General features: G+C 34.8%; 1 protein-coding gene across 2 annotated transcripts; it reads right to left on the bottom strand.

Moving 5' to 3' along the window:
* Positions 1-82,885: 82,885 nt before the first annotated feature.
* Positions 82,886-201,509, bottom strand: LOC149549185 (receptor homology region, transmembrane domain- and RING domain-containing protein 5-like). 2 transcript variants are annotated; one of them, XM_089792596.1, is made up of 6 exons: positions 201,094-201,493; positions 200,699-200,878; positions 187,412-187,639; positions 170,642-171,043; positions 163,096-163,212; positions 82,886-83,594 (listed from the first exon to the last, which is right to left on the bottom strand). In XM_089792596.1, exons 2-6 carry the CDS (start codon positions 200,841-200,843, stop codon positions 83,104-83,106), a joined length of 1,383 nt encoding a protein of 460 aa, XP_089648722.1. In that variant the 5' UTR covers positions 200,844-200,878; positions 201,094-201,493; the 3' UTR covers positions 82,886-83,103. The 2 variants fall into 2 exon arrangements, with proteins under 2 accessions (XP_089648722.1, XP_089648723.1); XM_089792597.1 differs by lacking the exon at positions 163,096-163,212 and having other exon boundaries at positions 201,094-201,509.
* Positions 201,510-288,358: the final 86,849 nt, after the last annotated feature.

A 288,358-nucleotide genomic window follows, 5' to 3' on the forward strand; every position in this document is an offset into this window, starting at 1 on the left:
AGGTAGTTGGTTGATCTTCTACTTTTTTCTCTAGTGGTTGTGTGTTGGATCCCTAGTCTCTGGTTTTCAATATTGTTGGTTTCTAGTGGATGGTGTTTGTTGGTTCAATCTAGTTGGTTTGGTTCTTGGTGGATGGTACATGATGGTTGTGTTGGTTCCTTGCCACTAGTTGCTTGTTTCTTTGGGTAGCTTGGTTTGTCTTTTTGTCTTTAGTGGCTTTGACTAGGTTTGTTGGTTTTGTGTCCCAACCTAGTTATTATTTATAGTTTTTTCTAGTTAGTAGTTGCTGGTTATGGTTATGCATTATAGCGTCACTTCTCGTGACCTTATGTTTATGTCTATGGACTTAGTGTTAATTTTTCTATAAGGGACATTTCTTTTTTCTCACAAAGTGTAATAATACACTTTAAAATGTTCGATTATATTATTTATATATTTTTCCTATACCTAATTTACAAAAACTATACCTTCATTTGTTTTGGAATATAACTAAAATAGAAGACAAAATTTAAAGTGCATAGTATTTGAATGGATTCAAAATTCAAACTTATTTATTTTGTATTATTTTGAAACAATTTGTGTTGTTATGGACAATATTGATTACAAATTAGAAAGCTTATCAAATATAAATTGTGAGCATAAGCTTTTGGAGCTTCATCAAATATTTCTTTGTGCATTCTTCAAAACTAAATATAACTATTATTTATATTTTGAACCAATTATAAAAATCTAATTGTACATTTTTTTTAAAGATAGTAAAATTCATACCAACTTATTAGATATTTAGGGAGAAATAAATAAGTTGGAAAAATAATTGAATTATTTTCAACAATAACCAATGTCAAGGATTATATTAATTATCTATTAAATAAATGCCATGGAATGACTTAGTGCCTTCTTTTAGTTTACTTTTTATTTCTAAATTGAATTATAATTGAATTGTATATTTATTATAAGCTATATAAGTATACAATTTTTAATTTATTATTATAAAAATTTAATTATAATATAATAATATTTTTATAATTAAAAAATTAAAATATAAACTTATTTTGATAAGTTAGTTGCAATGATAGTTATATGAATAGAAATAATTTAAAATTTAGCAAAATTAAATATATAATTATACTATTTAAATTTTGTAATAAATATTAACTAGCACTTGCACCTTTGAAAGGTGCAAGGGTTAAGCAGATAGTCTTTCATACTTTTGATAATGTTTTTGAATAGTTATTCACAAACTCTCCTTGTCTACTTCCCTACCCCCATCTTTATATCTCTCTTACTTACAAATACTATCTCTCTTTTGTCTTACCTTTCTTTACCATCCTTTCCTATGTACCTATATCCTTTTTCTTTTATTTCTCTTTGATTTATTTTATGCATGTCCTCTATATATCTATTAATCCACTATCCATCAATCACTTTATATTTCTTTATCATTCTCCATCTCTCTTTATCTGGACCCTCCTCTCCACTTCTCTCCTTTTTGTCTCTCCCTTCATAACCATCCTCTACTTTGATAGTTGATTATGATCTATCTATCTATACTCTCCCTCCCTCCCTATATTTCTTTATCTATTTTTATATCACCATACATATTTTTACCTACCTATTCCTCTTATTTCTTTATATTATTCATCTTACTCACTCACCCCACCCCCTCACTCTCCCCTCATCTCTCATTATAATTAGTTAGGCCTCTAATTATCGTTTCCTATACAAAATCGATAACCTAGCTATTTGAAATAAATTGTCTCTATGTCATAATCTCTATTTGTTCCTCTCCATCTTTCTTTATATTTAGATATCTCTTTATTTTTATATCATATGTCCCTCTCTAATTTGCACATTCTCAAGCTATCTACCTCCCTATCCTTTCATTTATATATTTTTATATGCAAATACATTCATTTCTTCATCTCTATCTCTATCTTATCTTGCCCTTTTCTTTACCATTCACTTCTCACTATCTATATTTTATTTTATTTCTATTTTTCTATAATCTTCTATATATATCTATCTATATACTATCAATAACCTCAAATTTTTTAGTTTAAACTCTTCATCTCCTCACTCTTCTCTCTCTCTACATCTCTTCCTTCATCCTACATACACTATTTTTCCTCCCTATGTTTAATCAATGCCAAAATTTTCAACTCTATATCTATTTTAAATCTTCATAATATTCATCTTATTCACTTCCACTAGTCTCTCTCCCCTTATCCCACCTTATATCTACCCATCCCTCTAATTATCATCTCGTGTATGAAATGGACAACATAGTCTTATATATATATATATATATATATATATATATATATATATATATATATATATGTGTGTGTGTGTGTGTGTGTGTGTGTGTGTGTGTGTGTGTGTGTGTGTGTGTGTGTGTGTCTCTCTCTCTCTCTCTCTCTCTCTCTCTCTCTCTCTCTCTCTCTCTCTCACACACACACACACACACACATCATGAATTTCATCATGTAAAGTATTTTCAATAAAACTTCTCAAAAATTTATCTATAATTAAAGGTTGATTTATAAGTATAGTCAATGAAATAGAAATGGATGTTCTAAAACATGCTATGACTCATAATGTATTTGATTAGGGATTGATTGTTTTGAATTTTAAATTTATCATCTTTAAAATATTATTCATTAATATTCATACATATAAAATTTTAATAGGGTAAAAGCACAAACCTGTGTCACCCTTTTATAAAGGAAAAGACTAACAAAAGTATAACTATCCAACTTCAATGACATAAAACTAGTACTTTCATTTAGAATTTGAAAATAATTTAAACTAATCAAATGCGCAAAAATAGAAGAATTTTAGGATTATTATTTTTAATTATTATTTGGAATAATAATTGATATATTTTTTTAATTTTTAATAATGGCTTTTTAGTTGCTGAAAATTTATCACAGTGAGGGGTCTAGTTCCCACCACAAAACTATATGAAAATTAGCCCTTTTCCCTTTGATTTTAGATTATGTCATAGATTACATATATAGATAAACCAATAAAAAATAAAAATTGGCTTTTGACATATATTTTCTCTTTTATAGTAAGTCAAAGTTTAACTCACCTCAAATTGATAGTTTTCATCTCCTACCACCTTTTTAAAGACAAAACTATTCTAACCAAAAGAAAATTTATACATTTTGGAAGAGGACTCTCTCTTCTAGAACTTCATTTTTATTTTTTTTAATGATAAGATTTGCATTTTTTTCCTTTCTTAAAATCAACATCTTCTCAAGTGTTAAAATATGTGCTTGTATTTTTTAATTACAATATACTATATCTAAGTAAAACACTATAAACTGTATGTGAGAATATTCTTGACTTTGAGCTCTATAAAATGGTGTTGATATGTTATTAGAAAAATATCATTAAAAAGAGTAAGAGTTATTGAAACACCAATTTTCTGAAATAATTTTATTTCTTTAGTAATTGGACAAAAACTAGTATAAAAAATGGATTTAATAGACATTTCGGAATGTAAAAATGTGAAAAAATATATAATTTAGATAGAATGAGTTTATCTAGATCATATGTTTGAACAAAATTGATTTTTAAATAAAAATAATCAAATTTAGTCATTCTCATAGGTTAGCTTGAAAGGCGACACAACTTTGTACTTTAACCCAATAGTGACTTTTTTTTGCAAAAAAATTACTTTGTTTCATTCACAAGTACTAAAATATAAAATATATTATAAAGAGATTAACTAAAAAGTTACATAAAAAGACAAGTTAGTAGATTTACCTATATTTTTAACAATGGATATGACTATATTTGAATACTCGTATTATGTTATTGATGTTTTAATAATTAATGATGATATGTTGCACTCTAATATTTAGTTTGAATAGTATGGTGATATCTAGGATAAGGATTTTCCTAAAGTTGTGCCTTAAATTCTATATTAATAGTTATAATTAGCCACCAAAAATCAATGTAAATCATGAATTAAGAAATATATAATAATAAATGAACAACAATAATAATTTGAACAACCAAAAAAAAATAGAACCGTCTTAGTTAATAGTGATAAGATACACACAGGTTTGCCATAATTGTGTCCTATTAAAATTTGAATGCATTGATTGTAACTGCACAGTGTTAGTCTTTGCATTCCTTACAATCTAAAAATTACAAAGTAAGATCATTTTTAATTTTATTTTTGTGCTTTCTATTCAATTTGTAGTTTTATGTTACATGCGACCTTTCATTGAATTTCATTTTTAAATCATTTTTGAAAAATTTGTGTGTGTTTGGAGATTGGGGGTCTTAGAAGAAAGGCCTGGACCTGACCACCAAGGGCATCAAAGTTCTTGAAAGCACAGGTTCCTTTAATTTAAGAAAGACTTGGCAATGTTTTACAACTGTACGGTGCTTGTTCAATGTTCATGTTAATAAAATAATACATAGGAATGTATTTCATTGGTTTCATTAATTATAATAAGGAATGACTGCAGATTCTTAAGAGTTTAACATCCAGCAGTGGCTTGGTATTAGACATTAAAATATAAGAAACTATTTTTTTCATTTACTATGATTAGAAAGAACTATGTAATGTATGTCATCTTCTCACTTTTCTTGAAAATAGAGAAAGTATGATTAGTTGAAGGTGCAGGAATCTAAGATTACTTTTCTTGAACAAGTATTAATCTTTCAATTTCATATGTTGATCTAAATCTTTTAAAGGGGAGACCATTATACATCATCTTTGAAAATGATGCAAATTCTAATTCATTTTTTATTTATAAACATATTATTACCAAATGTTTAGGATATAAACTCACAAGGTTAATACCAAAAGCAAGGCACAATATTAATACCAATAATATCAGTTATTGTTAAAGTCAATATACCAGTCCAAGCTATAGTTTTATGAAGACAAATCAATGTAAACAGTTTCGTGGTATCAAGTATTGGTTATAGAACCGATTCTATTATGTTTATTTTTCTTCAAGTATTTTGTCAAGACATCTATTATAGATTGTATAGATGGGAAATAGATGTTAAGCATACAACCCTAGTTTGGGAAATATTTGAATAATTTTTTATTATTGTTTATATTAGAATCTCAACCAAGAATCTGAAATGATAAAATTTGTTCAAAATTTTATGTTATGGTTTAAATTCATTGGCTATCATAGTGATTCCATGTGTTTATCCAATGTCTAACTTCAACAATTGTGTTAAGAAGTTGGCGTTGCATGTGCTAAAAATCAATTGACATTGGTTCTTGTTAAGCCAAATTCAATAAGGGCCCATTTCGTTGCAGGCATAGGAATTGGGAATTAGAAGAGAAATTTTGAATGGGAATGGAAATGGGGAATGAGAATAGGAAATTACAATCCAATTCCATTTATCACTTGTTTGGTTGCACAAACTTGAATTGAAGATTGAAGGTTCGAACCCCATCAAATTTTATGGATTAAAAAGGAAAAACATAATTTATAGAGAGTTTCATCTTCTCACACATTTATTTTTAACAAATTCATGGCCTTTGGAAAATGAATTTGAAGAAAAAAAAGTAAAGCAGGTAAATCCAAATCCCCACATCGAGTGATCGAATCGCATTGCTGAGCGATTTGTTGGCCACTATGTGCTAGTCTTCTATGAGTAGAATCCAAGGAATATATATATATATATATATATATATATATATATATATATATATATATATATATATATATATATATATATATATATATATATATATATATCATCAATTTGGAAATGGCCATTATTTTTCATTTTGGGAAGCTCCAACAGGAAGTTATAATGAAGTGGATTTGAAAACATTTTCAAATAAGAAAAATTCAAAATGGGAATGGGAATAGCAATTCCAATTACAAATATTTTGGAGAATGGACAAATGCTCATTTTGAAACAAAATGGGAATACGTATTCATATTCCCAATTCTAATTTGGTGCACCAAACAGAGAATTAAAAATGAATTCTAATTTTCTATTCATATTCTAATTGTATTCCAACAACCAAATGGACCCTAATGGGTTTGATCTTTTGTATGAGAAATTGAATAATTATTTTTGCATTCCTAGATTGCTAATAGTTTATAGAAACTCAAAGTACAATTTTATTATAGTTATTGGCTACATGTTTATTTATTTATTTAAATTATTCTCAAATTTCCTAATTGTATGGTATTGGAAATGAAATATTGGCTATTTTCTTGTGAGATTGAAAATTGAATGATAAGTACAATTTGATATTTGGGAAGCTAAAAAATGTTGCAACCAAAGTACTTTCATATTTTAATATTTTAGTTTTAAAAGCAGTTCAAATTTGGTTATCCTAAATTTGACTTAACCTTGTGAATTTGGTTTTTCTACTTCAAATGGAGAGTGTACAAAGAGTACTTGATTGGTATTTGAATAAACGATAAATATTGATAATATTATGATTGTTTGTACCAAAAGAGAGTAGGGTTCAAAATGGTAAAACTGATCAAAATGATAAAAAATCTTGTTTGACTCTATTATGTAATTGAAATCGACTGTTACTAAATCAATTATGCTAAGTGAGAGGTGAAGTACATAAGGTAAATAATATTTTTTTAAGAAATTTGTCATGGTAATTCATATACTCTCACAAAGAAATAAAGAAAGGAAAGAAAATACAAATAATCATACAAAAATAATTAGTGTACTTTTATTGATATTCTATTTGATAAAATTTATGATAAAATTTTTAATGGAAAAATATTGATTTTTAATACATATTTTTATACAGTTCATTAAAATTCATAAACTAGAATTTATCAAATTAGGTAATTTCTTTATAGTAGTTTTAAATTATTTTAAAGTTAAAGATATTTTAAAAATAATAATATTTGTTTTCCTTTTAAATAATGAATAATGTTAAAATATTTTTCAACAAATAATTAAATTATTTTACCATTTTTTTACATTTTAATAGGAAATAATAAAGAAATGGAGTAAAAATAGTAGAAAATATATTTTAGCATCCTCATTTGAAAAAAAGTACCCCATTCAAATTTACAATTTTTTTTTTTGTATTTTTAGTTTTCCTTGAATAATTTACATTAAGAACAAAAAAAATAAAAATGTTGTTCTTCTAAAATTGTAAACCTAAGCCAAATTAGATCCTCACACTAAAAGTAAATACAACTAAATCCTCAACCAAACATAACCCTAATTTTAATTATGAGGAAGAATTTTAGCACTAAGAATAATGCAAATAGTCTTGAGACAAAGAAATACTAGGAGTATAATTAAGGCTAATAATAAATAAATCTAATGTAATTAAGAGTATTAGACAGAGTAATTATAGGGCACATGTGAGAGATAGGATGAAAATATATAGGAAAATTGTGTGTGTGTGTGTGTGTGTGTGTGTGTGTGTGTGTGTGTGTGTGTGTGTGTGTGAGAGAGAGAGAGAGAGCGTAATTAGTGCTTAGAGTAGACAACCATGGTGATGATGTCTAAGAGAGAGTGATCTAATGTGAATAGGGTGAGATACATGAGGTATAAATAAGAAATGTGAGAGATGAGGTTGAGAAATATATTGTGAAAGAAGCGATTGAGAGACACAAGGTTGAGTAATAAGGGAGGGAGGGAGAGAGAGAGAGAGAGAGAGAGAGAGAGAGAGAGAGAGAGAGAGAGAGAGATAAATATTAATGAATAGAATAATTACAACTCAAATAGATAAATTATGTGTGAGAGAGAGAGGGGATAATTAGGGCTTGAAATAAGTAAATTGTGTGTGTGTGTGTGTGTGTGTGTGTGTGAGAGAGAGAGAGAGTAGGCAGAAATTAAAATGGGAAGGCTATAAAAATGAGCAAGAGTGAGAATAGGGAGAATGAGTAAGATGAGATAGAGATCAAGGTGGATAATTGGGATTTTAACGTCGTGACTTGGTGGACACAATAACAAAACCACCTTTTCACCACTATAGAAAATGTTGAACCTTTTTCTAAAAATTAAGTTCAATAGTTAATAAAAGTTAAATTAATTGACATAAAATGTGTTGTGGTGTCACTACTACTAGCTTATATATATATTCTATAATATATAAGGAATATAAGAGTTCTTGAGGCTTTAATTTCATAATTGATGATTAATAGAGGTTGGAGGTGTTAAAAGTGGACAAATGTTAATAGAGAGAGGGTGGAGGGTGGGGAAGATGAGATAGAGCTTTAAAATAAGGATAATTAGGGCTTGGAATAGATAGGCATGTTGATTGGATAAGGAAAAGAGGGGAGGACATGAGGTAGAGAAAGAAGGTGTGTGTGTGTGTGTGTGTGTGTGTGTGTGTGTGTGTGTGTGCGTACGCGCGCGCGCGCATGTACGCGCATGAGAGATAGAGAGGGGGGGGGGATGATGGATGATATTATGAGAAAGAAGAGAGAGTTAAAGAGTAATTAGGGGGAGAGAGATGTTAATAGATATTTAGTAGGGAGGAGAGACTGTGTGGGGGTATGGGGTGAAGGGGAGAAACGTAGAAGGGAGAAGGAGAGGGATGAGGAAGCGAGATATATAGGGAAGGGGAAAAGAGGTGAAAAAGGAAATTTAAAATGATGGTAATTAGGGCTTAGAACTGATAGGCACGGTGATTGGGAAAGGAAGAGAGGTAGAGATTGGAGGTATTTAAACGGGACAATTGTTTGTGTGTGTGTGTGTGTGTGTGTGTGTATGTGTGTGTGTGTGTGTGTGAGAGAGAGAGAGAGAGAGAATGGTAAAAGATAAGAGGTATCAATATATAGTAAGTAATGGGATCATATAATTAGAGGCAGGGAGAGAGAGAGAATGAAAGAATAAGGGAAGAAATGAGGAAAATAGTAAGAGGGGTGATGAGGAAAGATATCTAGTGAAGAGGGAAACAAGGTAATTAGGGCATCAAATAGATTAGAGAGAGAGAGAGAGAGAGTAGGCAAAAATTAAAATGGGAAGGCTACAAAAATGAGCAAGAGTGAGAATAGGGAGAATGAGAAAGATGAGATAGAGATCAAGGTGGATAATTGGGATTTTAATCTAGTGACTTGGTGGGTACAACAACAAAACCACTATTTCACCACCGCACAAAATGTTGAACCTTTTTCTAAAAATTAAGTTCAATAGTTAATAAATTAATTAATTGATTGACATAAAATGTGTTGTGGTATCACTGCTACTAGCTTATATATATTCTATAATATATACAAGGAATATAAGAGTTCTTGAGGCATTAATTTTGTTACCATATCCTTTTCTCAATGTGCATAGTTACCACCCAAGTGTCATTTTGTAACTTGAAGTTGAAGTTGAAGCCCGATTTTCTTTAAGTTCAAGTTTAGCTTCACTCTTTCCTTTTTGTCTCTGCAAAGTGTCCTCCCCGTCAACCCAAGTCCACTTTTTGAAGTTGAAGTTGAAGCAGAACTTAATTCAAACTTTGACTTCAACTTTGACTTTGAGATTTTTTTGACATGTGCTTATTTTCTTGCAAAAAGTGCATAGCAAGATTATAAACTCATCTTTATGAGCCAATGGAATGGGTCCCACATTAAGATGATATCGAAGATGTAAAAGGAAATAATTATGGTAAATATGAGAAATCATGCTAAAGTATGGTTACTTTATTGAAAAAGGTGGCATGTAGATTTTGTGACATCATGAAAGGCCGAATTGCATGTGGATTTGATGGGTATTAGCTGCAAATTTCATTACAAGTCTTGTCAAAGTAAAGGTGGTACATTTGTAATAGATTTTTTGCCTACTCATATCTATTCTTGGGTTTTTGAGAAATCACTCCCCATAATTACCCCCTTGTTCTATATGACTGCTCATTTAATCATTTTGAGCTCTCGACGCCGACTAGTAAGCAAGGAAGGTGGAAGTCTAAACTCAACCAAAAATTGTAAGTGCATTATCTCCCACTTTGTCATTTCTTTGCCTAGCTTTCATTTGAAGTATTTTTGGTTTAGTTTTGTAAATATCTATCTTTCAAATTGAACCATGACACTCTTCCACCCCAAAATGCCTAAGCTTGTAAAATCTTTCCTTTTGAGCTCCCTTCCTAAATTCAAGATAATTTCATGGTAAATAAAAACCTAAGGGATGTAATTGAGTGGACAAGAGATGTTCAATCTGGTCCCATACATCAGAAGTTAGCCAGTAATGGTTTGTTAGAAGCTGTTGCCTTCCCACTAGCTATCAAATGCCCAGAACTAGTTTTTGAGTGCACAAATCACTACGACCCTAACACTAGATGCATAAAGAAAGTTTCAGGGGAAATATTAGTGAGAATATGCAGGACCATTTTTAGTTCAACCCTAAGAATCCCTCATAAAGAACTCTGTGAACCATGGACCTTTGAGGAATCTAAACATCTATATCATGGCAAAAAGAAAGATTATGACTCCATTGTGGCTCAAACCTGGTTGTTGAGGCCAACTGACAGAGGTTGAAGATTTCCTAAGCCATTGACAATTGAGAATTTCATTAAAGAAATAGTAGAAATTGTGTTACTCTTGAATAGGGTCAAAGGAAATGATCATGTCCTTCATTGGAAAAGTCAGATGTGTCTTTTCATTCTAAAGATTATTGAAGGTGAAAAGCTTATTGACTAGGAAGATTTAATAGCTAAGAATTTACATAGAGGCCTCATAGTAGTAGGTATTTCTTTATGTATTCCTTCCTAGTCTATATTTTAGTAGCATCCAAAGAATGGGAGGGACTTCCACTTATGCCCTGGACAAAGGAGATGACTATCTACCAATACTACAAAGACCTTCATACAACTAAATCTTGCAAGGAATTCAGGAGGGTTAATGATGTCTTTCATGGGAGATTAGTTTTTGAGCTCCAAGGTCATGAAAATCACAGGCTATCAAAGGAATCCATGAAGGCTATTAAAGTTTATGGCTATTTTTATAGTCAATTCCCTAAATTGAAATATCTCAGAATTGGGGGTTTTTCTGGTGAACCACTTAAATTTCCACATTACTATCTAAACAATATTGTTTTATTAGAGATATTTAGGCATCTCATTTATGTGTTTGACTCCTCTAAAAGTACAAATAAGTTAGTCTCATTCTTGTTCCCTATTGAAATTGGTCACTACAAGTGTTCAAACTACAAATAGGCCAAGTTAGCATAGCCTACATTGTCACATTTATGCCTCAAACCATATACTCCCATAAAAGAGTTTGATTATGTAGGATTTGCTAGGGATAATTTTAGGCATGCATCTTCATTAACCCATGTTCCTCATTTGGAAGATTATTGGGCAAATTGTCTCGATGAATTTGAAGTTAGAAAGAGATTATGATCTAGATTGACAACTAATCAGATCAATATATTTAAGGTAGATCTCAATACCCACAACATAAATAAAGATGAAGTTGAAGAGGATTGAACCATTCTATGTTGAAAAAATTGAATGCATACCTATCCCTAAGCTCCACTGGACTAAGAGGGAAGAAGATGACCTAATGTCCCATACTTCACAGGTGTTGAAAAGAACTAAAAAATGGTTGAAATTAAAGGATGTTGAATCAACCACTCTCAAAGTCCTAGATAAATACTTGAGAGCTAAGCACAAAAAACTACAGCCCAAACCTAAGGCCATCTCTAACCTTGATGTTGTTGACTCTATTAAAGGTTCTCCTAAATCTGAAGCTAAAGTTGAAGTTGAAGTCACTCCCAAGCCACTTCAAGTTCAAGTTAAAGAAGAGGTCCCAAAGTTCAAAAGGGTAACTCATTCCAGCACTAAAATGGCAACACCGAACAAAGAAAAGGGGATATTCACAGTTGACCTAGATCCTACCAAAGAAAAGGCAAGTTTGAAGTAGTCTCCCCTTTCCACCATGGCTGATAATACCCTAGATCTTCATAAGTCTTATGAAAACACTAGTTCTCAATCTGATGCCTTGGCCTTAGCAAAAATTTCTCCTATGGTAGGTAAAGAATCTACTACTCCCAAGTGGCTGGAAACTTCTATTGAGAAGAATAGGAGTTTAGTACCAATATCCATGCCTATGGATGACTTGGTCAACAAATGCCTAGGAAAGCCTTCAAAAACTAAAAGGGCCAAAACTGAGTCTAAGTTGAACTTTGATAAAAAATTGAGATACTAGACAACTTAAATAGCCAAGCCACTAGAAGGTAGTTCCCATAAGAACCTCACTCCTTAGGACTATCAAGTATCAAAGATTGACCTTGGAAAGGGGAGTCGTGTTGTTGACATGAAGATTTTTGAGGTTTCAAACAAGAAGATAGCAGATAAGTTTTGGAAAGATGCACAAGACAAGTAGGAAATGAAAGAGGCAATGAGAAGCATGGCACAATATATCAATGCCATCCTGCATCCAAAACCCAAACCTCTAAATGAGATGTCAGCAATGGTGGATGTATCCTCTTCAACCAATCAAAAATTTCTTGACAATCTACAAAAGTGCAAAGTTGTTGCAAAAACATTTGAAGAATGGTTTCAGTTTGTCCTCAAAGAAACTAAGCAACAGATTAGACTTTTGGACAAGGCTTTGAAGGAGACCACTATCATAATTAAAAAGGTGGAGTCTAGAAATGAAGGTTTTGAAAAGGAGAAAAATAATTGGGTGAAGGTGGTGCTTTGGATTTAAGAAATTTAGGGATTTGGTTAGCAAAAATTCCAAACTAAATGCCCTATTGCCAGCCTTGATGAGAAAACCTTACATGTGATTAAGGATTGCATTGAATGGAGGAATAAGGTATTGGCCTAAGAAGTCACCAAAATCAAAGAAATCTTGGATAGCCTCAGGCTTGTGGATGAAATCATTCAAGCTGATTTGAAATGGTTCAGTAAAAATTGTGTAGGAAAAGAGAGTGACTTTGTTGCCCCTGTGGAAGAACTGCTAAGTGAAATCCAAGGAAATTTCCAAAAGATCCAAGACAAAAAGACACCATGTAGGTAGGATTTCTTTGATGTTTCTCATACTGAGGCTATGCTAATAATCAATTTGAAGCATTTGGAGATGCACACAGAGAAGATGATAGAACTAAAGAGAGAGAAAGAAATATGGAAATAGAGGTTTTCATATATCGACTTACCCTATCCATCCATTATCTCTGCATTTTCAACCATATATGAGATATGGAAAGCCACAAGGATTACAGCCAATGCAAAAAATTCCTCCTAATGTGTCACATGATTGATGGATAGTTGTTTTCTTTCCTATTTTATTTTTTGATGTTTTTCAGTTAACATGGTTGTGTTAACATATGGACAATTTACCTCTAGTGGGGTAATTTTGGATAACTATCTAGCCCTATGCCTATATATATGTAATAGATGATGTTTGATAGGGTTAACCTCTCCATAGACTAAAGCAAAAATACTTTTGTTTTGATACTCTGCACTTTTAAATTTTGAAATAGAACATTTTGAATTTGCAGCAATTGAAGTAAAGTTCTATAATTTTATTTTACTAAAACTTTTTGAAGCAAATACTATTGTTTTCTTTGTGGTGATATATATTCTTGAGAATGTGTGTTATATTTTGAAGTTAAGTTGTAATTTCTCCATTCTTTTGGAATTATCTATTTTGAATCTCAAAAGCTATGGGAGGTTAAATCTTTGTTGTTTTAACATTGTGCTTTTATCTTAAGATTCAATCATGTATACATTTCTATTGGGGTATTTGGAAAGAGAAGAATAACTAAATTTTCAGAGACAAGGAATCCCCTGAGTTTGTCATTGCTATGAAAATTAAAGGATTAACGAAGGAGAACTTTGCCACCACAAAGGAAGGAAATATTGAAGATGGTGGGAATAACAAACAAAGGAAATTAGATAGGGAAAGGAAAAGACAAGAGGCCAAATGGTTTTTCCCCCCTGAATATTTGTAGAAGGCCAATTTTGATGGGGCTACTAAAGGGAACCCAGGCCTTGCTGGCAGCGGAGGCATCATTAAAAACAACTATGGTGGAGGAGTGGTGGCTTTTTCCTTCCTGCTCAGACATCAAACAAACCATTACACTGAAGCTAATGTTGCTAGTCACATTGTTAAACTGGCCTTGGGTTCTGGGATAGAGAACCTGTGGCTGGAGGGGGACTCATTAAACATCATAAATTATCTCAATGATTACTCTACACATTCTTGGACCATTGCGAATATGATTGAGGAATTAAAGTCTAACCTAGGCAAGTTCAACAAGACCTATATCAGCTACGTGTATAGGGAGGCCAACTCAGCAACTGACTAGTTTGCTAACGAAGCAGTCGTCAATAATGTAGAGATGACATGACATGGCAATGACATCTTTATGGTAGCAATGAATAATTTAATCCTACAAGATCACATCCAGGGAAGTACTAGAAAAATCCAAATTTAATAATGGGAAGATTTGCTAGATTGCACATCGGAGTGGGGGTTAATAAAAATCATACGAAACTCTTTTCAAAACATAATAGCATGTATGCATGGCATGCTTTAAGGGTTGTTTTGAATACTACCATTAATTCTAGTTATATAGTTTGAAGGAGGCTGAGGTCTGTAAGCATTTTGTGAGTAAGTGGGGTAAGTATTTTGTGAGCAAAAGGGGGCATATTGTATCAGAGGAAACCATGGTGGGGGAGAGAAGTGAGAGGGAGCCATTGGGAGAGGTAGAGAACTAGAAGGATAAATTGAAGGTTTCACATAAATTGGAAAAGGGTAGAATCACTAGATTCTTGGAGAAGCTCCATGGATTTGATGTGGGGATCACCAAGATTATAGTGTATTCCTAGAAAAATGGGAGAGTCAAAATTGATAGGGTCACCCACTATGTCAATGCAGAATTGATAGCTAGGTTGCAAAAATCCCTCTAGAAGGGAGTAATTTTTTAGAGATAAGAAAATGTCAACAAAAGTTGTCAAAGTTTTTGCAAAGGAAAAAAAGGAGCTGAATAAGCTCATCAATGTGGAGATGTATTATGAGATGGAATCAATTAAAAAGATATGGAGGTATGTTCTTAGGATTATCATTGAATATATCTCACTGGACCCTACATTTGATAGGATAAGAATGCATCATTTTGTCTTGCTTAATCACTTTAGGCATGGTATCAAAATTTCTTTTCCTTTTTATCTTTTCACCTCCATGAGCAAGGGTATTGAGGGTTTCAAGAGGAAACCAACCACTAACCCAACTCTCCACGAGGGACTACTCCTCCTAGTTTAAGAGTATCTGAAGTCTCAAACTAGGGGAAAATCCCTTGTGATACTAGGTGTGCATCAGAGGAAATGGGGAGCTTAGACTTTGAGGATGTGCAAAGCATAAAATCAAAAGAAGAGGGCATTGTTTCCTCTAAACCCAAGGAAGAAAGGAAACCCTCTACCCGCATTCCCTGTAGAAAGAGCCCTAGAGGTCTACCCTCCATCCCCCCTAATCTTGAGCCTCAGGAGGAGGAGGATAATGATGATGACAAGGATACTAACTCGAAGGAAGATGAGAAGGGGGAGGAGGATGAGAAGGAGGAGAAGAAGGGGAGGGAAAGTGAAAAGGAGGAGGAAGATTCAGCAGACATGTCAAGGAATCCAAAGAAAAGGAAAGTAAATGAGGCTTTTGAAACCAAAGACCAAATTCCTAAGATTCCAGCCCTGGCCCCACTTCCTCCTCATTTGTTTCAAGAAAAGAGAGTGGGGAGGTGATAATTAAAAATAGGAGGAGGTCTTGGAGGAATTTTAATTTGAATACAGCCAAATTGGGGATTGTCAGGGAGCCATTGAATATTCAAGTGATAGAGGACATTGATGGAAAAACCCACTATGATGATCTCATTGATCCTGGTCTGGTTGTGATCTCGAATAATGTGAGGGAAACTGGGCTTAACCTATTGAATAAAACTAAGAACAACATGATAGAAAACTTTCAATCTATCAAATGGTTATTCCATGAAATTGAAGAACTTAAGGGGAGAAGAAGCTAGGAAGGAAACCAAAATATCGGTTGCGAATAGGGGTGCAATGAAGAGGATAGAAGCCAGGATGGAAGCAAAAAAATCTTCAATGTCTAAGAACATAGGGCAGACCAGGAGGATAGAATCACCAAGGTTGAACAAAAAGTCCAAAGGATGGAGTTCTTTCATCGAAACTTGGCAAATCAAGTGATCAGTGCCACTTTGAATACTCTAAATGAGAACATTAACAGTCTGGGTGAATGATTAATTAGTTTGGATTTGGCAGGGATAAGATGGAGAAGACTAGCCTGGAAATTGGGTAGGCAGAGGATGATCTAAATGAAACTAAGGACCAGGTGGAGGCTCAAAACTAGGACCAGGAGATGTGGACAATAGGAAGACCAATGAATCTGCAGAGACCCTACAGGTATTTGATAGAGAGAATTGATAGGTAGTGCTTTTTTGTTGTCTCATACGTTCCTTGTGTAGCTGGTTTTTTCTTATTCTAGTGTAGCTGGTCTTTTGTTTCCTAGCTACATGCCTATTGTTTAGGGTTGGCTTTTGCTAAGCAGTTTCATTGATGCTGAACTTTTCTGAATATTTCTATATTTGATATGTTGTAAAAACTCTTGGGTTTCAGGATCCCTGTAAAACCTATTTTACTTAATAATAAAAAATTCAATCATGTATATGATATTGATTATTAAGATTAAGTGGTTTTTCAGCATCAACATTTATCTTGTATTTGTGAGATAATTTTGAACTTTTAAGTATTTTCAGTAAAATACTTCTCAAGAAGATTTTCCCTCGATAAGAGGAAGAATGACTATCCTTTCATAAAGGTTAGCTACACCTTGATTAATATTGAGTAAATATTTAAAACAGAGAATTCCTTATCAATAAATAGGAATTGAATTTGTTAGTTTGTATTTTTCTCCCTTGTTCCAATCTGCCAAATATCTTGGGAAAAACTGTTCACTAAAAAATTTCATAATAGATGATTAATAGAGGTAAGAGCCAATTAAAGGGGGGAAATGTTAATAAGAAAGGGGAGAGAGAGAGAGAGAGAGAGAGAGAGCTTTAAAATAAGGATAATTAGGGCTTGGAATAGATAGGCATGCTAATTGGATTAGGAAAAGAGGGGAGGAAATGGGGTAGAGAAACAAGGTATTTATTGTGGAAAATTTTAATGGGGGAAGTGTGTGTGCGCATGAATGTCTGTGTATGTGTGTATAAACACACACATGAGAGAATGAGAGAGAGAGAAAGAGAGAGATTATGAGAAAGAAGAGAGAGTCAAAGAGAGTAATTAGGGGGAGAGAGATGCTAATAGATATTTAGTAGGGAGGAGAGATCATGTGGGGGCATGGACTAAAAGGGAGAAATGTAGAAGGGAGAGGAAGATATATGGGGAAGGGAAAAGAGGTGAAATAGAAATTTAAAATGACAGTAATTAGGTCTTTGAATAGATAGGCATGGTGATTGGGAAAGGAAGAGAGGGGAGAACAAGAGGTAGAAATTAGAGTTATTTAAAGGGGATGAATGTTAATGTGTGTGTGTGTGTGTGTGTATGAGAGGGATGATGAGGAAAGATATCTAGTGAAGAATGAAACAAGTTAATTAGGGCATAAAATTAGAGAGAGAGAGAGAGAGAGAGAGAGGGAGGGAGGGAGGGAGGGAGGGAGGGATAACTAGGGCATGAATACATATAGACAAGTTGGAGCAGGGAGTGTGGAGGGAGGGGGACATGTGTGATAGAGTGGGAAATATGGGGAGAGAATAAGACATACAAGGAAGAGTCAGAGTGTAAATAGAGGGAAATTGATGTGGAGAGGGTATGATAACTTCTATGCTTGGCTTATTTAAAGCATCCATTAAATCCAAATTGAACTCTAACCTTAACAATAAATATATATAATAATTAAATCTTAATCTTGACCATAATATTGAGTCAAACTAAACCCAATTCACTCTACAATGCAGAAATCAAACTAGTCTTAAGTACTAAAATGAAACCTTTCTCTAGACTTTATTAATTATTACGCATAATCCTAAACTAAACTATTGAATACTAACACTAATAAGACAAAAAATAAAATTATACCAATAAACAAAATTATAACTTATTCATAAATCATATAAATCCTAACTATCTAGAAAACCTATTAGTCATGGACCAAATTTAGTAAGACTCCCTAAAATTAAATAAATTCAAAATCTAGCAACCCAATCAAACCCTAATTTTGAACATTATTCAACATAGTCCTAAATGAAGATAACTTAAAATCATAACTATAGATGCCCATTTTCATAATTGAATATAAAGATGAATTATAACCTAATCATATCCATCAACCCATATATAACATAAAAAATAACATACTCTACCCTAACTATAAACTAAATTTTATCATAAGTTTTATTGATTGAGAGATAGATGTTATATAATATAATTAAATTGTAAAATTTAATTCTTGGACTCACTCATCCCGATGCTACTATATATATATATATATATATATATAGTTTAATTACATGCAACTTGAAAAAAATTGTACTACATTTTCCTTAGATGCCTACAACAACATTGTGTATGGTTGAACTATTGATTATTGCAATGATTTTTTTTTTTTTTATTACATGTAACCTTTCAGATTCTATAAAATGAAGTGTCATTTTGTAATTATCTATATTTATTCATTTTGATTTTATTTTCCCCAAACTCTCGACATCTTTGTTTTTTTTTCATAGACTTAATGTTAGAACTTTATAGATTAATATTGTTTCATTAATATTAATATTATTTCATTAATTTGATTAATTAAAATAAAGATCCTTTCATATATGTTTTGGAAAGTCAAATAATTTGGTTTTGAACATATTTGAAATGTAGAGATTGTAAAATAATTGTACATTTTATTTAATATATACTTACTATAGATTCAAGTTATATAATATAAATAAATGTAATTAATTTTAGATCTAATTTTGGTTAAAATACTTTAAAATTTGTAGAAACTATACAAGTACTAGATATATTAAATATACAACCATTAAAAATGATATAAAATTATTTAAAGTTAGTTTTACGTACCAATCTATTGAACAAAAAATACATTCATTTGACTGCTTCTCAATAGAGTTTTATGTATCAATCTATTGAACAAAAAATACATTCATTTGATTGATTCTCAATAGCTCACCATAACAGACAAATTTAATTAATTTAAAAAGAAAATTATTTTCTTGTTTGAATTAATGAGTACTAATTGTTACATATTTAAACAATTTTCTGTTTGAATTAATGAGTAGTAAACATACTATAGATTCAAGATCATATAATATAAATAAATGTAATTAATTTAAGATCCAATTTTGTTTAAAATACTAAAAAAATTGTAGAAACTATACAAGTACTAGATATATTAAACATACAACCATTAAAAATGATATAAAATTATTTAAAGTTAGTTTTATGTACCAATCTATTGAACAAAAAATACATTCATTTGATTGATTCTTAATAGCTCCCCATAACAAACAAATTTGATTAATTCAAAAAGAAAATTGTTTTCTTGTTTGGATTAATGAGTACTAATTATTACATATTTAAACAAAAGTGTAAGTATACTAAATACGCACTTGTTTTCTCTCTCTAGATATCTATATTTGTTTGTTTATATTTCACTCTTCCACATATGCCTTTGTTGTCTATTGTGATATGAAAGCTTTTATGGATAAAAATAAGAGAAATTCATTATTTACCATGATTTCTCATTATTTACCAAATTCATTAGACCATATTTTACAAGATCACAAAGACCATATTTTGTGAGTACTAGTTTACAAGATCAAGTCATCTAAGACAATAAGTATTTATAGGTTGTAAGAATAGTTAAATAATATATCCCTATAATTGTTATTTTCTATATACAATAAACAACTAGGTTATTTGAAATCAATAATTTAAAATTAGTCTTTATCTCATTATCTCTATTTTTCATTTCTATCTTATTGTATATTTATATCTCTCTCAAATTATGTATGTATGTATGTATGTATATATGTATGTATGTATACATACATACATATGTGTGTGTGTGTGTATGTATATATATACACACATATATATACATATACATATATACATATATGTATATGTATGCCTAAAATGTGGGCACACTTCTATCAGTCATTATATTCAAGATTTCTCAAAAATGAGGTCTCGAATGGCGACTCATAGCTCCCTATTCATGGGTTGTACAAGTTTGTAATAGAGGCCCTCAGTTTGACCTAGTTTGTGCCCATGCAAGTACACCACGAAACAAGAGATTCAATGATCTAATATGCATGCAAATGGAAATGAAAAACTAATCTAAATGATAACAATGCAAAACAATGCAAGAAATGAAATCTAATCTATGAAAAGAAATAACAATGCAGATCTAATCTATGAAAGTAAGATCTAATCTATCAATGCAAGATCTAAGCTAACATGAAAATCAAAGTATGGATCATGATGATGGAAGCCATGCATGCAAGAGAGAATGAGACAAGAAGATAGAAGTTCTCCACAAAAGTTTTAATATTCAAAACTCCTTCTTCAAAAATCACTCTCCAAACCTGCAACATAACAATAGCATAATAATGGTTGTCTCCAAAATGAGGAGAGGACTCTCCCTTATAAAGAAGATTGGACGATCTAGATTGAGAGGAAAAAATTTAATCAAGGGTGGAGAAATAATGATCCATGTGAACCAAAGATCCACCAATGAGAAAAGTGGAGTGGTTGAGAAGAAAGTGGAGAAAGGATGAAGATAAGTCCCATATTAAGTGTAGATAAAAGATTTATTTAATTTTTTATTTGGTTTAACTCCTTTTTCATCAAAAAGAGATTTAAGTGGGATATTTTATTTAATTAAAAGGGAGCAAGTTCTTTTAATTAAATAGGAAATATTTAATCAAATTAAAAGAAGGGTTTTTCTCTTAATTAATTAAATGTAGATGAATTATTTAATTAAAAGAGAGGTTTTTTAAAAATTAAATGGAGACTTATTTTATTTAATTAAAAGAGAGCAAGTTCTTTTAATTAAATAGGAATTATTTAATTAAATTAAAAGAGAGATTTTTTTTAATTAAATAGGGACTTATTTTATTTAATTAAAAGAGAGCAAGTTTTTTTAATTAAATAAGAAATATTTAATTAAATTAAAAGAGAGGTTTTTCTCTTAATTAATTAAATGTGGATGAACTATTTAACTAAATAAGACTTAGGATAAAATGATCAACCTTAGAAATAAAACAAATTGAATTTGATCAAGGAAATTGATTTGAATTGATTTAATAAAATATTACACACCATTGATTTAGGCAATTTGATAAATTGATAAATTGAATAATGGGGGCCCATAGTCTAGGCGACCATTTTAGGGTGCATACAGTATATACATATATCCTTCTATCTTAATAATAAATTAATTAAGAAATAAAATGCAATATGTTAAATTGAAAATATCAGTACATAACATTTGATGGCATTGATTCTATAATGATTAAAATTATTAGAAAATAAAGCTATATTTTTTTATAAAAAATAATTTAAGAAGGTGTTGAAGCTACTTCAACTTGTGTTGCAATTTGATCCCATAATAGGATAGCTCGGTCTTCTTACTCTATCAATAATATCATTTTATTACATAGAAGTTACTATTTGCATTTCTATGACAAGAACTTGTACTTGTCCTTTCCAACTCCATCTCTTATTCTACATTATTCCCATTAGTTTCTTTTAATTATACTAATTTTCTACCACTTATTTCATGCCTAAAATACACACACCACTTACCCTCTAGATATCCGTGTCACACATTTTGTTTTGTTTGTGAGATTTGGTAGCAAAATGTCCCTTCTTAGGTGTTTCAAAGTAGAAACATTGAAAGTTGAACTCTCTTTGTTGTTTGGTTGCCTCTATTCTCAAAAATTATTACTCATTTTGTAGTGTCATAAGTTATTATTATGGTATCATGAAAAACCTATTCTTCAGAGTATTCCAAGAAGATTTGACAATCACAATCTGGAACTTTGTAGAAGATAGAAATTTCCAACTCTCAATTATGAGAAATCACACAATACTCATTAATAAAATGCAAACACGAATATGATATTAAAAAACTTTATTAACTTGCCCATGCCTCTAAAAGTCTAAATAAAAACATTGAATACATAAAAAATAATTATTACACCTTTGTGCTTATAAATTTCTCAATAATGATTAAAATATTAAACTTAATAATAAAAAGGCGTAAACATTGTATGGAGTCTCCAAAAAATCAAATCATTAAACTTCTTATTTTTTTGACACAAAACTTTACAACCTCAATCAAAAGAAATAGAGTTATACTACAAACTACTCTACATGCCAAAAGAAAAAAATACATTACTACAAGCTATAAAATAATATAGATTGCATATTTTAAAAATCTCAATATTAAAAATTAGCCATCCTATGAATTCATATATTTTAAATATAAAATATATATTCATACATTAGCATAATCATTATGCTAATCCTGAAGCTTAAGTCCAAATAACTTTCTAAATTAATTGAATAATACTTTCAAAGAAAAAAGTTGGAAGAAATTTTTTTTTGCCTCAAGTCCAGAGCTAATGTTAATTTAGCATAATTTAGACACAAGACTGATCACTCCCCTCTTTGTTCCAGAAGGCAGGGACTCAAGCTCTATAGATCCCTTGTTTGACCTCTTCTACTAGAATGATTATAACATAGGTATGGTTTTTTTAATCTAAATAATATCATATAAATGTCCCTAAATTCAAGGCTACCATGGATTTTTCTAGAATTTTCTTCATCATCTTCATATTGTGTGATTGAAAACAACAAAAAAATTGAAAAACAAATTATTGTGTTTTCATGAATGTGGAAAAAATTAAGTTTGACACTTTTTTTTGTCTTTGGTAGGTGAGATTGAAATCCAAATGAGAGGAAAAACATTTTGCAATAAGAGAAAAGGGAATCAATCTTATTCATTTGATTAGTTAGAGAGATCAGAGAAGAGCAATGTAGAGTGTAGAGAAAAGAATATCAGAAAATCAAAGTAGAAGAAAAATATTTAGAACACAAATCAATGTTTGTAGTAGCACATGTTGAATCTCCTTTTCATTTTATAAGTTCATATTGATTTGTCATGTGAAGTAGTGATTGGAAGTCAAATGCTCCAAGATTTTGTGATAGTTTAACCTAGCTGAATAGAAAGAAAGAAAGCAAGCATACAAATCCTTGTTGTCTCCTCTCTATTCTTCATTGCATGGTACTTTGTATTTAAGAAGTTCATATTTTAAAGTTTTATCATTATTCTCTCTATATTTTAATGGTCAAAATGTTCAAACATTATGTCTATTAATAGATCACTCTACTTGTCAAAGACATGTTGTTTTTACCAAGTCCACCAAGTCTCTATCTGCAGTCTTTACCGAGTTCATTCATCTCTTGTTAACTGAGCTCACTCAACATCCTCTATGCCAAGCTCACTCAGCATCTATACTATCCAACTCACTCAGTATACTTTGTGTCAAGTTTTCCTTTGCTACCAAGCTCACTCAACTTCTTTGTGTGTTGGCACCATCTCCCTGTCACTCGACACCCTTGTGTGTCGAGCAAAACTCTCACTCGACACCTATAGTTGACAAGAAAATTTTTTGGAGTTTGTGATTTATTTTTCACATCATTTTGTTTATGAGATTTGGTAGGAAAATCTCCCTTCGTAGGTGTTTCAAAGCAAAAACAGTAATTGTTGAACTCTCTTTTTTGTTTGGTTCCTCTATTCTTAGGAATTATTACTCATTTTTTAGTGTCACACTATTATTGTCATATCATGGAAAACCTATTCTTGAGAGTATTCTAGGAAGATTTGACAGTCAAACACGCTTATTCCTTCACACAATCCAATTGTAGGAAAGCAGCATAAAATGCAACCTGGAAAATCATGAAAGATAGAAGTTTAACAAAATACAAACACAAATATGATAAAAAAAATGCAATTACAATGCATACAACAACAATATGCATATGTTACTAATGTTATTAATCCACATCTAAATAAAAACATTGAAAACATAAAAAAATATTATTACACCTTTATGCTTATAAATTTCTCAATAATGATCAAAACATTAAACTTAATAATAATAAAGTGGTGCACATTGTTTGGAGTCTCCAAATAATGAAAACATTAAACTTCTTATCTTTCTTCAGAGAAATCATTGAAGTTAACAACTTATCAAAACTTCCAATAGTTTTTGAATTTTTATTTGGACTTTACAACCTCAATCAAAAGAAATAGTGTCATATCACAAACTACTCTAAATGTCCAAAAAAATACATTGCTACAAGCTATATATTTTAGATTACATATTTTAATAAATCTCAATATTAAAAATTAACCATCCTATGAATTCATATATTTTATATATATTCATAGATTAGCATAATCATTATGCTAATCCTAAAACTTAAGTGCCACTAACTTTCTAAATTAATTGAACAATACTTTCAAAGAACGAAGTTGTAAGAAAAAACAAATTCACCTTTAGTCCAGAGCCACTTTTTGTAAATTCTATTTGAGAAAAGTCTTTTTCTTTTCAGCCATTTGGTGCATTTTTTTTTCTCAAAAGACTACTTGGGTCTAAATTAGGGAGTGGGCTCTACTTTTCAAAGTCCAAAAGGAAATATTATTAGCAAAGCATGTTCCAAATACTTGAGAATTCTAACTTGGTAAGTTTTTGTTGTTGTCGATTTGATTGCCTGAGACCAACTTTTTTTTCACGTGATTGCGAAATTGCCATGTTTTAATATGTACTCATTAACTCTCAATCGTATTTCCTAGATGAGTCAATACAGATATTATTAGCAGAATATACAAGGATTCCAAATCAAGTTTTCATTTTCAAGAGAAAAATATTGAGATGTATGATTTTTTAAAAGGTATCTTGTTAAATAGTTTAATTCTTGTTTTGAAAGAATAAGGGTTTGATTAACATTAACTTTGGAAAGTGAGTTCTGTTAACATTAACTTTGGAAAGTGAATTCTGTTTTTACATGTATCAATAATGTGATAAGAAATGGATCAATAGTTTCACAAGTCTTTATTTTTTCTTATGAAACTTTTCTATCTATGTTACAACTCATAAAAAAGAAATTTTTTTCGAAACTTGCTTCTTGGAGGATTTATAGTTTTAGCTAAAATTGAATTTCATTCAATAAAATTATGAAATTTGATCAAGTTTGTCTACAAACAAACATGATTATAATTTCAAGTTATCTTTGCAAACTGTGAGGCTAATGTCTTTACTAGCATTATCATTTATTCCCTTTGTTAGTTATCTCAAATCATTCAGTGACTATTCAACTTTCAATTCTGACCAATGCTAGTTTTCTCTTTTCTACATTTGTGCAATGTGAAATAGAAATGACTTTGTTTCAATGCATTATAATAATATATAATGTATATATAGTAATAGTCTTACTCAAACCCCAAAAGCTTTATTATATTCTGGTTTATATATTTGGAAAACATTAATTTATGCATCGTGAAGTTTATCTGAACAATTTCTGTATCTAGTGGTTAGATTTCATCATGTATGATAACAATGCAAATATGATTTTGTTGAATAATTTTTAGAATGATTTTAAAGCTAAATATCTTTTGATAAATAGTTTGAAATTTCATCTTTTGATTTTTTGTCCGTAAAATCAGAAATATCTCAAAATTATCTCTTTTGTTTTATGTGGTAATTTCCAACCTTTTTTTTAAAGATTATAACATTATAATTGCCATAGATTTAAAATTTTGCTTGGACGTGCTTCTAGATTCAATTTTATATATATGCTTGTTAAGTTTTTCTTTTGTCAATATGTTGGTTCTATAAAATAATTTTGATAGTATCATCTACTAATTTAATAGAATTTGATTAAATGCTTATTGTGTGTTTACAATTTTATTACAGTACATTTCAATCATACAAAACATATTCTTGAAAGTTATTCCACTTCTCACAAAGGACAAGGACTAAAGCTTGAACATAGATCTTGTTATTTTTGAAAACTTGATTAGCATGTGAAAAAAAAATCTTAAGTTTGTTTCTTCTCTAATTACATTTTTCAATATTCATTTAGACTTAAGCACAAAAAGTCATATCAATGTTTATAAGAAAGGGTTCCACTGTCACAATCATTTATGGCTACAAAATTTTCAATATTTTTGAAGCCCATATTGAAAATATTTTGTAAAAAGACTCCTAGTTGTATTCTTCCAATCATCATTGTCATCAAATGTTGTCTCTTCTAACGATTATTCATTTTATCCCCAAATTCCTTCCTAATGGCCTTCTAGAATCACTATTCATTTACATTAACATTTCCACAATATGTTTTCCTATAAATATGTTTATCAATATTCGAATTATTTTATTAAATTCCTCCTTTTCATCACTTATCAAACCTTCAACCAATTTCCCACGATAGTTACAAAACAGTCTAGCCTATCACCATGCTTGAAAAACATTTGCAAACATGTTTATCAATATTTGAATTATTTTATTAAATTCCTCCTTTTCATCACTTATCAAACCTTCCACAAATTTCCTACGATAGTTATGAAATGGTCTAGCCTATCACTATGCTTGAAAAAAATTTGCTTCGTTTATCCAACTTGATGAAAGTGCTACATCAGCTCATAAGATCTTTCTCTTCTTCTATTTTATTACTAGCTATTAGCTCTTTCCATGCTTTCTTGCTTTGTTGTTCTACAAAATCTTCTATTTGCTCATCAAGTTATTTGAATGGTATTTTTTTATTTCTTTGCATGCATATTTTTTGTATCAATTCTTTGACTCTTAAACTTGAGCCTAACTCACTTTTAATTTATGTCCAAGATAAAAAATAATAATTAATTTGCATCCTTAACTCTAGGTCTAACCTTATAAATAATTATCCAAAATATTTTGTATGAGTCTTTTGATTGGTTCTTGTGGAGAAGACTAACTCTTGCCTCTCTACTCAAAAACTCTCAATAGGTTTAAGTGCACATTTGATATAAATATATTGAAAGTCCAATACTTTTCACAACTCTTTAAAGGTGAGCTCTTTATAGCATCTAGTCTCATTTTCCACAAGAAGCACCCTCAAAATCTTCAATTACGCATATCCCTAAATTTTATATTTCTTATTTTTTGTGATATTTGTAATAGCATAGTTTTATAGATTAGACTTGAATAATTAAAGGTAATCAATTAGCTTCACAATTTTATTTAGGTTTAGATTATTCAAGTGTACCTTGATCTTATTACTTTATCAATTATTTTATTTCATTACTTATTTATCTTGTAATTTTTTCTTCTAAATTTATAGCTCTTAGAGATAAATAAAATCAAATTTATCCCTTCAAACAATCAGGGGTGAACAAAGACCAAACAATAAGAACACAAAGATAAAATAGATGTTAATCTTCTAGTCAAATGTCAAAACCAAGTTCTTTTTTTTTATGTTTTCAAAAATTTTATGAGCAAAAGAAACATGAATACTCTAAATTGTATTCTAACAAGGGAAAAACTAAAGATCAACTTCTAATTCTCTTCCTTGCATGTGTGTTAAACACTTGAAAAAGTACATATGTTAGTATATGATGACCTATGCAAGAGCATATGAATGAAGACATAGAGTAGACACATTAATGCATGAAGGCACAATGCAAACATGAGATAGAGACATGAATGCATGAAGGCACAAAGAAGACACGAGAAAAACACATTAATGCATGAAGACATGATGTGACACATAGTATACATGTTGAAACTTTGTGAGATTCCTTTTTACAATTTGAAATAAGAAAAGATTAAGGAAATGTTTCACCAACTTTGACTATAAATGTCACACTCCTTTCCCCTATCTAGAAATCAAAAGTTGAAGATGTGTCTTTTAGCAACTTTCCTTTAGCTAGTACTACAATAGGGTGCCCTAGTAGCTCCCCCTCATTGTAGACTTTCTCTCACGTGCCTAATTCTATAGTGGATGGTAAATTTACTATTGCTCAAGTTTGGACACAGTCTACGTGGGTCTCCCTCAGATCTTTAACCATATTGGGATTCTCTTGCCCCAACGTGAGCAACTTACCCACTCGGTATGTTCTTAATTCTATATTGGATGGTATATGTGTTGTTTCTTAATTTTTTCATCTATTTTTTACTATTCACTTTATATGTGTTTTTTTTTAGATGATTATTTATTAGTATATGATAAATTAAATAAATAAATAATATTTATTTAGTTTATTGAAAGAATTAAATTAAATTTTACTTAAATTTAAAAAATTAATTTAATTTATGCACATTAAATTATCGTTTCAAAAAATAGTAAAAACCTATCGGTTGATCATTGCAAGCACAAAAGCTTGGAACTGTTAGTATAATATGTTTTGAATTTTTATTTTATATAATAGAAAAAATATGTTTAGATTAAAATAATTTTATACATGGTCAATCTTTTAGTTATAAAAATTAAATAATATTCTATATAAAATATTAAAATATAAATAATTTAATATATTAAATTTAAATAAATAATCTAGTTTGAATGTATATTCTAATTAACTTTGATAACATCATTTATAATGAAAATGATCAAATTACAATATATATTTTTTGACTTAAACAAATCTATATTTAAAAAAAACACTCAACATTCTTTACATAAACTTAATAAAATATAAATATACTTAGAGTATATGTTCTTTTTATGAGAAATTTATTTCTTCTCATTTTTCAAGGGAACACCCATTTTACAATTTTCAAACTTACTTAATGACCTGGCGTATTGGCTGATGTGATGGGAATTATAGGAGGTTATCAATCATGAAATAAAAGTATGATTCATATAGGATATGGGCATTTGTAAATGCATCCACATACATACAATTTAGTTTGGCTTTTAGCCATCGCCATGTTTTTGCAAAGGTTCTTGGTTTGTGATTAGGACAACATAATTGGTTAATTTGTGTACATCAAACCATTATCAATGGGAAACTCTTTTGTATGTAAGGATTAGATAGCTATGTTGGCTTGTGGAAGGGTGTAGAGGTGTGTTGGTGGATACTCAAGTATCAAAATATTAGTTAGCTATGTTGGCTTGTGGAAGGGTGTAGAGGTGTGTTGGTGGATACCCAAGTATCAAAATATCTTATAAAGGTTGGATAGGATCTACTTGATTTTGTCTTGATCAGTCAAATGAATAAGATTAATGCTTACATGTTTTTGATTGTTAAGATGTGGTTATGGGAAAGGCCTAACTAATTGGTTATTTATCAAAGGAATATGTGAAGGGTATGACCTTGAAATATAAGGAAGGTATAATTATGCACTTAATATATTGTTAGGCTTGGAAATGCTTGATGGATAGAAGGGCATTAGAATTATACAATTATAGTGGAAAAAAATGTTAATAATGTCGTTAAAACTATGAACTTGAACAAGAATATGTTGAAAGAGATTGATTGTATCAACATGATCGTTGGTTATTGATGGGTTTTGTTAGATGCTTTGTGTTATTGCTAGGAGGAATTCAATTGAGAAGGCTCTAGTTGTTCTTGTTCCTATATCGTGTTAAATTGGAGGCACTCCAATTTAATGAAGGTTTAGCACCCATTTAATGTGACTTTATCATTTATTTGCATTTATCCTCTATTTTCCTCCATTAAAATAATTCATTTCATCTCATTAGACCTTTTATTAATTTAGAATTAATATAAATGGGTTGAACCTTTATTTTTCTTAAATATTGTGTTCTCGTTTATTTATTAATTTAACTTCATATTTAAAATTGGTCCTATATCTTAGATAATATTTTGTCTCCACTATAAATTAATATCATGTGTCTCATCTTATTTTATAAATTGAGGTAGGCTTTATTAATTCAAATTAATAATCATTAATTTGCTCCCCTAAGAAATTTCATTCAGTGCTCCACTTTAAGATGGGTCTCACCTCATTTTAAAGTTGAAGGCATTTGGCACTTTGAGATCTCTATAAAAGGGAGCCTTATTATTTTATTTTCACATAATGCATTCACAACATCAAGCATTTACAAAATCAAGCGCTCATGCTCAAGAACTCAAGCCTTCAAGTCTTCAAGCATTCTTCAAGCAATTCCTCTGTTGAAGATCAAGGATTCAAGAAATTGTAGGATCCATCTTCAAGATCTCCTTCAATCATTCAAGATCATTTGTTGCATCTTCTACATCCATTCATCTTCATATTCTTGATAAAGATCAATTGGTGAAATACGCACATTGCATTCAATTCAAGAGATCCTAGAATTGTAAGGTGAATTCGTACATTTATTTTACATTTCTCCAATTTAATTATTTTAATTCAAGGTTAATTCCTAAACTATGGTTTGACCAAGGCAAACCCCCCATCAACAAACAAAATTCATTTTTATTGCAGGTTGCAAATCTAAGTACCATTTTTTACTTTCATTAGAACTTTGAAATTATAATCACCATAGTACATAATCAATCAAGGGCTTAGTGCACCCCTAATGCTCCATGTTTGGCCTTGATTAGCACAGGTCTCTCCTAAAGACCCTAGTTCACCCCTAATAGACTCTAGGTCGACCCTGACTGATTTAGGTCAACCCGACTGATCCATTTCAACCCTATCATTTTCACCCTGATTAGGGAGGTCTCCACCGACATCTTGCTAAAAGATTTATAAGTTTTTTCTATAGCACAATTTTAAATCCAAAATACAAGAATCAACCCTTTCATAGGTTGTTTGATATCTCATTTTTCAAGTTTTTCACAAGGTATATCATTTTCCCTCTTTTATTTCAATACACTTCATCGTTGCTTTATATATCTTAGTTCTACATTGCAAAATCTACTTAATTGCTCTTCATAGCTCTTGTTACATTAGGGTTTCAAGGGCTTTAATTTTCTTTCTCCAACCCTATAACCATTAGATTTTTTTTTTGCATTAGTGCTCATCTATCACTTAGTTGGCACTAATCTTCCTAGATCTAGTTAGCTTAGAGATGGAATTGAAAGGATCAATCCCCTTAACTCCCTCTTTGAGTTGTGTAAGCAAGATTTGTGATGAACTTAGGGTTTTATATTCTTGATTCACATTCCCCCTATATATCTTTGGTGAACTCAACTTGTGCCCTCTTTCTTATTGGAGTTCTATGCTTGTGTGTTCATCTTTCTTTCGTGAAACCAACTTGTGCCCTCTTTCTTATTGTAGTTCGATCCTTTTGTGTTATTGTGTGTTCTTCTTTATTTGGTGAACCCAACACATGACATTTCCACTTTTTATTTTGGAGTGAGACCATTGCATGTTATTCATCTTTCTTTGGAGTGAGATTATTGCATTCTCTTCTTACATTTTAGAGTTGATTTTTCTATCTTGTGGAATTAGATTTCTTTATCTCTTCTGGCTATATTTTCTTAGTTTCCTATTGCATTGCATGTTTAGATTTAGTTTGAAAACATTTCCTTCATATTGCAAAAGTTGTTAGTGCATTTTTCCACCATTCCTCTATCCCATTTTCCGTTAAAAAAAAATCCTCCTTTAAAATATGTTTTCCCTAAAAGGAATTTTTTTTGCATATTTGATGTCACCTTCTCTTCTTTTATGTTCTCTCCTACAAAAATATTAGTGCAAGAAGATGATCTTAACATTTCCCTTAATGCTCTTTCTCTTTGTGAGGAGCTAGTAAGGATTAATCTTAACTTTTCTCCTAATATAGACCTTATCTAGAGTGATGTTTTTGGTAAGGATAATTCTCTACCTTCTTTTAGTTACTCTCCTTTTTCTTCTATGGTGTGATTTCTTAGTCAAGATACTATTCCCATTGATGATTCTCCTATTTGGGATGAACCCTTGGATGCTGACATTGATTATTCACTTTCTCATGAGAGAACCTTAGTTTATAAGGACACCATCATAGATGACATTTAATTTCAACATGACAAGATTGATATTTTAGAACAAGATTAAGACATTATACATTCTTTTTTCCATGTGATCCTACCTTCATTTGATGCTCCTAGTAAAGAAAAATCATAATGGAAATCCACAATCCCTATTCTATGGACTCCTTAGGAAAAGAAGATCATGGTTATCTCCTTAATGTTCTCCCTTCTAGTGATGAATCTATGGAGATGCAAAATCTTAATAAAGTTAACATTTCTCAATCCATCCTAAGTGTTGAAGGTTGCCCTCTTCTCACTGTTATAGGTTGTCCTCCTCTAATTGTTAAGGGAAAATCTAGTGACCTTATGGATTCTCAATAAGTGTCACACACATGTCATACAAGGAATAACCCTCAACCTACTAGTCTTCCATCCTCTCAACCTTTTATTCCTCCTCCACCTCATCTTTCTCAAAATCATGGGTTGGATTATGATTTAGTATTTCAATTATGTAATACCCTCCCCAAAATTTCTCTTTGGGAACTTCTTTGAACATCACTTGCATATCATCAATCCCTGAAAAAATATTATCCAATATCTCTATTCCACCTCCTAATCAAGATAACATCAATGTCATTTTACAATGCATGCATACTACCCTTGTCTCACCTCCAATTATGTTTACTCATGAGGATTTTCCTTCTAAAGATATCAATATCTCCATGACCCTCTTATGGTTGTTGTGTTTATTAATAAAATTACTATACAAAGAACTTTGATTGATAATGAATCTAGTTTTGTAGTATAGATATGTTAAAGGCTACGAGTGTTGATCTTCTAATATTCATCCATATGACACTTCTATTCAAGGATTTGATAAAAAACACTTTGGATTTTATAACACTATGTGTAAGTTGGTCATCAAATATTGGATACACTTATAAATGTTATGCTTGGACCTCCCAATTATAACCTTCTCTTAGTAAAACTGTGGTTGCATTCTATGCATGTTGTTACTTCTACGCATCATCACGAGGTTAAGTTTGTTTATAACAATCTCATGTATACCCTTCATGTTGATGATGTGCCTAATCCTTTTTTAAATGTGGACTACACTCGGGTTTCTCCTCCTACATAGGAAGTATAGAAACCTAAACCTAAGGAAGACCCTTCTTCTTCTGCTCTGTCTGAAGATCATTGGGGTATACTAGATGTTAATCAAACTTTTATTGGAGAGTATAGAGTTAACGGTAATTTTGTTCATGATAAACAGTCTCAAGAACCCATTTATCATCTTTTACTAATCAAGAACTCATTTTTCCTACGCTTCTTTATGCTAAAATGATTACCAGACCTAAACGTAGAAATAAACATACTCAAAAACTTATGAATCTTCTATTTTGCATGTATCATCCTTTTCGTGATCACTCTACTAATGATTGTCAAGACTTATGTTACATGAGTTAGTGACTTATTAATAATAAGGTTATTTACATATCTCCTTGTAATGAGATCTATGTTAATCCACATTTCTTTAAATGACATTTAGGTCCCTATTATGTTGTTCTATGCCATGTAACATTGTTAGCATTTCTCTTGGAGGCTCATTGTCACACATGGTCCACTTTGTCAGTAGAATAATAGGTCCTCTTTTTCTTTGTTCCTACACCTGGATGAAAAAGGAAACATTATCCATATTTTTCAATCTTTCAATGATCCATTATTTCCTTTGGTTGAGTGTTATTTGTTTATCATGTCACATCCAAACTTATATTTTTAGCAAGTGGGTTTTCATTGTAGATAGATCACTTAACCTTGGAGAATCATAATAGTGTGATATCATTTTCAAGGATTTACTTTTTTATTTCTTGCATGGTGTCTCACTACACTTTACCCTTCCATGACCTCATAGAAGTTGTGACCTCTTTGGTTATAACTAGGTGTTTCTTTTGAATACTATCCAAATGCTAAAATCGCTTTGTCATTTCTATTTATTTCCTTAATATGTTAAAATAAGAAATTATTTTTCTATCTAAAGGTGAAGCATACATGGTCCCCTTATATCTACATGTCTTGGATTTGGTTGACTAGTATGATAAACATACTTGTTAGAACATTTGATCTATCCTTGTGCATTCTCCAATCCATCTCATGGAGTAGTAAATACATATTTTGAGTATTTCTTAGGATACTTTATCCTTATGGGTTTGGTATCATTCCTACATTTTTCTCAAATATATGCATTGCTACTTCATCCCTCCTTTTTGCACATCTTTTCCCTTTTATGGATTAGGAATAATCCTAAAGCATGGATTCTTTGTAGGAAGATAGCATCCTTCAGACTGGGTCTCTCACTCCATTGCACATACATATGCTAAATCTCATATATGGCTAACATGTAACAATTTTCTAAGTCCCATGCATGGGTAACATAGTCTTACAAGACCTTTTCATGGTGATACGAAGAGAAATGATCAGTGGATGGACCCTCTAATGGTTTGACTAGTGGGTAACCACCTTGTTAGACTATTCAATACCATCTTTTCCAACATCTCTTTATAAATCTTATTTCTAGATTGCACCTCTACTTAGTTTCTCTTCATAGCTCTTGTTATATTTGGGTTTCAAGGACTTTTGTATCCTTTCTCCAACCCTATAACCATTAGATCTTTGTTTGTATTAGTTCTCCTTTTATCACTCAGTTCGCACTAATCTTCTTGAATATAATTAACTCAGAGTTGGAATTGAAAGGATAAATCTCCTTAACTCCCTCTTTGAGTTGAGTAAGTAGGATTTGTGATGAATTTAGTGATTTATATCCTTGATTCATATTCCCCCCTATACATGATCCCCTTATTTTCATATTTCTTGGATTAATTGACTAACATGGTACACACACTTGCTAGACTAATTGACCTATCCTTGGGCATTCCCCAATCATCCTCATGGAATATTAATTAAGCATTCTGAGAATTTCTTAGGATACTTTAGCCTTGTGGGCTTGTTATGCTTCCTAAGATATCCTCAAATCTATGCATTTCTACTTCATCCCTCCTTTTCACAAATATATTCCCTTTACGGATTAGGCATAATCCTAAAGCATGGATTTTTGTGAGAAAAGAATATCTTTGACACTAGGTCTCTCTCTCTCTCTCTCATTTACACACACAAATGTTAAATCTCATATATGGGTAACACATAACAATTTTCTAAGTCCCATACGTGGGTAGTGCAGTCTTACAAGACCATGCCATGTTGATACGAAGAATGTTGATCTATGAAAGGACCCTTTGATGGGTTGACTGGCGACTTACCATCCTAATAGAATATTCAATTCCATCTTTTTTTGCAACTCATTTTATTGATTCATAGTAGGGTGAGCACTCTACTAGGTGAGATAATCACTCCCCTTCTCTTTGCTTCTTTTTAGTCTGTGATTTCTTTCTTGTTATGATCTTGGAGTTACCAAGGGCTTAATCCCTTTGGGGCTTGGATGATTTTTGATCTCCTTGATCATAATGAGATTATCTCATGTCTTGTACTCTACCTTACCAAGAGTTTGGATCGACTCCATACTCTCGCTACAGTGGGAGCTCAATTTACCATCTTAAATTAGAAGCACTCCAACTTTATGAAGGTTTAGCACCCATTTAATTTGATTCTATCATTATTTTTATTTTTATCCTTTATTTTCCTTCATTTAAATAATTCGCATCTCACTGGACATTTTATTAATTTAGAATTAAATTAAATGGGTTGGACATTTATTTTTCTTAAATATTATGTTCTTATTAATTAATTAATTTAAATTAGTATTTAAAAACTATCCTTTCTTAGATAATATTTTAGCTCCCTATAAATTAATATTATGTCTCCTTGTATTTTATAAATTGGGGTAGAGCTTATTAATTTAAATTGATAGTCCTTGATTTAATCCCCTAAGAAATCTCATTTATTGCTCTACTTTAAGATATGTCTCACCTCATTTTAAAGTTCAAGGCATAGACCACTTTAAGATCTCTATAAAAGGGAGCCTTCTCATTTAATTTCCACACCATGCATTCACAACATCATGCATTCACATCATCAAGCATTTAAAAGATCAAGAATTTATGCTCAAGCATTCAAGCCTTCAAGCCTTCAACCATTCTTGAAGAAATTCCTCCATTGAAGATCAAGGATTCAAGCATTCAAACAATTGTGGGATCCATCTTCAAGTCTTCCTTCAATCCATTCAATATCATTTGTTGCTTCTAAATTTACTCATCCTCATCTTCTTGATCCAAATTAATTGGTGAACTAAGCACATTGCATTTGATTCAAGAAATCCTACTATTGTAAGGTGAATTTGTACATTTATTTTACAATACTGCAATTCAATTATTTCAATTCAAGGTTAATTCATAAATAAGGGTTTGACCAAGGTCAATCCCTATGAACAAATAAAAACCATTTTTATTGTCTATTGTTGATCTTGGATTGACGAACATGTTGTAAATCTGAGTAGCCTTTTTAGATTTTGTTGAAACTACGAAATCAAAATTATTGTTGCGCATAGTCAATCAGGGGCACAGTGCAATCCTAATGCTCCTAGTTCGATCCTAATTGGTGTAGTTTGCCCCTAATTGGCTCCAAGTCGACCTTGATTTCTCCAGGTGGACCCTTACTGATCTATTTTGACCATGATTGGGGAGGTCACCCTTGACACCTTGTGAAACGATTTCTAGGTTCTATCCATAGCATAATTTTTAGTCCAAAATGTGGGAATTAACCCTTTGATAACCTATTTTTCACAAGGTATATCATTGGCTTTAGGTTGACCCTAATTAGGGAGGTCACCCTTGACATCTTGTTGAAATATTTCTGAGTTTTGTCCTTAGTGCCATTTTTAGTCCAAAATGCAGGAATCTGCCCTTTCAGAGGTTGTTTAAAAGCCCATTTTTTAGGGTTTTCACAAGTTATATCATTTTCCCTCTTTAATTTTAATAGAATTTATTATTTCTTTATAAATCTTAGTCCTATATTGCAAATCTACTTAGTTTCTCTTCATAGCTCTTGTTACATTAGGGTTTTAAGGACTTTTTTATCCTTTCTCCAACCCTATAACCTTTTGATTTGTGTCTACATTAGTGCTCCTTTATTGCTCGGTTGGCACCAATCTTCCTAGATCTAGTTACCTTAGGTTTGGAATTAAAAGGATCAATCTCCTTAACTCTCTCTTTGAGTTGTGTAAATAGGATTTGTTATGAACTTAGATTTTTATATCCTTGATTCACATTTCCCCCTATACATATTTGGTGAACTCACTAATACATTATAAGTCATTTTTTGAACTTTTATTTTGACCAAGCCCTTAATTGGCTTGTTAAATAATTTTGTTTTTGTTTTTATGCCTGAGTTGGTCAAAATTTTGACCAAATCAAGTTCATAATCAGAAAAAGAAAAAAATCTCCATCATTTTCTTATTTGGCCAGAGGAGGTTGGATGTAGTTTGTGCGCGAGAGCCATTTGAGGTAAGAGCATTTTGCATCGATTCGTTTTCATTTAGGTTTTATTTCTAGATCTACTCCATCAATACTTTAAATCATTTTTTTCTTGTTTTAATGCACTACTATGACATGTAGAAGGGATTCCATATTTCTTTGAAAATAAGGTGTTTGATCCTTTCTCAGTTAATAAATGAGTAGTGGAAGAGCCATCAATCTAGTCCCATCAATCTCTCTTCCCTCTAATTCCTTTCAAAGATTGAGCCTGCATGATAAAATATGGAAGAGCCACATATTGTGTTGCTCATGTATATGAAATCTTGAGCTAGAGCTTACCTAGGCTATGAGTCCTGGTATATATGTTTACACAGCCAATACATAGATGATCAAATTTTCTATCCTTCACCTATCACAACAGCTATTTTACTCCCACATTAACTTCTATGATCCACAAGCCAATTGCTCTGTCTATTCCATCCAACCAGTTTATCTATTTGGAAATATTACTTAATTTTCTTTAATAGCATCCATTCATCATAGGTGTTGTCATTATGATTACCAACCAGAAATGGCTTCATGACCGATGTATTACCAACTTTAGTCACATAATCATATCATTTGACTGAGTCATCACTTGACATCAACAAGAACTAATTGACATTTAATGCATTATGCCATGCAAGGGCACATCAACTGTTGCACCCATAAGAAAAAGATTTAAAAATATTTGTAGTACAGTTTAAACTTTGTCAAGTAGATGAGTTGATTTCTAAGTTGGATTGAGAAAATAATTTCTCTATAATTAACTTAAGATTCAACAAACATCAAAATAAATGTAGTATAGTATGAGGATACATAACAAAAAAAACATTAAATCAATACTGACAATTAGTTCTAGGAATTTTTGGTCATGCATATGAGCCTAATAAACTTTGAGTGATGATTATTAGACCAAAGAATATAATAACAACTCCAAGATACTTCAAAATAGGAGAGCTTGGATCACTTTTCTATGTTGAGGAAGTCATGGGATGAAAACAGCATGTGGTGGAAGATGATTCTTTAAAAATAGGAGAGTCTAGATCACTTTTACATTTATAGACACTGAGAGTCGTACATGTGGTGGAAGATTATTAGGTGGAGGTTGATTTCAAGGAAAGGAGGGCATGGGAATCCAATCTTGTGGTTACTAAGTCCAATGATAAGATACTCTATTTGGTGTAGTCCACATACTTTCTTATCTAAGCATTTTGTATGTGAGATTCAAGAGGATACTAGATCCTTAGGCCTCTTTGATGTAGGGTCATCTTAGGTTGTGTCTTTGTATCCTTAGGAGGTTGATTTCAATGTGAGGCCTTAATTCAATCTAGTAGGTATGAAGTTAATTGATAAGTTGGCTATTCTATTGGTTTAGCTTACGCAAGAATTTTGTATGTGGAATTAGAGAGAATCATACATTTCTAGGCTTATGTTTATTCTATTTCTTGTATTCTTTGTAAGAATGAGGAAAAATAATATTTTGTAATATGAGACTAGTAGAGATAGATTAACATCTTGCCATGGAGTTCCCAATGTATAATGACATATATACTAGTTATAAAGACATTTTGAAAATAAGAAATTTAAGTTATTATTTGAGCGAAGAAAGAAACAAACCTATTAATCAAAATTCACTGTCAAAGGGAAAATATAAAGAGGAGGTTACAAATTATTTAAGGCTATGTTGTCATGTTTTGGAGGTGTGTGCTATTTTGGGTCCCACAAGTTGCTTCAACCACGTGGATGATATTGAAATCTTTCATTCATTTAAAGTAGATTACCTAGCTATCTTTTGTGTTTATGTTCTTGTATTCATGGAGGTTGATTTCAATGTGAGGAGGATAGCTACAACAATTTAATTTAGTGGGTACTAAGTTTAATGATAGGTTGGCTATACTATTGGTGTAGCTTACATTATCTCTTATGTATATGGAACTCAAGAGGATGTTACATCTCTTGGTCTCTGTTATTTAGTTCTTGTATTGTTTCTAACAAAGAGAAAAGATAGTATGTCTATTTTTCAATATGGGAGTGGTAGAGATAGAGTGAGATCTTGTCATGGAGTACCCAATGTATAATGACATATATATGAGTTACAAAGACATATTAAAAACAAACAATTTAGGCTCTTGTCTAAGGGAAAAAGTTGGAGAAAACAACAAAGCTATTGATCAAAACTCATTTTTGAATAGTAGATCTAAAGAGGAGGTTACAAATTATATTGAGGCTTCCGTGCCATGTTTTGGAGGTGTGTGCTATTTTGGGTCCCATAGGTTGCTTCAACCTCGTGGACAATATTGAAATATTTTAATCATTAATTTAAGTAGATTACCTAGTTGTCTTTTTGGTTTAGTGTTCACTAAATTTTGGATTGGAGTAGTCTCTCTTGTGCATGTTTGGGAATTTGAATAATTTATAATATTGGGATAAAAGTTAATGGTTGTGATATTTGAAATATTGTTGTGTTTATTTCAACAAATTTCTTTTTTATGTTTGTAATTTATTTTTCAGCATAGAAGTTTGTTCAATATATTATGCCAATATTTAAGCCTTGTTGGCATGCCTTTCTTAGGAGAGGGAGAAGTTTGTGCCAACACCAAGCTCCATGACATTCTCCATGAAAGTTTTCCCCTGCCATTGCCTTTGCCTCCATCACTAATTTTCTTCAATGAATTGGTTCTTTCACAAGAGTTTATTATAAGCAAAGGGAGAACAAATACAATATATATATGACATCATGCCATGTCATGTCAATATAATAAAAAGATAAAACACATCCACTTCACAAGTAAGTCAAATAAAGTAGAAAGTAAATGTTATTTTCATAACTTGATTGAAAACAATGACCACTAACATGTGTCATCATTTTTGAAAAGAGAGATTATTAAAGGGAAAGGGAACAAATGCAATGGATATATTACAACATTTCACATAAATTGAAGAAAATTTCTTGAATGATGAGATATATCCAGATCACATGATCAAGTAAATCAAGAAATCAAAGATTATTTGCATTAAAAATATTGACTATCAACATGACTTATTATGGATACATCACATCATCTCACATTTCTTCATATTGAACATAGAAATTACATTCAAAACTAACAATTTCAATGTTGTTTGAAATAATCATCTACTACCAACATGTGTCATCAATAGTTGATTATAAGCAAAGATGAACACATATAATAGACATATCATATCATATGACATGAATTAAAGGAAAAAAACTTGAATGATGAAACATATCTATATAACATGATCAAGTGAATCAAACAAGTCAAAGATTACTAGCATTACAATTTGATTTCAAAATCATCGTGGCAGCAATATCAATCAAATTGATAAGGAAATTTTAGCTATAATTGTCTATTTTCTTTTGAAGATCACAATCATATTGATAAGGAATTATTCTAATATGAGATTTTCATGAGCATAACCCCTCTTCAAAGATTTTGTTATAAACCAATATGTCTGACATAAAATGTCTTTTCAAGTTTGTTTAATGAGATTTTGTCTTGTTACTTCACATGGAATATTTTTATGATCAAATACTGTTGTGAGAGGGTGTGTTTCAAGATTTTTAAAAAATATTGTGATTTTCCTTCTTGGTCATTTATGATGCAAATTTATACAATAGAGATTCTTCCTAATCTAAAATTCAAATGTGGATTAAAGTGTTGATGCACTATCAACTCAAACTTCTACTCTTCCTTCTTCAAGATTCCTAATTCACTTCTTGGTTCCTACTTTTCTCCAAGGAACTATGAGTCTCGATATGCTAACCCAAGACTTAAGGTATTCTATATTGGTTTAAAAGAAGAATTTTATAGTTGTTTCAATCACCCAACCTTCCATCTAAAGGTTGACTGCCTACATATCAGATTTGTGACCTAAGCCTACTTGTAGACTAAGTCTCTCCTAGTGACTTCTCTCCAACAAAGGATGAGATTATGGTTTCAAGGCTTCTTCGGATGGACTTGGAAAGTTCAGATACAATCCTTACTTTTCCCCAAACAACAATAAGTAGTTTCACTCTAGCAATACAAGCAACTACAAACAACACTCTAACCTAGGTGATTAAATTAGGCTAGGGCTTGCTAGAACTGCCTCCATTTAGTGCATAAAATTGATCTATTGGTTTGGTGACCTCCTACAGACCAAGAATTAATTGTTCCATCTATAAAATCTAACCCAAAATCTTCCCTTGTTGATTACTTGCTCAAACAACACATTCTAAGGCTAAATACATAGTCATATTTAGCATAGGGCATCAAGTTTGAAGTGGCTAATGGGTTCTTCCTGTCTTGAGCCTTTGAAGTATCAAAATTCATCCTACCTACTTTTATTTCACCAAAGGGCATCAATTTCCAATTATGAAATTGCAAATTATGGCCATTTCTTGGCTTCAAATTCTTGAAATGAGGGTTTTAGACCCACAGTCAAAACATTTGCTATAACTACCTCCAAACTCAATCAAATTCAACCAAATCAATTGGAAATGAAAGGTAACATAGGAATCCAAATTCACATGTGCATCATCTATCCATACCAATCTGTACAGAGTCCTACAAAACAAATTTTCTCCATAAAATATTTCTTTCCCTTCATAAAATATTTGATTCTTTCGTACAACTTGGTGATCAGTTATGAAATGAACACAATGAGTCTTGAATATGTTAGTCCAATCAATTAAAACCAAATTTTGATGGTTATGAATGTTGGGAGGCCAAAAAGACATTTTTTATAGCTCTTCCAAAATTGCATTTTTGTATATTTGCAATTTCTTGCCAAATATGATAACTTCTTGCATTTTTATCCTAATGGACACCAATTGATCCCAATCCTTTAGAAATGGTAGAAAATGCATTTCTAAGGTGAAACAAACATTTTTTCCATTATTGAACACCAAAACACTCAAAAACCTAGAAAACTCAATCTAGTGGACTAAGGATTCTCTTGGCTTATAAAGTGACCACAGAGAACCTTGACCACACAAAATGGATGGTGTTAACACATCACATCCTTATTACATCACAAAAAAATAAAACCAAAACTCTTCAAGAAGGATAGGCCTCGGCATCTTGCACCATTTTTCTTTTTTATACTTATTTCCTTACATATCCATAATATGTTTAACATATTTGAAACTATTTTTGGGAGGTAAATTTGTTAAATTTGGTTTCCAATGATTGTAACATTAGAACATTGTGTCTTACTTTTGTTTGGAAGAATTGGCATGATGTTTGGAAAAAAATGTGGAAATTATATCTATAATTATTAAAATATCATTTCAAAGAAAAGTTTAAGATAATAATATTTTGTGTGTCATATAGTTCCTATATTTGGAGGACATCGAAAGCTAATAAAAAATTTATTTTTGGGTTTACAATCTTATTAATATATACTACTTTTGGGCATGCAACGAGTTAACAATAGATTTTACAATATATTATAGTGCATGTCATTTTCTAATTTAACATACACACACTTTATAATATTTGATAGGTAAATGGTAGTCTTCATTAGGTGTTTTAGTGATGAAGTTTAGAAACTAGTGAAATAAAAAATATTTAAGAATTTACATCTTCAAGAAGAATTAAGAATGAAATGACACAAAGGAGGATATTAACAAATACCATTGTAAGTAGAGAATTTTTCATTGATTATAATATGGATGAATTTGAGCGAGGTGACCAAATTTTTCTTTCAAAACCATATGTGCAGATATAAACATTAAGTACAACATATCCAATATTTTTGTAAATATACACATTAATTAGACTAATTTTTCTTTCAAAACCATATGTGCGAATATAAACATTAAGTACAACATGTCTAATTTTTTTGTAGATATACATATTAATTACACCATTTTTTTCTTTCAAAACAATATGCGCAGATATAAACATTAAGTACAACATGTCCAATATTTTTGCATATATATTTTCCTATGAAGAAAGACCATGCTTGGCAATATGAACGTAGAACAAAATAATGAGAGAATTGCTAGATTGTGATCTTAGTTCCAAAGAAAATTTGATAAATGTAATTTTCCTTGCAAAAAATCTCAGGGCTTAAAGAATCAAAGAATTATAATCACAACCCCCTAAATTCATTGTAGGAAACATGGTCACATTGAAGAGGGCCATAATTCTCATCAATTGGTGAATGTGGATTTCCAACTAGAGGAACATGGAGGTATGAATATCTAAGCTAAGGGTAATGCTCCCATGGTAGAAGATGATAATGTGCCAAAGGACATGATTGAATAAGATGGTATTGGTGCAGTTGATCAAGATGATCACAATAATAGTACTAGCGCATCTAATGATGATGATGAAGATTGTCTCGATATACCTATACTTGAAAAGGCATACGAGCCCCTATACCAAGGCTCCCAAACAACTCTTCTTTCTGCTATAGTTTTATAAATGAACTTGAAGGTTATGAATGGTCTATCCAATGTAGCAATAACATATGTCATTTTTGTCATCTTCAATTTTAGCATACAATTACTATTCATTATATTAGCAATTCATATTTGTTTTTGTAGGTTGATAGGTGATTGTTTTTTACCACCATCAAAAATTATGCCTCATTCATACCAAGAATTATCTACCATTATGAATCAAATTGGAATGAAGTATCAGACAATACATGCATATCGCAATTATCACATTTTCTATCATAAACAACATGAATTTGTAATAGAATATCTTGATTGTCATATTAGTAGATATCGATCAAATCAAATAACAAAAAAGGTACCTCACAAGGTTCTTTGATACATTCTCATTATTGCAAATCTTGAACGATTATTTAAGTGCACTAGCTTGACACAATTTATGGATTACCATGCACACAATAGAAGTCAAGATGACATTATGTGAATTCTTGTGAATGGTTATGCATTTAAAGACATAAAAAAAGCATGGTCACATTTTAAAGAAGAACCTCATAATCTCAAGCTTTCATTGGTAGTGACGATGTCAATCCATTTGACGATATGAGATCTGTTTACTCAATGTGGCTTGATTTTATTATTAAAAATAATATTCTTTGGATGTCCATAAAGAGGAGCACATAATGTTGTCAATGATTGTACCAAGTATTTTTTTCATTTAATAGCTATCTAAATTAATTTATAAACAGTGCATCAAAATGGTCATAATAATTATCTAATGTTTATGTTCATTCAATTACTAGATAAGTACCAAGTCAAAGATATGAACGTGTATATTGAGCCCCTTATTGACGAGTTGTTGAAGTTATGGAATGGGGTCACTATGTATGACATGTTTAGACCAATAAGACAAAGACAATTTCAATTCCATGCAATGCTTGTATGGACAATACATGATGCCCCCAAGCTAAATCATTTTTGTGGTATGTTATATCGTTAAGGTTGCATTTTTTTGTCTTTTATAGTGCTTACACATTATTGTTGTATGTTAAAATTGCACATGATAATTGTACATGATCTTTTACGTCTTTAGACAAAGGGAAAATTTGCATGGACAGTTTGTGGTCCAAATATGAAATATTGTCATTCAAGAAGTTTAGGAAAGTAAGTGTTCGATGAGTTTAAGAAATTTCTTCACAATAATCATAAGTAATAATTATTGAAAAATATTTTTTTAATAAAAAAGAAGAGACAACATCAAGGCCATGAAGAATGAAACCTTATCTATGGAAGTTGGAATACAATCAACTAAATCGTCAAGGTAACGTCCAATTTGTGGTCCAAAGTTTGAAATTAATATTTTGATATTCTTTTATTTAGTAATGATGTAATTGATGCTCTTGAAAGTCATCAAGGCATCAATGACCAACTTCCTAGAGGAATAAAAACTTATCCTACTCAATTTAGTACGTTACCGTACTACAAGGATCTCCCAATCGTGCATTTTTTTGATGCTATGCATATTGGAAAGAATATAGCAGAAACACTATGGAAAATATTGGATGGAAGGTGTGACAGAGAAAAATTTTCCAAAATTTGTAATTGCATTCATGAATCCAATCATGCACTAAAATTTTTTGTTGAATCAAATAGCAATTGAGACCTCATAAATACAAGTGTCCTTCGTTGGTTATTAATAGAGCAGCAAAGAGATGCATTAAAAGAAGTCATAAAAGAAAATTCTGCAGAATTTGCTGCAAATATAAGTGGTCTTGTATCAAAGAAAGGTGATATGGAGCCAGGGTTGAAAACACATGATTGGCATACCTTCGTCAAAGTAAGTCATGTTCTCTATTTACAATATATTTATAAAATTGTATGTACTTTTTATTATATTATTTCATAATATATTAAAAATATCATTTTTTAATTATTGTAGTATGTCCTATCTCTGTCCCTCCCACACCAATTTGACAAGTATTAAACAAGTTATATATGATCTTGAAAAATATATGAGGTTAGAAGTGTTATTTCTTAGATTTGTTATACATATATTATATTTATGACTTGTTTTACTTTTTATGTAATTTATTGTATATTTTTATCTAAAATCTCATTTATATGTTCTTGCATGTTGAATCTCTTTTAGGTGGTTATCATCTAAAAGAATTGATAAAAATATATATATATATAATATTGGAAGAGAAAAATTCCACAGCTTATGTATGAAATACAAAAATATCTACCTTCAACTTTTTTCAATGTTGAAGAACACTACCTCATACATCAAGTTGAGGAGATTGAATTGTGTGGACATGTACAAACTAAATCAATGTAGATGGTTGAGAGGCACTTGAAATTTATGAAGGGCTTGGTTTGACAAAGAGAACATCCTGAGGGTTTTATGGTAGAGGGATATATGGTATACTAGACCATGATGTACATTAGTGAATATTTTCTCAAGTTTGCATCAAAGATTCATATAGATTGCATTTGGGATCCCAACTCCATTAACAGATTTGAAGGGGAGTACTTGATGGGGAAAGGTAGATTGAGAAAATGAGAGGCAATTATAAGATGTTATTGTAGCTAATTAATTCTTATCTATCATTAATATAAGTTTTTGCTAACTGGTCTAGTTGTTTTCTTTATAGTTAGTCATGAGTGAGATGCACTACATTTGTATATTGCAAACAATATTGATTGGACGATGGTATGGATTCAACAGTCTCAAAAAAATGGTTACTCATTAGCATGGGACAATGGTGCATTATTGGTTAAAGAAGCTCATCATAATGGAGATCCCAATGTTACACAAATGGTACTTGATCTAGCATATGATGTGAGATAGAAAGGTACATATAAGATTATTAATGATGAGCCATAAGTTTAATATCAAGTCATGGATTGATGCAAATAATCTTGACATGTTTGAATAGTTTCATATCAAACATCATAAAGCTATGTACTATGATGGTCATAAAATTTTCATAAAAAAGTTAATCAAAACAAAGAAAACTTGTGATTCTGGGATAAGTGTAGTCTTCAAGGTCACCAATATTTCATCTAGAAATGACATACATCCTCAACAATCTAAAAATCAATACTATGACATTTTGGATGGTATCCTTGAATGGAACTTTAATTCATTCAAATTATTTCTATTTATTGTCAAATAGAACAGGCTATGGTTGAATCAAAATGATCCCCATAGGAGTGTTATTGAACATGATAGTAGATTTACAATGAGTAATACAAGGTCATTTGACCCATTTGGATATGAGCCCTATGTTCTTCCAAGCCAATGTGAGAAAGTGCTTTACTTTGGCATTTGACATAAATTGGGTTGGTTATTTATTGTTAGACATGATCCAAGAGGAAGATTGGTAAAGTATAATGTGATGAAAGAAGAAGATACTGAAGAATCAGAAGACAAAGTAAATGATGATCACAAACGAATGTTACACAATGATGAAGAAGAAGAAGAAGATGATGATTCTCATGATGCTAATAATGATGGTGATGGTGATGACAATCATGGTCATGGTGATGATCAAGGCGATGATGGTCATGATGATGATGGTCATGATAATGGTGATGAAGATAATGATGATAGCAATGAAGATAGTGGTGGTGACAATGATGATCAAAGTGACAAGTATGATGATGGTGATGGTGGTGATGATGATGATGATGACATGGATGAAGATGATGATCAATGAAATGTATGTCGACGTATGATCAATTTCAAGTATGATGGAGTGATTTATTCATACAAATTTATTTGACTTGTATGTTTTTATAATTAAGTTATTATGTGTTGAACTCTACTGTCATGGAGTATATACAATGATATTGCATAGCTACCACACGTAAAGTAGAGGTAAGGAATTAAAAAATATACAATGATTTCAATGAATGCATCATGTAAATTTTGTCTTCTACATAATTTGTAGCATATATATCATGTAATTTTTGGCTAACTTAAGATAAATGTTTTACATATGCAAGCTATTTAACGCCTTTGACTAAGATCATGCACTGTGACATGGATTGACAGGTATAAGTCCATACACCTTATAGATACAATTTTTTATTTGCATATCTTCTCTTTACCATCAACATCAACTTTAGTCCTAGTATGTCTCTCATTTTATGGGTTGCAGGTATCACCAAATAGGTATTTGTCTGAAGTGTCTTCCTCGAGGAAAATACAGGAATAGAAGATAAAAATGAGACATCAAGTAGGTCTAAAATAGGGAGATCGGCTAGAGGTCAAAAGATTAGAAGAAAATTCAATAAACGAATGCATTTTTTCTTGTTGAGCGAGGGTCATGTTCTTATGATAATGAGAGTGAAGGCAATAGGAAGGTTCACTTAAGGTACACACATCTTCAAAAAGAATGGGTACCCAAGTAACTACGTCCAGTTAACACTAATTTTTTTGTTAACGAAAGGATATATCACATAGCTACATCTTGATTACATGGTTTGGGCCTATTTTCCATGGATGGCATAAAGGTCAGTTATAATGAAGTTGGTGAATAGATGGAGTATGTAGGACCTTGTTACAATTACAATAATTGGATGTAGATTGTGCAATATAAAAAAAGTACGCGTAGGTATACATTGTCACCAAATTATATACAATGCAAAGAAATGATAAAACTAAAAGTCTCGCTATGTATATTGATGGAAGGCCAAAAGCAATAGGGAATATTATAGGATTTATAAATAGTTCTCAACTTGTGTCAACTAATAAGTGGTTGAATTGTATATTTGAGGCATGCAAGGGAAATCACATTTTTGTATGTGTGATAAAAATCAATAAGTGCACGGGAAGAGCTTCTAATACATTACAATTTGAATCGTGTAGATACAAAAAATTCTCTATCATGGGACTGGTAAGTATAACATTTAAACCAATTGCCTCCAATTAATATTCACTCCAATATACAATCTACTATTTTATTAATAAATTTTTTTGGTAAGTTTATTACTTTCATTTCATTTTTGACTGCTAAGAATTACTAATCTTTGTCATAGGGTGACATAGATCCACCACAAGACATAGGCGGGGATGTTATTCACATGCCTTCATCAAAGGTAAATCTTAATTAGTGCAATTCTACAAATTATATAGAAATAAATGTCATATTATTATGTTCTTTTCTTTATGGATTTGGAGTTGTTTTGATGCAATTTTACTGATATTGATCTCACAACTTGATACTTATTGATAGGGAAAAGTGCAAATGAGAGCAAATCAAATGTGATCTAAAATTGAGGCATCATTTTTAGATGACATTGCATGTAGTGCTAACCTCTTCTTCATGGCTAGTCAGGTTATAAAAAATATAGTAATGAAATTCTTAACCTTGTCCTCAAACGAAACAAAACGGAGGAGGTAGATTCATTTAAAGTTGAATTGATATGTAGAGTCAATTCTTTGAAGGTAAGTAGTAACTAATCTTAAGCAATAATAAAATTTCAAAAGATTTTTATATTTTATACTATCTTATGGATCATGATCTAAAATATTATGTGTTCTTCTTATAGGATTTTGTGACACCTATGAGACCGTGTGGTCAATATGGTGAGGGTTGTAGTGCACAACCTTCATGTAAGTATCCTTAAACCTTTAACCATTCATTTACCTTTGGGATGCTTCTAACTAGTATCCCATTTGATCTTTATCCATTAAAAATTTATTTGCTAACAATGTATTCTTCATCTCATGATGAAGTGTGGACGCCTCCTTTGGTCACCACTTCGATATTGCCAACTACATTGTCAGTAACAAGGAGCTTGCATACATCTTCTATAGCAAGTACAACTGGTAAAACCTTGTTTTTCTATATTTTTTTATGTGCTAATCATGCATTATTATTATTTTTGGGTGGATTTTATACTCATGGACCTATTTTGTGCACTAATAGATACACCTATAGTTGATAGAAGAATAGAGACCACCACTAGTGAAGCTCAACCATTTCTTGGATCAGCATGTGTTACTAGTACCAGTTCATTTGCGAGGTCATTATTGTTGAACAAGAAAATTATGTTTCTGTTAAAATTACCAAAGCTTCCAGGTGCTTTACAATTGTTATTATTTATAGTGTTATTGTAGTTTACTTATACATAACTCATTTTGAACTAATAATCCCATGATGTTTTTGTAGAAAATGACTTTTTCTATGATACTCTTTTTGAAATGACATTGAAGATATTTGGACCCACCATACATAAAAGGTACGTAGTTTCGTATCATTGTTACAATATTTTTCTTTTCTTCCATTTACTATACTATATTAAAGTTATTGATCTAACAAATTTATTTTTTCAAAAAAGGTAGACTAAATAGGGTCCTTAATTTAAAAAATCAACTCATTACATTTTTTGAGGACCTCTTTGGAAAAAACACTTTTGACAGTGCCCTAATTTTTAAAAGAGCATCCAATCATATAAAGACTATGAGGGACCAATATAGAAGGGCTCTAAAGGTTAACCCAAAGTACAAGCATCCTCCTATGATTCCACCAATGGAGTGGAATGAAATAATAGAATATTCAAAAGAGAAAAGGCAACCGGATAAAGGAAGTTAACTAGAAGAGGGTAAAAGAAGGTCTTTCATGATAGTGTTAAATCAATGTAATCATGCACTAATTAGTGATCTTTGTAAATATATAGTCTTACATATTTAAAACTTTTATAGACTATAAGACACATCAAAAGCTACACAAGTGAGAGTAGAAAAGTTTGGCCAACACAAACTTGGCTCTGGTGGATATATGAAACTTCACTCTCAACTTGTAAGTAGTAGCAATTGAATTTCATATTTTAAAAAATTATATAATGTTGCAAATAATTTTGTTTAATCAAATCATACATGTAAAACTCACGTTATCAAGCAAAAAATATAGGGCATGAAAATCAATGTAGATCCCATGGATGAAGATAAAAAAATTGCCTTGAAGGAAGTCTAAAGTTGTGGTTGCACACCTATGCCAAGAATCTAAAAGCCATACCCAAGAAACTAGTGCACCAGATGAGACACATGTAAATTGGTCAAATGAAAAGTAAATCAAATTGAATAGTTGAGGAATTTCATTTTTGGTGTTAGTTTCCAACATAAATTGAGTATTTTATTTTATATATCAAACAATGATAACAATGTGCATGACATTTCACTATAGCCTTCAAATCCTATCGCAGAACCTATGCATGATGAAGGCCATGATGTGTGTCATAGTGGTGGAGGTATTAATTTCCTATTGGAAATTATTTACGTAATTATGAATAGAATTTAAAATCCTCAATTGCAATTTTCCATGTAACCTTTTTTTGAATATTTTAGAGCATGTTGAACATCATGGAATGAGTGGAGCATGTTCAAAGTGTTCATCATGTTGACATGGAGGCCAATCAAAATGTTATTGTATATTATGTGGAATTGTCAGGTAAGAAAAATGCATGTTATGTTCTACTGTTTAATTAAATACTTGTAACAGTAAAAAAGAAAAAGAGTATGCCAATTTAACCCAATTACTTGTTATTGCAACAAAGCCCCCTTTAGTGCACTTGCACCAGCCTCATACTCCTCAAAACAGGAGGAGGCATCATAATTTGACATTATATGTGCCATAAGAGAAGGAGAGTGACAAAGATATTGATGCTCCTATCAGCGTTTTCATTAAGAAAGCTAAGAAAAACAAAAAGAAGAAATTATTTTTTTAAAATGCTCTTTGATAAACCTTGTTTGATAAACTTTGTTGGATAATGAAAGAAAGTTATTTTAAGTAATTATCTATGAATATTGTGTATTAATATTGGTTTTTATTTCATGTTAATGAATATTGTTATGTGTTAGTGAAGTCTTGATTAGTATTGTGTATTAATGAATTTTATATCATATTAACGAATGTTATGTGATTGTATTGATTAAATGTTATATTTCATAAATGGATGAATGAATGAATGAAGTATATAATTAGATGTTAATGGGGAATTTAGATTTATGTTAGGGGGAGGGGGGGTGATTCCAGATGAGCTTCCACCTTCACATGGTTGGCCTTGTTAAGTAGATAATATTAAAGTATTCTCAAAACCAAGTGAAGCTCAAACTAAAATACCTTCATTAATTGATCAAATTTGATTCATTGTAGGTCTAGAATGATGGGATGATACTCTATGGTATAGGTATGAACAAAAAAGTGTTGAGTAAAATAAAAGAGACAAGAACCTAACTACTATGTGAAAATTCACATTGTAATTGTGACAATAAAATAGATAGGGTGGATTGTCTTTATTGGAATATGACTATATCCATTCTCTTCAAGATGTATGTCCAACTCTTAATAGATATGAAATATACTCAATCATGTATAATTGAGAACAAATAAATGCAAATTTTACATTTAGAAATTTGAAGGGCTAGGTGCTACATATTCTGACAATATAGAAATAATAATGACCAAAAATGTTTTTCATGCTAAACTTAAAAGGGGATTTTCCAGCCTCTTTAATTATGGAATATAAGATTTGCACAATATTCTTCTTGTCTCATATTTGTATTTTTTTACCTTACATAGGTTAAAACTTTGCAATAGCATGCCCATTTATCATAAACCTTTGCAAGATACAAGTTATCTTCTAATATCTAGATAAAAATTTCTTGAGAAAAAGAATGATTTGATCATGTTAAGTCCACATGCTTAATATATTAATTGTAGATTGAAAATGAGTATCAAATTGATGAATTCTATTATGGAGAATCTGGAAAATCATATGTCAAATGGGCAACATCTATGGTTGTTGGATAAAATACAAGTGTCCCTTGGGTAATGTTCAATTAGGAAAACGCTCCTGATTCAAGTGCAAAACTTGATCAAGATACATAATAGATTGCAAAAGAGAAAGCTCCTTGTGTCATATTTATAGATGATTTTGATACAATTGGAACCTGACATTTTGATAGGTACTAGGATTTTTAATTTTCATTCTCGTTGGTAAGATCACAATGGTAAATAGTCTAAATAGTAAAATTGTATTTGGTTTAAAGCTTAAATATTTCAAGGGATTTTCTTATTGTGTATTAGTTTGAAACATTTAAAAATAAATATACCTTATCATTGGTATCACTATTTTTATGTTTATCACTTAGATGTAAACTTTGTTTGACATTAATGAGAGATATGACAATTCTCTGATGTTACATTATACTCACTTGTATATGTTATAATTCTTTATCTATAGTATGCATTTATTACCTTTACCCATAGATAGTAAACATTTGGTGATATTGCTATAATCTCCATCTTCATTAGAAAGCTCTAAATGTGTAAGCAAATATGCTTGATGCAAAGCCCTCCACTATCTTCTTAAGGTGACCAACTCAACTCGAGCATTCAACAAGCAACTTGGAATCCACTCAAGGAGTTAACCTCACTCAAGAATCTAGTAGAGTTCCCTGATTATGTAAGTCACTCCCACAAACATACTACTCAAATTCACTTCCTTGTTTCCTTGTTACAATGCCTTCTAGCACCAACTGCATCCTAGGTCACCTAATGCACCTAGTGCCTCCACCATGCCAAAAATTCAACTAGACTTCATACCTTGATTCCAATACCATAGATCATCTCAACATGGTCTATTTACCATGTTCCAACTTTCCATTCACTCCAATCTGCTCAAGTTTCACCCTTACTCTTCTTTAGCCTCTAGGCCTGTCTAGTAGCCCTTCACACCCTGAAATCAACAAATCTCTCACAAACTCTCCAAACAACCTAGAAAGGTTTTTACATTGTCTAATACACTTTGAAAATTTACTCAATTCATCTCAATCCTAGATCTTCATCATTTTACTAGTGAAGACTTCCATCACCCTCTAGTTCTTCTCCTAGGCCTAATCAGCCCTCTCCTAACAAAGCAACCCCTATATCCACTTGTCTCTAGGACTCCACAACCTTAAATAGTATTGGTAAAGGATAAAAGGACACAAATTTTCAACTTAGTTTATCCATACTCATCCATCTACACTCCCATTCAATAAACCCTCACCTTTTGGGCTAGAAACCAAGGGTTTTGGAGAAATTGCTCTTCCTTGTAACTCACAACCACACTATAGGTTCTAACACCTTCCCCTACATTAAAAAACACACATAATACATAAAATACATCTAAGGAGTCTCTTACCAAACCACAATTAACATAGAGGTGGGAGTGCCCTTACATATTAAGGGGTTTCAACCTTTAACCACTAATTGTGCATATAATGACAGTCACTGTCCCCGAATATAAGTCTAGTTCCTATATGTTAATAGAACTCTAAACAATGAAATAATTACATAAAATTGTAAACAAAGAACAAGGAAACTTTTTTATATCATTACCCAATCACAATCACATTTTTTCAATCATTCAAAATTATTGGTTTTTTCAACTGTACCCACGAATAGTATACTCTAGAATTGTAGAGAAATTAGATTTTATTCATCAAAACTATTACAAACTCGATCACTTTCATCTCCACAATACTCTCTCCCTTTTTCTTCTTGTGAATCCCCCTAAAACAACCCTTCTTTTCTCAATAACCTGACATAGCCTTTAACCAACTTCTCTAACTGCCCCTAAACAATCTTAACCGACCGTTAATAACATAAACAATTAATTTGTTGTCAAGTTGACAATGAAAGTTTTCAACTCGACAACAAAACATAAAAACCCAATCTAAATACTTCTAAAAGGTTTAATGAAAACCTTTAAAACCAAACTAATCCTATAACCCTTACTACTAACCCCATCCAAGCCCTTGTTTGGCTTATATTGCCAATATAGACAATATACAAATTATTTCACTCTTAGTGCTTTTAAAATCATTTAAAGGCTTTGAAGGCCTTATTAAATCATTATAGACCCTTATAGGTCATCTTCCCAATCCCCTAACCTAGGATCAATCCTCAATCCATTCCTAGTAACCCCTAGATACATTTTATGCTTAATAATGCCTTTAAGGCTTACAATCAAGATTGGATTACAATAGGATCAATACATGATCCAAATAACATTCCCTGTCCATGCTTGGTATTATTACAAGTTTTAATGACCTTTGAAGGCCATTTTTCTTCCACTCCTCCCAAGGATCCACCAATGACCCTAGTGCACTCCATGGCTCCTACCTTTGACCTTGGTGCTCCTGCATCAATGTTGTTTTGTCACTTTCGTTGCACACATTCTTATCCTTAGTAGCTTCATGCATAATCATATAATCATCTTGAAGCTCTGTAACATATTTCTTGTTGTCCAAGATAACCTCTCCAATCTTTCTGCATTAATCTCCTCCATATTCAAGAAAGCTTTTAGCTTATCATATTGTTTGATTACACTACTGACCATCTCATAATCGGCTGTAGAAATATGATGTTCTTTCTTCACAAAGGCTAACAACATAGATAAAAGGCATTGAGAAATAAAATTGTATTAATAAAAATATTAAGACCATAATCATTTCCACACAAGAAGATATAGTTTCTTAATGATCCTTATTGTAGTAGCTATGAGACTTTTGAAAGATTGAAGAATGATATCATAGTCCAAATCAATCATGAGAACACATATTCTAGCCCTAGACATCAACTTTAAAATCTTCATTCTCTTACCATAAGAAAGGGTTCTAGGATCACCTAAACCATGAAAAGTGCCAGTGATTAGTTGGAGAGTCTCCCTCTTTATGTCATCTTTGTAGGGTACTTGAAGAGTTAGGGTCCTCATAATTTAACTGAGGCAAGTGGTGACTACAAGTCTCACATATCCATTGGCATGTCTTGTCATCTAGAATTGGGCTATGCAACCAAAGGTTTCCTTTGTTGCACACTTCAACAACTCAAAATCTAATTGGTCCAATTTTTGTCCAACACATTTTATTTCCGCCAACTGTCTAACAAGGACATCCTTAGACTAATTTTAGAAATTAGAGTTGCCACCCCAAATCATAAAGCATTCCACAAACTCTTACAACTTTCAATGGAGGCTCAAAATCAATACTTCTGAATGACTTTTTGAATTGTCTCCCAAAGGACTCTTTTCCTTGTTGGCCATCATCTAAAGACTAATGGACTAACACTAAAACAAACTCACACAGTCATGGGTTTACAAGCTCTGGTAACTTTGTAATAAGCTATCATATTTAACTACCCAAATTTTTTGCACTTTGAGAATTTTTATTCTTTTCCTACTCAAATGTTTTTAGCTCTTATGCACTCTAAGGATTTTTGTTTTCAAATAGTTTGTTGATTATAGGACCTTTGAGATTAGTTTATGAAATGACCAATTTTAAAAGGTATTGTATGAAAAGTCTCTTTTGGTATTCATGGGAAAGAACATCATAATAATTGAAACCAATAATTGATTTTTTGAAACATAGAGATCAAAGATGTTCAATAGTATCAGATGTTTAGCAAAATACTTATTTTGAGAATACATAAATGGAGTAGTTTTCTTTTGACCTCAATGGAGATAATACAAAGCTTCAACCATATGCTAGTTAAATTTTTAAATAAATATTAACTCACATGTTAAGAATAGCACTAAGCTCTTTCCCTGATTGAAGGGATGCATGATTAATATCTTCCTCAATTTGAATCTTTAGCAAAACCAATGCCTTATGCAAAGGGTCCTCATGCCCAATGAATTTTCGCACACCAATTCCAAAGATCAAGATTGTGTCCAAGAAATTTAACAACCATTGATGCTTTCTAGAAGAAAGGTGTTGTGCCCAAGAAAGAAAAAAGGCAAGGAATATCTCTAATCAAGAATAGAGTTAATGACTTCTTTCTATCTTGGTACACCTATAACAACAAGTTCTAGCATCAAATAAAGTCTTCAATGATTCCTACATTCTTTTTGCTATTTAATTTCCTTCATATCACTCATCCACATAATTTACCAACTTTAATGTCCTCCCTCATAACCATTAATCAAATTTTCAATGCACAAAGAGCAACATGAAACATCACATCTAGTGAGCAATGACAAAGATTTTCTTAATCAATCTTCACCTTTCTAATTTGAAAGGAAATGGTTAGCACTGAGTCTAAAGGTTTCATGTATCTAATAAGAGAATAAATTGATTTCCTTAATGAATTTTCATATTTCTAAGGATGCCAAACAATGAGCCCGAAAGCTTCACGTTTGAAATTGAAGTTGGCAATAAATCCACACTAAGGAGTAAAACTTTCACTCAGGATAAAGAAGCATTCACCAAAAAATTATGAGCATGTGCAACTTGATGAAATCACTTGCTCAAATAGCACATTCAAAGACCTTCAAGATCAATGAGGTCTTAGATTCCCAAGGTATACCAAATGCCCTAACCCAAATTTTGAGGGTTTGCTATGGTTTGGCAGCAATCTAGAATGGTTAGAAGAAAATTTGTTATTTCTCCCTCACTAGAGACCTTCAACACATATTCTTTCACCCATAGCATCTTCACTCTATTATTTCTCCATCCATGACACTCATTCCATTCAAAACAATTTAGCCTCGCAAAAAACTACCTTCCTTGTTTCAATTTCTAGCTGAGAACAACCTAGTCTCGCCTATGGCTTCCAAGGAAAAGGTTTGGCCATGTGCTTCCAGCTCTATCCTTCCTATAACACAAATTAAAATGTGTGTACTATAATTTCTCAATCCTTCAAAGAATTCAAACATGGGGAATGCTAGTAGACACCATTTTGTAATGTTTGCCCTAGTACTAGCCAGCAAACAGGCAGATTAAAAAAACATTTATTGCAATCACAAACAGATTATTAGGACCTTCAAAAAAAAGAAAAAATAACGTAATTAATTTGAAAAAACCAATTCTGAACACCAAAAGACCATATGTGTCACATTGCTATCAAATCCATTCCATTTACTCAAAATTGTCAACACTTTTCATGAATTCATTTGCATATTTACTCCCAAAAACTTGCAACCTCTACAATGGTGACTTAGAGGGATTTAAAAACTCATTCTCCAACTAAATAAACCAACTCATACTCTTTGGTAACCTCATTGTTCCTTCTAATCACTTTTTTAATTTCTTGCACAAGAAAATTGAAAAATTACAAAATTGTCAATGTGCAATTTTTGCAAAATTGACATTTTTTGCATTTTTACACTTTAAAATTTATGAGGCTAAACATCATGACTCCAAATTAACTGTGGAAGTTATTTAGACCATTTTTAGGCCATTTCCATTCCTAACTACCTTACTACACTAAACTAGCCCTCTAAGAAAACTTTTAGTACTTTTGGCCCTAATTGACAACATTTTGCCAATGCAACATTTTGACACCAAGTTGCCTATAATGCATTACATTATTTTTTTACATGCGTCAGGACCCCCAAACTAGTGACCTCATTACTTCTAAGTCTTTCCAATACTCTTATTTTCTTTCTAACCACCTATCATAGGTGCTCCTACACCACTCAATTAATTATCGAAACCTTCTTGTGATTACGTTATTCTTGAAGAAGAGTTGAAGTGAATCTCTAGCAAATTGTTGGGCCTTTTCAAAGGAATAAATACAAAGAAGAGAATCCCAAGGTAGAGATCTTATTCCATGGTGCATGTCTTTTGATTCCTCAAAAAGAGGTAGTAGCAATTTAATTCTTCTTACTAAAGTTAGAGCAATTCTTCTTCTAGGTTTTCTTGTAATGATCAATCTGAACTATTTCACTTACCAATTTTATCAATGATTGGCATTGATGATGAGGAGGAAGTGGAAAAGTTGGTGGTGATATAGAAGGGATATCTTGATCTTGAAGCATGTTCACATTGAAATTGTGATTTGTAAATGTTGATGTCGCATATGTTGATAGAGAAGAAGAATGAGAGGAATCTGCCATTCAAGGTTGATCAACTATCTTCCAAAAATATACTCATTTTTATTGATTCGTTGATAATCCAAAATGTTCCAACTCCTTGCAAACCTTTACCTCTTTCATATGATAATATTGTTAAAGTGCATGATTTATATAGAACTTGGAAAACCTTACCACTTGGTATCAGGCTCAAATCAAATGGATTAAGCACATTTGTGTAATGATATGGGAAGTCAAGTTTATGGCTCAATAGCTCACTTGGATAGTCAACATTATGAGTGTATTTATAATGTTTTCAAATTCTAATTGACTTAATAATATTGGGACAATGTTTTGGTATATAATGTATGACATTACATTCAATTTGATTGTTAGGAACAAATATAGTCCAATTTTCCCTATTTTCCAAAACTTTGTAGACATTAATCTAGTTACATTTACTATTCCTATTAATGTTATGTTAACTTATACATGCTTGACCAGCTTCATGAATCTAAGGATTAATCATTTGATTGAGCTAACTATTCGATCTACATGATTGTTAAAGAAGGATGTGCACTTCAAATGGAGAGGTGAATGTTAGGGAGATGTTGATTCCATCAAGAAAAACTTGCTAATCCTTCCATGTTGAAGCACACTATGTAAGATAGGCCCATTATGTTTTCAACATTGCACAATGCTTTAGCAAAGTTATTAGCTTAGTATGATGACAAGGAAAAATAAAGTTTATTATTATATTAGTCATGTTCTTGTTGAGTATTACTCTGCCATGGAAAAGAAATGTCTTGTTATAGTTGTCACAACATAAAAGTTGGTGCACCACCTTCAACATACAAAAACTTGAGTCCTCACTAAGAACAATTTACTTATGATTTATTTTCCAAAGCTAATATTTGAGGTAGATTAACAAAGTGGTTGATTTGTCTTTTTGGGTGCAACCTCAAGTTTGCAGCATAGAAGTCATTCAAGGGATTACTGATTAATTAAAGAAGCTCCCTCACCTAAAACATTTCCCACATTCAATTTTTTTTTTATTGAGAACTTTCTCACAATCAATTGTGACCCTATTTAGGATATGTATTTCAATGGATGAAGGTGTCAAACTAGTTCTGGAGCAGGTGTTATCTCAATCTTGCCTAAAGGAAAACTAGTTCCTTGTTCCTTTTGTCTTGATTTTTATAAACATATGTGGGTGTGAGGGAGCTAAGAATCAATACGATAAGGTTAAATCACATGCCTAATGCGCATGATTTTCTTTAACATCCATACCTAATATATTTGGTAAGTTTTTATTTGTGGTACTCATGGTGTATGTAGCAATCGAGATTGTGGTATAGGTGGACCAACATGCTACAACCCAAACATATATTTTCTCCCTCTCCATGGTCTAGATGTAGGGAATGAGACACCTTGATAGATGGGAACCTCATCCATCTGTAGCCACTTGTAGTGCCACTATGGTCATCAAAAATTACCACATTAATAGAATCTGGTGCCATCCTTAATTACTCAAGCAACCACAAGTAGAGATGTCCTTTATCATCCACTAACCTACCATAACCTTACAGATGCATGACTCATAGATGTCAGCTACCAAGGGTTTATCTATCGTACAGTGTTCCTCACATATGAGAGTATATAGGATTTGATAGATGTTTATTAATTTAATGGCCAACTCCCAACATCTCCCAATTAGGAGATGGAACGACATCATACTAGAATCTCATCTCTCTATAAGTGTCATCAATATAGGTATGTGAAATCTCGTCTCAAGGTGGTGGTAGACCCACCAAAGATCTGAAGATAAGTATCCAAACTAATCACTGACTAGGTTTTCGTGAGTAATTACTTTGGATATTTATCTTTAGGTAAAAAAAGTTAACAAACCATGTTGGTCAAAATTTCAAAAAAACTTGGCAGAAGTTTTGACCAAGTTTAATCGAACTTTCAACCAAAGAATCAACCAAGATGTTATCATGGGTTTGGCATCCCGGTCAATTAAAGGATCACCATTGGTCAAACTTTTAACCAAAGCATCAACCAGGATGTCATTGTGGGTTTGGCATCCTGGTTGATGCTTTGGTCAAAATGTATGGTCGATCGAGGGTCAGCATTGGTCAAAATTTTGACCAAAGCATCGACAAAGATGTCGTCGTGGGTTTGGCATCGTAGTCGATGCTTTGGTCAAAATTTTTGACGGACATTCATACAAACAAGGGAGGCCATTTTCAACCAAATTTTATGTCAAAATTTTGTTGTTGACAAGGATTGGTTGAAGTTTCAATGAGGAAAATAGTGACAAAACAATTTGTAGATAATTTGGCAAACATGAGTAGAAAATTCAACAATTTTTTATCAAAAAATGAGGCCAATTCTACTATTGACTCGACTTGTTCCCTCTTTCTTACTAGAGCTAGATCCTTGTGTGTTCATCTTCCTTTGGTGAACCTGAATTGTGTTCTCTTTCTTATTGGAGTTAGACCCTTGTGTGTTATTATGTGTTTATCTTTCTTTGGTGAAAATGACTTCTACTCTCTTTCTTATTGTAGTTTGGTCCTTGGGTGTTATTGTGTGTTCATCTTTCTTTGGATAACACAAGACACAATATTTCCATTATTAATTTTGGGGTGAGACCACTGTATGTTATTCATCTTTATTTGGAGTGACATTATTTCATTCTCTTCTTACATTTTGGAGTTAGAATTTCTATCTTGTTGAATTAGAATGCTTTATCTCTTCTTGCTATATTCACTTATTTTCCTTTTGCATTGCATGTTAAGATTTAGCCTAAAAGCATTTCCTTCATGTTACAAAAGTTGTTTAGTGAATTTTTCCACCATTCCTCTATCCCCTTACCATAAAACAACATCCTCCTTTGAATGTCTCCCCTAAAAGTAATCCATTTTGTGTATGTGATGTCGCCTTATCTTCTCTTACATTCTCTCCTGTAGAAATATTAGTGCAAAAAGATGATCTTAACCTTTCCCTTAATATTCTTTCTCTTTGTGAAGAACAATTAAGGATTGATGTTAACCTTTCTCCTAATATTAACTTTAACCATAATGATTTATTTGGTAAGGATAATTCTCTATATTCTTTAAATTACTCTCTTTTTTCTTCTATGGTTTTCTTTCTTTGTCAAGATACTCTTCTCGTTGATGATTCTCCTATTTAGGATGAACCCTTAGATTATGGCATTGATTATTCACTTCCTCTTGAGAGAACCTTGTTTATAAGGATGCCATTATATATGAAATTTCACTTCAATATGACAAACTTGATATTTTAGAACAAGATGAAGACATTATACATTATTTTCTCCATGTGACCCTACCTTCATTTGATGCTCCTAGTAAAGAAAAACCATTAATGGAAATCCACAATCCCTATTCTATGGATTCCTTAGGAAAAGAGGATAATGGTTATCTCCTTAATGTTCTCCCTTCTAGTGATGAATCTATGGAGATGCAAACTCTTAATTAAGTTAATGTTTTTCAACCCATCCTTAGTGTTAAAGGTTTCCCTCTTCTCATTGTTAAAGGTTGTCCTCCACTAACTATTAAGGGAAATTATAGTGACCCTTTAGATTCTTAAGAAGTTTCTCACACCTATCACACAAGGAATAATTCTCAACCTACTACTCTTCCACACTCTCAACCCGTTATTCCTCCTCCACCTCATCTTTCTCAATCATGGGTTGTATTATGATTTAGTATTTCAAATATGTAATACCCTTACCAAGATTTATCTTTGGGAACTTCTTTGAACATCTCTAGCATATCATGAATCCTTGAAAAAAGATTTATCCAATATCTCTATTTCATCTCCTAATAAAGATAACATCAATGCCTTTTTACAAAGCATGCATACTACCCTTGTCTCACTGCCAATTATGTTTACTCATGAGGATTTTCCTTCTAAAAATATTCAAGATTGCCATGACCCTCTAATGGTTATCGTGTTTGTTAATAAAAGTAGTATATGAAGAACTTTGATTGATATTAACACTAGTTTGAATTTGTGTAGTATAGATATGTTAAAGGTTATGGGTGTTGATCTTTCTACTATTCAACCAAATGACACTTATATTTGAGAATTTGATAAAAAACACTTTGGGTATTACAATGCTACATGTGAAAGTTGGTAATCATATATTTGATACTCTTATACATGTTATAGTTGAAGCTCCCAATTAACCTTCTCTTAGGAAGACCTTGGTTTCACTCTATATATTTTGTTTCTTCTACACTTTATCACAAGGTTAGGTTTGTTTATAAGAATCTTATGTATACCCTACATGTTGATGATGTGCCTAATCCTTGTTTAAGTGTAGACTATACTCAGATTTCTCCTCCTACATGTGAAGTGAAGAAACCCAAACCTAAAGAAGACCCTTCTTCTGCTCTATCTAAAGATGATTGAGGTACATTAGCTTTTAATCAAACTTTACTTGGAGAGAATAGAGTTAATGGTCTTTCATTCATTATAAATCAATCTACTCCTCTCTTTAATAATGTATTTTCTACTTCTAGTCATGAGGATCCTATCGAACTTGGTATACCCTTAGGCGATGGGGGGCATAAACATTCTTTTAACATCATTTTTGCTCATACATTAGGATTTGTGCCACAAATTAATTCTTTTTTCGCATCCTCTCATTTATCACTACTACATTTGGACTTGAATTATGATGGCAAGCCATTGCAATTTCGACAGCCTTCTGTCGCCTAACCGAAAAAACCACGAATTGGCTCTCATCGGATGGGCATTAGACTTTTGTTGTCACAAATTATGATAGCAAGGGCATCCATAGCAAATGTGATGGATTAAATTATCGTAACTTGGAAGGAGGAGGGGGCACAAGTTCCTGTTGAAGATGTCGCAATTGGGATGGTAATCCATTGTAATTATGATGTCTTAAGCTTCTAGTCTACCATTGTAGTTGCAACGTCCATGTGATAGCTACATTGTGGATGTGACATTGATCCATTAGAACTATTCATCATAATTGCAATGGTTTTACAAAAGTTGTTTTGTGCAAGTGATATCTAGTCATCAAAATATGTCGTCACAATTGTGATGATTGGCCGAATTAGTAAAAAAATATTGCTTGTAAATTGAAGTCTATCAGGCTCAAGAGAGAGATTCATGAGTCAATTTGAACCCTATTTTTTGATCATAAGTGCGTCACTCTTGTATGACCATTAAATAATGAGAAGGATCTCCAACGACTTGATCAGATTCTGGTAAGACATATCTTCTAAGTCTAGATTTTATTTTCTTTGGATGATCATGTTCCAATTAGATTCTTTTATATTATGAGAGTGGCAATCTAGCAATAGTTTTTGTAAAGTATTGGTAATTAACTATGCCTTTTTCCCATAGCTGGACAAACTCTGCCCATAATGAACAATATCAGATAATCATTGTGTTCATTTCACTCCAAGACTTATGTAGATAACAATAAAATAATAAAATACCTAGAACAATCATTTCTAACATAATGTTCTCCCTCTTTATTGACATCCATGGAGAAAGGTTATTGTTGATAACAAAAACAAGCCCCACCAAGTAAATAGATCTCATCTCTCCAAATGGATTGACATCGTCAGTTATTCTTTAAAGTTTGGCCACTTTTCCTCTATGTCCATAAATTTTGAACCATCTACAGGCATTCAAATAATATCATCTTGACTTCTATTGTTTGCATGGTAATCCATAAATTGAGCCAAGCTACAACACCTAAATAATCATTTAAGACGTGGAATAATGGGGATATAACGAAGGACATTACAAGGTACCTTTTTGGTCCCTTGATCATCTCGAAATCTATTCATATGGTATTTGGGGCAATTTTTTGCATTTTTATGTTCTTTATGATATAACATGATCTTCAGGACAAGCATCTATTGCTTGATGCTCCATTCCAATATGTTTCATAGTGGCACATAATTCTCGGTATGATCGAGGGAGAACATTTGATGGTGGTAAAAAATAGTCACCTATCAATCTACAACAAAAAATATAAGTCATTAGTATAAACAATCGTAATGGTACATATTTCACCTTTTATAGACTATAATGACGTATATGGAAAACCTTAGCATACATGAAATTTTTATGTTGGATAAACCATTCATAACCTTCAAACTCATCAACAATAATACAACAGAGAGAAGACTTCAAATGTGTCTTCTAGCGCATGATCGTCATCTTTCATGGGATCATGATCTTCTCCTTCAATACTCAAACCTCCATGTTCCTCCATATTCACACCTCCATGTTCCTTTGAGATATGGTGGTCCATATCACATACTAGCCTAGGGAGATTGACCTATACAAAATGATGAAAATCAAACCCATGTTTTGTGGTTCATATGTATATTAATTGCGAAAAAAATATAACAAACAACTTATCAATGGATGATAATCAAACCCCCCTTCAATGTGACCATTCTCCCTACAATGTCTCTTAGATGTTTTGATTTTAATTATTCTTGTCTTTAAGTGGTTACAACTCTTGCAAGGACAATAACATTTGTCATCACCTTCTCGTTGAAAGTTAGACAACAATCTAGCAATTGTCTCTCTATTTTGATCAAATTCCCTTGTATTATCTGATATGGTCCTTCTTCATGGGAATAACTCATTCTTGTACCCTTATTGAGTTGGTTGTACTTGATGTTTATATCTGCACATATGGTTTTGAAAGAAAAAATTGGTGTAATTAATGTGTATATTTACAAAATATTGTAAATATTGTACTTAATGTTTATATCTGCACCTATGGTTTTGAAAGAAAATTTTTGTGTAATTAATATGTATATCTGCAAAAATATTGAACATATTTTATTTAATGTTTATATCTACACATATGGTTTTGAAAGAAAAAATTGGTGTAATTAATGTGTATATCTACAAAAATATTGGACATGTTGTACTTAATGTTTAGATATGCTCGCATGGTTTTGAAAGAAAAATTCTTTGTAATTAATATGTATATCTAAAATAATATTGGACATGTTGTACATAATGTTTATATTTGCACATATGGTTTTTAAAGAAAAATTTAGTGTAATTAATGTGTATATCTGCAAAAATATTAGACATGTTGTACTTAATGTTTATATCTACACATATGGTTTAGAAAGAAAATTTTGGTGTAATTAATGTGTATATCTGTAAAAATATTGGCCATGGTGTACTTAATATTTATATCTACACATATGGTTTTGAAAGAAAAATTTAGTCTAATTAATGTGTATATCTCCAAAAATATCTTCACATGTACTTAATGTTTATATCAGCACATATGGTTTTGAAATAAAAATTTGGTCACCTCACTCGAATTCCCCATTATTCCTTTTCAACATCTTTCCTTTGCATTTCATCCCTATTCATCACATTTCTCACCCAATGATCGACCCATCTCACCCCTATAAATATGCTCCATTTATATCTCCATCTACCGCATCAACACAACTCTCATTTCATATTGATTACTTATTTGGACTATCTTTCTCCCATTGATAAGTTTTGATAATGGCAGAGAATTAATTATCTTAGTTGTTGATGAGAACCAATAGACATTATTATCTATCTTATGGACATAAGGAGAAGAAATGAGTGCAATGAAGGAAATGTCATGATTTGTGTTTCATTCATGCCTCTTCATTTTGATTTTGTTCAAGGGAAACCTGTCAATGTTAATAGAAAATAACAATGCATTTTCTAAGAGTTTACAATTGTTCAACAAAGTTAATGTTTTACAAGAAAATATACTTGAAGAAATGTTAGCTGAGAAGCAAGAACATGGTATTGATTTCCCTCTTTAATTTTGATGTAGACACCATGACAATAATCTCATATTTTACTGGCCTGTCATAGTAAAATATTGGGCATCCTACACAACTTTTGTACACTTTGTGTCTTCAATTGCATTATTAAAACATTCATGAAAAAGGAAAAAGATACGTATCATTTCTCTCATTAGGTACATCATAGACACCATGACAATGATTTCATATTTTACTAGCCTTCCATATTAAAATATTGGGCATCCTACACAACTTTTGTACACTTTGCATCTTCAATTGCTTTATTAAAACATTCATGAAAAAGGCCAGCTAAATCCACCTATGTGCATGCCACAAGAATCTTGTCTCTCCTCTCATTGAAATCATAAGACCCAAGATCTACAATACAATATATAATATATGCAACTCTTCAAGGGTATGGAAAAAAAAATATCAGTTGAGGTTTCTATTTTATACGGGCTTGTATTGGTAGATCTAGATAAATCAATTCCTTCAATTGGGTTTTTTAATGCTTCAATTGGTTTTCTTGGGTTTGAATCCAAAACATGTATAATAGGTAAGACATGTGATTCATACTTGGATTGTAGCCTAAGGTGGTGGAGCTAACAAATGCCTTTATATATATATATATAGATTTGTTGTATTTTGTTGACATTTGACACGGTTTGTCCAATGCTAGGAAGAAGGATAATATGTGCCACCAAACTAGGTCAATGTCTATCCAAATCATTCAATTTTGTTGGCAATTAAACTTGAAATTTAGAATGTGAGCATCAAAGATTTCTCATATGTTCAAAACTCAAATCAAATGGATGTTGGTAGTTTGTACTAACAAACATGGGTAGTTCAATTCCATTCACACACATCATGTTGGTTAAAAATTGATATTGGTGTTTGTATCCAATTAACATTCTCACAAGCTTTTTAATTGATTTTGTTGTCTAAAAACCCATTTGCCTCCCTTTGTTGAATTTTCTTGAATATGATTAAAGAATAACCCCCCCACGCATATAAATGTACAATTATATACCACTAAATGATTTCTTGTGCCTGTAAAGAGTTGTGTTACATATGTTAGATTTGTCATTATAGAAAATCAATTGTAATGGGAACTCACATGTATTCTAATGTATATTTCCTTATATGCACAATTGGTCAATGTTGTACCTTACAGAAGATATAAATTTATAGGTACAATTACTCAATGTTGTACTACACTAGATAAGATGTTCTCTATTATGCATAATGTTCATCTTTCCCATTGCTTATAATGTTCAAAAAGACCCTTAACTCTAACTACGTTTGTTCACATTCATCATCATTAAGAGAACTACCTCCATGTTATTAGAAAATATCTCAAAATAAACATTAATCAACAAGCTTGTGATAGAGATGAGAATGGACAAAATGAAACCCATGTTATAATTAATGAAAAGTTGTTTGCTTACAATGTTCTTTGTTAATATCCTTCTTTGTGCCACTTCATTCTTAATTCTTCTTGACGATGAAAAATCTTTAATATTTCATATTTCACTAATTTCTAAACTTCATCACTAAAACACCTAATGAAGACTATTGTTTACCTACCAAATATTAAAACATGGGAATAGCTTTAATTATGCTTCCCAACCAAAGAATCCTATTAGACAGAAACTCTAAATGTGTCATGTATAGCCCTAGACAGCATGACACATGGTTGGTGAGGATAAGGAAATTAGCTTGAAACATGATATCAGGGATCCACAAGGAGACACAGATATTGGGACAAATTAACATCACTGAATTATGTTGCCCCAGTGATTTCAAGGATAATAAACATTAGAGTTGTACTCCAAATTATTGGAATATCTCCACATATCATGAAATGAAAAATTTAGTGGAGGACATGTGCCTTCACTAATAGGAACCAACTAGTAATGCTTGTGAATCCCCAACTATTATCATTTCTTGAATATATTATAAATTATGTTTGTTGCTTCTTTAGAAGTAGAGAGCAATATTTTTTTTCTCTATTTGGGTTTGGGGTTGTATTACCAATCTGATCCAAATTACCCATTTGGTTTCACCTAAAAGATATTTAATCTTCCACTATTTGCTACCAAAACTAGACTACTCAATCCAATAAAAAATCATTTTTATGTATTGGTTGGTTAGGGAAGATCAACATAAACACATTTAATGGGCACCCAATCAATGTGTTGGGATGGAAGAGGTCCATCTCTTCAATATGTAGGATGAATCTAATTATGTTTCATGGACTAAATTCATATACAAGATTTATCTTGAGCCCACTAGTCTCTACTTCACCTGGTATTAACTTGCATCCACAATTCCATCCTGGAAACACCTAATTACAAATTAGGATATTTAATCAAACCCTTTAAAAGGCCATATATGTCATGACTTATTATATATGGATTATGTTCCCTATTAGTTCTACTATATCAAGGTTTCTACTCTTGTTGCAGATGATATGTGGAGACATTAACATCAACATCTTGATTGCACAACTAACTTCTAAACCATTTCACCTCAATTTAGTATTTCCCTTTATAACAAATAGAGTTGAGAAAAAACAAGAGCTATTCTAAATGCAATGTGGCTAAATTTTTTCATTTATTCATCCAATGATTCTAATTTATGTCGAGATTAGACAAGAAAGAAATTAGCTAATGTTGGTGGAACAATTGTTCTGATTTATGTGATAAATATTTATTAGAGGTTTTTCAGGGAAAACACACTAAACAACTCAAATCAAATCGACATCATGTTGGATCGTATAGATTTTAAGGAAGTATTCAAGCATTTAAAGATCATAGTTAATAGTGAAGCACGCATGTAGGAGAAAATTCCAAGTTGTAGAGCTAAGGGAAAGCTACACAAATATTCCACTCAAGGCTTAGATTATTCACAGAAAAGGAAGAAATAAGAAGACCCCACTCAAATTTCCATGGCCCCATAAAATCATGTAACTATCAGGACCATAATTCCTGATAAGTTATAGTTGAAAAAATCTAATATTCACTTATTTTATGGTTCATTGGTTTCTAGTTTCTCTATTGTATAAAATTTCTACATCAAAACCTACCTCAAAACAACATCCTAAAAGTAGGCCTACCTCAAATCCTCACCACTTGTCTCTATTTCTCTTAAAACCCCCAAAAACCCAACTTAATGACGATACAGAGAAAAATCTAATAAAAGCCCTAATGAAACATGACAAAATCTAATAAAAACTATTTGAAAGGCAAAGTTTAGAAAACTAATGCAAGGCATCACAGTTGAACATTGCACAATCTGTTGCTAGGGCATCAGAGTTGATTTGACAAGCAACTTAAACAAAGAAATAATAACAAAAAATCCACATATTGAACAACAGTGATTACCTAGAAGAGTATTTCTAGATGGCATAAATGAAGACAGTTAAGCACTTACAGTAGTTGTAGATTCACTTGGTTTAATAATGACTAATTACAAATCAAGTTCATGTTTCTATGACATAATGTTTTATTTACTTTTTAATTTTACTCTCTTTGCTTGTGTGCCCACAGATTTTGATATCTTGCTTTGTGAAAACTACAGATTCTAGTGTTTCCATTTCAACTTCAAGGCTTACATTGGAAGAAAATACACCACTAGGTGTTTCTTTGAATGGACCAAAGATTAACTCTTTTAGAAGGAAAAGAAAATAGCATTTACATACCTCTTCTCCCTTTGAAGAAAATTGTGGAGCTACAAGGGCACGACAGCAAAATGCACCAATTACAAGGGCACAACAACATTCAGAGCTCTCCACTCTTGTTTGGAGCTCTCCGCCTCTTTTGCGCACAACTCCACAACTGATCAAAAAAAAGGGAGAATGATATCATGTTTTTGTTATAATCATGTCGACGTTGCAATTATGAAACCAGCGTCGGTATTACAACAACATCGGGGACAATTGCCAAAAAAATATGAAAATCACCCACAAATTACATTGTCATTGCAATTTGACTCCACATGTTCTAGTGTATCATCTTCTGCTAATCAAGAACTCATTTTTCCTATGTTTCTTCGTGCTAACATAATTACTAGACCTAAACGTAGAAAGAAACATAGTAAAAAACCTATGAATCTTCCACTTTGTTTGTATCATCATGTTCATGATCATTCTAATAATGATTGCCAAGCTTTACATTGCAAGATTTAGTGACTTATTAATAATAAGGTCATTCACATATCTCTTTATAATGATATCTATGTTAATCCACATTTCTTTAAATGACATTTAGGTCCCTATTATGTTGTCCTGTGTCATTTAACATTGTTAGCCTCTCTCTTGGGGGCTCATTGTCATACATCGTCCACTTTGTGAGTAGCATAATAGGTCCTTTTTTTCTTTGTTCCTACACCTTGGGGGAAAAAGAAACATTATCCATATTTTTTAATCTTTCAAGGATCCACTATTTTCTTTGGTTTAGTGTTAATCGTTTATCATGTCACATCCAATCTTATATTATTAGCAAGTGGGTTTTCATGGTAGATAGATCAATTAACCTTGGAGAATCATAATAGTTTCATATCCTTTTCAAGGATTTTTCTTTTCTTTTCTTACATGGTGTCTCACTAGACTCTACCCTTCCATGGCCTCACAAGAGTTGTGACCTCTTTGGTTTGAACTAGGTTTTTCTTGTGAATACTATCCAGATGTTAAAATTGCTTTATCCTTCTTATTTATTTCCTTAAGATGTTAAAATAAGAAATTATTTTCCCATCTTAAGGAGGGCATACATGGTCCCCTTATTTCTATATTTCTTGGATTTGGTTGACTAGCATGATAAACATGCTTGCTAGATCACTTGACATATCCTTGTGCTTTCTCCAATCATTCTCATGGAATAGTAAATACAAATTCTGAGTATTTCTTAGGGTGCATTAGCCTTGTGGATTTGGTATGCTTCCTAAGTTATCCTCAAATCTATGCATTTCTACTTCATCCTTCCTTTTTGCACATCTTTTCCCTTTATAGATTAAGAAAAATCCTAAAGCATGGATTCTTTCTCGAAAGAGAGCATTATTGACATTGGGTCTCTGTCTCCTTTGTACACACATATGTTAAATATCATATATGGGTAATGCATAACAATTTTCTAAGTCCTATACATGGGTAACACAGTCTTACAAGACCATGCCACGGTGATATGAAGAACGTTTATCTATGGATAGACCCTCTGATGGGTTGACTAGTGGGTTACCACCCTTTTAGACTATTTAACACCATCTTTTGTAGCATATCTTTCAATGGTTCACAGTAGGGTGGGAACTCTACTAGGTGACATAATCACTCCCCTTCTCTCTCTACTTCTTTTCAGTTAGTGATTTCTTTATTATTATGGTCTTGGAGTTATCAAGGGCTTAATCACTTGGGTTCTTGGGTGACTCTTGGTCTCCTTGATCATAATATATTATCTCATGTCTTTTGCTCTACTTTACCAAGAGTTTGCATTGAGTTCATACTCTTGCTAAAGTGGGGGCTAAATGTAACATATTAAATTAAAAGCACTCCAGTTTAATGAAGGTTTAACACCCGTTAAGTGTGATTTTATCATTTATTTGTATTTACCCTCTATTTTCCTTCATTTAAATAAGTCTTTTCATCTCATTGGACCTTTTATTAATTTAGAATTAATATAAATGGGTTGAACCTTTATTTTTCTTAAATATCATGTCGTCATTTATTAATTAATTTAAATTAATATTTGAAATTGGTCCTATCTTAGATTATATTTCATCTCCCCTATAAACTAATATTATGTGTCTCCTCTTATTTTATAATTGGGGAAGATCTTTATTAATTCCAATTAATAATCCTTAAGTTAATCCCCTAAGAAATTTCATTTATCACTCCACTTTAAGATGGGTCTCACCTCATTTGAAAGTTCGAGGCATTGACCACTTTGAGATTTCTATAAAAGGGATCATTCTCATTTCATTTTCACATCATGCATTCACAACATCAAGCATTCACTAGATCAAGCACTCATGCTCAAGCACTCTAGCCTTCAATGATGCAGAGCCACACCTTGGAAAGCTCAGGAGGAATACTCACTCAATTGAGTTACTTCAAGGGGCACGACATCAATCATTCAAGATCGAACTTGAACCAAACTCAAGATTGGATTAATCAGAATATATAAATCTCCATAGTTTATCTTCACCCGCGCACCAAGATCTTTAACCCGGAATGTCCTCAAAGAAAATATATTTGCACTTTGACAAGAGAGACCAAGATTGAATTGCTGCCAAACTCCATAGTCGATTACCTATATCTTTTCTAAGGCAAAAATTGAAACTTTCTCTATTACCCAAATTCGAATGCCTCTCTTACATAGCCAAACGGCTTATTTAAAACTAACTCTCCTTTTCTAATAAAAGGATGAGAAACATTTTTTCGTCTTCTATCCAAGAAAAGGATAAGAATCTGAAACTGCCTACTACCTATTATTGGAATCTGACAATCATGTAGTAGGCCAAATTTTAAATATCCACCTTTTTTTCGTCTTCTATCCAAGAAAAGGATAAGAATCTGAAACTGCCTACTACCTATTATTGGAATCTGACAATCATTATCTATGAATTAAAACTATTCCAATTTAAAAAACCTATACCTGGTCCTAGGTGGCTATATCTGAAGAGCTTATCGAACTGCTACTCTAGGTATGCCACCACATGTAGGACGTTATTACAAACTTCAGAAACTAAAAGCATTAAAACATAACATTAAATTTCCTATTACATTTTCAACAATGTTGCCTCCTATAGTGTTTCTCTTCTCTGCCACTGCAGCATACTCCCCTGTAGAATGAATCTCAAGTCCTCTTGAGATGATGTGTTGTAGAAAGGAATCTCATTCTTCTTTCGAACTTTCCAATTTCTTTGAACTAGGATGAGCATATCTACAAGAAAAACAAAAATAATATCCAACTTCTCCACAGTGTAGCTTTGATTCTTTAATGCTGTAAATGTCACAGAAAAGTCTCCAGCATGATTCACTATACATGAAATCTGCATCCCTGCATAAACATTATTAGAAGAAAACATATCATCAGCATTAAGATTATTTGAGTTCTCTTTTTGAATATGAGCTTCCTTATACACCATGTAATGTCCATCATATCTATCTTCATCAATAGTAACCATAAACTTATCTGCTTCTTGACTATCAACCAATTTCACATCTTGAATCTTAAGAATCGTATTTATCTCTTCTTCCTTCATTAAACATTTATCATCATCTTGATCTTCTGTAGTAATCTCACTTTCAAATATCTCTTTCTTATTACAACTTTGCTCAAGAACAATAACAGTATTGCACTCTTTCCTTTCTTCTTCAAGCTGAGCTTCCGTACTACCGCCATGCCTTTTCCATTCTCCCACAATGGCTACAATTTTTTCCCATAAATCAGATTCTTCTTTAGAACTTGCTGTTACACATTCCTTAGCTTCATCTTCATGCCATTCCTCTTGACATTTTTCTTCATTATGCATATTTAAGGCTTCATCAGTTGCCTCCAAAATCTTTTCCATAGGAGTACCTTCCAGCATTGTACTCTTCTGTATTTTCAAAGGACATGTTACTGTTCCAACCACAGATTGGTTGCATTCAAATCCAATAGGGCTTGTCTTGTTACTGCTCTCGTCAAGAGATACTTGCTACACTTCTTGTTGCTGCACTTTGTGTTCTTGTTGCACTTCTTACAACTTAGCTTTATTCTCTTTCAACTTAGCGTCATTCTCCTCAAGTCTCCTTCTTAAATTGTTTATCTCCTCTTCTATCTTGCTTAGCTCTTCTCTTTGTTTTCTCCTTTCTTCTTTCTCTCTTTTCTTCTTTTCCTCTATCTCCTTCTGTTTAGAATCATTTCTTTGTCGATACCTTCTAAAAAGATACAATAAAGTTACTTCTTCTTGTCCCATCATTCCTCAACTAGGTTATTTTCTTCTTATCTAGTCTCCTGGACTTCTTCTCAAACTATTTCTCTCAATCTTTCACAATCACACAAACATATACACAACTACTTTTTCCCAAACCTTTTGTTGAGCTCTGATACCAAAAATGATGCAGAGCCACACCTTGGAAAGCTCAGGAGGAATACTCACCCAACTGAGTTACTTCAAGGGGCACGACATCAATCATTTGGGATCGAACTCGAACCAAACTCAAGATTGGATTAATCAGAATATATAAATCTCCATAGTTTATCTTCACCCGCACACCAAGATCTTTAACCCGGAATGTCCTCAAAGAAAATATATTTGCACTTTGACAAGAGAGACCAAGATCGAATTGATGCCAAACTCCATAGTCTATTATCTATATCTTTTCTAAGGCAAAAACTGAAACTTTCTCTATTACCCAAATTCGAATGCCTCTCTTACATAGCCAACCGGCTTATTTAAAACTGACTCTCCTTTTCTAATAAAAGGATGAGAAACGTTTTTTCATCTTCTATCCAAGAAAATGGTAAGAATCCAAAACTGCCTACTACCTATTATTAGAATTTGACAATCATTATCTACGAATTAAAACTATTCTAATTTTAAAAACCTATACCTGGTCCTAGGTGGCTATATCTGGAGAGCTTATCAAACTACTACTCTAGGTATGCCACCACATGTAGGACGTTATTACAAACTTCAAAAACTAAAAGCATTTAAAACATAACATTAAATTTCCTATTACATTTTCAACAATGTTGCCTCCTATAGTGTTTCTCTTCTCTGCCACACCTTGGAAAACTCAGGAGGAATCAGTCACTCAACTGAGTTGCTTCAAGGGGCATCTACAACCTTCAGGATCACACACTAAAATCAGATTCAATTAAACAAAAATTTGTAAATAAAATTCTCCAAAATATCTTCTTGCTGCCTCCGGATAGACCTGCACTCAGACATGAATAACTTTCGAACCATAAAAGATTTACTCAATCCAACTAGTGATCTTTTGCGTAACTAGGTTTCAAACAACATATAAAAATTTGAGAGAAATCCAATGGTTCAAACTTGAGATATTGACCCCGCATCAGAGTACATTTTTCTGCAAAACATTGTTTCTTGTTGTCTCTAGATAGACCCGTGAACAGACATGTATAACTTTTGAACCAGACATAATTTTCTCAATCCAACCATTGATATTTTGCATAACTAGGTTTCAAACAACATATAAAAATTTGAGAGAAATCCAACAGTTCAAAAGTGAGATATTGACCCCGCATTAGAGTACATTTTTCTGCAAAACATTGCTTCTTGCTGTCTCTAGATAGACCTTTGAACAGACATGTATAACTTTTGAACCAGATCAAAACTCTTCGATCCCTTTGGTGAAGATGGGCGTAATTAGGCCTATAATAACATATCCAAAGCTCATGAAAATCCAACAGTGCATTTGGGAGATATTACCCATGCACTGAGACTAATTTTCTGCAAACATACCGAATTCGACCCAAAACTAAAACTTTTTAATCTTCTGCAAACTATCAACTTGTTTCCAGTGAGAAGATAAGAAAAATTCATTCAAAACTCAGACCATCGAAAACTTACACAAAGACAAAATAAATAAAAACATTCCATATCTCTCCAAATTCAATTCGTGTCTTACATAGCCGACTGGCTCACATTTTAAAACTGACTTTCTTTTCCTAATTAAAGGATGTGAAACGTTTTCTTCTTATTTAGAAAAGAAGAATGTCTTCTATCTAAGAAAAGGATAAGAATCCGAAACTGCCTACTACCTATTATTGGAATCTGACAATCATTATCTACGAATTAAAACTATTCTAATTTAAAAAACCTATGCCAGGTCCTAGGTGGCTATATCTGGAGAGCTTATCGAACTGCTACTCTAGGTATGCCACCACATGTAGGACGTTATTACAAACTTCAAAAACTAAAAGCATTTAAAATATAACATTAAATTTCCTATTACATTTTCAATAATGTTGCCTCCTATAGTGTTTCTCTTCTCTGCCACTGCAGCATTCAAGTCTTTAAGCATTCAAGTATTCAAGCATTCTTCAAGCAATTCCTCCATTGAAGATCAAGGACTCAAGAATTCAAGCAATTGTGGGAGCCATATTCAAGATCTTCTTCAATCCATTCAAGATCCTTTGTTACATCCTCTACACCCATTCATCTACATCTTCTTGATCCAAATCAATTGGTGAAGTAAGCTCATTGAATTCAATTCAAGAGATTGTAAGATGAATTTGTACATTTAATGTAATTGCAGGTTGCGGATCTTGGATCGATGAAAAGGTTGTAGATCTGAGTATCTTTTTCAACTTTCGTTGGAACTGCGAAATTTGAATCAATGTTGCACACTATCATTCAGGAGTGCTATTCACTCGCCATGCTCCAAGTTCATCCCTAATTGTTGGAGTTTTCCCCTAAACACTCTAATTCACCTATGATTGGCCTAGGTCGGCCCTAATTGATCCATTTTGACCCTACCATTTCAACCCTTATTAGGGAGTTCACTCCCGACTTCTCACCAAATGATTTTTGAGTTTTTTCTGGAGCACAATTTTTAGTCCATAATGGAGGAAGTAGCCCTGTTAGAGGTCATTTGATAGCTCATTTTCCAAGTTTTTCACAAGGTATATCATTTTTCCTCTTTCATTTCAATACACTTTATCATTTCTTTATAAATCTTAGTTCTACATTGCACATCTACTTAATTTCTCTTCATAGCTCTTGTTGCATTAGGGTTTCAAGGACTTTTATATCCTTTCTCCAACCCTATAACCATTAGATATTTATTTGCATTAGCTCTCCTTTATCACTCAATAGGCACTAATCTTCCTATATCTAATTATCGTAGAGTTGGAATTGAAAGGATCAATCTCCTTAACTCCCTCTTTGAGTTGTGTAAGCATTCTTTGTGATGAATTTAGGGTTTTATATCCTTGATTCACATTTCTCCCTATACATGGTCCCCTTATTTCCATATATCTTGGATTAATTGTCTAACATGGTGCACATACTTGCTAGACCATTTGACTTATCCTTGGACAGTCTCCAGTCACTCTCATGGAGTAGTAAATACGGATTCTAAGTATTTCTTAAGGTACTTTAGCCTTATGGCTTGGTATGCTTCCTAAGTTATCCTCAAATCTATGCATTGCTACTTCATCCCTCCTTTTCGCAAATATTTTCCCTTTACATATTAGACATAATCCTAAAGCATGGATTTTTTGTGGGAAGAGTGCATCCTTGATACTAGGTCTTTGTCTCTCTATTGCAAACACATATGGTAAATCTCATCTATAGGTAACACATAACAATTCACTAAGTCTTGTATGTGGGTAGCGCAGTCTTATAGGACCATGCCATGTTGATACAAAGAATGTTGATCTATGGATGGACCCTCTTATGGGTTGACTAGAGAATTGCCACCCCGTTAGACTATTCAACACCATTTTTGCAGCAACTCTTTCAGTGATTCATAGTAGGTTGAGCACTCTACTAGGCAAGATAATCACTCCCCTTCTCTCTCTTCTTTTTTCAGTCAGTGATTTATTTCTTAGTATGATCTTGGAGTTACCAAGGGTTTAATCCCTTGGGAGCTTGGATGATTCTTGGTCTCCTTGATTGTAATAAGATTATCTCATGTCTTGTGCTTTACTTTACCAAGAGTTTGGATCGAGTCCATACTCTCACTAAAGTGGGAGCTAAACGTACCATCTTAAATTGGAAGAACTCTAATTTAATGACGGTTTACCACCCATTTGATGTGATTCTATCATTATTTTTGTTTTTATCCTTTATTTTCCTTCATTTAAATAATTCATTTCATCTCATTGGACCTTTTATTAATTTAGAATTACTATAAATGGGTCAGACCTTTACTTTTGTTAAATATCATGTCCTTATTTATTAATTAATTAAAATTAATATTTAAAAATTGTCCTATCCTAGATAATATTTTATCTCCCCTATAAATTAATATTACGTCTCCTCTTATTTTACAAATTGGGGTAGGCCTTTATTGATTCAAATTAATAATCCTTAATTTTCTCCCCTAAGAAATGTCATTTATTGCTCCACTTTTAGATATGTCTCGCCTCATTTTAAAGTTCAAGGCATTGGCCACTTTGAGATCTCTATAAAAGGGAGCCTTCTCATTTCAATTTCAGATCATGCATTCACAACATCATAGATTCACATCATCATAGATTCACATCATCAAGCATTCAAAAGAGCAAGCACTCACACTCAAGCACTCAAGCCTTCAAGTCTTCAAACATTCTTCAAGCAATTCCTCCATTAAAGATCAAGGACTCAAGCATTCAATCAATTGTGGGACCCATCTTCAAGATTCTTTCAATTCATTTGAGATCCATTGTTGCATCTTTTACATCCATTCATCTTCATCTTCTTGATCCAAATTAATTGGTCAAGTAAGCACATTGCATTTGATTCAAGAGATCCTACTATTGTAAGGTGAATTCGTACATTTGCTTTACAATAGTGTAATTTACTTATTTCAATTCAAGGTTGATTCCTAAATTGGGGTTTGACCAAGGCCACATCAACAAAAATAAACTATTTTTATTCCAAGTTGTGGATCACGAATTGATGAACAGATTGTAGATATGATTACCCTTTTCGGCTTTCGTTGGAGCTACCAAATTAGAATTAGTGTTGCACACAGTCAATCATGGGCGTAGTGCACCCTTGATGCTCCCAGCTAAGCCCTGATTGGCACAATTCACCCCTAAAGACCCTAGTTTACCCCTGATTGACTCCGGGTCAACCCTGATTGACTCCGGGTCAACCCTGATTGCTCCAAGTTGGCCTTGATCGATCCACTCTGACCATGTTTAGGTAGGTCACCCCTGACATCTCATCGAACAATTTCTAGGTTTTATCTATAGCACAATTTTTAGTCCAAAATGTTGGAATCAACCTTTTCAGATGTTATTTGATAGCCTACTTTTCACAAGGTATATCATTTTCCCTCTTTTATTTCAATACATTATATCATCGCTTTATATATCTTAGTTCTGCATTGCACATCTACTTAGTTTCTCTTCATAGCCCTTGTTGCATTATGGTTTCAAGGACTTTTTTATCCTTTCTCCAACCATATAACCATTAGATCTGTGTTTGCATTAGTGTTCCTTTATCACTCAGTTGGCACCAATTTTCCTAGATGTAGTTATCTTAGAGTTGGAATTAAAAGGATCAATCTCTTTAACTCCCTCTTTGAGTTAAGTAGAATTTGTGAGAAACTTAGGGTTTTAGATCGTTGATTCACATTTCACCCTATATAGTTCCAACCTCTCCTCATGTTCTTCTCTAACAGGCTCCCCTAGACATGTAGCCACCTAATTTGGCTTAGGATTGATTTGAGCATTTATTTGATGATGATTTCCATACATGTACTATATTAGTCGTTAGTGCCTCTACCCTATGACCTAAGTAGTGGGCTAAGATAGTTGACAATCTTCATGATGATGAGTTCATTATTGGTATAACTGCTCAAAAAAAAAGAGCAAACCAAGTCAACTATTTTTTCTCGCATGGCAACATTCATAATGTGTATGAACCTCTGATATACACATAGGCAAAAGGAGTACCTGAGTGGGAAGAAGCTATGCAAATTGAGCATCATAGCCTATTGAAAAATAACACGGGTTATGTTTGATCTTCACTCAGCAAACAAATCTATCGTATGCAAATGGATTTACAAAGTTGAACACAATGCCAATGGTAATTTAAATAAGTATGATGTTCGTCTTGTTGCCAAATGATTTTCTTAGCGAGAAGGAATTGACTATGAAGAGAGCTTTGCACCCACTACAAAAATGAGCACCATCAAGTTACTCCTTGTCATAACAACTTGGTGTGACTAGAAGGTCCATCAAATAAATGTGAAAAGTGCATTCCTAAATGGTGAGTTACATGAAGTCGTGTACATGATGCAACCTCTTAGGTTCAAGGTTGTTGATAAAGAACACCAGGTACTCGAACTAGTAAAAGCATCTATCACCTGAAACAGGCTCCTCAGGCATGTTACATGAAAATTGATAAGTATGTCACAAAGGAGCCATTTTAACTCAAACTTGTACCTACTAGCAATGATATCATCATTCTATTTGTATATGTTGATGATTTGATTATCTCTAGTAGTTCTAAATCATTAATTCAAGGAATCAAACATAATCTTTGTCAATGTTTTGACATGGCTGACATTGGACTTCTTCATTACTACCTAACTGTCGAGGATTGGTAGTAGTGACATTGCATCTTCATCTCTCAATCTAAATGCACAAGCTTCGCTCAACAAATCCAGAATGCAGGTTTACAAACCTACATCTATACCTATTAATTATGGTCTCAACTTATCAGTCAAATTCGATCCTTTTGTTGAAAATGAATTTGCCTTCAAACAACTAGTGGGCAATTTGATATATCTCACCACCACTAGGCTTGATCTCAACTTTGCAATGAGATATATATCTTGCGTCTCCTACTTCACATCATTGGGATGCACCAAAATGCATATTGCACTATGTCAAGGCCACTCTTGTTTTGGTCTTCTTTATGGACGTACCACAAACATCTAACATATCAATTACATAGATTCATATTGGAGAGGCTCAATTGATGACAAAAAGTCTACTTCTACATATGTCTACAATTTGGGCATAGGGGCTATTATTTGGACCATTAAGAAGCAACAAGTTGTATCTCTTTCTTCAACAAAAGTTTAGTATAGGGGAACAATCAAAACACATTGTGAGGCAATTTAGCTTTGAAAGATACCTTTTGACATTCATGTGCCTCAGGCAAGCCCTTCACCCTTCTTTTGTGACAAACAAGGGGTCCTCAAATCCAATCTTCCATGAGCATACTAAGCATAGACATTCTCAATTATTTTATCCTCCATTGATTGAATATAAATCATGGATTTGCAATTTGTTCATAGTGCTGACCAAACTATTGATAATCTCACAAAGTCCCTAGTTCCAAAGAAGTTCATCAAATTTCGAGTACATCTTCATGTCGTTGACAAGTTGACCAAGAAGGGAGGAGGGTATTAAATTAATATCTCCATATTTCTTTTATTTATTTTCTAAGAGTCCCTTCTAGATTCTCTAAGTATTTTCGTATAATAAATTCTTTCTATTATTTGTATTTTTTTAAGGAACATCTTGCTTGTAATCTCTACAAGAACAACTTGTTCTTTGTTAATAATCATTTAATCATTTTACTAATTACCTCATGTAATAGGCCTTCATAAACCTCCTCTTGTTTTTTGATTTTCTTGCCCATATACAAACTCAATAAATCATGCAATTTTTCCACTCAAATCAATTTATGATACTTGTATGGGATCATGTGATACGATCCAAAACATTTACTCAAGAACAGTTTTACCACAATTTATACAAAACAATAATTAACTGTGGAAACATTATATTCTTAATTTGAAGGAATTGTCATCCTAAAGTAGAGAACAAGAATGTTCGAACAAATAAGGGAGCTAAAGCATAGCATGAAAGGTTGACATCTCTTCTCAAGGCTGCTCAAAAGCGTCTCTCAATATAATGACGTAAATAATTTTTTGCAGCACTAAAAAATCATTTTGAGTACATTTGAATCTCCACTCATATTCCTTTTTTTTCTAAATAACAAATTTCCAATTATCATTTCTACTAAAACACATCAAAGTTTCAACAGTTATTTGCCTTTCCCATTGTATTCTCATATTCCTGAACAAATCCAGATATTAGACCCTTTGTATAAACAAGACGAACTGAAAGCATGTGGCTGCAATTGACTTTAATTATACGTTTCAAAATAAAATTAACTTCCTCGCTCTGTGTAACAGAAAACAAATTTGTCTCTCTGACATTGCACTTAGGACGGGTCATAAATGTAAAACTGCTATATTAAGCTATGAACACCGTTTTGTTATTGTTAAGACAATGAGTCCGTTTGCTGAAATAATGGTTGAATTATGTTTCCTGATTCTGTTTTGCTCTGAACCCTGCACGCCCTCCCCCAACCGACCAATTTTTCCCTTTTTTGAAATCAATATTTGCAGTTTGCTAATAACCTATATGCTGATTTCTCAAATTATGAGGGGTTTTCCATTGTAACTTCGCTAAGATTGTGATATATCTTTTTTTGGATGTCCCTGATAAAAAGGGCAGCCCATCCCATGGTAAAATCCCTTGTGAGTAGCACTTAAGTTCTGATGCACGTTTGTAATGAAATAAAACTTGTCATAATGCCTCAGTTCATAAAGAATAAAAAACCATCATAACAAGAAAGCTATATAAACAATAGATACTTATAGATGCAGTCCCCTGATGGGGTCTTGTAGTCACGCTCCTCTTCTAAAAGTGGGATTTTATTTCAGAAAGCCATACATCACAAATCTTACTAAAGCAATTTATACAGGCAAGCAAAATTGAGAATTAACTAGAGAGAAAAAGGTATATATACATGCTATCAAAATGGACAATAAGAAAGGTAGGACATAATGGATCTCCCATATGGATGTCTGTGCCTCTATCTTTAGATGCAATTCACCCACGGAAAGCCTACTACACTCAACATATATCACTTCCCTGGCTTACAGAGTTCAAGGCATCCGAATCATCTGAAGAGGATGTATTATTAGGCGCAATGCTGTAATTTTTGTTTCTCAAGTTCATACCATTAGTATCTGTAGACCACTGATGTGACATAGTTCTTGATTGGTGCAAAACTTCTGTATTTGACATGTGAGAAATATTGTCCGGGCCATCCGAATCTTGAATAAACATATATGAGGCTGCTTGACTTTGATTAGGGGTCAGCGAATATGCTGTTGGGTAAAGAGGTGCACTTCTGGTATGTGTGAGTGTGTCTATAGAAACGGTTGTTTGTATTGGTATAGATGATGATTCAGTCATAAGTCGTGGTCTTGAAACAGAAGATAAAAGTGGTGTATGCTCTGATGGAGGACAAACTGAACTTGTTGAATGTGTATCCTGTTTGCAGATTGGGCAGAATGCCCTGCGAGTAGTGAGCCACTTATCCACACACAATGCATGGAAATCTGCACAGTCCAAAAACAACCAATGAAACAGTTCAGATTAGCGAGCTTCAAAATAATATGCTAATAAACCTGCATACACAATGCAACATATGTGTGTCTTGCAAGCCCTTAGTATTTCTGTTTCTTTTTGTATGCAAAAGAAAAATGACAACTGGTTGGAAAGGAAAAGAAAGAGAAACAGTTGTGTACCATGTAGCTGCGTCAAAGCATAAAGTAGTTTGAAATAATGCAAATATTGAAGAAAATATAATAGATGAAACATTTTATTATTCTTAAGACAAAATAAAAGACAATACAATGAAGTTATGAAAAAATAGTATAAAGATGTCTGATCAGTGTCAGAGCACCGAGAGACAACAGTTTATGGTGAAGAAAAACAGTAGAAGCAATAATTTTGAGATAGATCGTTCGGGAGGTATGCAAGTTGGGCTAAAGACCACAACCAGATCATTGTCAAGAATCACTGTGCTCAGTGTCTAGTCGTGTGGTACAGACAGGTAGCTCCCTGTGTGGATGACAAAAGTTTATACTGAGGCATGGTCTAAGCTTAAAACTTAAAACATCATGCACATCTACTTCATGTTCACTTCTGTCATATGTTTGATAGTGATAATTTTCTATTAACTTTACTGCTTATCTTCAAAAACTAAATACCAATAATCATGAGATAAGATCTTATACAATTTTTTGTTACATATCAAATTAAAATTCTGCACTCATTCATTGTACTTTGCTTCTAATAGCTTCATTTTCCAACAAAGTTTGGTAATGTTTAATGGTAAATGCATGCCCTTTAAAAATATTCATAAATATGGCTGACCAGTGCAGTAAGCAACAACAAATATGTTCCTAAAAGTATCACCAATGCAAACTCCCTACTTAATCACACAAAAAAGATAGGATTTAGTTAGTTATTAAAGTGAAAACTAAAACTAATTCAGCATATAAGTAATTACCGTGTAGCAGGAAAACAAGCTTAACAAATCAGAATTAAATCATCTAGTTAGTTGATTAAAATGTGAAAAACTAATTCAGCATACAAAGAATTACAATATAGCAGGAAAACAAGCTAAACAAGTCAGAATTGGATCTCTGAAAGCTTGGTAAACAAAAGCTGATCCTAAAACAAAATAATATATAGAGGATTGTGCTGTCCTCAGTTCCATTCTAAGGGCAAAGATATCTAGTAACGCTAAAGTCTAAAAACTATGTTCCACAGAGCTTATATGATTGAGACGACTGGGGATAGAAGAGCATGTTTCTCCTATAGCTGAGACAGGAGGCCTTTTTCACAGGACAGCAGACAATAATTACTTGAATGTTCATGCATATGCATGTGTGTATATTATGGATATGGATATATGCAGATAAATATATGTATATATTTATGTCTATTTAATATTTATATATATGGCAGGATGCATTTCAGGCACAGCTAGGACAGGACGCCTTTTTCAGAGAGCAACTGATAGCAAAGAGTAATTACCATATGTATCTGCGTGTGTGTGTGAGGGGGGAAGGGAGGAGAGGGCAGGAGCATTTCTCGCACAGCTGAGATGGGAGGCCCTTTTTAGGGGACAGTAGACACAAACTAATTGTGTGTGAGTGTGTGATACATACATGTCCATATAGACAAACATACATGCGTGTGTTTATGTGTATATCTATGTATATGTAAAGTCAGAAGGTTCAAATTCAAATTTGTGTTCAGCAACGGTAAATCTCGGATGAAGTTTGGCGAGTAAAATTGCAAAAAATCACAGATTAAATTCAACTGAGATAACTTTATTTTTAAATATAACTTATAAATTCATAAAAATTAACAGTACAATGTTAAATTTGAATACATTATAATAGATTTGAGAACGTTATAATATAATTATAATGTTTTATTACCCTTCAAACAAAATGCAGCAACCACTGAAAACCAACAAAGACAGCTTGAAGGTGAAAACTTTATTTTACTCACTTTTGTTTGTCAAATGAAGCAAGAGAAGTGAATGGCCTGTGCTTCAAGGTAAAATTTTGTTGCATATACTCTTTTCTTCAAAGAAAAACATTGAAAAATGTGCTTTTGTCTCTATTTTTTTGGAAAGCCTGTGGGTTTATGTAAGGTTTCCAAAGTTTGGCCAAGGTTCACCCAACATCTATATCAGGTGGAGTAGGCAAAATTTCACAGTTGTAGTCAGCTAAATAACAAAATTGGACCCTGAGGGTGGACGTGTAGAGGACTAGTATGTGGCCACAAGAGCAGCTGAAGCACCCAAACATCAAGAGAAAATCAGTCCAATGAGGTCCAAAGCACAGGACCTGTACTAGATGAGAAAGATGGTGATTCCACCAGAGAGTCCAAATTTCAATAAGCAAGAACTCCCAAAGTTCATATGAAATGGGTTGGAGGAACCGATAAGGCCCTGCAAGATGTACAAACCTATATGGGTAGCAAGCAGTCAAGAGGACAGAGACTATTCCCCATGAGTATTCCCAGAAATGCTAAGGAGAAGAGCCATTTGTTGATTTCCAAAGCTTGATGATGAATCCAGAGAATCTTGGGAAGATTGAGAAAGACATTCGAGGCTAAGTTTGAATAGTTCAGAGATGACAAGAAGATTGTAGCAAAAATTTATATCACTAAACAAGGGAAGAATGAGAATGCACAACTTTACAATCATGTGCTCAAGGTGTTACTGGTCAAGTTGGAGAATCAGCACAAGTGATGACCTAAAGAAAAAGTTGTCCATCAAGGGATTTATTCCCTCATTACGACAGAAAAAAGTGATACCTTTGTCATCATATGCCAATGCATGTAACCAGGCCATAGAAATTAAGAGTGAATCCAAACCATCTTCTCAAGGAAAAAGGAAGACAGGCAACGATGAGAATACTGAGGATAGCAGTGACAAAGAATCAAGGACTTTCCAAGCCCTGTGGCAAGACATGATGTGTATGATGAAGGAATTAAAGGCCGAGAAGGAAAGTTGTAAGAAACTAGAGAATTATAGTGCACCAGCTACTAAGTAGGTCACATAAAAACAAATTGCCCAAAGAAACTATTATGCGACATCTTACATTGGGACATTCCATCAAGGAATGCCAGTACAATCTTCAGACAAGAAGTGCAGATGTGCTCTTCACTCAAGGTTAGCAATCAACTCCACTAAGAAGAAGAATATAGGAGAACACCAAATGTGGACAAATGATCCAATGTCAAGACTGGGTAATCACAAAGGCATCGACTTCCCAAACAAGAAAGGTATCACTATGTTGGCAGTGGAGAATCGGAATGAGAAGATCCTGGCAAGTGGCAATTCCCAAATTACGATCAAAGAAGGGAGTGTTCCCCAGATCCTTGTATGGAGAAGAAAAGAATTCAAGAAACCAAAGCCAACATGGAATGGGCAATGGTGAATGAGAGAACCTTCAACAAAGTCACAAGTACTTCATTGCATTCAGACCTATAAAATACAACAATCAAAAGTAGCAATCACCAACATAGTCAGTGCAAACCAATGCAACCAACAAGAAGGCCCAATAATGTAACCATAGTTGGAATGAGCTACTAATTCCATGCTATTGACAGTAAGCATTCAGAGAAAGCTGGCTACTGTTGAGATGTGAATAGTGGGGAAAAACTTGTCTAACACCATCAATCTAGGAGACATGGGATGAGATGTCAAAACTCAGAAAGTTCTATTGGTCGGGTTGCGGTGGCCAATGCACATTGATGCCCAGGAATGATTAGTAGGTTGTGGCAATTGCCGAAGAACATGCAAACCTCTCAAGTAAGATTATATGCAAACAAAGGAACTCTTTGAGAGGTGGGGTTTGGATTTTATCGATCCACCTACAATCAATCAACTAGACTTATGCCAATACATAGAGGTAGGAATGGAGTATCTAATAAAACAGGCTGACACAAGAACAGTACTAAACAACACGGTTATGAGTACGGCGAGATTCATCTATAAGCAAATTGTCACAAAGTACAGTTTTCCAAATCAAATTACAAGTGATAGGGAGTACATTTCATCAATCATGTGATTAGGTTGATCACGACAAAGTTCTAGATATTTCATAACTTGGCAAGTATGTACTACCCGAGGGAGGATAAATAATTGAACAAGGTATTGTTATTAGTTATTCATAAATCATGTGGCATCGAAGAGGTTCTCTGGGATTAGAAATCACCAACCATACTATGGGCCTATCGTACAACATACAAAGTTACAACAAGGCATACACCCTTCCACTTGATGTATAGTAAGGGAGCACTCGCCCTTATCGAGTATATCATACCAAGCTTGTGAATAGCAGTAGAGAATAGACTAACGAACACAGAGAATCTGAACAAACTGGATGAACAATGAGTGCTTACACAGTGGGCAACAGAGAATATCTAATGACAAAGGAAGTATAGACCTCCAAAAAATGAACTTCAGGCTGGGGCAATTAGTTCTAAAATATAAAAGTCCTAAGGAGATTGTCAAATAAGTTCAAAGTGTGAAGATTCTGTCCCAATTAAAGTTTGAGAAATTTGTGATAAGAAAGCCATCAAACTAGAGAATTTGTACAACACCCTAGTAAAATAAAGTATTAATGAAATGAATTAAAGTTCAAACTGTAATAGAATGACATAACGCACCAATCTAACAGTCAGTGTGGGTCTGTGAGTGTGCATGTGCAGGCATGTGCGTGTGTGCGCGTGTGCACGTGTGTGTGGGTGCACGTGGGTGCATGTGCACGTGCTTGTGTGCGTATAGGTGTGTGCGTAGGTGCGCATTTGCATGTGTGTGTGCATGTGGGTGTGAGTGTGAGCGTGTGGTCGTGTGTGCATGTGTGTGTGGTGTGTGTGTGTGTGTGTTTGTGTGTGCAAGTGCATTAGTGCATGCACGTGTGTCCGTGGTGTGGTATGCGTGTTTGAGTGCATGCGTTGTGTGTGCGCATGTGTGTACGTGTGTGAAATGGGCACCCTGGTTATAACTTCGTGAAAGACTTTGCAAGAAAGCTCTGATACCACTGTAATGGGCACCCCTAGATGTCCCAAAAAACTAAACCAATTTGCTAAAAGGAATTTTGTCAAACAGTTTGCATTCAACCTCTTATTTCTCTGTTTAATGTTTTAAACCCCTTATAACTCCGGAAATCAAACGTTTATTTGTTTGTTGTGTTTTGTGCATGGAATTGGTATCATACAACATAAACAAGAAAGAAACTACAATAATATGCAAAGTGGAAATGAACTGCTGCTAATAAAATGTTATTTTCAGAATTCATAAAACCAAATATATGGCAGATTTATCAACTCACTAATTACTTCAGCAGTATTGACATAATACTCCAGCCCATGCTTTCGAACTTGCTGCTACAGTGCTTTGTCCTTCAATCAGTCCACTACCTTCGTAATATCATTCCCTCAAAGCGGCATAAGCGTCGGAAAAGTAGTGAAGAAGATATGAGCAAAATACCAAATCTGCCTGTAGCTGGAAATGCAACTAAATTGCCTAATAATGAAGCCAATAACAAAGAATTCCAAAGGCCAAACCCCAAGGGAATGACGTCTAGAATGTTACAAGAGAGGATAGACGTCCTCAAATGCCAAGAACGGAGCTGCAACTCACACACCAATTTCTTCTCATATTCAACCTAGCTAATGAAGCCACAAATGCTTCTTTTTATTCTATTTCCAAGGGTTCGCTCAACTCATATGGGCAATGTGGGATAAAAGATGTGTAGTATATAAAACATATATTAAAATACCCCTTGTGTCTCCCTTGGGTACACATATCCATAAAATAAATATTAAAGTAACAGTTTAATATTTTACAATTAAATTAGATGTTACTTTAATAAAACTTCAGGCATTAAAATGTATTAGCAATCGGACTCCAAATAATGCGAGTGATAGCTCATCGAAAAGCTCTCACCGAGGAGTATCAAATCCAATCACCAAAATTGACCTGCACTGTGTCCTGCTGACTTACTAAAAATAGTAAGTATGCCTGAAATTGAGTAAATCAACTTCGTTTTGGCCCAAACTGGAAATGACTAGGCCAAAACACTCCAAGATCCCATTAAACCCTTCGTTAGCTCTCGGGACCATGTAGAACAAGGCTAACGCACACACACTTGGTCAACTGCTAAAATGGGGACATTACAGTCCGCCCCCCTTGAAATTGCTTGTCCTCAAGCAATCTCAGTCTAGCCTGCTGAATAACCTGCTCACTCTCCCATGTAGAATCTTCCTCCGGCAGGTCTCTCCATCTGACCAAATACTCCTTCACTATCCTGTTTCTACGCTTCCTCTCTCTAGTGTCCAGAATAGCCTCGGGTACTAACACAAGCTTCCCCTCCTCATCCAAAGGGGGTAAATCTGCAGAAGGCACTACATTCTGACCAATGGCTTTCTTAAGCCTAGACACATGAAACACATTGTGCACTCGATTGCCCTCTGGAAGCTCAAGCTCATAGGCGACTTTGCCCACTTTGCGAATCACCCTGTAGGGACCATAAAATCTAAGTTTCAACTTTTCAGCTCCGCTCTTCTTGAGCGATGACTGTCTATATGGTTGTAACCTCAAGTAAACCATATCCCCCACCTCGAAGCTACGCTATATTCGATGCTGATCAGCATACAATTTCTGTTGATTCTGGGCCTGTTGTATATTCTCTTTGAGCACTTTCAAGATGTCCTGAGTATCTTGCAATAAGTTTTTGGCTTTGGGCACTCTACTGTCTCCCAAAACTAAATCCATGAAGCTAGATGCTTCATAACCATAGAGTGCCATGAAAGGAGTCATCTTGATGGACATATGATAAGTGGTGTTATAACAATACTCTCCCATATGCAACCATCTGATCCAAGCCTTTTGTTGTGCAGTTACATAGTTCCTCAAATATCCTTCCACCAATTTATTCACAATCTCTGTTTGCCCATCTGTTTGTGGATGATAACTAGTGCTAGGTGTAAAATCTGTACCACACAACCTAAACAACTCTTGCCAAAAAACACTCATAAACTTACTATCCTAGTCGCTGACAATGAATCTGGGCAGCCCATGTAACCTGAATATCTCTCTAAAGAAAAGATTTGCCACCTGTGTTGCTGTGTAAGTGGACGAAATAGCAAAGAAGTGAGCAAACTTTGTCAAGCGGTCCACCACCACATAGATGCAATCTCTTCCCTGCACTCGTGGTAAACCAGTGATGAAGTCTATCGAAATACTTTCCCATTTCCTATCAGGAATGGGCAAGGGCTGTAATAAACCTACAGGAAATGTGTGCTCTCCCTTATTCTGTTGACAAACCACACACTCCCTGACATACCTCTGAGCATCATCCTTGAGCCCTTTCCATGAAAACCACTCTTGGATCTATCTGTAGGTCTTGAAGACCCTCGGATGTCCAGTTGTGGGTGCATCATGAAATGCCTTCAGTATCACCTCTCTCAAATGTCATGACAGAATCAAATAAACCCTGTCCTGAACTCTGATCAATCCATCTATCACCTCATAGTGATCATCCTGTATGGTACCTGAAATCAATCCAGAAGTCCAAGCATCTCCGACATACTTTGCTATAATCCGATCTCTCCAATCTCCTGAAATCTCTGCCAGAGCACATAAGTGAGGTCTCCGAGATAAGGCATCAGCCACCACATTTTTCTTACCTTTGACAAACTCTATGTCAAAGTCATAAGCTTGCAATTTAGTCACCCATTTTTGTTGCCGGTCATTAAGATCATGCTGGCTCATGAAGTATTTAATACTGTTGTGATCAGTCTTGATCACAAAACGTCCACCTCCCAAATATGATCGAAATTTGGCCAATGCATGCATTATGGCCAACATCTCCCGGTCATAGACAGAATAACTCTTCTCAACTCCCTGGAGCTTCCTACTCTCGAATGCAATGGGATGCTTCTCCTGCATCAATACTGCTCCAATCCCATCACCTGATGCATCACAATGAAGCTCAAAAGGCTTCGTGAAATCCGATAGAGCTAGAACTGGACATGAAGACATTACCTGCTTGAAATGCTCAAAACACCTTTGTGCTGCCCCTGTCCACACGAAGGCTCCTTTCCTGGTAAGATTTGTCAAGGGTGTAGCAATCTGTGAGAATCCCTTGACAAACCTCCTATAAAAACCACATAAACCAAAGAATCCCTTAAGCTGTGTAAGTTTGGTGGGAGTAGGCCACTCTACAATAGCTCTAATCTTTTCGGGATCAACTCGAACGCCATCTGCACTAATGATATGCCCAAGGTAAAGGAGCTCAGTCATGCCAAACTCACATTTAGATTCCTTGGCATACAATGACTCTCTCTCCAGAATAGATAACACCTCCTCCAAATGATGTAAGTGCTCCTCCCAAGTCTTATTGAAGACCAAGATGTCATCAAAGAAGATCAAGACAAATCTCCTCAGCTGCTTCCTGAATACCTGGTTCATACAACTTTGAAATGTAGCGGGTGCATTGGTTAGACCAAATGGCATAACCATGAACTCAAAGTGGCCATAGTGACATCGGAACGCTGTTTTCTCAATGTCCTTTGCTCTCATCCTGATCTGATGGTATCCGGATCGCAAATCAATTTTGGTGAAGAAGCATGCCCCATGCAACTCATCAATCAGCTCATCAATCCTAGGAATGGGATACCTTTTTTTAATTGTTTTCTTATTCAGTGCCCTGTAATTGATGCACATGCGCATCGTCTCATCCTTCTTCTTTACCAATACTACTGCTGAAGCAAAGGGGCTCTTACTGGGCCTGATATGCCCCATCTCCAACAAATCCTTAATCGCCTTCTCTATCTCATCCTTGTGTTTCTTAGGATGACGATAGGGAGTAATCATAATTGGTTTGGCTCCCTCCTCGAGCTCAATAACATGTTCCATCCCTCTGTCAGGAGGAACCCCATGAGGAATATCGCTAAATACTTTAGCGTGTCTATCAAGTATCTTCTGAATATCTGGTGGATGACTCTTTTCTTGTGGCTCTGGTGAAGTTGGCATAATGTAGCACTCTGCCGCCCACTCTATGTCATCATGACGAAAAAGTCTCTGCATTCTCCTCAAGGACACTACTCTACAACCTCCATCTGAAAGACCTCTAAGTACCACAATTCTGCCCTTATGCTGGAATCTCATCTCCAATTTCGCTAGGTTGAGTGTGAACTCCACTAGTGAAGCCATCCATGTCATGCCGAGGATGACATCATAATCTCCCATGTCCACAACATAGAACTCATCCTTCAACTCGTAGCCATCTCCAAACCTGATGTGAAGATTAGATATCTTCCGAGTGCATAATAATTTATCACCATTAGCCACCATGACTCTAAACCCATCATGCTCCTCTGTCTGTAACCCTCTCCTGGCTACCAACTGTGCATCTATGAAGTTATGTGTAGCCCTAGTGTCAATAAGAGATATCACTTTCTGCCCCTGGATAGTACCCCTGACCTTAAATGTAATTGCCTTTTGGGCCCCTGTCAAGCGTGCCAACGATCTATCATCCTTAGGAATGTTGCTCTCCTCTATAGTGTTACCCTCATCTAAATCGGAGTGCTGATCCTCCCCCTCTAACTCTGAATCTTCTGCTGAAAAATACTCCATTTGATTTGCCTTAGCCTTGAGAGAACATTTATGAGATAAGTCCCAAGGCTCTCTACAATGGAAGCACAGTTTCTTCTTTCGAAGTTCATTCAAGGTTTCATTGTCTAGTCCTTTTGATCCTTCTTTGGGTTTGCTATACTCTTTCTGAAACGGTTTTTTGTCTTTGTCCTTGCGGTAGGAAGAATCTGTTAAATGGTTTTTTCCTTTGTATACCGAAGGGGCTAAATCTCGTGCCTTTTTAGTTGCTTCAGCTAAGGTGAGTGGATCATGTCCCTTCACCCAACCTCGTAATGGATCAGCAAGACCATCACAAAATAACACCACCAATCTCCTAGGAGAGATATCAGTAACAAGTACAGACAAGCGCTGAAACTCGGCAATGTAAGCATCCACAAAACCTGACTGTTTTAACTGTGCTAGTTCCTTGAAATGTACCTCGGGATCCCTAGTGTCAAATCTCTCAATGAATGTTTCGGTGAATTCCTCATAGGATGTAATCTGATTATGCCCCAAAGTCCCCATGCCATGATGCCACCATTCATGTGCAACGCCATCCAAGTGCATAGCCGCATACTTGATAGCCTCCTCCTCAGGCATAGGATTTAGCTGCAAGTATATATCTACCTTCTGCACCCAAGCTCGTGCAGTCATCTTCCCTAAAGCATCATAATAAGGTAAGGAAAGTTTTCTAACTTTTTTTCTCAGCTCAAAGTTTTGATTCCTCCCTCCTGCTCTAGGCATGTGTCTCATCCTCAAGTCCATATAATCTCTGAGGGAAATATCCGCCTGAAACTCCGGTCCACTAGCCTCCCAGTCCCTCCTGAATTGATCTTGTAACTCGGTAATCTGCGGTTCGTTTATTGGTTGAACCAGATCTCTGGGTGGGAAGGTGGGTAGAAGAGGTCTCGAGCTCGCAGTTCGCACTGGGCGTGCAACATGTCTAAAGTTATCAGCCTCATTCCCATTGTTGCCGTGTCCATTATTACCATTAATGTTATTCTCAGGACCATTGTTGTTGCCTTGGCCTCCATGGTTATTGTTTCCCCCATTGTTATTGTTTCCCTCATTGTTATTGTTTCTGTTGCTGGCATCACCTTCATTAATATTGACACCCATCTGTCTAGCCATGAGCTGCAACATCATGTCCATTCGCCTATTTTGCTCCTGCTGCATACGCTGCCCCTGCTCTAATGTATCCAGTAATTGTCTGAACATTACGTCCCCCTGATCTGGACCGGCATTCCCGCCTCCGCCTTATCCTGTATTCCTGTCATCTCGATCACCCATATTGTTGTCCTGATCAAAGAATATCTCCTCTGTGTCTGTATGGCTGGATTCAATGTCCCCTTGCACGGATGTACTAGACTGTTTGCTTTGCAAGTCTGAAATCCTATTTTGTCTTGCTCTGATATCGCGAAAATTATAAGGACCCTGTCGCATGCTCAAACATAAATGCTTTGCCTGTGTTCTTTTTATTTCTGATTTTAGTGTTTTGACATTTCGTCAAACACTTTTCCCTCTATCCGGCTGTTCCAAATTCCCTATAAGACCTCCACAGGATGGCAGGACTTATAGCTCTGATACCACTGAAATGGGCACCCTGGTTATAACTTCGTGAAAGACTTTGCAAGAAAGCTCTGATACCACTGAAATGGGCACCCTGGTTATAACTTCGTGAAAGACTTTGCAAGAAAGCTCTGATACCACTGTAATGGGCACCCCTGGATGTCCCAAAAAACTAAACCAATTTGCTGAAAGGAATTTTGTCAAACAGTTTGCATTCAACCTCTTATTTCTCCGTTTAATGTTTTAAACCCCTTATAACTCCGGAAATCAAACATTTATTTGTTTGTTGTGTTTTGTGCATGGAATTGGTATCATACAACATAAACAAGAAAAAAACTACAATAATATGCAAAGTGGAAATGAACTGCTGCTAATAAAATGTTATTTTCAGAATTCATAAAACCAAATACATGGCAGATTTATCAACTCACTAATTACTTCAGCAGTATTGACATAATACTCCAGCCCATGCTTTCGAACTTGCTGCTACAGTGCTTTGTCCTTCAATCAGTCCACTACCTTCGTAATATCATTCCCTCAAAGCGGCATAAGCATCGAAAAAGTAGTGAAGAAGATATGAGCAAAATACCAAATCTGCCTGTAGCTGGAAATGCAACTAAATTGCCTGATAATGAAGCCAATAACAAAGAATTCCAAAGGCCAAACCCCAAGGGAATGACCTCTAGAATGTTACAAGAGAGGATAGACGTCCTCAAATGCCAAGAACGGAGCTGCAACTCACACACCAATTTCTTCTCATATTCAACATGGCTAATGAGGCCACAAATGCTTCCTTTTATTCTATTTCCAAGGGTTCGCTCAACTCATATGGGCAATGTGGGATAAAAGATGTTTAGTATATAAAACATATATTAAAATACCCCTTATGTCTCCCTTGGGTACACATCCCCATAAAATAAATATTAAAATAACACATTAATATTTTACAGTTAAATTAGACGTTACTTTAATAAAACTTCAGGCATTAAAATGTATTAGCAATCGGACTCCGATTAATGCGAGTGATAGCTCATCGGAAAGCTCTCACCGAGGAGTATCAAATCCAATCACCAAAATTGACCTACACTGTGTCCTGTTGACTTACTAAAAATAGTAAGTATGCCTGAAACTGAGTAAATCAACTTCGTTTTGGCCCAAACTGGAAATGACTAGGCCAAAACACTCCAGGATCCCATTAAACCCTTCGTTAGCCCTCAGTACCATGTAGAACAAGGCTAACGCACACACACTTGGTCAACTGCTAAAATGGGGACATTACAGTGTGTGTGTATGCGCACGTGCATGTGCGCATGGGTGTGTGGGTGTGCATGTGTGGGTATGTGTGTGCGTGCGTGCGAGCGAGTGCGTGATGCATGCGTTCTGTGTGCGCATGTGTGTGCGCGCGCATGTGTGTGTGTGCGCGTGTGTGCATGCGGGTGTGTGCACATGTGCAAGTGGGTGTGTGGGTGTGCATGAGTGGGTATGTTTGTGAATGCGTGCATGTGAGTGTGCGTGCATGTGCGTGTGCAAGAGTGCATGCATGTGCGCCTGTGTGTATTATGCAATCTAGTGATCTTAAAATGCTATACAAACTATATATAATGGGGGGAAGTAATATGACAAGGATGGCCGCGTGAAGGAGGGAAGGCAAGAAGCTTGGGAGTTATAGGTAAGGCTGGAATAAGTAGGAAAGAGCCTTGTTTCAAACAAGAGAATATTTTGGAGAACTGAGAATGAGTTTTTGCAAGTAAACAAGGTAGCCCGACTTATGCAGGAGGCAGAGTCTCGTCTAGTTAAAATACTATCTTTGACATTGAAACTATATGCACAGGTTAGCCATTTCTTAGCAATCATGTGCGTTAACTATAGAGGAAGGAAAGTTTGGTGGACAGTTACTAGTATGAAGATTGAAGAACGCACAGAGTTAGAAATCGTGTGTTGGCCAAGCACTGGGAAACTACAGAAGTCTTAGTGAAGAGGCCCTAACCAATCAAAAAAACAGTGATGGGACAAGTGGGAAGGAGTCTCTGACACTTGTTCCTAAGTTTAGTTTCATAACATCATTCAAGTGGAAAACAGAGGTAGTTGGAGGATGAACGTCGAGAATCTATGGCATTAAGAAATGATGTCATCCTATGCTTTAATGGATCAATATCATTCCCTCAAGAAATATAATAGTCTACGATAGGTGTGAAATTGTGCTTTATTTTTATGTTATTTTACCATTTCCTAGCCTTTCCTAAATACCTTCATGCCAATGATTATTAAAGAAATAGAGTACATTTGATAAAGTTTGCAAGGATAGAGAATAATTCTTGAAGCGCCATAATTGTGCAAAAAGTGACATAAATCTGATTGGCTGTGCTACAGGAGAAAGGATGGAAGGGAAACCAACCAGCAAGGTACAGTCTTGAAGATCATGAGAAGCTAGCATATCACAAGATGGGGTGTAGATAGTGTTTGTTATTAATTAACAAATGTTGCTTTGAAACTATGGCCTACGGCCAAGACGTTATGCTAAAATATTGCATCTGTTTTATTGTCAAGTGTTTATGGCCTGCGGCCAAAACAAAATATATGTTTATCTAAGTTTAGTTGTGTTTATCTAAGTTTAGTTGAGTGGCCAGTGGCCATAACAACTTAGTTTCAGTAGTTAAACCAATATACGTGTGTGTGTTGAAAGGACAAGATATATGAAGATACCTGAACTTTATTAAATCATTTTCTCTTAGTTTAAGAACGTATCCATTTGGCAGACTTATTCAGCTGTAGTAACTGTGTTTTAATTCTCTGCTCACCATGAGAACCAGAGGAAGATCCCCCCTCTTTGGAATCCTGGTGAGGTGGTTTTTATTTGTTTGTGGTTTTGTTTTGGTGTAAACGAGTAGTGTATTATTCTGTTCTTGTTTTGATATTGAATTCAGCCTTAATTGTGAAAAAAGGATTTTGATTCAAGACTAGATGTTAAACATTTTAGTTTGGTACCAATGTTTGTGATGGGAGAAACAGAATTCATGTAATTCTTCTCTTATGATTTTAAAACGAATTCTGATCATTTAGTTTCAATCCAAGCCTAAACATTATCCATAATGTGGAACCTCTGACATTCCATCTTCATTCTCTTTCCCATCTATCATTCTCGTTCCTGCCTTTTGTCGTAGCAGAAATCAAACTTACTGTTGCGTTTCATTTTCTACAGTGGTATCAGAGCCTTGATAAGTTCTTCAGTGACGGGGTGTTACACATCCATCAATGCATCATTATTATCTTTGAAGGAACAGATCAAATCCTAACTTGGACCAGCAACCAAAGATTGAACAATCTACCTTTCAAACAAGTGCAATGGACAAGTATGCTCATAATATTGGTGGAATTGAAAATGTTCTAGGGGAGTTGATGAGGACTCAAAGGGAGATGACAAATAAGTTGATGCAATCTCAACAACAAATGACTCAAATGCTTTCTCAATCAGTGCAGCTGAACAGTAACAGGGGGAAAAATGGAAACAATGGGAATCAAGTGCAAGGAAACAATGGACATAATGGCAATACTAAAAACAAGTAAACAATGGGAATCGGGGACAGAGTTTAATGACGAATGGACATGAACAGCAAGGAGTTTTTGGCTCTACAGTCCATTCAAGACCATTAATGTCTACATTTTGCAATACCAACAACCTACCAACTGAGAATGAGCAAACTGATCAAGAATTTCATAGATAGGCTTGGACTGATTGGCAAGCATTAGGAGCAGATTTTCAAGATGAAATGCCTTTTCTGAATTACATAGCTTTTAGGGAAAGGAGTAGACCGCAAAGGGGAAATGGTGGAAGATTTCACAATCAGGAATTGTAGCAAAGAGTTGGCAAGATAACCATTCCCTTATTTGATGGTTCCAGAAAAATTACAGCACGGTCATGGGTACAAAAATTAGAGACTTTCTTCCAGCTAAAACCTATGGCAGAAGTTGAGGCTATAAAATATGCAACCTTGCACCTGGAAGGTAGTGCTCATGGATGGTGGTATCATGGATTGATTACCTTAGGCCATGATCAGATTGTGTCCTATGTAGAACTCACGGAAAAGCTCATAGACCGTTTTGATAGGACAAATCCAGAACTAAATTTCAAAGGGCTGGCCCAGAAGAAGCAACAGGGAATTGTAGAAAGTTTCATTTCAGATTTCCAAAAGCTTTCAGTTTCAGTAATGGATATCACAGCAAGGAGGCGAGCAGTGCTTTTCATAGATGAGTTAATTGAACCCTTGAGAGGTTGGGTTACAGCTATAAACCCAACAAGTTTGCAGGATACTATAAAAAGAGCAAGGGAAATAGAAGCATCAACTTCAAAGAGTAAGTTTTCAGATCCCCTAGAAACCTCCATTACAAGAAGGAAAAAGATAAAAATATACTTGCATAAAGATTATGATTAGTTCAAAGGTGCAGACCAGATTACATGATGAGCAACTAAACGACCTTAAAAAGAAGAAATTATGTTTACAATGTAAGGAACCTTGGTATCCAATCCATAAATGTTTTGTGTAGGCTAAAGCAAAGTGGTTAGAGTATTTTACATCCACTGAATCAAGTTCTGAAAATTCACAACAGCAGGCTGAATACGACACTAGTGAAAGAGACTCCTCTTCAAAAGAGTCAGAAAAAGAACATGGAAAGGAGAGTCACATGGCACAGTTAACCAGCCTGCAGAAAATTGGTTCTTTCAAAGTTAGAAGTGTGTTGTGTGGACAGCAAATAATCACATTTATAGACACTGGTGCAACACACCATTTTATAGATGAAGGGATTGTAGCAAGAAGGGGGTTAAGGACTGAAGAATGCAAAGGATTTAAATTAATTAGTTGTTCATGGTTTTACGCTCGCATGTACACAAAAGATACCAAACTTATGCATTCAATTAGGGGAGTATGAATTGAAGGATGACTTCTATGTGGTTAGCATTGTCGACACTGATGCAGTGCTTGGCATCCAATGACTTTGTTCACGTGGCGAATTTAGGATGAATTTGCAAACAATGGAAATGAATCCCGAAACCATAGATTGGAAATCCAAAAGCTTGTCAATTCTCCAATAGGATTCCACAATCAGTTCTGGCCAACGAATGGGAATGACTTCAATTCCCCTACACTTTAGGCTCTGCTACACCCAGGTGGGTAGACCTTCACCTCAAATGCTAATTGCTTGGTTCAAGGCTTTTCTATAGCGAACATGTTTGTAAGGAAGTTAAAGATTTTCCGACTTCAAATATAAATCCAGTACTTCAATGATAACAAGACCAGTGCTTTAGCTTATTCGGGCAACAGAGTCAACTAAAATGAAGATTATAACGTACAACTTTATAACGTTCTATGCACTTATATTGTCAACAATTTAATAATCAAGATGCAATGGATCAAATATATATGCAATCTTAAATTAGTCCAGATTGCACTTTAACTCCCAAGGTCGAGGAGATAGACTGGACACAGATTCGGAAACAATTAAATATTTCACAATATTTGCGATGATCGAGTTTCAAATGTCATAGATGACCTCATCCACTTATCTAACATAAATTGTTTACAGAATTTTTTTTTTAAATGATTATAGAGGGCGAAACAACTGCAGTTTAAATCTCCATGCCTCCAATAAAAATAAACAAAATAGGACCTTTTATTTATTATTAAAATAAAATATTTGAATCCATATTACAAAGTCATATTGAAATTCCTTATCCCTCCGTACAAGTAAATGTGAAATACCTTTTCTTGTCTGTCAAATATCTCTTTTCCGAATGTGTCTTGTGATGTCTTTTTTCACAAATGGAATATCTCTTACTTATACATGATATCGTGACCTTTTAAAAAGTCACGTTTCTTTGTTTAATAATCATTAGCCATCCAAAGTATAATACAAAATGCATTATTTTGGTTTACAGATACAATAGACAGTGCTTTCCATAAATATTTATCACTTCCTTAATGTTTGTATTAATTGATGACATTTGAATCTTTATTTGATGGGGATATCGTTTGAAAATCAACTTTATACTATTAATTCGTGTCATACCATATTCCTCCAATCCTTTGAAACAGACGGCTTCACCAAATGAAGAATTATTTTGTCGTGGCTAATATGACAAGCTTTCAATTCTGATTTTTCGTGTCAATATCCTCTGCCGCCATTGGTGTTTTTATTTAATGCGCTCCCTGTCCTCCGTTACCTTGTGAATGCCATTTACATATATCGTATCCATTGGTGTTTTGTTAACACTATCAGGAGTCTGAAACGTGATTGTTATGAGAAACTTGTGACCATCGCATACAAGCAAGAATATTCACTGGAAGATTTCTTTCTTCCTTCCTGGCTTGGAATAAACTTTCTGAGTCTTTCATAATTTGTAAGTGCCTTCCACATGCTCTGTTCTTCTACATCGATCACCATCTCCGCTCACTTTGATTGCAACTCTCTATTCTCGATGTGGAAGAAAATAGACTTCTGGTTCAATGCTATTTATTTCCTCCGTTCAGGCTTTCACGTTGCCTTAATATTTCTTTTCCACTGGATTCACAAATACGGATGTGTTGTTTTGATTGCTGTATCATCATCATACCGTTCATCGTAGTTTGCCATGAGTATTATATTATCACTGGAGATTTTATATTGCCATATTTGTCTTTGCGGTATATTTGTCTCACATCCCTGCCATACATATGCACAGATATCTACGTGGTGGTCACTTGTTTCCATCCATGGACAACCTCTTGGGCGTTTTTGATTTATCATTGCATATTTAGGCTCATCGTTGTGTCACAAATAATTATTAGATCGGTTTCTATACCTCCAATACTCTCTCACTGCTGCTAGCTGTCTTCTAATATATAGTATATATGGATTAAACTTTCAAAATTCATGACGACACTCCAGGCACGGGCAGATACCTCTCGATTAAGTTTTTTGGTGCATTATGTGTGTTGGCTGTATGTTATCCTTCAACATCTGATGCTCTTCCTATTATGTTCTGAGATATATCTTGTTCTATTGCTTGGCTATCATTGGCATTTGCGGGAAATGGCTATAACAGCTACACTAGAAACTTGTGAATAGGATCTCACTCCAGTTGAAGAAGAACTCAACAGAGATGGATCAGGTATCCCCCGCTTTAGCATATCAACTGTTATCTTAAGTCTCTAGAGACTGATATCATGAAGACCCTCCGTAACCAGCAAAATTACATGGCAGACTGATGCAAGGAAAACACAAAGCTAGAACCTGTATGGCCATCAACTCGTGCGCCAATTTGGCTGATGAACAATCTCTGCCCAAATGAGAGATGGTAGAAGATCCATCAGGCCTCCATCTACATCTTCTCAATCAGAAGTGTTAGGTTATTATTAAGATCTTCTCAGCCATTCTGAAGAGATTGTAAATGAGTTAAAATGTCATCATCAAAAGCGTAATTCAAGCCCTTGAAAGTTCCAACAGACAAATGTTCTGGATAGAGCCTTTTATTCTGGTCTACATCTCAAAAGTAAATATTGATTCTGTACTTGAAAAATATCTGCAGGTTTGTAGAAAAATTAACATAAAGCTTCTACTTTTTGAGGATTTATCTGTGTCTGTTTTTACATTCAATGGGGCTTGAAAACCTTTTCATATGGCTTACTTTTTATCTGCTTCAGACATATCTGCTTGACAATCCTGGCAAAGTATTCTTGGATGTATGGATATTTGGGCACAATATTGGTGATCTCAATGGTACAATATTACTGCTATAGATGTTCTTTCATCTCCTTTCAGTAACCTTTATTCCTTTACCAACACTAGCTTTCCATATTTGCTCACACTTCATTGTTGAAAATGGAGACTCAAAAAATTAGAAGCTCCATCACATGGGAAGAAAGTGCTCCTTAGGGATATGACAAATTGTAATCCAAAAGCAGTGTCCTTTGAAAGAATGGAAAGAACAATGAAGCACAATCAAGTGGAGTGGGCAGTTGGGTGTGTCATCAAACCAACTAATTTGGGACAGAAAAAGAGCAATTTTCAGCCTGAGATCAAGCTGTTGTTGGATAAGACAGCAAGGTCTTTAGTAACATTCCACATGGTATCACACCGGAAAGGGGTATTGTAAAAATCCTTACATTGATAATGTTTTCAAGCTTGGTGTATGGAAAAGAAATGCTGCTTAGATGTGGATGCTCATATAATACCACAATGGCTAGAAATTCTCTATTACAGATATTTCTCCTGTAGATGTAGAAATACGTCAGTTTCTGGCAATAAACAGAATCTTTTTATTAAAGTTCTGGGCAATCACGGGATTGACAATTGATAGGAGTAAATTGAACAACCAACCATGGCTAGATCTCGATCTAAATAATAATTAAACTAAACCACAGTTTTACCCTACAATTTTGGCGCCATTGTCAGGGAAAGATATTAAAGGCACAAAATCATAGTAAGTTAGGAACAGTGTGCCTTAGTGAAAGCTTGAACAACTATTGACCTTGTTTGAGCTGGTACCTCAGGTTTACCCTGCAATAATTCATTTAGGTGCATGAATAGACCTAGAGTTGTTAGCAAATGGTTGGAGGGTTATTTGTGGAACTATGTTTCAGGGCAGCAGAAAGCATCGATGAAATGGTTGCATTTGAGTGATTCCCTTGAGAAGTAGAGTTGAGAAGCTTAAGACAAGGTTTTATGAGCCTTATTGTGTTGTTAGGCAGATTGGATAAGTAGCTTATAAGTTGGAACTTCCTACAGGCAGCAAGATACAGAATGTGTTTCATGGGCCCCAGCTCAAGAAAGCAATAGGGCATAATGTAATTCCATCCGCAGTATTGCCACCACTAGATGATGAAGGAAAGTTGATTCTAATTCTGGAGGCTATCATCGAGACCAGGAGGAGTTTTCTGACGAAGCGGGTGATCAAGGAATATTTGGTGAAATGGAAAGACTTAACTGTTGAAGATACAACCTGGGAGAATGAACAGATTTGACCACATCCAACACTGAAATTGCTTGGGGATGAGCAATTTTGGGGACAAAGGATTGTAATGTCCCCTCCTGTAACATTGGTTGACCAATTTCAAGCTCCTAGGGTGAGGAGGAAGCAATTCCCTCTTCCAACGAAGATCAATCTGGATGAGGATCTCCCTAAATCCTAGGTGTTAGAGGTGAAACATTCTTGGGTACTTGTTGTGGATGCTAGGTGCAATGGAAAATGAGTTGTTATCAAGAACCTCAAAGCAATTATTTGGGTTTCTCCCTTCCTCTTTCGGAACTAAGGTCGGCATCCAAGGCTAAATGACAATCTCCACAGCAGTTTGATAGGGAGGAGTCTTCCTGTGAGTCCCTTCTAGTCAACTGATGGAATGGCAACGACACTTTATGGTCCTTGTTAGGCTTTTCTTAGGACGTTGTTGGTTTTGTGGATATGCTTGTGGTTACAAAGACTCATGATAGCCCAATCTGCCCTCTCCTACGCTTCTCAAGTTATCATTGGTTTTCAATCTTCAGAGATGAGGTTGGGTCTTCTAATGGGGTCAGGGGTTTCAAGGGTTGCTTGATTAGTCAAAGGCTGCTTTTTCAGTGTGACATCAGTGGTTCATGTCAATAACTTGTCCAAGTTTATGTGGATCCATATCAGACGTCCTACGCCTTAGCATCATGACATCTTTACTGTGGCTTGCTACTTTCAATCGTCCTCTTCTTTTGCAGTGCACTATTTAGAGAGTGGTGACCCTTATTTTGACCTCCAAAAGCATATCATCATGTTTTCGGCTTTGGGTGACATCATTATTCTGGGTGGCTTTAATGCATGGAACAAAGACCTACAAACTCCTCTTCATGACCGCAAATCTGATTCGATTTGCATGATCGTATTAGATCTTGGATCCCTAGATTTATAGTGCTCCTTGGAGGACAGCCAAGGACCCCTCACTAAATAAAGATGTCATCTTCATTAGTTATGTGGGTCCTTGGACTTGGTGATCCTGAATGGGCTTCCTTGCTTTCCCTACTCAAGCCTTTTCACTTGTTGACCTCACTGTGGCAGGGCGAGTGTTGTGGATTATGCTCTCTTGTACTTCCCTCATCCCCTCCATTAGTTTCTTCTCCTCGTCTTGTCTCCTCCTAGCCAACCACACTCTCTTCAACCTTACCCTCAGGGTCTTCCCCCCCTTCCCTCAACCCCTACGTCCCCTCCCACCTTCTAGTGACAACTCCCCCCACTTGCACCTCCTTCTGCTTCACTAAGAATGAATGCTACCTCTTTGTCCACCGCCTTAGGTGGTTCCTCCCCCAGGATTATTTCGTTGATGTTGGGGATGCTCCCTCCATGTTTGCCTTGCTCATGGCCACATCGTGGGACTCTATCACAAGAAGCAATTGTTCATCACTTCTCAGTGTAGACCCCTTTGTGCCTCTCTCCTACAGTCTCAAAAACACTTCTAGTATACATTTTCCCCCAATGTCTCCCCTCGCTCCGCCCTAGGTCATAAATCTCTCATCTTCCACATCTCCAATCTTCATGAGATCCCTAATCAAGCCCCCTATCCACCTCACCCCCCTCCTCACTACCACCTTTTCACGGTCTCCAATATCTATGAGGCAATTAGATGCATGAGTATTAGTAGGGTTGTTGATGATGAAGGATTCTAACTAGACCTTTTCAAGCTTAGAATCACTATTGTGGGTTTCATTCTCCCTTTGCTCTTCGACAGGTGGTGTGTATTAATTTTCCCGACTCTTGGTTGCAACACATCATCTATCTAATCCATAAGACTGAGTCAATCTCTGACCCCAGTAACTACAGGAGTATCATGATCGAGCATACATTTGCAAGACTCTATGCCACTGTGTTGAACAATATCTTATCTAAGGAGCTTAATCGGCAATATTGTTGGGCTAGGGGCAGATTGGTTTCTATACAGACTTTCATACCATGGACCATATTTTGACTCTACGGACTATCATTGAGGAGGCTAGTCACCAATCGGCAAAAGTCTATTGTCACTTTGTAGATTTTCACAAAGCTTTTGATTCAGTTCTAAGGATGGCCCTCTTCCAAAGACTTAGGGACATTGGGATTCTGGAGCATATTCTGACAGCTATTATGAGGTTATGCCTAGTCTTGGGCAGGTTGAGGACCCCACAGGGATTTTTGGATCCTATTCAAAGTACCATTAGTGTCAAGAAGGTATGCCCTCTCTCCCCTACTAAATTCGACATCTACATGGATGAGCTTGAGACTTTCCTCGAGGATGTCTCGCTCTCAGGTGATGATTGCTATTTACACCAAGTCCTGATCTCTATTTTACTTTTCCTCAATGACGTTCTTCTGCCTTCTTCTCCAGACGGCCTTCAATGTTTGCTTGATGACTTGGCTTCCTTTTATGACTTGTATCATCTAGATGTCAACCTAGGTAAGATCGGGATTATGGTTTTCAACTGTTTGAAGACATCTCATCTCCATTTCTCCTACGTATGGGTTTATTGATGAGTTTGAAAGTCGAGGAGATTGGGAGTAACGTTTGATTGTTGGTTGCAACACGACATGCCAAAGGTTGTCTACTAGTGTGCTACTTTTGAATATTTATTCTAGAGTCGTGTTGGAGAGAAGTATCTTGATTGGTTGTTGATGAATTAAGTGTCATGATCGGCTATTATTGATAAGGTGCTCAACTATCAAACTTGAAGGTTAGGAGATTTAGTGTAGCTACATTCTCATTATAGTTAGTCAAATTCGTATTGTACCTATTGCAAGATTGAAAGCAATTTTATTTCTATAGACTAAATTCTGATACTATAATGTAATAACCTTTGGAATACTTCTACAGATGTGTGCAAAAAGCTTTGGGAATTAATTGGTTAGTGTTCAAATTATGATTTTTGGTTACCTCCACTTGCATTTTATTTCTTGTTCAATATATATGTAAAGATTGAAAAATTATAAAGGAAAAAGAACTAAGAGGGTGACATTCTACAGCATCCTTGGAGGCATTTTATTTCGCACTCCCGGTGCTTTCATACATCTCAACCTCAACGATGTTGGATTTTTCACTCAGTGTATATTTTTCACTCTCAATGACTTATTATCTTCCATTCTTGTCAATCTCATTCTTATAGAGGATAACCATAGGAACATCATAAATTCAACAAAGAACTCTCAACAAAGGCATTTTGCAATGTATGGCAACATGTTGGACACATTCTACAATCTATTGAATCTTTCATAAAACAACTCACTTCATTTCACATTTACAACCACTTTTTAACAGTGTACAACCCTCAAACCTGGTATAATGGCAAGAGCTCGACATTATACAGCGTTGTCCTTGTTGCATCATACAACTCCCTCTTCTAGATATCATACAGCTTGTAGAGGACAAAATTATACAGCTTGTCACTCCTCTCATATGGCATTACCAAAATGCTTCGTATCATATCATTGTACCACAATTCCCTTATGATCAAGTACAACATTTGACTAGTGAAATATTACGCTACCTAATTTGTTGAAATATAAAACATCTGACAAGTGGATTCAAACAACATCCAACTCTCAGGAAGGTTCCATTTGACCCAACTGAATAACAATCCATCTTCAAAAGATGGTAGAGTACAACCTTGGCAACCTCTCGTACGACATTGGAGAAAACTTAACTATGCAACTACATCCATACCAAGATGTACACATTGTTCTTATATCACTTTTTGATGCAGGAGCATCCAGAGGTATAAGGGCAATCCTGTGTCACCCAAAAAAATGTACTTAGACTTAGTTTCTATTTCATGTGTTTTCATTTTTGGACACCCATTTGGGTCAAATAAAGGTTCCAACTCTCACAGTTCCACTATCAGTGTGCTAGTAAATCCCGAAAAAATAGGAGTATGTAATTGGGCCATCATTTTGGTAAACTAGAAGGTGTGAATTGGCCAAATGAATGTAATTGTGATTTAGAGCATTCCAGAAAAAGAATCAAGTCAAAAGGCCCCACGATTTGAAAGTTATTGCAGTTTTTCGGGTTTTGGAGACCTCCTAAGAATGCTTCAAAGTCAGGTTAGGGGCATTAAATGACCTCGAAAAGGGCCAAAAAATGGGGGACGAGCAAAGCTTGTCCATAGGGCTATAGAGCGCTTCAAGAGCTTTCCGGAAATGTAAACGATTCGTCAATCGGAGCTACGGTTCAAAAGTTATGCCTCGCGGAAGTTCGGTTACCGTTTCTGGATTCTTCTAGATTTGCACCGACTTCTAACGCAACTTCTGGAACCTTCTATTTGGTCGGTGGATGCCTACTAGCACTTTCTAGAATGTATTCCTAGTCCTTAACCCTCCGGGGTCTATTTAAGGAGATTCCTGGCATTGTAAAAAGTAGTTCGGAGTGGAGTTTGAGAGGAGGTACTGAAAGGAGAAATTATCTCCACATTTATGCTATTGTAAACCCTTAGGGCATGTTTTGAAGTTTATTTTCACTATACTGAATGTACTAGCTTATTTTTCAATTAATACAATTTCCCTTTTTTTTTTGTGTCCATTCTGTTCTTGGGTTGTGTCCCCATCAAGTGGTATCAGAGCCAGTTTTCCTGAGTGTGTAGACAAAGCGCCGACTGTGAGGCAGTTTGCACCAGGACTATGTGGTTGTGGGTTCGAGTTAGAAGATGCCTCCATGAAGAGAGCGTGGCGGAAGGGCCAGAGCTATTAATCTTGAGGAGGTTAGAGCCCTCCAAAGGCAGGTACAGGCATTGCAAGAGGAGCTCCGTAGAGGAGCAAATGTTGCCACAGGTGACGACAGTGAGGATGACAATGAAAAAAAAGGAATGGGACCAAAAGGGGAATTTGAAGGAGAAGTTCTGAATCATGCAGAGGAAAGGCTTTTTAGGGCCATTACTAAGTTTGGGAAAAGACCTACAATTGAAGTGGGTGTATTTTCAGGAAATCTGAAACCAGATGAGTTGATCGATTGGATCAATGAACTGGAAGAATACTTTGAGTATGAGGATATCAGGGACCCAGATAGGGTTAAGTTTGCAAAGGCCAAACTGAAAGGCCATGCCAAAATCTGGTGGCAAGAGGTTCAATTGGAAAGAAACAGAAGAGGAAAGGAGAAGATCACAAGATGGGATCGCATGGTGGACAAATTGAAGAAGCAGTTCATTCCTGTGGACTACGAGCTTGATTTGTTTAAGAAGATGCATGGGTTAAAGCAAGCAGGAAGATCAATCCAAGAATATACAGATGAATTTTACCGACTCTTGATTAGAGCGAGGCATGCAGAAGCAAATAAGGAGAAGGTTGCTCGTTATATCAGTGGGTTGCGACCTAGCATCCAGGAGGAATTAAGTCTGGTAAGAATGACCAGTGTTGAAGAGGCATACCAGTTTGCCCTACGAGTTGAAGAGAAGCTAGGAAGACAAAGAGGGCACGGTCAAGGAGGAAGGGGAAGCGGTAGATCATCTGGAGGCCGCAATGAAACCCAAAAGAAAAATGAAGATGTGGGTACTAGCAGGAACCAGAGGAATGAGGGTTTCAACCGCTCCCATGATCAAGACTTTGGAAATCAGAGAGGAAGAGGTAGAGGACGTGGACAAGGAAGAGGGGGCTTTCGTGGTACCTGTTTCCATTGCAATGAAGAAGGTCATCGTGCCTTTGAATGCCCTCAACGACAAGGAAGGACAGATAGGAGAGCTGAGGGCCAAGCTAGGGTTGCTCATGTGGATGAAGATGCACAATCATCACATTCAAAGGATGCAGAAAGAGGAGAGACCTTGGTAAATGAAAGAGTCCTACTAAGTGGTGAGATTGAACCAGGACAACGGACGAGTTTGTTCCGTACCAGATGCAAGTGTGAGGATAAATGTTGTGACGTGATCATTGATGGTGGTAGCACTGATAACTTGGTATCAAAAGAGATGGTCTCTAAGCTGAAGCTCAAGAGGGAGAAACATCCCCAGCCCTATCGGATTGCTTGAGTAAAAGATGATCATAAGGTCCTGGTAAGTGAACAATGTTTAGTGAAATTCAAAATTGGGAGTTACTATGATGAAGTTCTCTGTGATGTTATTCCGATGGATGTTTGCCATCTATTGTTGGGTAGACCATGGCAGTTTGATAGACATGCAATACATGATGGACATGCAAACACATACTCTCTTACAAAGGATGGAGTTCGCCACAAATTGAAGCCCATGAAAAAGGAAGGTGAAAAGGTATGTAGCAGTGCTAGGATTTGTCTTGTTGATGAAAGGAAGTTTTTAGATGGCATGAAACATCAGCATATGTGCTATGCTTTGATTCCTAGGAAAGATAAAGAAGGTAGTAGTGAAATACCACTTGAAGTTTCAGATTTACTAGGGGAATTTGGAGATATTATCTCTAATAATGTTCCAGATGGATTGCCACCAATAAGGCAAATCAGTCATCAGATAGATCTGATTCCAGGAGCTAGTTTGCCTAACAAGGCTGCTCACAGGATGACTCCTACTGAAACAGAGGAGCTAAATAGACAGGTTCAAGAGCTGTTGAGGAAGGGCTTGATTCGAGAGAGCCTGAGTCCATGTGCAGTACCTGCAGTACTCGCACCAAAGAAGGATGGAGAGTGGAGGATGTGTACAGATTCTCGAGCTATAAATAGGATAACCATCAAGTACCGGTTTCCTTTGCCAAGGATGGATGATCTTATGGACTGCTTGAGTGGAGCTCAGTATTTCACAAAGATAGATCTCAAGAGTGGCTATCATCAGATACGGATTCGAGAAGGAGATGAGTGGAAAACAGCCTTCAAGACCAAGGAGGGTCTTTATGAGTGGTTAGTCACGCCTTTTGGATTGACGAACGCCCCAAGCACCTTCATGCGGCTCATGAATGAGGTACTTAAGAAGTTCTTGGAAAAATTTGTTATTGTCTATTTGGATGATATTTTAATTTTCAGCAAAACTTTGGAAGAACATTTACTACATATTCGTAGTGTCCTTGAAAGGCTAAGGGAAGAGAAACTGTTAATTAATCTGAAGAAGTGTATCTTTGCAAAAAAGGAGTTAGTCTATTTGGGGTTTGTTATATCACCCAAAGGTCTCAAAATGGATCCGGAGAAGGTAAAAGCCATCTTGGAATGGCCTACTCCAAGGTCTGCTACTGAGGTAAGATCATTTCATGGTCTGGTTAGTTTTTACAGGAAGTTTATTAAGAATTTCAGTGTCATATGTGCACCCCTAACTGATACAATAAGAGGGGATAGAAAAGAGTTCAAATGGACTGCAGCAGCTGCGAGAAGTTTTGAATTGCTGAAGAAGGTAACAGAACAACCTGTGTTGGCACTTCCAGATTTTAGAAAGGTTTTCCAGGTGGATTGTGATGCCAGTGGCAGCGCTATTGGGGCTGTATTAAGCCAAGAAGGTAAGCCTATTGCATATTTTAGTGAAAAATCGAATGATGCAAAGAAGAAGTATTCTGTTTATGATCAAGAATTCTATGCAATAGTTCAAGCCTTAAAGAAATGGAGGCATTATTTATTGCCAAAGGAATTTGTTTTGTATACTGATCATCAGGCATTACAGTACCTAAATAGCCAAGGTAAATTGAATCAGAGGCATATGAAGTGGGTAGAGTTCCTGCAGAGTTATACATTTGTGTTGAAGCATAGAAGTGGAAAATCTAACAGGGTTGCAGAGGCACTAAGTAGGAGACAGTTGTTGCTTATAGTAATGCAGGTTGAAGTAGTTGGGTTTGATGAACTCAAGAATTTGTACCCTGAGGATCCTGATTTTGCTGAAGCATGGAAAGCTTGTAAAGAACCTGTTGCTGTAGATAGAACCAAGTGGTTAGACTATTTGATTAAGGATGGCATGTTGTTCAAAGGTAGTCAATTGTGCATTCCAAGGAGTTCCATGAGGGAAAATCTGATTAAGGAGAAACACAGTGGAGGGATGGCAGGACATTTTGGTCGAGATAAGACCATTGCCATTCTTAGAGAACATTATTTTTGGCCTCAAATTTCACAGGATGTGAAGAAGTTTGTACAGAGTTGCCAAGTTTGTCAAGTTACCAAGGGGTTTAGTCACAATACTGGCCTATATCAGCCATTGCCTGTTCCATCAAGGCCATGGGAGGACATAAGCATGGATTTTATTCTTGGATTGCCAAGGACACAAAGGGGTAATGACTCAGTATTCGTGGTGGTTGATAGGTTCTCCAAAATGGCACATCTCATTCCATGCCACAAAACTCACGATGCTGTCCATATTGCAGACTTGTTTTTCAAAGAGGTGGTAAGACTACATGGTCTTCCAAGGAGCATAGTTTCTGGCAGAGATACTAAATTTGTGGGGTATTTCTGGAGGATATTGTGGAAAAAGTTAAGAACCGACTTGAAATTCAGTTCCACGCATCACCCACAAACTGATGGCCAAACAGAAGTGGTAAACAGAAGTCTGGGCAATTTGTTGAGATGTTTAGTTGGGGATAAGCCCAAGGGATGGGATTTGATTCTACCACAAGCAGAGTTTGCTTACAATAACTCTATAAATAGGAGTACTGGAAAATCACCATTCCAAATTGTATATGGGAATAGCCCAATGACTGCACCAGAATTGAGGAAGATAGAGCAAGGGGAGAGGACAAGTGTTGAAGCGGAAGAATTTGCTGAACATATCAAGCATCTACATGAGGAGGTTCAGGCACACATTACCAAGATGAATCAAGAGTATAAAGCTAGGGCTGATCAAAGGAGAAGACATAAGGAATTCCAAGTAGGGGATCTAGTCATGGTGCACTTACGAAAAGAAAGATTTCCAGCCGGTACTTACAACAAGCTGAAAATGAAGAAATTTGGCCCCTGCAAAGTTTTGAAGAAACATGACTCAGGAAATGCATATGAGGTGGAGCTGCCAGATGGTATTCACATTTCTCCCATTTTCAACATTGCAGATTTAACAGAGTATCATGATGATGGTGCAAATGAGGAGCTGGTGTTAGAGCCATGTCCAATTCCTGCTTCTAAGAAGGAGGAGATAGAAGACATTCTAGATCATCGTGTGGGTAGGAGTACCAGAAACAGGCAGTATGAAGAGTATTTGGTCAAATGGAAAGGACGACCGATCAAGGACTCAACTTGGATTTCAACAGCTGAGGTTTCCCATTTGGGATTTCCTCTACCATTCATAAAGTGACAGGGTCACTTTTCAATCTACCCTGGGTGTCTGATGCAAGAGCATCCAGAGGTATAAGGGCAATCCTGTGTACCCAAAAAAATGTACTTAGACTTAGTTTCTGTTTCATGTGTTTTCATTTTTTGACACCCATTTGGGTCAAATAAAGGTTCCAACTCTCACAGTTCCACTATCAGTGTGCTAGTAAATCTCGAAAAAATAAGAGTATGTAATTGGGCCATCATTTTGGTAAACTAGAAGGTGTGAATTGGCCAGATGAATGTAATTGTGATTTAGAGCATTCCAGAAAAAGAATCAGGTCAAAAGGCCCCACGGTTTGAAAGTTATTGCAGTTTTTCGGGTTTTGGAGACCTCCTAAGAATGCTTCAAAGTCAGGTTAGGGGCATTAAGTGACCTCGAAAAGGGCTAAAAAATGGGGGACGAACAAAGTTTGTTCATAGGGCTATAGAGCGCTTCGAGAGCTTTCCGAAAATGTAAACGGTTCGTCAATCGAAGCTACGGTTCAAAAGTGATGACTCCCGGAAGTTTGGTTACCGTTTTTGGATTCTTCTAGATTTGCACCGACTTCTAACGCAGCGTCTGGAACCTTCTATTTGGTCGGTGGATGCCTACTAGCACTTTCTAGAATGTATTCCTAGTCCTTAACCCTCCGAGGTCTATTTAAGGAGATTCCTGGCATTGTAAAAATTAGTTCGGAGTGGAGTTTGAGAGGAGGTACTGAAAGGAGAAATTATCTCCACATTTATGCTATTGTAAGCCCTTAGGGCATGTTTTGAAGTTTATTTTCTCTGTACTGAATGTACTAGCTTATTTTTTAGTTAATACAATTTCCCTTTTTCTGTTGTGTCCATTCTGTTCTTGGGTTGTGTCCCCATCACTTTTACATCAATTTATGTATCCAATCTTATGTGAAATCATCTAGTAGTACGCCTTTGTCAAGGTTTATGGTGATTAAGTTGCAATTAGCCGTATGCAAACAAGGTACATTCTTCGTACATTGTTAGAGTATGACCCCATTGGCAGAGACCAAGGCACACCCTCCTAAGCATTCTTGGGAGCTGATAAAGGTTACCATAATTGCTTTCTCAAGAGTGTTCTATTTAAGACTAGTTAAGTTTTGTTGTTAGTGTGAATTACAATAAAGGCAAGCCTTAGCAGGGGGAAGAGATCAACACCATTCAAACCCCATATTGCACTAAAGAAGATAGAAAGAAACGGTAGTATTTCTTCCCACAGAATTACCTAGGAGAGTCTCAATGGCAATGAGTCACACTTGGTGAAAGCACACAGACAATAATCATGCACTGAAAGGAGCTTGAATATAAAATGACAATAAACTCTATTCAATAACTATCCTTTATATGACAGAGAGATCGAATTAATTCAGGCTGCAATTCCTTGTAATAAAATCAGAATGTTGAACATCAAAATACAGGTATCGTTCATGCCCTACAATAAACAATTTGAAGATTGTTTTAAGTATGTGTTCGTGTCTATTTATTTGCAGGGTTTTAGTTTGATAATATACACCAACATGGAGTCAAGTCCTCAATGGGAAGTGACTCCGTCGTGAAGTCACGTCCCATCAGGAAAATGACTCCCATGATTAGCTTTTATTCTTAGCCAAAACAAACAAATCAACCAAAACATTTATTTAGTCAATTGCATGCTTACTCGGTCAATCAGAATATGTAATTAGACAATCAGTATTTCTTATTATTATGGTATAGTAAGTTTGAATATAATATTTTAGTAATATATATCTATATATATATATATATATATCGCCCCAAAATTTTGGGGACCCCCTTTTTTTTCGATTGCTTTGGCAATTTTCGGTCCAGAGGTTTCAAATTTGAAAATTTCACACCTTGGCACCTTTAGGACAAATGTGGGAGAGGGTTAGATTTTTTTTTTTTTCAACTTGATTTTCCAGAGCCATCAATTCCATCCCTAGGCCAAATAATTTTCTAAGTTAAATTCAACTTGGCAGGATAAAATTGTGAATTTTGAACTTAGATGTTTTCTTTTGAAAATTTGGATATAAATGTGTAAATTTAAAAAAAAATTCAAAAGAAAAATTTTGCTAGGCTTAAGTTTTGGAAAATCTCAAAAATTTTCTTTGGTGAAAATTTTAATTTTATTGAAAAGAGGCTAAATTGCAGAAAATCGATTTTTGGTTCTAGATGCAATTTTATTTTATTTTTATTTTAGCTTGACAAAATCGATTTGGAGAGAAATTGCATAAAAATTGGTTTCAATAGATTAAAGTTGCCTTGAAAACTTTTTGCCTTTAATGAAATTGGTAATTTAATATTGAAAAAATGGCTTTAGGTTAGCCAAAATCCAAATTTAATGACGTATTAATTACTAAACCCTCATTAAATGGAAATATTTAACACCCTCAAGGTATTATTTAATTTCTTTTTCCAATTTAGAACTAATTGGCAATTTAGAAAGTTAATTTTCATCATGGCAAAATTAATTTTTATTAAGTATTTAATTGTGGGCCATAATTTTGCATTAATTATTTGTTTTCCTTTCTCCCAGAGTCCAAGAAGAAAGTTGGGTATAAGAGGAGGCCTCTCTCCCATTTCTTCCTCACTTCTCACTTCTCCTTCTCAAGGTGTTGATGATTTTGCAAGAGCAGATCTGCACTCTTTTTGCTTGGCGAATTTTGTGGAGGGCGAAATTTGTGGGAGCCAAAATTTGTGGAAGATAAAATTCTGATTTTTTCAAGAGGCTGCAATTTTTGCCCTAGGTTGGGTAATTTTATTTGGAGGTGAATTGCATGATAAATTTCTGATTTGCAAAGGGATTTGAAATTCTTGAAAGTCATATCCTCGGTTCCAAAAAGTTGCTGTAAGATTATTGGTTAAGGTGAATTTTCATCATCTAGAGTTGCAAGGGGTCCTTAAGCTGACATCCTTCTTTCATTCTAGTCTAAGGATTGCTCCTCTTCGTTCTTCTTGCCTTCTGGTCCACCACTCTACCATCCTGTAATAGGGCGACGAGCATGGAGGATGTTAGTGCAAGTAAGAATCCCAAGCGGGCAAACACTAAGAAAGACAAAGAGGATATGATGCCCAAAACTCCCTTCTTCTCGAAAATGAAGAGAATAACCGACACCAATATCGCTACAGTGGACATGATACGGATGAAGGATAGACTAAAGGAAGGGCAATCCCCCTTGGCTATAGGTAGAGGTAATTTCAAATCATCTAGAGTTGCAAGGGGTCCTTAAGTTGGCATCCTTCTTTCGTTCTACTCTAAGGATTGCTCCTCTTGGTTCTTCTTGCCTTCTGGTCCACCACTCTACCATCCCGTAATAGGGCGACGAGCATGGAGGATGGTAGTGCAAGTAAGAATCCCAAGCGGACAAGACTAAGAAAGACAAAGAGGATATGATGCCCAAAACTCCCTTCTTCTCAAAAAATGAGGCGACTAACCAATACCAATGGCAGTACCATAAAAGGATATACAAAAGGCAGTTGCACATCACAACCCCAAGTGTCGACACTTCCATTTCAACCATGATGAGCAACATTGAGGTGACACTTGATTTTGAGAATATCAGAGAAGAGGATATCAATGAAACAGATTTTGGATCAAGGTTGGATGAGTTGGGGAAGGTTGCTATCAAGAAGAAGCATTTGGGCACCCTTTCCTCTCTCAATGCTTTTGCTGGATTTGAGAAAGAATATGAGAAGGATCACGAAAGGATACTACAAGCAGCAAGTGGCATGGCGAAGTCAGCGGAACTCAAGGCGAAGCACACACCTTGTCCTCTTATGGAAGAAGTTAACGAAAGGCTAGCTAAGTTCATTGCCTTAGCTAAGAAGATGAAAGAAAAGGGAAGATTTATATTAGAAGATCATTTGATGTAAGCCCAAGTGGCAATTTCCCTTTCTTCTAGAATAGGACAAGTGTCTATTTCTAATTGGCCACCATTTTGGTGTCTTCTCATTGGTTGCCACTTTTTGCACTTTTTTCATTGGTCCATTGATGAGGTGGCAGCTTCTCATTGGCCGATGGGGTGGCAACCCTAATTAGGGTTTTGAGGATCCAATCCGGATCGTTGATCTTGTTTTGGTCTCCACCGTTCGTTGTATTTCTGGCCCCTATAAAAGGCCATTTGCTCTCATTTGTAAAGGGGTTGGAGAAATTGTTGCGAAGATAATACCAAAATTGCTCTCTTTTTCATTGTTGCGATTTGCATGTTGATTAAGAACATTGGGTGTTATTGCATGTTTTCTACTTCCACTTAATTAGATTTCCTTTCAAGTTGTTAAAGTTGGTTTCATTTCAAGTTGCTAAGTAGGAGTGAAGTAGATGGATAGTTGTATGGTAGCATTGGTAAATGTTTGATAGGGATCAATACTAGACCACTAGCATCCTAGTGGTTGGTTGGGAAGCTTTGTGTGGTACGCTAGTTTATTATTCCTTTGAATCATTGCACCTGTGGAAGTGAGGCCGCTGGTCAGCTCTCATTAGGTTCAATCCTCGTCCATTTGCTAACCTTCCATTCATAGGAGTAGGAGTAGAATAGTAAGTAGTTGGGTTATCGAAGCTTAGAGAAGCAAGTTAGAGGAGTAAGTTAAGTATTAGAACACATCCATTCACCTTCCACAACCATCGCTTTCCCATCAACATCATCACTGGCAGACACATCCTCCATCACCACCACCATCAATATTATCTGCCTCCGCACATTTCACAAACCGAGTCATCATCTCCATCATTCCACCAAAGTCCAAGTCATCCTCGAATGAATAGCGTAAGGCCGCCTACGTGATTACCAGCAAATCACATCAATAAAACTAAGCGAGTATCCAATGGTGTAAGGAACATTGGAGCTATTGCTTATGTCTTCATGAGTAATAACTTTTCAAGAGAGGAGTTGCATGTTTGATATCCCATATTGAATATTCAAATCCTAATATGTTATGTAAGTGATTAAAAACTCGCATCAACACATTCTAATATATTAAACACTCATAATAATAATATAATATATTAAAAATAAATTAAAAAATTGATTGGTAAGAGGCCAAAGCCAAGATTAATTATTACGTGTTGTGATTAATTATTATTATTATTTATTAAGTGCGAGTAGATTCAAAATCAAGACCTCTTCAATAAGAGGCTCACAATTTGTCGTTGTGTTGTAGGCTCTTGCCTATAATATATTGAAAAATTATTATCATATATTACACAAATATATTTATATTTTCAATAATATTCTATCCTGATTGAACTAACACATTAATACTCCCTCTTAGTTTAGAAGGATAAACACATATGTATAATAGAACACCATTGGTAATATTTAGAAATAACATATCTAGGAAATCTTTGATCAAAAGATTTCCAGTATATGATATCATATAAGTATTGGCCTATCAAAATATCAACACATGATATTCACCAATTAGTATTTGATATCATATTTGGTAACATGTGGATTGGTTTATCAGAACATCAATCAAATGATATTCGCCAAGTACCCTAAGTAATGGCCTATTAGAACATCAACTAAATGATAGTCACCAAGTACTCAATGCGGTAATGGCCTATCAAAATATCAAGGCAAGATATTCACCAAGTACCTATCATATATCTATACAAACAACTTATAGACTGTAAATTTAATGACATCTAACACTTAGTTGTTTGATTTACACGATAAAGCCTTTCATGATCTATTTCAACATTCACAAAAAATATATATATTATTGACTTTCCCAGATCACAGCAAATGTAATATCACCGCCATATTGTTTTTGGTATGTACTTTTCAAATGGCAACCATCTCTCTAATATAGGATGAAGTACAGATAGACATATCCCTTCACAAGACATGTCTATTCATTAGGATGTAATTAATATAATGACAAATAAATGTCTCATATATATATATATATGCACTATAGTTTATTCAAATAAAACTACCAATTATTAACACTCACTCTTAGCTAGAGAGGATAAATAAGATTCATACACAATATGAATAACATATTACCTCAACTTAAATAAGGGTTTCTAGAATGTCAATTCATTTGACTTCTCGGTTTATTGAATGCCAACTCAATTCATTTGACATTTGAAATTCAACTCATTTGACTTTCTAGTTTCTTGAATGTCAACTCATTTGACATCTAAATCTCGACTCATTTGACATCTGATCAATGCTACAAACATCAACACTCCCTCTTAGCAAGGGAAGATAAAATGGTATAATCATATTACATATCTTCTAATCACATAACACATGATATGAAGTATCATCTAACATTTAGTACTTAGTTTTACATATCACCTAACACGTGACATGAGGAATCACCTAATACATGATACCTAATTTTACATATCACCTAACACGTGATACCCAATTTTACATATTACCTAACTCGTGATATGAAGGAATCACCTAGCACATGATACCTAGTTTCAGATATCATCTCAATATGATATCAGAGATATGATCTGACCAAGAATATCAAGTCTCATGATATTCACCATAACTCAAAATTGCTCAAAGATAATGTGCACTTACCATAGAACATTCATAATCTATTTTGATCAGTTTCAGCCATCACACGATGTCTATCATAATCTAGAAGGTCGTGATCTATTTAAGGAACTGAATCCACCATGCTAGAAATCATCTATCATGATTTGTTTCAGCCATCACACGATGTCTATCATGATAGAAGATTAAGTTATTGTAAGATTGTCATCTTCCAATAACATCAACAAATACAAGTGATCATCACTTGGAAGTCATGAAACTCCCTCTCAATCACTATGATCGAGATTGTCACAAGTTGATCGAACCCATCTGTTCCCTCTGAAGCTCAAGTTCATCGAAATTTTTACCTCTTTTAAGATGCCAAACTCCCTCTAAATCAGAATTCCATATGCTTTTGTCCTTGTGTTTCAAATATTTCCTTTCATAAGGTGAGCCCATATAGAAAATATAATGCATGAATCAATTTTCATCCTTCATGAATATTTATCGCTTTGACTCTACCATCCGCTGACTGGATATATGGTCTGTGTTTCTTATTGTATCTCCAACCCATAAGGTTGTTGACTGCAGCGATATAAACCTCCTAAATTGGAAGAGAGTGCTGACTGCATTCTCTAAGTCTGTCCTATGCCCATGATAGTCCCCCCTATAACCAATAACATATTCGGATTCCAATTGCTTCCTTTCATTTATCCATTTCCTTCATAATATTTATGTTGACTTATCAATAGAGACTTTTACTGATGTTAGAACCTTGCTATGAATTTAGTCTTTAACAACTACTATAATATCTTGAACTCCCCCTCGATATCATGATGATAAGAATACTAATCAAAATATTTATATGCCATGGACTTCACAATGTACCTTGCTTAAGTGGTGGACTTCGCAATGTAGCTTGCTTAAGTGGTGGGGCACCATTTATACATGGCAAATGAGATACCCCTCCCTTGTATATATTATTTCTCAAACCTTATTTTCTATCCCTTTGTCTAGCTGCCCGTTGACATGATTGGTGGATGGTTTTTCCTTTGTCTGAATCGGTGCTATACCTTCCATTTAATATCCCGTTTACATTAGTGGTGGTTCCCATGTGGTATCTGCATTGCCCATTTACTATCCATATTTAATCTCCTTGTATATATCCGCACTCCTCTTGGTACGTGTTATCTATGGATATCGCTGATGGATGCTTCCCATGCAAATATTCATCATGTGAGGAATCCATGCCACCTTTAAATCTGCGACCTTTTGTCTTTGTAGACTTACCATTAATCAGTTATCCTAATTTCTATTCAGCTTGATCTTCCATATTATGGTTTATGAACTTGACCTATTCTCCATTCAGTATCATAAATCTGTCTTAGATCGATGTCTATCATATGACTGTCACCGTCAGCACTAAGACCAAGGTTCAGTGATTAAATCTGTCCCATCAAAGTCTTTAATTGATTTGTTACTGCTTGATAAGTATATATGGTACAATGCCCAGTGATTAATATTCATTCATTTGGTAATTTATATGTCCCAGTGCTGATTTTGCTAACTCTAATATATATGGAATCACCACAGTATTATCTGAAGTAATGTTTTCATGTTAACTACTTCTATAAACAGGATAACCAATATCGTCTGCTATCATCAATCTATAAGAATATCCTGTGAGGATTACTGTTCGATCTCTGGGCAATCTGCAACCCGGGTATGATCTTCCTCTTTTTCTATACATTTGATTCCCTACCGTTTTGTGTGGTGGCTCTGGTGCTTTCTTATTCTTCATTTTGAGTCTGGCTTGTTTCTCAAATATTTTCTTAAAGCTACCCAGAAAATTACAATCTCTTGTCATTTTTTTTCTTCTTTTCTACATTTGCAGCCTGGCTCTGATATCATGTTGAGTTTCCCAGATCACTGCAAATGTAATAGCACTGCCATAATGTTTTTGGTATGTACTTTTCAAATGGCAGCCATCTCTCTAATATAGGATGAAGTATGGAAAGACATGGCTCTTCACCGGACATGTCTATTCATTAGTATGTAACTAATATATTGACAAATAAATATCTCATATATTTAATATATTAATATAAATATTACGTCTCACACTTATACATACATACATACATACATATATATATTCGCACTATAGTTTATCCAACTAAAGCTAACAATTATTAACATATATCATGATTTAAGTTATTGTGAGATTGTCACCTTCCAATAACTTCTACAAGTACAAGTGAAGATCATTTGAAAGTCGTCACTTTCTTATGATGTACACAGGTTTCATAAATTCATAACATTTATAATATATAATGTACAATAATCAAATGATTCTAAGATATTTTCTCAGAAATTACAATCATACCAAGTTCCTTCTGAAAGTGTTCCACTTTTGTCTTAGCAAGTGGTTTCGTAAGAATGTATGCAATTTGATTCTCTGTATTGATATATTCCAACTCAATCACATTCTTCTCAACCATGTCTTGTATGTAGTGATATAGTATCTCAATATGTTTTGACTTGTAATGAAATATTGGATTTAGCGAGTGTTTGATGCAGCTATGCTTATCACAATAGATAGTTGTGGGTGCTAGTGACTTTCCAAACAATCCAACTATAAGCTTCCTCAACCATACAGCTTCTCGAGCTCCTATAGATGCTGCTATATATTCTGCTTCAGTGGAACTCTGAGCTACTAATGATTGTTTTTTGTTGAACCATGATATCATTGTTGATCCCAATGTAAAACACCATCCTCAAGTACTCTTCCGATCTAAAGAGTTTCCTGCCCAGTCAGAGTCTGTATAACCAGATAGACTTAGTTCAGCATTTGTGTAACTTAAGCCATATTCAATTGTTCCACGAAGATATTTGAGAATGTGCTTTGCCACCACTAAATGAACTTGTTTGGGTTCACACATGAACTGACTTAGTGCATTTACAACATAACAGATGTCTAGTCCTGTATTCACTAAATACATTAAGGACCCAATAATTTGTTGGTAGAGAGTAGGATTGGCATTTCTAGAATCTTTAGCTGCTTCTTTTAGTTTATGTAGATTTGTTTCTATAAGAGTCTTTATAGGTTTGCTTTCAATCATTCCAAATCGTTTTAGTATATCCAATGTATACTTCCCTTGATTTAGAATGATCTCATTAGCATGTTTCCATACTTCTAGTCCTAAAAAATAGTGTAGTAATCTTAGATCCTTCATATCAAATTCGGATGCTAGATCTTGTTTACATTTGGCAATTAGATGATCTTCTCCTGTAATCAATAGATCATCCACATTTAGTACCGGAATCAACATATCCCATTGTTGTATTTTGACATATAGGTTAGGGTCTGCATCCTTTTTAGAGAAACCAAGTTTGGTTAAGTAATGTTAAATTCCCTCATACCAAGCTCAGGGAGCTTATTTTAGCCCATACAATGCCTTCTTTATTTACATAAATATGATTCCTTATTACGTACCACAAATCCTTCACAGTGCTCAAGGTAAACTTCTTCTATTACTCCATTCAAAAAAGCATGACATCCATTTGATGAATTTTCCATCCTTTAGAGGCAGTATTAGCTATTGCAATTCTAACAGAGGTATGTCTGGCAACTTGAGCAAAAGTTTCTTCATAGTTGATTCCTTCCTTTTGAGACAGACCTAGCTTTGTGTTTGTCAATACTTTCGTCCGATGCATGTTTGATTTCAAATAACCATTTGGAGGTTACGACTAATCTACCTTTGGGTCTACGAACAATATCCCAAACATCATTCTTGACAATTGAGATATATTCCTCCGTCAAGGCATCTTTCCAGGTTTGTTGTTTCATGGCTTTTCTACATTTGAAGGTTCAAAACTTGAGAGTTCACTCATGAGTGCAATAAAGGTAGAAAGTATGTTTGGTCGTTTTCTTTCTCTAATAGACCTAGTAGGAGCTGTAATGTTTTCTTCGATTAGCTTTCTGGCCCATAGAGGTCTCTTCTAATTTTCTTTAGATATGTATGCCATATCCATAGGTTCTAAAGAGTTATCTTCTTCTATTTGATTCTCCCTTTGAATCTCAGGAATTGGTTCTTCTTGGGTTTCTTCATTATTAGACTCATTTTCAGCTTTCAATCTTTTGTACATAGTATCTTCATCAATATTGCATCTCAACTCAATTCGGTATTTCTTTGTCCAAGGATGAATATACGATAAGCTTTAGAAGTTTCAATGTATCCTACAAAAAATTCTCTTTTCCCTGCAGGTTCTAGTTTAGTTCTTGTCTCTTTAGGAATGTGAATATAAGCAAGGCACCCAAATATTCTTAGATGACTAAGATTAGGTTTCTTTCCAAAAAAATGCTTCTTCAGGGGTTTTATTTTCAAGATGTGAGTGTGGACATCTATTCTGAATAAAACAGCAGTGTAGAGGCTTCACCCCAAAGGTAAGTTTCTAAGTTTTGATCATGTAGCATGGCTTTAGCAGCTTCGACAATAGTTCTATTCTTTCTTTTTGCTACCCCATTTTATTGGGAATGTAAGGAACTAAAAACTCCCTTTTGATCCCAACACTTTTGCAATAATTAAGAAAGATCTCCAAAGTATATTCCTTACCATTATCAGTTCTTAAAATTTTAGTTTACTTTCTGAATTCTTTAAACTTTGTCAAAATTTCTTCAGGCCGTTAACATTTTACAAAATATATCCATTGTTTTTTGGAGAGGTCGTCAACAAAAATGATGTAGTATAAGTATCCTCCTAAGGAAGGGACAGATATTGACCCGCATAAGTCAGAGTGGACAAGCTCTAGTACTTCTTTGGTTTTGCATTCACTGTTATGAAATGTGGTTTTAATGTTCTTCCCTAAACAACCTTTGCAGGTTCCTTCATGATTGGGTTGGAGTTTGGGTAACCCTGTTACCATTTTCTCTAAAGAGAGCAATCCTTGAAAATGAAGATGCCCTAGTCTCATGCCAGATTTCATTTTCTTTGATTGAATCATGAATTGGTGTTGTAGATGAGCATGACTTTAGTTTGTATATACATCCATGTCCAAAACCAATTGTGTGAGCATTTTTTATATTTGAGTTCTTAGGCTAAGTTAAGACTTTTCCCACTTTTCCCTCCATAAACATGACCATATATCCTTCATCTTCAAGTGCTGATATAGAGACCAAATTTCTCTTTATGCCAAGTACATACAGTACTTTAGTGAGTTCAATTGAGATTCTTGATTTAAGATTGATAGTACATGTTCCAATGCCTTTTACTATATAGCTAGTGTCATCTCCAATGGTTAGATCAACAACATAGTCTTCCTTGATTGAGTTTAATTGTTCTTTGAACCCAATAATGTGTCCTGATGCTCCACTACCAATAACCCAAGTATTTGATCTGTTTGATACTTCACTAGATAGAGCTGAATGAAGGCATTATTTTCTGAGCTTTCATTAGAGTTGCAGACTTTGGCAAATGAAGCTTGTTGCTTGAACCTATCAAGACATTTAGATGTTGGATGACCATACTTATAGCATCTGAAGCATTGCATTTTGGAGTAGTCTACCTGTTTCCTTTTCCTTTGAATTTTTGTTTCTTCTTTCTTTTATTTACTTGTGTTGAATCATCTTTTGTAGAAAAGATACCAATGCCTCGAGATGTTAACATACATTGTTCTTGCATGCGATCAGATTTGAGTCTATCAGGTTTAGGAAACCTGGATTGAGAGCATACTTGTTATCTAAATGTATCCCATGATGTCGGGAGTCCTTTCAGAGTTATCATGGTTAATTCCTTGCCATCACAGGTATGACCTATGGTAGATAGTTGATCTCTTAACTCTGTTATTCTCCTAGAGTATGATCAAATGGTCTCTCCTTTATTCATGTTGATATTGGAGTGCTTGTCTCTTAATGTGATAATTCTAATAGTATTGTTGATCTCAAACATCTCTTCAAGAGCTTTATACATTTCATGTGTTGTGTCTAGCACTGTCAGATGGTCCTTAACACTGTTCACAATTAATTTCATGGCTCTGGTGTTATCATTTTCCCATTTTGCCAACTCATCACTTCCTTTGGGTGGTCATTCAGATTTTTCAATGAATTGTTTTAGACCATTCTCCTTCAAGGTTAACTTCATTCGCAATTTCCATCCCAAAAAATTTAAGTCTACCTTCGAGCCTGTCTTCTAGTCTTATACCGTTCACCATTTTGAGGAATATGAATTTTTTAAGAATATTTGAGTGCACTATATAGGTAAGTCTGATCAGGATCGTCTCTTAGACCTGCTTTGATACCATGTTAAAATTCAGACTTCCTTATAGAAATAAAATTATGAAACTTCTAGTCTGTTCTTATATCAGAGCTTGAAAATAAAATGACCGTAAACTATATTCAATAACTATCCTTTATATGACTGTAATCTATATTCAATAACTATCCTTTATATTAATTCAGGCTGCAATTCCTTGTAATAAAATCAGAATGTTGAACGTCACAATACAAGTATCATTCATGCCCTGAAATAAACATTTTGAAGACTGCTTAATGTATGTGTTTGTGTTTGTTTATTTGCAGGGTTTTAGTTTGATAATATATAGTGAGTCAAGTGCCCGATGGGAAGTGACTCCACCGTAGAGTCATGTCCCAATGGGAATGTGACTTCCAGGATTAACTTCTATTCTTAACCAAAACAAACAAATCAACCAAAACATTTATTTAGTCAATTGCATGCTTACTCAGTCAGAACATGTAAATTGACAGATGATATTTCTTATTATTATGGTATAATAATTATGAATATAATATATTAGTAATTTATATATAAATTGCATTCTAATATATTAATTTATTAAACTCATAATAATAATATAATATATTGAAAAATTATGATCATATATTACACAAATATATTTATATTTTCAATAATATTTTATCCCGATTGAACGAACACATTAGCATGGAGATTTGTACTCAACATAAGTCCAAACTCATGGGAGCCAAAAAGATAGCCGACATTGTCGTTTGGATGATAGAACTAATGATAGCATTGCGTAATCACAAGGTGTATAATTGGGCACGTGTGCTCTTGGAGAGGATTAGAGGTTCTTGCGCTTGAAGGACAAGACCTTCTACATTACTTAGCAAGCTATCGGTCTTTTCCTCGATGTCGTTTACACTCAAGTCCCTCTAGACAAGTGGGGAAAATTGTAACTAGTTGGCCAACACGATATTTCCTATACAACCACACATTCTATTGGGAGAATATAGAGTGTAGTCAGTTGCTGGGGCAACTTAGACTACTATGAAGGAGAGGAAGCAGGGGGAGGATTTAGGGAGCAAAGATGACCACAAATCAATTGAATTATATTTTTCTTCCAGCAAGAGTATGTTGCCCTCGTTTTGGCTCCCTATCCTTTTTCATATGGTAGTATGTTAAATTCCAAAGCTAATCCTAAAATTCAAGTATAAGTCCAAAATTCAGAGTTTAAGTCAAGTTGTTTCTCATCGAGCTCTTTCACTTAGTTATGCGGGTTTTTGCAATTTCCCTTCTCATGTTTCTTTCCCGATCACGTTATGCAAGTTTTGGTAGAAACTAGTGCACACAAGTAATGTCGGGCAGTTTGCTTGTCTAATAGGTGCGTGAGTCATAGGAAGTTCCCCTAATGAGAAATAAGTTTGAGCAACCCAGATCTCTCAAGTGGTCGAGGTTTCGAGTATTCCCCATCCTCACTACTACTATGGCCAAAGAAGCAGTGAGATGGCCACTACCCCACAAGCAAGACCAATATCGTTACCCGCAACAAGCCAAGATGAAGGATGGGGAATATTCCTTCAGGGATTCCTCAAACACACTACTCTGGAGGAGAAGCTTCACCTTTGTCTCCCCGCAAGAAAGGAAAGTGACGAAACAAGGAGTTGGCAAAAAATGGAAAAGTGCCTACACAAAGTTTAAACAGCTTCACTCAAAGGGTATTTAGAGCATGTGCTCGGGTTTCCCACTAACAGGAGGGATCACCGACTCATATTATAAAATTGAGAATTGAGAAACGGGAAAAGTTGCAGCTCCAAGGTCAAAATAAAAGCAGTGTAACACGGAGACGCGTCCCCCACCCCAAAAAATTGGGTCGTCTCGGAGAATGGGACGTCCCCGGGACGGGGGGATGGCATCTCGGCGCTTCGGGCGGCACCAATTAGAGCACCACCTCCACCAGAGATGGCAAGACATCTCCGAGACGATGAGATGTCTCTTATGTGGGTACGAGGGGACACGACGAAGTCTCCTTTATTGTGGGTGCAGGGAGACTTGTAGTTTTTGTTTGCATTATAATATTATATACTTATTTTGATATCATGATTCATGGCACATGATTCTTATTGTAATCATCTTTATGTCATGACTCATATGATTATCGATTAGTTGTAGATAGTAGAATCTAGATACTCATACTATTGATTTGAAGACTGATATAAAGACTAATATTTGCTGATGTTCAATATCAATGTTCATTGTCTGTTTGTCATTTGATCATGAATCATGATGTTCCAATTCAAAATTTCAATGCAATGTTCAATTTTAATTTGTTATTGTTTGAGTTTATTGTTTTTTACATCTTTATATGATTATATCAAGTTATATTGTATAATTGTAGCACATTTTCATAACTAGCATTTTAAGTACCATATGTATAGTGTATACACCCATGCTCCCCTTGTCGTCCCCAAATCAAGGCCCCTCTACCCCCCCGTCTCGCAAGGCAGTGTAACTATGAATAAAAGTGAATGGGAAATTTTATATTATGAGGAATAAAGTGAAGTCGACGAGACATGCTGACATAATATCTGGTTATTAACAACTCAGCATTTAATTCAAATCTTATCATTAACAAAAGAGGGTCATTTCTAATTAAATGCAACATCCTTCATCCCTCTGGCTTGAAAATCTAGGCCCAAAGATCACACAACAAATCCATAAAAACCTATGTACCCCACGGACGCATCCCCAGCAAAAAAACCCAAGTTTCTGGGACGGGGACATCCCCAGGATGAGGGGGTGACTATGGGACGTCCCTCAGCCGTCCCCAAAATGACCAAATTGGCAAGAGATGTCTTGACTACTCGGGGACGCCTAGGCAAGTTGTCCCCGGTACGTAAAGAGGACGTCCAAACGTCCCCTGACCATATTGGGGATGACCAGCTGCCCCCAATTGTTTGCATGCAAAGAATAAAAATAGTGAACACAAAAACAAAAAATTAAGGCTTCCAACTTCGTCACCCAAGTGGACCCCACCCCTCCAAATGCCCTAAAAGGTTAAAAGAGACCACATTTTGATTGTTTTGTCATTTGTTTGGTTTTGCTAGTGATGCTAAAGTGTGTTGCAGTTGGCTAGGCTTTTCATTTTGCAAGAAGAGAAGGTGATTTTTTTGCTTCCAAGAGCTTGAGCAGGGGTTTGAGCTTCCATTTTGTGCACCAAGTATAGAACTTTTATGCTTCTGTTTTCCATTTTTTAAATAGATTTGCAGCTTGAAAAGTTCTTTTTTTTTTTTTTTTTTTTTTTAATTTCATTGTTTCAGCTCGTATTTCCATTGCATATTTAAATCTCAAATCAAAGAACAATGAGCAGTAGTGGGAGTACTAGTAGTAGTGGTGATGAGGAAGAAAATGTGGCTAGGAGTGATGTTGCTAGTCGTGGGACTAGGAAAAGAGCTGATCCTGAATCTGATTTGTTTAAATGCCCCTCCACCATCATGAAATTTTTTTGCAAAAGGTCCTTTCAATAGGGAAAAAACTCTTCTCCAATATGTCACATCTAGGCCAAAAGATTTTTTTTTTTAAATTAAGAGGGACTAGGGTGTGGGATTGCCATGTTTGTCTTGATGATTTTAGGGGCAGCTATACAAGGGTGAAGTCACACTTTTTTTAGGTGTTGCATGCAATAAAGTCAAAGCTTGTCCTAACTTGACTGATGAACAAATATTAGAATGCCAAAGATTGCACTAAGAGGCTGGAATAGAGGGGCAAAATTTGACGGTCACACCACCATCTATTCCATCACAATCATTTAGGCATATGTCATCCACCATTGGTACTAGTGGCAGCCCTACTGAGTCTAGAGGGAAGAGAAAGATGAGTAGTGGTGAGAAGGGATCGGTTGAAAGTACGTTTAATGCATAGGCAAAGGAAAAGTGTGAGGCATCCATTGGTGATTCTTTGTTGGTAATGGTATCCCATATCATGCAACCCTTTCCACTTGTTTTAAACAAATGGTGAAAGATATATTGAATATGAATCCCTCATTTGTACGCCCTGATTAGCATTAGCTACGAACCACCATTCTAGATGAAGAGTACTCAAAGGTTGCTTTGTTGTTTGAAGATATGAAACGCACTTGGGTTAGGACAAGCTGCTCTATTATGATGGATGGGTGGAACTATGTTAGACATGGTTCCAAGTGTTGAAGAATAGCCTAAGTAAGCTACCAAAGAGGCTTTATGAAACGAATCTGAAAAGAGAGGTCATTGATATCTTGGTGCTTCTACATAGGCTTAAGGGGGGCTAAGATGCCCTAAATTTCGTAGAGTACTAATATTATCTGGTAAAGGTAGAATGTGCAGAAGGTGAGTATATTGATTGGGCTCATATCTTAATTGAGCAATTATCTAGATGGCTGCAAACAGAAAAGACCCAAAAGCAGTTCTTCATGTCATCTTACTTGATATATGCCTTAGCTACAATTTAGATATCGCCTGAGCTTCCTCGTGTAGAAGAGTATGATGAAGATGTTCAAGTGTATGACTTCTACCCTTGCCAACAGTTGCACAATAGTTATGCGGAGTTCGTGAAAGTAAATGATGCCTTCACAATGAGGCTATGCAGGGAACTCCAGGGGTGCCCGAAGAGGAGGTTATCTCCAAAAGTTGTCTCTACCACGACCCAATTCAACAGTTAATTTATTCAATTTCCCTCCTTCACATACATCAAGGTAGTTGGGTTTGATGACTTCACTTGGAAGCTGTCGAGTTACTCAGATGACAAGATCATTTTGATTGAGCTTTGTCACCAAATTCTAGCAGTGAACACTCTTTGTGCAAACACGCGAAAGGCAGGTATCCCTTTCCCTATCACAGTTGGGGACTACTCTTGTTCGTCGCATTCGACTACCAAGAATATGTTAAAGACAGTCGGTGAGCAATGCAGATTAGACTCCTACGAGGTAATAAGATTGAAATTCAACCCAGTCAATTATATTAAAGATTATCTACAGTTGGGTCTAAGCTTTAGGTATGTCCCCATGCTAGAGGATTATTGGGCAGATTGTGTTGATGAATTTCAAAGTAGAGAAAGATTTTACTATAGGCTTATTGTACAACGGATCAAGTTGTATAATGTGAATATTGATGTGGACAATGTCGAACATGATGGTTCGCATATGCAAGCATCCACATATTTGAATAAAATTAAGGGTACCCCCATTGATTCCGCACCTCCTACGGAGCCTACGACATAGAGCTTGGAAGAATTGATGGGTGGTATAATAAAGAGGATGGACAAATGGGTGGAATGGAACAAGGCAAGAAGGAAGAGAACAAGCACCTCTTCAACAGCCTCCAATCTGACGCAAGCCTCCCTTATCGTGGCTTCAAGTTCTATTGCCACCACATTTGTCACATCCAGACCCTCCCAAACCGTCGGTGGAGGAGACCAACCTCCAAAAAAGAATATACAAAGTCAAGCCACTTGTAGAGGCGGTCCTGCTCCAAAACATAGGGTTTGTTAAGGAAGCAAAGAAAGATAATGAAAAAAATAAGGATAAGGAACAAGAGGCAGAGAAAGAGAAAGATGCGAGCGTAGAAGTGATCAACTTGGACAGATCTGATGGAACCAGCCCTATGACGGACTCGATGGAGGCCTACAACCACAAGAGACACTACAAGACCAAGGGGGTCAAGGTAAAGCTAATTTTACTAGTGCTTCTAATAAAACAATTATGTTTCTGTTTTCGTTAAAGAAAAAACATACTCCTCATGTGGCGAGGAAGATTTTTGATGCGGATTCCCTCTAGTCCTCGCTCAATGTTATGACTGTTGAGTCATGGTTGGAGAACACTCTAGAGAAGAACATAAGAGCAGAGGAGAGTGCCCCTCCCAAAGATCTAATTGCTCAAGCAAAGAATCAGCCTCCCCCTGCCCAAAAAACCAAGAAGGCTTGTACCCTGGTTTCTCTAGGAAGAGATGTCAACAAAAGAAATGTTGTGATGGAAGTAGCTCAGGCCCAAGGTGAAGGAAACATAGCAAATCTCTCTCTAATGGTTTTTAACATCCAGACTTATGATATTGGACCTCCAAGGCACGACACAACAATAGAAATGTAGAAATTCACTAATCAGCAAGTAAAAGGAAGAGCTGGAGGAGCTAAAGTCATCAAAGGCCCACTTGAAAGCATCCAATCAGGAATGAGTATATCGGGAAATTATTAGCACCGCTCTCCATTCTGTCAAGAGACTCCTCTACGCTTAAATCATTAGACCCATCGACAAAAGAGAACAAGGCCTTGCTCGCCAAATTGCAAGAAGAGAGGCATTTTGGACAAATTGGTTGAGGATGGGTCAAGGACATGAAGGCTAGAGGGCTACAAATAATTGAGAAGCTCAACAATCTTTGTAAAGAAGTTTTGAAGTTAGGCGAGGTTAAGTTTACTGACCTCGAAGCGTGAAAGCAGATGTTAATAAGGAGGTCATGTCATTATTGCAGGAAGTCATAAGTTTGAAAGTTGAGAATGTTGTTAACTTAGGAATACTAAAGAATGGTAATGAGCCCTTGACAAACTGGATGCACTCACTCAAGTTTAAAAAGGAAAGCATTATCAACGCTGAGAAACACTTCAGGAAAGTATATGAGTCCATAAAGGAGGAAACAATCTTTAAGTATCTTAGTGGTCTACAAACATAGTCTCATATGAGTAAGACTGGAGAGGTCATTGATATTGAACATATGAAGACCTCATACCAGAACTTCATTGATGAAGCAGTACATCCTTCGAATTGCACAAGCTCGCTACTTTGCATGGAATGTTGGCTAAGGGTTCAAAGAAGATGCAATCGCGATCTGACACGACCAAGAAATTGGCAGAAGACCATGAGTACTAGATGATTCGCTCGGACAATGTGACGATCCCTAACGGAGACAACCTAGCAAATATCTTGAGAGCCATGAGAGCTCATCGATCAAGCCAAGAAAACACCAAGAAGGACAACAAAGGAAATGTAAACACATCAATTTCTCAATTCTTTGTAATCATTGCTCTATTAAAAGATGGCAAGTGGCATTCCTCTTCGCTTTCTGCTTCCTCAAGAAATATACATTTTATAACGGCCATAAGTTAAAGACCTATATGTACCATTTTGAAAATCAATGGAAAGGATCAGCAAATTTTGTTGTGCATTTTCCCCCTATTGCTGAGACAACTAAGTGAGTCTCGAGAGTTTGTCAAAATTTATTGTTCATTTGTTGTTATTTTTCTTTTTGGTGAAATGGATGAAATGTTAAATGGAATTGGTAATAGCTAAATTTTAGTAAAGTGAAATCTTTCTAAAGTTCAACATTGTCCAGGTAATCTTTGAATTACTGTGGTTCTATTAAATTTGCACCCATTGTTTCCTTTCGTTTAAAAGTAGATTAGATGCTACACGTGAAATTGTTACTATAGATGCATTAGTAGTTGCATATAGAAGTAGGAAGTGATATAATTGAAGTGCAACATATTCATAGTCGTGGATAGAGTAACATTGGAAGTAAATAGATCATATGCCTAAGTCATAATGGGAGACTTGGTAAATACCTCTTCTACTCTCGAGTTAAGAGCATGCATCTGTTAATCAGGAAATACAAACAAATTTGCTGCATATTCTTTCAAAAGAGAGTAATACCTTTAAAATTCAAAGGGAAGTTTCAATAACAGATATGACTTCCCAACTATTGGAAACATTTGCTCTTCACCAATTGGGCATAGAAAGGGTCAAGACAAGAGAAGCAACTAGAAGAACAATCTGTTTACCAAAAGAGTACAAACAAAGTGTCAATAGTAATAGAGGCATGCTCTAAGGATGTGGAGGACGTAATCGTTATTGAGGATATGGTCATAGCACAAATCCTTTACTGACCATAGCCATACAACTACTAATAGCTTCATCAATGGTAATCCACCTATTAAAACGTGAAGTCCACACACAATTGTGGGGGGGGGGGGGGTGGTTGGCGAATCAATTGTGAGAAATTCAAATTGAATCCAGCCAACTCTAATAAGTAAAACAAGGAAACACAACAAGAGATAAAACATACACAATGACACAATGATTTGTTGACAAAACCCTTGATCAAAGGAAAATCCCTAGCAAGGATGACACCCACAAGATAGTGTACTAAATATATGTTCCTTATGAAAACATGTGACCCTGTTAAGAGAAAACTACAATGCATTCAGTACAATAGTCCTTGTAAAAAGATAAATCTCTATTAGGAGAACTTGAACCCTTGTTAAAGAGTTCTAAACATGTTAAAGGTAAATAGTGAAACAACTAGACCCATTGTCTAAATTGTTCCACCAATTGTGAAGATCAATACTTTAGGATAACATATCCAAAATTGGTGAATTGACTTTCTACAACTTAGTTGCAAAAACAATTCCTTTGAAGCCCAATACCATTCATCAAACTCAACCTTTGCTTTGCTCCGATCATCCATCCTTCAAGCTCGCATCAACTAACCACATCCACAATTCACAATTCATGTGATAGTTTACATCCAAGGAAAACATCTTTCCTTTATACCCTTTCCAAATAACTAATTAGGTTGACATCTAAGAGCTTCCCATTGTACATTTAATCACATAGGACCTTATCACGGCATACATGCCTCTTTGACATTATTATAATTATTACATTAAGTTTCTCACATGTTATAATACAATTAATACATTTTACAATGAAGATCAACATGTTTCCTCAACCCAATCAATTGTCAGTTAAACATATCACATGTAATGTTTCACTTCAGCGACCTTTCCAGAATAATCTCTAAATATTGCTATCACAAACATGTCTTCAATCATGATCCAAGCTTGCTAACATTAATTCCACTTCGTTGATAAGATATAGCCAATATGCTACCGTCTCTGTCAATATTTCCCATATACTGAATTGCTACAAGTCTTCGCAAAATGATCTGTAACTCAACCAATATTCAACGTAAACTCAAGCGAAAATAGATATGCTATTTACACTCATCCACGAACATAATCTTAAGCTCACATAGCTTAAACTGTTATGTGCCAACTATGTTGTGCCAATAATATCCTTGAGATATACAGAATCTTTATCTGTCATGATCACATAAGCATATGTTGTCATCAATGACAAAACATGTCATCAATACAACACATTATTAGCATATCCAGGTGTTAACCAAACTTATATTCCTAACAATCTTCGTCTTTTCCATTGATGGCAACATATGATGAAAAGCTATCAAGCCAAATATAAGCTTCTGAATACAATTTTCTCAATATATATATATCTTGTACAATTTTCTAAATATCCTCAACATATACAACCTTTCCATACTTTGATACTCCTCCTTTGACATCAATAGATCTTTCTTCTAGTTTTCATTGATTCTTTCCCCTTTGACATCAATGGCAAAGGTGTCTATATGCCAATTATCAATTTGAAGTGGTCCCCCTTTGATGAACATCTCCATCAAAGTACCAACATTGGATCAAACCAATCGGAAGCCAAATATATATCAACTACCAAAAAATTTATATCAACAAACAAATCATAAGAGTTGCTTAATTCACTTTGCTCACTACAACCACTCCCCTTAAGGAGCAATACAAAGCATCACGTCGAGATGCATGAATAGTGATCTAATTTTATTGGACTAGTGCAATATTGCATCATTTATTCTTCGCTAGGAGGGGACATTACACCAAGCATGTCTTGGTGATACTCAAAGGTGTCCTTAATGGTTTTGTAAATATATTTTCTATCTATTCCTGTGTGCTCATGTATTAAAATCCGATCTCTTTCTTTGCAAACATCTCTATTAGAAAATGATAGTTAATTGCAATGTGTTAAGTCTTTGAATCTAAAACAGGATTGCTTGACATACTCACTATACTTTTGTTATCACAACGTATAATAGCAAGTTCACCAAATACAATACCAATATCCTTCAACATTTGCTTCATCCACATAATTTGATTACAATTGTTAGTTGTTGCAACATATTCTTCCTTTGTTGTGGATTGTGAAATACAACCTTGTTTCTTACTCAATCAAGATACCAATCTTCCACCGAGAAATAATGCTCCGCCACCTATACTTTTTATGTCATCAACATTTCATGTCCAGTCAGCATCACTATATGCATACAATGTGTGCTCATTAGATCTCTCATACCATAAGCCAAAATCTATAGTTCCTTACAAATATTTGAAAATTCTCATTATTGTTGCTAAGTGTGTTTCTTTATGATCTCCTTGAAATCTCACTACAATCCCAGCTATATTAGAAATATCTAGCCTTGTATGAGTCAAATATTGTAGTCCACCAATCATAGTTTTGTACCTTGTTTGCATAGCATTAGGTGGTTCATCTGTATAAGACAATTCACAACCAGTTGCAATAGGTGTTCCAATAGGTTTACAATTTTTAATACCAAATCCCATTAATACTTCTTTAAGACACTTAGTCTGAGATATGAAAATGCCATCTTTAGCTTGAGTTATAGTAAAACCCAAATAATATTTCATCTCACCAATCATGGACATTTCAAACTCATCTTTCATTTCATCAAAAAAATTGTTAATTGCCTCATCAATTCCATTAGGAATAATGCTAACAAGCCATCAAATTTGTCCTTAGATACAAGTTACTGTCTACATTTCCTATCTTAAAACCCAAATGCAGCAAATGTTTATCTAATCTAGCATACTAGGCTCTAGGTGCTTGCTTTAACCCATACTGTGCTTTTTTCAACATGTGTACCATGTCTTTCTCTTCAATTAACGAAAACCCATTAGATTGCTCAATGTGTACCTCTTCCTCAAGTTCATTATTCAAAAAAGTTGACTTCACATCCATCTAATACACTTTGAAATTCTTGTTGGATGCATAAGCCAAAAACATTCTTATACCTTCTAGTGGAGCTATGCTATCTGTGGAGCTTGACAGGAAAGGTTGTAGGGCTAGAGGGCAGGCTGGTTTTCAGGCAGATTATTAGACTATGGATCACATCTTCACCCTATGGGCTATTATTGAGGAGGCCAGGCACAAATTGGAGAAGGTCTACTGTTGCTTTGTTGATTTCCGCAAAGCTTTTGATTCTGTTCCTAGGGTGGCTCCGTTTGAGAGACTTAGAGAGGTTGGTATTTTTGAGATGTTGCGTACCACTATTATGAGACTTTGTGAGACTGTGGTTGGCAGATTCAGGACTCTTGAAGGATTCTCGGATCCGATCCATAGCACCATTGGGGTTAAGCAGGGATGTCCTCTCTCCCCTACTTTGTTCAGATTATATATTGATGAGCTCGAGGACTTCCTCCTTAAGCCTTTGCTCCCTAGGGACAGATGTTATCTTCACCAGGTTTTGATCTCCATCCTTTTTGTGGACGATGTGGTTCTCCTTGCTTCCTCTCCAGACAAATTACAGAAACTTCTTGATGGCTTGGATTCCTTTTGCAATCAACGACAGCTTGTGGTTAACCTGGGTAAGACTCGGGTCATGATCTTTAATTGTTTAAAGACTTCTCATCTTCACTTTGTTTTCCCAAGTCAGGAGATTGAGATCACTTCATCTTACACGTATCTGGGGGTTATGTTTTTTATGCCACGTTTCAGTATGAGACCAGCTATTCAGCCCAAAGTTAATAAGGGTATGAGTTCTCTTGCTTTGCTTGAGAGACAGTGCTTCAAACATCACTTCCAAGATACCTCGTCCAAGTTATCTCTCTTGGACTCTCTTGTGCGGCCGACTATTCTTTATGGGTCTGTGGTTTGGGGCCCTTCTCTTCTTAGCTCTGATTGGGCCTCAATAGAGCGGGTTCAGACTTTGTTCTTAAGGCGCATCATTAGATGTCACAGGTTCACTCCTCATAGTGTCATTTTTGCTAAGTTCGGTGTTCACTCCTTTATCGCCTTCACGGTTTTGTGGATAATGTTGGTGATCATGACCGTTACTCCTATTTCGCATATTGTTCGTCTATTTCCACTCCAAGTGTTGAGTCTAGTTCTTGCACACGTTGTTGGTATGCACAGGCTTCTTCTTTGTTGGGTTCAATTGGGATTGACATTGATTGTCTCCCCCCTTTTCAGTTCTCATTTGATGCCCCAGCTCATCTTCTCCCTGTCGATGTATAGCGTCTATAGAAGTTGTCATATGCAAACCTGTATCATATTTATCTGATAATCATTACTATTGTTCTCACACACACACACACACACACACGAGTTGTTAATGATTACAAATAAACATGCGATTGATACTCTTGTCAACAGATTAGATAATCGATAGAATGCTTTGTATTGGCATTGTGTTATTGTTGATGGCAATGATACAAATCGATGACATTTCCGACTGCTTGTATTAAGCAGTATTGGTTTACTGCTAACTAATCATTAGTTAAGCCTCCGTAGAGGCATGACAAGGCCACGTAGAGTCATGACTTTACGGGTCATAACCGTTGCACACTTACATATATCAAATGCAGATCGATGGGAATGACATCAATACATGGCATCTCAAACCCAACGATTTGCATATCAAATATTACAAATACCTTCCAGTATTTTTCCTCTGCAATGTAATATATAGGATCATTGTTATATTTAGTATACAACCTACATTATCAGCAATATACAAAGAAGGAGATTCTGAACATAAGCAATTATAAGATCACCATTATTTGAAGAACAACTCTATACTGCTATGATACAAGTAAGAGTTTCTATTGTTTCCATATTTATTGTAATAGTTTTATCTATTAGAGATCCACAAAAACTAACACTCCCCTCTTGACAAGAGTTGAATGAGCATGTCCGACTTGACATCTACAGACGATACATTGCCACTACCTGGGTTAACCCTTCTAGCGGGTTACGCCCGCGGATGTCCTTTTACGTGGATCACTTTTTGGAGATTTCTAATGGGATTATTGTCCGTCCTAGCGACCTTTCCCGGTAGTGGTCTCATGCCCTGCGCATCTCTTTAGGTTCTTTCGGAGTTGGCTCTCACTATATTCGGGCTCAGACTGATCACCATATTGATAGGGAGGAGCGACTCTATAAGCTCTACACTTTGGGGGAGGTGGAGACTGAGACTCATTTCCTTTTTCAATGCCCTATTTATTACGAGATCAAAGGAAGATTTTCCTGTTTGTTTTGGGAGTGCTTCTCTCTCTATGACTTTTTCAACTACTATGATCAACGATGTCTTGCACTTTATCTTCGTAAGGCCACTATGCTTCATGATAGCACAATCCAATCACTACTTCCTCACCAACACTAGTCTACTCAACTCATCACTACCTTCTTTACACCATTATCTTCTTTGCGTGGTGTGAAAAGGCCTTCTAGCTCCACTAAATCTACCAGGCCTTCCAAATGTGTCAGATCCCATTCTGGTAATCTGCACCAGCGACACTCCTCCGCGAGTGGCCAAAGACAGTACAGTGCCTCTACACATCGGCAAGAGTATCATTCTGTGACTGATTTCTTTTCGCCTAAGAAAGACTCCTAGTCTCTCTTAGCATTCTTTTTGTCTCTTTTCTATGGTTATTGTTTTGGATTTGTCATGTATTTTTGGACACCTTTGTGTGTTCCTGCTGGTGTTAGCCTCACTTTTGTAATCCTGCAGTCCCATAGACCTCCTTTTGGTCTTTTGTTGGACATTAATATCATTATCTTATCTAGTCTTGCTACAGGAACAAAAGTTTCTTCAAAATCTATACCTTTCTATTATTAATAACCTTTACATACTAACCTTGCTTTGTTTCTTACAACGTTACCTTGTTCATTTATTTTGTTTTGAAATACCCATTTTGTGCCAATAACTCTCTTATCTTTAGGCCTAGGAACCAATTCCAATGTATAGTATTCTCTATCTGCTCAACTTCTTTTTTCATTGCATTTACCCAAAATTCATCTTTAAAATGCCTCATCAGTAATCTTAGGTTCAACTTGTGAAATCAAACAAATTATTTCTCTTACCTTACCTCTTGTTATTACTCCTCTGCTAGCATTACCAATTATCTGATCTTCGGCATGAATCCTTTCAAACTAAGTCACAAGGTTTGAATTCGAGTTCGAGTTTGGCAAAGATAAAATTTGAATGAAGCTCGACAAGGATTAAAATTCAGGAAAAAAAATTGCATTAAAATTCACCTTATATAAATTTAATTCATTTTTAATTGAGTACTGTATCCAAATTCCCCTTATCAAAAATATAATAATTATTATAACTCCACACTCAATAAATGTTTAGCAATTAATAAATTTATTTATTCTTTTCTACATTTATTAAATATTAGTTTAAAATCTAAATTGATTACTATTATATGATATTTCAATTTAATAAATGGTGATAAAAATTTATAGAAATAATATAGAATAATACTGATTTTAATATTTATATAATTATATTTCATTTTTAAAAATTAAATAAAATATGAAATAAAATTTAAGATAAGTAATTTAATTATATTATTAAAAAATTAAAAGTCATCATGTATAATATTTACTTATAATATGATACTCTTTAAGGTAATAATATGATTATCTATCTAAATCTCTACCATTCTATTATTTAAAAACTATTATAAGATTTTCAAATATTTGATTCATAGATTTTAAATTTTAATAAAATTATTAATAACTATATATTATAATAGTAAGACAATAATTTAATAAACTATAATCTATAGACATGGAGAAGTCATAAAACTTAAAAAATTAAATAGCGGCTCACGGGAAAAACGGAGATGGGCAAAACAGCCACAGGAAGAACGATTTTGTTCCAAGGAAGAAGCGATTCAATAGACGCCACGATGCAGCAGCAATAGCCCAGTCATGGCACAACACAGTCACAACATACAATGGCGAAATCGACACACAAATTCACTAAACACTCAGATTTATCAGCCACAGAGCACTCCACACAACAAATTAATTGCAAATTTGTAGAAAATCGCCCAAAGACTTTGAATCCAAGAAATCTGTGCACTGGACGACCTGAGAACAATTCTTTATACAAAACAATAGACGAGAAACCTTGTAAACAAATATAGAAACAACAACTTTTTAATGTTTACATTAAAAAAAGAGTCCAAAAAAATGCAGATTTTTCTGCATGAATAAAATGGAAACCTTAATCGATATTTTTTGAAATATTTGAAATTCTGGAAAATAGGAACTTCAAGCTTTATATTCACTGAACACTGAGACTTAGCTTGCAACATATTTAGGTGTTATTTTCTCCTCTGGGCTATTCTTCAATTTGTACCCATATATCATTATCCAATTCAAAGAATTGTTCTTGTTCTATGTTCTGATATATCACTAGTCTCTGACTTGTACTAGCCTGATTTGAATTGTCATCATAATCATAATCAAGTGCTCTCTCCTGAAGCTGAAATCTTTCATCAACCCTAACATTTACACACTCAACAATCTTCTTAAATCTCAAATTGTAACATCTATTAGTAGAAAAACCAAGAAAAATACATTTGTCACTTCTAGGATCGAACTTTCCTATATCATCTTCTCTTTTGATATAACACTTATTACATCCAAATATTCTGAAATACTTCACTGTAGGGGTATTACCAAACCATAATTCATAAGGAGTCTTACTTGTTCCTTGCTTGATCCAAACTCTGTTCAAAGTGTATAATGCAGTAGTAACTGCTTCTCTCCAACGGACATGTGATACTTTACCTTCTAGCAACATCGCTCTAGTTGCTTCACTTACTGTTTTCTTCCTCCTTTCTGCTATCCCATTTTGTTGTGGAATGTTAGGCATTGAGACTTGCATGTGAATTCCACTATCTTCATAAAAGGTATTGGATTGATTACAAGTAAATTCTCCTCTATCAAACCTCAAACATTTGATTCTCATACTAGATTCATTTTCAACCTCAGCCTTGAATATCCTGAAATTGCCAAAAGCCTCAAATTTCTCCATTAAGAATGCAACCTACATCATCCTAGTGTAATCATCAATGAAAAGAATGAAATACCTCTCACCCTAGAAAGTCTTAGTATTTGTAGAACCGCATAAATCTGTATAAGTAATTTTCCAAATTTTCTGAAGTAGCGAATGTCTTGCTAGGAAAAGTACTCTTCTTTTGTATAGCCATTACACATTCCTTGCACATCATGTTAGAAGGTTTCACAATCTTTGGTAGATCTCTTACACCATCAGAATTACTCACCTTTACTATGTTATCAAAATTTATGTGACAAAATCTTCTATGCCATAACCAATTGTCATCCACTTTTGCAACCAAATGACTAATCTCAGCAGGAATTAATTTAAAAACATTACCTCTAGTTCTTGTAACTGTCCCAATCAGTTTTCCATGCTTATCCTTGATTATACATATCTTCTCAATGAATTGCAGATGGCAATCCTTACCAACAAGTTGCCCAATACTCAACAAGTTATGCTTTAAGCCATCAACAAAATATGCATCCTCAGTGTTAGTCTTACCATCAAGAGTAATGGTTCACTCTTTCTTAATAGGACAAGGTGCATTGTAAACAACTCTAACTACGCCACCATCACAGCTATTAAACTCAACAAATTTATCTCAATCACCTGTATTGGGATGTGAACATACACTCTCTATTATCCAATCAGATTTCTTTTTCTCAACATGTGATGCAAGAGCCTTTTCTTCTTTAACAGGACTTTCTTCCTTAATAGCAACAAATCCTATCGCATCTTCATCATCACTATCTAGAAAGTTGATTTCCTTAAATTAAGTTCCATCATTGCTCACATACAAACAATCCTTAGGAATCTTTAACTTGTAAGGTCTTCTAGGTTTAACTTGTGGTTCTCTCTTTGGACATCTGAAAGAAAAATAACCAAACTCCTTGCAATGCCAACAAACAAAAGGAGATTTCTTACCTCTAGGTTCTCTGTTTGCAATCAATGAAACAAGTTCATCAATCATCTATTCTTCTTCCTCAACCTCTGCCCAATCTCTTGCATAGTCTACACTAGTGCTTGCACTCTTTGTTAGTATTATTTTATCGTCATGCACACTAGCTTTGAGAATAGTCTCAACTCTTGGCAAAGAATCTATAAATCTACTGGATTCAAAAGCTTGCAACTTTCCAATCAAAGTCTCTTTTTTAAAACCTTCTAAAAGAGGGATAACTTCTTCAAAAGAATTTACTTGTTATTATATGCATGAGTCAAAGATCTCAAAACCTTGTAGCAGACTTCATCTTCTGATATAGTTCCTCCAAAGCTCTTTATACCTAAAGCAATTTCAATAATCCTTTGAACACATGACCTAACAAATCCATCTTCTTGCAACTTTCCAATCAAAGTCTCTTTTTTAAATCCTTCTAAAAGAGGGATAACTTCTTCAAGAGAATTTACTTGTTATTATATGCACGAGTCAAAGATCTCAAAACCTTGTAGCAGACTTCATCTTCTAATATAGTTCCCCCAGAGCTCTTTATACCTAAAGCAATTTCAATAATCCTTTGAACACGTGACCTAACAAATTCATCTTCTTGCATCTAGCACTCTCTAACTTAAATTTCTAATTCTGCAACCATCGCTTTCTTTGTATGTTCATCACCTTCATATAATCTCTCTAATCTAGTCCAAAAATCATATAATCTCAACTAATTTTGCTTCAGGAAGTGCAATGATTAGTGCTTCTCTTACAATCATATTACACAGTAAGATCTTATTTTCCTAATTTGTACATGAAAGTAGATCGCCCTCTTTCTTCACATTAACTTGTGTCTTTCTAATCAACCAGCAATCAATCCCCATGCAAATCAAATGTGTTTGCATCTTATCTTTCCAACTATCATAGTTTTCTCCATCCAACGTTGGACTCTCCTTCCTTTATGTCATGGATCTCAAGCTGCTAAGCTTTCTTCTCAAAGAGGACTTCATGCTTTGATACCCCAAGTTTTAAAAAGTAAAGTCCACACACAGCTAAGAAGGGGAGGGGGGGTGAATCAGCTGTGAGCAATTAAACTTAAATCTAAACCTAATATTTCCAATGGAGATAAGTAAAACAATGAAACACAACAAGAGATAAACCATACATAATGACACAATGATTTGTTGACTAGAGAAACCCTTGATCAATGGGAAAACCCCAGTGGGGATGACACCCACAAGATAGTGTTCTAATATATATATTCCTTATGAAAGGATGTGACCATGTTAGGAGCCAATTACAGTACATTTAGTACAACAGTCCATGTTAGGAGACTTTGAACCCTTGTTAGAAGGTTCTAACCCTGTTAAAGGTTAATAGGAAAAAAACTAGACCAACTATCTAAATCGTTCTAGCAAGTATGAAGATCAATACTTCAAGATAACATTGTCATGTCCCATCTTTAGTTTGACTAGCAGAGTTATGTGAGTTGGCCTATCATGGGGGTCTCAGAGGCTAACAGTTGTGGATAGAGACTCATACAGGATATTCAGTGATCGAGCTCGACTTTACAGGCAGTTGGGAGCCAACTGGGTTCAGTTCCTTCATTTTAGGGGGTATCCCTACATTTAAGGAGGATGTGGCAATTTCCAAATGTGAGGTTCCACGAGACCATTCCATGGTTTCAATTTCAAGATGACAGGGTGTGTTTTTCTAGTTTCTAGGAGCATCCCTAGATTATAGGGAAGCCAATTGACCCATCTCGTCTGATATCAGTCACAAACGGGTGACATGATTGTAGTTGGAATAAAGTAACTATTATGTCTAGTACTTGTTAAAGCGAGTTGGGTTGGGTATTTAGGCAATGAGGAAATGCATCGGTTAGTTTCCAACCAACTGACCCTTCTATAAATATCTGGAATATTGTTAATGTACTCGTGTTGATTTTTGGTATTAATAAAGAAATCATTTCCTCGCCTACTGGTATTGTGGTATGAATGGTATGCTCTAGGTTTTACTTCATATGTACCTCAATTGGACTGTTCTGTGTGGTTAGCATATCGCACTCTGTGAATTTGCATGATATTTCCACTCTACATTTTTGGCATCATTGCCTAAGTTTGAACCTGGAGGTCGGCAGGATGTAGTAATGGGAAGACCCTTTGTACCTCTCATCCAAGTGACAAATAGTGACAGGGAAGAGGAAATAATCAAGGAAGATCAATTGACATGAGATCTAGTAACGGCCTGGGAAGTTGCGGTCCATTAGTAAGTACAATGGGAAGCTCGTGAGAGAACGGTCCCTAAAGGTACGGTACACGACGAACTTTCAGTGCCACCAGCAGTGTACGATCTCCTGGGAGAGATCCCTCACCTGTTAGCACGAAATTTGTCATGAGTGGAAGAAGAAAGGGCTGAGACACAAAGGGAATGGAGGAGACAACTACTAAAACAATTTGCAGAAAGGAGGAGCAGAGAGCGCGAAGAATGTGAAGATTCCAAAAAAGGGAAATAAACAATAAAACGATTCATGCCCCTGATTCTAAACATATATCCCAGGTGGGTACAAGGAGAAGAAACTAAGGAAGAAGTCGCTCTGAGGATACTGCGTCTCCAACAGCAAGAGGAGAGACATCGTACCTGGAAGGGAGGACAAATGGATTCCACGAAAATCCAAGAAGGGTTGATCAAACATAGAAATGAAGGTATAGCAAATTTGGTCATCTAAGAGAAACCAAGAAGGAAGTTGGAATACAAAAATCAAGAGACACCGATAGGGAGAGACCTTCGACAAGAGCAAAGTCAAGAAGGGGAGTCAGAAGGGAATGTTCCATCGGGAGGAAGCGTTATGTCGAGAGGGAGTGTTCCATCGGGTGGAGGTGTTCCATCGGGAGGTGTTCACATAATGGCAATAGACAAACAAAAATTACCAAAGTTCACAGAGGACAGCTCGAAGGACCCCGCTCGTCACTGCAAAACATGTATAACCATATGGCAAGCGAATGGGCAAAATGACGCAGCAGAATGGTAAAATCCTTTCTGGCCACATTAAGGGGTATTGTCATTGATTGGCATAGGGTTTTGGAGGCCGCAAAGAAAAACACATGGAGTTATATCCGCAAAGCCTTTGAGGAAGAATTCAGACTCCTGAGAGATGATGATGAAATTGTAACGGAAATCTATAACACAAGACAAGCGAAGAATGAATCCGTCAAAGCCTACACCAAAAGAATGAAAGAGTTGATAGGGAAACTAGACAACAAGCCAGCAAATGGACTAAAAAAACGATGGTTCATTGAAGGATTAACACCGTCTCTCAGGAAAAAGATGAAGATAGTCCCACCATCAACCTTTGGAGATGGGTGTACCCATGCCATGGACATAGAAAGCAAAACTTCCAAGGCAAGAAGGCATGGAAGCGAAAGTGAAAGCTCCAAGGAAAGTGAAGAAGAATCCAAAACCATTCAAGCCCTAAAAAATGATCTGAAGCAGTTGAAGAAAGCAGCAAGAAGTAAAGAAGACAAGAAAGAAGGGAGAGAACTTTGGTGTATTGAGTGTGAAAAAGAAGGCCATACAAAAGGATCATTCCCCAAGAAAGCATTTTGTGAGATTTGTCAGGTAATGGGGCACGCAATTAAAGATTGCCCCTATAATTTAAAAACAAGAAGTGCTCAAGTATTCTTGACCCAAGGGGCACAATCTACACCTCCCTCTACTCCGTCGAAGAACACAAATATAGAAGCCTCACTAGGAGGATACAGAAATAACATGAGAGGGAGTAACAATAATAGTAAAAACAATAGCAATAACAACACACTGCGGCAACCACTCTAGTATGATTCCAAGGGGAGGCCAATGATTCAATGTAGGAGATGTAATGAATGGGGACGTTTTCCACAAGATTGTCAAAGTGAAGGACAAAACGGAGGGATGCTTTGCAAATGGTGTGGGCCAGGCAATCATGAGGATGCGAATTGCCCGAGACAAAAGGGGGTAAATATGCTAGACATTGAAGATCCAAAAAGCGAGATTCTTGCAGTCACCAAGATACAAGCTAGAAAATTAACCTATCCAGATGCTACTACGAAGACCGAAAGATTTCAGGAAACAAGGAAAGACATTCAAGATAGCATGAGAGAGGAAGGAAAGACCAAGCTAGAAAAGCCTACTTCAAGTAGCGGTGTAACGAATATTGTGTGGCAAGTACTTGAAACTACTATTTCAACAAAAATAGATGATTTATTAGAAACATTACCCCAACTGCAAGTAGCACTAAAATAGGGGGCAAACTCGAAAAGGATAATCTTAAAGAAAGAGGAGGGAGAAGTGCGGATAGAAGACAATACCCTATTCACCATAGGGATGGGGAGAACACCAGCAGTAGTAGAGATGGAGATACTAGGGTGCAAACTCTCAAATACTATTATGGATAGAGGTTCCAGCGTAAATGTCTTATCAAAAGAAACATGGAAGGAAATAGAGAAGCCTACACTCTGGCAACCAACATTTCAACTAGTGGGAGCAGATCAACATGGAATCAAGGGTATAGAAACACTGATGGGACAAAAAGTTATAGTTGGTACACAACAATTTTTTCTCGATTTTGTGGTTATCACCCTAGAGAAGAAAGGATATGATACTCTATTAGAAAGGGGATGGTTGGTTGCAACAAAAGCTACCCATAACTGGATAGAGTCAGAAGGAAGAAAATACATCATAGACCTCAAGAACCAGTCAGTAAGTCGGGACTTGGCATCAAACTTAGAAGGAGAAGACTATGGAGGGATGGAGCTAGATGAGGAAGGAGTACTTAGATTAGGGGAATGCTCAGAAGACGACACAAGTTCCCTTAAAAGGATTATTTCACTCGCAAATGGGAGACTATGAAGTTTTCCATGTAGAATGTAATATACTGGAAGTACAAGAATTTGAGTCAGAGGAACAATACCCGGAAGGGTACACAAAGTATAAGGGATGGCAACTCTCAACAAGAAACCTACACACATTTTTGTACAAAAGGTGGAATACGAAGAAGCCAAACTCTAGGCATTAAATCTCAGAGAAGGAGATCAACCTAAGGAAATATGGATAGGAGATGATTGGGAGCTAGTATTGAAAGCAGCAGCCCTTAGAATCTTCTTAAAGTATAAGGACATCTTTGCTTGAACTACAAAGACTTGAAGGGAGTACCCCCAGAACTATGTGTCCATCGGATTCCATTGGTACCTGAAGCAAGATCAGTACGGAAAATGCCTTATAGAATGAATAAAAACTATGCAAGAAGGGTCGAGGAAGAAATCACAAAGATGTTAGATGCAGGGATAATATTCAAAGTACAAACAAGTAATGGGTATCTCCTATAGTCATATCACTCAAGAAGGATGGCCCTCAAATTTGGATGTGTGGATTTCAAATGTTTGAATGTGGTGACAATAAAACACCCATTTCCCATCCCGTTTACTAATAGCATTTTGGAGGTAGCCGGTCATGAGATGTATTCCTTCATGGACGGATTTTCAGGATACAATCAGATTAGCATTGCGAAAGAAGATAAGCTAAAAACTACATCTGTGGTTGAAAACGAGGTATATGCTTATAATAGGATGCCCTTTGGACTATGCAATGCAACAACCATGTTCCAGAGGATCATATTACATATCTTCGATGGAATGTCTGTGGGGAATTTCAAAGCATTCTTAGATGATTGGTTGGTTTATAGTGCGTAGGAACAACACCTCAAAATTCTTAGAGAATACATGGAGACATGTCGAAGAGCAAAATTAGCCCTCAATCCAAAAAAATGCAGGTTCATGGTTCTACATGGGAGACTACTTGGGCAAATTGTGTGCAAAGAAGGATTAAGACAGATCCTGATAAGATCAAGGTGATTTTGGAAATGGAAGCACCGTCCAATGGAAGAGGGATCAAGTCATTTCTAGGTCATGTAGGATACTATAGAAGATTTATAAAAGGATTTGCCAAAGTATCAATGCCCCTGGAAAGATTAACCAGGAAAGACGAGCAGTTTGGATGGAAGGAAGAGCAAGAAGATGCCTTCCAAGAACTGAAGAAAAGATTAGTCGAGGCCCCTATCCTCATATATCCCAACTAGGACAAAGAGTTTCAGGTCTATGTGGATGCCTCCAAATTATGCAATAGGTGCCACTTTGGCACAAACGGGGAAGGAAGGGCTGGATCATCATATATATTTGGCAAGCAAGCTTCTATCTAAAGCAAAGCGTAACTACAATACCACGAAGCGAGAAGCATTAAGTACAGTGTATGCAATACAGAAATTCAGACATTACTTACTAGCTACACCCTTTACATTTATTGTTGACCACCAAGCACTAATGTACTTCGTAAACAAACTGGTGATTCAAGGAGTAAGTAGATGGCTAATTCTACTACAAGAATTTACATTTAAAATTATAGTGTAGCCGAGAAAATCTCATGTGATTGTTGATCAATTGTCAAGGATCAAGTCAGAAGAAGCCTCGGGTAGTGAGGTGTGTGAGGATTTTCCAAATGCACACTCATTTCAGATTGCAGTGTTACCTCAATGGTATGGAAAAATTGGACAGTACTTATCAATAGCAACCTTTCCAAAGGAAATGCCTACAACGAAAAGGAGAAAAATTGCCTTAAAAAGTAGCACATTCTAGCTAATTGAAGGGTTATCGTACAAAATGGGACTAGACAAAATACTAAGGAGATGTGTGATGGAGGAAGAAATTTCAGGTGTTCTAAGTGAAGCCCATGAAGGATTAGCAGGAGGTCACATGGGACCAGATACTACGGCAAGGAAGGTACTCTTGGGAAGTTGGGAGGACTATGGTGGCCGACATTGTTCGCAGATGCAAGGGAATGGGTATTGAGTTGTGACACTTGTCAGAAAGTAGGAAAACCACTCAGAAGAGACTTCATGCCATTATTTCCATCCAAACCACAAGGATTATTTGAGCGGTGGGGACTAGACTTTGTAGGACCCTTACCGGTAAGAAAAAATCATTGGTGTAAGTACACAGTGGTAGCAATAGAGTACTTAATGAAATGCGCTGAAGTACGGACTCTTCCAAACAACACGGCTCTTAGTACGACCAAATTTCTATATGAACAAATAGTCACGAGATTCGAGATTCCATTCCAACTAACAAGTGACCAAGGAGTAGATTTTGTGAATCATACCATCAGGGGGATGATAAGTGAGTATAAAATTATTCATTGCTTCTCCAGTCCTTATTATCCAAGAGCAAATGGCCAGGCAGAGGCCACAAACAAAGTAATAGTGGCAATCCTATATAAAACTTGTGGAGTAGAAGGGCAAGATTGGGAAGAACAAATCCCGGCAATGGTCTGTGCATACAAGACTACGTATAAGGCCATTACTGGACATACTCCCTTTTACTTTATGTACGGACAGGAGGCCGTGGTACCTGTTGGTTCCCAAAACCGCAAATTGGAATCCTACGAGCCTTGCCTGCTCGATGCTGGGATATCCAACTGGTTAAAGCCAACTTGACGGAACTGAACAACACGGTTCAAGTTCCCTGCACTTCCGGCTCTGCAAGACCGAGGCGGGTGTACCTAATCCTGGACGAAATGCTTAGATCCAAGATGCTTAAAACAGATCGATTAGAACACAAATACAATAAAAGTTTCCCAAATGGCAAGAACTATAGGAAAACTTTAAACTTGCAATTTATGAACTGAGAACAAAAGTAAATGATTGAAATAATGTTTAGATAAAAAATAAATATAGATTAATGCAACAGATGAATATATTAATTCTTCAAAAGGAAAGAAATGAAACAATTGCTAGCATATGGATTATGAATCAGGAGTAAAGGACCAGTGCTTAATTAAATGGGCAATCAGAGTCAACATTATAAGCTGAGACGTACAACTTTATAAAGTTCAATATATTAAACTATAAACAATTTTAATAATTCAAATGCGATGGATCAATTATATAAATGCAATTTTAAATAACTCTAAAATGCACTTTAACTCTTGTGGAGACAAATTAGACATAAATACGAGAACAATAAAATATTTCACAATATTTACGTTTATCAAATTTAAAATGCAATAATAATCCAATCCACTTATCCGAATATTAAAATATTTATAGAAAATAAATTAAAAACATTTACAAAGGACACAACTTAATAATAATTTAAAACTCCGAAATTAAAATAAATAAATTTGCCGGAAATAAAATCACAATAAAGACACTCCTTACAGATGATCTATTTACCGCGAATTTATCCGGAATCACACATGAATTTACTCCGTAATTCAACCCACGGGCTTAGTTCAAAAACTTCATTTCTCCACCAATAAAATAATATAATATATCATCGTGCATAGGCAAGCAAAAAAATTTAAAATATGAATAATGAATAATGTCATAAGTCTCTCTCCTTATGTTTTACATCTCATATTTATACTGATGAAGGGGCATTATTAAACATTGCACCCTTCTATAACAAATAACCAAACCTTAACCCTAATATAATCCGTATTAAATACTATCCGGATTTATATAGTTTGAGAGTATATTTTAAATAAAAGCCACTCTAGGCTTAAACATTTGTTTTCCGCATATACACTTTAATTCTTCCAACGTATATCTCCAAGCCTCTTTAAATTCAATGCTTTTCCATATAATTATTCCATTCATATTAAATAATATCTTCATCAATCAAGAGTCGAGTGTGCTATCGAACCAGTAATTCTCCTTCCCGTGCACATTTCCAAACCATTGCCTTCTAGCGGCCCATCCTTCATGCTTGGTGACTCCACAGTTTAGATCTGCAAGGGCTTCTCCTCTCATATTCACTTTACATTAAATCATAAAAGGGCTTCACGGGAATAATGCGACTTCAAGTGCTAATACATGATCTGTGCGTAATCCTTCCACCTGCAACAAACAGCAACAACATTAGATATTTATTATCAAACGCAAGCTAGTAATATGGAATCCTTTCTTGGGAGACTCCTGTTGCCGCCGCTTATTTCCTCTTCCCGCAACTATCTCCTGTGCAATCCTTCACCCGCTAAACGGCTTCCTTCAGCACGATTTCTCAGAGACGTCTCTGACTTTACTTCAACCTTGCATATCCAAGTGTATACAGTAACCGCACATATATTGCATTTGCAAAGGTACATAGTGTTGTTTTATTGCTTTCAAATTATTCTCGCAGGCACACAGTTGTTGACTTGAATGCATCCTACTTTGCTCTCCATCCTCTTGAATGCCAATCTTGATTTTAAGATGCCCAGGCTCACTTGATATCCCAATACTTTCATTGTAATACTCACAAATATTTCTCCAGGAGCCACCCTAATATTTACATGTAGGGAGAATTGACAGAATGAAAGTATTTTCATATTGCCATTCCATCTCGATGTATTCTCCCTCAGTCTCACAACTGCCATCCTCTACTCATGGATACGTCTAACCAGCCTAATGAGCCATAATGTCTAACATCCTCTCCATCCATGAAGGATCTGCACTGCATGCTTCAATAGCCTTCATCAAACAGTCGTTCAAGCAGTCAATGTTATTCAAGTACTTGTGAAGAAGCATACAGCTCCGATCTACAGCTTCACTTGCTTTAGTTGGAAATTCTACCTGCTGCATGCGATTTCCTTCAACCTGGATGACATTCTTGCTAATCAAACATAGATGTTGTTGCTCTAGAAAAAGCTTATTTAGTACATCCATAAGTTGGAGCAAAGAAATTGTACTGAATTGCAAATCAGCATGTTAAGTGAGTGCAACATGTTGTAATTTCAGAATAATATGTCGAGGCATCTTTTTTGCAGTCACAAACTTGAATGGGCTCACATTTTTCTTTCTTAGAAACTGCTTCTATTTGACATGAAGAACAGTCAATATCTTCAGAACTAGAAGAATTACATTCAACTCATAAAAAGTCTCAGACTGAGCAATATCTCCTTATAAAATGGGGATACATGCAAAAGTCTATACCTGGGACAATCTTCCTCCTGTTACCTCAATATAGATCCGAATTTGGTAACCTCCATATGTGCACATTTACCATCTGTTGTGTGTCAGATTTACCTTCATTTCTGGATCAGGAGAAGCATTTTGTAGGTAGCAGAAATATGTGTTGCTATATAACTATCAGCTATGGATGCTAAGATATCATCTATGCGAATACTATTTAACTTCTCTGAATTAGGAGTCTCTAGAGAAACTGAATTGCCTTCAACAACACAAAATGTTCCCATTCTGATCATTATATCACGCTCTTATATTTTCAGGCTCTTCCTGAAACATGTCAAGCAATATATGAATAATCATTGTATAAGCATATCTGTATTTTCCATGATGCTTAGGGCTAAAATTTTGCTAAAATTTGGAGCCCCATCAGTACCAATGGAACATGTAGTACCAAGCTTATGAGTGGTAGTCGAAAAAAGATTGGGGGATGAGGAGAGCCTCGAGGAAAGGCTATGTACTTTACACAAACTGGATGAAAAGAGGACATTTGCTCAATGGAGTACACAGGTGGCCTAGCAAAGGCTAAAATTTTGGGATGACAAACATTTGAAGAAAATGGATTTTAAACAAGGACAATTGGTACTAATAAGATATAATGGGAAAAATGAAATAAAGCCAAGAAAATTTAAAGTCCGATGGCTAGGACCATTTAAAATATCAGAAATAAAGGAGAATGGAGCAATAAAGTTATCTACTTTGGATAACAAACCTATCAAATACTTAATAAACTGGTTTAAGTTAAAAGCATATAAGGACAAAAATAAAGTAGCAAGCACCTATTTTACAAGTACAGAAAAAGAACAAGTACACAAAACAAAAAGTACAAGTAATGAAGGAGAAAAACTTAAACCGGGTCAATATAAAGAGGAGTTACAGAACATATTTACCATAACAATGGAGAAAGCACCAGCCATACGAGTAGAGAAAGGAACACTCGTACGAACGTCCATACCACTGGCGGGAAGCATAGGAGAAGAGCATATGATAGGGTTAGCCATACGAAGCGAGTGCAGCCACCCGTATGGAAAAATTTCGTACGTCATCCACCCATACGGAAGAATTTGGTACAACAACCACCCGTAAGGCAGAATTTCATACGACAACCAACCATATGACATCAGTAGGTATCCGTACGGGAGAAAAAGGTAACATTCGTACGAGAGGAAGAGGTAACATCTATATGTAAGGAGTCCGTACAATGGCAAAAGACAATACAAGCAACCGTACCCATCAATTCTAAGATGGAAGAAGGGCTTTATTGCAAGCAGTCACGTCACAAGAATGGTTGGTATAGTTGGTACAGGTGGCATATACAAACAGTTAAAGAGATCTGGGAACAAATGCATCAACACACAATGGTGAAACTAAGCATTGGAAATCTAAGCAGAGGAAACATTATCGACTCCAAAAAGAAGAAATTTGCGGCATTGCAAGCAAAGGAGGTAAGGAAGATGACAAAAAGCAAAGGGAAAGTGGCACAGGAAAATCACAATCACAGTTGAGAATATTGCATTTGAAAGTGTGATGGGAAGCGAGTGCAGGACTTTGTGGGAAAAACCAGAGAGACCATCCTCTGAAGAAGGCGTTATGCGCAGCAGAGGTAGATAAAATCATTTTCATGCCAATTTTTGAATTAAAAGAGTTTGAACCTATACTATGGAATTTATTCACAGGATATGAGAAATCATGTCATAAATCTATAGTACAGTATTTCCAGCAATAGGTGACAATTTCATATTCAACAGAAGAAATAAGTAGGGTTTTTGGAATCCCCCATACAGGCAAGAGCTGGAAAAAACCCTACGACAGTAGAAGACCAGAAGAAATGGTTAAACCTAATATGCTGGAAAAATCTTACAAGTCTGGAATGGGACAAAATTCTAAAGAACAGTAGGAGTCTCAAGAAGATTTTCATTGGTAATGATGAATGGCGATGTATTGTAGATTGGTAAAATGTAAACACACAGCGGGCAGCCGCACGTCTGACATTGCCCCTTGGATGTTGCCTGTTGTGGAGGGTCTTTATAAAAGACAGACGTATAACTAGGCTCAATTTCTTTCTAACAAGCTTCGAGAATTCATGGAACTGAAACACAAAGCCTTTTACATGCCTAATCATGCCGTAGCCTTATTCTTAGAAGCAATACACACTCAGGTGAGCAATGAGCACCGAGAACACTGGTAGTGGCTAATAGGGTGGAGCCCTACAAGCCGGCTATGACATGCTAGCTCCATATGGATACCATAGGTGTAGGCCCTCCCAATGGCGGCAAACCAAAGAAAAAGAAACCCAAACAAATAGCAGTGATTTGAAGAAGAGGAAAAGGATGACGAAAGTTCAGAAGAAGAAGGCAGCGATATGGATTCATCTTCATCTGACTCATAGAAGGCGAAGATCCACCTGAGTCATCTACAAGGGGCTCCACAAGCGGTTACAGTTTTACCACCTACAGAGGGGCCACTTCCAACAAGAGTATTAGAACCTCCTGAGCTTTACCAGAACCTACCTGGTAATCTCGACAGAATTGAGGCAGTAGATAATTCCAATCCAAATCAAGCAGGAGTCAAGGAAGGAACAGGTGGCGGGCAACAAATTCCGACATGGGGAGCTTCCACAATATCAGTTTTGAAGATGGCGCCACTTATCTTTTTGGAACAACACTCCCATGCTAAAGTCATAGATTTGAGGTGCCAAACAAAGTGTGCCAATAAAGTGAGCTTACAAACACCTCTTGGTCCAAAAATAGTCGATCCGGTTGCTCTTGTGGTACAGCTAGTAGGAGAGGATAAACAAATCAGGGAAATTCACACTTGGGGAAGCATGACGACAATGGTTGGTACGGATGTGACCAAGACAGATACCGTTCTGGAGGAGGCAGACAGGGTACGAAAGAAGGCATGGTATCTTCGCCCTTAGGGACAGCTGTTGAGGATCAGGTAGAGATACAAAGCGAGCGTGGGGAACCACCAAACACAACCTCTTTTGCAGCCAAGGTCAAACTGTTCCTCACTGAGCTTCATGCCATGGAGCATTCTACTAGGAAGATCATGCAACAGGCCAGGGCTCAGAATCTGGAAACTGTCATAGCAACAGTTGAGGTGTTGGCCGCCTTTATGCAAACTAACTGCCACACAGATTGGGGACTACTAAAATAGGGTGGATATTCAGAGCAACACCGCCTTTATGCAAACTAACTGCCACACAGATTGGTGACTACTAAAATAGGGTGGATATTCAAAGGACATCGCTGCTACATGGACGAGCAGTTCTATCATTGCCATTGGACAGGAACAATCGCCTTTTATAGAGGCGCTTACAGCTATGGAGGTTGCCTTTCAAGGAACCTTTATGAAACTTAAACAAGAAAGAAGCCTAGCTAAAGCTTGGGGGTTGGAAAGTAAGAGTCTTCAACATCAATGGGCAGCGGAGAAAGTTGCCATGTAGGAAACCTAGAACATAGAAAAAACTGCATTGGAGAGCAAGGTCGCCACCGCAGAAGCCAAGAAGATAGATGTTTTATGGGTATTGCAAGGCATTCAGACAAAGCAGAAGACAACTAAGCAAGACCTACAACCACTAAGGGGAGCTCCGAGCACAGGGATGTCCTCCCATCCTTCCTCTTGAAGCCAAAGTTTGTTTTTGTTGGTTTCATGTTCCACAGTCGTCTAGAACACGACTTCTTTTTTTGGGGGCATAGATGTAGTCGGAATAAAGTAACTATTATGTCTAGTACTTGTTAAAGCTAGTCGGGTTGGGTAGTTAAGAGGTGAGGAAATGCATTGGTTGGTTTCCAACCAATCGACCCTTCTATAAATATTTGGAATATTGTCAGTGTACTCATGTTGATTTTGATTTTAGTATAGAAATCATTTCCTCGCCTACTGGTACTATGGTATGAATGGTATGGTCTAGGTTTAACTTTATATGTACCTCAATTGGACTATTCTGTGTGGTTAGCATATCATATCTCTGTGAATTTGCATAATATTTCCACTCTACAATGGTCAGTTTCACATTTATTTGGTTGGTTTGAGCTTTCAAAGGCAACATCGGGAATATTTTAATATATTTTAATATTTCCTAAGTTAGCATTTAAATAATTTATAATAAGGCTATTTATGTAGCCATTTCAGAGTAATAAAGGGAGTATGGCTTCGTTTGGTCAGATGTGCCCTTGTGTTATAGCTCGTTAGAAAAGTTTTGAATTATTATAAACTATTTTTATCATCCAGAGACTTTTTGGCGCTTTGAGTTATGACATTTTAATAAAGTAATTTTTTCTATAGCCTAGAAGCCTTTATTTGGGAAAATGTTATTTTAGTATAAAGTGCAAAGTGTAATTCTCATTTAGGTTTCGATATGCACTTGGAAGGAGTTATAAGGAGATGAAAACCTAATTGTGGAGTATCTTTTGACATTTGAAACTTGTGAAATTGAAAATTGCTCTAGTGGAGGGATTCAGAGGCTTGGGACGAAAACCCTAAGTCTAGAGTGTTGGGACACAAGCCTCAACAAAGATTTGGTGATTTAGTATTGGAGTTGGACGGTACTATTCTCTGTAGCAAGGATCGACATTCTTCATAGCACCATTTATCAGAAGGAAACATCACATTCAGCTAGACGACGAGCCTATTCCAGCATGGGTGTTTCTTCCAATGGCAGCTCGAGCTTGTATTGTGGGCACCATTCCTTATTAGCAGCCACGTTTTGCAGTTTGTAGATCATACAAGGGTTTGTGACAGCAAGCTCTCCATCTTTGTGATTGTAAAACCATTCTACAGCTAGCGTCAGGTTCATTGTAGACAGCAGCAAATCCATTTGATATAATTATTTTTGTTAGTTTTGTTTGGATCTCTGATAGATAAAACAACTAACACAAGAATAATGTAACTCTTACTTGTATTACTATTCAACAGCCTTGTTCTTTGAATATTGCAGATCTCTGGGACTGTAGGTGTAAAGTCGACTTCCTTATCTTGTATTGCTGATGGTTTGAGATTACTTCTTGATAACCCTGCAAATTATATATGTGAAGGAGAATTGTTTATGATAAACTGGGTGCAGACTGCTGATACAAAATGTCGTGTATTGATTATGTCTATTCAACGATCTGCACTTTATTGATATACAATACAGAGAGTCGTGACTCCCGATAGTCATGGCTCTATTATGCGCCCGTATATTTTACATCAAGGAGCCCAATCACATATAATAATGTGATAATGTAAATGGGGCTGCCGATAAGTATACTGTTATCTGCCGATGATTATAATGCAAACATATATGATTCAAAGCACACACGCACACACGCACACACACACACATATATATGCATTGGATTTAATAATCAGTAGTAACAACTTCATCTGTTAAACATAAACACAGATTAGTATATCAGATAAACATGAATTACTTCTACTGATGTTAAAACATTAACACTCCCTCTTTAGCAAGAGAGAAGTAAAATACCTTTAGAATTTCAGTATAGAAATCTAATCACTTTATCTGATCTTCATACTATGAAACAATTAAAAATCCGAACACAAAAGTATGAACACTTATCATAATGCATATTAAAAATCTCTAATTGTCTAAAACAATATCTAGAGGAGCCACAATAAGAATGTTACCTATGATCTCTAATTGCTCGAGGCAATGTCTAGAGATGTCCATAGTAATAACATAGAATTTCATGATCTCTAATTGCTTGAAGCAATGTCTAGAGATGTCCTTGAAAATTTGTTACTCGTGATGTCTAATTGCTCGAGGCATTGTCTAGAGATGTCCATGATAATAACATGAATTTGTTATCTATGATCTCTAATTGCTTGAAGCAATGTCTAGAGATGTCCATGATAACAGGCCTATTACTTACAAGATCGTCACCTTGTAAATAATTACCTTCTGAATAAATATGTATATGAAAGATCATCACCTTTCATTACATATGATGCTACTAACAAATAATAGAAGCATAAACATACATGAATTAAATTTGATATAATATTCAATATTACAAATTAATCATACCAAGTTTTTCTCTGAAATATTTCAACTTCACTTTAGCAAGAGGCTTGGTAAAGATATCAGTTGTTTACTCATTAGTACAGATATACTCTAATTGAATGATTCCTTGATTTACCATATCTCAAATGTAATGAAAAGGAATTTCAATATGTTTGGAGCGATTGTGGAATACTGTATTGTTTGAAAGCTTGATGCAACTTTGACCATCACAATGAATCACAGTGGGCTTCAAAGGCCTTTTAAACAAATCAGCTAACAACTTCCGTAACCATATTGCTTCTCTAGCACCTAAAGAAGATGCGATATATTCAACTTCGATAGAGCTTAGAGCAACTGAAGTATGTTTTCTGCTAGACCAAGAAATCATGCCAGATCCTAGACTGAAGCAATATCTAGAAGTACTTTTACGTTCAATAGAACTGCCTGCCCAATCTGAATCTGAATATCCATGAAGTTCGATGTTGACCTTCTTATATTTGATTCCCATTCCAATAGTACCTCTCAAGTATCTCAAAATGTATTTAGCTACATGTAAATATATCTTCTTAGGTGCACACATAAATTGACTCAAGGTGTGAGTAGCATAGCATATGTCAGGACGAGTATTAACCAAATACATTAAACATACAATAATCTAGAGCAACTGAAGTATGTTTTCTGCTAGACCAAGAAATCATGCCAGATCCTAGACTGAAGCAATATCCAGAAGTATTTTTACGTTCAATAGGACTGCCTGCCCAATCAGAATCTGAATATCCATGAAGTTCGATGTTGACCTTCTTATATTTGATTCCCATTCCAATAGTACCTCTCAAGTATCTCAAAATGTATTTAGCTGCATGTAAATATATCTTCTTAGGTGCACACATAAATTGACTTAAGGTGTGAGTAGCATAGCATATGTCAGGATGAGTATTAACCAAATACATTAAAGATACAATAATCTACCTATAGTAAGTAGAATCTGTAGGTTCTAATTTGATCACATCATCTTTCAACTTATGTAAATTTACTTCCATAGGGGTAGCTGTTGGATTACATTCTATCATCCCAAATTTAGTTAAGATATCTACAGTATATTTCACTTCATTCAGAATAATACAGTTATCTTGCTGCCAAACTTCTAATCCAAGAAAGTAGTGAAGTAGACCTAAGTCTTTCATTTCAAATTCTACTGTGAGCTCTTGTTTGCAATTTTTTATGAGATATTATTCGCCTGTAATCAACAAATCATCAACATATAACACAAGAATAATCATACCATCACCATTTGTTTTTAAATATAAGTTGGGATCAGCTTCATTTTTGGAATATCCTAACTTCAGCTAGTAGCAATTTATCCTTTCATACCAAGCTCTGGGAGCCTATTTAAGACCATAAAGTGTTTTTTTTAACTTACAGACATGAGTTTTGTTGTCATGAGTATTGAACCCTTTTCATTGCTTGATATAGACTTCTTCTTCAATCTTGCCATTGAGGAAAGTTGTTTTGACATCCATCTGGTGTACCTTCCATCCCTTGGATGCTGCAATAGCCAAGATAGTTCTGACAGAAGTATATCTAGCAACTGGAGCAAAAGTTTCTTCATAATTGATGCCTTCTTGCTGTGAGAACTCTCGTGCTACAACTCTAGCTTTGTATTTTTCGATGCTGCCATCAGATGCATGTTTAATTTTGAACAGCCATTCGGAAGAAACAATTGATTTGTCTTTAGGTCTTGGTACCACATCCCATACATCATTTTTTACTATGGAGTTATATTCTTCAATCATTGCTTCTTTCCAAGATTGATTTGAAAGTGCTTCTTTAACATTAGAACGTTCTGATTTGATAAGTTCAGTTAACAATGCAACATAACATGATTGATTTCTTGTTCTTTTGCTCTCTCGCATTACTTCATTAGGTTCAACATGATTTTCTTCTATCATTTTTATAGCCTAGAGTGGTCTCTTTTTATTAGTGGTATTTTCAGATTCTTCATGAATAGGCATGGTGGAGGAGGAAGGTTCAAAATCATTCTCCCTCTCAATTTTTGTTTCTTGATCTTCTTCAGGAATAGACTCAATAATAGATTCATCACTGTTTCTAGAAATTTTAGATGCAGTATCTTCTTCAAATTTTACATCTCTGTTAATCTCAATTGTTCTTTGCCCTAGAATGATGATTCTATATCCTTTAATTGTTTCACTATATCCAATAAATATTCCCTTTTTCCCAGAAGGTTCTAGTTTTGTTCTTTTCTCTTTAGTTATGTGAATATAAACTGGACATCTAAAAATTCTTAAATGACTTAGGTCAGGTTTAATGCCTGTGAATACTTCTTCTAGAGTGTTATTTTCCAACACTGAGTGTCGGCATTTGTTTTGTCTGTAGACTGCAGTATTAGATGTTTTGGCCCAGAAGGAAGTATTAAAGTCATGGTCATGCATCATTGCTCTGGCTGATTCAACAATTGATCTATTTTACGTTTCGCAATTCCATTCTGTTGAAGATTATAAGGTATAGAAAACTCCCTCTTAATCCCAAGAGAAATGCAAAAAAAATTTAAAATATCAAAAATATATTCACCTCCATTGTCTGATCTAAGGGTTTTTATTTTATGTCATGACTGATTTTCAACTAAGGCTTTGAATTCTTTGAATTTTGCTAAGACTTCAGTTGATTCCTTTTGTTTCAAGAAATAGATCCACATTCTTCTAGAGTAATCATCAATAAAAATTACATAGAAGAAACATCCATTAAGAAACGGTACTGACATAGGACCGCAAAGATCAGTGTGAATCAGTTCAAGGATGCACTTAGATTTGTGAGGAAATGATTGTTTAGTGTTTTTTCCTAAGGCACATCCTTTGCAAATATTTGAGTGATCAGATTTTAAGTTAGGGGGACCTTTTACAATTTTTTCCAAGGATGATAATGCTCGGTAGTGAAGGTGACCTAGCCTCCTATGCCAAATTTCAATGGAGTTTGAAGTTTCATGACTTAGAGCTAATTTTGAATTTTGACTATTACAAAGTTTATAAAGACTTCCATCTCTAAATCCAATAGAAATGGCTTTCTTAATATTAGAATTCTTGGGCCACGCTAGGACTTTGTCCTCTAGAAAGGTGATTCTGAAACCTTGATCAGCTAGACCAGAAATAGAAACTAGGTTTCTTTTAATTCCTGCTACATATAAGACATTCTTGAGTTGTAGTGTGGTTTCTGAATTTAGTTGAATTGAACAAGAACCAATTCCTTTAATAGAATAAGTAGAGTTATCTCCAATGGTAATTTCTTATGAGGCTTGTTCAGTGAATGTTTCAAATTTGTCCCTAAAACCGGTGATGTGTCGAGATGCTCCAATGTCGATGATCCAAGTGTTGTTATTAGAGTTTAATTCACTTTAAAGGGCTAAGTAAAAGGCATAGTTTTCTCTTCCTTCTCTCTCTTCACCCTCTTCTTTGATTTCTGCTAGGGCTGCTTGAATTCTTTTCTTTTCAGGACAGAATTTGTGGGGGTGACCAATTTTGTCACATTTAAAACATCTAACTTTTGACCAATCATGCTGCTTGTAAGATTTGTTAGACTCCTTTTTGTTGTATTCGAATTTTGAATTTTCTCTTCTTATTTGATTTTACATGTAGTGCTTGGATTTCTCCCTCTTGATTTGTACTTAGTCCTCTTGAAACTAGTCTAGATTCTTTTTGAGTGCATTCATTTTTTAATATATCAAATTTTGGAAGTTTGGGTCGAGAACTTAACCCTCGAATAAATGTTTCCCATGATAATGGAAGACCTTTCAATGCTATCATGCTGAGTTCTTTTTCATCAACTCGATTGTCCATTGTTGCAAGTTGATCTTTTAGTTCAAAAATTCTTAAAATATATGAGGTGATTGATTCTCCATTTTTCATCTTAATGTATAGTAGATCTTGTTTTAAGATCAATAATCTACTAGTATTATTGAATTCAAATGTATCTTTAATTGTGGAGAACCTTTCAAATGCAGTCTTGAGACTAGATATGGAAATTAGGATATGATCTTTTATGGAATCTATAATGATCTTCATTGCTTTGTTATTATGTCTTTTTCATGTTGCTTTCTCTGGTCCATTTTCAGGCATAGCCATGTTTGATTCAATAAATTCTTCTAATTCCATTTCCTTTAATATTATCATTATTCTAATTTTCCATGAAGAGAAATTGGATGCACCCTCAAGACTATCTTCTAGTCTCACATGATTCACCATTTAATAATTTAGAGTTTTAGCCCCTTTATCAAAAACTGAGATTTTAAATATATATTGTGCAATGGTTTTTCTTATCAGAATGGCTCTGATACCATGTTAGTTTTATTTGGATCTCTGATAGATAAAACAATTAACACAAGAATAATGTAACTCTTACTTGTATTACTGTTCAGCAGCCTTTTTCTTTGAATATTGCAGATCTCTGGGACTGTAGGTGCAGAGTCGACTTCCTTATCTTGTATTGCTGATGGTTTGAGATAACTTCTTGATAACCCTGCAGATTATATATGTGAAGGAGAATTGTTTATGATAAACTGGGTGCAGACTGCTGATACAAAATGCCGTGTATTGATTATGTTTATTCAGCGATCTGCACTTTATTGATATACAATATGGAAAGTCATGCCTCTTCGGGGGCATGATTTGTTATGTGTAGTTAAAACAGTGCGTAACACAAATATGCGCCCGTATATATTACATCAAGGAGCCCGATCACATATAATAATCTGATAATGTGAATGGGGCTGCCGATAAGTATACTGTTATCTGCCGATGATTATAATGCAAACATATATGATCCAAAGCACATGTGTGTGTGTGTGTAGATGCATTGGATTTAATAATCAGCAGTAACAACTTCATCTGTTAAAAATAAACACAGATTAGTATATCAGATAAACACGAATTACTTCTACTGATGCTAAAACATTAACAATTTTTTGACTGCCAAAATTTGAATATTATGCGCGGTACAATTTGAATCATTTCCAGATTGTTAAGTGTTTTCAATATATGAATGCTGCTCATCATTCTTAGTTCGAAGTCATTTGTTATTTGTCATTTACTTGCTTATATCTTCAAAAACACCTAAAAACTTGAAAGTGAGAAAAAACCAAAAAGAAAACAGAATTCTATAAGGTCTATTCGAAGGTACAAAATTCTGATCAAAGTCTCGAACTTTTAAACAAACATCAATTTCAAGGGTCTCGGGGATTGAGGATCTTTCAAACATATCCAACATATTTCCTTTGAAGCCCAATACCATACACTGACTCAATCTCTTCTCTGATGTAATCATCCAGCCTTCAAGTTCGCATCAACTGACCACATCCACGAATCATAGTACATGTACTTTACATCCAAGGAAAACATATTTCATTTATACTCTTTTCAAATAACTAATTAGGTCAGTCTATTAGAACTTCCCAAATGTACATTTAATTACATATGACCTTACTAAGGCATACACAACTCCTTAAGCATCATTACAATTATTACTCTAAGGTTCCCACAATGTTACAATACAAATAATACATTTTACAATGAAGATCATTAAGTTTCCTCAACCTAGTCAAATGCCATAAAAACATATTGCATGTTTCACTTCAATGACCTTTCCAAAATAATCTCTAAACTTTACTATCATGAACATAGCATCACGAACATGTCTACAACCATGATCCAAGCTCACTGACATTAATTTCACTTCATCGTTAAGATATAGCAAATATGCTACCAACAATCTCTGTCAGTATTTCCTAACACTAGTCTCTGCCAGTACTCACAAAATGATTTGTAACTCAACCAATACTCAACATCAACTCAAGCAAACATAGATATGATATCTATACTCATCCATGAACATAATCATAAGCTTACATAGCTTAAACTGTTATGTGTTAACTTCATTGTGCCAATAATATCTGTGTAATATACAAAATCTTTGTCCGGCATGATCAAATAAGCATATGTTGTCATCAATGACAATACTTGTCATCAATACAGCACATAACTAGTATATCCAATTGTCAACCAAACTTGTATTCCTAACACCGCCTTCACCAACGGTACGACAATTAAAAATCATATAGGCGAGAATTCCAGCACCACCAGTTGTGGAACTATTAGTGTCAATTGTACCACCTCTAGCCATGCTTACACTTCCAGTAGAGGACACAACAGAGCCAAAGGATAACATCGACAACTAGTTAAGACATGTTAGCAGTATCATTGGATTGCCCTTCAATAGAGTCAACGAGATTACTTTCAAAGAATGTTGAGATACAAGAGATAGTGATGGCTTGATACTCAACAACTTGAGAATTGATGATAGCAACCAATTTCACCACTTCCAAAGAAATAGCCACAAAGTTAGTTCAGCAAATCGTTGAGCTAACTCCCTTGTTGTTCCACAAGCACCTCCAAAGGCTACATTATTGCGAGCCACACCTGTAGGAGAGATGGAGTCATTGACAAGATTGCCCTATAGATGGGCAACAAAATCCCTATGAACTAACAAATATTATGTAATGATAGATCAAAGAATTGCAGTCAATGGCCAAGTTTATGTATACGGTAGGCTACGCCACTCTAGACCTTGACATTGGCCATGATCCATTAGTGGTACATGCAACCGAGTGTGCTCTTTCATTTGTCTAGGTGGACTACCAAGGTGAGTTTGTTGGGTACTTCTTTCAAGTCTTTGATATTGGCCATCATCCATTAATGTCACGTGATTAAGGGAATTTTTAAATTCATGTACATAGAGTACCAGCGAGAGTTCTTCAAATGTTTCAACTTCCAAGGGTCCCCACAAGTAGACACCTAAGATGTTGGTAGCAACCAAGGCAACTAAAAATTGGAGGCAGACATCGATGAGTTCTAAAAGCACTTCATGGCATGTAGTTGTACTTTCGAACCCCTTCACTACTGCGAACATGTGAAGTTGATGGAGGAAGCCACCCTATTGCAAGACAAGGCCAAACGCCACTCTAAGAATGCCCAAAAGGAGTTGGATGATCAAATCCATAAGTCTTGTGAGCAACTAGGCCAAGGGTATAGACGAGTTATAGCATTAGTAAAGATTGTATTTGGGGGAGAGAGAGAGAGAGAGAGAGAGGGGGGGGGAACAAGCAGGGAAGGACAATACAATTTACAAAGAGGACCAACCATCTTGTGGAGTAGTACCCACAGTCAGCACAAAGAAATATTGAAGTTGTCAGAGAGGGAAACTAAGCTCAAGATTACTAAGAAGCATTTGATGGTGGACACTTATATGGTGAAGACAAGTCAAGAGCGAAAGTTGGTGGCTAACCAATGACTTCAGCGGCAGCAATCTCAAGCAACCACCTCCTACATCCTTCATGCATCCAGGGATGTCTTTTCACCCTACCCTCTCAATAAATACTCTTTAGTTTTGTTGTGTCCACTCCCAGTTTTGACCTTGTTATCTAGAATATGACTTTTCTCTTTGTGGGGATTGATGCAGTCAGCAAAAGTGCATAGTTGTAGTCAATTAAATATATAATTATTCTGTTTTGTAATTAATATGATTATCCAACTAAATGTGGGAGGTGGTTGGCAATTACTGACAATTAGTGGTCTTAACTAATCTAGTACACTCTTTATATGTAGTTGTTATTACAATAATAGATAGTTTCTATTATCTATGTTTAGTATCTAATGGTTATCTATTGTAATCTCCTGCAAATATTAGAATGTTTCTAATATTTAGTTTCTTGTTTCTAGAATAGGATGTTTCTATTCTTTACGATTTTTTCCTAAGGTAACATCATTCAATCTCTTGTATAAATTAATCTCTTGATCACTATTAATATCAAGCAAATATTTACCAATTACTTCGTGATATGGTATCAAAGTAAAAAAAAATCAAAAAATATAATACTTTATTGTTCAAAATTATCAGAGCAATATTTTCCGAAATTGTTTTCTGTGATATCAAATTTGTCTAAGGCGTTTTTGTCTGTCTGCAACTTACAATCATTTTCTACAACTCTTGTCTGTAATTTTTTGGTAAAATTGCGCCTAGTTTTCATATGTTTTACAGCCTATTTGTGGTCATTTTTTTCCTGCGAAAAAATGTCATTTTTGCCTATTTTATAATCATTTTTGCTCTATTTAGTGACATCTAGGGTTTTCGAACCCTCAATCTCATTTATGTGCCCAAACACTGTGTTTTTCTACACATTTCCACCATTTTTGGGGTTTTTTTTGTAGCCAGGGCTATTTTGGTTGAAACACTAATTTTCTGTAATGGATCAAAAAATAATAATTAATTCTTGATGGGCTTTTTGAGATCTCAACAGGGTAGTCGTCTGTTTTTTCTTGGTGCTTCGATTTTTGAGCTAGTGGATCTAGAATCCAACAACCTATTCTTTCTAGATTTTTTGAGCTCTCTTCTGGGTATTTTTCATTTTTTTATGTCTTTCATTTTTTTCCTCGAAGTACGTGCCTTCACAAATTTTCACACTTTTTCACTAAAAAATGTGTTATGGCATCACTAACTACTATTTTGCTCGAGGGAAATTAAAAGTTCAACAATCACAATTATGGCATGTGAAAACACTAGATGTTAACCATCTTTGAATATCGCGGCAACAATCGGGTGGTTCTAGGTACTACAACTCGACCTACTCAAGCTAGTCTTGATCTGATTTCACATGATCAGCATAATAGGGAAGTGGTGATGCTTCTCAAATTCTCTGTAGCTGATGATCAGCCCCCTCAAATTCCATCCAACAAGACAGTTGTCAAGATATGGGAGCATCTCAAGAAGCTTCATGAGACTTCAGACAAAAGCAGATCCTTCTTTCTCAAGAACAATTTGTTTTCTATTATCATACATGAGCGGAAATCACTCCAAGAACACCTAAATAGGATTTAGGAACTCCATGATCAGTTGCTTGCCATTGGATGCAAGATTGAGGAAGAGGACATTGTGGTCATAACTCTCAAGAGTTTACCCAAGTCCTATGAGCATTTTATCAAGACACTCAACATTAGTTCTATTAATGTTGATTTGAAGTTCATATATCTCTGCGCACTTCTGCTTCAACAAGATCGGTGGAAACAGCAGTTCGATAGCAATTCTACCCACGTCCTACGAGCAATTTAATAAAACTCTCAACATCACTTCTATTGGTGTTGACCTGAAGTTCACAAATCTCTGTACACTTCTGCTTCAACAAGATCGGTGGAAACAGCAATTCAGTAGCAATTCTAACTCCACCTCCAAAGAACAAGCCTTTGGTGCTAAGTCCTTTCAGAAGGATAAAGGCAAGTCTCTCTCACAGCAGTCTTCTCAGTAGAAGTCCTCTGCTCCAACTTCAAAAAGCTTCAGGAATAAAAATATTCAATGCAACTATTGCCACAAGTATGGGCACATGAAGGTTGAATGTCAGAAGCGCTTAGCTGCCCTATCTAAGCAATTTGATTCGCAACCCACAATGAACAGTGTGGAGCACATTGAGCAAACAGAATCTACCTTTTACGTCTTTTGACAGCTTCATGCTCTAGATAGATTAACCATTAAGGTAGGGTATTATGATAATAAATAGTTTGTATTATCTCTATTTAGTATCTAATGGTCATCTATTGTAATCTCTTATTAATATAAAATGTTTCTACTAGTTAGTTTCCTATTTCTAGGATAGAATATTTATATTATTTACGATTGTTTCCTAAGGAAACATCGTTTAGTCTCTTGTATAAATTAATCTCTTGATCACTGTTAATATCAAGCAATTATTTACCAGTTACTTCGTAATAGTTGTTTATAGTCGGGAAATCTCTTTGAAGTTATGTATAAATTGCATATCTATTACTCGAAGAGAAAGATACATCTTCTGAATACGTTACACTAAGTTATATTCTTGTTAGCAAGAACAAATTTCTACAATTAGTCATAGTAGAGAGATGCATATTCTAGATTCGATTGTGTGCCATATTTTTGCATCAAAATATGCATCTCTCTATTATATTCTTATGTCTTAAATTTCTCTTTAATCTGTAATATTGCAAGTAGAATAGTGAATAAACATAGACTACTTGCAGAAGGACCCATAGGGTACCCAAGGTGCCTAGGGCGGATCTTGGATGGACTCCAATCCATCTTGGCCTTATACTGGGACCCAAACTAACATCCAAAAGTAAGAGGGGGTCTAAAGAACTCAAAACATGGGAAATTTCAATTGCTCAAACAGAAGGCATGAATAATATACGTTATAAAAATGTATTACATAACATTAGGGATGAAAAGATATTTCATGAGAGCCAAAAAACAAAGTTTCATCACCATTAATGTGCATATGCATTTTATAAAATTTAAAAAAGAATTACCAAATGCTGCAAGATACAAAACACCGTTAGAGTCTGACTTTCTAGTAAGTATGTGACATAAATGTCAGACACTCTGCAAGGAATCAGTATCTGCCTAGTAGTTATTTCATGTTTCTACAAATCTATTACACAATGAGAACATTGCTACTTTTATATGGAGACTGAAAACATTATCCGTAGAGATTTTTATAAGTAACTATACATTATTAAAAGTTCAAACAATAATTGATCCTCTACTCCCAAAATCTGAAATGCCCATGCTTGTGTGCCTCATAAAGTACAACCTTTTTGCAATGTAAAACTTCCAAATAAGTTTCCTCACCAAACATGTTTCTCTTCATCAATCGTCAACTACTTTCAGAAAAAAAAAAAAACCAGGTTCTATTAGCTTAAGTGCTAAAGGATTATCACAATGAATTAATTCAGTCCATTATAACAGGTTCAATAAAGTGTGATACTGAGTTTGAGTATAGAGTCTGTTGTGGGAGAGAAGGTAGCTAACCTATGACATGGTCGGTATATGTGGATGTTCGAATATACCTATAGCCTTCAGTCCACAAAAATATATAATATTTACAATTAATGTGCCATCAATACATTTTGCCATTATAATATTTTTGTGTCTGTCACTTCATTCTATCAGTTCAACAACATTTTGACAATATCCTTTTAAAATGATTCTCAATACCAATGTAGTTTATCAGTAGAAACGAATACACAGATCCACATTCATTAAAATTACGATTCACTCCCACTTTATCTTCTATCACATGAAAACCCAATCCTCTTAGAAATGGATCTTTTGAATTAGGTCAAATTAAAAATAAAAACAATGACCTGCACATCTTAGACAAAGAAACTAAATTCCCGTAGGAACTCAAACCAATCACTATTAGCCACACCCATATATGAGTATCAGTCACAAAAATTGATCAACAAGAGGCAAGAATAAGTCAAAATTCATCTATTTTCTTCTGAATTTAAGCATACTTGAATTTTCTTCAAATGTAAAATCTTTTGAAATCAAGAATGCATCTGACGAGCATGTCAAGGATTCCAAAATATTTGTATTTTTTAACTTACATCTTTTATATTACAAGGCTATAGGGAACAGCTGCCTATCTCCAGGATGAACAGGTGATGTCCAGGTATCCCCTGGCCATCCCTGGTTGTCTCTTTTGTTCCTTAGCCACACAGGAATGTTACCTATTTATTATAGCCAAGGGCATGGCTCCAAGGAAGTTTTAAAACAATACCCACATCCCCAAACATCCCAGGGATGGGAATGGCCAGATTTTTCCAAGGGCAGCAGCTAGTTCTTTAAGTTTTGCTCACCTAGACAGTTGTTCCTGCCCCCTCGATTGATCTACTCTTGAGCAAGTTGGAGCTGCACTTGTCTTCTGAAACTAAAAAATTTATCAGTTTCTTTTGCATAGAGGGACACTTTCGACACTATTCAGTTTCTGTTACTGTGTAACCCCATAACTTTTCTGTAGACTTTTATTGTAAACGTTTGAAAACAAATGTCCAACTTCTAATCAATATATGAAGACAAACAAACTTACCATGATGACAAGGAAGTATACGAAGCTTTTCACCAGTCTCATAATCTTCTAAGCAGATTGCACATGTATCAGTTGTTCCACTGCCCTCTAGTGACTTGAATATAACTGAAGGAAGAGCCTTTACCTCACGAGTGCTCAAGCCATGAGCCTCACGATTCAGTAAAAGCCTTGAACTGATATGGCGAATGCGGTACCTCCGAACAAAGAAAAAGGTCAACAGGACAGCTGATACTGCAAGCAGGGATAGGAAAGAGACTGCAAGCACTGACCAAGCAGTGTTTTCAAATGCAGGCAGAATATAGCATCTTGTGTCGATATCATCTGCATATTGCAAAAGCATATCTGCTGTTTCTTTGCTTACGAATATAGCATTGATATGAATGCCCACAGATTCTCCTGACACTGAATTCAAAATATTGTGAAAACTGTTATTATATATGCATCTTTTAGTCAAACTTTTGGAAGCAAAAATAGATGTACCAGTAGCAAATTGAAGGCATATGTAATTTGGCTACAACAATAAATGAAGAAAATAGCAAGAAATAAAAAAGAATAATTATATGCATAGGAAGCATAGAAATATCTATAATCCCACAAAATACTGGAGTCAAATAATTAATATTGGATGCCATGGAAAACATAAAAATTAAAAAATCAAAAAGAGACTGGGGGTATTATATTTTCTGTTGTAATGATGAAAAAAATTTAGAAGATAACTGTTAGCAGTGCATACCAAAAGAGATGACCACTACTGCTCAAAGGGACCAACCAATCTCTCCCTAAAATGACATTTTGTTGCATAGGGTCATCCAATCATGATTAAAGAAGCTTCATAAGGTGACACTGGTAGTTATAGGTGCCTTGTGAACACAAGGAGGAATGTCTATTCGGTAAAATTAGGCCCCCTCTAATTATTTTGGAAAATGATATAAGTAGGAACCACATCTCTGAATCCGCAAAAAAGGTCTTACATTAGGTTGTAAATGATTCATGACAGAAGCAATAAATCTATTTCTAATTTTCTAGCACCAAATAATGAACATAAAAAAACAAAAGAATCAAATGTTTCACTTTCGTCATGTGTCCTCAATCCTGATTCACTGGCTTCATACGGAATTGGAAATAAAATGAATGAAGGATGCACTGAGAGTGCATACATCTATGTATAAATGATAAAGGTCCTAATTCAGAAAAGAAAAATAGGTGCAAGCTAGTTATCAAACTTCAATTTGATAATAAAAGTAAGTTATAATCTAATCTAAACTCAATGTTATTTAGCTTTTGAATTTAAAATGATACAAGTATTTGATATTAAACAAGAGAGGGTAAGACTCCTTATAAAAGAGATTACAAAAGATGCCCCCATACTGGACACAATTGACAACTAAGAAAACAAACTAAACTGAAAGAAACAAAGAAAGTTTCCAAATACTATTCTAAAGAACTGATTGACCATTCTCCTAAATATAACAAATTAATTTCTAACCCTCCCTTAATGGTCAATCTACTAAATAAACCAATACTCCAATACTGTCACAAACGTTTACCAATTTATCTGAATACAAGGACTTGGTAAGAATGTCTGCAGTTTGATCCTCGGTAGATATTGCCACGTTACTAATCCATCTTCTACAAGTTAGTGTATAAAATGCAATTAAGCTGATGTGTTTTGCACACTCATGGAAGACTCAATTTTGGCAAAGCTTATGTGCCTACTAGTTGCGAGTCTTGTGACAAGATAAGGGGGAAGGCCGTACTCAAGACATTTTCATGTCAGATACCATTCTTTGAAGCCAGTCTTCGTCACAGGCTGCTTTGACAGTTCACCAATATTTGCTTCTCTCAAAGAGAGAGCTACTAGTCGCTGCTTCTTACTAGTCAATGTGACCACACCTAAACCATGACTGAGAACATAATCCAGAAGTAGACTTCCTATCATCAACAGGAACTTACCCAATTTGAATCTGTGAATCCAACCAACCTAGAGTATTTGTTGTTGCTATATGGATGCCAAAGTTAGGTCTCCCTTCCACATATCAAAGTACTTGCTTCACTGCAACCCAATATTTTGCCTTTGGGCAGTCATGAAATGAAAAATACAACTCACAGTATAACTCAAATCAAGTCTAGCGGTTGTGAGGTAGATAAGGTTGTCTACTAGTTGCCTAAAAGGTGATCATCACCTTTGAGACTGATTTTGAATGTTAAGCAATCAGCATCAACATCAATCAGCCTATAGGCTTTATGATTCTCACTATACCCTATAAGCATTAACCCCTGATTTTTGGAGTCAAGTTTGGTTCTCTTGGCATCTTAAATACAGAAATGTGCAGTAGAACCAAAAACCTTAAGGTGGTATGTTTTTGGCTTCTAGCAAACTTCTGTCACATTTATACTGAGAAATAAAAATACCACCACCTGTCTGTCAAACCTTGGTACCTAAGCAATGATGAAGAAGGCCTAAGTCTGTCATGACACAATTCCATCTGATTTACTCAAGTAAATGTGCCCCTATAGTTAATTGTACATATAAATGACAAAGAATAATTTTATATTATAGCATAACATGTAAATCAGGATCTGAAGAACCTGTCTGAAAACCCTACTCATCCAAACACTTGTCAATCTTTATGTACCATGCCCTAGGTGCATGTTTTATACCATGAAGATCTTTCATCCGTCTGCATACTAGATGCTCTTTTCTTGCAACATAGAAACCCCAAGATTATGTCATGTACACGTCTTCCACCAAATCTTAATTGAGGAAGGCACTTTTTACCATGGTTTAAAAATTCACCTTTCAGCAATATCTAGGCCAGCCCAAAAATTTTGAAAATCTTGGAATCGGCAAAAAATTTGGCAATAAATCAACACTAACATCAAACATTTAAAAATATAAAATATTTTAAAATATTCTTAAAAACGCATACATACACACCAAATTTGTAGAACATATAATGATTTGAGATATCCACCATATATTAATCAAATTTTTGAGTTAAAGAGTATTTCAAAGCAACTAAAACAAAGTAGATTAACATAGCGATAGAATCATATACCAAAAAACAAGTACAACATCTGAATATAAATAAGTTCAATACATATAGAAGTCAAACTCCATGAAACTACTTCCTTTGAATACATTTCAAGTTCAAGTTTCAGTATCAATGAATGCTAAAAGTAGCAATCAAAAATTGTGTCTACAAGTAAAGCTCAAAAGAGATTGCTGCTGCTGTAATGTCCCCTCTTTAGTACGACATGGCATTGTTCGTGGATTTGCCTATTACAGACTCTCGTCGGCAGATAGGATTGATGAGAGAGTCATTTTGGCGTTTATTTGGTGATTGGATGGCTCATTATGCTCTTGGAGATATTATTTTATTTATATTTTATCATCATTTTTATACGGGGCCTCCATGTTATAATTCTAAGTTGAGTTGCACTTTTTTTTTTATAAAGTTATTTATTATAAAAGTGCATTATAATGGGATTTTATAATGGATCTTTCTAAAAGTTCTTAGTAACTTCTTAGAAAAGGATGCTTCTAGAAGTCCTTAGTAACTTCTTAGAAAAGTAAATAAATAGAAGGCTTGGCCTCTCATTTGGATAGACGGGAATTGATGATTCTACTACCATTCTCTTTGAGCATTTGTGGCACCATCCAAGTCTGCAAATATTCAGCATAATCCTTGAGAACGATACCTCTCAAGAGATTGCATAACTGAGGAAGTGAAAGACCTTTGGAAGTGGTATTCAGCCATTTCAAGTTGAGCTTAATTTGTATACTCAGACTACCTGAGGGTTTGAGTTTTTGGAAGCAGTCCAAAAAAGCAGATCCAAAAAAGAAGTCCGAAAAAGAAGTTCGAAAAAGCAAAGCGAAAAAGCAGATCCGAAAAAAGCAAGTGAAAAAATAGATCAAAAAAAGCAAAGCAAAAAGGCAGCATTGGAGAAAATTATTACAGCCATCTACAATCAAGTTCCTCTGGATATTACATGCATTGTTCTTATCATTTAGATGCATATTAGAAGGTAAGGCTGTAGATGAAAGTTGTAACAGATTTAAGCATTATTCTTGCGGATGTAAGCCAAGAGTCTTGGCCATTTCATACTAGCATTGTAGTTAACATTTTATGTGCAATAAAGGAGGACATAATTTGCTGGTCTGATATAGTGCAATTGAATATGTATTTATCATTCATGATCAGCTTATTAGTTTGCATGCCAATTGTTTGACAAAATGTCAATTGGCTGTAAGTTCTCCTTTTGGCATAAATAATGTTATAATTCTGCATACCAAGTGTTTGTATTAATGCCACTTGGCTACAAGTGCATTAACACCATCACAGGTTGCATCCCAAGTGTTTGTCAAAATCACTAGTTGTTGTAGCTGCATATTGCAAGTAGTTTCAGTCACATATATGCATTGAATATTGTCAAAATAAGTTGCACATTCATGTTAGGTCATTGTCTAGTCAATTCAGAGTCTTCTTGCAAGCATTCTTATTGATGCTAAGTGAAGGAAAGAGCCATAAAAGCAAACTGAAATTTTATATCAGTCATATGACCCTTGTATGCAAAGTGTTTTCTTGAACCTTTATCAGCATTTTGGGATCAGATTTGAGCAGGGTCATTACAGCTGCTAGGTGGGTGTTGTTGAAGTAAGTGTTGTGGCAACATCCTCAACAAGAGCCTGAATAGGTGACTCGGGCTTGACAAAAGCCTCTAATGGATGACCAAGCTCATGTGCTGCCACATCTGCATCCCAGTCATCTACCTCCATCTCAAACTCAGCTAGTTGCTCATTTGTCAATAAAGGATCACCCAGATCCGCATATGCATCCTCACCATCAAGAGAAGCAATTCAATCTATTGAATATGGATCAATGTCATTCTAGTCAAGAGCTTCATATGAAGCTTGCCCTTCCACCTTCTCGTGCACATAAACCAAGTCATTCAAGTGCTTTTGAGTCAACCTATTATGTTTCTTTGTGTGTGTAATCGGAAAAGTACTCCAGTTTCTCTCGCAGCTAGAAGCAATACAAGGTTGTGATAAAACTTAGTTGGCAAACTTTTAAAAATTAAGCGTTGTGGCACCATAATCTTCCCACCACAGATTTGCAAGGATTAAAAGAAACTATTTATGATGCGGTAAAACTTCCAATAAACTTCATGAGCAAAACAAATGGTATCATAAAACCAAACACATGTTCTTTTTTACCTGGCTGCAAGGTGTATCTCCTTCGTTTGCAATCAAGAGAAGAAAACAATGGCCCCTCTTCCCTCTTGTACCTCTGCAACTAACCAATCTTCGAATACATGTGTCCAAGCCAATTTGAACCTCTGCATAAGCTCTGAAAGTGTTGGAAAAATGGAACTTGGGGTTCAAAAAATAGGCAGCAGCATGAATATGTTGGTGGAGTTGTCGTTTCCACCTACAATCAATTATAAGTGAACCCATTTGTCCTACAACTGGGTCCACTTATAGTAATATGGTATCAGAAATACACAATTTATTTTTTTGAAATTTTTATAATTTCTTTCAAAAAAATTCAAATTTTGTTTTCTATCAAAACCTGTAAGTCATGACATGTTCAAGACTAGGATTTATTATGATTTTTCTTTCTTCAACGTACTTTATGAATCTGCAATTGCAGTTTTCTTTGTTGGCAAATTCATGAGAATTCCAACTCCCGACGTATTCATTTTTTGACCAAATTTGAGGTCGTGTTTTTTAGTTCCTCTTCAACATTTGCTCTTGTTCGTATCTCTATATTTTGTGGCTTCTCTTCATTTCGTGGACTTTTCTCAGCACGACAACTTCTTTCCTCAACCCATGCAATGTCTGCTCTCAAGTCCGTAACAACTATCTCTGTGTCGTCTTTGTCTACAACACAAGCTTTGGCAGCCAATATTCTACACTTTTTTGACTCAACCCTGGGTTTTGTGGCACTATTATATCAAAAAGAGGTAGTATTTCTCTGCAAGCAATGGATATTTGTCATCTTCGACTAGTATTGTGGTTGTTTTTTGCACAGAAACAAGATTCATAACCAACTAGGGTCTCTGCAAGTTTCAACTAGGGTTTTGACCCCTTCAAGACAAAAATTTATTCTTTCCAAATTCTTCATGGGTTTTTTGCGATCTCAATTTGGTTGTCTTCAGAATTTTTTAGGTGTCTCAGTTTCTATGCCTAAAATTTTTGCCAGCATATTCACATTGAAATTTGTGCTCGTATCTGCCTCTATAATCAGCACATTCAAGTTTCTTCATTCAGCCATCTAGTCTTCTCATTTTTTGTGCCTCGTAAAGCATGCAATGGCATCTTTGACCAACATTTTTTAGAAGGCAGTCAAAAATTCAATGTTAGAAACTACAACACATTGAAGCAACGCAAGATGGTCATCTTTGAATACAAATGCCTTGACAAAATTGTTTTGGGCATGTGTGCTCATGCTGCAAATGAACGCAATGAGTGGGATAAATTTGATGAGCAAAATCAAGAAGCTGCCATTCTCATCAAACTTTCTTTCATTGATGATCACCTCCCGCGTGTTCTTTCCGGTAAGAGAATTGCACAAATTTCGGGCCATCTGCATGAAACCTTAAACAAAAGTCATGTATTCTTTCTGAAGAACATGCTCTACTTGATCATGATGAATGATCAAGTATTCCTACATGAGCATCTCGATAAAATCAAAGGTATTCGTGATTAGTTGGAAGCCACTTGACGCAAAATGGAAGAAGACATGGTGGTGATCACCCTAAAGAATCTCCCACCTTCCTATGATCACTTTGTTGAAACTCTCAAGATTGCTTACACTCATTCTGATGTTACACTTTTTGATATCTAAATGCTTCTACCACAAGATTGTTGGAAACAACAAATTGGTAGTGGTACCAACTCATCTTCAAAGGGTTAAGCCTTTTCAACAAAATCCACAAGAAACAATCAATTATGTTAGTTTTCTCAACAAAATCCTTCTACTCAGTCATCAAAAGGTCCAAAGAAGAATATTGGTCAATGCAACTACAACCATAAGTTTGATCATATGAAGCTCAAGCATCGGAAATGCTTAGTTGCTCAAGCCAAGCAATCTAGTTCACAGCCTCAAGCGCGTATTGCGAAGCACATTGAACCAACTAACTCTTCCTTTTACGCCTCCATGGCTAAAAGGCATGTAGATAATGTAAAATCCTTTGCCTAGAATATTGATTCAATGCCTCCCACCACTTCACTCATCGTTAAGATTGGTTCACAAATTTCTATCTATTCTTTGATTCAGGTATTTTTGGATGGGAAGAGTATAGTGTTTTCGGAAGAGGCAATACCCAAATTCAGACTAGATGAAGGAAATTGATTTTCCTTGAATTGTACTATGTTCTAAGCATGGAATTTAATCTTCTCTCCATTAGTTGGATTCTGAGCATTCTCCTCGACTTGTGGTGACCTTTAGTTCACATCAGTGCAGTATCATTGATCGGGTAACTTAGTCCACAACATCCGTTGGTGTTGAAAATAATAAACATTTTCAGACTTTGACTTTAGGGATTCTCAAGAGCTTGCTATGGGTGTTGATCACCCCTCTATTAATGCACTAGCATCAACGGTATGGAAACTTGAATGTGTACTATCTTTCTCAACTTGTTCGAGAAGTTCTTATCACTAGACTACCGAAGATTTAAACCCAAAATCTTGGAGTTTATGGAGTATGTTACACTGGGAAGTAACATCACATTCCTTTTTCAGATGGTGACTCCTGGAGAGCTTCTAAGGTATTTTGACTAGAACATGTTGATGTTTGTGGGCATATGGTTACAGAGTACTCCCTTCATAAATGGGTCCAAATATTTTTTATCTTATTGTTGATGGCTTCAATTGTAAAATGTGGTTGTATTTTCTTCGTCAAAAATCAGAGGTGTTTATTGTATTTCAAATATTCAAAATCACTTGTAGAAAAAGAGTCTAGTCAACATACTATTACTCTTAGAACTAACAATGGGGGAGAGTTTTGTTCCTATGCCTTCTACTTTTGTGATCAACACTGCATAAAGTGTCAATTAGCAACACCCTACACCACTCAACAAAATGGTGTTGTTGAGTGTAGGAACTACACAACCACCAAAATGGCCCAATCTATGCTTGAACACAAGCAATTTCGAAAGAAATTTTGGGCTATAGTTGTCCACATTGTCGTCTATCTTCTCAACCACTCTTCTACAATGCCAAAAAATCATGCTCATTAGCTATAGTGATAATCATCAAGCCAAGTACCAAGTTGACATCAAGATTAATCATCTCATCTTCAGCTCTCTCCTCTAGTTATGAATTGAGAGGATCAATCCCTCCAAGCTCCAGATTTAGATATGTCTCCCATTAGGAGGGCATCAACTGAAAAGGCTCCAGCTGTTCTTCTTCCTACTTCTTCTCAAGTTCCTTTGCCTGCAATCACCCAAACATGCATCCATACCACTTGATTTTGCTCAGCATTCATCTTATTCTATTTGATAATGATGATCACCTTGTAGCTCATGCTTCAAATGTTAGCATTTCTACTATCTTGCCTAAATGGTGGGTTAAGATGATTGGTGATCTTCATGACGATGAGCACATCAATGATAGAACTACACAGAAAAAGAACAAACCCTCTCACTCATTAAATTTTGCTCCCATGGCCAGCATTCACAGTGTGTATGAACCTCAAACATACACATGAACAACTAGAATACCTCAGTGAGAAGTAGCAATGCAAATTGAGCATCATAACTTGTTGAATAAAAATGCTTGGGTTTTGTCAAATCTCCTTCAAGAAAGAAACCCATTGGCTGTAAATGGGTCAACAGAGTCAAATACAAAAGTTAATGGTACTTTATTAGAAAAAAGGTTTGTCTTGTTGCCAAAGGCTTCTCTCGACTGGAAAGAATTATCTATGAAGAAATCTTTGCTCCTACTGCAAAGATGAGCACCATTGAATTAGTCTTCGTAATGGCAGCCTAGTGTGACAATAAGGTTCATCAAATGGACGTCAAAAGTGTGTTCCTAGATTGTGCATTACAGGAAAAAGTGTACATGACACAACCTCCTGGATTCGAGGTTGCCAGTAAAGAACAACAGGTACTCAAACTGGTGAAAGGACTCTATGGCCTCAAACAAGCTCCAAGGGAATGGTTCATGAAAATTGTTAAGTACCACACAAATCAGGATTTGCAAAGGAGTCCTGACTCAAATTTGTATGTCAAGACTACTGGTAGTGATATCACCCTTCTAGTTATATATGTTGATGATTTAATTATCAACTACACTTCTGAATAGTTGATTCAGGGAATCAAACAAAACCTGTGTTAGTCTTTTGACATGACCGAACTTGGACTTCTTCATTATTGGCAAGTTGTCAAAATTTGGCAGTAGTCACATGGCATCTTCATCTCTCAGACTAAGTATGCACAGGCTCTGTTGGACAGATTCATAATGCAAGATTGCAAATCTGCATCTACACCTATGTTGTTTGGTCTAAAGTTATCAGCCAAATCTGCTTCTCTTGTTGAGAATGAATCCACATTCAAAGAACTAGTGGGTTGTTTGATATATCTCACCGTTGTTATCTCAACTTTGCAAAGAGTTGCATATCTCACTTCATGACAATTTCCACTTGAAATCATTGGGCTGCAGCAAAACACATCATACGCTATATCAAGGGCACTCCTAATTTTGGTATCCTTTGTAGACAAGCCAAAGATGCCTAACTTGTTGGTTACAGAGACTCAAACTGGGGAGGTTGTGTTGATGGCAAAAAGTCTACTTTCAGGTATGTTTTCAGCTAGGGCATAGATGTTATCACTTGGACCAATAAGAAGTAGCGGGCCATATCTCTTTACTAAAGGGAAGCTGAATATAAGGGAACAGTCAGGTTGTGAGACAGATTGGCTTCCGTAGGATGCTTTCCAACATCCATATGTCTCGAGCCAGCCCTGCATCTCTCTTTTTATGACAATCAAGGAGTCATCAATCTTGCCAAAAATATTCTCTTCCATAAGCACACTAAGTATATTTGCATTCATTGACATTTGATCTATCAGCTGATTGAAGATGGATCCATGGATGTGCAATTTGTTCCTATAGTTGAACAAGCTGTCGATATTCTCACCTTGTCCCATTTCTAGATAAGTTTGTCAAATTCAGGGGGCAACTTGGTATTACTGATAAGTTGATCATTAAGGGGGTGTATTAAAATAATATCTCCTATGTTATTTTATTTCCATTTTACAGGGCCACTATAATAGATTCTTTCTATTATTTGTACATTTCTTTTTAGAAACATTTTGATTGTAATCTCTATAAGAACAATTCAATCTTTATAAATGAATCATTCGATTATTTACCACCTCTTGTAATATCTTGTCCCATTTACTCGTCAAAACAAAATCACCAAGTTATAGGCCTCAAGAGAACATCCCCCCAAATGTGTTCCTCTATTTCATACCTTATGATGTCCTATTACACATTCCCACACTCTAGGTATTACAAAAACTCAACCTCTAGCAATAGAAAGTTGAAATACCTCAACCCCATGTCCTCTTCTTTGAATTGAAACTATTCCATAAGATGCGAAAATAAGAGCGAACATGTCCTTACAAACTAACATTTGTGTTGTATTGTTCTATCTTTGCAACTAGGGAAAAAGGCAAGCATCAATAGAAGATAGAAGTGTGTAATCATTTGAATCCTCCTCTCAATATATGGGAAGTTTGACTTCGCTTTGTTTTGAAGAAATGTCCATAAGACCAACCAAATAGTTTCTTACTGTTAAAATTGATGAGAGAAAACATGTCTTAAAAGTACAAAGCTTACAAATATCTAATCATTTGTTGTGACAGCTCATTTTTTAATTAAAGATGGGCAAACACCTTGAAATAATGTCAAAGTTGCAAGGCAGAAGCTACTTGAATCAGAAGATGAATCTAAGCATTAGTTTAAAGATCCTCATTTTTGCATTTTTGAAGTGTTTGAAAACCTATACTTTTATAAATGCAAAAAGAATTTTATCATATTCCACACTCAGCATATTGTAAATATTGTTATTAAATGTCCAAGGGGTTTAGTTTAGTTGGTTGAAGCAATGAGTTGTCATTGTGGACACCCTGGTTCAAATCCCAAGAGGAACATCTTTGTGGAATTCTAAGTTGTGACTCTAGGTCTTCTATTGGTTGTATTTGTCTCATTGTAAGAAGTGGATTCTAAGTTGTGACTCTTGGTCTTCCAATTGTTGTTTCTGGTGTGATTGCTCGAAATGAGCTTGAATAAGTTGTAATTGTTGCTCTTAAGGAGCACCTGATATGTAAACAATCTTAATATAAAATGTCGTTATAAAATTATCGTATATCATGCAATGTCATTTTGATATGTATAATCTAGTTCTTGAATTTCTATATCTCAAGGGAAATAACATATGGATTAGTAATTTTCTTCATTTCCAATGCCATAAGGTACATCGAGTCGATCATTTATCTAAAGGCAATGCTTTCCCACATATAAATATTGTCATTTGAGCTATTTAACATTACGTAACTCACAATTTGGAGACTAAAACTTGAGTGTTTTTAGAATTTCAGTTCACACCATACAATACAATACAATATGTTACAAATGTGTAGTAGAGTTGCTCTTTGAATTAAAAGGGGAAGCTCCACACAAAATCAAAATTAACCTACTATGAGTAATATGTACATGCAATTTTATTAAGGCAGTGGGTTATGCCCCATAATAAAATTAATAGACAAGCTTTTACAGTTCAAGGTCAGTCGTGTATCAAGAAGGAAACACGGCAGTAGATGAGCGGGCAAAGAAGGCGACATTAAATCTTGTATGAGGAGCAAGGGACAGATATGATGACATCAAGCGGGATGAATATTTACACGGTACTATATGGGACATTTCGCTAGCAATGGTGACTTCTATTGATTGTCTTACAAATGAGGACAGATTTGGAAGAGGACTAATAGCTCTAGATTTATGTTTTAACTCCTTTTATTTTCAATGAATAGAAATCAGTCATAATGTAGCAAATAGATAATGGATGCCAGTGTTTTTGGTTGTATGTTGCCCCTGAGATATGTAAGAGTATAATGTTGAAAGGGTAGATAATGTTGCTAGGAAAGGATCCTCTAGGACATTTTGTAGAGATATGTAAATTTGTAGAGGTAGAATGGATAGGTGTTGATGGAGGTTTGAGTCCTACGTGACATTTTGTAAGCTATATGTAAAGCTTTTCAAGATTTACTAAATGGGTTTTGGCCCTTACCATCTATTTACTGATTCAAAAAAAAAAAGTACCTGCAATTTATAGTATTTGCCAAAATAACGACTCAAATCCGGCTTTGACTCAGCAAGGGCGATTCAATTTGTGACCCAACTCGGACTTGGTCATGACTCGGCAATGACTCGACGAGCTAGGATACATTAATAGAAATACCTTATAGAAATATAAGATATTTGATGACTTGGCGGGTCAAGGTCGCTGTTCATTTTGACCCAGCAGGGGTAACCTGACTCGCCGACCCGGTTGACTTGCATGACCCATAGTCAGTCTCGTTACTATGATTTTTGCAATGTGTTTTGGATTTTACACATTCATACTAAATAAACTTCACATTTGTATATTTTGGTTTACCTAGTGTAAAGGGTAGAGATGCTCTTGTAATAATATTTCATTATTCAATGATTGAGTGATTACAAATGAAGATGTGGTATCCTTATCTATAGAAATAATGAAGAAGTTTCTTAAAAAAGAAATAGAAACATGCTAAATGAACTGAAACAACTAACTGCAAAATTAGAAACTACCTAATAGACTAAATATTCCTAAATTACCATTAATATAACATCAATTACTTTATTAACCTTTCTAAATGATCATGTTACTAAAACCCTTACAAAGGACAAAAATTGCTATTCATTTGGCCAAGAATGCATAAAATGTTGACTCCTCAAAGACTACTACATGGGCCTATTGTTAAGACTCTCCCTGGTTGGGATTTTAATCAGTTGGGATTTTAATCAGCTAACCGCTTTCTACAAAACCTTTGGGTGTAAGCAAGCTTCCCACAATAGTAACAGGTGATATTCATTCTTCTAGTAACCTTCCTCAAATATGAGGTGTCCTTTCTACTGAGTGGACTCACCTTTTCCTTTATCCTTGGTAGTAAACACATGTTCCATATTGACCATGTCACTATGACTACCAAACGGTTGTCTCTACCCAACTTACTGGAATAGCTTAATGCACAACTCATCAAGCTTCAAGTCAAAGTAGTAGAGGTAATGTTGAACATTTCAATGAAAAGATTGCAGAATCGTGGTAGCCTCTTTAGTGTAATCACCACCATATCCTCTTCCATATTGTGACTAACGGCATCCAATTGATCACATATATCCTTCATCTTTATAAGATGTTACTACAAAAACATCTTCTCATCGATCATCATAGCAAACAGCATGTTCTTCCAAAAGAATGCTCAGCTCTTGTCTAACATCTCATGTAGATCTTTTGGATCTGTTCATATTTCTACAGCTATCTTACCTAACTACACTTCCAAAAGCATTTCCTCGCTAACTTATAACTTCAACAAAGTAACCGCTTGTCAGTCATGTCTTGTCCTAGGTCTTTGAATGTCGTTGTGGGACAAATATAGGTACCCAGAAGAAGTTGGGCTACACACTGGCACTCGAAAATAGAAAGTGTCCTTTGTTTCCAAGTATTGTAGTTCTTATGGTTGAAGCATTGAATTCCATCCAACATGACATCAGTCAACAATGTCACTGCTTCGCTTTTTTGATGCAAAAGAAATGTGGCAAAGTCAAGCTTCAAAAGAGTTCAAAGGTTTTGTCAAAAAACGAAAAAAAAAAAAAAAAAACTTCAGCGAGTAGCTGGTGCAAATGCCGAAAAATCTGATTTAAGTTACAAATCAGTCAAACCCTTGCTCAAAAACTCTATGGAGAGCATAACTCTTCAAACCTATGATTTTGTCAAAAAATAAAGAAAACAAATCTGCACAAATTCCAAGGTCTAAAACCCTAGGTGCTGAAAAAGGTGCAGAAACTAAAATCTGAAAAAAAAAATGTCTGGAAGAAGGCTTAGCAACCCTAGTCATGGGCAAAAACCACACCCAAAGTCTAAAAAAAATGTAAAGGAAAAATCACAGGCTTCAGAGCAGAGTTCCATGACTCGGCTATGACTCAATCAAATGGAATAAACAGAGATTTTCCTTGATTTAAAATTTGTTTCATGCACCTATTATTGGATTAAGCTTAGAGATGCTATGACATTATCAAATAGAAGCTAATCTAAGCACATACATAAACATACATCCATCACATAAGTACACGCAAGGAAAATATATATATATGGCATTTAACAGTTACAAACTATTACATGCCATTATATTTATATATTTATATATATAATGACACTATGACAATCTCTATTGTATTGTAGTTGACTGAACTTGTAATCCCCTATTTTATGGGCTATGCCTTGCATCTTGCACTAGCCATAGCTTAGTAATTGATACAAATTTACTGCATTAATCATATACTATTGAAGTTGGTTGCTGACAGACAAGCATTGCAACTTCGTCCTCTAGCATATCAAAGTAAATATAATACCATAAACTATTGTAGCTTTAAAACCTTTTTCTGCCATATGTGTGGGTCATGACCATCAAACCTGACGAGTCATGGCATGACCCACATGACTCAACCAAGTCATGCAGATCATGGCCCCTGACTCATGGAGTCATAGTGACGAGTCATGAAAACCTGCCAACGACTACACGACTCATGACCTGCCTGAACTTGCATGACTCGTCACGAGTTATGGAACACTACTCAGAGTTCCATGACTCAGACTCGCCTCTGACTCTTCAAGGTTGACTTGACCTGTGACTTGTTCAAGACTCGGCAACAACTCAGCTATGACTCCCCCAAATGAAAAAACAGAGATTTTTCATTATTTATACTTGTTCCATGCACCTATTATTGAATAAAGCTTAAAGATGTTATAACATCATCAAGTAGAAGCTAATTTGATCACATACATAAACATACATCCATCATATAAGTACAAGAAAGGAATATATATATATATGGCATGTAATAGTTAATATCTATCACATGCCATATATATATTTTTCTTGCATGTGCATGTCTTTAGCAAATACTAGATCCCTGCTCAAAAGTAGAAAATCATGTGAAAATATTATTGAAATTAGTATACAAAATAACACTATGACAATCTCTACTGCATTGTAGTTGATTGAACTTGTAATGCACTGTTTTCTGGGCTATGCCCTACATCTTGCACTAGCCATAGCTTAGTGAATGATGCAACTTTACTACAATAACCATATACTATTAAAGTTGGGGGCTCACAAACAAGCATTGCAGCTTCTTCCTTTGGCATATAAAAGTAAGTATAATACTATAAACTATTGTAGCTTTAAGATAAAGAAACCTCTTTCTATAATATGCGTAGGTCATGACCATCAAACCCATCGAATCATGGCATGACCCTCATGACTCGGTCAAGTCGTGAGGGTCATGGCACATGACTCATCGAGTCATGGCGATGAGTCATGAAAACCCGCCAACAACTGCACGGCCCACAACCCACCTAAACTCACATGACTCATCGCGAGTTATGGAACACGGTCTGAGTAGAAGAAGAAATAAATCAATTTACTCCCCAAATGTTAAGGACTGTGTGGAATTTATATGGATGAAGTCGTTCGTAAATCTATGTATATGTATATATGTGGGGGTGGCGGTGTGTGTCATGTGTCTAGAATATTGAACTGATGACATGGCATATTAATCTAATACAGTAATCTGACTAAGCAAACAAGCAGCTCAAGCTCATCAAGCACCTTACACACCTTGAGCAGCTCAACCCAATTATCTGATATTTATACAATCTTGATCATCAACCTTTGACATCAATAACAATACACTCAACAGTCCATGACTCTTATCACCTTCCTAGGAATGCTTATGTTTGTTATCGTGGTAATTAATCACTGAATGTAAAATTCTATTTGCAAATATTTTAAATATAGATTTTCTCATTCAGACACAAAATGATGTATTAGACACAAAATGATGTATCTCGTTACCATTGTTGAATGATTTTAATTCTATTTCTATTGTTTGATTGCTAGTATAGTCCAAGTAATGAAGACTAGCATAATCCCAGATAGGCATGATGTATGTATAATTACAGCCATCACAGCTACTTTTAACACTATTTGTATGTGTAAAGTTTAAACACTACTTGCATACAAAATAAAAGGAATTTAAACAGCTGGCTTTAGTTAGCACAGATGTGGTATTGATAACATGTTTTCATCAAATATATGATATCTACACAATCATGTGCAATAAATACTCAAAAAGGCTAACAAAATCTTGATGGGGTTTCAGACAGCATAAATGTACGGCAGCATAATTAAGCCCTACAGTAAACTCATATAATCTACTCAAAAAGGCTAACAAAATCTTGATGGGGTTTCAGACAGCAGAAATGTATGGCAGCATAATTAAGCCCTACAGTAAACTCATATAATCTACTATTTTCCTTTCCATTTTCTGTTTGTTTGCTGAGTTTTGTCAGGTTAAATTATGAGAAAGTAAACTTTCAATTAATCAATAAGCTAGTCAACCTTGTAGACTAGATTGGTCCTATAACATTTATTTTACAATGACAGTTTTTACCGACTTACTTGTCACGAGTTCCTCTCCTTCCTCATTATTGTAAACAACTGCAGCAGTGTAACCAGCTTCTTGAGCAATACGAACTTTTTTCTCAAAAGTGCATTCGCCGCGTTCAATTAAAAGAATAGGAGCATAATGTCTGTCCTGTGGGGCTGGATTGTCAATCTCCACACAAGCATTCAAAGGTTTTGCAACATAAAGTACCCCTGTAATGCCAGATCCTGAAATTCGTGGAGCTGCAGTCACAATACACAGATGAGAAAATAGAATCTGACCTCTTAAAATGCTAGAGAGCTAAGACCAATCAAAGCTTGAACAAGTAATCAAAATAAAAATGGCAACTGAATCATTCTAATAGAACAATGTAAGAGTGTGAACTAAGGTGAGCAAATTAAAAGTGATGTACTAGATCATGCATCATATTCAAGCTAAATGGTACAACCATAACTGAAACACATGCAAACATAATTACTCGCAGACAGGGATTGGTACTGGTATAGCAGATGAGGATAGAGACCACCAGTACACCATTTTCAAAGAAAGTTGAGTGTGTGTGTGTGTGTGTGTGTGTGTGTATGTGTGTGTGTGTGTGTGTGTGTCACGATGGATGGTCATTATTAGGTATTTGTGAGATAGAGAGAGGCTATCAGCTATGGGGCACAGTATATAGTTGAATTAGACACCCCTACACAGCTGCTCATAATGGGCCAGTCAGTCATCAGCTAGCTCATCGAAGCACAGGCACAATGGTAATCATTGTATCTGTGCAATGGTGCAATGGTGTGAAAAGCAAAATGGAGGTTGTAGACCACACTGAACTTCATATGGCCCTCTCTGTGTGTGTGTATTTATGTATATGTATGTGTGTGTGTGCGTGCGTGTGTGTGTTGCATGAACATGGATGCATGTGTGTGTGTTGTCTAAGCCTAGGAAAAGAAAAACATTTTGAAGTATTGAAATAGATATTGAACAAAGGAAAGATTAATTGCATTGATATTTGATAATCAGTATCATGATATTAAAAATTATTATAAACCATAGTCAATAGGGGATGGCAGATGCAGATTAGGAAGGAATGCAATTTTTTTTTAAATAGGATAATATTTAGATGCATATATCCATTTTTAACCTTATTATTGTTTCTCTAAATTTTATCACCTCTTTCAAATTTGATAAGAAAAAATTTAACTATGTAAGATAAGATAAATTTATTAATGTCCAACAAAAGACACCAATAGTGTCTCATCATCTTTGGGAAAAGATGACTACCCCATTGCCCCTCATTGCATATGCCTCCAAGATAATATGCCTTATCTCCAAGATAATATGCCAACAAAGTACTTGGTATACCAGATAAAGTAGCACCATATGTGGATGAACAAGTCACTATACAACCAAAGAAGCAGCGGACCACAAGAACACCAAACGGTGTCTGGAAAAGAGACACCGGAAAAGGGTCTAAGGGACCAGAAACATACAACAAACTTGTGAATTTTTATTAGCCTATTAATATATTATTTCTTTAGTTGTTTTGTCATCAGCCTAGATAGAAAGTTTTGAAATCTTCAAGGGATCCTTCTAGGAGACAAAGAGACACAAGAAACTACCTTAAAAGTCTCATGTGTTAGGAGACGTCCTCGTATGGGTCTCCAAAATGGGGGCACGTATCCAGTACAGGAAATAGGCACCAAAGATTTCACAACTATAGCATTTAACATACTATAATGTGAGAAAATTAAGCCCAACTCAACAAGAAATTTAAGATTAAAACGAGCTTTCTTCACAACTGATAAAGTTCTCTATCTGATATTCATTGCTTTTTTGAAAATGTGTTTGTTACTTTTTTGATGCTTTAAAAAAAAATGTTTTCTTCCCAAATAAAATAACAGTGTCCTTATGATGGCTTTTCAGCAGCTTGGGCCCAATGACACTTTATTTGCACACTTAAAACACCTTATTAAACAATTAAATATAACTCGTCAATAACTTTACTTTTTGACAACTTTAATATTAAAGTATTTTCTGCTTATAAATTATCATAAGGTCTTACAAAAAATATTAAGATTTTGCCAATAAATTACCCTAATAATTCCGCCAACTATTAAGTACATAGAATTTTAGTCCACGTCAAGCTAGTGCCATTAAGGATAATAGACTTGTCCAAGGAGCTTGGAATTGCACATGAAAAGTACCATCGAGCACATCTTGGATGCTGAAACTTGTTTTCGTTGTGAGAATCTTTTCAAAATATCAAGTAGATAAGCTCTCTTGCAGCTACCATAAACTTCAACAGCCTCTCTTAGCAAGAGAGAGATTATTCATATGCCTTGCTAAAACATAAGAAGTTGTAACAAAAATGTCAGTAACAAAAATATTGTCATCTCAGCATGTCATTCACCATGGCTATTCCCAAAGGGTGAATCAGGGATCAAGGTCATTCACCTCAAACTTCTCTTGCAAAGAAGAATGCATTAACAAGAGATTGCACCTCGAACTTCTCTATCATAGAGAACTCATTAATATGGGATTGCACCTTGAACTTCTCACTCACAGAGAAGAACTCATAAAAAAAGGATTGCACCTTCAACTTCTTGAATCTCCATCACAAAGAAGAAGATGTTATCAAAATATATAAGAACTATTGAGGTTGAGACTCAACAAAAGCATCATTCTCCACAATACCAAGCTTGTCTTGGAAATAACAAAACTTCAGTCTAGGAAGTGGCCTGGTGAGAATGCTTGTTGTTTGCTCTTCTATGCAAATGTACTTGGCTCCACTGCTTTCCTTTGAACCATATCTCTTCAGTAATTATATTTTATTTCCACATTTTGGTTCTATTGTGGAAAACACGGTTAACTAAAAGCTTCACACTACTTTGGTTACCACACACATCACTGCAGGTTCCAAACGGTGCCCAATCAATCCGATAGGCAATCTGTGAAGCCACACTGCTTCTCTTGTAGCCACACCAGCTGCAACATATTCTGCTTCAGCCTTACTTTGAGCATCAGCTGATCGATTCCTTCTGCACCAGGAAATCATGGTTGAACCTAGGCTGAAACTACAATTTGAAGTACTCTTTCTATCAGGCACACATATTGCCCAATTAGAATCAAAGAACCCTGCAAGATCAGTTCTTTGCAAGAATTTAAGACCATATCCCATTGTACCACGTACATATCTCAATATGTGTTTAGTTGCAACCAGATGAATATATCTTGGTTCACACATGAGCTGACTTTGAGTGTTAACAACATAACATATATCAGGCCTAGTACTAAACAGATACAATAATGAAGATTAATAACATGTGCCTATTAGGATCAACTAAATTTGAAGTGGCTGCAACCTCGTGTATTTTTTTTCAAATCTTCTTCCATAGGAGTAACCATGGACTTACAGTCAAACATACCAAACCTTTTCATACTTAAAATGATCTCATTTGGTCTTTTCTATACTTTGAATCCAAGGACGTAGTGCATAAGACCAAATTCTTTCATACCGGGTTCAAAAGCTAACTCCTTACATTTAACAATGACATCATCCTCACTAGTGAGAAACAAATATCAACATTAAGTACTACAATTAAGGGTTTATCATCAACTACCTTAAAATAGAAGTTTGGGCCAACAACATTCTTAAGAAAGCCCAAGCTCAATAACTAATGATCAATTCTCTCATACCAAGCACCTAGAGCTTGCTCAAGGCCATGCAAAGCCTTTTCCAATCTGCATACATGTGAGTCCTTATTGTGTATCACAAAACCCTCCAGTTGTTCAATATAAACCTCTTCCTCAATTACCCCATTCAAATATGTCGCCTTTATATCCATTGATGAAGATTCCACCCCTTAACTGTTGCAACAGCTAAAATAGTTCTGATAGAAGTGTAACGTGCTACATGAGCAAAAGTTTCTTCATAGTCTACACCTTCGTTTTGAAGAAAACCCTGAGCTACAAATCAGGCTTTATATTTCTCGATACTCGCATCGGCAGCATGTTTTATTTTGGACAGCCATTTAGAAAAAATAATAGATTTACCTTTGGGCCTAGGAATAATGTCCGAGACATCATTCTTGACAACGGATTGATACTGCCCCGAGCTACAAATCAGGCTTTATATTTCTTTATACTCCCATCAGCAGCATGTTTTATTTTGGACAGCCATTTAGAAAAAATCGTAGATTTACCTTTGGGCCTAGGAATAATGTCCCTGACGGATTGATACTCCTCCATCATGGCATCCCTCCACACTTGCTGATTTGAAGCCTCCTCAAAACTTGAAGACTTAGATGCTATAATGTGACTCATTAAGGTAATATATCCTGCAAACTTATGTGGTCTTTTACTTTCCTGGAAAATGCCACGTGGGGTTCATATTTTTCATCCTCTTGCATACTATGCCTTGCCCACAATGATCTCTTCCTATCAGCTGAAACATTACTTGGAGCAGCAAAAGTATCTATAGGGTCAACAGGATCAACAGGATTAGCAGAATCTTTTAACTCCATAGGCTCCCTCTGAATCTCTGAATGGGAATCCAGAACAGCAACATCCATATCTTGAGAAGGCTCAAAATCTTCTCTATCAATTTCCATATTAAATTCTTTAGACCTTTTGGAAGCTGCGTCTTCTTTGAAAAAAAAACATCTGTGCTGATTCCAATCTACTTTTTGACGAGGAATATAAATTTTGTATGGTTTTGATAATTCGCTATAACCAACAAAAATACTGTTCTTTCCTAAAGGTTCTAACTTAGTTCTCTTATCTTTTGGAACATGAATACCAAAAATCCTCAGATGACTAATATCTGCTTTAGATCCTGAGAAAGCTTCTTTCAGGGTCACATTGTAAAGGATTGAATGTGGACTAGGACTTTGAACATACACAATCATCCCACAGGCTTCTATCCATAAGAATGTTTGAAAGGCTTGGTTATGAATCATGGCCTTTTCTGCCTCAACAATCGACCTATTCCTTCTTTCACCTACATCATTTTGTTATGGCTTATGGTGGGCACAAAACTCCCTCTTAATCCCAACTTAAATAAATAAAAATTGAACTATAACCAAAGTATATTCACCTCTATTAGTAGACCCTAAAACCTTTATCTTCTTATTGGACAAGTTTCCAACAAGAGCTTTACATTCTTTAAATATGGACAACACTTCATTAGAATCTTTAGATTTAAGAAAGTTAATCCATGACTTATGGGAGAAGTCATCAATGAAAGGAACATAATACCAAAAATCACTTGAGGGAAAACTCACTTAGGACCACATAAATCAGAATGAATCAGCTCTAAGACATTGTTGGCTCTAGATTCACCACTATGAAATGGATTTTTTATGTTCTTACATTGATGATTGAACACATCCTTTGCAAACACCCTCATGATCTTGATTCAGCTTTGGAAGGCCAACTACCACTTTCTCCGTAGAAGTCAAGGTTCTGAAGTTTATATCTCGCTTGAACTTGTTGAATCAAATGCAAGGACTTGAATATAATTGGCTGAAAGTCTGCAATGGATGTCATGATGGACACCACTCTCACAAGCTGTCTTAATGCTTGTGTTCTTCCTTGCAAGAACTTTTCCATCGGCAGAAGCAACATTGTAATCTTTATCTTCCAATGCAGAAATGGAAATCAAAATCCTCTTAATTCCAAGAACAAACAAAACGTCATTCCGATGAAGAGGAACTCCTAAATCTAGCTGAAATGAAGTAGAACCACCACCCTTTACAAAGTAGCAAGCACCATAACCAATGATAACTTGAAGGTAAGGGTCTTTTTCTTTCAAGTTAGAGAGATGCTCATGATAACATGTAATGTGATGAAAGGCTCCACTAGCAATATGTCATGTATCATTGTTCGTAGGTACATTACTAGAAAGGGCAGAAATAAATAAAAACCTAAGTTGCACGGGTACCTCTCCTCCACCCCTCTGCACCAGGAAAATTTTGAACCAATTCACAGTTTTGGTCTAGTTCGGACTTGGTTCGACCAAGGTACTATTTTTGCCTTGCAGATTCGGTTGGGTTCTAACCCGAGCAAACCAGCAGCAAAAAGTTCCAACCCGCAACGAATTGAGTCCAGCGGACGGCTCGAAAGTGCTTTTTTGGGAAAAAAATAACAGTTAAAGGGATTGTTTTAACTAATGAACCCAAACCCCTTTCCAAAATTTTGACAAACTTGCGAACCGGTTCACTAATTTCAAACTTGGAACTGAACCCGAACTGGCAACTTAGATAAAATCCCTGAATTTTCACGTGACTCTCTACGAGGATAAGCATTTCCAACATTAGTAGAAGCAACTTGACGCTTGGAACTAGAGCTACAATCTCTAGCAAAGTAACCAAATTTATCATATCTGAAACACTGAATCCTAGATAGATCCCTCTTCTTTGTCTTGAATTTGGAAGCTGAATCAAAATTCTCATCTTTGAGCCTCTTGAACTTACCTTTCTTCCCTTTTCCGTTAGAAGTGTTGGGAGCAATTACATGATCATCTTCATGATGAGTTTTATGTCCAGCACTTCTAGCCTCTAACCTGCAATCCTCCTAAATGCAATCAACTCTTAATTGATCAAACTTAGGAAGTTCACCTCTTTCACTGATTCCTTGGATGAAGGATTCCCAAGAGTGGGGAAATCCATTTATAGCTAACATAACTAAATCTTTGTCTGCAAAGGATTCTCCGATGGCATTGAGTTGATTATTTAACTTTGTAATTTTCATTACAAAAGAAACAACCGATTCTCCTCTAGCCATTTTAGCATGTAAAAGCTGACGTCTCAAGGCTAGAACTATACTAATATTGTTGAATTCATACAAGTCCTTCTACATCTGTCCAACATATCTTTGGCTGAATTCAACTATGAATAAATAGGTACCAAGTGATCCTTAATAGAATCAATTAGAATCTTCCTTGCCATGATTTTGTTCTTTCTCCATTGAGTTTCCTCAGCATCATCAAAAGGTTCCACTACGTCAAAATTCACATAGTAAAGAATATCATCATTATGTTCTGCTACATCAAAATTCACATACTACAGAAGATCATTCTCTTCGACCACAAATAGAATTGTAAATTTTCATGAAGAGAAGATCCTCCCAATCTGCCTTCAACTTTCAATCTGTTCACCATAGTAAAGAGCTGAAACGCACAAACTAAAAGTATAGCAAGGAGAATATAGAAACCTACAGATTCTAGTTTGTGATCGTTTCCTTAAACCCGCTCCAATACCATGTTAAATTTGAACCAGAATATAAATGTAATGCAACAAACTAAAATGCAAAATACAATAAACACAGGAGACTTATCTTGGGAAAACCCTCAGCTCAAGAGTGATAAACCCAACCCACAAAAACCAATCCTTTATTGAGTTCTTAAACCAACTACAATAAACATCTTGCTTATGATTGAGCTCTCTGATCAACCAATCAATAAGCTTTTAATCCCTTGAGTACATATTAATCATGAAGAAAAATATATGTAACTCTCAGATACAAATGCAACAGCAAGTCTTATAATATTGCTCTTATACAGATCGTCTGATCAACCAATCAATAAGCTTTTAATCCCTTGAGTACATATTAATCATGAAGAAAAATATATGTAACTCTCAGATACAAATGCAACAGCAAGTCTTATAATATTGCTCTTATACAGATCAAATATAAACAATAATCAAAATGTCCTTAGAGAAGAATGAACACAAAGCTTGTTCTCACTGATCAAAGTGTAAAACTGCAAACTGCAGATACCAGAAGACTACCATGACCACTGCTAGAATGTCAACTGAAAGCAACAGTAGCTATGACCACCACTCATGAATCATATGCTATGAATAGGAGTCTCCATGTGGTCACATGAAGAGACAAGGTGGTTATAATTGAGACTGATGCCTTCAATGCCTATGTTGAATGAAGAGCAGAGGACATCCATTACGAACCACGTCAGATATACATTATGTGACACATCATCGCCTCTTTGATGTCTCTTGAGCAACTCAGCAATAAAGATACAGATAATATATCAAAGAAATCTCTCCCGCAGAAACATAAAATATGGCATGAACGCGAAGCCGAAAATCTTTATACGGAGAAGACCAAACACATAATGGATCCAATATTAACTGTCATCATCAATGAGAGGATGGTAGACACAAGGATGCCTTCTCATAGCCACAATACTCGTAGTAGCCATTACACACACACAGCATGAAACAAACTGTTCGAGCTCAATAAAGACCATAATATAGCTGACAATAGGAAGATTCTGATGAAACGCAGAACAGCTGCAGCTTAAATAAAATATGAACTCCAAATGGTGCTTCAAACAAACATGGCAAGAGAAAAATACAGACTTGAATGGAATGGTACACAGAGCAGCTCACCAACTAGGTAGATAAACAGGAGCAAAAATCAATATCCCAGATTTAGATTTTACAGTCCAGCAAGGCAGATGAATCTCAGACAAACCCACGGTAATCATATCAGGTAGATAAGCTCTCTCGCAGCTACCATAAACTTTGACATATTTCAACAAAAAGTCCGAGAAAATAAAACAGTAAGGCGTAATATTAAAAACAACCTCCATTACATTAGGCCACAAGGTAGAATACATAAAATACAAAAACAATAAGGCATGAAAACCACCCTAAAAGGAACTCCCAACGTCTATCTTCCTCAAATTCACCATGGGCAAGAACATTGTCATAGCACTTATCCACCCAACCTCAAAGTATTACACTCCCATGAAATTCTTCCTAGCATGAAAAATAATGATGCCTAGCAATTTGAATCTTGGAAGAGTAATGGAATCTGTGCAGCATGATATATCTACACTTTGATGCTGATGTAACAATAGCATGATATGGCAGAAAGTAATGGGACCATCATTAAAATTGGGTACATGAACTAATATAATATTTTATTTTATTTTAAATGGCCAAAGACTATTGTAAGCCATTTGTCAGCAGATAAATATTAATAACCTATCATCCTCTGTTCCTCCATATTTGGCACCATCCAAAACACAAAACAATCAAGCAGATGAAGAATGAAAACACTCATAGGCATTCAAAGGCATCAATCTATGTATTAACTACTTGATAATTGTGTAAGTCATGTAAAACCATTCAAGCACATTATATCATCAGAAAATCTAATCACCATATTTTCCAAAATTGCACATGAGTGTATAAAAAGCCTACAAAAGCATGTAGAAGCATACAAAAGCATTCAAGAGGTTAGACCAAGCAATATCTACTTGAAAATTTAACAGAAATTAGAAAAACAATTAGGTCATAATTACTCTTCAAATTAAACATATGTGATGTCCTCTTCTTGAAAGATAATTCAATAAATAAAAATGTGAAAATAAAAATAAGATGGTAGTACATGTATAAATGCAAGAGACCATATAAGATTAAATAAGTTTTAACGAAAATTTGAACTTTTTTAATCATACTCTTACATATACTTGAAGGAAATCCATGTCAATGTCATCCTTACATTACTAAAGAATGAAAGCAAAAAACAGCACAATCATACATTGTGGAATTGTGATTGAAACACGCCCAGAAATCTATTAAGTCAAATAGCTCAAAGAATTCAAATATATAAGACATCACTGGCAAGTTTCAAGAAAAACATTAGATGACCAAATATAATATGCATCAAATTATGTTATAATATCAATAAGAGAAGATTTCTAAAGATGACAAGGAATGGTGATTAATCAACCATTAAAAATCAATAAATTATCATTGAACCCCAAGAATATCCAAGATGTTCAAGGGAGATGATTAAGGAAACAAGAGGGTCATATTGATGACTAAACAAAAACTATCAATGAGCAAAGCATTTGAGTACAGTGGAGAATGAATTGAATTGAGAAGGTGGTGTGTAAAGACACCACAAGCAATGATTGTAGCCCATGAAGTCAGAGAAAGAGCATGGTATAGGATACGAAGCAACCGATAAGGACAAAAAATGCACTATCATTAATCAGACTATATGTTCAACAATAATGTTTAAAAGAAACACATGTCACAATAAAAGATCTTATGTGATGGTCAACGGTTCTTTGAGTTATGGGTAAGCACAATATTAACAAAAACTTTAGTAATGATATAATGTTTATTGAGCACCAATTAGTAAGAAAATTAATCACCATAATTGCCACCACTTCCATTAAGACAAGGATCAATTACACAAAGCATCATAAGTTATGCAACAATTAGTGGAGCAGCGATAATTATGAAGGGATGCAATTAATGAGAGAAGGAAGACATTTATGAACAGATGTAAGACATGTCTATTGAAATGTTACTTATCACTCCCCAAACAAGATATAAGAGTGTAGTCACAATCCTCATTTGGGACATCAAACAGGAGAATGTGGAGTATCAATTATAACTGAATTCATTAAAGTAAATCTACTATACTGCTGGCAAGCACCATGTGGTATCAAACTATGCTAAAGTTATTTATTTAGTGAGATACTGATTTATGAGGGTATTATATCGGAGATCTATTAGGGGTAAAGAACTATTATAAGAATAACACCAGAATTATATATCAGTTATGACATCATTCATATTCATATACATATATAACAAATTATTAATATTGTGGATAAATCATTAATAGATTACCTTGTATGTATGTATATGTGTCTTACCCTTTAAGCAAACAAGGCAAATGGAAGAAGGTAGGGAATTGTAGTTTACCAATTCTCCCAAGCTAAGTAGGCCACCCAAGGGATGGAGTTGTCATAGTGGAACACCATACTCTTGGGCTTACTTGGGTTGAGCAGTTTACAAGCACCCTCTCGAGGCTTTCCTACCAAACCAAATGATGATTGGTTATGGGTAGAAGATATATTTATTATTCTATGTAATATACTATAATATTTTCTATTAAACCATGTATTTGTTTGTCTATCCATAAGTTACAGATATTTTAATATGATGAACTATATTGCAGAATTACAAATGTAGGGCAAAATTTAGGCAGTCCTAGTAGGGGACATTACAACATATCCATCAAACCATTGAGATACTTGTAGATAATGTATAGTAAATACGTCATGTTTCAGTAATGAATGTTGATATGACTTCATATTAGGCAAATATACTAAATTCATTATGATAAAGCATACTATTAAGCAGATCAATGACATAAAAGCCAATATTGATCATTACTCCTTTATAATCGGCCATCAACACTAACATATGGCTTATCCAAAAACATCTAAAATTCTACTTGTATGAAGATCAAATACACCAGACAATTACCTCATAAGGGAAACTTGAAAAGGATATTTTTATTATACTATCAAGTTTTCCAACTTTGACTTATTATATAATTTATACCAAAAGAAAAACTTCAAATGCATGCACATACTTTTTAGAATACCAAGGCTTGGCTAATAACACCTAAGGGATTTACTCATCAAAATGGTCAGGAGGCAATATAAATTGCAAATAAAGGAAATAATATATTAACATATCATTTATCACAGTACATTCAAGAATTTGAAATAATATTAGATATCTGCATACTATAGATTCTAACTACTCTTCACTTAACATAAACATATATAATTTATATTTATATACTAACAAATTAATGATAATTAATATTTCATGTTTGTAATATAGTAAACTTGTTTTGTTTCTCAATATATTCAATTTATAGAAAGGTAGAAATCTAGATCACCTATAATGATAGAAGAAATAAAATTCATATACTATTACACAGTGAATAAAGATGAGAGAGAAATAAGGTGAAATGTTTGCAACAATGAGACAGTGACAGCAAATTAAAAGTGAAGAATGTAATAAATCTACCGCAGAGAAAAAACTCAGCTGTTCAATATTATCTGAGTCTCTAAATAGCTATCTTTTTGCCCATGTGGAACTATTACTTGCTGTGGTTGTACACATTTTGGTCATTTATTAAACACACTTTTAGCCACAACTGCAACTCAAATCCACAACGAAAAAAATTGCAGCAATGTAGACAACAATTCTAAGATTTTTAACTTTTTGTCAAGTTTTAAAAAATTCATGGTTTAAGAGTTTTGGAAAAACCCTGGCTATTTTGAAATGTCTAGAAATCCCCCAACCATCCCCAACAAGGGGGCATCCCAGAGATCTTCCCTACTTCTGTAGGGAATCCCAGGGATGTTTCCCCATCGCTGGTGGAAGTGGGAAGACAGAAGTGGGCATTGCCCCATCATTTCTATGTCTTGGGAATGACTCCATCTGTAGAAATATACGATGTTAAAGGCAACACGTCCCTGTTGAACACTGATTGTAAATAACTTTTGTGCAACCACGTTAGACTGTTGCACAACAGCAAAAAAATTGTTATGCTATGCAGCAATTGACAACTCTTTTTTGGTAATTAGTTTACTGTTAAGTTATTCCAGTACATTATTTACTGTTAGTCTGCTGAGGTTTGGTTTAATTTGTAATTCTATTGCTAGTACATTATTTACTGTTAGTCTGCAGAGATTTTGTCCGATTTGTAAATTTATTTATTTTTCTCCATTTTACAAAAAAACCAGTTAATTTCTATTTTTCCAAAATGTATATGGAATTTGGAAGTAAATTATGAGCATACAAATATAATTTGTAATTCTTATTTAAACTTGACACTCAGTGTCAAAACTTGTTTTTTGGTCTATGATGTATATTTAACTCTAGTTTGATCTATGTATGAAGGAAATCGCTAATGTGTCCCCTAATTTAGGTAATAAGCATGTTTTTGAAAAACTTTTTTTCCGCTTTTTAATGTTCAAAAATTTCTCAAGTTATTGCAAGGTTTTTACCAACTCGTGAATGTAAAATTCTGGGTAAGCTTGGTTATTGCCAGGTCCAATTTTTTCAACTATGGTCTTAGCAATAATCACATAGGAAATATCTTAATATAAAAAAAATAATAACATAGGAAATAAACAACTGTTGAATTTCTATGACTGTTTTGTAACTATAAATTTCAGGGTTATGTTAGAGTTAGCGATAGTTTATACCAAAAATTTACTGATACAAATTTGTTGTTACATCATTCAATCAACCACCATAGGTACATATCTGAACGTAGGTAAGCTCATATTCTTCTAACATTATTCACTCAATGAATACAATATAAAAAACCACAAATTGACAAGTAAAAAGAGCATTATGCAGTGCCCATATATCCAACAAAACCTTAAAAATCAAAGGAAAATATAAAACTGCAAATTGTTTCCCAAAAAAACCAAGATTGAAATTGCTTACCAAAGCTTGCTTCAACGTCACGAAAAGGAATGGACTCATTTGAAGGAGTGACGAGAACAATAGTGGAATGTGCCCTTCCTAAAATGGCGATGAGAAACACCACAGCGAGGCCAGCTGAGGCAATCATGAGTCCTTTCTGAATCATTATTCACAGTTTAAAGCTTTTCCCAATTCCTCACTCTGTCCATAGAGATCCAAAACCTCAGAACTTTTGGCATGTTATGAAAATCAAAACTAGAAAGTATCAACTGAAACTGATGATACGCATTACGGTGCATAAATTGAATTGTTTCTGCTGAATTCTGGGGTTTACAGATGCCCAAAAACCTCTAACCACTAACATAGATAAAATTCATTTGATAGAAACACTTTTAATAGCTCAAAATGTCACTTACCTGTATTGCGATATTCAATGCCTATTGGATTGCCACCATGACCAAATACCTTAGGCTCCATAATCAGCGAGACAACTTTTTAAATTTGAGCTTCGAATGTTTCTTCCCCTGCTGCCTCTGATATTTTTTCCCTTCCGTTACTGGGCGAATTTTTCTTTTGAATTGCTGCGGTGCTGCTCCACGAAGGGTAGTCTGACTAGCTTACCCTCCGTTTAGCCAAGGACGATGTCAGATCCCTAAATGTCGTTTACGAAGAAATTTAATGAAATATGCACTTTCGCGGAAACTGCTTCCCGTATCTTAGTTTTAATTTTTGTTCTTCTTGTTGTTCTTGATAGGGAATTGTGCACGGATATTTTTGGTCTCCTTTTTCAAAAAATATGTGGTCCGCGAGGCTTTTAAAATCAAACCAAAACCAGCAAACTTTATATTTGAGTTGATAATTGAAAAAAAGGTGTATGATTTTTCCTCATCTATGTGTGATAAGATATTGGATGGATCATTTTAATTTATTGGGATTTATGAGACCAAGTGATTATAAAAGTTACAAATGAACATATTTTTAAATTTTTTTATTTATGAAATTTTTTATTAGTCTTGATCAAAAATCTTGTCATTTTGTAAAGTTTGTCTATTCGAAAAGCTATCTACCTTCAAAATATTTTCAAACCACTTACCAATATCGTCATGTGTTGCACACTTTATGATGAAATATCTTTCAAAAGATGCAAGTTATTTCTTCCCACTTTTACTTAGGGTTTGCCCATCGACACATTTCATATCAAATGTGATGAGAACTAGTCCTCAACTGTGCTGCTAAAACTTTGGCCATTCCCTTAATTAAAACCCTCAAATGACCTTTTTAATTATGTTTCTATGTCAAGTTGATTTCTTTATCATAACCTATTTTTTCTGCGGTTTTGTTTTGTCCACTTGATAATGATGTTTGTTTTTTCTCATGCTAACTTTTCCATCTTCTTATTAGAGGTTAGGACACTCATGACGATGCCTCATTTTTGTATCCATTTGTTGTTTGTTTCCTCTAATTCTTCTACTTGTGGTTTATTTCCTCTCCCACAATCATTTTGAGCCAGTGGCACCACCCATGTTTTCATTTTTTTCTAAGTACCTCAGCAAACAAATCATTATTGATGTTTGCAATAGGAACATACCAACCTCAACTAAAAGGATCTCATACAAGAAAATTGACTTGACTTTGAGCTTACTATTTATTAGGTATTTTTGAATTCTTTCTAATTGTCTCCAATTGTTGTTTAATATTATACTCCCCCAAACTTTATAGTCATGGAGAACGATCCACATGGCAAACAAACCATAATAGATTTTATTGGTGTTCCAACCCAAAACACCATTGTATCATGGAAATCAATAAGCAAGATCTAAATATAGATGGGGAAATAGTACAAAAGGAGAATCAAGAGGGAACCATGCCTACAAAATACGTCCAGTAAGTACCACTAAGGAAGCTATGGTAAAAGAATGAGACCTCAACTTTGCAAGCTTTGGAACCTTTGTACTGATTCTCAATGTAGAAATGAGATGAAGAGCAATATGGAAACAAAGTGTAAGTTTGATCTAGATAATTAAGTACAGAGATTACGAATAGAATATGCGTACATATGAGAACAAGTGATGTGAAGATGCCAAAAGATTCACTTAATGTTAATCAAAGCCCCAAAAGCACCTAATTTCCCAATCGGGCACTCAAAAATCTACAAATATGATCTCTGTAATTTTGGTTCCCAAATCAACAAATTTGAAATCCTATAAGGTAGATGAGGGGATTTTCCAACTAATTGGAGTGATTAATTATGATACTCCTCCCCTACCTCCAAGCTCTACAAAATCTAGGCAAGTAGGCCTATTCCTCAACCCTAATTTCTTGGTCAAAGGCTTTTTATAGCAAATCATAATTATGTAAGACCTATAAACTTACTTTCCTCAAGATGAAAAATTACTTCTTGAGTCGTAAATTAGATCTTTGTTAAAATTTGTTGATTTCTTTATGTGTGAAATTTGAAATGAATTGAAAATGAGCCAATATTTCTTATTGAGATGGATAACCAAGTCTCCTTAGACTTGATCAAAATCACTCTTCAATAGACCAATGTCTTAAATATATCAAAGTTGCAAATGTTTGTGAGGGATATTATGTATAACTTGGTGAGATAGTATTATACCATCAACTAAATGGTTTCTATATGCTTTGAAGGCTTGACCTTTTCACAATCAACCTTATTGATTTTAACTTCATTAAAAAAAGGCCATAAGATTGTTGGAAACTACAATTGGAGCAATTATTATGTTGTCATTGATGTCAAACCTATAGGTCAAACAGTGTGTCAAACCTACTGAAGAGACATTTTACTAACAGTGTAGAGTGTCGCGTATTTCAATTGATGGAGAGGTTTTGAAAAGAAGAGATCATGAGTTGACCTAGTGAAAGGTTGAGTTGATATGTGTTAAGTATCATGGAAACACAATGGGCACTTGATAAGTTAGTACTTGACAAGATAATGTGGTGTTCAATCAATACATGGAGTGAAGAAGACAGTTGCATGAATCTAAGAGTTGAAACAAGTCATAAGGATAAGCTTGAATGAGTATCAATATTACATGGTCAATGAAGAATATAAAGCAGAAGATTAAGATACTTAAGTAGAAGCCAAACAAAATAGTTCAAGCTAAGTGTTAGTTATTGTCGAGAAAATGTATGAAAGAATGTAGTAATAACCGAGCATAGTATTGGTCGAGTGAGCATGTTGATGTCGAGTGAGAAATTTTAGTGTGTGTCAAGCTACACAATGATGATTGAGCAAAAGAACACAATGATTGTTGAGTGACAACAAAAGTTACAGTTTGAGAAAGATTTGAATCTTGGGCTGACACAATTGGAATTTTGAATAAATCAAAGTGCATGGAAGATAAGAATTGATAAGTTAGCATATTTAGTGTACGAGGAGATTTTTTTACATGATCAAAGGAAAGGATTTGATTAGAAGTTTCTAAAAGTAGGAGAACAAGAAGATGGAAGGATTTGATGAATCTGACCTAACCCTAAAATTAACAATGATGTTTGAGTGGCAAAAGGTCAAAATTACATATTTAAGGAGGCATGAGGAATTAATTTTTAAGGTTGGTTAATTGTTGATTGGCAATCTTAAGGAGAAGCTATGAAGAGGAGAATGGCAGGAAGGTGAGTGTGAATAGTTTGTGAAGTGTGATTACTTGAAGAGATGCCAAGAAAATCAATAATGGAAATGTCAATGGGGGCTAGTCAATGAACCAAAAAATGAGTGAATGGAGATCTAAATTTGAAAAGTGAGTTGTACTTTACAAATCAAATCTATTGTTACATTCTAACTATTATGTCAATACAAAATCCTTTTATCAAGGTTGACCTAACAGTCATTTTGTAAATCCTTTGATCAAGGTGACATTCTAATGGAATGTTCTAAAGTCCTCTAATAAGATCACTCCTAATAAGGTGATTAAATCCTTTAGCAAGGTCACATTTAATAGTGTATTGTATAACCTTTAGCAAGGTTGGCTCTTAACTAAGCTCACTTCAAAAGAGTGATAAATTGGTAGCATGTTACTTGGTAGTTTTTTCCAAATTGGGTTTCCACATTAAATCTTGGTGTTAAAGTGTTATTTACATGTGTGGATGTTATTGTTTTGCATGCTATATTTTACAATAGAATTTTATTTAGTGGCAGTTGAGACATATAGATATAGAGAGTTGAGTAATTGCATGAAATATTAAATTGTTGATGATATGTTATAGAGATTGAGTGGGTATCTGAGATTGGTTAATTTGTATGAAGTGATTAAAAGTTGAATTGGTACATATGGACCTAAGGATAATTGATTCACCCACCCCCACCCCCCTCCCAATTATTCTAAATCATTATAATAATTGGTATTAGAGCATTGGTGCTTGTCAATAAAGTTTCAAGGGACTCAAGTCAAAGATCAAGATATACAAGGGAGAGATACCTAAGCTGAACAAGGAGAATTTCATGGCATGGAAAAGGTTGATGAGATTGCATTTATCTGGTATTGGAGATTCCACATCCTACTACTTGGACAATGAATACATTGAGGTGCCTAGACCTATGGCATTTGAACAAATGAAAGAGAAGTAGGAGCACAACCAGATGATGATTGAATCTACAGCAACCCTTAGTTATGAAAAATTTGATGATGTGAAGGAATGCACTAATGCTAAGAAAATGTGGGGCAAGTTGGAAAAAATCCATGGTGGAGATAAGAATGTATTAAGAGTTAAGTCAGAAAGCTTAAGAGGAAAATTTGGTGACATGAGGATGCAAGAAGGTGAGAATATTGCACAGTATTGTGGTCAAATCAAAGAAGTGGTGAATGCTACCATTGGAATTGGAGGACATATAACAGATGAAACTATGATAAGAAAGGTATTGAGTACTTTACTTCCTATCTATGTAATTAGAGTATTTGAAATTTAAGAACTGAGGTGTACACCTAGTAATGATTTGACCTTGGATAGTTTGATTAGTAGACTTACTGAATTTGAATTATAAATTTTTGATAATTAATCCCTTGCTAGTGTTGAATCTATGTTCAAAGCACAACTAACCCTTAACGGATCTAAGAAAAAGAAGAAAAGCAAGCATGTAGAAAGTGACAGTGGATTTGATGATGACCTTGATGAACTTGAAGCATTGTTGGCAAAAAGAATTTCTAAAGGAAAAGGAAAATATAAAGGTAAGCTTCCTATTATTTGTTTTACATGCAACAAAGTTGGTCATATTGCTGTTAGATATCCTGACAGAGATGATAAAGAGGAAAGGAAAGGTTTCAAGTACAAAGGAAGGAGAGATGATAGAGACAATAAAGGCAACAAAGACAAAGCTTAGAAATCTTTCTATATTGCTAAAAATGATGGTTGTGAAATTAATTTTTATGATCGTGATGAAGAAGTTGTTTATGTTGCAATGAAAGATGATTCTGATGAAGATGAGAAAACTACATTGATCTCACATGTAAATAAGAATGATAGATGGATAATTGATAGTGGTTGCTAACATCATATGACTAGTGATAAAAGTAAATTTCATAAGATGGAACATTACAATGGAATTAGTGTTAAGTTAGGTAATGATGCACCATGTTATGTGAAATGTAAAGGATAAATTAAATTGAATGAAAAGATCAATTGTGATAATGCATATTAGGTTGATGGTTTAAAGTTAAACTTGTTGAGTTTAGCACAATTGACAAGTTTATGCTATATAGTTGTTTTCCATAACAAGAAGGCAATGATCTATGATGTTGTTAGTGAACTAGTTGAAAGTGGAGAGCAAATAAGAGGTAACTTGTTCTATCTAGACCTATCTGAAGATACTTGTCTATCTGCACAATGTGGAAATGTTTGGTTATGGCATAAGAGGCTATGTCACGTAAACTTTGACAACTTGGTAAGCATTAGTAAAATGAAAATAGTTAGAGGTTTACCAAGACTAGGAAAACCTGATAGAGTACTGTGCAAACAATGTCAAATAGGCAAAATGGCAGAGTCTAGTTTCAAGAGCAAGACCTATTCTTTTGATGATGTTTTGGAGTTGGTTCATACTGACTTATGTGGTCCTATTGGAATATAGAAATATTATGGTGATAAATAAAAAAATTGTTTGTTAATGTTTTTTTCTAGAATGATGACTATGATGGTTCTCAAGGAAGAATCTTATGCATTTCAAAAGTTTAAGTGGTATCTAGCTAGAATTGAGAAAGAAATAGGTAAGAGTATGAAATAATTGAGATTAGACAGAGGTAGTAAATTCATCTCAGATGAGTTCAACATATTTTATAATGACAAAGGAATCAAGAGGCAAATGAGTGCACCAAGGATAGAAGGGTATAGCTAATAGAAGGAATATATCAATTATGGATTATGAAATAACATTGATGATGGAGAAGAATGTTTCATAGAAGTGTTGAAGAGAGGCTGTAAGCACTGCAATCTACACTTTGAACCAAGTTCAACTATAGAAAGGAACAAACAAAACACCTTTTGAACTCTGATATAGATATGCACCAAATGTGAATTATTTTAAAGTTTTTGGAAGAAAATGTCACATATTGAAATATGTAAGGAAAGTAAACTTGATGCAAAAAGTGATAAAGTTATATTCCCAGTTTATTCCACCAAGAGAAAAGCTTATGAGTGGTTGAATTCTAACACTAACAAAATCGTGAAAAGTGCAAATGTTAGAGTTGATGATTTTGTAGAGAAAAACACAAGAAACAACCAGAAGATTATAGAAAGTTTATCTACATCTATGAAGGTGAACTTAACACCTTACATAAACCAAAAAAAGTGGTTGTCGAGTGTCAGAAGCTAGGCACTATCGAGGTTCTAGAAAATTATGCTAAGCATTAGTAGTGTATTGCATAAAAATGTAATAAGAGAATAAACACTAAGCAACTAATGCATATTCCTACATGATTATGCAAACCTCAAAATATGCAAGATGACATGTAAACAAAGATAACATGAAATCACAATGACTCAAACTACTAATGCAAACCTCATGAAATCATCAAGTGTAGATGATTTCATTGTTGTGGGATGTGGTTGCTCACAAATCCTGCAGCATAACAATAGGCTAGATGGTGCTTGTTAAAATGAGGATAGGGCTCTCCTTTTATAGGAAAAGAGATGAAATAGACGGTTGAGATTGAATGTGAGATGAAGGGCTAGGATCTCTTAAGATTAATGAGGTGTCGATGAGGTGGAGGCCAAGTAGACTCCAAGTGGATTAGGATTTTGACCATTCAAAGGGGGAAAGATGCTCACACATGTGTGAGCAACCTTTGATGTGACATGTCTATAACAGGTGCAAGAGGGTCGGAGGCTCAAGGTTTCTCACACATGTGTGAGACACCTTTTGTTCACATGTGAAGGGGGACAAAGTTGTAAGTGTGTAAGAGTCACATGTCACATGTGACTAGGGTTTGCTAATCCTTTGATTAGTATTGTGCAGATGATCAGGGATGTGATTAGATGAGGAACTAGGATTAATTAGTGGATAAGTAGATTGACCTAGGTTAGAAGGATGGGTTAGGTCAGGGAAGTGAGGTGAGGTGAGGGTTAAAGTTAGGAGCCATGTGCTCAAATAGGATTAAATTTAATATTTAATTCCAAGTGGGATTAGGAAAGGGATTAATTAAGTAAACGAAGTACTTAATTAAAGTGAATGGGTTAGCATGCAAGGGGAATAAGTTAGGATTTAAATAAACCTTAGTTTATTTAAATCAAGAAAGGATGAACATAATTAAATAAATGTAAAATTTATTTAATTAAAGGTAAGGGAATTAAATAAATAATAAATATTTATTTAATTGGTCAGGATAAGGGATTTGGACAATTTTAGGTGTCTACATTTTGCCCCTCTTTGATATAGCACTAGTAATGTTATATCAAAGAAGAATAAAATATAGTGGCTAGGAGGATAAGACTAGTAGCATGATGCCCCAGTCATGGAAGGATGAGGAAGGATGACGAGGGTGGAAAGGTATGCCCCCTCGAGAGGACATGTGGGTTAGGAGAACACAGATGTTCTCTCAAAATGGATGGAAGGATGGAAAGGAGTTATGTTGCAATGGTATGAACAACCTAAGTTTGATATTGTAGTCAACACTATGCACCAAGGTATGAGAAACCAAGATGGTAATGTGTCAAATACGTGAAAAAAGGGGTCTAATACAACCATGTGTCTTATGAAACCATGATATGGAAGACCATGATTCCTAGGACAATAGGATGCAAAGACCATGAGAAATGCAAAAAATACTAATGCATACTAGTATCAAGCAATCATGCACGAAAAACCAAAAGCAAGCCAACATTTTGCCCCTAGTCAAGTGGAAAACCCATTAATAGATTGATTGATGATGATTGATTAAGGATGGCAAATCTATCGATAAGTGTAATGCACATCCAAGGATTGGGAAGGATTCATCCCATGATAATGATATTTCAATATGGTTAATGAATTATCAGCTAATTGGGTCAAATTGATGAATTGATTAATGATTGATGCACCAGATTGCAAGATTAGATTGATTGGATTAGTATTGATTGCAAAGTGACATTTTTTTTGATTTTTTGCTTTTATGGCGGATAAAAGAATGAACGTGGATGAGATTGGAAGAATAGATATTGATAGGATGAAGAATGATGAAAGTAGAATTGATATGATGCAAAAAAATTAGAAGAAGTGAAAAATTGATTGAAATAGACGATGAATGAAGTTGATTGAAGTGAGTTGGAAGACTTAGTTTGAATGTGATATGAACGAATGCATAGAATGGATAGAAATGAATTGATTGAATGAATGTGTGAGAGAATGGATTGGAACCAATGACAAGGGAAAACCAAGGCATGGTAAATGGAGGAAAAGCAACATGAGTCAATGATGAACGGAATAGCGAAAGGATATGAGGGGCCAAATGATATGGTGATCAAAAAATGTGGAGCCAAGGATCATCTTTCAAAGGAGTCCAAATGCCCCATACTAAGGATAGGAAAATGGAAGAAAATGTGTGTGAAAATGGAAAGATGGTAGGAAGTCTAGCGTATGGAGGAAGAGAAGGCATGTGTTCTTCCAAAGCATGTATGAACATTTTTGTTGTTGTTCCTCTAATAGTGATCATGAGCATGGGTATGAAAGTGGAATGAATAAGGGATATGGGAGGGAGGGTATGAATAGGGATAATGATATGAAGGGTATGCATGAAATGTGGGCTATGAAATGGAGGAAATGTAGGGGATAATCAAGATCAAGGACATATGAATGACGGATGGAAGTATGTAAGAGTATGGATGGAAAAGGGATGAAACGAACATGATAGGGACTATGGAATGCAAGATATGGATAGCATGTCAAGATCAAAGATATGGAAGGATGATAGAAGTATGTAGGATGGTGTATGGAGGATGCACAAGGGATATGGAAAGTGCATATGTATGGATGAAAGGAAAGTAAAAATCAGGATCAAAGATGGAAGAGGATAACGAATGGTAGATGGAAGGATGGAAGAGATGTATGGAAGAGTGGTATGGATGGAGCTTGCCCCCAGTGTAGAGTGCAAGTGGAAGAAGGAAAAGTGAATGGATGGACAAGCGGAATTGGAAGGCAATGGATACATGATAGGAGAGTGAAGGGAGGACTCAAGCATCTATTTATATGGATGGTATCCCTTGATATATTTCTTTCTTTCTTTTTTCTATTTTCAAGGAATTTTTATTATTTTCTTAGAGATGTTGGTAGGATAGTGAATGGAGGGCAATGACTTATGAAAAAGGTTGGATTGAGGGGGTGGAGTGGGAGGGAGGAAGACATGGTTGGTGGATGCTAGTTCGGAAGACTTGTGAGTGAGTGGATGAAGGAGGCAGAAAGATCATCATTGGCACACACCTTGAAGGGTGGTGGAAAGGAGGAAATTGTGGAGAATATGTAGAAGAGAGTTTGGATTTTGGGATATAAGGACCCAAAATGGATGAAGGAGACGATGGATTTACGATGGTGGATTTGGGTATATAAGGACCCAAAATGGATTTTGAAAATGGAAGCTCAGATGGTTTAGGAATGAGGGAAGCCTTTGGATTGGCAGAATTGGATGCCATTTGGAATGTTTCTTTGAGATTCATTGCTACATTAAGTAGCTTTGGTATCCACAAAAATTTTGCATTTTTGATTTTGAGCCTTTGTGGCTTTCTTATTTTGCTTTGGATCATATTTGTCTTTTCTTGAACATGTCGTTTAGAGGGGACATGTTGATCCTTGTGCTTTTGTGGATTTTTGGCTTTATTTGCTTTTTCTTTCGCATCTAATTTGCTTCCATTGGCTATGGTAGGGGTGCATGAAGGTAAAGGAGATGGAGAGCGTACAGATGGTGAACATTGGAAAGAATTCAAGGATGTGTGCCTTTGTTGATCTTTGCTAGGAGTATGAGAGGATGAAGTTGAAAACATGGATAGGGTGGATGAATGTATGTAAGCACCTAAAATGGAAGGAAGGGATGAAGGGTTTGGCAGTGGAACATAAGGACCCAAAATGGATGGTAATGAGGAAGGAAGCGAAATATGGATATAAGGTCCCAAAATAGACTTGGAATATGGAGGGTGGGAACATTTGGGTTTAGAAGGGGGAATTTGGGATTTGGAAGAAGTGGAATGTATACCAACATCTTGAGCCATGTTATCTTCAATGGGATACTTATTATTTTCAACACAAGATGTGAGTCCATGTATAGGGGGTGCATGAGTGGATTGGATAGGTGTGATAGGATCATGTGGAGGATTAGGATGACAAGGAGGATTATGAGGGATAATAGGATTGTGACATGAAGTGGGATCATGAAAGGCAAAGGAATGGGTGCTTTGATCTTGACTTAGAATAGGATCGTGGAGTGGAATACATGGATCATGAAATGGAATAGGATCATGAGATGGAGTAGAGGGAATGGAAGCATGAGATGGAGTGATTTGATCTTGACATAGAGGAGTATGAGTGGGTGGAGTGGAAGAAACTTCTGTATGAAGTGGAGGATCTATGGATGTGAACTCTTGAGATGGAATGGAAGTGGTAAGGTGTGTGGTACATGGAATGTCTTGCTCTTGGTTAGGAAGGGAATCATGAGATAGACTAGGGGGGATAAATGGATCTTGAGGGATAGGGGAAGGATGGGATGGAGAAATGCTTAGATCTAGAGGAGAAGAGGAATCCATAGTGACATGCTTTGGAGGAACAACTTTGGGTGATTGGCTCACTTTATCTTGTTCTTTACACTTAGCCAAGAGTGATGTGAAAACCCCTTACGAGGTGGGGTGGATGTTTTTGGAGGATGAGGATTGTGGGAAGGTGGAACTCTGGTTAGGGGATTACATGGAGGGTTGGGGTTGGATGGGACATGAGAACTATGGTCTTCGAAACATGGGGGAAGAGGACACATGGCATGGAAGGTGGCCTCTTTTTGTTGACTTGCTAAGAGATAATTCTTTAGTTGCTCTATTTCCATGGCAAGGGTATTTGTGTTTGAGGAAGTGTGTGGGCTATGAATAGAAGCGTATGTAGTGTAAGGATAATGAGGTGGATTTCCCTTGTCAAAGGTAGAAGAATAATGGGCATGAGATGGATGAGAGTTGGATATGAAATGTTGAGGATGAATTTGATATGCAGGTTCAACAGGACGTATAACTCCATATTGTCTTTGAAGATTGTCAACCATTTGATGAAGAAAATTTGGATCCATAGATTTTAGAAGAAGAGTGATGAAAGATTCGATGATGGAATATGAACTCAGGACTAGGAGCTTTGGACTTTGACTTGATTCGAATTGGGTTTGACTTGATATTGATTTGATTGAATTCGATATGATTGGATGAGGGTTTGATTTGATTTGATAAAAACCCTATGAGATTGTGAACAAGTGAATGTGAGATCTGAATTAAAGTCCAATGTTGATGACAATGCTCCTTTGTCCAAAGTAGGAAGATGTAATGCAAAGTTGAATTAGAAGAAGATTTGAATGAATGAGATTAGAAAGATTGATTATGGATAAAAATGTAAATGGATTGAATTAGAAATTGATTAGAAAAGAATGAATTGACAAGGGATTGGATTAGAAGGATGATGATGTGGAGGATTGAATTAAGGATGAATGATGAGATTGGTGGAGGAAATTGAAGCTAGATGATGATGAAGCATGACTAGGATGAAGATTATGGATGAGGTGGAATGATTAGGAAGACAAAGAAATGATGTGGATGAAGAGCGATGATCAAGGAAGGGTTTGAATGATGAAGACAAGAGATGTATGAGGGTGATGACTTTGATAGAAAGAAGATGTGATGTGGAATTGATGTGGATAGCTTGACTAAGGGGATTTGAACCAAGAATTGTTTTTGTTGTTTTTGAATTTTTATAATTTTATTTTTATTTTTGGATTTTTGAACGTTTATGATTTTTTTTTGGATTTTTATGTTTTTATGATGTTTTGGATTTTATGTTTTATGATTTTTTTTGGATTTTTCAAATTTGAGATGCAAAATATATACAATGAAATATATACAAGGCAAGTGTGTTTCAAACACTCAAGAACGTCAAACACACCAACAATCCTATAAGGTTTCGACTAGGATGTACAAGGATTAACTAGAGGGCATCCTCGATATATGCAAGGTACGTGAGGCCCAAATCTGTAGATGAAAGAAAATACTGCCACACAATCGGGGGGAGACGGTAACCCAAATCTCCTCCTTCACTTCCCAAAGGTATAAAGTTCTTTGGGGCTTAGCCAAGAGTGACAATATTATGCTTCCAAGAGAGGTGTCTTTCGATTCACCTCCCACTATTTATACTCCACCAGAACACTGGAGTTGAGGTCGTCCCAAGGGGTGATGAAATCCCCAAGCAGGCCTTCTAAAAAATGAAGAATAAGACCACTTATTTCTTATGCACCCAAGATCACTCGAAGGCGCAAGGGGAGAGAATACGTAAGTGGCCTCGGAGTTCAAAAAACGCGCGTTCTTTCCTAATGAAACTTTAGGTTTTTTAATCTACTTGAAGACACACGTGTTTAAAGCATATAATGTTCTTTACAACTTGAAATAGCGCCAACGTAAATGAAAACGCAGATTCGTCAACAAGAAAGTAAAGCGAGTGCATGGAAATTAAAATGTTGAAAATGAAATTAATTTCCCTTAAGGCATTCAAGATTGTGTGAGTTCGTTTTAAAGCCCAAATATTTGCTAGCCTAAGCACACATGTCCATTCCCTTAAGGCATTCAAGATTGAATTTGATTGTTTTAGTGTTAACCATGCATTCAAAAATGAGTGTTTAAGCATACAAGTTCATTCCCAAAATAAAATTAAAGCAAAAATTTGCAAGCAATATGGTTAGTGACAAAATATCCCTGCAAAAACACAAGTTAGGGCAGTGAAAATGTAGAACAAACGTGAAACAACCCTGCAATGAAAAAGTTAGCACAAAATTGGGTCTTTGACATAGAAAATAGAGATCTAAATAGCATCAAAATCTCATGAAACTAATATCATTGTGATAGGCTCAGAATCAGCTTTCTGACGATATTTAATTTTGCAAAAACGGAGTTTGTATGCTCAAGTTATGAGCAAAAAACCAAAGGTTGCTCCTTATGATCTAAAAAGGCATGTGGACTGCTGATGCAGTGCTGACATCAGCGATCTGCGAGCAAAAATTTGACGGTCAGGTGCACGTCAAGCAAATTTTTTTTTGTTTTTTGATGTTTTTGCTTTAAAAAAAAAGTCATGAGATGATTTATTAAAAAAGAAAAAGAACAAATTTTATTTTGAAAAACTAAAGGTGAGATAAAAAAAAACAAAAACTTGCAACTTTATTCTAAATATCCAAAAAGAAATAAAATAAAGTTTTTGTTTGTTTTTTAATGTGTTTCTTTGAAATTGGCGGGGGAAGCTCGGAAGAGTAGGGCAACTACTGGAGAGGAGGGAAAATCCAAGGGAAGGGGTTTGAAGCGGGGCGGTAAAGGAGCCACGCGAGGAGGGTTTTGGGCTGCGGCTTGGCTGAGCGGTGGGTTTGAGTGGTCGGGCGGAGGGTTTGTAGCACGAGCCAATGGATTTGGAGAGCGAAGTGTGGGCTAGGTGTGGTTGTGAGAGGGAGCGACAAAGGAAGTCACGCAATGGTGGCGGGGGTTGTGCCTGCGGCAAAGGCCGCGAGGTGGATGCAACGGGAGAGGGTTTGTGCCAAGGTGGCGAGGGCGAAGGGGGTTATGCCACTCGGCCGCAGGGAGAGTTGGGAAGTGCAGGGGCGGAGACGTTGGGGAGCGGCTGTGAGAGCCGTCGAGAGTTGCAGAGGGGGTTGCGGAGGTTACAGCGACGACGACAGTGGGAGGTCGTGAGCCAGAGGAGCAGGGTGGTGTGGGAGGCCTTGGGTAGCGGGGAGAAGGGGGAGCGGTGAGGCGGTGAGGGCAGATGGTGCTAGGCGATGGCGAAGAGAAATGGCTGCGACCACAAGGGAGCGGCGTCGATGGCCGTGTGTGAGTAGAGCGGGTGAGTTTGTTGGCGGCAATGTGCAGCGAGGAGAGGGTTAGCCACGAGGAAGGAAGTGGAGAGGGCTGCTAGAGCAGGGAGTGGCGAGGTCGTAGGGCGTTGGGGAAGAAGTCACCAGTGGCTACGAATCAGAAGCAGCGGTGGAGGAATTTTGGCAGGCACTATGGGAGTTGCAGGGGGGAGCCATGGTGGTGGCGCAAATGGGGGGATGAGCGATAGAGAGTGGTCTGAGGACGCAACGGCGGGAGGCGGTGGCATTTGAGCTTGGTGGTTGCTGCGGTTGCGAGCCACCCCACGAGTGGCGGGAATGCAAGGGCGGCGCCGCTTGCAAGCACCGCCACGAGCTTGCACTAACCCAAAAAAAAAGAAGTTAAATTATTTATTTATTGATTTTTTTTTTTGTTTGTATGTGTATATATATATATATATATATATATATATATATATATATATATATATATATATATATATAACCATCCTACCCCTATTAAACTAAACTAAAGTCTTTTTTTTAATAAAAACTATATATATATATATATATATATATATATATATATATATTGCTAACACATAAATAAAAATGATTTTAAAAAAGCATAAATAAAGATGAAACACACTTTAAAAAAAAAAAAAAAAACTTATTTATCTATTAACAAAGGAGTATTTTTTTTTTCTATTTTTAAAGAGTATATTCAACGTATATACACTCTAGAACTTGAAAATAAAGCAATAAGAAATGAAATATAGAGTGTTATATGTCAAAAGACTTCCCTTATGTCCTCCAAACGTGATGATGGGCTCCTTGGCTCGATTAGAGGCTCCTCATGAAACTTGATCTCCAAGTGCTTTTTCAACCTACAAACTCACAAAATACTCAAAAACACCTTAGATGGTTAGTTCAAACTCGTGAAGTGGGTCCCACCGGGCGTGCCAAAATGTATTGCATAAAAATGTAATAAGAGGAATAAATACTAAGCAACTAACATTTATTCCTACATGATCATGCAAACCTCAAAATATGCAAGATAACATGTAAACAAAGATAACATGAAAGCACAATGACTCAAACTACTAATGCAAACCTCATGAAATCATCAAGTGTAGATGATTTCATTGTTGTGGGATGTGGTTGCTCACAATTCCTGCAGCATAACAATGGGTTAGATGGTGCTTGTTAAAATGAGGAGAGGGCTCTCCTTTTATAGGAAAAGAGATGAAACAGATGGTTGAGATTAAATGTGAGATGAAGGGCTAGGATCTCTCAAGATTGGTGAGGTGTCCATGAGCTGGAGGCCAAGTAGACTCCAAGTGGATTAGGGTTTTTACCATTCAAAGGGGGAAAGATGCTCACACATGTGTGAGCAACCTTTGATGTGACATGTCTATGATAGGTGTAAGAGGGTTGGAAGCTCAAGGTTTCTCACACATGTGTGAGACACCTTTGAAAGTGATGGGTCAATGAAATGTGCAAGAGGGTTGGAGGCTCAAAGTTTCTCACACATGTGTGAGACACCTTTTGTTCACATGTGAAGGGGGACAAAGTTGTAAGTGTGTAAGAGTCACATGTCACATGTGACTAGGGTTTGCTAATCTTTTGATTAGGATTGTGCAAATGATTAGGGATGTGATTAGATGAGGAACTAGGATTAATTAGTGGATAAGTAGATTGACCTAGGTTAGAAGGATGGGTTACGTTAGGGAAGTGAGGTGAGGTGAGGGTTAAAGTTAGGAGCCATGTGCTCAAATAGGATTAAATTTAATATTTAATTCCAAGTGGGATTAGGAAAGGGATTAATTAAGTAAACGAAGTACTTAATTAAAGTGAATGGGTTAGCATGCAAGGGGAATAAGTTAGGATTTAAATAAACCTTAGTTTATTTAAATCAAGAAAGGATGAACATAATTAAATAAATGTAAAATTTATTTAATTAAAGGTAAGAGAATTAAATAAATAATAAATATTTATTTAATTGGTCAGGATAAGGGATTTGGACAATTTTAGGTGTCTACAAGTAGTATGTCGAGCGTCAGGGTATAGGAGTCAAGTCATAGACTGTGACTGTCTACCAACAGAAAAAGGAGACTAAGTTGCAGCCAAAGACAACAAAAGACGTTGAACATGCATAATCTTGTAAACAACATCAAGAGGAACCCAAACTTGAACATGTATTGGTTAAGTATGTGAGAAGGCATTCACTAGATCAAATTATTGGAGATAAAGATTTAGGAGTCATGAAAAGAAGAAGACTAAAGAATGACATATGCTTATTATGTGAATTTCAACCTAAATTTGTCAAAGATGCTTTGGAGAATGAAGATTAGATCAAGGCAATGAATGAATAAATTGAGAAAATTAAGAAGAACAAAATATGGACATTGGTACGTAGACCCAAAGATAAGAATGTAAGTGGTACTAAGTGGGTGTTCAGAAACAAGCTAAATGAGAATGGTGGAGTCATGAGGGACAATGCTAGACTAGTTTGTAAGGGATATGCACAAGAGGAAGGAGTTGACTATGGCGAAACTTTTTTCCTAGTTGCAAGGTTGGAAGGAGTGAGGACTATGCTAGCATATGTTTCTTACAAAGGATTCAAAATGTACCAAATGGATGTAAAATCTATATTTTTTAATGAAATTCTAGAGGAAGAAATCTACATTGAACAACTTGAAGGATTTGTTGATCCAAACAAAAAAAATATGGTATTTAAATTACACAAAGTTTTATATGGTTTGAAGCAAGCCTCTAGAACATGGTATGAAAGTTTACACAATTATTTGGTGAAAATTGGTTTTGCAACAACTGATGACAATAGCAATTTGTATATGAAAAGTGAAATTGAAAATAAGATATTGCTAGCTAAACCTTTTTTTGATAACATCATATTTGGAGGAAAAGACTCATTGAGAAAGTCATTTGTTGATCAAATAAAAAAGGAGTTTGAAATTTCAATGTTTGGAGAGATCAAATTCTTTGTTGGTTTTCAAGTTTATCAGATGAACAAAGGAATTTTCATTACCCAACCAAAGTATATCAAAGAAATCTTGAAGACTTTTGGTATGGAAGACTCAAGACCAATTAGAACACCAATGGTGTTTGGACACAAATTTGTCAAAGAATGATGATTTTGTTGAGGTGAATCAAACATTGTACATGTCAATGATTGGAAAACTACAATATGTTGTACATAACAGACTTAGCATTACATTAGTTGTTGGAATTGTTGCTAGATTCTCAACTAATCCTAGAGAGAATCATATGATGACAATAAAGAGAATAGTTAATTACCTAAAAGGAATAGAAGACCCTGGCTTATGGACAAGAGAAGTGGCAAATTTGAACTAAAAGTTTACATAGATGTTGATTGGGCAGCAAATATTGATGACAAAAAGAGAACAAGTGGAGGAGCTTTCTTCCTGGGTAGAAGATTGATTTCATGGAGAAGCAAGAAGTAGAACTACATTTCATAATCTATAGTCAAGGTTGAATATATTTTTGCAACAGTGAATTATTCAAACATTGTATGGATCAAGAAATTGTTGAAAGGTACGAAGGAAGAGATCACTAAATGTACTATGATTTATTGTGATAACAGAAGTGCTATAAACATATCAAAGAACCATTTGATGCATACAAAGACTAAGAATATTGAGATTAAGTATCATTACTTGAGAGAGCTGGTACAAGACAAAGAAGTGAGACTGAGATATGTAAACATAAAGGAGTAGGTGGCTGACATATTTACTAAGGCACTACCTAAGAATTCTTGTGAGTATCTAAGAGGAAAGTTAGGGGTTATTCCCCTACCTGAAGCAAACTAAGTAGAGATGTTGCATTGCATCAATTGTTATGAGCAAAATATCTTACAGATTGATGTAGAAGGTCACAATATAGGAGTTTCCTAAGAATGTGAAAAATAAGACATTGACACATGAGTAGAAGAAGCTACAAGGAGTTAATGTTAAGATAACATTGATATATTGGTCAAATTAGTGACACGATGATTTGTGTATGATATGTCTTTGCCATTGTTGTCAAAGAGGGAGAGTATTACTGAGTTACCATACAACATTGATCAATTTAAGAGATGAGAATACATGAGTAAGAGGGAAAAGTGTACAAGTAATTTACCACACAAGGATGGATACAAAGAGGATGACATATGTTGAGGCTGCTAGAGTGAATGAGTATGTACCTAATTGATAAAGGGAGCATCCTGGGATTGATTGGATGAGAATTAGAATGAAACAAAGAAAGAGAGAATATAAACATAGAAGGAGGTGACAATACAGTCCTAAAGCTTTTGGTTTGCACAATACCTAGTGAATTATGACTAGTGTGTCCCTTAATGCCAAAGAGGGAGATTACTGGAAACTACAATTAGAGCAATTGTTATGTTGTCATTGATGTAAAACCTATTGGTAAGGCATAGTATCAAACCTACTGGAGAGACATTTTACTAATAGTGTAAAGTGTCATGTAATTTGATTAATGAAGCAAATTCAAAAAGAAGAGATCATGAGTTGACCTAGTGAAAGGTTGATTTGAGATGTGTTAAGTATCATGAAAATGCAATAGGCACTTGATAATTTAGTTCTTGACAAGATAGTGTGTTGTTCAATCAAGACATGAAGTGAAGAAGATAGTTGGATGAAGCTAAGAGTTGAAACAAGTCATAAGGATAAGATTGACCAATATTAGTATTGCATGATCAATAAAGAAGCTAAAGCAGAAGATTAAAGAACTTAAGTAGAAGCTGAACAAAACAGTTCAACTTGAGCATTAGTTATTGTTGAGTAAATGTATGAAGGAATGTAGTAATGACTGAGTATAGTATAGAACGAACGAGCATGTTGATGCTGAGTGAGAAAGTCTAGTGTATGCCAACACAGTGATGAGTGAGCAGAAGAACACAATGTTTGTCGAGTGACAACAAAAGTCATAGTTTAAGAAAGATTTGAATCTAAGGCCGACATAGTTGGAATTTTGAATTAGTCAAAACACATGGAAGATAAGGATTAATGAGTTGGAATATTTAATGCACGGGGAGATTTTTTTATGTGATCAAAGCCAAATATTTGATTAGAAGTTTCTAGAAGAAGAAGGATAACAAAAAGATGGAAGGATTCGATGAATCTGACTTAGCCCTAAGATCAATAGTGATGTTTCAATGACAAAATATTGAAATTACCTATTTAATGAGGCATAAGGAATGAATTTTAAGGTTGGTTCATTGTTGATTGGCGATCTTAAGGAGAAGTTGTGAAGAAGAGAAGAACAAAAGATGAAGTGTGAAGAGTTTGTGAAGTGTAATTACTTGAAGAGATGCCAATAATATCAGTAATGGAGATATTTTTGATTAAGTAAAACATGTTTTTTATAGGGGTTCCTGAAACCCACCAATTAACAACATAAAATAAACTAACAGTTTAGGTCTAGCTACTCAGCAACATAAAAAAGAACCAGCTAGGCCTGGCCAACAAACGAAAGCAAAAATCAAAAGGCCAAAAGCCAGGAAAACAACAAAAACCAAGAAGAGCGATTAGGGAATGAGATCTTTAGCCAACTCCTTTTTCTTTAACTTCATCTCTTCCTTGGTCTTCGCCTCATCGGTCTTTGAGTATCTGTCATCTTAAGAAGCTAGCTCATCCCTCTCTCTCTTTTCTACTCGAGCTCTCCTCCTGCAAAGATGCCTCCTCCTCAGTCACCCCGGTCCCATCTATGTCCTCTTCCTCCTTACCTTTTTATTCTCCTCCATCATCCCAAGCAGTTGAATGATGTTATCATTTAGGCCTTTTATAATGTTAAGGCTCTAATAGCTGAGCTGTGAAGTGTAATTTCCATCCTTTCCACCCTTTTTTTAATCTTTGAAACTCTAACCTCCATATTGCCAATTTTAACATTCTCTCCCACCCCTTATGGCCTATCTCATCCTTGCAATCTGTACTTTATTTCCTCAATTTCATGAAATATCCATTTTAAGGAACAAAAATTATCCATGAGGTTGTTTCTAGCATTGTTCAAGAAATTCATACCCGTCTCCTGTGCATTATCACTTAGAATAACTAGCCATGATCAATAAGCTCTTCCAGATGAATTGTTCCATCCCTCCCCTTGAGCACCTCTGGGTTTATGTTTTCTCTAACAAGCCCCATCTTGGTCGTACCTGCATGGAAATTCCTCCAAATAGTTTTTTCTGCCCTTTTCATCCAGAGAAACCATTGTTTTAACCATGCCCTCTTCCTCCTTCCTGTTAGTATAAATAATTAATTATTATTACACTTTGCTTAAGTTTACTTAGGTCAATGCATTATTTTATTATTTATTAGTTAAACACCTTGGTGTATGCATACTCATATGAGTTGTCTTGTTGACAAGATAGGAGTTTGCAACTCTAATTTAGCACATGGTGTCTACAACATAGGAGTTTGCATATTTATCTGAGTTGTCTTGTAGACAACACAGTTGTTCACACTCTAATTAAGCACATGGTGTCTACAACATATTTTTACATGACACACCTATGTAAGCTTATCCTCTCATCATTGCACTAACTTTTGTGCTCAATGGAGGATAATCCACTCTTGGTGGACATGTGCTTAATTGTGAGTCTTATCACTTTGCTAACTCCTAGTCATTCTAGAGGCCTTTATATTAAGGCACTCCTAGTATGTATGTACATCAATTCATTTTCACATTGTTATTCTGATCATACTTTATTGGTCCATATTGTGCTAGGACTTGAGCTTCTTGATCTTGGGTGATTTTTCCCTAAAGCAAATTCTTACATGGTATTAGAGCTGAGGGGGCTTCTCTTCACATAGCCATTAGAGACCATTTTTTGCTTCACCTCTTAGAGGACCTTGATTCAAATCCATAGTATCGAAATCATTGGAAGCATCTAGAGCCAAAGTGAGCCTCACCATTGCATCCGAAGCGTTGATTCAATGAATTTTGACTATAATTTTGCCTACCTTAGGCCATAGTCAAATTTGAGGCAATTTTTTTTGTAAACCAACACTTGAAGGCCCGATTTGTAGAATTTGGTATGATCTATTAGATCTATAAATTTATTTTTTTAGATCTGTAATTTTAATTTTCATCTATAATTTCTCTGCATTATTTTTCGGACTTTTTTTTTGAATTTTTTTGGCCTATCAAGTTTGTAGAGGAGATTTTTTTTGCAGTAACTGGGTGCTCAAATCTTGAACCACATGGTGGAATATTCCAAATTCTATTGGCATTTCTCAATATTCATGATAGACTTAACATCATCGAAAATTGACAGTTACACCTTCACAAATCGTGACACACATTACTACCAATGAGAACATCACAAATCGGCATCAACAATATACCGACGGCCTCACTTTGTTTTAACAAAGGTGGCTCATGTGTTTTAAACATACATTTGCACCAAAATGGGGTGCATGTGAGACTAAACCCACACCACCCCACTGGACTTTCTCTCATGTCGGCAGCATTAACTCCCCACCGGCGACGACTTTCCCACCGGCCACTACACCATTCGCCAGTGACCAACATTCTAGTGCTAAACACTCCCACCTCCAATCTACTTCCCGTTGGTTGGCACCATCTTTCATCACCCTCTCGTAGTGGCATGTCCACTCTACAGTGACACTCTGTCACAATTAGCTGCCAATGTGAAAACCCGATGATTCACTTGACACGTCAGGTGCCAGCTCAACAAATCATACCTACCACATGGCACGACCACATATGTAGAGCCCAGTCAGCTTTTATACATGCCAACGCCATGTTGGCTCCAGCTCAGTAATTTGTATTGTACAGATCGACCAGTTAGCGTTGATGTCACTTGCTGACGTCACCCATATGACCTGCCACATCATTTGACAGACCCATTTTTTGTTGACATCACCTTTTCACGACATTAAATTTGATGATGATTTGACCATCACCAATAGGCCATATTGCATTGCCATGATGGCCATTTGGACGTCAAATTTAACCTCATGTTTTATTGATCGAACCCCTTACCATAGTCAGTTTTGATTTGATAGTTTGACTTTGGGAGGCCATATCTCAACCATTCGGACTCTAAATCAGGTGCATTTCTTTTTAATTTTGGCTAGAATTTCTTTAAATTTTTAGTGGTGCTATTATTTTCTGGTTTTGGTGCATGAATTTATTAGAAATTTTAGTTTTGGTGACTGTACTTGTCCAATCCTGCATTTTGCAACTTCAAACGCTCTTTACAGGCTCATATGGACACATTTTTAGGTTTCATTTTTTTTGAAAGTGCATAATTTTTCGTCTATTTTACAGATTTGCAATTTGATTATAGGGTTGTGTGGATAGAAACACTACTTTTAGAAATAGGTCATTTTTTGCATTATATTGCTTTGGTTAAACTTCACAATTATTGTACATCTGAGCTACATTGCTTAGTACCAGATTTGAACTCCAAAAGGAGGTTGTAAAAAGAAAAATTAGAAGCCCACTTTTGTCCATTTTGACAAGTGGCCTATTGTAAACACACTAAATATAAAGTGCCAAAAGCATCATTTTTGGAGGGTTCTTTGATTGAGTGAATAGTGGGGGTGTGTCTTATGTTCTTGTGTCTCTCTTTCTCTCTTGTGCTTTTTTAATTCTTTGCATCATGGGTTCACCTAAAAGTCCACTTTTAACTTCACACAATTATACTACCTGGAAAGATATTGTATGGAATAGACTAATGGAAAAAGGTTTAAATTTATATGTTGATGGTACAATTGTAAAACCCAGTGATGTTGCTACACAAGTTGATTTTCAAGTTAAAGACAACCAGGCTTTAGGAATTATTGGGAGTTGTGTTCATAGAGATCTCTTCTTCCACATTTCCAGCTTTAAGGTTGCCAAGAGTGCTTGGGACAAACTTGAAGGGTTGTATGGTAAGGTGGATGAGGAAAAAGGATTCCAAATTGAGGATGATCTACTTCTCTTGGATCCTAAGAATTTTGACACAATTCAAGACTATGTCAACAAAGCCATTGAATTAAGAGCACTACTTAAGGATTATGGTAAACTCATGAAGGATGATTGATTGATTCATCACATCTTGAAGAGGCTACCTTTAGAGTATGCATCTTTTGTTTTGAGTTACAACACTCACAGGTTGACCATGGGAAGTGCCTTCACTAAGCCTTTATTTGATGCATTTGCAAAAATGTTGATGTTGGAACAATCCAAGTTGATAGATATGGGAATTCTCAAGACATCCAAGTCTAAAACATTGGTGCCTAGTAATGAGAACCAAACAAATCACGATGGAAAAAGTTTGACCAACAACAAGAAAAAAGTAGTGGAAGCAAAAATCACAATCAGAGACACAACAATCTTCCTCCTCACAACAAGGCAATTCTTCTTCCAATAAGAAGGAAAACAATACCAAGAATGATAAACTATTTTGTGCATATTGCAAGAAACCAAATCATGATGAGCATCATTGCAAGACTAAGAGAATAGATGAGTTGGAAAACTTACTTAGGAAGAACAAAATCAGTGTGCAAAATGCTTCCAAGGATTCAAATCCATCCACTTCAAAGGGAAAAGGGCAAGCATTTATGGCAAGTTCAAGTTCTTCAAGGGAATGGATTCTTGACTTGAGTGCCTCATATAATATGGGTGCTTCAAAAGGACATTTTTCTGCATTGAAGCAGTCTAAGGTACCTCACATCTTTGTAGGGAATGATACACAAGTGGAAGTTGAAGGGAAAGGACAAGTTGAGATGGAAAATGGAGAGTTCAAAGATGTTCTCTATGTTCCTAACCTTAGCACTAATCTCCTTTCAATTTACCAAATCACTCACTATGGAGGTGGCAATAAAGTTGAGTTCCTTCTTGATTTAGTAATGGTGCAAAATCTTAAGGATGATTCATTGGTTGTAGTGGGTAAAGTTAATGATAATACAAGGCTTTATTCTTTCTCCCACTTTGTGCCTAAGTCTCCTTCATATGCCTTGTTGACACATTCACAATCACAAAGCAAATTATGGCATGAGTGGTATGGACATCTTGCCTTCTGCTAACTTCATCAACTTAGCTAAAAAAATATGGTCAAAGGTCTACCTACAATCAATTTTTCTACAGGTGAATGTTCAACTTGTTCAATGGATATGCATCTAGCAAAGAAGATTGACAAAGGGAAGTCTTGGAGAGCATCAATTATTCTTAAGTTGGTTCACACAGTTCTATCAAGACCTTTTTTAGTTACATCAATTAGCAAGGGTTGCTATGTCCTCACTTTCATTGATGACTTTTCACGCTACACATGGGTCTACTTTCTTGATCACAAGAATGAAGTGTTTGATAAGTTTCTAGCCTTCAAGAGTCATGTTGAGAAGCAATCAAGTAAAGCCATCAAGGTTCTTTCTATGGACAATGAAAGTAGATATTTGAACTCAAGACTTGAGACTTTTGTGAACTTGAGGGTATTGATCTTCAAAATCTAGTAACATTTAGTCCACAAAGGACAAGTGTAGTAGCAATGAGGATTAGAACTCTTAAGCCAATGGCAAGTTGCATGATTCAAGCTAAGTCTCTTGACTTGAAGTCAAAGCTATAAGTAGTGTCAATCATATCCTTAATAGGCCTCCTCATAATGTCTTAGATGGAATGAGGCATGGTGCGGAAGAAACCAGTTGTGAAACACTTCAAAGTTTTTCGTTGTCCAACATGGGCATACATATCTTTAAGGGAATGCAAGGCACCACCACCAAGGCCTTGTACTTTCATTGGATATGAAGAAAGTGTTAAGGTATATAGACTTATCGATCCGAAGACTCATGAGATATTCATAGAGAGGAATGTTCACTTTGAGGAAAGTTCACCTAGCTTATCCTCTCCATACTTCATACATTGTGAAAACTGATAGTGACAACAGTGATAGTGATTCAATAGGTTCAGATATGGGGGATCCTATTGATAGATGTAGGATGAGGTCACAACATCAGAAAATTCCACATGCATACATTGCTACAATGATAGGTCGATGTAATTTAGTACAATTGGGTACACCTTGTCTTTTAGTTCCAACATTAGGGGATGACTACATGACAAACATTTTAGGTTTGTTTATCGAGTCCTACATAGCAGATTTGGGAGACATTAATGATGATATACATCTTTTCATTGATGAACAAGATCCTTCTTTAGTTTTTGCGAGGGAATACTCTAACCCTCTTCTCCATTCTTTGCATGATCAATCTTATAAGGTTGATATGATTGTGGATCCTTGTGTACAGCAATTGTAGGAGGTCTCTTTATCATTTGAGGAGACACATGGTTCTTTGGGATATGTTCTACATCTATCCTTGCTAGATCTAAACTTGTTCTTTTCAGCAGTGTTGGAAGGGGCGACTGTCAGTATCGACACAGGGACAGTTGAGCAGGTATCAGAAACATCATTCATCTTTGAGATTCTTTCTACACCTTGGTGAAGCATCTCAATGTACCTATGACATTGTTTCTTCCTATACATTCATCTTGGAGTAACTATCACTGATCGACATTCTACATTTGGTGGGGGGGACTATCTTGTCTCATTTCTTCTTCTTCTTCTCTCTTATGGGGGGGGGGACATTTTCCTCATATGGGATTGTGTTCTCATACTTCTTTATTGTATATACATGATGTATGTTGTAATGGGGGGTTCTTAATTACTCCATCCATCCATGCATCTTATTTTTTCATCTCTCTTTTTAGGGGAGGGTTTTTCCCACGAGGTTTTCCCTCTTTCTCTATTTTCAGAGAGATTGCATTGTATTTGTACATGGGTACCTAACATGGCCTAGTAGCCAAGACCCATCATGCATTTTCATTATAGCTTTTGTGAGCTTAAGTGCATTCCCCTAAGTTGCACTTAAGGGGGGGTGTTAGTGTAAATAATTAAATATTATTATACTTTACTTAAGTTTACTTAAGTTAATGCATTATCTTATTATTTATTAGTTACACACCTTGGAGTATGCGTACTCATATGAGTTGTCTCATTGACAACACAAGAGTTTGCGACTCTAATTTAGGACATGGTGTCTACAACATCTTTTTATGCAACACGCCTATGTAAGCTTATCCTCTCATCATCGCACTAACTTCTGTGCTCAATGGAGGATAATCCACTCTTGGTGGACATGTGCTTAGTTGTGAGTCTTATCACTTTGTTGACTCCTAGTCATTCTAGAGGCCTTTATATTTAGGCACTTCTAGTATTTATGTACATCAATTCATTTTCATATTGCTATTTTGATCATACTTTCTTGGTCCATATTGTGCTAGTGCTTGAGCTTCTTGATCTTGGGTGATTTTTTCTTAAAGCAAATTCTTACACTTCCTTTCTCCCCAAGCTTCAAAAAAACTCTCCTTACCCTTTCCCTGAGCCCTCTCAACCTCCTTTTCCCCTCTTCTTCTCATTTTGACCAAGCTTGACTCCTTCCTACCTACTTGAGCCTTGCTAGGACCAATCTCTCTCACATTACCTTCTCTATCCAAGTCCATCCCCTCTTCCTCTTCATTATACTCTTCCTCCTCCTCCTCCTATTTTTTCCTTTTCTCTAAGCCTCTCCCTAGCTTCTTTTTGTTCTTCTTACCCATATCCTACATGATTTTCACCCCCCCCCCCCCTCTTCTTCTTTCGAGTACATGCCTGCACTATCCTCTGTGTTTGATGGGAGGTAAGAGCTCTCCATTTCTTCAAAAGAAATCGCCTTCCAGGCAATAGCCCTTCCATGAGTTTGATCTTTAAAATGATCATATAGGAGAAGAAGCAAACCCTCATGGAAGGTAGGGTTAGAGTAAACTGTCTTCTTATAGTCCATTATACTCTTATTAGCAGAGAAAAATAGATAGTGGGGAATGGAAATCTTAGTCCCGAACCCGAAATGATTAAGGATTATGAAATGGTGGGTTTGAATCCTATCAAACTTGGTGTTGAGCATGATATAGGATAGAATTTCCCTAAGGACAAACCTCCATAGCTTCTTAATAGACGTAGGCTCATAATAGGCACTCATCTTCACAAGCTCCTTCATTTCTTTCGAATCCCTAGCAAAATCCTTAATCGCATTCAAGGAAATTTTCTTGTCTTTATAGAATTTAATGCCCTAGTTTGGGGAGTTAATCACCTCAACAATAATCTCTTCATTAATCTAAAAATCCACCCCATCAATATTTACCTTCCCCTCTCTCCATGTCTTCACCATTAGGTTAGTGATCTTTCAGTCCTAACCATGAAGCTTTTCAATGTAGGCTGAGATACCTCCTTCCTTTAATTTCTCACACACCTTCAATCACCTCTTCCACTTCTCTGCTTCCCCCTCCAACTCCCTTCTATGCCTCTCTACTACCATGTTGTTGCAAATAGAATAGCAACACCTCTGAGTTTTCCTGTTGCCTTTAGCCAAGACTTGGTTTAACTCCCCAAACTTGTACTTATCTCTTCTCTCGAAAAAACAAATGATATAGTAATTACCAAAAACCCTTAAGATCACCCATAAAATGTGTCATTAAATTCTCTAGTAATGAAGCCTTTGGATTGACTCTTGCCAATCACTCAGTAGAAAATATGAAATATAAACAACATTAACTACCATTATCACCCTTAATGATTCTCGTATTCCCATTAATCCTTTCCAGACCCATAATATTTTTTACGTCCATCAGAAACACCTCACCACTTTCCCATCTTTGTGATGTGTCCCTCTTGATAGCCTCATTCACCATCCAATTAGTAGCCACATTACCATCACGATACATGTGAGACACAAAGACCTTATTGAAGGATAGAAAAATATTTTTCATTTCCTCGAAAATATTCTTTATACTCCAGGCTTGTAGGTGATCACCTCTTAGGCATTTGATAATATTGTTAGAGTCCCCCTCCAAGCATAGACATTTGACCCCAACATCTTTAGCCAATTTCATAGTTTGGAGGGCAGCATTGGCCTTGACATAATTGTTTGTTTGAAAACCCAGGGGGAAAGACCACAAACCTATACCCTTGACTATTTCTTATCACACCTCCACATCCCGCCTCTCCCAGGTTGCCTTTAGCTATGCCATCAAAGTTGGCCTTGTGCCAACCTTCTGAAGGTAAATACCAAGAACACCCCTTTCTTTTAGTCTGAGAATCAATAGTTCTCTCAATTTCACCTGCAAAAGGGTTAGTTCCTTTTATAAACATATAGTTTTCCAATAGGGCATTTTGAATTTTTTTAGATACTATTCTAGCTATTAGGTTAGCATCCCTAAAAGTCTTGTTATTGCGTTCCTTCCACATACCCTGGCCAAAATGAGGCAAAGCCCATTTGCTTATAGTATGGAGACTAGAGCCCTTCCAAGAATTCTCCCACTACCTTAAGAAGTCAATAACTGAGCTAGGAGCACACCAACTCTTCCCAAAAGGTTAACTGAATAAAGATCAAACCTCTTTAAAAAATGAGTAGTGAATAAACAAATGATCCACTATCTTTGCTTGGTTTTTGCAGAGGACACGCCTATTAGGGATAGGATGTCCCCTCTTGCACAATTTGTCGATAGTTAGAATCCTATTCTGGAGTAAAAACCAAAAAAAAAAATTTGATATTTGGGGTAAGACCAGGTTACCAAGCTTTTGCCCATTCCAGCCTCAAATCCTACTTCATAATAGATTGGTACCCTGAGGTCACCAAATAGGTTCCATTCGAAGTATCCTCCCATACAATCTTATCCTGATCCTCATTTACAACCATCGAGTTTAGAATATTCATAAGAGGTTCAAGGTCCAATGAAATGACAATCAGATCCTTCTAGCCTTGTTCATGTCTATACTCAGAAAAAAATTCCCCACCCTCTAGATGCAAATGTTGGCCGATCTCTCAAATTTAGGGATGTCAATAAGAGGCCCTTGAATCAGCCAATTATCCTACCAAAAAAGAGTTTCCTCTCCACTCCCAACACACCATTTCACTCTACTGATAGCTACATCTCTAGCACTAAGAAGACCATTCCAACTATTAGAACCTCTTGGAATTGAATCACAAAAAAACAAATTTCAGTAATAGAGATGTTAATGGAGGCTAATCAATGAACAAATAGATGAGAGACTTGAGATCTGAATTGGCAAAGTGGGTTGTAATTTACAAATCAAACCTACTATTACATTCTAACCATTATATTAGTCCAAAATCCTTTAACCAAGGTTGACCTAACAATCATGATGTTGAGTGAGAAAGTTTAGTGTGTGCCAAGCTACACAATGATGAGTGAGCAGAAGAACATAGTGTTTGTTGAGTGACAACAAAAGTCACATTTTGAGAAAGATTTGAATCTAAGGTCAACACAGTTGGAATTTTGAATTAGTCAAAACACATGGAAGATAAGGATTGATGAGTTGGCATATTTAATGCACAAGGAGATTTTGTTATGTGATCAAAGCCAATGATTTGATTAGAAGTTTCTAGAAGGAGAACAAAAAGATGGAAGGACTCAACGAATCTAACTAAATCCTAAGATCAATAGTGATGTTTAAGTGGAAAATTATTGAAATTACCTATTTAAGGAGGCATACTGAATGAATTTTAAGGTTGGTTCGTTGTTAATTGGTGATCTTAAGGAGAAGTTGTGAAGAAGAGAAGAACAAAAGGTAAAGTGTGAAGAGTTTGTGAACTGTAATTACTTGAAGAGATGTCAATCATATCAATAATGGAGGCTAGTTAGTGAACAAATAGATTAGAGAATGGAGATATGAATTTGCAAAGTGAGTTGTACGTTACAAATGAAACCTACAGTTACATTCTAACCATTATATCATTCCAAAATCCTTTAATCAAGGTTGAACTAATAGTCATTTTGTAAATCCTTTAATCAAGGTTACATTCTAAAGGAATGTTCTAAAGTCCACTAACAACGTCACTCATAATAGGGTGATTAAATCCTTTAACAAGGTCACATTTAATAGTGTGTTGTTTAACCTTTAACGGGGTTGGCGCTTAACCAAGTTCTCTTAAGAAGAGTGAAAAATTGGTAGCATGCTACTTGATGGTTTTTCTCAAATTGAGTTTCCATGTTAAATCATGGTGTCAAAGTGTTATTTTCATGTGTGGGTGTTATTGTTTTTGCATGCTATATTTTACATTAGTTTATTTATTGACAGTCAACACATATAGAGATAGAGAGTTAAGTAATTGCACGAAACATTAAATTGTTGATGATATGTTATAGAGACCAAGTGAAGTATCTAAGATTGGTTGATCTGTTTGAAGTAATTAAAAGTTGAATTGATACATCTAGACTTCAAGATAACCAATTCAGCCCCCCGCAAGTTACTCTAAATCATTATAAGAAGATTTATCAAAATGTGAGAATCACCCTTTTAATCTTATATTCAAATTGAAAAGTATTCAAAACAAATTCACATAATATTTACACATTTTGTATCTATTTCAAAGAATAAATATCACAAAGAACTTACCTACTCACAAATTCAATTAAACACTTTTGAATATAAAAAACAATTGAATTATATTGATAGAGCAATGATCATGCCCACTGAATAGTACATAAGTATTTCAATGAAGTAGTTTGGAAATATCATCCCAAAAACTATAGAATTTTTGTAGATTTTTTTTCGTCCTTGTCTCTTATGGACAAAATGATCCTATATTTATAAACAAGGATCAAGTTATAAAATGAAAGGACATGCTCTTTCATGACATAATTATTCTTATCTAATGACAATTTATTTACATATAACTAGATCAATAATGATAAATAGAACAAACCATTATAAAATTGGAGACATCATTGCATCGATCCCCAAGGACACCACATTTCTAAAAATGTTCTAGGTAGCCTTTGGACTGGTAGGTGCCTACATCACACATAGTATCCTTGATAATAATCTCAACTTTGACCATGCATTCCATGTATGTTATAGCACCCTCCAAGTCCATCCCATCAATTTCTACAGCATCTAAGGCCTTGACAAGAATCCCTTAGTACTCGTTTAACCATTAATCTTTGTCTTTCAATTATGTCTTATTATCCACCAGGTGTGGAACACCTTCTTATAACTATAAAACATGTTGGCTTAATGATTCTTCGAATATTTTAACTAAAACAATTATTCTTCATAGAAATTAGTTATTAAACCTCTTTTTGTGCAAGCTCTTATGTCTTCCTGATGTGAACATTTATTGAAAAAAAATCAAGAATCAAGTTGATATTTGATGCAGGATCATCTTGGGTGTGAGGGCGATCTTGCATCACCCAAAAATATTTTCTTTTCAATCTTTTCTATTTTAATAAGGACTAGTAGACAGGGTGGTTACTATTTATGTGAACTTGCTATTTTTAGTAAGTTTGTCATACGAGCTTGGAACGTTCTCATTTTCTACATGAAGGTTCATTTTAGAATTATAAGCCTACCATAAAAATCTCATTGCTCCAGCTTAAGTATCAAAGAAGTTACTACATATTTTTGGTGGAAAATTTAGGAGAAAAATCTTTAGGCTCATCGTTGCAGGCCTTAGAGCATCCAAATGAGGTCTGAAAACTCAATAGAAGGGCACTTACACTAGTTTGAGCATGTAGATCAAGAGCTGGCATTTTTGAAAAGTGGTTATAATAGCCAATCAGAGCAATGACTCGAGAGTTATGGCCTTTTGAATTTTGGCTACCAAAATTTCTAAAATAATTTGTCAAAGGTGTATTTAGCCGACTCTATATGTATTGTTAGGGTTTGTGGGCCCTAGGTATTAAGTTTGAGCATCTAGAACCTTCCTAGGTAGCATAAAATTGCCTATTTAAGAAAGGCTCGAACATTGTCTAGAATAACTTTGGGTGGTAGTTCATAGCTTGTATTGCAGATTATTGTAATGAAGGCACCCATGTGGGTTAGCATATTGTACTTGTGAATTCTGTAATTCTGCATTTTTGATGATAATAAGAAGTCCATATTTTGTTCTTGCATTTGTTGTTGTTTCTTTGTTTCTGTTATGGGTTTATGGTATTAAGGGGAGCACCTTTCATCAATATCACAATGGTCTCATATTATCATTAGACCACCTAACAAAACTTCTCCATATTGGTACCACTGTCATAGCTTTGTTGAGGCTTCTTTTGTGTGTTTATTGGCATAAGTCAACCCTATCACCTCATTAGGTGTTAGTGTAATTTCCAGATTGATATCCCACTAGTGTAATCTTATTACGATGCTCATGTATCAATATAACTCGTCATGGTATTCAAACTGACCAATCATCATATCTTTCTAACAATTATAGATATCTACATTCAATATTTTTATCAATATTACATAACTTGATGTTCCTTTTCTCCATATATCAATGTAACTTATTGTGATAACTTCATTGGGTCTCAAAGTAAATTTAATTTTGTTCTCCCATAGTGCAAAGTTATCTTGATGATTGTTCATAGTCATTCTGATATGTTTCTATTGTTTGCATGTCATCATATTGTCATATGTTATCTCGATGTGTATATTGGGTACTGAAGAAGTATTTCTTTAGTTTTGTTGACTTTATTAGCTATTCTAATAACATTTATCGAAGTGACTTTCTCTATTGACCTTTTTTTATCACTTTGGTAGACCTCAACTTTGCAAGGTTTCGAACCTTTTACTAATAATCAATGTATAAATGAGACAACGATCAATATGGACACAAGTGTATGTTTGATCTAGAAAATTAAGTATAAAGAATAGGCATGCAATATGCATACATATGAGAATAAGTGACGTGAAGATGCGAAAAGATTCACTTTATATTAAACAAAGCCCCAAAAGCACTTGATTTCTCAATTGGGCACTCAAAAATCTACAAATGTGATCTAGGTAATTTTGGTTCCCAAATCAATAGATTTGAAATCCTACAAGCTTTCCTACTCAATGAAGGGGTTTTCCAACTAACTAGAGTGATCAATTATGATCCTCCTCCCCTACCTCCAAGCTCTACAAAACCTAGGCAGGTAGGCCTATTTCTCAACCCCAATTTCTTGGTCAAAGGCTTTTTATAGTAGATCATAATTATGTAAGGCTTATAAACTTACTTTCCTTAAGATGAAAAATTACTTTCTTGAGTCATAAATTAGATCTTTATGAAAAAAATTGATTTCTTTATGTGTGAAATTTTAAATGAATTGAAGATGAGCTAATATTTCTTATTGAGATGGATAACCAAGTCTCCTTAGACTTGATCAAAATCACTCTTCAATAGAGTAGTATTTTATATATATCAAAGTTGCAAATGTATGTGAGGGATATTATGTATAGCTTTGTGAGATAGTATTATACCATCAACTAAATGGTTCCTACATGCTTTGAAGGCTTAAACTTTTCACGATCAACCTTATTGATTTTAACTTCATTAAAAAAGGTCATAAGATTGTTGGAAACTATAATTGGAGCAATTGCTATATTTTCATTGATGTCAAACCTAAAATTGTTATGTTGTCATTGATGTCAAACCTAAAATTAGCTTTATTTTATTGGTTTCTAGTATAGTGTTTGTATTGGAATATCTCTCACTCCTAACACAAAACAAGGAGAGATTTTCCTATAAATACATGACATAATATGTATTTAAGGTCTATATTTTGATGCAATAATAAATTCGATTGGTGCTCTCATTCTGAGTGTAGTAAATATTGCTAGAGTGTTTTTTTTTTAATGATTTTACATTCATGAATAGTAATGGAGCTAATGGTTTCATTGTATTATGATAATTGTGTGATCTTTTAGTTTGGGTGTTTGCCTTATGTTAACAAATTTTGTTGCTATGAAGAATTGGAGAAAGGATCACTATTGTTCATGCATAACATTTTGTCTTGTGTGCACACACTTTTTGTGGTTGCATGATTTGATGAATTGTGGAACATCTTCTAATTTTCATTAAAGTTTCGATTGATGATTGCATTAGTGGAAATAAGGAAGTGCTACTCCTAATTTTGTTGGTTTCCTACCAGGTCCTTTTTATAATTTAATTTGTAGACATGTTGTTTCTTTGGTTTATGTCCGTTAAGAATTTCCCTTTCAGTAATATTCTTTAATCTCTCATTGCTCTATCTTTGTTATTTTCTTTTCAAACATGGTTAAAATTAGAATTCATATAGTTTTGTTGATTAGAAATTGCTTTCATCATAAAATAGAAAAATGCAAAATATGTTGGTTTTATGGTTACATTTCCTCAAAGTTGTATAAATTGATAGATATTAGCAAAGGCCTACTTGTGAATATTCACATTTATCTTCTATTGAGCTACCTAGTAGCTTGAAAAAAAACCATCCAGAACCTTAGAGTTGGTCATTGATCAACTTTTCAAGAGAGAGATTCATGAGGATTTATGTCGTTAGCATTGTGCCAAACGACCGCTCAATAGAAGTGGTGCTAGAAGGAGAACCCAAAAACCATTTTTCTCAAAAGAAAAATCATTGTTTGACAATTCTCCAAAATTCATAGTTCTATTTCGATAGTCTGTTAATAGTCATAAGGTGTGTCTGTCAAAAGGTGTGCTTTTCACTAAGGTGTATCTGTTAAAAGGTGCACTTTTTAGAAGGTGTGTTTTTTGCATAGGTGCTCTAGTATCCATAGTGTGATTCCCCAAAGGTGTGAAAACTAGAAGATCTTGATCCATCATCTCCATTTTAGTGAGCATTGAGGTCTTCGCTTGACAAGAAAGAGTTCTTGGGACTTAGTCTTTTTTGCAAGCCTCACATTGATAATGGTGCTCTAGTATCCATAGTGTGATTCCCCAGAGGTGTGAAAACTAGAAGATCTTGACCCATTATCTCCATTTTAGTGAGCAGTGAGGTCTTCGCTTGACAAGAAAGAGTTCTTGGGACTTAGTCTTTTTTGCAAGCCTCACATTGATAAATGGACACCTAGGCTCCACCCACTCACATAAAAAAATCCACCATGATCATCCATTCCATATTCTACTTCATCCATTCTTATCATCATTCACCATGGCTTTCTTCAATTCCCAAAGTTGACCATTGAACCTAACTAGTCCATTACATTATTTGCCCAAAAATCCTAAAAAAGTTTTGCCCACGATTCATCTATGGAGAGTCACAAACAATAGAAGATCATATTAAATTCTTTAAGGAAATCTGTAATCAGACCAGATTCAATATATGGATGTGGTCCATCACCTGTTCCTTACATTTTGGGGGAAACAACATTCAATTGGTACCTTAATCTGTCACCAACATCAATAAGAGTTTGGAACTCTTTTGAGAGAAAATTTCTTGAACAATTCAAGGTCTATATTGATCCAACTATCCTACATCATCAGTTGATCTCAATTAAGAATGATCCCCAAGGGTCTATTCCACACTTTAATCATCACTTCTATAAGATGTATCAAAGAATGGAGTTTCCTTACATTGTCCCCCAAGAGCCTACCATCCAAATCTATTTGGGAAAAATGGACTTATTAACTTCTATTTTTCTCAGAAGGCTTCCACCTAGAGATGTTGATACCCTTGAGAATGTCTTAAAAGAGGATGTTACATTCACAAAGTAGGTAGATCCCCATGGTGGAGGGAACTTTATGCCTCCCTTCATTTTGAATAATGTAGCAGCCATACTACCATTTCTAGTAAGAGCGCGTACTAAACCTAATCAAATAGCTCTGTTGAATCCAATACATTTTTTGCAATAGGTTATTGTTGCTCTAATGCCAACAATTACATATTTAGGGTATGAGCCCCAAAAGATAACATTCTTTGAGCAGAAGCCTTCTCTACCTACTAAATTTGATAACAATAAGGCTAGTGAGTTTGAGGCCGCGAGGAAGACAAAGTCTCTTTTATCCAATGAACTCATCAAAATAAAGTTGAATTCCTCAAGAAGCCAAGGCAATCATCCATGACAACTTACTACCCAAAATAATTATTCTCAAAATTAGAGCAATAATTATGGCTCCTATGATAGCATCAATAATGAGAATAATAGTATTATACATATGAGTCCCAGTGAAAATGAATACAAGTACAATGATGTTTTAGATTAGCCTCCCCAAATCATGGAGGATAAACCTTTGCAATTTAGCACAAAGTTGTTTGAATCATATGATAAATCTATAAAGGGACACAATGATGAAGATTATCAAGAGGAGTTTGTGTTCTCATTCAATAATGAGAAAGAGAATGGAGACTTTGGAATACATGTTTATTGCAACAATAATATGAACACACAAAGTTTGAAAAGTAGAGAAGAGTCTCTAATAGATGACGTCTCTTTATGGTTACATCCTACTCCTCCATATATGTAGGTTTGTAACACTCCAATACGTTATGAGGCTCCAACCAACATTACCTCGACAGTTCAGAAGGAATTACATGTAAAGGATGAGGTTTTGAAAGGTTTTATGGATAACATAACAAGAAATTTGAAGTATCTTGGAGAAGATTAGAATCCAAAAAACCTTTTTCTTCCTAACTATTGCTGCCTCCATTAAAGGATTCATTCAAAGTTGGAATGTGGTAGTTGCCAAGATGCAATACCTAATATGTTAGTGTAGATAAATGTTGCAAGTTTTCATGTTGCAATAAGTGTGGATATCCTTCAAAATTTTGAGAATGTTGAAGTTCCAAAACTCCATGGAGTTGCAGAAATTCTTGAAGTTGTGAAAAATTATGGAAATATAGAAGATCTAAGGTTGCTAAGATTTTTGAATCAAGAAGTCATCAAGAATAAGATACCAATGCTTCCTATTGTGATATTGATCCCCCATAGGATAATGATAAGATACCTCCCTCAAAACAAGATATGTCATTAGACGAGATGTATAGAGTGCATAATTTGGTCTCAAGCTTGACTAAGAAAATGTTTATTCATGGGTATTCTATACACATATCAAACTATGCAATAAAAAATTCATGTAGAGTTCATCCCTTTGGGTTAAATTTAGAAGTAATTTTTTTTGATTTCTTGTTAGCTTGGGAGATCACCATGGAAGGTAAGTATGATTTTGAACATTCTTCTTTGAAATATGAGGGAGGAAACACCTTGATTAATGATATTGATGAACCCTTCAATCCAAAATGAAGGCTTATGATTGAGTTTTCTAGTCCCAAGGAGCCTAAATGTGACAATTCATAGTTTAGGGATAATGATGGTGATAATAAGGACCATAAACATAATGTTCTATCTTTTGGGTCTTGTTTTAATAGCTATATTACATCATAGATGCTAATATTTCCATGTGTGCATGGAGTTGTGTACCATGAGATAAGATCACCAGAAGGAGAACTTACAATGTGCAAGTGTACCCCTCTGGCAGGGGACTCGCTAAATTAGGTGATATCTTTACATTATATCTCTTAGTTTGATGATCTTTAGTTTGAATATGATGTTAAAGGTAATAAAACTTGTTTGTGGATTAATCATAACCATGGAGAGCTACCAAAACTTTTGATTTTGTGTGGTTTGTACCCAAAAATTGAGCTAATATTGCCCAAATTTTATTTTTCTGAGTACAAAGATAAGCCAACATTTTTTAGAACTATATGGATTGGGTTATTACTATTGCACATAATGAGAAATCTACTAACAACCAACCCATTTTCTTATTGTTCAAGGTTCTCTGTATATATGTTTTTGTTCTTTTTATTTTTTAGTCTTTTTAGTTAGGTGTTAGTTTTCTTTGTTTAAAATATGTTTTGTTTAGGTATTTGAATCTTTTTCTTTTTAGTCATTGAGTCAGGGAGTCAGTGTGTTTTGTCAGGGCTATTTCCAACATGTGGTCCATCCCAATTAGTTCTAATTTTTGGAAGAGGTATTTCTTTACCAAAGCATTTAAATAACTTTGTTTCATGTGAAAACTAAATACATGTCACTATAGGCAAGAAAATATCTTCAACCCATAGCTTATATTCTAGATCAATTTCTCTCAATACTTTACATATTTAAAGAATTGGTCATCCAAGTTGCTTTCAACCTAGGTGGATAGTGACTAAGGGATAGTCCAAAACTTTCTAGTTTGAATAGAGTATTTCCCCAAGGGCTTATCAAAATCGCTTATTGGCATGTGAGTTTCACAAAGTTCATTAAAAGAGGAATGCATGAGTCATCAGATAAAAAAAGGTCCAAAAGAAAGGAACACCAACACCTTGACCACACAGTCAAATCATTGTCAAGAGAAAAGAAAAAGAAAATGCTGTCATCAAATAGAACTCCAAAATATGGTTTGAATAAAATAAGGTGATCAAGAGACACTGGCATAATATAATTGTTGGCTCACTACAAATGAGAAAAAGTTCCAAGGAAGAATCAAGTGGAAACACGTGAGATCTGTGAAGTTGACAAACGGATCACCAAAAATATACAAGACAAGTGATTGAGGACTCATTAAGATCCCTCTGAATGGATTCTTACATCTAGTCATATAGTGCTTGGAAATTTGTTGATGAGAATTTATCAAAATCTCATGGGTTAGTGAAAGATTGTTTCTATGTTGCTATACACTTGTGGTGGTTGGCACTTAGGAGGGTTAAGGGAAGTAAGACACTGAACACACACTAAGCATGAAAATCAAAAAGTTCAAGTTTCTTGTTTGAAGTTCTCAAAAGCCACTAGTGACATATGGAATCAAGTTGCAAACTTGATATGAGTTTGAAAATTGCTTGTTGGTAAAGAAATGACTTTGATTCATTCCTCAAAATAGGGTATCTTCCAAGTTGCTTCATGTTAAAGATTTGATTAAAAAGATCATTATTGAAGAAGGAAGATTGTTTGCAAAGAGGGAGATTGTTGATAAAGAATGTTTTCAATCATTGTTTTGTCATTGATGTCAAACTTGTTATTTGTTGGAATGACAATTGCTTGAAAGATCAAAGTACTATCACTTGATTGATGAAGAGGATTTAATCAATAAGATGTCAGAAAAGCACCTAAGGGAAAGGTTGAGTTATGGTTTTGTAATGAAGTACAAGGATCAGTTAAGACAATGGCAAAATGATGTATTGATAATACACTTGAAGATACACAGGTTGGCTACAGTTAGAAACTCTACAAGAATAAATTGTAACAAAGCTGTCTACAAAGCTTGACTAAATTCATCAGTGGGTACAAGCTAGTTCATGCCAAGAAAATTATCAGTAAGTGTCAAGAAAATGCAAAATCTAGTGTGTGTCAAGTGAAACACAAGGAGCCGAGCAAGTTTAGGTGCCAAACTAGACATAAATGTAATAAATGTCGAGCATCAGTAAAATTTAGTTGATGCTGAGTAAATCCATAGTAGGTGTCAAGCATCAGAAAAGCTTAGTTGGTGCTGAGTAATATAGTATGCGCCAAGCATCAGAAATTCAATAATGTCAAGCTACTACATTATTTGAAAAGTAAAAGATTCACCAGATCTGTGCCAATAAAGTTTGTTACCTTGAATTTTGTGAACCAAATGGAAGATAAGGATGATGAGTTGGTGGCATAGAATTTTAGGTAAATTATTTTTGGGCGAATATAGGTGGATTCTACATGATGTTTCTAGAAGAAACAAGATAAGGGGAAGATACATTGTATCTTACCTAATTCATAAGAACCAAAAATAAGAGTGGGAAGACTAGAGCAGGAAAAGTTTTCCAGGCTTCTATTTAAGGAGTTATAGGTCAAGAAGCAAGAGTTTTTTAGTGGTTAGTTGGAGATAATATGCAGTATTAAGAAGAAGGCATCAAGAGGGAAGAACATAGTACAGAGACTCTATTTCAATAAGTGACCACAGAGGTGATTGCATTGGCTCAACGAGTATGGAGACTCAAGGAGACAAAGCTTGAAAGGAGGACAAGCTATCAAAGCTGCAAAGAATGAAAGCCAGGAAAATTTTGTGAACTGAATTGAGATCTAAAATTTGCAAGTTATGTTGTGAGTTTTATCAGATCAAAGCCCTTATTGTTACTCTCTAGCAATTGTATCAGTTAGGGAAAAATCCAATGGACTTAGGTTGGTTTAACAGCCATTTGTAAATCCTTTAATAGGGTGACATTCCAAGTGAATGTTCTAAAGTCCTTTAACCAGACCCACTTCTAACAGGGTGGTTGAAATCCTTTAACTAGGTCACATTTAACAGTGTGTTGTAGCCTTTAATAGGGCAGGCCTTTCACAGGGCATCACTTCATAAGAGTGAGAATTGAGTAGCATATTACTGGTGGTTTTTCCCAAATTGGGTTTCCATGTAAATCACTGTGTTATGTGTTGATTTTTCATGTGTTGTTCCTGCATGTTGATTTTTCAGTAACCTGCTAAGTGGAAAGTTTAGCTTGGATGCACGATTAGTTTAATGGGCTCACTATAATTAGTGAAAAAGTTTTACCAGGACATTTGGACCTTGAATAACTGATTCATCCCCCCTTTTAGTTATTCTAAAGTATTTCTAACACCTCAGGGAATAGAACTTCTGTAGTTTAGGTTTAGGAGTTTGGTTAGTTAGCGTCATTGAAAATCTTCCAGTTAGAAAGATCAAGTTCTGCATAAAGGCCAAAGGTGCACACAAGCACACCCAATGCAAATGTACACCCTAACAAGTTGCACCATGTATGTTGCCTTGACTTATTTTGTAGGTGTGCACAAACATAACTTGTGCACCTATGTACCTTCTCAAGGTGCACTATTTTTGTCCCTTTCCAAGTGTATAGACCATGGCACTTAACCCAGTTAGTGCACCTACGTAGGTGTGCTATTGCACAATTATGGTTTTTGTCATTTTTTAGTCAATTAAGTCTAGTTGTTAAACATCATTTTTATCCCCTAGCACCAATATATTGATGTTTACCTCTTGTGTAGGTCATCATGGAATCCTCATCATCTGTAGTAGTGAGGATTATCGTGGTACTGCATGTGTATATTCAACATAGGTGCCTTATGATTACAGATAGAAGAAGTAGAAAGAATTCAAGTCCATGACAATGTTGGACTATAAAGAGGGAATGATTCATCAAAAAGATCAAGAATAAGATCACAAGAGTGGTCCTTGACCTCATTTGAGAAAAACCAAGAAATCATTTTCAAATATGGGAACTTTGATTTTTTGGTGAATTGGACAACCTGTGCAACTCCCTAAAGGTGTGCTAAGTGCAAAGTTGTGTTTAGTTTGAAGGTGTGTTAGTGTACATATCCAAAACATCTAGAGGTCCTTGAGGTCCCCAAGATTTCCATGGCTTCCTTATCTTCTGTAGTAGCTAAGATCACACTCAAATCCATGACTTTTAAGTTCCAAGGAGTGCCCAAGAAGTCACACTTCATGGATTTGCACTCAAAAGTGAGAGATACCAAATGTTTCTAGATATTATACAAGAGAAGAACTAGATAAGATCGATGATTGGATTGAGAATATATAGGCTAGTAATAAGGTAATGATATCTATGTATGAAGATATCCAAGATATTCATAGAACACATGCCCAACTATTAGAAGTGGATAAGTACTACATTGCTACTAGCTTGGAAATTTTTGGAGATGACAGAATAACTTAGCTAACCTTAGTTGAAACAATCATGGAAAAATTTTGTGAACTGTTTGAAACAACATCTTCTGGAGATAATGTCAGATGTGTATTCAAGTCTAAGGAGGCACTTAAGGAGTTAGATTCCAAGTTGGAAGATTTTGCAGAAATCAGGTAGGAAATCAACAATTATCACTTAGAAGTATGCACTAAGTATGAGTCTTTGGACCTACCAAGTGCCAAGGAAATCACCATCACAATTCAAAAGTTCAAAGTGGCACATCTAGACATCATTTTGGTGGAAGGGTCACAAAACCCAAATGCTAAAAATTGAAATTTTGACACTTAGAAAAATTCTATCAATTTTGGTCTTGCCACCTAAAGGTGTGCTAGTGTGAAGGTGTGAAAAACACAAAGGTGCACTTTCAATATGGTGCACCAAACATAGAGGTGTGTCGATAGCTTTGGATCAGTAGCAGTGCACCGACAGTTAACTACTGATTCTTGGTTTTAAACATTTCATGTACCAAAAGCACATTTTGATAGTAGTTTAACTCCTAGAAATGACTAGAGAAGGCCGAGCTTACATATTTTGAAGCTCCAATGTCTCCCAGATCATCTCATGGCTTCTCTCTTCTTATCTTCTTCTTCTTTTATTATTTTTAGTCATGTAAAGGCTCATGCACCCATTAATTAATATAATCTAGGGTGGAGACTTACTTAATACCATTCAGAGAGTCAGTTTGTATATAATTAGTTTTATTTTATTAGATTTTAGCATGGTGTTTTCATTAGAAGAGCTCTCACTCCTAACAAAAAATAAGGAGAGAGTTTCTTATAAATACATGGATGTAGTATGTATTTGAGGCTGATATTTTGATGCAATAATAAATGCTATTAGTGCTCTCATTCCGAGTGTAGTAAATCTTGCCAGAGTGTATTATTATTTTTAATAAATTTACAGTGATGAATAGTAATGGAGCCAATGGTTTTATTATATTATAATAATTGTGCAGTCTTTTAGTTCTAGTGTCTACCTTATGTTAACAAATTTTGTTGTTGTGACAAATTGGAGAAAGGATCATAATTGTTTATAAATTGCATTTTATCTTGTGTGTGCACACTTTCTATGGTTGCACAATTTGATGAATCATTAAACATCTTTTAGTTTTCATTAAATTTCCCATCAATGATTGCATCAGTGGCATTGAGGAAGCATTGCTTCTAATGTCATTGGTTTCCTACTAGGTCCTTCTGATAATTTAATTCTCAGATGTGTTGTTGCTTTGGATTATGTCCGTTAGAAATTCCCCTTTTAGTAATTTACTTTAATCTCTCGTTACTCTATCTTCGTTATTTTCTTTTCAAAGATGTGGTTAAAATAGGAATTCATATAGTTTCATTGATTATAAATTGCATTCATCGTAAAATGGAAAAATACAAAATATGTTGGTTTTGTGGTTATGTTTCCTCAAAGTTGTTCACAATTGACATATACTAGCAAAGACCTCCTTATGAACATTCACATTTATATTTGACTGAGCTACCCAATAGGTTGAAAAATAACCTTTCAGAATATTGGAGTTGGTCATTGATCAACCTCTCAAGAGAGAGATTTGTGAGAATATTTGTCGTTAGCATCATGCTAAACAACTTCTCAATAGGATGTCAATCAAGAGATCCTAGGGAACATTCAAATTGTCTTGAATGATAAGGGGGTTTTATGATCCACCATGGGGATGAGTTATAGGAAGGGGACATTATGGATTTCCCTCCCCTTCTCAAATGTACCGGCATCAGTATGAATCAAGAAGAGGAAGTGTGTCTGCAAACGTCGACCTTAATCGTAGTAGGCCCAAGTGGCTAGAATTTGAAGAAAAGTAAGGAATTGTCAATCATAAGGGTTCACTCACAGGAACCTCAAAGTGAAACCCTAGAGAGAAAGGAAGCATAAGTTAATATCTTAATACAAGAACTAAACAATATGGTAGTTGATGATTTAATGAACCAATTCATCAATGAGATTTGTGATGAGGAGGAGCTCAAGTTACAAAATCTCTTTTGATCTCTAAATACAGGAAGCAACTAACATAGAAAGGAAATCAAGTCCAATCAATGTTAGGGTTAGTTTAGAGGAGATAACTGAGGATTTTTCAGGTTTATCAGGTTTAGGGGTTATCCTCTCAAGCAAAGGAGGTCCAAATTATGCTAAAGTGTTAAGGAAGCAAGGTCAAAAATCATTGCAAGAACTACATCAAAAAGATGGGATAGCTAAAGGTTAGGTCAAGCATATCGATATTCTAAATTTAAGGAAGGGGAAGATCCTTCCCCAAGCAACATGAATTCCATAACTTGGATTCTTAGGGACCTTAATGCCCCTAACAAGCAGTGGCTCCTAAAGTGTTGTATTACTAACTCAAAAGTTAACATTATTATTCTTCAGGAAACAAAACTTAATAGTAAATAAATGGGAAAGTTTGGGAGATCTTTAGGTTGGTGGGAAGTAAGAGATTCTCCAACAGTTGGAGTTTCTAGAGGGCTAGCCCTAGGATGAGACCCTATAAATGTTTCTAGCTCATCTATCAATATTCATAAAAACTAGATAAGTGGATTAGTGAAGGGTATTAGATATGATTTTTACTATAAGATTTTTAATGTCTATGATCCAATTAAGAACAAAGATAAATCTAGGTTATGGAAAGAGTTAGAAGAAATGTTAAGATTAGAATAGGAAGGTCTATCCATTCCAGGAGGAGACTTTAATGCTATCCTTCAAACAAAGAGGAGGAAGTAACTCTCTCTTAGTAGCTTCAAGAGAAATTTTTAACTAGGTCAACATGTTAGGATTATTGGAATTGGCCAGTTCTAACAACACCTTTACATGGAACAATAGAAGGAAAGGATTTAGTAACATTGTAGAAAGATTGGATAGGTTCTTATGTTATGGAGATTTGTCATCATTCTCCATATATTTCTAGATGGAAGTAAAACCAATATTAGGATCAAATCACTATCTTATTGAGCCAAAAATCTTGGAAAATAAGCACCCAAGTAATTGCCCTTTCAAATTTGAGAAAATGTGGCTCAAAAATGATAATTGTATTAAAATAATAATTAAATGGTGAGAGGAAACTAAAGTTGGGATAACAAATGTTCCAAGTAGTTAGCAAACTAAAAGTTACCAAATGCAGGTTAAATGAGTGAAACTTGAAATTATTTGGTAACATCTTTGACGAAAAGTTAACTTTGGAAGACAAATTGGAATCCCTTAATAAGGAGGTTTTGAAAAATAGAATGGGAGAGATATAGTTCCTAGAAGAAAAAAACCTAATGCAACAACATGAAGTTCTCACCAAAGAAGAACTATTTTGGAGAAAAAAATTGAGAGAGTGAGAGATATGGTTAGAAGCAGGGGACAACAACACAATTTTTTTCATAAAATTTTAAACCAAAGAAGAGAAATTAATCAAATTACTTACATCAAAGGAATGGATGGTAATACAAAGACTCCTCTTAGGAAATAAACCTTGAGGCAATTTCTTATTTCAATGGAATTTACAATAATGAAATAAATTCTAACTTGTCCTCCTAAAGAAATTTTATTTATGACATTCCAAGACTAGTCTCTAAGGAATATAATAAGCTTCATTTGCAAAATATAACCAAGCTAGAGGTCAAACAAACCCTTAAACAAATGAATCCATATAAGTCACCTAGACCATATGGTTTTTTCACCTTTTTCTTTCAAAAATGTTGAGATTTTATTGGAGATGACATTATTGAGGCCTTGGAAGGAGTTAGGAACTTAGGTAAATTATTGCGTGAAGTCAATAATACATTTATTGCATTAATAACTAAGAAGGATAGTATATATTATTTCAATGACTTTAGGCCCGTTGCTTTATGTAATACCCTCTATAAGCTCTTCACTAAAATATTGGCTTGTAGACTTCAGAAGATACTATCTAATCTTATTAGTGAGGAAAAAATATGGTTTGTCCCAGGAAGATCAATATATTTTGGTTTTATAATAGCTCAGGAAGCTATTCATTCGATTTAGAATAACAAATTCCCTAGTATTCTTATCAAATTGGATATTAAAAAGAATATGATAGGTTAGATTGGCATTTTTTTAACGTAAGTGTCTTGAAGCATATGGTTTCTCTAAACAATGGATAGAGTTAATATTTGAATTTATATCCACTCAAAAATCTCTATTTTAGTTAATAGTACCCCTATTGGTTTTTTTAGTATCTCTTGTGGATTTAGATAGGCGGACCCTATCTTCCCTTTCTAATTTTTATGATGGAAAATGAATTAGGTAGATCAATTTCATGAGCCATAAAAGAAGGGGAAATCAAAGGCATACCTATAAAAATAAATGGTGAGGATCCCTCCACACATCAATATTGTGTTGATGATACTATGTTATTTGGTGAAAGCTTGATTAAAGAAGCCTTATCCTTGAAATATATTCTAAATGATTACACCAAGGCATCAGGTTAGGAGATTAATATAGATAAATCAAATATCTTCTTCTTCAATATGACATCTAGCTTGGAAGCACAAATTTGTGCCATTTTGGACTTTTATAAAGGAGCTTTACCTTGTAGATACCTAGCCCTCCCACTTAATTTAGATCAAAGTGCTTCAAAATTGTGGGACCCCCTAGTAGACAAATTGAAAGGAAAAATGGCTGGGTGGAAAGGTAAATGACTTTCCTCAGTAGGTTGGAAAACTATGGTTTCTTCAGTTTTGGCTGCCCAACCTATTTACCAACTTTCGTGTATGGACCTTTTAAGTAACAAATTTAATGATATTAATGATTATCTTGGACCTTTCTTTTGGAAATGTAGTGCAAATCAAAGAAAGTTTTCCCTTCTCTCTCGGGATCGAGTTTATAGATCTAAAAGTTTGGGAGTAGGCAGAACATCAAACTTCAAGGAATTGCCTTAGGAGTAAGGTTATTATGGAAAATTATCAGATCCCCCAACCTTAAATGGGTTATAATTATAACTCATAAGTATCTAGCATTCGTTGATCCAATCAATCTCTTTAGAGAGTCTAACCCTCTCAAAGGTTCAAGGTTCTAGAATTTACTCTTGAAATGTAAAAGTATTATTCATGATAAAATTTCTTAGAATCTTGGGGATGGTAGGGAAGATTTACTTTGGAAGGATTTTTTTTTTTGGGGGGAGGGGGGTGGGTGGGTGGGGGGGTTACAAGGCCCTTGACCATTATCCTTCCCTTCTAAATATTAAATATGATTTGGAGAGAACATGGTGTACAAAGGTAAGAGGTTATGTTGTCTTTGAGGAAATGGGTTGGGATGAAGATGGAAATATTTTGACATTTTAGACATTCCCTTGGAAGAGAAAAATCTTCTTTATTCTATTATCAGATCCAAGAATATCTCTTTCAATGGGGGTAAATACCACCTCATCTAGGATGGGGGCAAAAATGGAGAAAATAGTTCAAAGATGGGCTACAAGTATGTAGAATCACTCCAAGGTTTCTCCAAGACTCTTCTTCCTCTTAGACTATGTTGGGACAAGTTTTTCCTTCCAAAAGTAGGTTTTTTCTTGTGGATAGTCCTTCATCAAAGAGCACTTACATAAGATAGACTTAGGAAGTTAGGTATCCAAGGCTTTAGAAGATTTCCTTTATGTGAATTTGAGGAAGAATTTGTGGATCACCTCTTCCTTCATTGCCCTTACTCAAATTCATGTTGGTAATGGTTATGCTTGGAACTAGAAGTATTGATGACTTTTCCAACTTCTATCAATAGCATGTTGTCTTCTTGGTCTCTATTGGGACCAAACAGTATCTTCCATTGCTTATGGATATCCTCCCCTTTCATAGTTCACATAGAACTATGGAAGGAGAGGAACAAAATAATTTTCCAAGAGAAGTGAATGTTTGTTGATCAACTTAAGCATAAGATTGAAATCTCAGTCATTGAGTTAACAAACATAAATTGCTTAATTTTCACATAAAACATGCTAAGATGACTTATTGGGATGAAATAATGAGAGGTAGATGGATTGGTTTAAAAATACATCCCTTCCTAGGTAAAGGAGAAATTTTAGGAAAATTAAAAAGGCAGGAATGTGTGTGGTAGGCTCTGAAAGAAGGATGGTTCAAGCTCAACTTTGACAGGGCCTCTAGAGGTAACCCTAACAAAGTAGGTATAGGGGTTTGTATTCACAATGATAAAGGGGAAGAAGTTGATAAATTATCAAAAAATATTGGACAAGCTACTAATAACTAGGCAAAAACCTTTGCTCTAATAGAAGGCCTCTTGGTACATAAATCAATGAATATTAAAAATCTGTAAATTGAAGGAGACTCTACCATAATCATAAATTCTCTAAGAAAAGGAGCCCTACCCAATTGGAGGTTGAATGTAAATCTAGATAAAGATTTAGAACTTTGCAATTTTTTTAAAATAAAATTATCATCAACCATATCTAGAGGGAAGGAAATAAGTGAGCGGATGAGCTAGCTAACTTGTGGATTAATACATTTCAAGCAACCAATGTATAAATCATTATCTCAAGTATTCCTTATAATTATTAATTGATATGACCTAAGAGAGTATGGAGTTGGAATAATTTTAAAAAAAGAGAACTAAGGATTAATACCAAGCTTTTTTCATTTCATGAGCCCCTTCGCACGCTATAAATCTTAGAGAAGTAATGAAAATGATGCTTGTAAGATAGGCTTTTATTACTCCCTTTATTAGACCTGTCACCTCATTTTGGGTGAAAGGTACTTAACCATCATTTTTATGAGAGGAAAGGGGTCATTTTTATATATTAAGGATAGATTTCACATAGAAATCATTCCACCCTCAAATCTTAGATGTAAAGAAGAAAGCTTAATAGTCTATGTCAAACAATTATAGAGGAGATGGATACCATTTTGTGTTTGTGAGGTAATAAATGGAAAATGAAAGTAAAGGATTTTATTACAAAAGAGAGATTGAGGGGCATAATTTGTTTTCCTCAATATTGAGTGATGAATGTTGTATTAAGGATTTTTGGGGAGGAATACTTGGAGAATACCAATAGGATGAGAGTGGACTTTGACATCACATCTATGTTCCTATCCCTGACAATGTTCTTTGAAAGAGACAAAGATGTAACAAAAATAATTTGTAGAAATTTTATCCATAAGAAATATTTAGTGAACATGGATGCTATGCTGTGGAATATCTATTCAAATTTGATAGCTCTAAGTGCTAAGAATTATGACAAGATAGAGGTGAATGGGAAGTCGGTTCCCAAATTCTCAATTCTGACCTTTGATAATTGCGATACCTTTCAAGACAAGACAAAGATGAGAATAAGAAGTGTGAATTTCTTACTGGCTTTATTACATGTTAAATGTCTAGAAGATCACAATTGGTTTGTCAAATACCTGAAGGAGGAAGGTGTGGAAGGCTATGAATATATCTCGAACTATGCCTATGTCACATGTCTAGACTCAAAGGATAAGCCGAATGGTTCTAAAGAGAAAAGGTTTTCAAGCATGCTAAAGATAAAGAAACATGAAAGGGAGGCATTAGTAGGTCAAAGATTTGGAAGGGACTACAAAGGAAAGGGGCTAGTGATGGATTAAGTTAGGAATTTTCAACTACATTTTTGGTAGGGAGGGGTACTAATTTGATCTTTTTTGGTTAATTGGGTAATCCCCAGATCGCATCTAGGTTTCTTAAATTAGATGCTATAAATCCTAGGTAGAGCTAGATTTAGGATAGGATAGAAGAAAAAATATAGAAAGGTCTATAATAAATATGTTTAAAGATATGATTATCGAAGATAGTAAGATGGTTTTTGTTTAGTACTATGGGTTGTTAGTCTAATCAAAGTTTGAATGTACTTCTGCTAAACTTTATACGAGATATTATATTAGAAAACTCTAAATATTTTGATATGAATAAATTTAATTAGCTATGGTAATCATTGTCTCGATGTGGAATTTTAGCATCTTTCATGTTAGGATGGTTCTTTTTTCTTTGTAAATTCTTCTGTTTGTATGGAGGAATGCAAGGAAAGTTAAAATTAGCAGTTTAAGTTTGATTGATTTTATAGAATATACATGTATGTCTCTACGATTAGGCATCCAAGGAGAATATTAATTCTAAATGGATAACACATGGTTTTGATTTCTTAGCCAGTGTTGTGTATTATAAGAATAAACAAACTCAGATTTTAATTCGATTTAGAATTTAATTGCAATCCTTTGTAAGGCTCTATAGAAAGGATCTCAATAGTCAGTATATATTTGGCTTATGTAACCCCTTTTATCTCTCATTTCATCTCAAGAAGTTTTCTTCTTTTAATATTCTAAGAATGTCAAAAGTTATTAAGGATGCAAAGCATCAGTAGTGATTTGAAGAGCTTTGCCATGCAAATATAAGAAGATGCCTCACAGGCTTTACCAGTATGTCTTAGGATCAATACCATTATCAAGTTAAAAGGCCCACCCTCTCAATTATCCTTTTATGAACCTATCTCTGGTATTTGTCTAAAGAGGTCCTCCTCAACACTCATTTCCTAGAAGTTCATGAAGTTCTTAGAGTTTTGTGTAAGAAATCTATCAAGAATACAAATTGATATTGAGTCCTTAGTGACATCCCAACAATGTTCATAGCCATGTTGAGAATGATTGATATAGATAAGGGGAGTATGAACATGATGGTTAGATTCTTATTTAAGCCAAAATATTTAGGAAATCTGGAGAAGATTCTTGCTAATTTGAAGGAAGATATCTTGATATGAAGACCATGTAACTATGATATATACCAACATGGAAGGCATATAGTTCTTCTTTACTCGATCTTTTCCTCCTTTAATCCAACTAGGGTAATTGATTGGTTTCCAATTATTTAGAGAAATGTTTGTTTTCTCCTCTATTTTTTGCATGTTAAGATAACAAGAGTAAGTAATTGGTTGGAAGAGTATGTGACTGAGGAATGTATTGGAGCTTGGGAAAATGAAACTAAGGTAAGCATGGAGTGTTTGGAATTCCTACCACTAATGGAGGAAGAGGTCTTAGAGGTGGAGGAATTTATTTTACCTTTAGATTGTAATTTTGGATGTTGGAATATTGATAGACTATTTCATATGCTTTGAAATAGTAATATTTTCCTCTTTCATGGGTTTATTATATTGTCAAATATGTTTCAATGGATAAAGGCACTTCAATTTATGATTGATGGCTATTTTATTTTAATAGACGCTCATTCTTATATATCAGTTTAATATAGTAGATTTTCTAACCCCTAACAAGAATTATAGAGGTTCTTGTTTGGATGTTGGTTTTTGTGATGTTTTAGGTCATTTTAAGGTAAGAATACTCTTAAAGGAGTTTGGAAGACTTTTTACTTCTATGGATTTGGATATTAGGATATTAGGATATTTATTTTGGATTTTGTTAGTGGGAAAAAGTAAAGGATTATCACCCAACTCTATCCTATCAATGCCATTTGAGTTGGCTCTACTCACTTTATTTATTTAATATATGGCTGCAACCTCTTGCTTATCAAAAAAAAAAAAAAATCAATTAATTTTTTATATTAAATTCATAGATAGAAAATTCTTGAGATTAGATCAAATTGAAAATTACAAAAATCATTTGGATATTATTATACAAATTAGGATTTGAATGCATCTTCGGGAGAAAGATCAATTTGGTATATGTGTGTGTGTGTGTGTGTGTGTGTGTGTGTGTGTGATTCTAAAAGAAATCAATTATGTGAAACTTGTTTTGAAGAAAAATATATAATTTCAGAAAAAAATGACTATATTATTTTTATTTAAAAAAAAATAAAGGTTGTTAAAAATACAATAAAAAATTCCAAAAGGTTTTTAAAAAAAGAAAAAAAACAAGGATAGTGAGGAGGGCTCAACCCTACCCTTACTACAGGTGGACATGACAAGCTAGTGACAAGGTCATGACTATGCCACAATAGTCATAAGGTTACTCGCATGGGGCGTGGTGAACCTATGACGTAAGCCCATAGGACCACCACGTGATTCCCCTTTGTGGAGGTTTTTTAAGAAAAAAAAAAATTATTAAAAAGTTTAAATTATTAGAAATTTTAATCAATATTCAATCTTAATTATTAATTAATATTTATTATTTTTCTATAGATGGAAATGAGCCATGGAATATTTTGGTTAAAATAATGTTGTTTGTTCCTCCTTGCTAAGGGGAACATTGAAAAAATACTCCATTCCGTGATTTGTTCTTGGTTGACTTTAAACTAAAAGTTTTTGGATTCGAGGTCTTTGGTTCAGTATCAAAAGCATGGTGCCATGCAAGGATTTTTCTTTTTTTGAAAAAGGGGCCGTAGGACCCTACCCCTCTTATGTAGTGTCTAATAGATATGTTTGGTGGAGGCTTTACCTAAATGACAAGCCTTTGGCTTTGACACATAGTTACTCTGCTAAACATTGGAACATGTGGGTAATTTCAAAAATCAAACGTCTGCTAAACAATAATGAATTTAAGTCCTTAGAGGAGATTAAAAATATGTTTGATATACCAAATTCCCAAAAAAAGACATACATTTTTATTACTAAAGTAGTTGGTTGTTCTAAATTCATATAGATACTTGATTCAACATCTTATACTAAGCAAGTTAAATGGAATGATAACACTTGTTTGCAGGATGTTTCAACAAAAAAAACTATATAAGAAGTTTATTATAGATCCCTCCATCTCTCAATGAGTGGCCTAGGCCCGGGGCTTTAATTGACCATTTTCTAACTAGTCTTTCTATTTTGTATTTTTTTGGAAGTCTTATGTTGAACCTAAAAAAATTGTGTTTCAAGTGGTTGTTGTTGCTTCAAAAGCTTGCCACAGGATCAACTCTTGAATCATTAGGTGTCTCCAATATTAAATATGTTTTTGGTGCCGAGAGTGAATCTTTTAGGCATGTTTTTAATTTTATTTTAATGTGAGTCTTCCCTAAAAAATTGACTAAGTTTCCTTGGCTACCCCATTATATGGAATAGGCTTCATGGTCTTTCTTGGAGTGAGAATCTCGTTGGCTATGTGGCTAAGCTTACTGAATTTTTGGTTTGTGTTGACTATTGAAGTATTGTGGTTTCTATGGAAAGCTAGAAATGAGGATTTTTTTCAAAGGAAGGCTAGGAGGCTTACTAAGTTTGATTCAAAACTCACACATTTTATTATTATGTCTTAGGTATCTTTGTTCTTGGAGATCCCGATGAGCCAACTCATGAAGCTAGTTTAAGAAGGATTGATCATTATTCATAAAGATAATGTCAAAGTTGTCACCTAGAGCAATATAAGTCCCTATTGAATGCCAAATAACTTGAGCAAGTTGAAAGTATGCTAGAACAATTGTCTCTCTTAGAACATGGTAATGAACTTGGCCATAATGAAGATCATGCAACTACTCCTTGTTGTGATACTGTTCCAAATGCTAATGAAAATTAGGCAATGAGATGGAATGATGAATTATTTTATATTCAAATGCTAAATATTATGGAATCCAATGATGTTTGGGGAGTTTAAGTTGGTTAAGTACTATTCTTATCCATATTTTTATAGTGTTGCAATGATTACAAATAGTTTATTATCTCTATACTTAATTTACAAACATGTGAAAAATCTACCCAGTACCCCCCCTGATTTTGTATTTTTTTTTTTTTGGTGGGAGTTATATACTTCCTGATAGATGGTTCAAGTAAGGTCTAGGTTCATGTAGTCTCTAGCAGTCTGAATTAGTATGGACAAGTTATATTAACATAATTAGGTTGTTCCCAATTTTTTGACTATTCTAATATAAATATTTGTTATTATTTTAGACAAGACCATATAACATACTGATAACTTGTGAGATTTCATGTGGGATGTCTTGGGTTTGAGTCTACTCAAGATTTTAACACATAATAATAATTAATCTAGGCTTCAACCTATTTCTTATTAAAAATTGTTATATATATATATATATATATATATATATATAAAAGTTTTAATTAATATTTCATACTAGCTATAATTAATATTTGTTATTATTTTGTTAATTATAATTTTTTTTTGATAAACAAGAGGCTAAAGCCATATATTAAATATAAAAAGAGTACAACCCAACTCGTGAGGCACTAAAAAGAAGGAATTGGGTGATGGTCCCTTAGTTTAGCCCAAATTTTAAAAATATGTCCTTTATTCCACATCTAATGGTTATAACTTTCCATCTTCTCCAAAGAGATCCACTCTTTTAAATTACCTGAAATGTCACAGAAACACTAACCAAAATAGAAAACTCAATATTATTTGTTAGAGATTAAAAAACTTAAATAAAGATATTATTAAAAAGATAAAAACAAGAAACTACAGAAGGCCAACTAGTGATTGATGAGAAAAAACCCATAAAGTCTTAAAGGAGAATTTAAATAGAAAAATAAAGACTCCAAATCAAATAAACATCAACACACCCAAAGCTGATTAATAACATCACAAAATCCCTTTTTAAAATACTTCTACATACCAATTAGATTGTTAGATCTCAAAATCCAATCAGACAAAGAGTAAGAAAGGCAAGAAGCTTAAAAGAGGGGAGACTTCTACCAATTAGTTAAAGGGAGTAATAAAAGCCTCCCTTATGACCTCAAATTTATAAGTTTGCAAGGATTTAGAGCTTGCAAATGTAATCATGATTCAGTAAGGGGAAGAGTGAAAAAACTAATGATATCTCTCTTTTCCTATTTAAAAGACAACTTGTACTTACCATCTTTTTCAAACCTTGTAACTAATAATAAATAAGGAAGATGAGGTAGAAATTAAACATTCGATGTTAGAAAGGAATTGATCCCCATATTAGCTAAATGATCCACTTACTTATTACCTTCCCAATAGATATGATTGAAAATATTTTTGTCAAAATATTTTAAATTTTTTAAAGCTACGGCTAATTTTGCATCTATTCGCTAGTTAAGAAGGGAAAATTTTCAAAGATAATTAATTATGATGGTGGAATTCCCCTTAACTTATAAAAAATTAATATTTAAGGATTTACACAACCAAAGGCCCTCCACTAGAGCAAAAATCTCTGCCCAATTATTAGTAGCTTCACCTATGTATTTGAACAAGTTATCTACTTCAATCCTTTGATCATTGTGAATGAAACACCCTATACCTACTTGACCCAGATTTCCTCCAGAGGCTCCATCAAAACTGAGCTTGAACCAACCATCCTACAGTGCCTACCAAACACATTCTAATCTCTTTAATTTACCTAGAGACCCTCCATCACCCAAAAAGGGAGCAATTTTCAAACAAATCCATATACCTCTCATCATTTAATCCCAATGAGTCATATTAGTGTGTTTGAGGATATAATTAAGCAATCTTTTGCTAGTTAATTCAATGACAAAGACTTTAATCTTTTGCTTTGATTGATCAACATGAATCTACTTATCCTAGAAGATTCTATGAATCCTCTTCTTCCATAGTTCCCATATAATTATGGAAGGAGATGTAACACAAATACTATGATATATACTATCTGTTCTTAGCAGAGGCCAAGAAGTCAACATACTCCTGATCAAATTTGGAAAAGCTAACATTACTCCTAGTTGCAAACATAGCCAATTCCAACATGATCTTGAGTAAGGGCAGTTAAGAAAGAGGTGATTTGAAGATTCCTCATTAGATTCATATAGTAGGCATCTGCTAGGCCCCTGAATCCCAAACTTTTTAAGCCTTTTTTTTGTAAAGGCCCTTTGATGAAGGACAATCCATGAGAAAAATCATGTTTTGGGAAGGCATAACTTATCCTAACATAGATGAAGAGGGAAAGGAGATAGAGAGAATCCTTGAAGAGATTCAAGATACAAAAAGTCCATTTTTGAGCTATACTCTCCATTTTTGCTCCCATCCCATATGATTTTATCATCCCCTACCTAAAAGGAGATAATTCTGGATCTTAGAATTGACTGAAGAAAAAATTTCTCTTCTAAGGAAATATCTTCAACATCAAGATTTCTCCACTTCCAATGCAATCCATTGTAAGGTCCCTCCTCGCATGTACTTATTAAATATGATTTTCTCTATTAAATCTATTGTAGGAGATTTGAACGGATATGAAGTAATGTTTTATGTTGTGAATTTTCTAATGAAATTGAGAGTAGTTGATACATCCATGTTTTAATACTCAGTGATTTGAGAACTACTACATTATCTCAACTATTTAAACATTGAAATTTCACTAACAATGATATGAGACATTTTCACTTGATGATAAGAGTGTTGATTTTGGTATCTTGATGATTAGGTTTTGTGCTTTCAGATAGTTTAGTATTCCTTAATTGGTGATGTTTATGATGTTAGGTATATGCATGCCTAACAATGATTATTCTAGTATCTTAATCTGAATTAATAAAATAAGATATGTTATTTTGATTATGTGATTACTGATGATTAAATGTGAGTAGAAATGAATTAAATAGTTAATTAATTGAAGGATTATATTTCGAGTTATGTGATTTCCCTGATAAGTTATATATATGCATGAGATTTTCTTGAGCTACTGATGTGTGCAATGAGTGTGCAGGGTATTTTAGCCAGAAGACCTAATGGAGAAATTAAATTGAATCCTATGTATTGATTGTGGAAACTAGGGTTGAATCTAACAAAAGATGCCAACCCTGTTGTTCGTGTTTTATTTGTATTGTGAGATGAATGAATGTATCATTCTGTAATCAGTAAATGTTAATATTTTGTAACAATAATTTTATAGTGTCGCTTGACACTCATGAATTGTATATGCATTCCAACATGATAGTTAGGATTAATCGAGTACCCTAAAGATCTAAGTCGAACTAGGTTAGTGACCTTTTTACTAATCAATTAGTAATCAAGGTTAATTAACCTAATCAAGATTAGTGAGTAATCTATATTTTTGAAGGTTGCTAGAAAGTCCTAAAATTTCCTAACTTTTGATATGTCCCTAATTAATCCTAAAGGCCTAAAATCATGAAATCTAAGTACCCAAGGGGTATGGGTATGGGTTGGGGGCATTTTTCACCCCACTAGCCCCTTTTGTTGACTTTTATGGTCACTAAAAAACCCAATTTTTGCTTTATTGCGAAAATTGAATGATTTCATCATGGGTTGGATAACTTTAACTCCACCTTGAGGTTAGCCTATGTCTAGTTGAGTTAGAAGACTCTAGAACTTTTAGGCAAGTGGGGGGAGTTATTTCTTTTTAGAGTGGTTGAGTTTAGGATCTTATTTAGAGGCATTTTTTGAGAGGGTTTGAGTGTTCACCCAACCTCTAGTTTTAGAGTGAAAATCAGGATTGAAGGAGAAGGAGAAGGAAGGGAATGCTCATCTGAAACTTGTTTAATTGCCATAACCCAATTTTGAAGGTAGGAATACTTCACCTCATTTTGTTCATGTTATGTTTCATGTTTCTGTTTTATTGCATATGTATGTTCGTGTGTGTGGTTGAGTGTGTTGGGAGGGATTAAAAACTAGTTTTCTTAAATGTCTTTTCTTTGTGTTTTGTTTTGAATTTTGAAGAGATTGTATGGGTGTATTAGCATTACTTAGCCTTGAATAGGGCAAAAGTAGCCATGTACAGGGGAAGGTCTTTAGTTGGACTCCAACAATGTAGAGTCTCTTCTTAGGATGGGAAGAGGGAAAGAGAGTAGGGTGTTATGGGCCCCTACTCGTCAGCACAAACCATGTGTTTGAGTTTTGAAATTTGAGAAGTAAAAGAACGAAAGTCCTTATGATATCAGCCTTGAAAGGGCATTTGTGGAAGAATGAAAGTTCTTGAGATTTTAGCTCCGATTGGGCGTATGTTATGGTGTTGTGGCTGACGTCTCCTGTTGGAAAAATCCACCTTCTCCCTAGTCTAGTTCAGTGTTGAATCTGTTGTGCAAACTGGGATGGGAGTGAATGTTTGATTTTGTCTTCATATTATGTTCGGTTGTTACTCGGTTAGTTTTCGTTCTCTCCATGATCACCGTGATGTATTACAAAATTTGTAATGGATCCCTTATTAAGGGCTAGGAAGGAAATTCAAAATTGTGTTGGATTTCAAATATATTGAGAGTTTTTCCTTCGTAATAATATCCAATGTAAAAATGTTACTTTTAAACTTATTGTTGAAGTGGCAACAAAGTTGAATTTTCTTACTGGTTCTTTCTCGGCAGAGCCTTTGAACCAGATAGTTTAATAAAAAAAGAGATTGAGTAAATATTCTTGCATTGAGTCTTATAGTTTTGTTTTAGTTTTACATATGTTACTTAAAAATCAGATGTGATGATGTTTACCTTACTGCGACATTTTTATGATTGGTAATCACATTCGTTTAATTTAGATTAATCAGATAACATGGTGATATATACTTAGCTATGCAATTTTAAGTTTAAAATATGTTAAGAAAATTTGCATTTATTTTGTACTTAAATTTTGTAATTATACATGAGTATGGGGAAGTAAAGTAATTCTATTCGAATACATATGTATTACATTTAATCCTATTATCACTTTAAAAAGAAAAAAAGAAAAAATTGTTGGTGTGTTTTTGTCTTGTATTTTGGGCATGACATTTTGGTATTAGAGCCAGGTTTTGTAACACTTGGGCAACAATGGGTCCATGTAAAGTGTGGACATCTAAAACTACATGAATTAAACCTCCTCTCACATTTTTCATATTTAATTGGTGTTAATTTGATGAAATGATGGATATATACACTTCCCTATAAGTTCTTGTTAAAGATTCAATATTCAAATTTACACTTTCAACAACATTGCATTTTACTTACTTGGAAAATTCAATGCATAAAATGATGGACTATAGTCCTAATTGGAACCATTTGTAAAACTTACCTTAAATCACTCCTCATCTATAGGGAAATAAAAATATACAATGTAAACAAATCTATGAGAAAACTTTAGTGTGAAGGAAAGAATGTAGATTTCATTTCTTAGTGTTCTCATTTAGTTACTAAATGCAATTATAGATAGGACCCTATGGTTCTTGATTAATCCGATGCACATTCTTATACATGTATTTAATTGCGCTTTTAAAACTTGGTGGGATAGACCCACTTATTAAACCCCTAAGAGCAAGAAGACCTAGTAGAAACTAATTATTTTTTTTAATCCATGGACCTCCTAGTTGTTGAATTGGTTTTCTAATTCCTTGAAAACTAAATGGTGCATAGAAAACTTCTATTAGCCTTATGCCCTTCTCAATTCTTATAAATTCATAAAATTTGTCAATGCCATCTAGGAAAGTAAACAAAGAAAGCAAGAGAAAATTTCTCAAAATATTCCCCATAATATTGTCTTCAAAAGTGGGAACAAAGAATATTCCCTTTTGATTCTATTTGGTATCCTTAAATTAAAAAAAAAGAAGAAAATATTACAATTTACAAATGAATGGAAATAGATTAATAAACCAAAAAAAATTTAAAAATGTATATCTTACCTTATCCTCTTTTGTTTCACCAGCAAAACTTTATTTCATAACTTCTTTAAAACAAAAACCATCCTCCACATGGGTGCTGATGTCACCCCTCTTCCTCTTTCCCCAAAGGTGGGCACATCATTTCAAAATTGTATTAAATAGTGGACTTGGTTTAAATGGTCTTTAAGTGGGACTGACATGGAAGTATCCCCACATATATATTGATTTGAGGAGAACCCTGCAAAAGCTGATTAATCTTGCTTTATACTTCTTTCCCATGCATTGAATCCCACTTGCAGTTGTCATGCGTTTGGGAGAATGGGCTGAGTATAGTGTTTAATGTGGTTTGGAGCATAAAAGTCAATAAAGAAAACTTATAACAAAGCCTTCAAAAAAACTCACCCATCTCTTACCTTCACAGCGCCTAAAATAGAGGCCTTGTCATGCACATGGGGGGAACAAGGTCTGCATAAAGTAGGCTTGGTTCAACGTGTAGCCACTTGGGAAGCCGCCCAGTTGGATCTCGTGCTACCCTTGGCTACATTTTGCTTGACTTTATTAAGTTTTTTAAAAAAAAACCCTCCTAACTTCTCATGCCATGTCTTTTCATTCCTTTAGCAAGGCTGGTATGAATTTGTATGAAATGGGTTGGGCAAATCGACCATGGCATTGCCTTATTCTTTTTCCCCCACTGTTGTTTGGCCACTGCATTCTTATTGGAGGAGGATGTGTATGTTTTAATGGGGGGGGGGGTGCAACTTCTTTGCTGTTGACAGGACGGGCCACCCACCCAATGCTCACCCTATCCAAGTGCTACCTCACACCTTCCTTGGGTAGCATGGAAAGGCAACAGTTTGGGGGCCTGCACCCACGTGAGAGCAGGGAGGTGGGGCAAGGGAGTAGGAGGTGGTTAGGATGATTAGAGTGTAGAGGGATGGTTAGTTTGTAGGTTAGTTAAGTTTAAGAATATTTGTTAGTTTTTAGTTTTGTTTTAGTATATAGTTGGTGTTAGATTGAAATTATTAAGTTTAATAAATTTTAGTTTGTAATTAGAATTTAGTCTTAATTAATACTAGTTAGTATTAGTTTAAAAATTTTAATTATGTGTGTGTTAGGAGTTAGTGGTAAGGTTAGTATTATTTTTAAAAAAAAGAAAAGGTAAATGTTAGTATGTGTTAGATGTTAGAAAGTAGTTAGTTTTTTTTGTTTGTTTGTTAAGTAATTAGTATATTCTAAATGTTAGATGTTAGTTGTTATTTTAATGATAGCATTAGTTGATATTTAATTTATTTGATTATGTTAAAAGGTTAATAAATTCAAGGTAGAGATACATTAGTTGTTAATATTATTAAGTATTTATGTTATTTAAAATTTGTTATGGCTTATTTAACATCTAGTTATATCTTATAGTGTTAATTATTAATGTTGGTTTAATAATTAGTTAGCTAGGATTTAGTAAAGAGGAATTGAAGTTTTTTTTAAAGTTTTGATGCTTAGACTTATAAATTTGATAATATTACATGTTATTAAATGATAGTTTTATTAAATTTAAAAATAATAAATAGTGTTTATTTCCCTTGCTTAAGGGATGATTAATTTAGAAGATATGTAGATCAAGCTTAATGATTAGTGAATAGATGATTTTATTATGTTATTTTATTAATGCTTAGTATTTAGGATGAAGATTTAAACTATGGGTATTAGAATTCTTTGAGTAATATATTGCACTGGCAAGTGGTTTTAATTTGACTATAATGTAGGACATCGATTTTGCAATAGGGTTAAAAGCTCTTATGTCGAAAGCTAGTATTAGATGTTAAGTTAGTATTAATGTTAGATTATAATTAGTGTGAGATTATATTTAGTTTAGTTAATAAGTAAGTTATTAAGGTTATTTGTTTGTCAAGTATTTATTTAATATGTTTTAGTTGATGGGTTAGTGAGTAATAAAGTTAGTTAGGTGTTTAAGGTAAGTTACTTATAAGTAGTGAGTAACGTTAAGTTGAATTTAGTAGTTAGTATAAGATAAAGTTAAAGAAAAACATTTAGTGGTTAGTAAAGAATATCTAGTGTTAATAGTTAGATGTTTAAATGAAAATGATTATTTATTCTTAATATGAATGTTCAATTGGTTGAAATAGAAGTATTAGGTGAGTTTTATTTGTTGAATTAACTTATTTATTCAGTATGTTTAAGTGCTAGGATTTAATTAAAGTTTCAAGTGGTAAAACAATAACTAGATTTTATTATTATTGTTTCAAGTTATATTAAATGGTTTTTAACTAAATTATGAATGGAAGCTTTATTTATAAAATCAATTGTTAGTTAGAATTTAGATATGTTGTCTTGTACTTTTTGAAAGAAGAACATAGGGATTAATATAGTATAGTTTTTTAAAAAAGGGATATAATTATTTTCAAAATGTTTTAGTTTTTAGTTTTAATATCGGGAATTAAATTTTAGTATGATATGACAGGTTAAATTTTAAAAACGCAAAATTAGAATCTCCTAAGGATTGATCTAGTATAATGTAAAAAAGGATAGCATCATAGTCAACTTATGAACTTGGAAATCCTAAAATGTAATTTGAGTTGGAATTTGTACCTTTGCAATTTAACCTAAATGTTAATCGAATGAGTCATTCAACCGGAATTGAGTAGTGGAACCCTAATCGAGGATTAAATCTATCTAAAAATATGGCGGTAAGAACAGAAATTAAATGGTGGGAAAATGCAAACTTCTAAGTTAGGGTTATGTGAGTCTATTATGTTGGCAGGCTTATTTTATAAGCATGAGTAATACTAAAATTTAACTATCTAGTGAATGCTCATAGACTCTACATTGAAATTCTTGGACGAGTTATAACCCTACAATATAGAGTAAGTAAAGTCACAATGAGGTTAGCAACCTAACATGAACTCAGGGTTCAGGTATCAGAGTTAAGTAATAAGAGGACTAAAAGCCACGAGGCATGGTAAGACCTATAATAATGCCTATATTGACAACAAGGAGATAGTTGTAAGAGTGAATAAGTGAACTAAGTAGTTAGTATGTGGGATCATTCATAGGTTGGGTGACATGGTCTTTAAACCACCACCTAATTTCAATTCAAGATCCCTACAATGTATTTGAAAAACCTAAGATTCTTCTTTTTCCTCAGTGACCCTAGTACAACCGCATTATGTCAAAAATTTAAATTTTGTGAATAATTGGATTTATTTCCTTATTTGTCTGATTTCAAATGTTGGTATTTTTAATGGTTTTTTCCCCTTTTGCCAGCAGTGTGATGTGGGGCTATTTAGCCAACTGTATTATTGATGATTCTATTTTGCCTCTTGGTTATGTCTTTATTTCTTGATTAAAATTTTACTATAGTGGTCACTCCTTATTTCTTTGATTTCGAACTTTTGTGTTGGATGTTTCATCCTTGATGTTGAATTTAAATTGCAAGGCACTTTCTTTTAAATTTTGTTGGCAAAGTGACATATGATGGGCCTACCAAAAGGGATTCCTGACAATCACGTGGATGCATAACTTTAGGGTATGGGGTTATTAGTGAGAGTCTTCGTGCCCCACCATTTCCTGAGACTTTGAGAATAGGACTAGTGATATCTGTGGACTATTATGAGCAATGAAATTGCACCCCAACATAAATTTGGTTAAGGTTACGGGTTAATCGAAAGGACTTCTAGATGGAAAGGTGCATGTGTAGTGATGGACTCGTTGAGGATCCTATCAAGAATCAATGCGTCGTGGAAACTCTAAAGGGAAAGTTTTAAAGCTTGAATAAAGGGACAAGTTGCTTAATATGAAACCTCATTTGAGGGAGTCTCGTACAATTGTTACTCTATGAGTGGGTACGTGGAATTCAAAATACCTTATTTTATATTATTATTAGAGACTTTATAAGTATTTTATAAGAGATTAGAATGTTGTTTATATATGACTGATATGTTTTAAGGAATAATTGACCCTGAAAAATGTAACCACGTCAGAGTTTTGGATTGAACTTCTCTTTTAACAATGGTAATCAGGAAAATAGGTTATCATCCCTGTGTATGTATGTGAATTATTAATCATTCTTTTAATAAGAGTAAATCTTGGAATAAATCTAGACAAGGTCTAGCATAGCATGAACATTTTAGTTGTGTGACTTCTAGGAGGAAGTCAAAGGCTAGTGGGGGAGGATGTAAGGTCCCTCCTCGCATGTACTTATTAAATATGATTCTCTTTGTTAAATCTATTGTAGGAGATTTGAATGGATATGAAGTAATGTTTTATGTTGTGAATGTCCTAATGAAATTGAGAGTAGTTGATACATCAATGTTTTAATACTTAGTGATTCGAGAACTACTACATTATCTCGACTGTTTAAACATTAAAATTTCACTAACAATGATATGAGACATTTTCACATGATGATAAGAGTGTTGATTTTGGTATCTCAATGATTAGGTTTTGTGCTTTCAGATAGTTCAGTATTCCTTAATTACATTACTGATTACAGAATGATACATTCATTCATCTCACGATACAAATAAAACACAAATAATAGGGTTGGCATCTTTTGTTAGATTCAACCCTAGTTTCCACAATCAGTACATAGGGTTCAGTTTCATTTCTCCATTAGGTCTTCTAGCTAAAATACCCTGCACACTCATTGCACACATCAGTAGCTTAGTCCTATATTTTAGGCATGACATCCATCTTCTCCAAAAATCACACAGCCCTTCACATTTGTTCACCATCTCTCTAGCAAATAAGATTTGGCTTTTAGCTGGGAAGGATAATGAACAAGGGGCTTATAGCCACCCCAAGAGTCTTCCCAAAACAAAACCTCCTTTACATCCCCAAAATTCCATGAGAGCTTATTCTAGATAATATTTATGCATTTCAAGAGGAAATTCCATAATCTTGATCCTTTGGGAGGGTTGATCTCCCTAAAGATATTGACTGGATTAGTGGATGAAAGTTATTTTTGGGAAATAATCCTAAACCATTTGAGGTTAGGGAACTGTTGAGTCAAAAGTTTGCACCCTTGCTTGAGGTATGACCCTCAAGTGACCTTGTGTGACATAGAAACAATTTCCAAGTTGTGGGACTTGAATTGTGAGATTGAGTCTCTGGAGAAGGTCAACTTCCTTACAATCAAGATGCACGTAACTACTACTTGAGAGGAAAAGGAAGAAGGAGAACTGGAAAGTAAATTGCTAAAAGGGAAAGGGGGATGATGCACCTAATTGAAATTGTTACAACTTTGCCCACGACTACACAAAACATCAATGGAACACTCAGTTACCTAAATCTTGACTCTAATCTACCTTCAAAGAATTCACATGCAGGTTTAGAGTTGATCAAATGCTGGAAGGAAAGACATATTCACAATACAACAATCAATTATGGCCACCATTTCTATCTCTTCAGAGCCAGATTTGCACATAAAAGTTAGATTTTCTACACGGGGACATGCATCTGATTAGATTGTTAGAATTTCTTTAGAATAACTTGTGGGGGGGGGGGGGGGGGGGAGAATTAGTTATTCAAGGTCTAGATGTCCTATTCAAACTTTTCTCCAAATACAATGAACTAATCCAAGCATTCACTCTTCCAAACTTTAACTTGTCTAATTAGCAAGTTACTGTAAATTAACATACAAGTATGACACACAAGGAATCAACACATAACACAGTGATTTATGTGGAAACCAAATTTGGAAAAAAGCACCAGTAACATGCTACTCAATTCTCACCCTTCTGAAGTGATGCCCTATGAAAGGCCTGCCCTATTAAAGGCTTACAACACACACTGTTAAATGTGTCCTCGTTAGAGGATTTAACCACCCTGTTAGAAGTGAGCTTGGTAAAAGGAATTTAGAACATTCACTTGGAATGCCACCCTATTAAAGGATTTATAAATGGTTGTTAAGCCAACCTAAGTCCATAGGATTTTTAGATCTAATACAATTTCTAGAGAGTATATATAAAAAACTTGACCCGATTACAACATACAACTTATCTTGTAGATCTCAAATCACTTCTCAGCTCATACCCTTGTCTGGCCTTCTATCTTTGCAACTCTTAACTGCTTGCCTTGTCTTTCAAGCTTCATCTCCTTGAGTCTCCATACTCAATGTACTAGTGCAATCATGTATTCATAACTACTCTTAGAAGTAGAGCCTCTGTGCTCTTCCTTCTCCTAGATGTCTCCTTCTTCACACCCTTTCAATTACTTCACAGATTTTAGCTCTTCTATAGCAATAGTATCAACAACTCTCTTCTTCTTGGTTTATGACTTCTTAAATAGAAGTCTTGGAGTTCCTTTTCTCGCTTAATTCATCTTTTCCTTAGTTTCAATTCACATGGATTAGGTAGGATTCATTACATCTAACCCATATTCTATTTCCTCTAGAAACTTCTTGAATAATCCATTAGAATTTTCCCAAAAATGATTTACATAGGATTCTGTGCCAACAACTCATCATTCTTATCCTCCAACTTGTTCACCAAATTCAATGTAACCACTAAGTCAACTTGGATTTGGAAAATCTTCATTATTTGAAATAATACAGTAGTTTGGCACTATTGAAATACTGGTGCTCGACACATACTGTGTTACTCGGCATCAACTATGTTTTTCTTGATGCTCGACACCTGAAGATTATTTGGCACATACTGAAATTTTTTTGATGCTCAACACATGATCTTTACTTAGCACTTGAAGATCACTTGGCACACACTAGAAATATCTATTACTCGACTTCAATTGAATTGCTAAACACCCACTAATGAACTTGGTTAAAGCTTTGTAGTCAACCTTGTTACAACTTCTTCCTCCAATTTATCTAAATGTGACCAACCTCTATATCTTTGAGTATGTGATCAATACATTATTTAACCATTGTCTTAACTGATCCTTGCACTCCATTACTACATCATAACTCAACCTTTCCCTTAGGTGCTCTTGTTACATCTTGTTGATCAAATCCTCTTCATCGATCAACTAAGTGATACTGCATGAATCTTATAAGCAAATATCATCCCTACAAATAGCAAGTTTGACATCAATGGAAAAACAATGATTGAAAACAATCTTTCACAATAATCTCCCTCTTTGATCTTCAACAACAATGAGCTTTTCAATCAGATTTCCAACATAGATTTCCCTCAAGTTTCTTAGTTATTGCTCTTCTCTATAATCTCACTCCACTTGATTGGGGTTTGAACTCAATGTAAACATTAGAGTTATGCTTGAAATCTATAAAAGGAAGTTGTAAATATGTTTTGGGGGTTCTTCTCTATTTGTTGTTAAGATTAACCTCAAACAGAAATAATAGTTACATGCAAATATAACCAATATCAGAAAATAATAGATCGCACATCAGAAAACACAAGACACCAAGATTTCACATGGTTCACCCACTACGTCCACCAATAAAAAGTCCAATCTATTATTATCCAGTGATTACAACCTGATTACAATCCGCAATCCCTTATAGCTCAATACTGCCATAAGAACCAATTTTCACATCACACATCATAAAAATCCCTAACCCTAAGCCTTTGTATACAAGCTTTTTGCTGCTTACAAAATTAGGGCTAGAATAATAGAAAAATAGTAGCAAACGCCTTTTACATTATAAGGTCATTTTTGGCTTTGGGAGCCCTACCCCCAAAAACCCCCATGGGGGCATTGCCCCTCAACCCCACTCTACACTATGATAGCGAGTGCACCTGGGGTGCTTCCCTAGGACCTCATAGGGGTGCTACACCTTGACGCCATTTTGGGGGTGCTCCCCCCAAACCCCCATGGAAATATTCTAGAGGGAAATCATGTCGAATAAACCTTTGAGTCTGATTAGGCTCCACATCACAACATATGTATTTTACAGTAGCATTATGCTTTGTAACTTTTACCATCCATTAATGAAATAGCCCTCTTCTTTAACTCTTCTTTCCATTCATTATTTGTGCATGTATCTTGCCGTATTTTGAATATTTCTTTCTAGTTTCTAAGATTAGTATGTTGTGTTCAATCTGTTAATGATTATTGTATTGTGAAGATGTCTTTCCTTTCAACATTTGATCAGTTCCAAACCTGCATGTGAATTATTTGAAGGTAAACTAGAGTCAAAATCTGTGTATCTAAGTGTCTCATTGATGTTTTGTGCATTCATGGGAAAAGTTGCAACCATTTCAATTAGGTGCATCACCTCCCTTTCCCTTTCAATAATTTACTTTCTAGTTCTCCTTCTCCCTTTTCCTCTCAGGCAATAGTTAGATTCATCTAGATTGTAAGGAAGCCAACCTTCTCTAGAGATTCAATCTCATAGTTCAAGTCCCATAACTTGGAGATTGTTTCCATGTTACACAAGGCCTCTTGAGGATCATACCTCAAGCAAGGGTGTAGAGTTTTGTGTCAACAAGAACCTAACCACCATCCATAATAACCTTGCTCCTAAGGTCATTCCTTGGTGTATGATATTTTTTTATACAATCACCACCTATAATTTTAGACCTACATATTTGGTCCTAGGAAGGAAAGGAAAACTTATGTCGATCTGCATTAACCTGAAAGAAAAAGGTTCTAAGTAGACCTTCAATTTTCAAAACTTTTCTATTTGGGAGATCCAAACATGAAAGTTGGTAAATAGGTTGTGCTGACAAAACAACATAAACTATACTCTTCCTTTTTGCTGAGGAAAGCCACTTACCTCTCCATTGAATAATTTCTTCTTTTAATTTTTCTTCTAGGGGATCCCATAGTTTAGAAACATTGTGACCCAAATTGAGAGGAAGACCCAAGGAATTGCAAGGAAAGATACCTTTGTTAAAGTTTAAAATGGCGCAAATTTGAGCTTCCAAATTGGTGGAAGTGTTGAAGAAAAAGAGCTCTAATTTATCTCTATTAATCTCCTAACCTAATGGCTTGGTATAGTTACCTAGAATATCCTTCCATGCATAGGCCTCTCTAATTGATCATTCTCCAAATAAAAATGTATCATCTACAAAATGTTGACATGTAGATGGTTCGTCCCCATTGGTTATTAAGATAACTTTGATGGTCCCTTCCATTCTTGTACTAGTACAAAGACAACAGTATATTACTAAATAAACTACTAAATATTGTAGACATGTGACTAATTTTGATCACATGACCAATGGTAGTTTATTGCTGAACATTTATCTCGCAAACAAATTTGTGACCAAACTATTTTAATCATTGATTTAGTCGTTTATTGTTGTTACTTGGTAGTTTAAATGGTAGTTTATTGAGTAGTATATTTGGTAGTCTTTTGGGTAGTATATATGGTAGTATATTTGGTAGTTGATTTGGTAGTATATTTGGTAGTTTTTTGGCTAGTATATATGGCAGTATATTTGATAGTTTATTTAGTAGCTTATTTGGTAGTATATTTGGTGGTATATATGGTAGTATATTTGGTAGTTTATTTAATCATTAATTTAGTCATATTAGGGCACGATGGAATTGAACCACCATCCTCCTACTTATAAAGTAGGTGCTCTTCCATTGAGCTAGTACACTTTAAAGAATAATGCAAAAAACTGACAAAGTTGTCTTCCCAACATTAGATCTACCATTATCATGGTCAATGTAACATGATATACTCTTCTTAAAGAACACAAATTTTATTTATTATAAAAAACAATAATCTAAATATTTATCAATAACAATTCAACAATTTCAAATTCTTATGTTCAAGCATATTTTGTTCCTTTATATTATGCTTTGGACTTTCGTAATCCACCCCCATTAATTTTTAGTGTCCTTATTTGATGCAAAGAGCTTATGGGATTCAATAAAACTCTCTATAGCACCAACAAGATCATCCAATGATCTAAATATAGTTTTCAATCTATGAGACCTCCTAGGCCTAACCCCAAGGCTTGCCTCCTAGGTATAGCCTTACTTCCCTTGAAATCCCACAACCCTTGCTATTGGATCACCACCCTATATGCCATGAATTTTCACTCCTAGAAGTCCTCTTCATGTTATTTAATGATCTATGCTTTCTGTACAACTTTCTTGAGTCTTGCTGAAATTTCAAACAAGCTCTTTTGTGCCTCTGGATAGACCTATACATAGATAGATGTAACTTTTGAACAAGGACTAAAATCATAAATCCCACTATTGATAATGAGAAACATTAGGTTTTCACCAACATAATCAAATTTTAGAAAGATCTAATGATTGGTTAAAAGGATACAGGCTCTGCACTAATTTGCATTTTAAAATTTTCTAGGCTTCTAGGATAGATTTTTAAGTTTATGCTTCAAGTGCTTCACCAGTCAGCATATACTTATAAACCCCATACACCATTGGAAAGAGGACTCAAATAAATTTCCAAAACATATACCTAATGGTGTCTTTCTTTACACCAAAACTCTAAACCAAATAGATTTTCCCTCTCCATAGGCTCATCCAAACATGGGGATCAGCCTAGGGCATCACCATAACTTTGTTTTGAAATATTTGTAGAAAAAAAATAAAGAACATAATACAATGAAAAAACTCCATTACCACTTCCCACAAGATATCAAGCATTTTCAATCATGGTAAGTGGCAATAGAGTTCTCTATTTGCATGGCAATGTTGAAAATCAAGATTCTAGACTAGTTGATAGTATTTTGCTTATAACTTTTCAACCAGATTGATTCAAAGCATGAGACCAATTGAAAATGAAAGGTAATTTGGAGAACTAATTAAATATAACAATAAGAAATAAAAAAACCTCTGTACACTAGTCATACAGTGCATCAAAACTCATAAAAAAACTCAGAAAACAAGTTGTGATAGCATTATTTTTGTACATTCAATGACGAATTTCTTCATTAATGCTAACCAACCCATAAAAAAAGAATTATTGAATTATATAAGCCTTAGAACATGTGTCTATGGTAACCAAATCTTCTTATCCTTTCACATTGCTAAATATCCTTGCAAAATACGAAGTTGTTGACAACCTAGGGAATGTGGATCAACACACTAGCATGTTTGTCACATTTTTAATACCAATGACTCTCAGCATAAACTAGATAAAACCATCAATGAACTTAAGGTGGACTATATCAACCCTATACACACACCAAAATAAGGTCCTAAGAGCATTTTTTACATAGTAGCTCAATTAGGCCTATAACAAACAAAATGGACTATGACAAGTCCTTTATTACAAACACATAAACTTATGAGATTAACTAACTCATCTTAACACAACTAAGCATAATTAATAATTAGAACTCAATTAAAACTCACAAATTAGACTTAACTATCCATTTATCCTCCAAGGTGTCTTCATAGTGAGGGTTCTCTGCACCATTATTTTATCAGTCTTACTTAAATGATTGTAATTAATTAGCTAAATATCCAATGTAGTGCATGATAAGTCTTAGATTGAAAACAACTATATTTGTCAAGGATTAAATATGGTGACATTTACTACTATCTTTAGTTTTTTTTTTGCCTTGATTAAACTCAAAGAAATTTCTACTCAATTGACTTGCTATAAGAATTTCACTATAAACTTGTGCCCTCACTATGAATCTACAAGAAGTTCACATTTTTTTGGTTGCCATGGATCAAACCTTTAAAATAGTGTCACCAGTCATCAAGTGAACGTTTAGACTTTCTCAAGTTCTTGATATTTCCTCATGATGTCTTTTCCAACACTAACATTATCCTCTTTCAATGATTTTGATGATGTCTATTTGTAATTACATCACACTCCATTCATTAATAATATATTTCATTAGTGGTTTCTAATTGTGTTGTCCTAATATTGTTACTGAGTATATATTCATTTCTGATGTCTTCTTCCCCAATCATAGAAGATGTCATTCCATTTGTATACTTTTTCTGAGTCTAATGCTTGGAGATATCAAGCCCATTATTTGATGTGTATTGAGCTTGATGTTTTATCTAAATGTCAGTGAGTTCTCTTTTATTTTGACTTTATCTACCCAATATCTCATTACTGTCTTTGTTATTCAATAATCCTCCTTAATCTAAAGATTTTGTATGATAGGTTGATCATTGTCCTTTTCTATGTTAGTGAGCATGGAAGGGTCACCACTAGGCTTGGGTCAAAAGTATTTTTATATAAACTAAGTTTATTAATTCTTATTTTGTTTAATCATTGATTTATGCTGATAAATATTTCTTATTTCTTCTTATTGCCATTCTTCATATTATTTTTAAATAATTATATGTTTGAAGTGTGACTAGGATTGCATTGGTATCAATCATATTTAGTAAGGTACACCATTTCAAAAGAACTTTCAACACAACAATAAATTTCATCAATGTTGCTAATTCTTCTTGCCTTGGACTAAAATATGACCAATTTATTATGGTAGCCTTATACCTTATTTTTTGTAGATATATTTACACAAGGATTTGACAGAGAAAAAACTAGTTCTATTGTCTCATAATAGTCTAGATTGGGGAATATCATGTCTGAATGATACTTCTCCTTTAATGTATTTAAGAGGTAAATGATATTATGGTAACATGTTGGAGGAAGGTATTTAATAGTTGAAGTAGATGAATGTTGAAGAATGCAATGATAAGAGTCTCAAGGGTGCATATGATTATAAACTTGAAATCAAGTATTGACAACTCAACCATCTCCTAAAAATTGGTTGATGGTCAAGAGAGAAAGTGTCACCCAGCTAGCGAAGCCTCATGTAGAGAAATTTATGCTACATTCAATATCCATCAACATAGACAATATGATCTAAAGACCCTTTGCATTACATACAAAACATCAAACCCCATTCAAAAATCACATTAAAAAAAAACTATGAAGCACAATTAATTGAAATACTCACTTCTCAACATTTGGAGATGTCAAAAAGTCAAATATTTCCTCTTACTTATGCTCAAGTGGAAGTCAGATAGTGTCAATTACACCTGCTACTATCATTTCTTAAACCTCAGTCTACAATTGGCATAGAAAACAAAAATTTCACAAAAACAAGACATGTGAAAATAATATTTTATTAAGGATCTATGCTAATAGTTCCAGTAATAGGGAAAGTGGTGCCAATTAATAAATGTAATAACAACCTACATAATATGTTTATGATAAAATGAGAAAAAAGATATAACAGAAGAAAATAATGGACTAATAAAGTTTGGTAGGAAATGGCTATGCTTTTCCTGTTGATAAATCCTAGTTGTAGGATAAGCCCCATGAGCATACATTGATGGATCTTAAGGTGGTTAAGCATTACCACAAGCTTTATATACTTGACCATTATCATAGAAATTTTCTTTCAATTGATTTGGATATGTTTGTGCCTGACTCTGACTAAAAAAAAAAAGAGTCAATGAACATTTGTAAATGTTTAGATTAAGTAAAAATAGGTTTTAAAGGACTCAAAACATTTTACAAAAAAAAAAAAGAGAGTCATGAAACAAAAACCTAAAGCTAGCAATAGAGACTGAAGAATAAATCAAAATAAAATAGACCTCCTAATAGAGTACAAAGAAACATAGAAACAAGAGGCCAACCAGAAACAGAGCTGAAAAGAACAACAAAAAGATAGCAAAAGACCAACACCCGAACAACTATATAGTCTTTATTAGGTTAGCAGCCTAGTCTGCCAAAATGTGCATATTGAAATTTTATTAACCCTTGGTTGTAAGTACTACAGGCAAGAAGCCTCACTATTTCACCAAGGGTCAATGGAAAAACATTCTCAATTAAGATCCACAATAGAGAATGACCTTGTGGGGACTTGAACATTTGTAAATGTTGTTGAAGAGGAACAATGTCATATTTCAAATTGATAATTAGACTTATGAGTTTTTTCCAACATGTTTGTTTGTAGGATTATGACCCCAACATAGATGAATAATTTGTTGACCAATAACAATACCATATACCCTTTGCAAATCTTCTTTAGTAGATACTCTAGAAAAAATTAAAAAGAATGTTACAGATGTGCAAGTACTACACACTAGTCAGTAGATGCACCATGGTCAAACACTAGTTGTACCTATTATTAAACTGCACAAATCCACATCCCTTTCCAACTGGTATTTTGACATAGATAGGCTCATCAAACTATCCAAATATCTAGTTCAAATATTCTTCTGAAATATTTGGATATTGTTTGCCAACAAATATCACCACATTGTCCAAATATCTACTACAATCTTATTCTGAAATGTTTGGATCAGTCTACTAAAAAATATCGACAAGATATAGATAATAAGATAATGCAAGAAAAAACATAAACAAAAACCTTTGCACATGCACTTGCATATGGTAACTTACATTTGTGTTATTCAGAACATCATCTATTGGGAAAATTGGACTAGATGGTGCATTGTAGCTTGGTGTTTGATAGGAAGCTGCAAGAAAAATAAAAGATGAATTTAGCATATGCTCAATTACAAAAATTAAAAAATGAGATAGTAGAAGATCCTGTCAAAGCTTAATTTAAATACCAATTAACAATAAAAAACCACACATATCAGATCCTACCAATAAACCACCAACTTTAATAAGGCAAAAATATTTGAACCCAATCTGTAGTTAAAATAGGAAAAAATGATGAGTCATTTGGCTACAAAGATATATATTATTACAAAAAATTTTATAGTTGCGGAAAGGAAGAGGGTCTCATTAGAAAAAAAATGTATCTATAATCAAGTTTCTCTACCCATAAACTACAACAATAAAAATAATCAGAGCAAAAGGTGGGCATTGCGTGTAGATGGTGATCAGCCTACCAAGTACTCACCCTACTTGTAGAGATTGACTTGACAAATGAAGGCACCAAGATATTTCTAGATCATACATCTAAGAAATTATTTTACAATTGGATATTTCATATGAATTAGTTATGGTAGACATGGTGTTACAAAGCTACCAATTTGGTGCAAACACATTGTTGGATCCTTCCAAAATGGCTTTATCCTTGTAAAGTTTACTTGTTCAAAAGTTTCTATAAATTTTGACCAAATTCATTCTATAAAATCATTGCATTCAAAGAGGATATCTCTTTAAGATGTTCTATCAAATTTATGATCCTATAAGCTTTAATAGATGTTGATACTCTATTCTAAATCTCCCAAACTTGACATAGATAGGAAAACAACCGAGTGCATTACTTCAAAATTATCTAAGATAGACATCACTCAACCAACCCATCTTATATATTTCCTATAATCCATGTGATAGACATCCCTATGGACATTTTTTTAAACTATTATCCAACCCTATTTTTGAAGCATACAATCATCATATTCTATAATATGACATTTCTATATAGGCATTATGTGAAACATTTTGCTATCATTTCTATGCTTGCACAATTTGTAGATAGACAAGCTTTTCTAATATACTCATCTTGTGCAATTTTAAGATTATGTTCTATTAGGCATCATCTTTCAATCATTAGTCAAACAGATCAAACACCATGTCTAGACTCCACATTTCATGCACTATTCTATTGAAATTTCAAAGTATAAAACCTAATAAATGTGAAAAATAAATTTTCTTTGGTGAGTCATTGTATAATTCCTTGAAATGATCTATTTGTGGCTTATAGTCAAATACTTCAACCTATCCCATCATTGTGGTGGTTGTCATTTTAGATTCTATTACAATCATCAAAAACTCATATATGGTTGTGATGGAGTTTCCTATGTTCGTGGTCAATCATTATATGGTGTGGATTGAAAAGAAAGTTACCAAATGAGCTAATATGTGCCATGCATTTTTAATGAAAATTTTCAAACATTTGAATTGTATTCTCTATCATCATACCTTGCATAAGCCCATCGAATAGAGAGTTTATAAATATAATAGATGACAAAATGATGCACGCTCTCCATCATTTATTCTTAAAAATACTCATTATACTTATTTTGAATCTCTAATATTCCTTTCAAAGAATCAAATCTTTGTGTATCCTACAATGAAGGCGTTCAATTAAGCAGATCTATGTGTATCCTACAATGAAGGCATTAAGTCAAGCAATGTCAAGCATATCTCTGTATATCTTGCAATGAAGGCATTCATTGAAGCAGATCTCTATGTATCCTAGAATGAAGGGGTTTATTCAATCATATCTATGTATCTTGCAATGAAGGTGTTCATTCAAGCAGTTCGACGATTGATCAAAAAGTACTTGCATAACATGTTCCACGGATGCCATCTTGTGCAGACAATAAGGATTATGGAAACTGTTGTAGAAATATAACTTCAACCTATTTGTATTTATTATAGGGTCATTAAAATCATTTCAAAATAATATATTTTCTATGAATATGGAAATAATATTTGCAAAATAGTTAGTGTCTTACCTATGTCTCGATATTGTAGGACCTTTATTTGGAGCGATATCTTACTTTATGCACCCTATGTAGACTCTACATCTTTGAGTGCATTTTTATTATTATTGGTGGATTGTTAGTAATATTTTCAAAGCTCTAGATGGAGCATAATCATGATGAACATTGCAATTCTATTTTCCATTTCATGTGGTGAAACTTTTGTCACCGAAACCCAAGCTGCGTAAATAACTGAGAAAGATCGACGCGTTTACGTAGTTAAAGAAATTTATGATGCCTTCATTTGGAAAAATCACCAAAATGGGTGAACACATTTATGAATAAAATCTTCATGAATCTCATGATAAAGATGGTGTAACACATTTATCTAGTTAGTTTTAATTTTAATATTTAACTTAAATCTCATTCTAATTATAAAGTCATGTTATTATAACTAGCACTTGTACCCCAAAGGTTCAAGAGTTACGTCGATTCATGAGGCTACAATCTCGATTTTAATCTTATAATTAAGTGTGTTGTTGATTTACAACTTACAAGCTTAAGTAAATAATTTATTTTCATAAATTCACATTCTTTATAGGCGGTAACCTTAACAAAGACATAAGAATATTCCAAGAACATTTTTATTTATTCATGGCAAAAACACAATAATGGAAATAGAATATGCTTTATTTAATAAGAAATATTTATAGAAGCATGGATCAAATTGTTTTAGTATAACATGCTTTATTTAATAAGAAATATTTATAGAAGCATGGATCAAATTGTTTTAGTATAACATATATTCAAAGTTGGCTATTTAATACGTTTGAATAGGGTTTTTTTACAAGCGTTGAGGCCAAAAAAGATTTTCTAGTTTTTAGATTTATACAGTTGTTTTCTTAATCTATGCAAAGATTTTGTGCCATGCAAGTTCTAGAATTGTCTAGAATGCACATCAGAGTGGAGTAGAATCTCCTATGGTGAAGTGTTCATCATATCTTATTTCCCATTCGAGAAGGCAATATTTTTCTAGTGCTCGATATGCTATGTCAAGTTGTTGCATAGCTGTTTCAATTTTCTCTATTTCATCATCCAGTAGGCTCTGCATACAGGCATTTTCCTAGTTGGGTCACTTTAATATTTCCTGGCTATCAATAGTGATATTTCTGGTGAGCTATTTGATTTTTTTTATCTAATTGCATCCAGCTTGTGGAAGTGGAGCTTGCTGTGCAGGCCTCTTCCTGAAGTGCAATTGAGTGGGGGTGAGCTGACTCTGAAATGGCAGTAGTATTCCTGGGTGCATCTCCAATAGCCATGTTGGGTAGCCTACATGGAGCCATTGTCAAAGTTATACAACATGGTGAATACAATATTCATTGAAATAGCCAATACAAATTTACAAAAACAATAAATGTGAGATTACTGGCATCCAATCTAATCTTAGTAGAGTAAGAATTGTTTTGGATTTTGTGTGCTAAATATATTTGCATGCAATGTGAAAATTACATTTAAAAATATTCTTGAACATTTTGTTTGAAATTTTATTAGTTGCTTGGATATTCTATATATGTAAAAATAGATTTCCATAAGCTCGTAAAAAATTTGGTAGAGAATATAATGTAATGGATCCACGAGCATTGGATTTGGTGTCAACAAGGAATTAAGTTTAGACATGTACAATCACATTCATGGGAATGCTCCCCTAAATGTGAAAATATATTTTCTCAACATGGATATAACATACACTCAGGCAAACATATTTGAAGATACATATGGATAATTTTAGACAAAGGTGCAAAACCATTCTCAAATGTACACCAAACATTGTAGGATGCATAAGCACAAGGCTCTACATGCCTTCAAATAAGAGGAACATGTTTGATGTTTTGAGAACCAATAAGAGCATAGTATGGTGCTTGGGATTATATGCATGTCTTTCTATATTGAGTAATATTAAGGTAATTCTAAAATGTATAACATTAGATGGAAACATCTTTCAAACCCAAGTCTTAATTATAAGGATAATCCTAAACATAATATAAGATGTAGGGTATACTCAATGATAACATGAGAAGCATAAATTGCTTAAGTATTTTGTGCTGCATGAAAACATAATTGATTGCAAATAGAGACCTAACACCCCACTTATACAATCCATATGCATAAATGTAACTTGAAAACAAAAGGTCAGTTTTTAGAATTTGTGCAGGTTTACATGAATTTAATAATAGTATAACACATAGATAATTTTGAAATACAAGAGTACGTGTAATTAAAGGGAAGTACAATAATGTTTACAAAACGTGTCTCTCTAATTTTGTCATTCAGGGGCATATAACTATACATGTAATGCAACAGGGTTGCCAAGACAATATATACAGTCATCTGTAGTTCTACTACATGATTTGGAATTTCATTAGGGAAATATGGATTTCAATTATTTACATCATAAGAGTGTTTAATGTGGAGGATTATAGCCACTAAAAGGATAGAAAGCAAGACTCCCAACAAAATGATCGATGGCATGTGCAGACATTATGGGCATCCATGTAATTTCTTGTTTCTCAAACAATGCCTGTTGGAAAGCAAAGAATTTGTAAGATATTAATGTTTATGATAGTAATTTGCAAGTAACAGAATCATTCAATTGTCCTGAAAACAAAATTTTGAGATGCATATTGATACATAGTAATGAAATCTACTCAATGGATTTAGCATATTTATTAAAGAAGTAGGATTGTTGAGACTTTTGTTCACTAACACACCTTTTCATACCATTGTCCAACTAAATATTAGGAAAAAGACATGCTTTGAAGTCGAGCTTCCTCATTTATTTGCAATATTGTGTATGGATGGTTTTGCATTCTAACAAGCCTTAGAAAGTTGAATACTAGTTGGAGACAAAGGCTATCTAAACTCTTAACTCTAGATAGTGTTGTGAATGCTAACCCTTGCCTTTCTATCCTGCCAATGTCGATCGTAACTTTGTATAGGGTTAGCCCTTGAGACTTGTGTATTGTCATTGCCCATGCCATTCTAATGGGTAGTTACCTTTGGATACCTAGAGATGTGGGTGTTATTGGTACCAATGTGGGGTCTGTAACATTCCATGATAGCCCAACATATTTCTCCATTCTTGCGATCACATACAATGGGAGATCAGGTGGCCTCACTTCGGTACTGTAGAAAATGTTTATTATCTCATCTAGTGCTCCATTTACAAGCCCTGCCTAGGTCCATATATTTTTTGTTAACATGATTTTTTGCCCTTTACAAAGTAAGACTTATGTGTCTAGTTGTTCATCCTCTGCAATACTATTAGTTGTACACCTTGTTTTTGTTGCTAAGCTCGATGCCATTGGTAGGTTTAACTATTGCAACATTTTTTTGTTGTGGTAACTAACCAAGCCATTAGTAGCAAACAAGTGTGTCACAGTTTCAAATTCCTTCCTTTTAGTTAACGCAAGTTTCATGTGGGCATGTGTCATTAGAAGCTCCCAATTTGCATGTGTTGGACTTACATTACATATGTTTTCTAGTGTCTTATGAAATTGCATTTTTCAATCTGAATCTCCTTGCTGGCGGTGCACCATTTCTAATCTAACAACTATTGTGAACTTTTCCCATAATAATCGTGCTCCTACACATGCACTATAAATAGGCCTATCCATTATAGGTGGTAATTGTGCAAGGTCTCCAACCAAAACCATGGAGATGCCACCAAAATACAACTGACTCTTGTATGGAAATGCTTGACGCAACCTACTATCAATCTTAAGTAAAAGTTTTGGTCCTATAAAACTCATCTCATCAATGAGGATGTATCTTATGTTTTTCAACTCTTCTTGAAAGGTTGTCAATGCTTTTCCTTGCAATGGTTGCATCACCTTGATAGGAATACGCAATGTAGAGTGTACTGTTGTAGCATGTATGTTAAAAGTGACAACTCCTATTGGAGCAAGTGTAAATAGTTGGATTGTTTCTTGTTGTGTGCTCCCATTGAGTGTAGATCTTATGCAATTAATTAGGTATGATTTCCCTGTACCCGATGTTCCTCTTATGATCATTTATAGTGGTTTGATAGGGGTACATTTACTATTGTTAACAATTATGTCTAGAGGTTGTGTTTGCTGAATAGATAATGCATGTGCATGGTTGTCACCAAAGAATAGTGTGTCTATGGTTGATGAGTGCCTTTTTGCAATCTCTATGAACTTTGTTTCTATTTGGTGAAGGTGGGGAGATACCAGGTTTTGGTCCCATCGATTGTTGTTATCAAAATCATGCCTACCAAGCATGTCAATGTCATTGCAGTGATTATTTGATGTTGGCCCCAGCCGCGATAGCATTTCCCATTCATTAATCTCAAGAGTGTTATTGCTGGCAGTATTGTTCTCTTCCTCAGCTTCTCCATCCACATTTGTCATTGCCTCTAAAGGAAGATGTTGGATATGGCAAACAATGTACTTCATTGAATTCATTTCTCACCAGTTTCTTTCAATCTCATCCTTTGTAAGGCCCACATCATGTATAATGTTGTAGAAATGTTTGTATAGGAGTAACTCCATGCAACAAAATATTTCAAATTGGTTTGAGTTATCCTTTGGAATGTTGTAAAATTTGGGGTGTACAAAGATGATAGCTTCAATTGGTCTTTTTCTCCATTGGCTTTGTTTGTGTTTTGCAGAGTAGGTAAATAGCCTTACAGAATCAAATAGTCTTAATGTCTCTAACTCAGATGGGCATTTCATGTAGCTTTGTATGTAGTTGTTTTTCGCTATTGTGCTTGTTTTCATCCTTGTTATTCATTGGAGTACCTTCCTACCCACATTTAGAGAGGAAAAAGGGTGACTGCATTCTATAAGTGGCAACTTCTATAGCATGTGGCATGTTTCCTACACCCCCACATCACACTCTGCAATTATCTCTAGCATGAATTTTCTATATGTCGTTAGTGTCAGAGTATCGGAATCTTGGCCCACACACATCCTTGATAGCATATTTGTGAATGTCTCTGACATTCTCTTTGCTTTTGCAACATATTTGGCTATGTATTTAAGGACTAATTCTCTTGAAATAATAGGTTGGCAATCTATGTTAGCCCTCCAGATTTGAAGCATTTGTTGGTTATGGATGTTTAATCTATCATCATTTCTTGCAAGTTCATACTTCTTATTTCTTGTACTATCACATGTTAGTGTTGATGTAGGTTGTTCATTCCAAGGAGCCTTGTAACAACATTCCATCCTTTTTCCTTTCTTACGAAGGCATGTTCCCTCAGTGCACCTTGTATGCCTCTGGACACGAGTAACAAGCTCTTCGTAGTCCTCAGAAGGGTCCACAAAAAATATTTCTACCGTATCCAATAAACATGGATCATCATCTGGAGATCAGAATATTGTATTATTTCTTTGATTTGCCTCATAGGGATTCCATGCTGTTATAAATTTATCAAAGAATTCTCTTGCCCTATCTAGCTCTATATTGTTATCCTAGTTGAGTTTATCCACATTTGGTGCATTAGGAAGCCAAATGAACCTATGCACATGTCTTGCACCTCTACTTTTCCATTTTTTTTTGTACCAGTAGTCCTTTACACCAAGCAATTTTTGGATTACCTCTTCTCAAAAGATCTAGAACTACCAATGTAAGTAAAGTGATGTGATGTGAGGGTTGTTGACAATGTTTTCTAACCATTGCCTATTGGATAATGAAGCTATTGGTCTTCCACTACTGAAGAGTTGTTGATCTAGCTATTTTGTATTAGCTACACTTAACATGAAGAATAGGGAAGGTGGACCCAACTGATGGATTAGGTCTTTCAGCTCTAAACGCCATATATTCCAATATAGTTTGGTTCCTCTGATTGAGGAGCCAAAGTGCATAAGCTCATTTGCAAGTTGTGTATCTGGTACATCTTGTAGGTGTGCCTGGAGGTCTTCAATAGTAGTTGGTATATTTTCCTCTACATTCCTCTTTAAGAAAATAGTTGCAATGCCTTGTGTACTGTGTTGTAACACAATATTATAGATAAAGTACTAGAATCAAGGATGCCTTCCAAATCTATGGTCATAAAACCATAACAGATATACAACATACTCATGGAGTTCTACGTGGTCTAGGTGTGCCTATATGAATTGGGCAGTTCCAGTTGGAAAGAGCATTCGAAACACCATATCAAGCAAAGAATCAGTTTTGTATTCATTTATCAGGCACACATCCACACTAGGCCAACATATCATATTATCTGTAGGATCATCAAGATGTAAGGTGTGACATGTCATCTCAAGCTCGTGATGTGCATTTGGAATTTTGTTAATGAATGATGAGGAGTGGGCTCTATTAGCTATAGTTTGGTCTTTATCTACATCTATCTCATTCCTAGGAACAAGAAGATCATCATCAAATTCAATGGTTGTTAACATCGTTGATACATCTGTTCACTACTCTAGTAAGGCAAGTAAACATGTTGCATATATAGTTACATCAGAGTAGTATGGATCATATTTGATCTTGTACAGAAGTGCATCTCTGACATGGCTCCTACTCACATAGTAGTCATAACATTATGTTTGAATTTTCCATTTTTTGACGATCAGCACATCCAACTCTGTAATTCTATGTGGCAAGGCATTCACTATACTCATGATGTCTTGTTCAAAGCTAATGATATTTCCATGGTATTTATATTGTCTACCAAACACCTGTGTCACTTGTATGATTAGGCTGATTTTGGTAATGAACATTTCTTCAACTTATGTTAATCTGACTAGAACAACAGTTTTCTCTCCTGGGTCCATGTTGTTCAATGTAGAGAACTGTGGTATGCACCATTTTCTGGAACACCTTCTGCAAGTAGGTCATAGGGCAGATGTTTGTAGCACCATACCTAAGTAAGATTCATTGCATACCATGCATCTCTGTAAGACTAATAGTTCATCTATTCTTTGTTTGAACCTCCATGCTACAGATGTGTGGTCTATATAGTCACTTTGCAGCAGTCAGAACATTGGCAAGACTTGTAAAGAAGCATGTTGTTGAGGAGGGCTCAACGAAAAACCCATACAATTGTTCATGTTATTAGTAGTCTACGCAACACTTTCACGTTCCTGACAACATGCACGATAGTGTTTATTTATTGTAGACTCTTTGAGGTGTTGTGTTTGGATCTTTTCTAGGCGCTTTTGAATGTGGTCTGCTCTCTTTGCACAACTACAAGCTAGTATTGCATCTTTATGGAGGGCACAATATTGTCGATCTCTACATTGTTGATCTTCTTTACTAAGCTTGATTTTCTGATTGTATTCTTCTCATTCAGTGGTAGACATATCCATATGCTTCTTGTTATAAATAGCAAGCTTGAATTATAGCCCCAACTCTAAATACAATACTAGACATGACAAAGAGTTTTGCACCAATAAATATTAAAATCCTTCGACCTAAACATAATGTTCAGGATAATAATAATAAAAGACAAAATATCGATACAAAAATTATATTTGTTTGAAGTAAAATATTAGAAGAAGGCTATAGTATAAGCATAGGTAATTTGGAATGTATTAATAAAGCCTATTCAGGTATATAACCTTAAAAAAAAAATACGAAATTTTAAAGGCCTGTACATCTTTGCACGCTACTCATGGCCAATATTATACCTAAGCATGCCTAATATTACCACTTTGACATAATATATGAGCATAAAATAAAAGGCATATGATTTCTAATTATTTTGATATATCTAGGGTTGAGCAGTATTCCTAAGATCAGGCCTTGACCTACCTAGAATTGTGGGTTATTGCAAATATTTATGATTAATAAATAAATAACTTTCTATATTGTACCTGAGTGTGTGTATTATTTACAAAGCATACATACTTGAACTATACTATACCCTAATAAATCCAATATGATTGATAAGATGCAATCTAGTAATGGATGTGATGAAGATAAAATGATAAAAAACAAACAAATGTAAGCAAACTATCTTGTTGCTACTAATATGAAAGACGTGTTTCTTATGTAGCACACATCGTCAACATGAATATTGTTTATGAATCGGGCAGAAACTCATACCAAGTCAATGTTGGAAGAAGAGATGAGATTTTTATTGATGTGCATCAAGGAAAAATATAGGACATATTAAATCAAAAGGTAAACAACAACTTTGCAAAGAATTCAACACTAATATTTTGTAAGTTGTCCATATCAACTTGAAAGGTAAATAATAATTGTTTAGGAAAATAGTAGACATTGGAATATAAATTATACACCAAAACAAAAAGGAACATAAGCAATGAATTGACTCTTCCATCCGCAATTGGAGGATTAAGAGATTATCTATAGTAGTATAAAATAAAAGGTACACGGTTTTTAATTATTTTGATATATCTAGGATTAAGTAGCATTCCTAAGATTAGGGCTTGTCCAACATAGAATTGTAGGTTAAGGAAAATATTAATGAACAATAAATAAATAATTTCCTATATTATGCTTGAGCGTATGGATTATATACAAAGTGTAGGTACCTAAACTATACTATAGCCAAATAAACCTAATGTGATTGAGAAAATTCAATTCGATAATGAATGTGATGAAGATAAAAAGATCGAAAACAAATAAATGTAAGTAAGCTATCTTTTTTCTATCGATGTGCAGAGTTATTTCTTGTGTGGTACACACTGTCAACATGAATATTATTTATGAATTAGACAAAAAACTCATGCCAAGTCAACATTAAAAGAAGAGATAAGGAGTTTTTTTATTAATGTGGACTAAGGAAAAGGATGGGGCAGATCAAATTGAAAATTGGAATAGAAATTATACACTAAAATGAAAAGGAAGTGAAGATTTATATTATCTTTAGTACATGGGACATAAAAAGACAAACGAAGATAGAAAATTGGAGTTTTGTTAAGATACAAAATTATAGTAACCCACAAATTTTACCTATGTTTATAATTATAGTCTTTAAGCCCTATAACATTAGCTCACCAAATTACAAGGAGGAAATAAAATAATTACATAAACATGTTGTCATGGGAATAACAATCTTATGCATTCAATTACTGTATAAATTCTTTCGACTCTGAGTGTAGGACGTCAAACCAATAGAGATGCTCAAATATGCATCATTATAGCTTAGAGTTTCTTTTATTAGACTAACTATTGGATAAAATGCACAATCAGTTTGTGTCCATGTTGGTATTTTCTCTACAATAGTTATTCTGATTTGCTCATCAACTAGTAGGGATAGATAGACACCTTCGGGGCCCCATTTCTGTATGATATGCCAGTTCCATATCATGTCTGAACTAGACCCAAAGTGCAATCTATATATCTTACCATGGTAGTGTAAGCATTGTACACTAGTAATACTCAACTCGGGTAGTTGCAACATTTGTTCCAACCACATTAGTCCATTCCCAGCTAGCACAAAGGCATTTTCTAGTTCAGATGCTATGGACATTGGTTGGAACCATATCTCACTTGGAGCATAATGCGTGCTCATTAAATTATAGGTATTGCACGTAATCATTTATGAGATTTTGGGATCCATAAACATATGGTCCAAATTCCATTGTAATGGTGATCAATATGTAATTAAACCTCTCTCAATCAGTAAGCATTGTACAGTCATATGTGCACATATTTCTTCATTGTGAATTCTGTACACATTCACATGCTTGAAGGTGTCATCTATTACAATTTTCCTGCACCTCAGCATACGTGGGCAACATATTAGAATTTCAATACTCTATGAGAGTTCATACATAGAAAATCTATTACAGTTACCATCAATTTCATTGAGTAATGAAGTGCAAGATAATTTCCATGGTCAATCATTCATATAGGCATGGTAGGAAACAACAAGTACTATGTATATAAAAGGCTATGCATACCATTTATATTTTATTCCACATTACTTTCTACAAGCACCATGATATAGAATGCTTGTTCTACCTTTTTTTTAAATTACAAAGGAAACGATATATAGTAACCTCCAAAGACTGTCATGTAGTCTAAATCCATTGGTGAAATGACAATGACATATAATAAAGCATGGTAGAAAAATTATAGACAAAAAATCATGATGACTAAGGAGGAATTGAGTTTATGAGTATAATCTTTAATTGAGACTTTATTTTAAGCATTGAGATATAATAACCCCCAAAGATGATCCTTTGGTGTTTTTTCATCATAGCAATATTGTAGCCATATACAACAAAGTGTTTTTCCATCATAGCAATATTGTAGCCATATAAAACAAAACATAGAATCAAGGATTCAATTTATAATTGTAGTTCATGATGTATGATTTTGTAAAGTTTTGAAGCAAAATGAACATGTTAAGAAGACACCATTTATTATGTACAATCACAAGCATCAAACATGGAATAGTTTGTATTTGTCTACTACATAATGGTGGATATAAAATATGGGTTGCAACATCTTGAGTGCAATATAGTTGGTGATATATACTATTGGACAACTCACACTTCACTATGGATACTTGTACACAGGTCTGTGATTGCTGTTAGAAGTTTGTTGCTATCACCCACAAAATCTATAGGTTCAATGTGATTAGCTATTAATTTGATTCAGTCTATGTTATTGTATGTTTCTTTCTTGCAAATCAGATTGAACAAAAAGTCTTTGTTCAAGGCATGTCTTATGATGCATCGGGAGAAGTATTCATCCTCTTGAAAAGATGAGATGCTAAGCAACTGAGTGGACACCTCATCAAATGAAATCACCCACAGTGCATCAGTATGGTCTTGCACATTCATCTGCAATAGATATCTATAGTTGTACTTAGAATGTCTTACATTGCACTTTGAACATAGCCACCTACCATCATCCTCTTTGGTAAGCTTTTTGTTACACAAATGTTCCCCTATTTCAGTTGGGCAACCTAGATAATATAGGTCATCTTGTTTGATAGTTAGTGCAGTAGCCTTTACAGTGTAGTGAAGAGGTTCACTAATGTTTTCCATCTTTTCCCAAACTTTGAAAATTGACATCCTTGCTACGTGCATCCCCAAAGTTGTACTCACTATTTCTAGACCTATTCCAATTTCATTGTACCAAGTTCTAATCTCTTGAGCCTCTTCAATGTCTGAGTCTATCATTAAATTGCTAGTAGCTAAGGTTGACACAACCTTCCCATGATACTGACCAATACATCCATTCTTTAGTGCAATCATAGTTTCTTGACATTGCTCATACTGTCAGTAGATTAGGTTACCCTCCTGGCTTGCTAGTTGCCCCCAGAGTGTGAGATCTATAGTGGCACAAGACCTATCTAGGATTCATATAGCATGACATTGCACCTCTGTGTTGTCTCTTCTTCTTAAAGTTGATGATGATGCCACAAATTTAACAACTCCAATTATGTCAACATTTGCATTATCACTCATATTTTCAATGTGAGCGATAGGAGTAAAATGAAATTGATGGCTTGGGTAGGTCTAGTCATCTTAACAAGGGCATACCTTTGAGTCCTTTGATAAGATGATCTCAAGTCCACTATTGAGCTTGTTATACATTTTGTTGGCTGTCTTCACATCTCCACCTGAGATTGTATACATCACACCCTTCTCTATAGTCAAGAAGCATAGGTCAACAACCTCATTGAAGCTTGTGACATGGGTTTCTGATCCCTCACTGTCTATTATATCAAAACTATATACCTATCCAGGGCCTCTCTGATTTGTGTATTGCCTCTTCTCTCCTTTACTTGTGACACAACATTTTACCATCCACCTAGTCTGGTATGGATTTAAGTTCCTTATGGGTGTAGGTATATTTCCCATTTGAGCTACTATCACCAGAGGCAGAATACCAAAATGTATCCTTTGACACCTTTTGGGGGCAATTTTTGTCCCAGCCATTGGGCCTTTTGCATCCTCTATTAGAGACTTGGGAT

Source organism: Cupressus sempervirens, chromosome 7, assembly GCF_028749045.1.
Source record: "Cupressus sempervirens isolate cs-2001-9-10 chromosome 7, ASM2874904v1, whole genome shotgun sequence".
In the NCBI taxonomy this organism is placed as follows: domain Eukaryota; kingdom Viridiplantae; phylum Streptophyta; class Pinopsida; order Cupressales; family Cupressaceae; genus Cupressus; species Cupressus sempervirens.

Bases quoted from the DNA above. Each gene is read 5' to 3' on its own strand.
- LOC149549185 (XM_089792596.1), bottom strand. From the start codon at position 200,843: ATGATTCAGAAAGGACTCATGATTGCCTCAGCTGGCCTCGCTGTGGTG. The intron at 171,044-187,411 runs GTAAGTCGGTAA...TTTTGAATTCAG, and splicing joins AGGAGAGGAACTCGTGACAA to TGTCAGGAGAATCTGTGGGC. The intron at 163,213-170,641 runs GTAAGTTTGTTT...TATAATCTGCAG, and splicing joins TATACTTCCTTGTCATCATG to GGTTATCAAGAAGTTATCTC.